The sequence below is a fragment of the Phasianus colchicus genome, chromosome 15, assembly GCF_987193195.1.
Source record: "Phasianus colchicus chromosome 15, bPhaCol1.hap1.1, whole genome shotgun sequence".
Classification (NCBI taxonomy): Eukaryota; Metazoa; Chordata; class Aves; order Galliformes; family Phasianidae; genus Phasianus; species Phasianus colchicus.
Genome location: NC_143450.1, coordinates 18,129,720 through 18,339,243, shown reverse-complemented (window position 1 = coordinate 18,339,243; position 209,524 = coordinate 18,129,720). Strand labels below are relative to the sequence as shown.

Sequence of the window (209,524 nt, the reverse complement as noted above, 5' to 3'; positions counted from 1 at the left end):
TGGTATTGCACATTTTTAATTCTCTTCAGATTTTAAAACAAAGATTTCATTTCGTCTGCATGCTGTGCCTCCATACAAAATTCTGTTGAAGACATGGTGACACAAAGCTCCATATATATGGTTCTGAATTTTCTTTAGGAAACAATGTCTAATTCATGTCTTTGTGATGGAAGAAATTTGTTTCTAATATTTCTAAGCAAACTGCAAAGCACAACCACTCTCATTAATGACAAATTTGCTTAATTGCCTTAAAACACTGCTCTGAAAGTGACTGGCACAGCCACTCCTCCTGCTCCTATGGGTGCAAAGCAGTGTTCTGCTTTGAGCCCATGTGCTCCCACAGAGCTCTGCTGAATGCCCACCTGAAGCTGATGGCACTCAGCATCTGCAGAGCGATGGAGAGGAACGCAAGGAGCGGGGTGGGATGTTCTGCTTGGGTTGGAACTGGGCGGGATGAGAAACTGCGTGCACCAGAGATGGGATGGAGGCCCTCGGGGTGCCCAGCAGTGCCACGCAGCCCATCCTCCCCTCCTGCCCCTCCTCTCCTGCCCCCAGCTCTGTGCATCTGGGGGCTTCCCCCCCGCCTCTCCCTGGGATATCAGCTGTGCTTCTATTGATTTCCGCCCCACATTTGTTTTTGCTATTCATTATTAATGGGATCGTTTTTCTATCCTTCGTGCATGAAGGCAAATTTTGTGTAAAAATCAATTGAGTGAGCACCGCCAATGGCTTGTTTGGTTTTCTTCGCTTTCATCTCTGGTGTGCAGTCCCCGGGAGACGCAGGGCAGGATATTAAGGAACAAGCATGGGAGGGAGAAAAAAAATAATAAATCAATTGTTAGCGGTTTGTGAACCATACGAAGGGATTTGCCTACTGGTCTTTGTCTCTCACACGTGTCTCACAGAGCAGCTCTCTGCTGCCCATCTCCCTTCGGTCATATTTCACTTTCTGCTTCCCAGTGCCTTGAAAGGGGCTGCCCTTCCTCCAGGGCAGCGAATCCCTCTTCCTGGGGGTGAGTCTGGCCATGATCCACCACGGGCCACAAGGCCGTGCTACAACCCCACCGCTGTGGATTGGCCACAGAGTAGAACTCTTTTCTTAGTCCCAGCTCGAGCCCTGTGGCTGTGCGGGAGGGAGTGGGCAGAGAGCAGCAGTGGGAGGGATGGGTGCTCTGCAGGGGGTGCTGCCAACAATGCTCTTCTGGGTGCCAGCTCCCCATCTCCCTTCCCTGCATTCCCCCTGGCATTGTTTCCCAGCTCCAGACCACTGCCCCTCACACCAGGAGGAAAATACATGCCATTTTCCTGTGCTCCTCGGCACCAAATGCCAGCTTTCAGCTACTCCTGCTGAAGTCGAAGGAACTGATGCCCCAACTCTGGGGGTTTTGTCTCAGTGCATTCACTGGAGCTCTGGGAGCCAAACTCAAGGCATCAAGAAATGTTAATGCAGTGTGTGCTGACCTCCAAAGTGAGATCCTAAATGAAGCACTCAGGTCATTCAAGAGAATGAAACTGGGAGAGGGTCACCTCAGCCCTGGGCCATGAGGAGCTCCTCCCGATGCAGCTCTGTCTCCATGCAGAGGAACCTGGAGCAGGGAAGGATCAGGTGCTCAGGTCGTGCTGTCAGTGTGGGTGGGAGAGAAGCATGCAGAGCTCTGGTTCTAGAACAGTAACTGTAAATTTCAGAGTCTAAAGTTCATTTAGGTCTTGTTTTACAACTTTAGGCCATTTTCTGGACCTGGCCCAAAAGGACAAATGTAAGACCATCATACGGCAGAGACAAAACCAGACCAGTCGCAAATTAAAGGGACACCTTTGCCATCCCAAGAGCAGCACGATCCCAATCCCCTTTCGGCAGCGGCCGGCAGGAGGACGCGTCCCCATGGCGCGGCACAGAGAGGTGAGCTGAGCCCGGGCGGGGCGAGCAGAACGCAGCTGAGCGAGCCCAACACGGATTGCAGCCGGGAACAGAGCCGTGCGAGGAGCGCTTCAGAAGCGCTGGAATTCCTGTTCCGTGCTGGAAGACAAACAAACGGCGCGAGGCTGCCGCGTCCTTCTGCAGAAGCGCTGACCGCGTTCAGTTCGGATACTCCTTTTCCGTGGGTTAAGGGCTCCTCGGGATTCGGATCCTTCTGTTTGAAAATTCCTTCGAATTCCGTGTATCACAAACAGTATTTTCGCTTTAACAGAAGGGCTGCGTCGGCTCCACTCCCCGTCGGCATCTCCGGCTGTGGGACCGAGCAGCAGCACCGGCAGCCGCCCGAGCGAGCAGCGGGCAGAGCTGCGGGTGCAGCCCCGGCCCCTCCCGGCTCCTCTCGGTCCGGCGGCTGCTTCCCGGGCGGGGCAGGCCGAGGCCGGGGCCGTGCTCGCCGGCCAGGACCGGGGAAGGAGATAGAAATGCCCCTACCTGCTTTTATGGCGGAGCTCCCGTTGGAGCTCCCGGCCCCGGCGGCACCGCCCGCTCTGCCGCAACGAGGATCCGCCGAACCGCGAGCGGGCAGAGGAAAGGCTGCCGTCTGGATCGCCTCCTGCCCTTTTTATACAGTGAGAGGCAATTAATATTGCATCACCCTTATTTTAAATTTTCAGAACCCACAATATAATGTAATGGCATAAGGGCATGTATTATTAAAGGACATTTGATTGGGGGAAAATCATTGGGGCTGATTGGAAAAAGGCGGCGAGAGAAGCGCGCAGCTTCCCGAGAGCCGCAGCGAAGGGCGGAATTGTCGGATCCGCTCCTACCGGGGGCGGCGGGCAGACCCGGCTCCGAGGTTCGGTGTTCGTCACTCATTGAAATGCCAAAGCGAAATATTCAGAAGAGCCTCGCGCTTCGACCATTAATTTTTAATCGTTAAGGTGCTGCTGGGAATCATAAATAAAAGCCTTTTCCCCTTTTAAACAGCATTACAAATGAGCCCGCGGTGGGTTTGTTTGGGAGACGTTTTTGTTCCACTCCAACCGGAGGAGCCGCGGTCGTCGCCCGCCCGCCCCGGGTCCGGCGCCGGGGGCACAGCGGGGCCCGACGGGGCGAAGCTTCGTCCCGGTGCCCGGGGGAAACGCACCGGAGGACGATTTTCGTTGATTTCGCGCTCGCAAACACTTTCCTCGGTCCTCCCAGCGCCGCCGGCTCGGAAACGAGAGAGGGAGCCAGAAACGACACGTTCCCTTCGGGTTGAAAAATAAAGCCTTTATTCCAGAGTCGAGGTGGGGAGCGGCGCTCCGTTCGGAGGGCGACGGGACGGGACGGGACGGGCGGGGAGCGCAGACGGCCCGGAGATCCCGGCGCTGCGCCCGGAACGGCCCGCACACGGCTCTCCTCGCGCGACAGTCCGGGAAACCGCGGCCACGAGGCCCGGGGGTTGAGGGCGGCCCGCCCCGTCCCGGGGCTTCGGTGGGGCAGCGCCGGGGGTTCTTCCCGTCCCGCCCCGCCGAGCCCCGGGCGCAGCCGCGCCGTCGGTGGGTGCGGGTGCCGCCCGGCCGGGCCGCCGTCAGTGCACCGCGGAGTATTTCATGCGCTTCTGCTTCTGGCGCTGGTTGCAGAACCAGACGCGCACCACGTTCTTCTTGAGGTCGAGCTTCTCGGCGATGGCCGCGATCTTCTCGGACGACGGCCGCGGCTGCAGCGCGAAGTACGCCTCGAGGGAGCGCTTCTCGGGCGCGGCGATGGACGTGCGTTTGCGTTTGCGCTCCGCGCCCGCGAAGAGCTCCGGTTTGGCGGCGCGGTCGCGGTGCGCGGCCTCGGCCTCCTCCAGCCAGGCCTGCAGCACGGGCCGCAGCGCCGTCATGTTGTTGTGCGACAGCGTCAGCGACTCGAAGCGGCAGATGGTGCTCTGGCTGAGCGAGCCCACGCCCGGGATCTTCAGGTTGGCCAGGGCCGCCCCTACGTCGGCCTGGGTCACCCCCAGCTTGATGCGGCGCTGCTTGAAGCGCTCGGCGAACGCCTCCAGCTCGCGCGGGTCGGACTCCACGTCGGGCAGGCAGGGCGCGGCGGGCAGCGGCGGCGCGGGGCCCCCCGGCGGACCCACGGCCACGGGCAGGTGGCCCACGGCGCCCAGCGGGTGCGGCGGCAGCGGCGCGGGCACGGCCGGGGGGTCGGGCAGGGCCAGCGCGGGGGAGAGGTGCTCCAGCAGCTCGGCGTCCAACGCGGGGTGCGGCGGCGGCGCGGGCAGCGCGGGGTGCGGCAGCGCGGCGGGGGCGGCCGGGCCGCAGGGAACGCCGCTCATGGCGTGGTAGGTCGCGTCCGGCTTGAAGGGGTGGCTCTTGGCGTGGGAGACGATGTCGACGGCCGCCAGAGCCTCGGCGCGGGCCAGCAGGCTCTCATCAAAGCTTCCAAATATATTGCCCTGGAGCTGCGAGCAAGAATGCGCATAGTGCAGTCAGTGGGGAATACTGTCATCTCCGGATTAAAAACCTCGCCGAGCACGGAGATTCCTCCTCAAAGCTCAGGTCATAAAAATTAATATGAAGGCAGCGGCTTTGCTCGAAGAGACATGTGGATCAGAGACGGGAGAGGGGAGCGGGATGGGGGAGCGCGGAGACGCGCGATTGTTCTGCTGACATGAAAAAAACATTAAGCGAGCGCCTGTCAAAAACCGTGCCTTAAAGCGGTAATTACGCTCCAGCTACATACCTGCGGGGCCGGGAGGCAAACCCTGCGCATCGCCTCCGCGCCGGCGTGCAGCCCGGAGTATTTGGGCTCCTGCAGGGCGGCGTGCATGGGGAAGGGCTGCTTGGCGTTCATGGCCATCATCTTCGCGCACCTCGCAGGTAGGCAGCCCCGGACATCGATTCAGGGTTGTCTCTGGCTCGCCGCCGTCAAAGTGAGCGATTGGCACTGACGGAGCGTCCCCCCGCCGCGCCCCCCCCGCTCCCTCACTCATCTTACACCGCCGCCCGGAGCGGGCCCCGCGCACGCGTGTTGCGGGCGGGAGCGGAGGGCGCGGGGCCCCGCACCGGCTCGGGACGCGCCGTCGGGGCGGCTCGGTGGGGGGCGGGTCGGGATCGGCCGCTCCACCGACCCCGAGTTCTCCCCGTTGATAACTGCCGTCGGGGGACCGCCGAGCCGGGCCGGCCGGGGGGCTGTGGCCGAAGGGCAGCGCTCGGACCCTGCGGGACCTTCCCGCGGCCGGGGGTGCCGCGTAACGCGAGGCCGAGCTCGGGCCGAACGCAGCAGCCGTCCGTGCGGACCCCGCGGCTCGGCTCGGCTCGGCTCGGCTCGGCTCGCTTCCGGCTGGGTGTGTCCGGGCGAGGGGCGGCCGCCCGCACATCGCAGTCACGTCTGCGGGGCGCACAGGACTCTGTCCTCCCTCCCCCCCGACCCTTGACTCGTTAAGAGAAAACGGACAACTCCCTCCTCCCGAAATAGTCTTGAAATGGGCATAACTGCTCCCGAGCGGTTGTTTTCGATTTTTGATTTCTCATCACCTTCCCACATCTTCAGACGTTACCAGACTTTGGTGGTCTGGGGATTTAAGTAACCTGCACGTGGGAATCGGCCGATTATTTAGTAAACGTAACACCTGTGCCCAGCTTTGAGGTTTGTGTGCGGAACAAGTTTGGTTTGGTTTCCTGACCAACGCGCTGCCCGTGCCGTGGTGGCCGGAGGAGAGAAGAGGCGCAACCCGAGCGGAGCGGCGCTCGGTGCGGGACGGCGGCACGCAGCGCAGGCGCTGCTCCGTCCTGCTTCCCTGTGCGGGGCCGCGGGCTGGGCGGGGGACGGGGCTCCAACGCGTGGGGAGATGAAGGGGCGATAAAGGCGGCCGTGCGGGGCGGCCGTGCGGGATCAGCACCGCGGACAGCGCAGCGGCGGGGCGCTGCGGGGCGGCACGGCGGTTCCCTCCCTCCGGCCAGGAGAGCCGGCGCGGTGCCGCGAAGCTCCGTGCTCTGATTTACGATAAAAAATTTAAAGGAAATCATTTATATTTCAAAGGGCCTAAATAGCTGCATGAAAGTTTTATCCGAAGCGGCACCATATTTATAGGCGGTCCTACTTCGCTGGGAGTAATTAATAGAGGGATGCTTTTCAGACCTTCGTTTTATTCTTAACCCTCCCTTTATTCACCCGCTCTGGCTGACATCCGTGCAGCAGAGGATCCCGGCAGTGCTGGGTGCAGTGCAATGCTGGGAGCAGTGCTGGGTGCAGTGCTGGGTGCAGTGCCCCTTCCCTGGAGCTCCTCTCCCCACCTGAAGGATTGCACTGCACTGGCACTTCTCCCCATCCCCACACTCCCCTTCCCTCTGTCTGCCAGGAGCTGCAGCAGCCCGTGGGGCCTCCATTCCCACTCCCATATGGGATGGCAGATGTGGCCCAGGCACACAGCAGCCGAACATTATGTGTGTGCACAGAGCTCTGCCCGGGGCTGTGTGGCATCCCAGCCCAGCCCAGCGCTGTGCCACAGCCCAGCCCGAAGTCCTTCTGCTGCCCACACCATGTGGTGGCTTTTCCTCCCGAAGGCCACTGTTCTGAAAGACACTGAACGGGGTAACCTAGCTGCTGAGCTCCCTTTAATTAAAGCTGTAAAATATTGATGTTCCTGGCCCTGTCTACTGACGTTACACCTTACAAACAGAGGAGAGGAGTCCAAGGGATAAACAATAACAAGTTAAAAGAGCCCAGATGGTTTGCCATCAGAAACTATCTGCAGACTCAAAGGTGTCACTGCCATAGATTTCAGAGATCATTCATCTACTGGTAAATAATTAATGGTATTTCTGGAAGAAAAAAAACCACCAAGCCCATACCCTGATGAAACATCACCGCTGACTCATTGAAAATCTGAAGGCAGCAGTCAGATTGAAGGCGTGTGCTGAGCCCACGGTGCCATCCTATTCTTTGTCACCATTTGAAGGTCGTTATCCATTTTCCTAAAACATCAAAACATGCTGCTCTCATTTAGGATTTAATTCAAAGCCCATCACAGTCGGCGCGCTGTCAGCAGGCTCTTGGTTTCATTATATCATTTAGTTGGAAGGATTTATAGTAAATGCATGGGGTGAGGGATGCTCTGACATACAGAAGTCCGTCCTTTAACACAGTTTGTCCTCACACACTCTCTACAACAGGCGGTCGTCAGTGCTGCCCAGCACCACCACCAGGCTGACGAATCTCACCCCATGAATTTTCCTCAGTTGCTCTTTAAAGCACCCGTGGTTTCCTGCAAACAGCCCATGGTGCTGCTTTACACGTGAGCAGCTGAAGTGAGGGGACTGGCTCATGGATGTGAACCTCCTGTCCCTTTGCACACACAGCTTCCACCCACTGCAATGGAGCTGCATCCCCTGCCCAGCACTGTGTGGGGTTTCCCCTCATTCTTCTTCACTGCCTGTCTATAAAATGACATTTTTTTTTTTTTCTCAAATAATGTTTTCCACCCTCCAGTAAGGCTCCAGGGCCGAGCTGAGCTCTTTGCTGAGGTGCAGCACCTCCTCTGAGGTCGCTGGAGCCCTGCAGGAGGAGCTCTGTGTTGAGCCTGGGAGGTTCTCAGTGCACCCTCAGCCCCACACAGCGCTGCATGCAGCACGATACGGCCGTTCCACTGCACAATCGGATCGAGGAAATGGCTAGGATTACCCAGACGGTCAATTATTCATCAGCTAAACGGCCCAGCATCAATTACCTGGCTTGATTCTCTTATTCATTAAGGAGATTGAAGAGCCCGACTTAACAAAGCCAAAAGAAAGTTGCTAAGCTACAGCAGCTGCCCGGCTCATGGGAGGGCCGCAGTGCCACCCTGCAGTGGGGCCGGAGCTGTGTCCCGCTGGGGTCACCTGTCCTGGCCAAAGGAGCAGCTGAGGAGGACGTCGTCCCTTCGTGCCTCTAAGAGTGCATTTATTTCCCTTAGAGAGCATTTGGTGAGAAAGGTGGAAGTTGGGGTCTCACCTTTGGGATGTGGGATGTTGAGATGGTGACAGCGCTGCCCACGGAGCTGCTAAGAGGAGTGGGGAACTGTTGTGATGTGCTCACTGCTTCCAATTGAATAATAGAGGCTCTCTCTCACCTTCTGAAATTAAAAAAATTAAAGCATTTTGCCTTCTTGTCTTTTGCAGCTGCATGTAGGGGAGCTCTCAGAGACCTCACCTTTGGATGTGTCACTGAGCACAAACACAGGAATTCCCAGAAAGCTGTGCAGGTGTTTGCAAGTATCACCTCGAGATCAAAAGTATTCCTTAGAGGAATATTGTGTCTGTATTAAAATATTAAAAGATCAAAAGCAGTGATGTGTGTCGGAGGGCAGCAGGGATGGCACTCTCCCATCGCAGCCATTGGGACAGTTCCAGCTCTGAATTTTTCAGCCAAGGTTTTGGTTGAGGTCTGATGGACACAAGGAGCCCCATGCACTCCTTTGTAATGTGCATGAATTATAGAGCTTGTTTCGTGTGTCTTTCCCTGAAATTAAAACTGTAACGAAGCGGACTCTGATGCTCGTTAAAAATCAAACCCATCTGTTTCCAATGAAGATCACATGAGTGACAGAGCGATATTTTCCAAGGCAGGAGGAGGGCAGAGTGCTCATCTATCAGGCATCTCTTTCTTGTTATATTTGCTCCTAACTCTAGAAATACATCTAAATGTGGTCTAACAAGACTCTGCTCCACAAGAAATTAATGAGGAACAAACATTCATTATTCATGGCCTGAAACAGGAGGTCTGCTAATGTTCCTGCTCATCAACAAGTCGCACAGCTGCAGCGTACAGGGAAGTCCCGGGGAGGAAGGAGGAGAGCGCTGCGATGTGTGCCTCGCTGCCTCCGAGCCGCCGCACCAACCCGGGGCTCCCAAAGCCGCCTGGTGGCACCCACGGTAACGTGGGACAAAAAGACCCCGGGCATCGCTGCACAGCCGGCCCCGCTGCCCTCCCTGACCCGGGGAAAGTTAAGGAATAAGACGAGGAAACAAATGGCCGGAGCGAAACAAACGACTGCAAAAGGCACCGGCGGGGTCCGGCTGTGCGCCTCGGAGCCGGGAACGAGCATTTGAGCCGGGAACGAGCATTTGAGCTGCAGCCGCGATCCCGGCTTTACTGCGGGCGGAGCGGGCGGTTCTTCTGCGGGCCTTCATTTGGGTGGATGCGATGATGTGAACCGAGGTGTGCTGGGACGGCTGCCCGGAGCACATTTAGAAACTGAGGGCTCCAGTTAGGAAAAACTAAAATTCACTGAAGCGTAATTGGACAACGAGTTTCTTCCAGCAAAGAGATCGAGATATTAAACAAAACCAAAACATGTGTTTCCTTCAAAGAGACAAAATTACGCGGCCCAGAAGTCTCCACATCCTTTCCCTCTGCCAGAATCCTCAGCCTGGAGCTGCGCTCCCAGTTCTGGGAGGTCGTTTATTGCTGTAACAAAAGCAGAGAGCGGCTCATCCATCTCAGCGCAGCACGGCCGTCCCCCCGCGGTGCAGCGGGCGCTGTTTGTCTGCGCAGCCACCTGGAGGAGCCCCGAGTGCGTGGAGCAAAGCGATTTGCGGCGTTACAGAATTCAGCAAGAGGCAAATTGGAGCAAAGGGGGGCAGAGGAAGCCGCTCTGCGTCCACCCCCATCCGCCTCTGCCAGCACGGCCCCGTGGCCTCACATTCACCACGTTTTGGTCATCATCCGCAAGCCAGTAAGAGCAAAGATACATTTCATTAATTATCCATGATAATTAACATAGAGATTGAAAAACTTAAATACTTCCACAAGGGAAAATAATCAAACTGTTTTGCATTTGGAAAACTTTGCACTCCCCATTCAGGCCGGGTTTAAAGACCACAAGCTGTGCCAAAGCAGCATCAGCTCAGCACTGACCCCACGGCAGCCTCAGAGCCAATGAGGTCACACAGACAGACAGGTTTTGTGATGTATCCACACCGTGGAGTCTCTCCTCTCTGTGTCCCACACAGTTCAAAACTCCATTCAAAACTGCATCCTAAAACCATCCCAAGGGGAGGATTGGGCTGCTGGGATCCTGGTCTGCATTGCAGCAGAGCCCTTCCCTCCCTCCAGGACCCCAAATCCCCCGTTCAGCTGCTCACCTCTCTAACACCAAACCCAGAGCCCTTCCCGCTGTAAGTTTCCCATCACGTGTGCTTTGGGAATTGCTCTGCCTCCATTCCGGCCGTGCAGGGCGCAGTGGGACCCCCGGGGGCTGCGTGTTGTGCCAGGGAGGGGATGTTTGCTGAGTCCCCCGTGGGGGCTGCGGTGCCCACGGGCTGAGAGTCACAGCACAGCAGTGGGGGGGCGGGGGGTGCTGTGCCCCATAGCTCTATGAAATTATTCAGCCCTGCGCTGCTTTCACATTCCTTTTACGTTAATGCTCCCTGAAATCTTCATTAAAATTTGAAATTAAAATGTAACAATCGGAGGGGGGCAGGGAGGAATTCTGTCACCTAACATTAAACTCATCGCTCCCACATTTACATTTCCTGGATTTTTAATTAGAGAAGTCACACGAGGCGGTCACTCGCACCGCACAGGGCTGTGTGTCACCGCAGCTCCGGGCGCTGCAGGGCTGCAGGGCTGCTCTGCTTTCAGCAGCTCTGCTTGTCAGCATCTGTGACATCTCTCTGCTTCTTGCTCGGTTTCTCACCTGTCAGACGTGTTGAGGAGCGCTGCTGTGATCAGGCAAAGTACATCTTGACTCGCTGAGCCACCTTACACCGAGGGGCAAATGGCCCCCAGAAAGCCTGGCAGGTGAGAGGTGTTTGCAAAGCAGCAGAAAGTTCATGGTTAAGAACCATTGCAGAAACCCCTGGGGGTTCATGGAGCACCTCAAGGCTTTGCTGTGCAAATTTTCCCACACCCACAGTGGTTTATTTTGGGGGGAGGGTGACCACAGGAGTGCCACTCAGAGCCCCCACAGCCCTGCAGGTTGCTCTATAGCTACTCCTGGAACTCTCTGGAAGGCACTGGTTCCTCCCAGAGCCCGTGGGAGCCCAGAGGCTGCAGGGAACTGGTGGAGCTGGGCAGTGGAAAATCCTACAGTGCAGCCCCAGGCAAGAGCTGCATCCTCCTGAGCACAGCTGAGGGCCGGGAAGTGCAGGCGGTGGGAGCTCCTGGCACTGTCTGTCACCCCATATCAGCCCTCTGCCCACATAACCACCCCTCAAGGCAGCATACGCCTTTTGGGATCCCTTCCTGCACATTGGACAGAGTCAGACACTGACACAGTGCAGCCAAATGAGTGAGTCTTACTGCTGGCCTTACTGCTGGTCCCAGTCGTCCCCCTGCCCCAGCAGAGCCAACACCTGCAGCCCCAGGTACCTCCTTACAGGCAGCTGCTTCTGGCCAGAATTAGACTCATCTGTCATTATTTGGAGTCGGGAGTTGGGGATTCACCTCTCAGAGAAGTCCTCCTCACTTTTCTTTGACCTACAGATAACCCAAAGTCACATTAAAAAGCAGAAACAAAGAGTGGATGGAGTTGCTATTTGACATATCTTAAGCCACCAGAGACCGCGCAGAGGTACATTATACTGAGTCGACTCCAAATAATTTTCACATGAATTACTAAAGTGCCAGGGATGTTTAATTCATCAGCATTTAAATAAATCAGAGCAGAGGAGCTGCACGCTGCCGGCGGATGCTGTGCTCACCTCAGGAGCACTCAGCAACAGGGAGCTGCACCGTCCTGCATCACACTGCACAGCACTGCCCAGTAACTGCCCCACACTGCACTGCACAGCACCTGCACTGTGTCACACAGCACAGCACAGCACAGCACAGCACTGCCCCACCCCACCCCGCAATGGGGGGGCTCTGCTCCCGGCAGCCCCCAGCCCAGCAGTGTGGGACAGCTCGGCTCCGTGAGGCCGAAGGACCTTTGTTGTGAAGGTGGATTCCAATAACAGGAGCCACAGCATCAGCTCTTCTGACAGATGCCGTCCTTCAGGTGATACAAAGGCAGCCCAACACAGCTGTGTTTATAAGCTCTCAGTAAATATCTGGGCTGAAAGCAAGATGGGGAGCAGGGGAACACTGAAAACCCACAGCAGTGCTGTGAACGCATCGCAGCTCGTGGGAAGGCACACCCAGGGTCACACTGAGAGCAACGCGCACAAAGCACAGAAATGCACTGGGTGCTGCGTGTGAATGCGGGGCTGCAGCAGATGCTGCCTTGCAGCACGTTTATCCCGTGTCAGTCCTGCACTCAGCCCTACAAGCACAGCGGTGTCCCAGCAGCAGCGCGGATGGCAAAGGGTTTGGAGCATCTCCTAGAGAGGGGAGGGACCTGGGAACGTTCAGCCTGGGGAGAGGCTGAGGGACATCTGATCAGTGCTTGCATTGCTCTGAAGGCAGGTGGGAGGCGGATGTGCAGCGATAGGACAAGGAGCAATGGCCTAAAACTTGAGCATAGGAAGCGCTGTGCTAAGATGTGGAAGAACTTCATGGTGACACAGCACTGGCTGCCCAGAGGGGTGGTGGAGTCCCATGGAGATGTGCAGGACCCATCTGACATGCTGTGAGGAACTGATGTTAGCTGGGGGTTGGGCTCAGTGATCTCTTCTACCCCTTCCAACCCCGCCATGCTGTCGTTCAGCCACCCCCCAGCACAGCAGGTCCATGTGCTCACACACTGCAGATCCACACACAGCTCCAGCACCAAAGTGATGACGCTCTTTTTGTGATCATTGGGTGGTTTGTTTTTTTTTTTTTTTTTGAATGGTTCTGCTGTCCAATTTATTTAAACTTAGTTTTCCTTTTCTTTTCTCCATTTGGAACCATTCCCATAGCATATCTTTATTGCAAAAAAGTCAACATGCATCTTAGAAATTCAGATTGTAATCAATAAAACAAACATTACATATATGAATTTAAATGTATAAACAGTTAGAAATTCAACAATATCTCCTATTACACTATTACACAAGTTCACAATTTTGTAAAAACTATAGTACAAGTTTACTATACACCAAGGGAACTTCATTCCTTTTCACATGATTTTGTTAAGGAGGAGGAAAAGAAGAGGTGCATTCTCACAGTAAGCAGGCGACAGTTTCCACGTTAACCTTCCAGCTCTGGGGTTGCTGTTCTCTTTGCCCAGCTCACACACAGTGCAGGCAGTGCAGCTCTCCCTGCCCACAGGTGCCCTCCGTCCCATCACACACAGCTCACACAGACTGAACACCTCCTGCACACACCTGCAGGCACTGCCTGCTGCACACAGGCTGCGCTGCTGCCCTCACAAAGTACGCGTCAGGGTACAATGGCACCACAGAGTGAAGCACACAGTACTGCCATGTCGCCGAACACCCAAACCAGAGCAGCTCCGTATTGCCCAGCACAGCCCAAGTTACAGGGAGACCCACGAGCTTGGGCAAAAGGCTCACTTCGGAACACCCTTCCTACTCTTGAAACACCAGCACTGGGATCGCTGCCCATCACTCACACTGCAATGAGGTAACAGTGCGCTCCCAGTGCACAAGCTAAGCTCAGATGCACAACTCATTTTTTCACTTCAGCACTCAGAAATCGCATCTGGGACGTCACTGCCTGTGTGTGCTGTAAAGGAAAACAGTAAGAAGAGCAAAGCAATCGTGGGAAGCTCTCCAGAAACCACTCCTCCAGAATGGAGCAGCGCAGCAGCTCATCCTGCCATCCCAGCCCAGCGGCCGCCCTGCCACAGCCCAAACCATATGAAAAGGAATCCCGTTCTGTGTCAAAGGCTACTGCAGTTTTTCTTACAGCTTCATTCATTCACTGTAGTTTTCATTTTCCAAATACAAAAATACAACAGTTCTTATTGAAATCTATACGCTGGTAGTTTTAGTACACAAAAAAGCAAAGTATTTACAAAATTATACAGTTTAAGAAAAAACTCTGTACAAAAAAATATATAAATCCTTTGTTCCCTCTATCACTTTTAACTGTCAGGACTCAAACACAGTTGCTGCAATGGGTATTTCAACATATACACTGACTGAACTGCAGACAATAAGAACAACATCAGAGATGATGGGAGGAGAGACATTGGGAATAGCTAAGATACGTTTTCCCTCATTTCCTTGCATATGCAATTTCACCTCACTGTTAACAAGAATGTCCAAATTACATACAGAGGTTTTAACGTGCAGAGGCGGAGCACTGAAAGGCAGAATTCCCCTCAGCTGATGAGGAAACTGAAGATGACACCGCTTGGACTTCCAATGCACCACCACAGCAAAAAGGGAACGCAGTCAGGGAGCAGCAAACACAGCGTGCTCAGCTGTGCCACCAAGATCAGAGCCACAGCAATTCAGGGGTCTCTCTAAATTTTCTTCAGTCGGGAACTTGCTGGCAAATACTCTGGTAAACTAAAAAGAGGAGAGTATTTTTCACTGACATTCAGTTTATTTTGTATAGAAAAGCACATCAAAGTGTACTGAGAAGTGCACTGTACAAATGCACAGCCAAGGAAAATGCTTCCTAAGTGGCACTGATGTTGGCGAGCCACAAAAGCCACGCAGCAGTTAAGAGACGTGGCTTCAGGATCTGAGCTCGTTGTCCTCATTCCTACCATTGCACACCGCTGTGGGCGTGGGGGTGTTAGGAAATGGTACAGCAATCGGCACTGAGCATGGAACGGCGCCATCTGAAACGTGTCCCAACAGAACCGAAGGCCAACGAGCACCGCTCCAAAGCCTGCAGCACTGCCACCCTGCAGCACTGCCCACCTGCAGCGAGGCAGGAAGCACTGTGCTCTGAACACCGCATGGATTTGGCTCCAATATAAACAGAACTCAGAGGGGAAGAAGAGTTTCGAAGGGCTGCAAGCAGTTGCCCATGTAGGGGGAAAGCACGAAACTCATTCTATTCAAGCTCACAGATACAGAAATGCAGCAAATGAACAGTCTGGCTGAAGCTGGAACCTTGTACTGAACTACAGAGGGAGATCATCAGTGAGTAAACCCTGAACTGAAACCTGTGTCATTGCTGTTTTTGCAAAGCAGGGTTTGAAGGACAGAGTGAACTGGACAGTGTTACAGTCATACCCTGTTGGATTTCTTGTTCCATCCCCTCTCACAAAGCAAATATTGAAACTGTGTGGCTTTCAAACATCCTTAAATGTCTGATGAGTTTAGCCACTAGTAACTTCTACAGAAAGTGATTGCATATGAAATAAAATGCTACCTTTCTTCAATTAGTAAATGAGGCATTTTTTTCTTTCATAACATTTAAAGAAAGTTTGTGTCTTTCCCCCGAGCCTAGAATATTGCTAAATAAAACCTGTAACATCTTTTCAATTATAAGCTAACAAATCAATCACGTTATAGAAAACCCAAAACAAGGTAATAGAGGGTGACACAAAAAGAGGACAAGAAAATACTAATATTTGTTTTCTTTCTCTCTTTTTTATCCTTCTCAAATAGAAAAGAATCACCATCCTGGTGAGCTTGATACTTCTATAAAAAGTTACTGGGCCTTTGGCTAGGTTGGCATCACAGCTCTATCTCTGAAATGTTTTTATAACAAACTTTGCTCACTTTAAATCTTGTGGTTTGAAAAGAAAGTAAAGCTTTTTTTGGCTCATCAACTTTCTTAAATAAACGTCTAAAAGATATAGCTTGAACTATATGCCTAAAGTTATACATTTCTAACGTCAAGTTTCATCTTCTCCAAGAACGGGATTCATCCTCATCTTCATCCTCATCATCATCATCTTCGTGCAAAAACAAATCTGAGGTTTCAGTCTCCTGGATGAAGAAGAAACAAGGTTTGAAACCAAAGTTCCATGCAGTAACGCAGGATCTTGTCATACAACACAGCATCAGCTGCACTGTATGTGCACACAGCTCATTACATTCCACAAGCCTCAAGGGAGGAGTGGTGGACTCTTGCATCAAGAAAGGGAAAGAAGCCAGACTTCAAAGGAAGCAGGAATGAACAACCACCCACCCTCTCCAAAACAAGTCCGTTAAATGACAAGGTCAGAAAACCCTTTAAAAGCCTTTAAGTGCTCATAATTGCAATCTAAGAATTAATAACTTATCCTTCAGTGGAGGATTAACACCCAGTAATAAAAAGATGAGCAGCCTCTGTATATGTGAGAATGTGAGGTTTATCCTAGCAGTTTGCAAATGCAAGTTTTCAGTGGTGTTTTCTTTTCTTTTCTTTCCCCCTTTTTTTTTTTAAATATGGAAATCCTACTGGACTAATCAAAACCAGAGGAGTTTCTGGTTTGCAGAAACATCTTCAATGAAACTTATTCTGTAAACAGAAAACTGAATTCTAAAGGAGCTCTTATTACTTTACCCACATGTTTTCCTACCTCTTCCTTAGATTCCTCTTCCTCAACTTCTGTGGACACAGAGGGTACCTTAGGTTTGTACCATGATATCTGCAGCCTTCGGTCTTTAAACTTGGATCCCTGGTTAGCAGCCTAGATTATATTTTAAATGAACACGTTTTTAAAAGGAAAATCAAATTAAGAATTCTTCAGATCACCAATAATGAGTTAAACCCAGTGAGCACTAATTATTGCAGATGTGTATCTGAATATCTCAAACGCGCATCACCTTCTTCAGTCTTCAAGAGCAACTTCACTTAAGCCCACCTACCATCAACCTAAAAATATTAACAGAGTTCTAAACTGATTGTGACACTGAATCCACATCAGCAGAAAACCCATCTTAATACATTAAACATGAAGTACATCCCCCTTTAACAACACTATATGCAGAAACAACAAATATTTGCACTATGTAGCTCAAACAAGTGGGATCCAAACCCACTGAAGTTTTAAGGACAAAAAGGCAGTCACAAGCAGGTAAAAATTCTTATTCTGGAACTGAGGAAAAACAAATCCATCACGTCACTTACATTCTCAGCTTCAGAGCGAGATTTAAAGGTCAGAACAACACTTAGTGGGGACTCTTCTTCTTGGAGATCCTCAATATCTCCAAATTTCTGTAAGAAGAAAAATTGATGAGGAACAAAAGTAATGTTCTCCTCCAGAGATGTCATCATCATGTGCTACAACTGAATTGCTTTGGACCACAGCAGCACCGAAACCTTGTTAGTTTTTGGACAGAACTGAGAGAGAGAGGAATCTCAGCTGCACTGGATGGCAACACTGCAGCACCTGTGTCTCTATTTTTGGACAAAAGCTCAGATTTATTCACATTCTCATAAATGGAACTTAATTTTGCAGGAAAAAAGGAAATAAGTGTATAACTGAATTAAATTCAAATAATTCACTGTTTCATTTATCTTTTTTGCCCTTCAATACTACCCTACTACAGACTTGCTAAACCAGTCCTTTAGAGCTCATTTATTTGCAAAGGAGATTGCTACGCACCCCTGAGTATGTTCTGCAAATACAGAACACAATTTTGCCTGGGACCATGAAGGAAAAAATGTCTAGCATAGCCAGATTAGCATAAGGTTTTATTTTTAGAAATTAAACACCATGTAAGAACGAAAATTTCAATGTCCACAGCTATGACAGATTAAAACCAAACCATGCAAAAAGCAAAACATAGCAAAAAAAAAAATTAACAAGGCCGAACCACCCAAATCCCAACACAGGCATACAAAAGGACTTATGGAGGCAGCACAAGCAGCCTAAAATCCCAGGTGGCCCCGAAGAGCAGACAAAAAGAACTCCACTAGTTTGCAAAGGAGAACATGCCATTCTGGGCAGTGTAACTGAGGGAAATGCCAAACGTGTTTTTCCTTTAGCATCAGAATGAGCTAACATAATAACACACTCATTAACTCACCTTGCACACTACCAAGTTATTTGCTGTTTCCAAATAAGTTTAACTTTTATGAAACTGAAAAAGCAACAGTGTTTTGCTTTCTGAATTAGAGAGAAACAAGATAAATGTGCATGAATTGCTAATACTTGTTAAAGCAGACACACTGATAGGTATTTCTCAGCCTTCTCATATCTGTTTTTAACTATTTTAATGCAGAATAAAAATAAGCCATTTGGCTTTTCCTATTAAAATAATGCACTAGGCAGCCAATGTAATGCCTTTTGTAGCTGCTTTACATTTACACTCTTGAAACTGTTTATTCATAGCTTGTTCCACAAATTCAGGAGGAATTTATACATACTACAGAAAGGAAAGAAGACTTTCATTCATCTTTAAGACTCTGGAAAATAAGCTGTTGCTTACAGAGTTCTTAGCCTGCCTCTCTCTGCAAGCACACTCTCAAGGTATCAGTTACCCACTTCATCTGAGATTGAAAGTGCAGCCCTAACTGTCAGCTTCAGTTTTTCTTTTTAATGTGACTCAATACTTACAGAGAAGTGCTGCAGCAATTCATCTTTTTCCTCTTCAATGAATCCTCCAACTGTTAGTGCTTTGGGACGATGGTCTACCACCATATGATTTAACATTCCCCTTCCTCTCCCACCACGGCCCCGTCCTCGTCCTCTCCCTTGGCCTGGAACTGTCTTCCCTCGGCCAGCAGGCAAAATGCCTAAACGGGCAGCCTGTTAAAAAAGAGAAAAAAAAGGCAAATGAAGTGTAAAGGTTTGAAAGGATTTTAAGCTTGTATATATAAAACGCATTAAAAGCATAAATCCAGACATACTTACCTCTACTTGCAGCTGATTTAGCTTTTTCCGCAGTTCAGTTGTGTCTTCTCCAGAAGAGAGTCTTTTGTGGAAGTCTAGTTCTGCATCCAGAAGTTCCTTTTGTGCCTTAGAGAAAAAAGTACAGAAAGAGAAAATGGAAGTGGAAAGCAGAACATTAATGCACACTTTTAATGCTTTACTCCCCTCTTTAGCAGTAAATTTATGTAACTGATACAAAAAGATCAATACACAACAGCCATACTTCCCCCTAAATTCAGTTCATTATGCTTTTGCTTGCCTCCAGGACTCTCCCCCAGTCTCATTTTTGGAAGGACCTGGAATTCTATGCTTCAGAACTGGAACAATCTTGAGTGAGCTGTAAGTAACTACCTCACCCAAGTTACTTAGAACCATGGTTTGCTTCTCCATAGTTACCAGTCAAATTCAAAATACTGCTAGGAAGCATACCGATCTAACATGGTTGTGTTTTTAGGACACATTAGAAACAGTTATAGAAGACAGATGTGCAAGTGTATTGCACAATACATACCTCTGTCTTGGATTTTAGTTTTGATGGCGTAGAGGTTGTAGATGAAGTTTTTAACTCATCCTTTAATTGAGATATTTTTCCTGCTAGTTCTTTTAACGTTTTCATTATTTCTGCTCTCTCTTCTGGTTTCATGGACTTGTTTTTCTCCAGCTTGGATATCAACATCTATATATTAATAAAAGAGCAGCAATATAAATTCCAGCAAGAGTAATGCTGAACAGACAGATATCTACAAAACCAGAATGTGCTTAATGGAAGTCATTCCAAACTCACCTTCTGGCATTCTATTTGTTTTTCTAACATCTCCTGCTTCTTTTTCCTCATGTCTTGTTGGAGTTTCATTGCCTCCTAGGAGAATAAAACTGTTCCAATCAGAAGAAGTAGTCTAGCATTACATGTACTCACATGTCACATTTTCTTTTTCAAGCTACAGAAGTGAGGGCCATAATAAAAGCCACTAGTCTGCAAGCCACAAAAGTATTCAACATATCTGGTCTGGAAAATAACAGTGAAATCTTGCCAATTTATTGCTATGAAGTACTCTACTAACTTTTTTCCACCTCCAAACACCCCTTGAAGAAACATATCCTATGCTGTCAGTTAAGTTCCTTTATTTGCAGAGATTAAAATCAGAGAAATGCCACCAGAACTCCATTCCCTCAAAAAAAAAAAAAAAAGAAAGAAAGAAAGAAAGAAAGAAAGAAAGAAAAAAGCCTTCAGTGTGCATTATCAAGATTGTTCCATAATGATAAAGCCTATATTGACTGTGTGCAAAACGCTATACAGTAACATTTGAGGTTTAAATTCTCTATCAATTCTTTCTTTTTAAAGTACTTTAGCCACTGCACTGTTCATCAAGCAACACACAGCACAGTACCTGCTTTTTCTTAAGAGCTTCTTGTACGTCATGAGGTTTAGATCCTGCGCCAGGCTTCATAGCCGCCTTCAAGTTTGAAGAACTATAAACCATTTTTGAGTGGCTTGTAGAAGTAGGAAATGTCTGAAACAGTAAAAATGCATACGCAACAATATGTAATAGGTTAAAATTAGTAACTTTAAATATATTCTCTGAAACAACTTATGCTTCCAGAATAACAAAAGGAGACAAATACAGAAATGCAATCAAAACATGCAGGGAGACATCAGTCTAACAATCAACCTACTTGGGGGCTGTCAGCATAAATGATTATTAAAACGCTTTCTGCAAAAGATCATTTCTTTTGGTCTTCATCCAAAAACTCCTTCTCCATCCTGATATCCATGAGGAACATTGCTAACGCTCAGCTCTTGTATCAGAACTAACCCAGCTTGGTAGCACAACCTAACACACTTTCTGATCAAACATTTAGAAAAGAAATAAGGCAGCAACTGTCACTTGCATTCTTCCTTTCTTACAAGAAATAACTTCTTTGTGACCAAGAAGATGTGCTGCCTTATTATACCAGTGTTAATTAAACTGTACCAGCTCGAAGTCTTTGCAGAAGTATTCTGTAAATTTCCAGTACCATTGTTAAAGCATAGTGTAAACACCAAAATCACTGGGAACAGTAATTAGGTTAGTCAACAGAAAGCTGACAGCACATGTAAACTGTTAAATTTGTTTAAAGTGAAAGTGTCAAAAATACGTTATGCTGCTAAAAAGGGTGACACTGTTTCTGAAATCATTCTCCCTGGTTTATATAAAGCAGCTAATGAAAATTGGAAGAAATAAATGATCATGTCTCAGAACATCAGTGATAAAAGGAACAACGAACTGAGAACTTGCAAATTCTGCTCCATTTACTAGTTCCATTCTTTAAGCTAACAGACACAGCTGTAAGTGGAAGCACGAAGACGGTCAGTTTTCATAACCATACCTGACAGTCCTCTACTACAGCCCCAGCCTGACTGAGATCAGACTGATTTCCACCTGCTGCTCCAAGGCGACGTTTCACCGGGACTTTGTTAAGGACATAGGCACCAGATGCCAGCGGTTTATTCATTGCCTGCATATCAACAGATATTAAAAAATGAAAGATTACACACGCTGCATTTTAAAAGCAGCTGTCACTTAAGAACACTGATAAGCCACAGTACTCTGAAGGTTGTTTATGAAAGTACCTTGGACATATTACTGTGCATTGTCACAGCGGGAGCTGGGGTCAGGGCTTGCTGCTGAAGGTGAAGTTGGTGATGAAGAGACTGTGAGGGTGACTGCTGCTGTTGTTGCTGCAGCAGCGGGGGCTGCTGTTCACTTTCTCTGTGCCAGTGCACCCTTATAAACCGATTGTTTAAAACTGCCTCTGTGCTTGAAATTGCCTTCCTAGCCTCATCGTTAGTTAAGTACTGAATTAGAGCAGCTTCAGGATCGTTCTGGAAAGCAACCTAAAAGAAAGAGTTCATGAGAATACATTTCTCAAGGAAGAGAATATGCCAACCAGCAGGAATTCAAGCTACAAGCAATCCACAATTACAAGTGGAACATGTAATGGTATTAGCAACTTAAAATGAAGGCAAAATACTCTATGTAATTAGAATCAAGTACATTTTGCAAATGCTATGCATAATTGCAACAAAGACTATATGTAGTACAATAAAAATTGAGTAAATAATTTAAAAAATATCATCAGATATTCAAAGTACTGTAAACTAGAATAGAACTGAAGAGACCCACTGCTGACTCCAAAGCTCTTTATTCTGACCTCCTGAAATAGAAACACTGTCCAAGGACGTACAGTGCAAAGTTCACCTTCCCAAAGAAACCTTATCTAACAGTCATACAAAAGTATTTTTCTCTAAAAATTAATCATCACAGGAATGAAAATATACCTAGTACAATATGATTGAGGCAGCACATTTTTTAGAATGCATTACCAAGATTCAGAAATAACCAAAGTATCCTTTAGGCTAAGGCATAAAATTGTGAGCTCAAAAATACAGAGGCTTGCCAGGTATCTGTCTTTATTCAGACCTCGAACTGAGGATGAAGGAAGTCACTGTTTTCTGTAAAAATAAAACAGTACTCTAACTATGTAGCTAACTGTGTTTTGTTTACATAGTGTTTTCCAAGGGACACCACTGAATTGGAGCTTCTTGTAGGATGTAACATGGTAACACCCATAGCATCTTGGCCAAAATCCTAGGAAATAATGCAGATTTCCACACCACACAGAGTTTTATAGAATCATAGAATTACCAAGGTTGGAAAAGATCTCTAAGTTCACTTAGTCCAAGCACTGACCTATCACCAGTATTACCCCACTACACCATGTCCCCAGTAAACACACAGATGATTATTGAACACCTCCAGGTACGGTGACTCCACCACCCCCAGGGCAGCCTTTTCCAGCACCTCACCACTCTTGTGGAGAAGAAATTTTTCCAAATATCCAACCTGAATCTAGAAGATCTTTTTCAAAAAGTATATGCAAACTGCTCAAACACCTGAGAATAGTTTAGATACTGTTAAATCTGCAAGCCTTTCAAATTTAACAAGAGCAACCAAAGGCACAACAGCCCTTCAAAAACAAAAGAAAAGGCTTTTTTGAATTTGGTGACCTCCTCCTTCTAGCTTCCTCTAAGATTCCTCAGGAACAGTGTTTAGCTGCAGTATTCCAGAAGGCTCTAGGGGAAAATACCCACATACAGACATAAAACTGAGGGCTTTTTTTTGTTTGTTTGTTTATTTTTTACCTGAATGTTTACAATAGTTCCAAACTTGCTGAAGTGCTCGTTGAGTTGTGTGATATTGTTCAATTCTGGTGGAATTTTTCGAACTTCTAGTTTTGTGTTAGTGTACTGATTCTTTTTCAGAAAACCTGGCTTATTCTGGTTATTATTTGCTTGCCTGGAGAAAACAAGCACAAGAGAGTCATTTAGAGAGACATGCACATACCTAAGTAAGGTAGCAAGTTAATGCATATTTAAATTTTCTCTAGAGGTTAGAAACAACAACCTCCCCAATATTTAGTCTCTGATTATATCAACACATTTTCTGACTCAGTCAACTCAAATTACAGAGGCCAATGAATTACTGTTTTTACAGCATTGATAGCAATCGAGTGCATCCAAGTTAGCCAACTGCAGCTGTTAATTCTTACTTTCCCAGCCATGGTTTCTTCAACGGTGGACATTCCAAACTACTTGGAGACCTTTTTCTGCTGTCTGGTTCAAGCACAACTCTAGTTACATTGCTGCTATTATTTGTAATGGGAATGGGAGGTTCAGTCTGGATGATGATATTGGCAGCTGGAGGAAAATAAAAAGGCCTGTGTTATTTACCACACCTCAATGAAAACGTTGAAAAAAGCTCTCATTTAAACAGCAAGATAGGAATGAATTAAAAAACATTTAAAAAAATAGGAAGACTATTAAGTCAGTCAGTTCTGTTTAGCAAGTTACTTCAGAGATAACTTACTAGCTTAGCTAATCCATGGGAGAAATACAAGCATTTAGTCCTGCCAGCAGAGATGAGACTTCTAACCTTCAAGATCAGTACCAGCTTGAAGAAATGAAGTTTTGGCTTTATCTCACAGGTACTGAAACTTTTGGTTTGAAAATTACGCCACTGGCACACACAAAATACTCAACTCCCATAGAGAAGTGCGAGATGTAAATCAACTTCTTATCGTTTTTGTGTGTGCCAGAGTTCTGCTGATTACTCTGATGAGAAAAGTCTAGGCATTTTCAGGCATACAGCTTCATTCTTAAATTAGGGGATGATTATAGGGAAAACCTTTCACACACGTGACAAGGCAACATAACAATTGGTCTGAAGATCCACCTCCAAGATTTACAATTCCTTACAACTGGAATGGGTTCTTAGGCAGAACCAGAATACAGACCCAGTCATAATTTTATGAAATTCATTAAGATGGAAACAGCAACAATGATTTCTGCAACAATACTAATAATATTCTATACAGGGTGAATCCCTGGAAGGAAATTCTGGAAAACAAAACAAAAAAACAACAAAGCAAACTTTCTTGTCTGGTAAGTAAGAAACACCAAAATGTAACAGCAAATACTGACATACAACAACTTTTTCCTTAGAGATCATGAGCAGAAAGCAGGAGGAAAAAGGCAACTATGCCGAAAACACAAAAATTTCTTTTAAGACCTTTAACTTGTATAAAATTTCTTTTAAGAGAGAGAACACGTCACCATTAGGAGACTACATCCACGCTCATCCAGTTTATGATTCAGAATTACTGAAGTGTAGACTGGGATTTCCATGAGCTAGAAGAACTAGAATGCTATCTGCAACAATCATTTTAAATATACCACCAGGCTGAAAAGAAGTAGACCATCAGATACAAGCATATGCCACAATAGTTCCCCTCACCACGACCTCCAGAAAGCCAAGGCTCTTACACATGTCCTTGTCAAATCAAATCCAGCTTCAAACTCCTGTTTAAAGCCAACTTCCTGCACCATTTGTTTTCTTCTTTCTACTGGCCCAATACTCAAAAAGTACCTCTGTAGGCTAACATGAATAAAAACCCACCCATCCAACCAACAACAACAATAACAATAATAATAATAATAATAAAAACAACGACCCTTCTAACATTCCCAAACAAGTGGTTATTTTAAACCAATAAGACTGGTTTGACTTTAAGATTAGCATTAAAAATTTAAGAAGAAAAAAAAAAATAGTAGAGACGTCAGATTTTTGGATGTCTGAAAATTGCTCTGAAATACTAAATCAGTGAGAAAAAACATTGCTTTTAGCCTGGAAAATGTAAAAATAAACATTGATGTTCTGAGACAAAAATAGGAACCCTTCCTACCTCTTGGATTTGTATCCATCTCCCCAGATGTTAAGCCAATTAGATTTGGACGCTGTGTTTGTGCTCTTGTAAAGAACTGCCGATATTGAGATCTACCAGCACTGGTAATACTGGGAGCTTCAGGGTTATAGCCATCTGGCTCATACGTATCTATAAAAAAAAAAGGAGAGAAAGGTAAGTGTTTTTCAAATGAGCTTAAGACTCATGGTCAATCTACCTTTAAGGAAATGCATGGGTGTCCAAGAATAAGAAGCTGTTTTTGAATGAAGAGAGAAGAGAGGTCATACAATGAATAGCTACAAAAGCCCTTAAGCTTTAAGCTCAAGTATATTTGGGAATATTCTCCTATTTTAATGATTGTTACTGTTTGTCAAAAGTGTGTAAGTCTCCATAACTGAATATTGATGGCAAACTGCCTGAAAAAGAAATGAGGTACCTCTTTCACAACCTTCAGCAAGCCTGAAATTGCTCCAAAAGGAATAACAGAAGATTTAGTTTGAGTATTTATTCTTATGTCTTGTCCTAAGATGCAAAGAGATTTTCATTCTTTCCTACCAACAGGTCATATTACTTCAGAAGCTGATTTTTGAAGAATGCAGTTAAAGGATTTCAATCAAAACAAGCTGAGAAATCACGCAGCTTGCCCCATACTTACCTACTGAATTCTCTTAAGTCACATAAGGGTGAGATTAGCTGCCTACCTCTAGTGATGTACTCACAATGCTAATTACAAGGGATAACTTTGAGAAGATGGCGACAGAACTGACTCACATTTTTCATCTAGTCCGCAGTACATTCAGGACGATGCATTTTTCAAATAATAAAAAAGGAAAACCTATACAAGAACTTGAATGAGTAAAACCCAACAAAAACCTCCTCAGAAACACAGTAGATCCTGGAACAGAAATGGATGCTGATACAGAGGATCCACAGGACCCAAAACACTCTACATGTCCTTATTCTAAGATGACAATGAAGACTACAGTCTTATGCAGATGCCTCGAACTTCAGCACTGATGTTTTGTCATGCAGTGCTGACTCTGCAGTGAGCACAGCTTCAGACACCACCAAGAACCTTCACTGAACTTGTGTGAGCTCAACCACAAGTTCCACCTCCTCAAGGATTCGTCATGCAATTGCAAGATGACAATCAGCTGTAAGTGTACCAGTGCAAGAACAGGTCATGAGATCCAACCTCTACAGAAGTTTAAGAGTATTACATAGTGGAATTGAAGTCACTGATGCCTTGTTAGTTAAAACAGACAGAAACAGCCCTTGGAACAAACTTCGAAGCTGAAAGAATCAGATGGGAATGTGGTCTGAAAGCATTTGGAGGCAACTGAACAGAGACCCTGATGAGATACTTGAATGACTCTAAAAAGTCTTTCAGGTCTCTAAAAATGACTTTCAAACAGCTCTAAAAAGTACAGAATTCACAAAGGAAATAACACAAACCATAAACTGAAGTTGTCCTTGTATAAAACATCAAAGTGTGATTACTCTTTTCAATACCAAAAAAATATAAACTTTATTGGATTTAAAAAAAAACAACTTAGGGTTCTCTAGTTATTTTGTTATTCCTTTCATAAAATACACGTTTAAAAAAAATTGTGCTCTGTAAAGATGATGTCATATCCATCAAATGTCACGTGTTTTTAGTTAGAAAGCTAGAATTACATCAATTCTGAAAAGAAAAGGGGATAGAAATGAAGTACTAATGTATATGAAAAACGTAGAGACAGTTTTGATAAACAGCAAAGAAAACAAAATCTCTCATGTAGTACACAGATCTGGGTAGAGATGAAGACCAAGCTACCCAGTAATTACAGATCAGCAGATGCATCTTTCCCATGCTGATACTCTACTAAACAGTTAGGAAATGAAGGGATCCCTTTGTTACGCTACAGTTTTGCTACTTGGAAAATATGAGATGAAAAAAAATCTCCCTACAAACGACTTTTCCTCGGGCAGTGACAGAACACTGCTGCTACACCTCACAGCAACAGCAGGATGATGCGCTGTCCGCAAGGAAAGGCAACACTTTTTAGATTTGTGTTTACCGGAAGAAGACAGAGGTAATAACCTCTAATCCCACAAACTGAAGAAATGTAACATTTACATGCCAAGCACATTTAAGAAAAACTAAAAAATTGCTTACGTTCTGATACTGTGTACAGGAGGTTCTGGGGTAGCGGGGGGGGCAGCCGTGCTCCCACAGGCGCCAGGCTGGGCACTGCGCTCGTCCCGGGCTGCTCACGGTTATTTATTAGACTGGACTGAGTTAAAGGTGGTCCTACAACGACATCGTGGAACAGATCACTAACACTCCACAGAAAAAACGTGCAAACAATTCTGTGCAATTCATTTATTCCTTGTAAAGGATCACAGCTCTACCACATCAGAAGTTTAAGTTAGATGAGAAGCCCCACTCAGGTAAGTTACTCTGATTACAACAACCTTTCCCTCTATCCCAGAATGAATCAAGCTGTAAGCTTAAGAGTTAATATATATATATTTATATATATATAAAATTTTCTTCCCCAGAGCTTTATTATTGTTGGAACTTCATTAGCTAAAGCAGCTCCTCCCTCAGCCTTGCCACGGAGAATCGAGGCTTACTCAGAACAAGACGTCACACCAGCAACATTTAAACCACATAAAATTACAGTTCTAAACCAAAAGCTACAGGGCAAAAGGTGTTAACAGGCAAGGTCTAGCTGTTTCTCCCTGTATGCAGCACACACATGCTCCCTACTTACTGTATTCCAAGGAAGGACACTTGAGATAATACTATGCAACATACTAAAATTAACAATGATACACTCAAGCCTTCCACAAAATTATAGCCATATGTAATTTCACCAGAAGCATCATTTTAAAATAACACTAGCACAAACAACAACTGTATTCCCAAAGATTAATTTATTAATTAATCCTCCTACAGCCACTTGGAAATGTTTTCTAGAAGCCTGCCCACTAATTGCTTAGTGTTAACCAGATACAGAACTTATTTTGCATCCCATAGCTGCTATGACTGTCAAAACATGTATTGTGTTATTGGAAAAGAGAGCAATAAAACCACACCTTCAATATTCTTAGATTTTTCTTCATAGAATTTACATTATAAAACAATGAGAAAACAGAAAAGGTTGAACTGCCTCAGAGATCACTGCTGAACAGGTCATGGATCTATCAGGTATCTGCTGCTAAGAAACTGGATACAATATAGTACCAAAACCATTTATTAAAACTTTGAGATTAGACCTCTCTGTTTTTGCACTAGAAAACAGAAAAGTTGTCAGTCCAAACAACACTTGTGTTATGAGACGGTCTGAAAGATTTTTCCCTTCCCCATCTGTTCTATTCATCTAATTCAATTTGGAGTATAAGAAACATCACGTTTTACAGGCTGAGTTTTCAAAATTATTTTGGCAATCTTTTGGTTAGTACATGGCTAGAAAAGAAACTGCAACTCATTGCTTCAGCTACAGGTACCTTCCTTTCAGAAAGAGTCACAACTTTAACTTTTAAGACAGAGTAACAGAGAAAAGTGCTTTAACTTACTTGGTACAGGAAGCACAACAGGAGGTGGTGCCTGCGGATGAGCTTGTGGAACTGGGATCCTCAAACTGCGAGCTGGACCTGGCATGGGAGGCAGAAGCATACCAGGAGGGGGTGGAAGTCCCGGAGGTGGTGGAGGAAAAGGAATCATACTTGGCAAGGAAACTTCATCTACTACTAACGGATCATTTCCATGATCAAATTGACAAAGATCACCAAGTACACAAAATCCTCTCTCTGCAAAACAGAAAAATTATATTTTCAGGAAAAAAAACCCAAAACAATATCACCCCAGTTTTTTGCTGGGATTTCATCCTAAAGAGAACACACAATTACTAATTTAGGACTACCACATGCATTTGCAGAACAACTCAAAGTAATCTTCCATAAAAGCATACAAACATACATTATGCACCATAAAATCCGTGGAAAAATAAAGATGCATGACCTGTTTTAGGTTAAACATGTGCAATGAAACCTTTTTCAGAACTGCTAGTTGCTGAATTATTTGCCAAGGCATATACAGAACTGTGATCAACATCTGTATGTCCGCAGCTACCAAATTAAAAGTAAACTGCTCCCAGCAAGAAAAAACTCTTTCTCCAGTTAAATATAGCTCATACATACATGCATTTTTATATACAAGGTACTCTAAAGGCTTCTGCATTTTGATTGAAAATTGAAAATGGGGAAAAAAAAAAATGGAAATTGTAGTATAATAAAAACTAGGCAGGAATTCAAGGACTAGAAAACAGTTAGCTTACCATCATAATCTTGACACCTTCTCTTAGGTGGAGGATTTCTGCCAAATGAACTGGGATTGCTATGATTGTTATAATAATTTGACCAACTCTCTGTTGTGTTTTCAAGATGGTGCGCAGGTGCAATTACAGTAACAGCACTGGGAATAGACTGTGCAGCAGAATACTGTTCAGTAGAGTTACTGGCAGATGCAGAAACTGGATTATATGTGCCCTCAACATCATTTCGTTCACTCTTGAACTTTGATCTCTCACGGTGCTCTGGTTAAAAAAACAAAATGAAATCAAAACAATTCAGGTAAGCCTTCATGATTTATTCTGTATATCAGAGCCCTAGAAGAAAAAAATAAAAACCCTACACAACAACACAGACACTTGCTTAAATATTCATTATTCTGTACATGAAATTGTTTTTGAAGATTAGTCTTACCCACGGATCAACAACTAACATAACGCAGGCACATTTTAAATATCAGAAAATTAGATGGTTTCTTTACAAAATGAATGTTCTTTCTTTTACTCCTAATACTTTCTTGGATTTTAGCTTTCCCTCTTGAAGTAGAAAGGGTGAACCTCCACCCATCAGTAATTAAGGTGGTCTCAAAACACATTTGTAATCTGTGCCTCTAATTTTTCCTAAAGTTCTGAATTAACCCTAAAGAAATAAAGGATTGTGTGGTAACAACCTTCACTATGAAAGGACCTTCTCTAAAAATGCATGGTAACAAAGTGAAAAAGATTTACACTACTTTGCAAAAAAGAGTGCATCTTTAAAAAAATCAGCAGCTTTGTTAGCATATAGAGCACGTAAATATCAGCTACTGATATCCACTGGTATACACCTGTGGATAAATTAACAGGTTAGCAAAGAAGAAAACAACCCCCTTAATTATCCTACCCTGATGAACAGCATCTTAATGATTTCAGGAAGACAAAGTTCTCGAAAGTTGCTCAGATTGCTCCAGGGCATCTACAGCCTGCTAGACTATACAACATGTAGGAGTCCTCACACATCACTGACATTAGATGTCCTCCTAAAGCAACACCTTGAGTACTCACCAACACTTCTGTTTGCATCATGGTCTTTGCTTCTACCCCTGCTGCGGCTGCGACTTCGACTCAGCCCTCTGCTTTTACTCCGACTTTTGCTCCTGCCTCGCCGCCAGCTGGACTTGTCTCTGTACAGGTCACTCCTGTCGTAGTATCTGTCATAGTCCCTCCATTTTCCATCATCTCTCCTTTTCTCTCTGGTTCTAGAAAAACACATATGTAGACTACATTTATGAAAAGAGAAACTAATTCATTCACAGAAAGCAACCAAGGGAGGACTAAAAAATTAGACCTGCGAGGCAGTTATAGATGAAGAAAAACAGAAGAAGTTTCAAGAATGATGTATATTTGTGTCTGTCTTGGTGAAGGAGACAAGAGAAATGCAGTAGGAACATCACCCCCACCACCAATGATTTTCATTTATATAACAAGAGAAAGAATGGAACTGATAACATCTCTAGGTATCAACATTGGAAAAGTATTGCCATTTTTTCCCAAGGAGACCAAAATCTAGGGTAGGGTTCTCATACATGCAATCAGCACAGAAATACACTGCAGACAGAGGAAAGTGGGCAGTAAATCACTGTTTTACGTTATAACCTAGCTAAGAGGTATAAACCTTCAGCTAAAGACTGCTGGGAAATACAGAAGATATCAGCACTTTGGTTCAACTACTAGCCTTTGTTCACTGGAATCTGCACGGCTTCTCTGTGGACTAGAATGCTTCTTCTTCCTGCTATCCCGCTCTTCTTCAACTGATTCTTGAAAATTCTGTTTAACAGACAACTACAAAATAAGGGTAAACATTACCTTTTTTTAAAAACAAAGATTTTTTTTCAAATCAAAACAATACAGAAAGGCAGCCTTAAATAACGATTCAATCATCCCTGCTTAGGATTATTCAGGAAGAATTGTTAGAAATACTCAAGATTTGCCTTGACAGGGCTCAGGATAGCCCAATTTGAGGTGATACTCTGAAAACATGTTTGGATGGCATGATCTCCACTACGATCCCTTCCAACCAAGGGTTACGTATGATTCCATTCTCATTTTATTTTCTGCCCTCCATTTGCAGGAATCATGCAATACACTGAGCTGCATGACAAATCAAAGTCCTGAGGTACAATAGCTACTGAATGTCCTGCCACATAAAACTATCATCAATATAATTCTTTTTCTTCTTTCACATCCCTGAAACACAACCAAAACAAAATTAAAATCAAAACCAATCAGTTACACAAAGCAGTCCCCCCTCCCACCATTAAATTGCTGTTTAAGTTAAAAGAATAGTTTTAAAAAACTGAGAAATTATGTCAGTTTTTGAAGAATTGATCAGCAAACTATGAAAGCCTTCTGTAGTTCCAAATCACAACCTTCGATCACCAAAGCTACAATGACAATAAACTGTCACAGAATTCTGGAGCTAACCCTCAAACACAAAAGGACATAAGAAAGGAAAGACCAAGTAGCAGCTTTGATTGAAATGGACTGATGAATCGTTTCTCCCAAATAACAATCCACTTTCCACAATACAGTATAATACAACTTTGTTTTAGCTGACCAACAGAGTTCGATCATCAATTCTTTGTTACCATCGAGATTGTCCAACAGTTCAAACACTGAAGACAGAACAACTCATTCCAGCTCATGTCCAACCAAGATGTGAGCTCATCTTATATTAGACTCACAAACACAAGAATAAATTTCAATACCAATTCAGAATACTTGCATCAAACAACATTTCTTAAGGTTCATTTGTAAGAGAACAACAGTTTTTGCTCTTAGCACTTCTTGACATAAGCATCCCTGGAAGGGAAAGAACCGGAATATTTTATCTGCTTTGACTTTATTTGAATCTTTCCCATAGCAAAGGAAACACACATGTAGCCTAAAATATCTTGCAAATTGTGCTAAGACTATACTGAAATAAAGAAAATTTACTTCTGTAGCAATTTTCCCCAGCCTTTACTCAAAGGTGATACATTAGAATACTACAAAAACACAGACACAAAGCTCTTCCCTTGGAATACTACCAACACAGGAAAAAGAGAAGTACCAAACACAAGTGAGGATGATTTGAAACTGAAAGGGGTTTGGATACTTACAAAACTATTACTTGCCTTCTCAAAAACTGGAATGCTTTCAATTTCGTTAATAAAGGTTAAAAGCAAGACAAAAGCAAGAACTGCTGGCAAAGGAATGCCACCTCACTTTTTTCAGTAATTAATCCTCAATAGAGAATTCAACTGTAAGTATTACAGAACACACTTAAAATAATTTCCAGAACATTTCCTGCTCCATTTTTTTAAATATTCTGTAAGGAATAGAATGTTTTCTCTTCTTCCTCACCTCTGAAATCCTTTCAGATCAGTGACAGTTCATACTACCAGGGACAACAGAACAGGATTTTTGAATGCTACTAACCTCGATCAAAGGCAGACTTCACAAAGGGTTTTCAAAATATTCTTGCCTGAATTATCTTTCATTTTCATAGTAAGGATCACTAGTCCCAACACAACAAAGTGGATTTTGCTATTGCGTTTTCTCCCGTAACTGTTACAGGATGGCTACACTCAAAATTAGAGGCAGGTAGAGAATGAATACGGTTACCTCCTCCTTGATGACTTCTTTCTCCTGACCTGCAGGCTTCACTTCTACTTTCGTGGGTTCGTGAGAAGGAAGGTAACTCTTCGTGTACAGACTTTCAAAAAGTTTATCTACAAAACCTGAAGTTTCTGAGGACAGAGAAAACAACAAAAATATTATCATATATCCATGTATGATTTAAAATAAATCATCTTAATATATGATTTAAGCCGTTGTTTGGAATGGATTTGCCAGAAAAGTCTTTGGAAAAAAAAAAACCCTTGATAGACTGCTTACAACTATAGCAGCAGTAACTCAGATTAATGATTAATAGTTCAAGAAAATGGAATTACATTTGTGGAGTTTTACCTTGTCTTTTTAGACAGAAAAAAAAATCATTAAATGCATCACAGACAAAAACACAGACTTTTCTTTCAATCACATTTACAACTTTGAAATGTTCTAAGAGGCAAAAGCGATTGGAATTTATGATCAAGGAAAAAGGTCTATGCTTAGCCTACCAAATAAAATTAACAGTTGATTTTAACACCTTGAATTTGAACCAAACGGCCCTGAGAAGCTCTCCAAAAGCTCAACATGGGTCAGGTTTTCAGAAGTCATCAAACATCTGACGGAGAGACTTCCAGCAGTATGAGACATTTTAAAAGAAACCCAAGTGTTAGCTTTTAATTCTTCCTGCTCCCCACAAACAAGACCAGGCTACAAAAATACAATCTTGTGCTAAAACAAAAAGCCCCAAACCAAACGTGACTCAAAGTACCTTTTTGCAGAAAGACGTCCAGCTGATCAGCACAGAAAGCTTTTAGCTCTTTCTCTGGTTTGTCTTTCTTAACTAATGCCACAACATAGTTGGCTAAGGCTGATGGGTCTGCATCACATCTACAGAGAGAAAGAACCATTCTTGATTCAGCTGAAGAACACCAAAACCACTGCACATTGGACACTGACTGTTACACAAGGACCGCCAAACAAAACCCATATGCAGCTCACCTGCTGACACAAGTGCACCAGGATGACTGAACTAGCATTCTCCCCCTCCCCACCCCATTAATTACAGCGAAATACTTTAATTGTCTGGTGACCGCCCCCACCCCACCACAGCTGACAGCTCTCCCAGTCTTTCTGAGGCTGCTCCAGAATAATAACTTGCAGCCTCTTTACAGAAATCCAATTCCAGGGCACATTTTTCTCAACTTTCTCTAAGCATTGGCAACCACCACCAAGAACAGCCATACAAGAATTGCAGAATGAGAAGAAAAGTCACTGCATAATTGTCTTAAAGTACTAAAGTGGTTTTAAAATACACATAGTATTTAATATATACACAACATATATCCCACAAAAATATATCCCAAAAGCACATATTAAATATGCACATGGATACATTCTGTACAGCTTAAGTTACTGTGCATAATGCACAGCAGTTTTCATTTCCAGGATTTCCACACCCACAAATTTCACATTAGTCCTTTAATTCTAGTAAAGTGCAAAAAAGTGTAATTATTAGTACAGAATCATTACGCTCCTCACCTAAGCCCTCATCTAGCTTCATGAAGGCCAAAGATAGGCGACTTGTGCAGTGATACTCTGCCACTAATCTTTGAATTGGATATAGTTCCACTATTCAATATCATTAAGCACTAAATCCTCATTTTGCTCCTCTTTAAGAAGATGCAGATGTAAACCATCAGAAAGCAGGCAACACCACAAAGCAGCTCAATGATTCAATGTGTTTTTCAAACCTTTAAATCTCAACACGCTTTTTAAGAAAGGAACATCAGCTATAGAAACATGAAGGAAGAGTACAAAGCGTGCAGACTCCAAAACAATCTCAGATGAAAAAACTCAACAAATTAACAAACACACAAACTCATGTAGACAACAACTGGTTAAAGAAAAGACTTCTTAATGAGCTGTCAGTCAAGCAGTTCTGCTCCACATTAGTTTGCCTGTTCCCAGGATCCAATTAAAACCACGTAAAATGCAGCAATTAACCACAAAGAAACCACAAATTTACAGATTTTACAGTTCTTATGCGCACATGGAGAAAAACAAATAAACTGCACTAAATGCATTCTGTGGCAGTGACCACGTGGAACTGACTGTAAGTGCTATATCTGAACAGGAGGAGATGACGATCCACCACTTTGTGACCCTTCTGCTCCTCCCAGGTGTTCACATGGAGCTGTGGGGAGGGGAGCAGGGATGGGAGTGCTGGGAGCAGAGCCTGAGGAGCCCTTCAGAGGGATCTGACCGAGCGTCAGAGAGACTCCGTGAGAAACAAAGAAGCAGGCAAGGCAGCCACCTGCCAGGGGGAGAGCAGGAGATGCTTTGCTTTGGGCACTTTAAGATAACTCCTTCCAGAGATTCAGTTTCAGAGTTTCCTGTAGCAAAGCACACGTGTCTGTAAGCGCTCAGCTACTGAGATGTTCCACGTTTCTCGTTGCCCGCACTTCTAACAAACCAAGCTGAGTTTCGGACGCGCATATTCCGACCGTCGGTGCTCACAGCAGCCACACCGCAGCAGGACAGGTGTGACAGGCCGGTGAGTCCCCAGCAATTGGCACAAGCTGTTGACGCGCCGCGTGCAGGCAGCCCTGCGCTACGGCCTTCCGCGCCGACACCCCGCGGCCCCAGGCAGCGCCGGGCCCCGGCCGCACCGTGCGCGGAGCGCCGTGCCCGTCCTCAGGGCGCTCCCCACGGCCCGGACAGCGATCGGCGACTCCGGGCAGCGCTCGCCCCCGGCACGACGGGGCGGGGCGGGGCAGGGCAGGGCAGCCCCGAGCCCCGCATCCCCGCCTCCTCCTCTCCCCACAGGCGGCCCGGCCCGGCCGCGCCCTCCCGTCCCGGCTCCCCCAGACATGAGGACGCAGTAACCGCCCCGGCCCCGCCACGCCGCCCCGGCCCGGCCCGCGCTCACATCGGCTCCAGCAGCTTGGCCAGCCAGGACTTGAGCGCGTCCACGTTATCGATGAGCATGGTGCCGCCGCTCCGCCGCCCCTACGGCTCTGCCCGCATCGCACCCGGCCCGCGGCGGTTGCTGCCCGGTCCCCTCCCCCCGCCGAGGCCTAGTACCGGAAGTGCCGCCCGCCGCGGCGCAGCCTGCTGGGCTCATTGGAGGCGGGACCCGGCCGCCGCTCGCCAATCAGACGGCGGCGCCGCCGCGTGACCGGCCAATGGCAACGGCCAGGCGTCCGTCCCGAAGGTCAGCGGGGCGCCGGCGGGCGGGGCCGGGCGCGCACGTGAACCGCGGGGCGACATGTTTGGGGGAGCTCTTAAAGGGGCCGCGCGCAGCCGCGCGTCAAACGGGGCGGGGCTCGGGGGAACGGGCGGCTGCCGCGGGACGGGCAGAGCCGGCGTTACTTTTATTCGCGTTCGCGCGAGGCGCCTTTCCACGAGGAGCCGCGGCTCCGCACTCGGCCCGCGGCTCCCGGCAGGCGGCCCCGACTCCGCCGCGGTGGTACGGCCCGAGCCGGCCGCGCCGCCGCCGTGCGCTCCGGCCGCGGGGCGGGGCGCGGCGTTCCCCTCCCGTCAAGCACGGCGCGCCCGGCGGCAGCATGGCGGTGAGTGGCGCGGCGTAACGCACGGCAGCGCCTCGCGGTCCGCTCGGCTCGGGCGTTGCGCGGGGCCGCTCTCGCGGGGCGGCAGCGGGGAGCGCGTGGCTCCGGTACCGCTGAGCGGCGCCTTCGGAAGAGCCGCGCGGCTCCGTGGCGGAACGCCGTCCCGCAGCACTGCGCGGTGCGACGGGGAGCCGCGCCTTACCGCACGGCGCCGCCTTCGCGTTTCCCGGGCGCGGTGCCCCGCCGGTGTGGTTCCGTGGTGGGTCCGGCCGTGTTTCGCAGGCCGGGGCGGCGGCATCGCGCTGCTCTGCTGGGCCGCGCTTGCAGCTGTGCCCTGCAGCGAGGGCGGCCGGTAACAAAGTGAGCTGCGACGCGCTGCAGCCCCGCTGTGTTTGCTGGGCCCTTCGTGCCGACTTCTGTTCCTCCGCGCTTCACAGGAGCGAAAGGGGACGGCGAAGGTCGGCTTCCTGAAGAGAATCGAGAAGGAGATCCAGCAGAAGTGGGACGATGAGCGAGTCTTTGAGACCAGCGCTGCGGACGGGCACAATCCTAAGAGGTGGCGTTGTGTTTTTTTGCATGTTTTATTTTTAATTTTTTGATGTTTATTTTTCCCCAGGGGACGTTTTTTCCCATCAATACCAAGGGTAAAAACGTGCCTTTCTGTGAGCCGTGCTTCGTGCTGTGCTACGCTGATGACCGTCTGCTGCTTGGGTCCCAGCGGGCTGGGAAGGGCTGCCCTGCGTTCCTGGGTGCTATCAGTGCCCCCTGGTTATGAAAGTGAGGTTCTTCCCAGAGACGTCAGCTGTCAGTCATGGAGGAGCTTTTTCAGTGTGACAAAGTGGGAGGTCAAGCAGTGACTCCCCCAGGTAGGAGCAGAGCTCCTTGTTTGAGGTGAGGCCATTCCCAGGGCATGGCTCTGCTTCACCGAGAGGGGTGGTTTCACACTCAGCTTGGGTCCTGGCACAGGCTGACCTGTTTTCCTTGGCACAGAGATGGCTGTAGACCAGCTGTGTTTCCTGGTTTGATTTCTGCCTGAATAACCCTGAGAAACCTGTTTGAGAGTGAAGCTGTGGAAATACTGAGTGTGCTGAATCCCTCCCCGATCAATAGAATGGCTATTTACAGTGTGGGAAGACTTGTGAAGCAGCACTAGTAGCTTGAGTGGGTATTGTAGTGAAAAAATGGCAGCCTTGGCAGCGTGAGTTACTTCTTATCTTGGGTTAGTTTGGCTTTCCTGTATAATAACTTAAGTGCTCTAACAAACAGCACCTTCTTGAACTGTAATCTTTGGCAAGCAAAGAAATGACTTGGCTTTTGTTTTTGTGTGTTTCTGAATCAGAGATGGTGTCAGAAGGGTGGGTCCATGCTGTGGGTTGGGGTAGAGTGCAAAGATGGAGGCACTAATTGCAAATGGCCTAATGATCTAGAAATTATGTTAGATGTTTTGGAAGGTCAGTAATCTGTATTCAAAGTGCTGTGCAACAATATCATGGTTGATTACTATCAAGTGGTTATATGCAGTGTTGGAGTGGAAAAGCTGAACTCAGTGGGAGATAAATGATTTCTTTGAGCCTTTGCAGCAGTTCATCTACAGAATCGGGACTAGAATTTTACATCTGGGAACGTGTTGCATTTAGTGCAGAGCTTTGTGATGTCAGTCCTATGAAGCTACGAGGTTGTTTTATGAGGTGACTAAGCCTGTTGTCATAGCAGTGCTTTAAAATCAGGCTGTTTTTGCAAGAATCAAATTATTTTGATGTCACTGTGTGCTGATAATGCCCGAACAGATAATGATATTAACTGTGTTGTTTATGCTTTTCTTGATGCTCGCTTTAAAGCTGATTGCATTGGGTGTTCTAATTCTTTGAATTTCTTCCCAGTAAAGGGAAGTACTTTGTTACTTTTCCTTACCCCTACATGAACGGCCGACTTCACCTGGGACACACGTTTTCTTTATCCAAATGTGAGGTAAATGTTTTCCTTTGCCAGTACCCTTAAATGCTACTTTTGAAATAGCAAATGCTTCTTTGTAGCTAACAGACTGCCTCGCTAAGTGCTTTGTAGGCTTAATGATGATGTCTTCCTGCTTTCTTATTTTTCCCATATTTTCAGTAGGAATAGTACTGTTTGGGGGGAGAAAAGGGTTGCATGTAACTTGTGTAGTTCTAGGAAACTGGACTGCAGGTGCTGCTTTTTCGGAGGTCGGAGGTGTTTAGGAGATGTTGCTCCTTATTTCTTGTCTAGCTGCTGACTGGCACAAGCATCACAAGGAGCCTTGTTGCCCTCTTTGTAAATACAGTGCTCTGTTTCCTACTTTAACAGGCTTTAGATAGTATTGGATAGGATTCCACGAACTCCATCTTTTCTTTGCATTCTTCTGTAGTCTAAAGCAGCCTCCTGGGAAAGGATGGCAGGTTTGTCCTGATGTGGCCAGGCAGTGCAGGTCTGGTAGCAGGATGGGTTTGCACCTTTGTTTCCTTCAGCACCTTTGTGCATGCTGCCTGCTGCATGCATCTGCCTTTCAGTAGCTTAATGGGAGGAAGGAACGTATTTCCTTTTTGGGATGGGTGCTGTTTTAACTTTTTGTCATTCTTTTTTCATTTTTCCACTTTATGTAGTTTGCAGTTGGATATCAGAGGCTCAAGGGGAAGAACTGTTTGTTCCCATTTGGTCTGCACTGCACTGGGATGCCCATAAAGGTAGGACTTGCTAAGGGGTTTTACCTCATGCTTTCCATTCTTAGAGGTATGTGGAACATTGCTTTCTGTCAGTGCAGAACATCATGGTGATTTATTCAAAGCTTTATCAAGATAGTGTGATTTGAAACCTGGCTTTGTAGGAAAGGTGTGTTCTTTACTTGAACTATGCAGTATGACTTCCAAGAAAATGAAGTTTTCAAAATTCAGCTGAAGCACTTTTTTGTTTGCAAGTTGTAGCAGGGATGCAAAGTCACAGCTTGAAGCAGTGATGGAGCACCTGGTGGGGAAGGCTGGCCCAGCCCAGGGAAGCTCAGGTGTGTGCAGTGTGCCTGAGTAAGTGGAAGGGGTGGAGCCAGGATCCATTCCTGCCCAGCCCTCATTTAAGGGCTGGCAGTGAAGGTGAGGGCATCTCTTGCTGGAGATCCCTGCAAGGCCTGAGGCCTTCCCAAGGTAAACAGCTCTATTCCTTCATTTCTGCACCTGTGACTGCTGTACTTGGGCTCGTTCTCATTTGCTGTAGCCAAAGACTTTGTCACCCTGCTATTATTGCAGTACTTTTCATCCTATCCTGGTATTACACAAATCCTCACTGAACATCTTCCTGCCATCACGGGCATTTTTCAACTAGAAAGCTCTTCTAGAAGTTGATGCAATGTCTGGAAAAAGTTTGTGTTGTAGTGGAAAGCACAGTGTCACAGTAAAAATCAATTGCATCATAGATATGGAGAAGTGCTGACAGACTTCCAATAACTCTAATTAGGCTTGTGCAGATAAACTCAAAAGAGAAATGGAGCTGTATGGCTGCCCACCTGAATTTCCTGATGAGGAGGAAGAGGAGGAAGAAAACTCTGCTAGAAAAGATGAAGAGATTATCATCAAAGATAAAGCAAAAGGAAAAAAGGTAAAGTTGATCAAACAGGGATTGGTAGCTGTGTTCTCAGAGCTTCCAGTTGTGTAGCACAGCCTGTTCTCCCTCCTTCACGCTCATCAGAGAGAAACGGGATGCAGAACTTAAATTGTTTTTCCAGGGCAGCTCAGCACTTTTGATGTTGACTTGAGGAAAAATGCCTCAGCTGCATGGATCAAGAGATAACATTTTGTTATGTGAAAACTTTACAATGAGCTGATGTACTGTAGTGATCATATTAGCTTCTATATCTGGAAATAACTTTAATGGGGGGGGGTAAGAGCACATGCAGGTATTGCCAATGTGATAACGTCTGATTGTCCTCTCAGAGTAAAGCTGCTGCCAAGACTGGTTCTTCCAAATACCAGTGGGGAATCATGAAGTCTTTGGGTCTGTCGGATGAAGAAGTGGTCAGTTTCTCTGAAGCTGAGCACTGGCTGGATTATTTTCCCCCCCTTGCTGTCCAGGACCTGAAAAGTATGGGATTAAAGGTAACTTAGAAATGTAAAGCTCAGTTCTGAAAGCAGCCATATTTGTATTTCTGAATATGGTTCTGTTCCTCTGGGACTAGAAATCATCTGCACAATAAAGACATTATTCCAGAAATGTTTCTATTATTTATGGAATTATTAATTTAATCTTTTAATATTAATCTTTTAATAGTCTTGTGTGATTAAGTGCTTTCTTGTCTAGAGAGTATAAGTTGTGTGTCAATCATTCCTTGAAACAAGAATCAGATGAAGAAATTAGGGCATTCTTTTCTTGTTTCCATACTAAGTTACCATTTTGTAATCAGTGTTGACAGTAGTTTTAGGAGTAATGATATGATAATACCTAGAGATAATTGTCCTACTGATAATAAATTTTTAAAAACAGATATTGAGAAACAGTGATACTGAAATTTAGCTTTGTTGATTGGTTAAAACTTCTACCAGACTTCTAAAATACACAGTTGGCCCATGAGGCCTGGAGTCGTGCATGTCAGCTCTCAAAGGCTGAGCATGCAGACTGCTTAACTGCCTTTTTAAGCGTGCACCATGAGTGTCTTATTTTAAAATTAGTGTAGTGTTTTGTGGTTCCTTCAATTTCTTTATTGTTTGTACTTAGTAGAGACTCCTATGCATTTCCAGGTGGACTGGAGGCGTTCCTTCATCACCACAGATGTTAATCCGTACTACGATTCCTTTGTGCGATGGCAGTTCCTAACATTAAAAGAAAGAAATAAGATTAAGTTTGGGAAACGGTAAGGCTGCTCTGAATTCACTGTGAATGTGGATGAACTGAGTTTGTGAAAGATGGAATGCTGTGACACCGTGTTTGTAACTCAGATTAAACTAAAAGGCTTTTATTTCAAATGCCCTATGGGTGTGAAAAGGTAGGGTGCTTATTGTGCTGAGTTTGTGAGATAGTCTGCTTGTGTTTTAGTTTTACCATAGCTGTCAATTCAAGGTTAAATCAATACTGACAGCTCATGCAATAACTGTCACTGGCATCTGTGGATAGCGAGTTAAGCAAAATTTGAAGATATCCTTTGGGCTCTCCCTTTGATGAAGGTGATTTTTCTCTATAGTTTATAAATGCACACTTTTACTTTTTAGGTACACAATTTATTCTCCAAAAGATGGGCAGCCTTGCATGGATCATGACAGGCAAACAGGAGAGGTAGTGTTTTCAGTTGTTTTCATGCATTGCTTGTGGTTCTTATCTACTGAAAGGAAAAAAAGCATCTTGGAGCAAAATGTATTTCATACATTCCAAACTGCCTGTTCTCAATTGTTGGTACATGGGGAAAATTGAGTGAACTCCACTACTGAGAGTACTTATCTTGAACTGCAGATAATATTTTCCATTGTGATCATTGCTTGTGAGTATTTGTGCTATCAGCATTGCTGCAGCATATCAACCTGTTGAGACATAAGCTTTTATTTTGTTGCTGAGATAGCTGCTTTCATGAGTAAATTTTTGGACAGAGGTATAAAACAGATCCTCTCTCTTTAGTCTGCATTTTATGAAGCAGCATTTTGTTTCAATAGAGTTGTGATTTACTTTGACAAAAGCATTGTTGCCTTAAATAGCATTTAGGTTACTACAGAACAGTTTTTCTTTACTGCTGGAGTCAACTTCATGTATTGATTGCTGCATTGTTTATGTGAACTGCAGGGTGTTGGACCTCAAGAATACACTCTAATAAAAATGAGGGTGTTAGATCCTTATCCAGCAAAGCTAAGGTAAGTCTTCAATCCATAACAGCAAGTTGCATCCCTCTTATGGCCAAAAGTGACCATTAAAGTAGTCTGGTTTGCCTAATGCGGGACTTAATTTCATCCTGTTACTTCTGTCACTTCCTGAACTTGGTCTCTGCTTTGAGCTGCTGTATTCACTGAGCTGTGTGGAGCTCAGATTTGAGTTGAAACAAGCAGACATGCACCAAATGAGAAGCAAGCCCTGCACTGAATTTAATGAGCCAGTTAGGAAATGCAACATATAGTTCATGTTGGCTTAAGAGCATGTTCTGTGTTACCCTGAATGTTCTTATTTTGGTGACTTATAAAATGCTTTTCCCCCCCCGCCAGTGGCCTGAGAGGAAAAAATATCTTCTTGGTGGCTGCGACGCTCAGACCAGAGACCATGTTTGGGCAGACCAACTGCTGGGTTCGCCCAGATATGAAATACATTGGCTTTGAAACTCTGAATGGGGATATCTTTATCTGCACCCAAAGAGCTGCCAGGAACATGTCCTACCAGGGCTTTACGAAAGACAGTGGAGTTGTACCTGTTGTGAAGGAACTGATGGGAGAAGTAAGCATCTTGCAGCTTGCTGGCCAAGTCTTTTTCTTTCTATGAAACCTGTACTTATAAAGGTGGTGGTAGAATTCTACATTTACATTTTCCTTGTAAGTAGTTTTGGTAGATGAACTCAGCAAGTTTAAATGAGTATCAGCAGGAAGAGCTTGCTTGGGCTGAAAAAATGCTGTTTTTGTAATTATATTCCTCTGCCCCACACAGGAGATTCTTGGTGCTGCACTTTCTGCACCTCTCACCAGCTACAAAGTTGTGTATGCTCTTCCTATGCTCACAATCAAGGAAGATAAAGGTAATGCAGCAGCAGCAGCTTGTTGAGGTCTGTTTGGTGCACGCTGTGCATTCAGTATGTCAACTGATATTTTATCTGTTGCATCTTTTTCTTTGTAAAGGAACGGGAGTGGTCACAAGTGTCCCCTCTGATTCTCCAGATGACATTGCAGCCCTGAGAGATCTGAAAAAAAAACAGGTTCATCTCTTCTCTCAATCACTTCTGTTTTTATTTCAAAGGTGTGGAGGGACAAAAATGGATATTCAGTGGATAAAAAAAAAACTCCTTTTAATTGGAGTTTTGCTGTCCCTAACTTCAAATCATTGTAGTTAAATGAAATTAGAACTAGCTGAGCTCAGTCAGGGTTTTCTTCCGTATTCAAGAAGGATTTTGAATGGGAATCGTGTTGCTTTTGTCTTAGTGTGCAGAAGAGGAATGTCAGTGAACTAGAAATGATTCCTGTTGTGGAAATGAATTTGAGATGAGAACTCTATATGAATTTCAAATGAATCTTAAAGTAGCTGTGGCTGTTACAGCTTCAAAAGTGATCACTGTCTAAACAGCTGTCACTGGCTGCTGAGTTTTTGTTGCACTCATTTTCAGTGGTAATGTGTTTTCCCATCTTTAGATACGTACATGTTCTGATAGTCACCTGAAAATTAAACAGATTCAAGTCAGATGTGTGGAGTAGTGAGCTGGCAGAGCAGCAGTTTTGTTTGTTTTAATCTAAAATAGCATGTATGCAAAAGAGCTTGGGAACAGATAAAAACCTTCTAAGGTAAATTTTTTTTCTTCCATTCATATGCTGTGTTTTTTTTCCCCTCTAACTTTCAAAGGCTCTCAGAGGGAAGTATGGTATCAGAGATGAAATGGTCCTGCCGTTTGAACCGGTGAGTTCACCCACTTGGTGCATCTGCAGTACGTGTGGTGGCTTTGTGCTTCCTGATGAGAAACGTGCCAGGATGGTGCATCTCTTCCAGAACTTTTGTCTGAATTCTCTTCAGCTGAGAAGCTTAGAGTGATGTTTTTGTTTTCTTACAGTTGTTGTCTGGGGGCTGTTAGCGGTTGCAGTCTTTTTTTTTTTATTCTGTGTTATAACAAATGTACAAAAGCATTTTTTTGTGGGAATTACTATCATTATCCTGATAGCCTGTTGGTTACAGTAATAATCCTGTCTTCAAGGCAAGATATAAAGGACTGAAGTTACTTAACTATTAATGCAAATGATGGCTGAATCAGTTTTTGTTGGAAAACATAGATTGCTGATAGAGCTGTCCCAGTGTTCTGTGTTGGCCTTGCTTCCATGGGCCAGCTATAGTGCTGGTACAGTGTGATATTGGCATGATATGAGGAGATAAAACTGGGTTATTGCCAGTGGGAGAGCAGGTGAGGGATCTCGTAGGAGACATCAGGAACTCTTGACTCGTGCAGGATGCAGTAGAAGTTGGCCGTTGCCCTGACACCTCCTGCTGGTCAGTACTGGTTTTTGCCCTGCTGTCATGCAACACGTTTAGGTAACATGTCAAAATTGCCTTTTCTCCTTTTGTCATCACTTGTTCAAACTCCACTGTCAGCTGCAAAACAAGATAAAAATACTAAATACTCATTTCTTATAGAGCTCATCTCTTTTCCTGAAGAGAAATCTGGGAGATGAATTCTTGTGTGGATTTTATTACACTGAGATGATTTGAAGTAAATACCTGATGCTGTTCTGTTAATTCTCAGGTGCCCATCATTGAAATCCCAGGTTATGGCAACCTTTGTGCTCCATTCGTCTGTGATGAGCTCAAAATCCAGAGCCAGAATGACAGAGAGAAACTTGCTGAGGCCAAGGAGAGAGTATACCTTAAAGCATTTTATGAAGGAGTAAGTAATGAAGGTGATTCTGCTTAGTTTGGGAGAAAAAATTCCCAGGGCAAGAATTAGAAATAAATAAAAAAGACAGGAAAGGGGGAGAGGTTTCTTTTTCACCAGTCCATTTTTTGTTTAAAACTTCTATAGTTGGAAGAGTTGTGTGGAATTGAAGGAGAATGGAGAAGTGTGTGACTTCAACTTGAGGCTCATAATTTAGTTTTTTTTGGAAATGGTCCCATTCTGAGGATCTGATCAATGTTGTTGCAAGTGTTGATTTGGAAACTGGTATAAAAAGATAGCAGTTTTTTCTGTCTGTGCTTACGTGATGGCTTACTGTGACGTATTCCTCAGGTCTGTTTTTGTAAGCTGGCAACAATTTGAATTTCTGCCTAGCCCTGACTGATTGCCTGTGTGCATGCTGATGTGTGCAATTTATTTTTAAGGAAAAGATTGTTTATTGAGGAAACAAAACCAAAGCAAACCACTGGACAAATGAACAAAAAATCTCCAAAAAGCAAAAGCTTGCTTCCTATTTTTGCTTGTCAGAGATAACAAAATGGCAATTATTGCTGGGTCTAAAACCTACTGCACCTCCTTCTTGTTAATTTAAAGTGAATAAACTCCTCTGACTCATCTTTTACAGGTAATGTTGGTGGATGGATTTAAAGGACAAAAAGTTCAAGATGTCAAGAAACATATACAGAAGATGATGGTGGATAATGTATGTAGTAGTATGCATACCTATATGGGATGGATAGCTAAAGCAGAGACCTTATTCTCTGCTTTATCTCACAACCTTATCAAGGAAATATTTTAGTCTCATTATCATATTTGATATAAGGCAAAGGTACTGAAAATGTAGTATCTGAACTGTAAGTTGTCTTCAAGTAAAAAGTAAAGGATATTGTTTATATGGAGATACCCCTTCTGGGGTTCATCAAGCAGAGAAGGAAGGGTAGTAAGTGAAAAATGAGCATGTCATGTCCAGTAACGTTTTCCTGATGAGGACAGCAAGTGGGACGGCATCTGTTAGTCTGTATTTGCCTGTTATTGCAGCACTGTAATCTTCAGATTGTAGTATAGCACTTTGTACTACTTCATGCTGCAACAGAATGGATGGTCTGGGAAGGCAGAATTCCAGTTCTACTTTTTTGCTTTCCCTGCCTCATGTTTTTTTTTGTATTAGCTGTGACATACGTGTGATACATTTTAGATTCAGCTATGAATAACTCCTTACAAAAAAAAAAAACAACCCACTAAGCAGTAATTGGTAGGGAGGTGATTAATGAGTAATTTTTGCTTCTGCCCTCCTTGTCATTGTGCATGGTGATGGTATTCACAAAATTATGTGACCTGACACATCTGAGAGGTACACAGTCAAATATTATCTTCATTTTCTGGAAGGAAATGCTGGGGCAGTGCAGTAATGAAGCAATGTAAGAAATGCTGTAAAACAGACTGGAATTAAGATGATATACATTTTAGTGAAACGTGAGGATTTGCAAGACTTTGTAAATGTCTCAGATCTTAGCTTTATTGCCCTTCCAGGTGTGTAACATCTCTTCTTGTAGGATGAAGCCATGATTTATATGGAACCTGAGAAACAAGTGATATCAAGGTCTGCTGATGAATGTGTTGTGGCCCTTTGTGACCAGTGGTAAGTGAAGCAGAGGTGTAGTTAAAAGTCACTGTTAATTTATATCCAGAGATATGGTGTTTTTTAACAATAAAATGTTCTGACCATAGGTACTTAGATTATGGTGAAGTGGAGTGGAAGAAACAGGCATCGGAGTGCTTGAAACAGCTGGAGACGTAAGTTATAAAAGCAGATGTGAAGAGGAATTGATTGTTTGGTGGTACTCAGAGTGCTGGGAGGAGTGGTTATTAATAGCTTGCTTCTTCCAGGTTTTGTGAAGAGACTAGGAGAAATTTCGAAGCTACTTTGGGCTGGCTACAGGAGCATGCGTGCTCCAGGACATATGGCTTAGGTAGGCAAAGCACTCCTTTTCTTTCTTGGTGCTTTGTAAGCATGGTATTCATTACATTGTTTGAAAGGCTGAAGTGCTGTCTAGAATCCAAAATGGTATAGTTGAGTGTAGAGCAGACTTAACCAACTTAAATCTAGATCCAACGTCCCTGAGAAGGCATAATGTATCTTGTGAACTCGTGTGGTACAGAACTTTTTCTTGGGCAGTTTTGGAAGGGATTTCAGCAGAAGAAACTGATGGCCATTTCTTTAGCATCTCCCTAAATGACAACTGCAAAGTGTGAAAGCAGGTGCTGCAAGCAAGGGGTGGTACTGTCTGATACCTGGCTTCTGCCTCTTCCAGGTACCCGTTTGCCTTGGGATGAGCAGTGGCTGATTGAGTCTCTCTCAGACTCCACCATTTACATGGCCTATTACACAGTAGCTCACCTGTTACAGGGAGGTAACCTGAGAGGTCAGGGAGAATCTCCTCTAGGCATCAGGTAAGGAGAACGTAACACCATTTTGCTTGTTCAGTTGTGTGCTTCTCTTCTGAGTTGTTCTGACAAAGACTTGCCAAGCAGACTCATGCTTTGCTTTTGTGTTTTTAAAAGCATCACTGTCAAAACTTAACTTGCTGATAGCTATGTTAAAGCAGTGGTGTAGAAGGAGGAATGAGGGAAAGAGAATGTAGTGCTGTCCCCAGAGAGAAGGGGAGGAATGTCCTTGAAAGCAGGACTGCATGTGAAGTAAATAATCTTTTTTAGTACTTGTCTGACTTGCCTTGAAATGGTCCTCCCCAGGTGTTTGAGTGATTTATTTCGGTGGCTGCTGAAGTATCTCAGTTCTTGCTGAGAGACTGCTGTACAGCTCTGAAGAATTTTATGGTTCAGTGTACATAGAGCACAAGATCAACACTCCAGTTTTGTTACTGCATTAAAAGTTGGTAACTCTTACAGGCATAGAGCCCTCCATCCATAGCCCCATGTGGAAATGCTCAAAGTTGAGAGGGACAAAGCATTTGTTCTGAAATAGCTCTCAGAACTGCTCTGACCTTTTAGATGGAATGGCTGAACTTCCAATGATGAATATCAGAGGTGATGAGGCACAGCTGGTCTGGAATTTAAAACAAACAAAAACCACAAAAAACCCAACCCCATGGCATTCTTGTCTTGAGTGTTATGCTCTAATTTTGCCTGTTTGGAGTAGTTGCTTTCTGGAGTAGTTCACACACTGTGGAATTGCGTCATGCCTTTTTTGATGCTATAACTAATCTGAGAAGCATTTCCAAAGTAATGTGCATACAAACAGAAGTAATTCTGAAAGGTTTTCATTTGGGTTTGAACCTTTCTAATTACAGAGAGCTTACCAACATGCTAGCCATGCCTGGATGCAAACTCTGATGTAATCATTCTTAGCACTGAGTTACAGATCTAACATGGTTAAGTACGTAAAATTACAGTGTACTATTGCACAAGTGGATAACATCTTTCTTCTTACTACTAAGAAGTGCTTTTTGCTGAGACTCTGTGGGGTAGGGTAAGTGAGGGCTCTGTGGCACATCAGGTGCTATTCGGATAAGCAACCTTAGCACCAAACATAGAAGTGAGGACACAGCATACACTAAAGCATAGAACAATAAATACCAGAGATAAAGCAGTGGAGTGGTGCACAGAAGAGTGTGTTAGACTGGTGGTGTTGTCTGTCATTTGAATTACTTGTTTAATATGTACAGAAAGTGCTTTGGATCTAGAATGTGTTCCTTTCTGCATAATACAGGGCAAAGCACCTCGAGAAATGTTAAAAGATGGTAAACATAAGTTTGAAATTATTTGGTTTGAGATGTGTCAAGTAATGTCTGGTGGACTCCCCTGAAATGGTAAGAAGCCAGAAATAAAACTGTAGAATGAAAACTATTTCTAGTGCAGGCTGAGCAGTATTTTCATTCAAACTTGCAGAGCGAATCAAATGAGCAAAGAAGTTTGGGATTACATCTTCTTCAAGGAAGCTCCATTTCCTAAAACAGAGATTCCAAAAGAGAAGTTGGACAAGCTAAAGGAAGAGTTTGAGTTTTGGTATCCTGTGGATCTCAGAGTATCTGGCAAAGATCTTGTTCCAAATCACCTGTCGTACTACCTCTATAACCATGTGGCAATGTGGTCGGATCAGAGGTAAGTTTGGAAATGATGCAAAGCAGGTGTGCAGGAGATAAAGCTGCAGACCCTGCATTGCATGATGTTATGATGTGCGACACTGATAACAAAAATCATAGAACCATGCAGACTCTTAGCAAGGTGTAGTTCCTGTGCATGAGAACACAGTTTATATTTCCTTGAATGTCTATCTAAAAGTTGTATAAAATTCTGCATAGGAAAAGCTATTTCCTGATTGTTAAATATTAAATCTGCTTCCTCCACTGACCAACAGACTTTTGCCCAACAGAATACAGAATAGCTCTCCCCAGTGCTATTGGATAGTGCTAATGACTGAGGTTTTAAATTACATGTACCTGAATAGAGGAAGGTGGTGTAAATGAAATATAAGTGTGGAAGCAGGGCTCCCTGCTTTGTATTTCAGCAATGGTAAGCCCTGCCCCTTATATTGTAGTTCTCCTCATTTTCAAAGACATTCTTTGACTTCTTAATTTTTAAGACACCTCCCAGATACTTTCTTGAAGATTCTACTTAAGGTGTTCATCCCAAACTGGAAAAAAACAGTTCATTTTTTGAAAGAGAATGTGTTTACTTTGTAATATGCTTTGTATCTTCAAACAGAGAAAAATGGCCAGTCGCTGTTAGAGCAAATGGACACCTCCTTCTCAATTCTGAAAAGGTATGGTGAGGTTTTGCGTATGAACCACTTGTGGATGTTCAAGTAGGCCCTTACCAGACTCAAAAAAAAAAGAAAAAAAAAATCCATATGAAGATAAAAGGAGGAAAGTGAAAATTCTAGTTCTTTCACTCTTACCTTCCAGGTTTTCATTCACCAGAGGTGACTGGAGGGACAGAAATTGCTGTTCCTCCATTGCTGCTTAACATTCTTCTGTTAGCTCTTCTATCACTTGATTGGTTTAGTGAAGATTTCAGAGAATTTCTGTGATGTTTTAGGATAATGAAAATGTAGTAAAACAAAAAAAAAATCATTCTGCTTTCTAGCTTTGAGGCCTGGAGTCAGTGTAAGAAGAGGAAATTTTGTGTGCATATCTTGCTAACGCATATGAGTTCTGAAACTGAATTTGAATGTAGAAGTGCCTGAGCCTAAGAATTTGGCCTTGGAGATTGTCTGATGTGAAACCAAGAAAGCCGCTATGATCCTTCTTGAAAAACTGATGCAGGATAAGCTGAAAATGCTGATTTTGAAGTAGTATTTAATTTTCAGGGATTGGATACGAGTAATTTCTGGAACTGAGTTTTGGTGCCAGTTGTCCCATTTTCCAAAACCTGAGAAGTTTTGGAGTGGAACCCAAATGATCCAGGAAGCAGCTGCAATTTCCATGAGTTTATAGTGTATGGCTACCTTAGTAATTACACAGCTTGCCCGAGTCACAAGCTGAGTTCAGTGTTCTGGATCTGTGCTTGTGAAGGTCAGTCTGTTTTTGCAGTGTGACCTGGCTCAGATTTACCAAAGTTCCTTTGCTCTAATTCATGAGAAAATACTTTCCTACTGTTTTCATCAAACTTTTTTTCTGTTGTCTTGCCTGTCCAGTAGTGGACTTATATATGAGAAAACAAAGGTTCTTCTATTTCTTTCAGATGTCTAAATCTACGGGCAACTTCCTTACCCTAACTCAAGCTTTGGACAAGTTTTCTGCAGATGGTAAGTATATTCTGACCTGTCTCTGTTATTTCAGTGATGCCAAAATGAGAACTCATGTTTTGCTCTCAGAGGAGCAGTGGGTATATTGGAGTATTGCATTGCAATAAACCTACCAGCTGGTTTTGTTTGAAAAGCTGAGCTGTGTTTAGAAAATTGGGATGTGCATTAATGGAACACCTGTTTAAATCAAGACCTCCTCCCAGGTTGAGGTCTTCTGGAAGATGAAAATATCAGACAAATGCTGCTGATACATGCTGTGTGTTCCTGTGTCCTGTGTTCCTCCTTGCATCCTCCTGGTGGCTCTTTTTTTTTTTCTGTTCCAACTTTGACAATGTCAGGCTCCTGGTTCTTGCTGTCTGTTTGATTTGCTTCCTAAGGAAAACGGTGCTCATCTCCTTGGTAAAGTGCATCCTCTGAGACATCTCTCTGGTTGGCCAGGCAATTTGTAACAGTTTCACATTTGCATTAACATGGAATTAAAAGTTAGTTGCCAATGCCTTTGAGTCCCTTGCCTCCCGCACCCGCATCTACCAGCTAATTGCAGACCAGCCCTGTTGGCTAATGTGATTTCCCTCAGGAATGCGTTTAGCCTTGGCTGATGCTGGGGACACTGTTGAAGATGCCAACTTTGTGGAAGCCATGGCTGATGCTGGGATTCTTCGTCTCTACACATGGGTGGAGTGGGTAAAGGAGATGATTGCAAACAGAGACAGTTTAAGAAGTGGTCCTGCCAACACCTTCAATGACAGAGTCTTTGCCAGGTACTGTGTGAAGGCTAATAATACAGCGTGGTACGAGCTGGTTTTCTGTTTTATTTTTTCTCTTGCAAGGATTGTCTTTGTAGTAGTCTTGTGGAATTCATTAACTTACATTTAAAAACATTTCTTAAATTCACTTTCAGAAGAGCTGATGTGACTGTGTCGTACTGGTGGCATTTGTTGCATAGTTCTGCACAGTATTCCTATTAACAGGGTGGGCTGTGCAATAGTGGTGTTTTCACTTTCCTCCCTAGTGAAATGAATGCAGGCATAAAGAAAACAGACCAGAATTATGAGAAGATGTTGTTTAAGGAGGCTCTGAAGACTGGCTTCTTTGAATTTCAGGTAAGAGTTCTCGTTATAGAAAAATAATGCTTGACATTTATTGCTTTGTGTGGGTTTCTTTTGATCCTGATGTCTGTGATCCTTAACCAGACAGCTGAATTGGAATTTGAGTTATATCAAGAAACCAATTATATATTAAGACCAATTAAGCTTAATTATAAAGGTCTGTTTGTGGCATTTTGCGGAGGCCTGGAGGAAGACACCTGTGATGTTGCATGTAGACACTACTGAGAAGAATGTTTCCTGTCTCTAGGCTTTCAATAAAGTTTCTTTTAAGTAATCCAGATAACAACAGAATTTTCTGGAAATAGTGCTTTTGATACACTCCATAAACCACATCCAGAGTGTCTGCATTCCACTTAACAAGTTACAGACACTCCTTTCTGTGGTTTCTCTACATTTGGGAAGGGGGTTAAATAAGCTGAGTTGTATGCATAATGATCATTTATTGCTCCTCTTTGTACTCATTCGTATCTGTGAGGGTATTTCGGGGTCTTTTATATCTGTTCTAATTAACACTAAGGTACTTCTTGTAAAGTGAAGTTGTCAGCTGACACATTCACAGTCAGATACTTGAGAAAAATGCACTACTTCCAATAATCTGTTATTGAGTTCTAAGCTCCTTACGTTCTAAAGGCATCTCGGAGCAAACAGCTGGGTGATCTTCCTTTCGAGTGCTTCTCCGTGGCAGTTACTGAGTTAATGGTGGTGATGTTGGCTTTCTTCCAGGCAGCAAAAGATAAATACCGTGAGCTGGCGATAGAAGGGATGCACAGAGAGCTGGTGTTCCGCTTCATTGAAGTTCAGACTCTGCTCTTGGCTCCTATCTGCCCCCACCTGTGTGAGCACATCTGGTCACTGCTGGGAAAGGTACTAATGGATGTTTGTTTTGTCATTTGATTCAGATCTAAGGTTTAATTGATTTTTAGGCTGGTGTCAGACTAGTAGATTTCATTTGTTTGCAAGTAGGGGAAACATCTATCCTATAATGTTAATGTATGAATTGCCATGACAGGACGTGTGTGACAGCAGGTATGTTGTGTTAACCTGTATCTTTGGTTACTGTAATGATACAGGTGACTTTAATGCAAGTCACTTTGACTAACTTCATACACAGGAGTGATCTAAAATTAATCTGATAACAAAATATTCCTGCATCTATGCATGGAACAGCTGCTTTTGTGCTACCAGGTAAACTGGGGAAACAAATCAAGTGAAGTTATGCATCTGTGTGGCAGGTGTGCTTGTGTATGCAACACAAATAAATGCACGTTGGCTGTGTTCTTACTCTTTACGACTGAGTAATGGATGAGTGCTCATTGAGATTCATACTGCCTGAACTTCTGTTTCCAGTCGAGCTGTAATTGATTGAAGGACCACCAGGTACATGCACGGAGATAAAAATGCACTGTAATTTCTTCCCTTCTTAACAGCCTGATTCCATCATGAAAGCCTCCTGGCCAGAAGCTGGCCCTGTGGATGAGATCTTAATTGGCTCTTCTCAGTACCTCATGGAAGCAGCTCATGATCTGCGACTGCGTCTCAAGGGCTACATGGCACCTGTGAAAGGAAAGGTGATGTGTAACAGGTCATCTAAGTGTGCACAGTTGGTAATTCTGCATTGCCTCCTCCCTCCTGATGTTATGCATCTCTTCCTTCCTTTCCTCAGAAAGGTGCTAAAGAACCTTCCCAGAAGCCTTCTCACTGCACCATCTACGTAGCCAAGAGCTACCCTCCATGGCAGCACACCACCCTGTTGGTTCTGCGCCAGCACTACCAGGTAGGAGTTCTGTGGTTTTCTTGGGCTGCTTCACTGCTTTATCTGTAAGGAAGCTTGTAAGTTGTAACTTGCTACCAAATTACTTACGTGTAAAGTGAGGTAGTTTTAATTTCTTCTACAAATGTCCAAAGAATTTTAATGCTTAATGAGAACATTCCAGGGTGTGTCATTAATTCAACAGTATGTCCATATTGCTTTTGGCTGTTTCTGAGTAAAAATGGGCCCATGTTCTCTTACATTCAAAAGGCTATCCACTTGTTAATGTGGAAACACAAGCAGTGTTTCTGAGGAAATCTTACTGACCAAGAGATTAATGTTGCCTTGCTGCACAAGTGGGCTTAGAGGTGTTTTCTGCTCCTTAAGTAGGCACATGCTGTTCAGTGAGGAGGTTGCAAGAAATATGTTGAAATGCAGAACATGTGTCCTAAGTGCAAGAAATTCATTTCTCTAGAAGTGGAGAAATGTGTTTCTGACCCAGACTGCTGGGTGGCTTTCGCCTTGCTGGTGAGCTGTCTTCCTCAGCATTGGAGCTGACACCTTCTGAGTCAGGACTCTCATAACTTGCAGTATTAAATCGATATTTCTTGTGTGAAACTTGTCTTTTGAATATTAAACACTGGGAATTCTATAGCGTTTCTTGCATCAGCATTAAATTCTGCAGTTCAGTCTGGTACACTGGATGGGAGTAATGGCAAATACCTGAGCTGTGAATGTAAAACAAACGAGGAAACTAGTGCTTACATATCTGCTTGAGGGTGGACTAATGCATTTAAGATGCACTTTACTTGATAATTTAGGTACACTAATATGTTGTTGCAGACAAGATTAAAGAATGGCAGTAGATATCCATGGGTTTTGGTTAATTTTACATTTTAAATGTTTTTAAAGGGATAGGAAAATGATTGTATGGAATCAATGATGATAACAGTCCTTGATGGCATTTTGGTAAAGCATTGAGGATATATGATAGTAATGGGAACATGTTGTGGTTTGTTTTTCCTTCTGATCCTTCTACTTAATGGATATTCATCAATATTTAGGTCACTGGAGGCCAACTGCCAGACAATAAGGTAATTGCCAGTGAGCTTAATGCCCTGCCAGAGCTGAAGAAGTACATGAAGAAGGTCATGCCTTTTGTTGCCATGATTAAGGTAAGTGTCAGAGTGACTGCTCTCATGCAGAAGGCGGCTGATGTTATCCTGACCTTGCACAAAGTATTGCCAGCAAGTTGAGGGACTCGGTTCTTCTGTTCTGTTCTGCACTGGTGAGGCTGCACCTGCAATACTGCACCTGGTTTTGGGCCTCGCAGTACAAGGGAGACAAAGAGCTACTGGAGAGTTGCCAAAAATATGCCTTCAGAGGAAAAAGAGAGAACAAAGCAGCTGCTGTAAAGTTTCCTGCATAAGAGAAATTTGTAAAAAGAGGTAGTATTTCATTAGATCAGCTCATATGCTTGCAATGTATCAGCCAAACTTTCAGTCATACAAGCAGATCAGGTCTGAAATGTACCTGTTCTTTTTGTCTTTAGCTTGGCAATTAATGATTCCCTTATGCAGGGAATGGTTTGGCATGCTGAGACTTACCCAACACTTCATCCGTGTGCTTTGAAAGAAGAGCAGTAAGCAACTGCATATAAATACATAAAGAAACACTTAGATGAGTGTGAGCTTAGATTCCCTGGACCAGTATGTTCTCTGAAACAGATTATTCAGCAGTTCCAGGGTATAAGAAGCATTTCTGCTTGAGCCTCCTATTTGTCAGAAGATAGGGCTTTGTGATTTACTAAGGGAAGTAATTCACTGTTAGTGCAGGGAATCTTGCACGTTACACTGATGAGGGAGCCATGGCCATGCTGAGTGTGGTGAAGCAGAGCTTCAGAGGAGACAGCTGACTGAGCGTGTGGAAGCCAGAGACTAATTAAATTCCAAAGAGGAAGCTCTGTTTTACTTCAATAAATAAAAAGTGGTTGTTACATTGCTTTTAATACTTTGGCTACTGTTGCTGTTGGTTTCCTATACTAATTAATTTACCTTTATTTTAACATATAAAGTGGTTGTTATTTCCCTGCAGAGAACTGTTTTATGACTGTTGTGAACGTGTTCAGCTGTTGTATGCTTGTTCTTTATTCTAAACTAGGTCATAAGACTGAATTTCATGCTGTGAAACAGCAGTGAAGTGCTGACTTATTGGGAGAATTCTCAACTCACACATTAAAAGGAGATTACAAGTGACAGAATATAAAACACCTTTGGAGTTCTGTATTAAAGATGTGTTATAATTGCTCTTACTCCTCCCATCGGTGTCACCAGCTCCCTGTAGAAGATACCCTGTTACAGGAGAATTATTGCTTCTGTGCCAGCATATTGTGCCAGCAGAGAGCTTGCATATTTTAAAGCCTGTTCTTTTCATAACTAATGTAGATTGCAATTTCGAAGCATCATCTTGCAGTATTAGATGGTTTTAATCCATTTTTTCTTCTGGCAGGAAAACCTGGAGAAGAATGGCTCCCGTGTTCTTGATCTAGAGCTGGAATTCGACGAACGGGCAGTGCTCATGGAGAATATTGTCTATCTGACAAATTCCCTGGAGGTTAGTTTGTATTGGTGTGCTTGTTACTTGGTTCTTACTGGGATAACTGGAGGATCAGCCTCTGCAGTGCCACTTCTGAAGGGATGCTTTTCTCTGACCTTATGTTGTTCAACTGAAGGAATTAGGACATGTATCACTGGGAAGAATGGTTGCAGTCCTTAGCCTGGAGTCCTCAGACTCTGGCAATGGCACACGTGAGCTGTAGCAGATTACTTCACTCTTTTCAAAAGCTGAATCTGGGGAGGGCTTTTAAAACTGTTACGAAGTAAAATGGCAGTCCAGAGGAAGTTATGCCTGCTTACTATGATCATCAGAATACATAATGAGGGGAGAGCTTGGGCAGGTTTATGAGAAACAGCTTGTTTCAAGAGTTCAAAATTTCAAAAATACAAACCACAATTTAATTGTCTTCAGTTGTGCAATGTGAAATAAAAGTGGGTCCATTGGATTTGTCCTGAGCAAAGTCTAGAGCTAACAGTGCCTGTTTTAAACGCATGTGTAAGTTTGCTATCTGTGATAAACTGTGGGAGGAAGGAGATGTCCTGCTGCACAGTGGGGCTTTCATGCAGGAGTGTGTCAAGATACATAAGAACTGAACTGCTTTGTCACACACAGTTCAGCAGGAGTTGTCACATTCAGAACCTTGGCACAATTACTGTTTCTGGGTGAGCTGGGGGTGGCTGGCTATCGGCTCTATGAAAGACTTGGTTTATTGTGGGATGTCAAGTTCAGTGTGACTGTTCTGCTACTGCAAATGAGCCATGCTGTTTGTTGACCTAGATGAGAAGGAGTTACCTGCACAGGATGTGATTTGGCAAGCCAAGGGAAGCCATCCCTCCCAGCTCTGCTGATCTCAGACTTGGAGGATGTGTGTCAGTGTTCTGCCCTCCTTATTGTCCCCCACACCCTACCCCCAGTGTTAGAAAGGCTGGTGAGGAACTGCAGCTTGTTGAGCAGAGGACATCAAGAGCGTTGGTGTGAACTTCTTGATGTGCATGGAGGTCTGGTAACTCCTCTTGTTCCCTCTAATGTGATCAAACTCCTCTTGATTCCCTCCCCTCTCCCTGCCTGCCTTTCCTGCAGCTGGATCACATTGAAGTGAAGTTTGCTTCTGAAGCAGAAGATAAAATAAGAGAAGAGTGCTGTCCTGGAAAACCATTCTCTGTATTCAGAACTGAGGTAACCAACAGCAACAAAAAATCAGATGTTCAGATGTTGAAGGTCTGAAAAGTGGAGTACAAACCAACCCACAAATGTGCCATTTGAAAGTTTACTTGGAGATGTAAATAGGAACTTTTGCTCTTAACACCCTTCAAAACAGGAAACATTTACTGAAGCAATTGCTGTTTCTTTTCTATGTATGCTGCTGTAAATGGCCTTCAGGTGCTTCAGATCAAATCTTTCAATTGTGCTGGCTGGAAGGCTGTTAAATGAGTGACTGAGCATCAGTGTGTATGTGTGTCTTTTTCAGTCACGTGCCTTGCCTACCACCCTTCAGATAAAGTAGACTGTGCTCCAGCTAAAACATGGGCCAAAAAATAGAGAACTGAGAGCTCTTGATCCTACTGATCTGAATTTCACTTCTCTGCTGTTATTTAGAGCTTCTGGTGGTGCTATGTCTGTATGTAAGGCATCACAAGCTCCCATGTGAAACTTCATTTGCTGAGTTCTGTAGTGTCTTAATGTTCTCAGTGCTCTCCTGTTAGTTTACAGTGTGCTAGTAAATGGCATTCAGTTGCATAAAAATCAAATACTTAAAGTATCCTTTCAGCTCTGTTGTGGAATTCTGAGAGCACTGGTCAGTAATGCATGAGATCTGTGAAACTCCACAACAGCAGTAACAAATGTGAATATTTCTAGCTCTGATACTCTTCAATGGTAAAAATTTCATGGATTTTTTTTCCTTAAATATGTCCTAAAAAGTCACATACCCTGCAGCTTATATTCTAAAGATTTGTGTAGGTGTTTCTGTTCTGCCACTGGCATTCTGTGCTGTGCAGTGAAGGTGATCTGTCTGGAACACTTGGAGATGGTTGGTTTGGTTTAGGTGCATATTTCCTCTGAGCCTTGAATCACAAACATGGATCCCCCTCTAATTGTTCATTAACTTTCTTACAGCCCAGTGTGTCTGTGTTTTTAGTGAACCCTCAACCATCAAATGGCCACTTCTCTACAAAAATTGAGATTAGGCAAGGAGACAATACAGAGACTGTGATCAGGCGCTTAATGAAGATGGACAGAGGCATCAAAGGTAAATACTGGAGCTGACGTACATGTGCCCATGCTGATCAGGTTAGCACTCTGTGCCTGCCTCATAACACTGTGTTGATGTCAGTATGGGTGCAGTACAGGTGCAGCTATGGCTCAGAAAGGTCTCTGCAGAAGGAAATAGCTTTACTAAGGGAACAGCAGCTGTGGTTTTGTTGAGGAGTGCAGAAAGTAAGAAAGGAACAAATCTGAATCACCGTGGAGCTGAATGTTAGTGGAAAACTGGGCTGAATCCAAAAGCTTCTGACAGCAGAGATATCTTTTCCTTGTTTTTCTGTAACTTGTGTTTATATTAATGTTTATCTGTCAAACAAAGGTAACCACTGGATGGTGATGCACCCAGGGAGGAGTACATGATAACTTGTGTAGCAAAATGCATGCAGAGGGAAATGTGCTGTACACATAGTAAATGTATATCTAATGCCCTGCTGCAAGGTGAATATTTTGAGATCATTGGGAAGAAGTGACTCTTTCCAGCTCTGCATCTCTTCCAGAAGGTGTCACTGTTCTGTCGGTGGACAGGAGAGAAAGGCAGTGCTTGGAGGAAAGCATTACTGAAAGATACTGGGCTTTTTTTCTGGTCTGCTCAGCAATCTTCTGTTGGTGTGAATTTGAAAAGGAATTGTATTTCACAAAAACTCTCCCCTGCTTCTTTCCCCTGGTCTCTGAAATTAATTCTTCAAAACAAAGGCACTGCTAAGTCATTCACAGCTGACACGAGAACAGAAAGGCAGATGTGCTTGGAACGTGGCCTTGGGACTTGGGGATAGAACAGGCAGATGCTGTCTCTGCTACAGTTTGCTGTGTGACCACTGAATGGCATCTTTTAATGGGTTTAAGTCTTTGAGAATGTGTTTCCTTGGAGAAGATCTCTGGCAGTACCACGTTCAGTGCTGTTGTGATGAGCTCAGTATCACGGTTTGTGTGTGGATGTGTCCTCATTAGCTGCTGGTTGTATTGCAGATCTCTCTAAAGTGAAGCTGATGAGGTTTGATGATCCAATTCTTGGGCCTCGCCGTGTTCCAGTCCTCGGCAAAGAAGAAGCAGACAAAACTGCTATTCCAGAGCAGGCAGTTTTCCACATCGACCTGGCTGAGAAACGTGTGTGCGTCACAGAGAGCGGCCTGATGAGGGACATAGGTGACACCATTGTGTATCTGGTTCATTGAACTGCCTTGTGCAGCTTCATCCCTGGCTGAGAGAGCTCGTGGAGTGACTTTGAGAGTATTTGTGACAAAGATGTGAATTTGTTCTTCAAAAAAAAAAAAGCCCCCCCACAGAAAATGCACCTTTTTTGCATGCAAACTTATCTCTACTCTTTAAAATGTGGATATAAGGAAATTATTTTCCTTTGGACCTTTGGGTTTTTTGGAAATAAACAATTTTTCCAAACATTAATGTGGCAGATCTTCCTTTCCAGCTTGGGCCTGTGTGCTCAGTAGTATATCAGGCTTAGCACTCTTTTCTCTCCCAGCCAAACTGGGGTCCAGGCAGAGAAGGTGGTTGTGAATCTCCTCTGCTAGAGAGGGAAAAGTCACTTACAGACTTCTGTCCTTTGCATTTCAATGACATCAGTGACTGAACAGCATGAGGGCATTACTGTATGGACCATCAGGTCAGAATTAGCTCAGTCGTGGTGAACTTTGAGGTAAAAGTATGGAAACTTCCATGCTGCTTAGCTTGTAAAATAAAGGCTAAAATCTGACTTTTTTTTCTTTTCATAATGCTGTTCATAAATGGCTGCCCCTCCTGCCTGGGCAGCCCCTGTGCCTGGGAGCAGCTCTTCCTGCTCTGAAGCCATGGCTGAGGTTAGGAGCTGATCCTTGGTTACCATTATAGATGATATAGTATAAAAAATCCATATGGAAACCATTTGGGTGATGGCAACGACTGCTCAGCATTGCACATCGTGCTGCAGTACCATGTTTCTGATGCGTGATCCCCTTTTGCTCAGGAATTCAGCTCAGAGTTTATTAATCCCTGCAGGTTCTCCTAGCAGAGGAGAGAATTATTGACTGTGGCAGCAGCAGTCTGTGTGGGATCGTTATTTTGTTTAAAGCAGTAACAGTTTTTCTTCAGTGCTGCCTCCCCACCTTAGAAGCATTGCCTGACCTTTGGTGTGAGTTCCTGGGCACAGCGGTGGGCAGCATTCAGTGCCTCCATCAGCAGTGTGGGGCTGTGGGGAGGTCAGTGCAGGATCTCCCATTGCTCTGTGTGGCACTGGGAGTGCTGTGCTGGCTCTGTGCTCCATGCAGGGCTTTGGGCAGCCCCGACTTCCCCCCCACTGCAGCTTTTCTGCCACAGGTGTAAGATACGTGTCTACGGGAGGAAGTCTGCTGCTTCTCATATTTTATTCCTTGGGCAGCAGATGGGTGTCTTCTCTTAGAGTGGGGATTGTGTTGCTTTCTCCAGGTCTGCTGTGTGAGTGGAATGGTGCTCAGTGCATGCCTGCAGTGTGTGTGGGCTCCCGCTTCCCACCCCACGGCGTGGGGTTGGGTGTGCATGTGGTGTAACAGCAGTGCAGCAGCCCTGCAGGATGGGATGCACACCTGCCTGGTGCACAGTGTGCTGTGCCCACGCTGCAGCTCTGTTCTGCCCTGTGTGTGTCCTGCTGTGCTGCAGCTCCATTCTGCCTGCACCGTGCAGTGACTGCTCTGACCCCACCTGCGTGTTGCAGAGGGCCGTGCTGTCAGACACACATAAGTAAACGTTTGTAAACTTAACTGTGTTTTCAAACCTTTGTTTTTCAGTTACGGAAATAGAAAACAAATATTTGAAGATGAATACAAACCAGGAAACGAATATCTTTTTGTTTATTGAGTTCATTCTTCTCCTTAGTGGTATGTTAAATTGAAAAAGCCTTTTTAAAAAATGAACTTCACATCATGGAAAAAAATATTGAGCGTTGCTGAATTTGTGCAGGTGCCTTTCACCCCTAAGGTAAATGTCAGTGTTCTGTTTGCTCTTCCTGCCCATCACCAAATAAGAAAAGATTATATATACCTGTTTCTAAACATACACATGTAAAACAGTCCATGCTGTGCTCTCATTCATAGTAATAAGACTGTTACATTTCCCTGCAACATTTGCTGGGCTCAATGCAGAAAGACATCAAAATTTGTGGCCTGATGAGCACAGTCAGTTACTGTCTGACCCTTCATGAATTCAGAAGGCATTTAGGTCAGAGGTTTGGTACAAATGGTCCTTTGTCCACCTGTCAGCAGTGCGTGGCCCCTTGTACCCTGAGAGCACCCGTGGGGGTGTGGGGGTCCAGCCATGCAGCTGGGCTGAGTGCTGCCTGCTCTGAAATGTGGCCTCTTAGGGAAATACTGAGCCCAGGGGTAATTGGGGAGGGAGGAGAAAAGGAAAAGGGAAACCTAAAGTCTATATAGCTATAATTATGCGTGATATAAGTATTTTGCACAAATGAACCTTGAGCCATTCAGCAATGAGTAAGCCCTCTAAAATACTGATAAATATACATGTGGGCTTGCTGCTCTGGGCTGGGTTTTTGCCTTTCTGGGTGCTGCCTTGGTGGCTTAAGGAAGACTAAACAGGATCAGGTTGGGTAATAAAACGCTTGGAAGCAGTTCCAGGGCCTTGGAGTATTGCTGCTGGCAGCCCCTGGCACTGTTCCTGGAGTTCCTACAGGGGTTCTCCTTCAGCCTGGGGCTGGGAGGAACATCCTCCACCTGTGTGAGCCTTCATCCCACGGTGCAGCATGCAGCCCAGGTGCTGTGAGGAGCTGGGTTCACCCTCACTGCAGTTTGGAAGTGGTGGAAGGTGCGTGCAGTTGGGAGCAGCTTGACAGCACTGATGAGAGCTGCTGCTGTAAGTGGTGCCCTGTTTTCAGTTGTCTTTCCCTCCACGTTTTGGATGAGGGAGTAGCATCAAAGCAGTGACACCCTGTGCAAGGAGCTCCGGGATCTGTCCTAGAATGGCCTCCTGCTCTTAGCAAAGCAGCCTTTCCACTCGGTGCCTTTCCCCATCACTGCCCACGGCTGTTCACATGCAGTGGCAGAGCCTTTCCTTCCCCCAGCAGCTGGATGGATGCTCAGTGGTTGCCATCACCCAGTGGGTTGGGAGCACTTTGTGTGAAGTGTCAGCACCGCGCAACGGGCTGCGCAGCGTTGCAGTGTTCTCTGTGCAGTGCTGCCTTGGTGCTGTTTGTCCTGGCAGAGGGGAATGGTGCTCTGTGGCAGTGCTGTTCTGAGCAGAGGCTGGTAGGAGCGCTGCGTGGCTGCTGTGTGGCTAAATCACTGTCATGGATGGCCTGGGGCGTAATGCGTTCTGTTCATCTCTGGACGTGTCTGGGAGAGGGGCAGTTGTTCCAGGCTGTAGAGCTGCTGAGGTTTCTGGTTTATTTTTAAGGGGATGAGAGGAACCTTCGGCGAAGCACCGGTGTTTGCTCAGGGCTGTGCAGTGACACTGAGGGCACTGCTGAGAGCCGGCCTGTTCTCTGCCTGCACTGCCCCTTGTACCTGAGAGCAGCGGGCAAAGGATGCAGTGCTGCTGGCTGTGCTGCTGGAAATCCCTTTCTGCTGCTTAAAGAGAAAGGGTCTGAGAGAGCCAAGTGCAGGGCTGTGGGATAACGGACGGTTGTCAGTCCCTCTGTTCCAAAAGAAAGGCTCCTTTGCTGGGGCTGCTCCAGGGCTGTGGTGAGTTTGGGTCACCAACAAAGCTAATTCCACGGGTTTGGTGCATGATTAACGATGGATGTGATTTTACAGCAGTTTTGGATCCGATGTTCATCGTGTCAGATGGGCAGGGCTGGTCTTAACGCAAATAACGAGCACGTGAGCCGGAGCCCCATCCTGCAGGAAGGTGACGTTTGCTGCTTGGATCCCCGTGCGCACAGCTGCGGCCCCAGGGAGGTCACAGCACGCAGCGCCGTTCCCGCTGTGCCCGTCCTCCCCTCTCCCGCTTCATCCCCGTTCCCTGCGCGGAGCAGCCGCTCCGTGTCACCGCACACCCGGCCCAGTGCAGCTCCTGGGTCCCTGAGCTCCGCACCACCGCCAGGAGGCGCAGATGGGCGCGGGGCTGCGGGCGCTACCTGTCAGTTGGCGGAGACGCTGCTGTAGCTCTTCCTGACCGGGAAGGTGAGCGGCGCTGACAGCTCCAGCGATGCCGCCCGCGGGTGCAGCGCTCTGCGGGGGTGCAGGGGGCTGCTGCCCAGGCGTGGGGAGGGCAGTGTGGGCGGCTCGGGGCTCCCCTCGGGCGGCGGGGGCTCAGCTGTGAGCACCAAGTCGGTGCTGCTGCGGGGCAGGCGCGGGGAGGGCTGCGGGCCGTGCCGCTTGGGCGGCGGGCTGTGGTTCTGGAACCGCACCGTCTTCACCTGCTGTAAGGAGAGCATCGTGTCACCGTCAGGGGCGGCATGGCGCCCGCCTTGAGCGCCAGGAGCCCCAAACCCTGCTCTGTCAGCCACGGACCTATTGGGTGCCCTGGGGGGGGAGAGCTGTCATCGGGGCGAGGGCAGGAAGGTGTTCCCTTTGTCCGGCTCTGCAGGGAGCAGCCCGCTGCAGGGCTCCGCACCCAGCTCTGGTGTTTGCTCTTTCAGTACCCGAGAGATAAGGAGAAATTACTTCTCTGAAAGAGCAGTCAGGTGTGGGAGCAAGCTGCCCAGGCAGAGGGGCAGTCACTGACAATGGTGGTGGTCCAGAACTGTGGAGATGTGGCATGGGGGGACATGGTTGGAAGTTGGTGGCTCTACTAGTGGTCTGGGGGTTGGGATCCTTCTCAACCGAAGCCATTCTATGGTCCATGGGCATGGCGGGGGTGGGTTGGGGTTGGACTTGCAGATATCAGAGGTCTTTTCCAGCCTTAATGGTTCTGCGATTTATGGGGACCCCAGTGAGATTCATGCCTCATATAAGACCTCAGAAAGCCTCAAAGTTTGATCACTGCCACTGAACTAATGAACACCGGCCCCCTCTGAAGGACACCCTGCAGCACTTTGCCTTTCTGAAGGGCTTAATTCGAACAGCAGAGCCAGCAGCACCAATATCAGTCAGCTTAAGGCAGGCACCAACCCCAGCAGCACCCATCAGCCTGTGGGCAGCACTCTGTACCTTGTCACTGCTGTTACGGGAGGTGTCCGGCTTCACCAGGATGGATGGCGGGGCTGATGCGGGCGGCCGGGGCACCGACTCACTCTTTGCCAGAGGCTCCGTGGTGTCCAGGATCACCGAACTGCAGACAGATGGAGTCCTGCTTTCCCCTCCTCTGACCACGAGTGCTGGCAGGGCTTCATGGGAGAAGTTGGGCCTCGTGCCCATCTCGGCTGTGCCGGCAGCGGGGCTGCTGTGCGGTGAGCTGCCAGCATGTGGGTACGGCTGCAGCCCGGCCGTGGGAACGCGGCGGAGGGAGCTGGCAGCCTGCAGCCCTGCCTGCCCCGGCCTCTGCAGGGACCCATCTGGGGGCGAGAATAGGGGGGGGCAGGGGAGGATGGTTAGCGGGGTCCCAGCGGGAAGGCACGGGGCAGCCGCATGCAGTGGGGACAGACGGCCCTGCAGGACGTACTCCCAGCACTGCCCGGCCCTGCGTGCTCCTGCACTGAGCCCAGGTGCCATGGGGGAAGCAGCACCCCACAGACCTGGCATTTCCCATCTTCTGCCGTTGTGCTTTTGGCCAAGCACATCTGTAAGTTTGCACCCCAGCCCTCCCCCATGGTTTGCTGCCATTGGTTGCTCTGCACTGCCTGCTCCATCTGGCAGCTGCTTTCCAGGCTGCAGCACTGGAAGTCGCACACTTAATTTCCTTGGCAGTGCCTCGCTGTTTACAAGATTGATTTTTTAATAAGAGCCACCACAGGTGCGTGAGGTTCTCTACAGCAAAATAGCTTTTAAGTCTAAAGCCTCTGACAGTGGCTCTTGCAAATGAACCAGCCAGCATCGCTGCCCATCTGCACCCCAACCTGGAAGCGTGCTGTGGCTGCTCCAACACATTCAGAAATCTGTTCCGAGGCAGCGTACCTTTCCACCTGCAGCCTATTCATGACTTCACGCACCTTGGATATTTCCATGCTGTAAAACTTGGCTCCTGAAATAGAATTATTCTATTCTCTTGCTCATCATTCCTATGCTTATTTCTAATTTTACTCTATTCTCTTTGAGTTATCAGAATATGAGAAGTATTCAGGATATGAGCTCACCAGCACTCCTACAATGGCACTGCAGAGTTTTACCCTTTTGTTCTGAGCTTCTTTCTTGATAACTCCTGATAATACCTTAATTTAACCTCCTGTAACTGCCTGTGCACGCAGAGCTCTCAGGTCCTCTGCAACAATCCCCAAACCTCTCTCCTGTGGACCAAACCTAACGCAGCTCCCAGCGCTGTTTGCACAGCCAGGGCTCGCAGCTCCCCATAGCAGCAGTTGGCAGCACCTCAGGGATGCCTGCACCCATCCCAAGCGCGGCTGCGCTGCCCATATCACAGCGCCCACCCGCACTCACTCTTCCTGGTGCAGCCGCGGCCGCGCCGCAGAGCTGTGTGCCCCGCGGGCAGCGCTGCCTTCAGCGCACGGCTCTGGCGCTGAGCGCTCTCTGATGCGCTGCCCTGGGAGGACACTGAGGAGGCCGACAGCGTCCACGAGGCGTACAGCGAGGGCAGCTTCGAGTCGGGCACGCTCGGTTTCCTGTTGGCAAAGGAGCAGAACGTCAGCTGGTGGTGGAGGAACGCGGCGGTGCGTGCGGACGGAGCTCAGCGCGGCGAAGTCCTCCGCCGCAGGCCGGCTCCGGTCCCGGTGAGGTGGGGTCCGTGCAGGCACCTCCCTGCAGGGCTGGGCGCCGCTGCTCCAAGTAATTCAGTGCGAATCCAGGGTGAGGTTTCCTGACGTCTCCCCCACATTCCCTTTGCAGACACTGTGCATTGTGAACCCACGGCCAGGTCTCTGCCCAACCTGGGTTTATTTCAGGGAAACTGAGGGCACGGGCAATTTTTTTCTCACCTAAAGTAAGCGTATATTTTAATGATTGCTCTTCCTAATGCATTCACTCAGTTGTATCCATGGCTTCCACCATTTAAATGCCTGCTCTAAAGGCAGTGACATCACTGCAGAAGCAAGAAAGCCACGTCCTACAGATCCCCACCCCTCTGCTTTGGTTCCATGCAAGGAAAAACAGATCTGAGGAGGGAAGCAAAGGAACTGCTGGGGAAGATGCCGGCCCTGCCCGTGGCCAGCAGGGCGCCCTGCAGGCAGCCGTTGTGATGCTGCCCCAGGATGTGAACCCCTTCACCCTTCTGCAGCTTCAGCTCATGAGGGCCGTGTGCCACATGGGGTGGAGAGCCGTGCAGCTGTGGAGACACGGGGACGTGGGGGGGCCTTGTCCTTGTGCCCAGTGCCTGCAGCACTGCCTGCAGTGTGGGGCTGTGTGCTGTGGGCACTGCGTGCCCGGGAGTCCCCCTGCAGCCCTGCACAGCTCATGGGGTGCTGCAGAGATAACTCACAGGGAAGAGGCTGCCTGCAGGGTTTGACCAGAGGGGATATGAATAAAAGGAGGGCCAACAGGACTGAAGAAAAGTAGATCTTGTCACTGCATCTTTCTCAGAAGCAGTAGGCAACCAGCCAAGGGCAATGAGCAATGGGAATGCTGCTGTGCCACCGTACCATGCAGGTACCCACTGGCATAAGGGATGGAGGACTAACGAGCACCTGGCCTAAGGCAAAGCACCATGAGGAGTGCAGATGTGTGCTCTGCCTGGGCAGCAGCAGCAAGAACGGTCAGAATCTGTCTCAAATCTTTCCAGTACTGTACCTAAATTCTTCCATCCCCCTACAACAACCTTCAGGGTCAGCTGCCCCAGCAGTCTGTGCAGCTCCTGCTCAGAACTGCAGACACCCATGCACGGCCCCAGCCCCAGGCACACAGCCCTGCACCCCAATGCCCCTCCTGCAGGCAGGAGCCCAGGGAGCAGCTGGGATGGGAACAGGGATGGATGCAGTGTGGAGTGCTGTGTGACCCCCCAGCACGATTCACATTACGTACAGGTTGGCTGAGAGGTGATGCTGCAGGTGGGGCAGAGTGACAATGGCTGCCGAGTGCCTCAGTGGTCCTGGAGCAGGATAGTAGGATGCACTGACCTACCGAGAGGAAACAATGCAGTATGTTAATATGAAGAGGGGCTTATTTTAGCCACTGGAGAAACCATTGAAATCACTGGACAGGCTTCATCCGTGCTTCCAAAAAGACAAAAAAGAGACACAGAACCTCACTGAGTTGCAGATGGATCCAGCAAATGAGGCGCAAGGTCATTCAACGAGAACAGACTTTTCTAGGGAAGATGAACCCTGCCTTTGGTCTTGAAAGCAAATCTTTCAAACTGCAGAAGCAAAACAATTGAATTTGAACTCCCTGAGCTGTTGTGGCTGGTTGCTGTGTGTGCCCAGCAGTGCAGCACAGGATGAGCAACACAGGGCAGCACAGTCCTGCAGCAACGTGCTGTGCTGCTGCTGGAGTTAGAAATGGAGAGAAAAAGGGAAAGAGAGGGAAACAATTTGTCTGCTTAGAAGACAGTGCTTTAGGGAACAACACAGGGACCCAGTGTGGGGCACCTGTTTTAGAATCAAGTTACAGTTAGTGCTTCTCAGTGGCACTTAGGAAAGTAGGGTTCACAGCCTACAGAGCAGGACAGAAACAATGTTTCGGGCAGGAGACAGTAAAGCATTGTAGGCTGGCACTGCCCATACCTTGAAGCACACAGTGATGTGCCTGGAAGCACAGCCCTTCCACACCTTCCAGCATCCTCCTGTCACTGCTCCACACCGCTCCCAGGGCTTCTGCACCCCTTCTGGAACTGCTGCCTCTTCTGTTATGTTTCTGGGCTCCCACCCCCCCAACATCTCCCACCCCCCAGCACCACCCCAGCACTGTGGCTGTGCCTCATTGGGCACTGTGCTCACACACCAACCAGCCAATGCACAGCACACAGACCCCTGTGTGTCCCCAGGAGAAAAATGGTTGTTCAGAAGGAAGGAAACCTGAACAGGCAGCACATCAACGCATCTGTGCTGCTACTTATGCTGTTGACAATAGCTCACACCGAGACACTTTTGGTAAAATTATATTGGGGTCATGAGACACAGTACCATTTCAATTGAATTATGGTTCTATTGTAGGGCTTCATTTCCACTCACATAAAAGAGGGCCTAATATCCAGGGCTGTTTGCAGGCTAATGCTAAGCACAAAATGCCTGCTGGGTTTTATTGTGCGGACACCGAACTGCCGGGGGCTGGCTTATTGCTTTATAAAACGTTGGAGCAGCCTTCAGTGTGAAAGATGCCACATAAATCTAAACACAACCTTTTTCCTCCCATTGCAGATGATCTGTGAAGATCCTCTATTGAGATCTTCAGACGGAGCATGAAGCAGCAGTGAGGCTCTTTGCCCCTGCAGCCGGCAGAGGACGCGCTCCCAGGGTCAGCCTGCACCCCTGGGTGCTGCAGGCAGGAGGGCTGCCCAGGGACTGCCAGTGTACAGGAGCCATCAGTCTGGAAGCAGAGAGCTGCAGCAGCAGTGGATTCAGGATAGGGCAGCAACCCCAGTTTCCAGGAGGGCTGACACCACCACTTGGAAGCAGCAGGAGGGGAGGGCACTGCTCCTGTAAGTGCTCTCACACTGTTGCATTTGCCCTTCGTGCAGAAGCCTGCAGCAGCCTCCAAGGAGAGCTCAGCAGATGGGTTCTACCAAAATAGGGGCTTCAGTCAGGCTTTTATGCTGGGGCTCAGGACGATGGCATGGTCCATGGGCCCCCCAGCCTCCTCCTGCCCCAAGTGCCACCCAGAGCAGGTGCCCAGGGCCACGTCAAGGAGCTTTGGAGATCTCCGAGGAGGGAACTCCAGTCCCTTACTTTCTATAGGTTCCCGGGGTCCCTGGGCTCTAAGAACTGACCTTCCCTGTTCAAAAGTGTCCCCAGCAGCCTGCTGTGCTGTCATCCCCCAGGTGCTACCAGTGCCACACCATCACACGCCCTCCATCTGGCCGCCCGCCCCACGCGGACCCGCAGCAGCCTCACCTGGGCGGGGGTCCCGCGGGGCGGATCCTCACTGCCGGCAGCGGCCACGCTGGGGTTGCTGGAGCTGATGAGCACCGGGGAGCTGATGCGCAGCGCGGGGCGGTCGGCAGGGGCGTGCACCATGCGGTTCAGCGTGTTGAGGGCCGTGGTGATGGAGAAGGGCCGCAGGCTCTTGCGCCGGGCATCGGGCGCCTTGTGCAGCTCCTGGCCCTGCGCCTTCGGGGAGGCCACGCTCAGCGGTGTGCAGCGGAGCGGGGTGGGCCAGGAGCCTTTGCTGCTTTGCAGGAGCTGCCGTGCTGTCGTGTTTGGCTGCAAGAGACACAGGGAAGGCCCGGGGACTGCTGCAGGTCCTCCTCAGCAGCACGGCCGCAGGCAGGACGCAGCCGGCTTCATGGGCATCTATGGAACATGGAGCTCGAGTGCTTCCCTGCCGTGCTTTCAGCAACAAGTTCTGAACACCAAATTATCAGCGCAGAGCTGGCAGCCAAATTAAAACTGGTTTGGAAAACACACTGCTCACACAGCCGGGCGCTGCCATCGAGCCCCCATTGCCTGTGGCTTCTGAGCAAGGCTGGAGCCCGCTGTGCCCCTGCAGCCCATGGCACTCATGGGATGCTGCTCCTGAGCAGAGCCCAGCCTCGTACTGGAAGTGCTTGTGGGAAGGGCCCAGCCCTGAGCATACAGAGGCAACGCTCAAGCAGTATTTCTTGGAAACTGCTGATCACTACAGCATTAATACATAGGGCATGTGGTGACAGTGTTTTTCACCAGGATGACTGCCAGAGGAATTAATCATGATTTACTGCTGACATGAACAAATTGCAAAACTTGGAGATTCTCACCCACTCATGTGAGGCAATGCGCCCGGCTGGGGATGAATGGCAGCGGCTGGCGTGGGGCAGGGAGCTGCTGCTCAGTGCTGTCATTCTGCTGCACGGATTATTTGTTCATTTCCTTCCTCCTCACTTCTTACAGCGAGGTTTAAAAAGAATCATGTGTGCACATGTACACATACAGGCTGGTCATAGCGTCATTTCTCTGTGCAATTAAACCGCAGCCAGAGCCCAACTTCTCTGCCTTCTCTAAGAGCAGAGAGCCCATTAAAGGGCACAGATGGGAGCATCAAAGCCAGGAAAGCCCCGTGCCTCTCAGAGCAGACACACCGCTGCTCCTCTATGGTTAATTCCTAACTCCTCGGTGGCTCTGTGTGGCCCTGCCTGGCTCATTTCTGTTAACGTCAGGCTTAAATGAGTTAAAACAATTTAATTAAATGAAAAGATGTTTTACCAAATATATTAGTGCTTCAAACAGGACGTTCTACTGCTGCCCTTTTATAAAACAGCCACAAAGAGGTGCTTGCTATAATTATGGTGATTATAAGTGTTAATTCTGTTTCGAGGAATTCTTGTTGGTGCCACACTCCCACTCTGCAGCTGCACCACAGGAGCACAATTTGTGTTCGGAGCGGAGCTGTGAGGGCTCAGCTGGGCTCTGCCTGCTGCCCATGCTCTGCCCCCGCCTTCCCCACAGTGCAAAGTCCTGTGGTGCCGTGCCAGGGCTGTACCCACCTCCACAAACAGCACGGGGAAGATGCCCACTTTGTCGCCCAGCTTGCCCTCGGCCCAGTTGCCATCGACTCTGCTGATGACGGTGATGATGTCTCCCTGCAAGGCAGAGCGCTGTTAGCGGGCGGCTCGCCCCACATTTCACAACGCTGCACCTCAGTGCTGCTCCCCTGCCAACCCTCTGCTCCTTCTCGTGTGTCTTTGTTCCCAAACACAAGTCCTTATTCAGCACAATGCTCAAGCGTGGTTTTTGTTTAAGGGTGCAAGCGTGGCTGAATGCGGACATGGGCATGAGCCTGGCGAAGGGGATGGGAGACACAGAGGTGCTGTTTGGAGGCTCCCACCTTGTGGAAATGTCTCTGCAATCACCACTCCCAGAATGAATAACAAAAATGGCATTTTAGCTCCAAACCAAGGAAAAGGTCAGTGTGTGTGGTGGGGCAGTAAGGATCACACTGCCACAACCCTCAGCCCATTACTTCAGGAGCTGAAATTGCCTGATGCTATTGCGGCGCAGGTGTTGGAAGTATGATGGCAGGGGTGGGTGGCAGGTGGGGCGACAGGCAGGGGTGGGGTTCTTCCCAGTATGGGGATGCTGCCAGATCAGGGACACTGCAGGGCTGCAGGCAGCCACAAGAAGATGGAAGATTTTTGAAGGTCTGCATAACAGCCAGCTTTGCTTCTGAAGAATGAGCTCGAGCTGTGCTGCATGGCAGGCAGGTGCAGCCGGAGCACTGGAGCAGGCATCCCAGAGAGGTTTTGGTGCTCCTACATGCAGCGCTGCTCTGCACTGCTTCTCTCCTCTGGCTCCTCTTCTTGGTCAGGAGGCACAGGGAACTCCAGAATCTTTGACTCCTTGCCTTGCATTCACTCCACACTCAGCCCTGACCCGCTGGAGCCCAGACCTGCCCCTGTGCCTCTGCTTCCAGCTGGCCAGAGTGCAGGAGCATCTGTGCTGTGCTGGGGAGGGATGGTGGCTTCTGCAGGGACACTGCTGCCTCCAGGCACTGCTCTCTGCTGTGCTCTGCACTGCCTCACCTCCTTCTGGCAGCACAGGGACAGCTGACTGCTGGGAAGAGCAGTTGCACTGAGAGCCATATCCTCTAGCTGAGAGCAAACCCGAGCTCTGCAGACTTTGGGGAATGAAAGTAAATACAGGAAAAGTTCAGGTCCTGCTCTGCAGCGTGTGCCTCCAGCGGGCTGCCTGAATGTGTCTAGGCTGTGTAAGAGAAGAGTTCTCAGACCTGCAAGCGAATTTCTTTGAGATGTCACTGGGCATCTTTTTAGGCTCTCTTTCAGTGATCTGGTGGGAGAGCAAACTGCCACCAGCAGCTGCTGCTCATCAACTCCATCAGTCAAACCGGGGCCTGAAATGGCTGCTCAGGGTCGCACTGCCCTCTCCCAGGATGCTCTCATTCTGTGTCCGTGCACCCCCCTGGGGGAAGCTGGCTTTAGTCACTGCTGTCAGTGTCTGGTGGGGCTTGAAACCTTCCCGGCTCTCAGCGTAGAGCTGCTATAGTGCTGCGAGGCAGCAGAATGCGATGCAATCTAAAGAGCACCGGCCCGGCCCGTACCGCCCAGCCCCCGCAGGGCGGTGTTACCTTGTGGAATGACAGGCAGTCGTTGTTCTCACTCCTATCCCTGCTCCTCAGATCGAAGTTGTAAAGAGCCCTGCAGAGGGGCGGCGGCAGCGGCGGCTGTTTGATGACCTGCACGGAGCTGGCTGGGAAGACCCCGCTGACGCCGTTCAGCTCCCCCAGGTACCAATTCTGGTCCAGCTGCCGCAGCAGCACGATGACGTCCCCCTTGTTGAAGCGCAGCTCCCCGGGGTTGTGCCCCCGGTACGAGAACAGCGCTTTGGCTCGCGGCACCTGCGGGACGAGGAACAGCACAGAGCTCAGCCGGGCAGCGGCGCTCAGCGCAGGCACAGCTCCACAAGCATTTGTCATTGCTGGGAAAAAGGCAGAGGGATAAGAAGGCTGAAGCATGCATTTGTGCGACCAACTGCCCCCATCCTTTCTTGATGTCTTTTTCTAATGAAATCGAGCTCCAAAATACTTCTTCTAAATGTGTATCCAGATGAAAAGCAGGCTGAACTTGTCTGAGAATATTAAGGAACAATTAATGCCTTAATGTAGTCATCCCACGGGATCCTACTGCCTGCTGTAAGTTCCCTTCTAATAAAATCTCTCTGGGAATGAATTTGGGTGTTTCTGCTCTGGTGTGGCCAGAGCTGGCAACAGCTGTGCAGCTCCCAGCAGCTGCCACCTGCAGTGCCCAACAGCACGGGGCTGGGGAAGAGCCCTTAAGATTTTGGTCCTCAGTCTGGATTACAGGAAGAGAAGCTTCTTAATGTTACTGTTGTCATGGTATAATATGAGAAAGAAGAGAGATGCCAGAGCCAGCAGATGTGAGGGACTGTCATCGAAATAAACCCATAAAGTTCATTTAAAATAACAGCCTTCCTGACCTTTATCCACACCAGAAAACTCAATTTAACACAACAGGCAGCAGACCATTGCTCTGAATGAAGGCAGGCCCACCCTGGCTGTGATGCTGTGGGAGGGGGGGCTGGCAGCTGCAGCAGGTGCCCATCCTGCAGTGCGTCTGTGCTCTGCTGAGCAATCTGAGATGTGCCTTTGGAAATCAGCAAACTGGAAGGCTTGCTTTTAGTGCTGTAGAGGACTGATGGAGGTCCCTTGAGCACAGTCCTCTGTCCCACAGCAGCACATCCTAAAACAACGGAGCAGCCCCTGTTTGTGCTTTCAGTTCTTTGTAACGTTGCCATGTTGTGTGAAGCACGGAGCGAGGCAGTGAGGCAGAGCTGTGCTGTGCCCATGGATGGAGCTGCCGGCTGCTGCCCTGCATGGGGCTGCTGCTAGGATGGCAGCACTCAGAGCTGGGGGACCAGCATCCTCCTGGGGCATTGGTCACATAACTCCGCTACTTTAGCACAGTCTGTATTTGGACAATGAAGTCCCATCACTTGTCAGGTGAGCTCCATCTGGGCTCACATCAGCTCCCCAGAGTGGTCCACACACCACCTGCCCTGCCTGGACCTCTGGGAGAGCAAGAAGGGGAGGACAGAAACACAGCACTGGTTTGTTTGGGGTGACCAAAGGAGCACAGGAGAGGATTGCAGTCTGGGGAAGAGAACATCTTCCAGTGCTCCCAAATGCTGACAGGAGGAGAAAGGAACCAGGAGGAGAAAAAAATTTATGTGCTGCATTTTCTTCAAAGCATTTGGAACAGGAAGCAATTAGTTTAATGTTTTGTTCTAATTGACTCATCTTGTCTGTTAATTTGCAGTAATAGTAAACACATGCACTTGGCTTAGTAACACTGAAAGTGCATTGGTGAAAAAAAAGGGAAATCATAACAACCAAATTCAGGAGAGCTTTGCTCAGCGATCCCCACTCAGTGCCTGGGCTGGAAGTACAGAACCAGCAGTGCTGCCAGAGGAAACACACTGCAAAGGCCTTGCAGTGCATGGCCCTGTGCAGCACAAAAACCACACAGCAGCACAGGGCAGCCCAGCCATGCGCCATGGACACAGCACGGGTAGCACCTGTGTTAGGAGAAAAACAAAAGGACCCAACTGTGGAAGCAGGCGTGTAGAGGAGGAACACAAACGTCCGGGGATGATGAGAGAGTGGTTGCACAGGCCAAACATAAAAGGAACGGAGAACAAGTTATGGAAATGTATTGAAAATAAGAGAAACTCTGAAATGAAATGCAAAACTGTTACTACAGGGAAAAGTCAAACAAGCGACAGTGTGGAGAAGCCTGGAATGTTCTTCCTTCAGCAAGAAGAAGAGTGCTGAGTGGGATGGGGATGTCTGTGCAGAACTCAGCCCTGGGGGGTGAGGAAGGGGTCATTACATCCTGAACAATTCCTGCTCTTCTGCAAGAGCTCCTGGAAGGCAGAACTGCTTCCAGAGGATGGGAACTTGTTGCAGAACTTGTGCATGCAGACATCTGATTGTTAATGTTAATGCTTCTATGCTTCTTTAGCATCCGAAAACTATGCAGAATTTTGGTCTGCTGGGGGACACCCACAGCAGGAGCAGCACAGCACCTCTCTGCCCTCTGTGCTGTGGGTGACCGCTCCCACCCGATGGATTTGAGGCTGAGAAGGGAGAGAGAATTGTTTAATTATTTTCGGCATTTGGCATCAGCTGTGCCAGGCAGTCATCCAACACGTCTGAGTCTCCCTCCATAGCAAACAAAGACACAAATTGAATACATGCATGCGAGTGTAAGGGAGCGATTCAAAGCATCTCCTCATAGCTGGGAGAAACGTGCGCTGTAATTATCTTCAATGGGCTCGTTATAACCTCCTCACTATTGACAGCGGGTGAACGTGAGCACATCCTCACAGCACTGAGATATCAAGAGGAACGTGGGGCTGCTCGGGTCACGGGGGAGGCACGGCTCGGTGCTGGGATCGGGGTCCAGCTGGATGCTGGCAGAGGCAACGCATACCGGCGCCCTGCGCCCGGCAGCACCGCCTGTGCTGGCAGTGTGGGCGCTGCCTGCGGAGCTGCCCTGCATCCGGGCCGTGCAGCAATATTCCCATAGCACCCAGCAGCCTCGTCGAGAGGAACAGTTTATTTCTAGGATAGCGGTAATCTTTGCCAGGAAGAAATCCAGTCCTGGGCATCTTCCAGTTTCGTTGCTCCGCGTTGGCCGTGTGCGCGGTTCGGGACAGCGGCTCGTCGTGCAGCCGTTGGTTCTGCAGGGCTGCACGCAGCGCCTCGCGCCGCTCCCGGCCCGTTCTGTGCAGGCGGAGCTGCGCTCCGTGGGGCCGATCGCCATCAGCGCCGCGTCCCAACCTCGGCGGGCTTCGCGGGAGCCCCCAGCGAGGCTGCCCGCCCTCGGGTGCGATGGACGAGCGCTGCCCGTCTCCTTTGTGATAGCGCGGTGCTCAGGGCTCTTCGGGATCCAGACGGATGCAAGGAGCTATTTGAATGTAAATTAATTGCCATCGCAATTCTGTTCTTCTGCTTTTCGGCAGAGGAGATAACTCCCGCCTCGTCACGCAGAACAAAGCCATCCGAAGCAAACCCGTCGCTCCCATCTCCTCGGGTAATTACGTCTGAGGGCTCAGACAGCTGTGGTTTCTGAGTTCCCCTCCCAGGTCTGCTCCCACCTGCCAGGTGCCAGCAGCCGCTCCCAGCCAGCGCCAGGCCGGGTCTGCGTTCATGTGGGGCACGAGGGGCTGCAAGCATAGGGGCTGCAAGCATGGGGGGCTGTAAGCACAAGCCCGAGGCCGCAGCCAGGCATGGGAACATGGCCCACAGCTCAGAAACTGAAGGGCAAGTGGGGATGCGAGGAGGGGGACGGAGCAGCCTGCACAGCACGAGGGGCAGCAGAGTGAGGAGAGCAGCCGTGTCCTGCAGCCCCACAACCCTCGGGATCAAACCCGTTCTGAGCTGTGCCTGCTGTTGATGTGGCTTCAGGCCACAGGGAGGAATGGGAAATGGGGACGGTGATGTCAGGAGGCATAGAGCAGCCCTTATCGAGGGCTCTGCAGCAGTTTGTGACTCAGAGCCACCGCTCCCAGCCCTGGGGCTCTGTAGAGATGCCGCAGCAGCTGTGGCAGAGGACAAGGCCATATTAGGCTTCACTTGATATAAAGCCACAAGAGAGGTTCGAGGTGAGCAGAGCCGGTGCCAAGATGCAACAATGCAGGCATTCCACCTGCGCCTGGCCTTGTTTCAGAGCTGTGCTCCTCGGTGCAGACAGAGCTGGCAGTGATGTGGGGCTGAGGGCTGAGCTGGGACCCAGAGCTGGAGCAGGGCCAGGGTTCTGCTCTTTGGGCACCACTGCTGTACGTGGCTCTCAGCTGGCTGTCGGTGCTGCAGTCAGCACACCGCGATGGCGGCTGCGCTGCGTGTCACGGCTTTCAGCCGCATGGAAAACAAATGTGTCAGCCCTCAGCATGCCCCAGCATGACGTGCTGCTTTGGGACCACGTGGCCCCGCCGTGCCTGCCTGCAACGTGGGGAGGAACCCCAGCACTGCTCCTCTGCACTTTCCACCCGTGCGTGTCCCTCTTGGCTGCAGTGCTGTCAGCTGTGCCCATCGGGCCGTGGCGGGGCAGTGCTGTGCAGCAGTGCCAGAGTCGTGGAGGGGCTGAGGCGGTGGCTCATGAGGCTGCAGGAAGCCAATGTCTCCGTGCCTCTCCGTGTCCTTGCCTCTTGTTAAACCTGCCAGCACCTCGCACTTTGCTTTTGCCCTGCAATGGCAAAGCTTTGCTTTCGTGTTATTTCAGCAAAGTGCTCGCTTAAGGATGGTGCATCTCTCCATTCCTCTGTGACCTCTGCCTAGCAGATGTTTTGATGGTAAGTTTTCAGCTATATGTGACGTGTGATGTGCTGCCCTTGGTTGACCCACAGGCCAGGCCTGGAACAATCACTGCCCCCATGCCCTTGGCTGCACTCGCTGTAGCCCAGGCCTGCAGCTGGATGAAGGAGCCGCTCTCCTCCTTCTGTGCTTCCACTTTCGAAAAGAGTCTGACTGTCTCTGAAACCAAGGTATGCATGATCCCAGCAGATGTGGTTTCTCAGCAGGCAAGCTTGCTCTCCCTTCCCTGCAAAACCATTCAGAACTTCTGGGTTCCCAGTTGTCCTGAACCCATGAGGAAAACCTCGTAAGGGATCTGATTTCCACAGGAGACATATTTGTCTCTCAGAAATAGCGCCCAAGCTGTGTTGTCCTTCCTGGCATTGGTAGAAGAGGAATCTTCCCTAGGCCAGGAATGAAAAGCTGGGCTCAATCACCCACTTACAGGTCATAAGGAAAAAGTTTTCTTATAAATTTGTCATCACTCAGTTGTGTGGTGCCTCGCACAGTGCAGTCCTGAGGCTAAGTGGAGTTTGAGCACATGAAAATTAGTAACAGCAGAGCAAATCGTTGCACTGAGGGACAAGCACTGCAGATTCCCCTGTGAGGAGAGCAAAGGAGAGCCAAAGCAGAGTGAGAGACAGCTCAGCCCAAAACATGGCACTGGTATTCTCACTGCCTTGAGCCGTGCTTCTCTTGGGCACTGCTGAGCTTCGCCTGGCAGAGCCAGTGTGAACGTGCCTGTCGCAGTGCCCATGCCAGGGAGTGCAGCACATCCCATGCAGGTGCTGAGCTGCATGTGTCCAAGTGGCAGCCAGGTGACGGCAGGCAGCAGTGGCGAAGAGCCTCAGACTTTCAGCCTCCTCGCTGACCACGGCGCTTAGAGGTGAACACGATACCCTGCAGAAATCCTGCTGTTCTATTCCTGACTTGCCATCTGAGTCTGACTCATTGCCTTGGTAACAAATTAAAACACTTTCATGTATTTGCAGCTCAGCACCTCATTTTGTGGAACCAGGGAAACTGGCTCCTGCTGCTGTCCCGGTGCACAGAGTGGCCCAGGAGCGCCCGGCCCCGCTGCGCCTGGCTGCTGGAGGCACACAGTGCTGTGCGGGCTCTGCATGGGGAACCCAGCACCCTGCCTGCCCCATGGCTCCACGGTGCTGTTCTGCCTGTGGCTGCCTCTGCCCAGGACAGATGGATGCCCTGGTGCCACGCTGTGTGTAGTTCCAGCTCTGCTCCACAGCCACAGCTGAGCGCAGCGCTGTTGAATGCAGCTCTCTAGGGTATGCATTGTTGGGTGATGGATACGGATGTGACTGACCTTTACTATAGACACAAGAAGCTAAAACCGTGTGCAGAGGAAAAACCATGCAATAGTGAACAATTACGAGGTAAAGACTGACACTTGGGTCACCCTGATGGGAGCAGCAGAGGAGAACTGGGGCAAATCTCTCCTCCCAGAGCATCACCAGACCCCATGCATAGCAAAGTGCAGCCCTGCACTTTGCAGGTGGAAATGGCCTGGGGCAGGCTGGCTCTGCATGGAGCTGGGTTTCCCCCCGCAGCTCTGTGCCTGGCACAACAGCCCTGTGACAGCACAGTGACCAGCTCTCCTCTTCCAGGAGGTTTTGCAGATGGGTCGGAGATGTGTTTGCCCCTCCTGGATGCAGCCATGAAGGTGGCTCTGAGTGAGGTTTCACCAAGATCCAGCAATCCAAATCCTGTCTGTCAAATTCAGAAAGGAGCTGGAGCTGTTTCTGGAGGAGCAGAAAATACCGAGCGCAGGCTCTATATATAGTGCCCATGTGAAGGTGGCAACGTTGGAGTGCGATGTATTTTTATCCTGGAGAGCTGTTATCTGCCCATCTCCCACGACGTGCAGGAGGGGCGGCTGCAGTGCGCGGTTCCTGCGGGGAGCAGCTGAAGGTGAGGCAGTGCGGTGTGCTGTCCCGGCCGGCTGCAGGGCTCAGAGCCCTTGCCTTGCCTTGGCCCCCACATTCACTGCCCTGTATGGGCGCTGGCTGGGAGTGCTGAACTGCAGCATGCAGTCTCCTGCTGCTCACATGTCCGGGCTGGGGCTGGGTAAAGGGATGCTTTGGTGCAGCAAGAATCACATCCTGCACATGGTAGGGGCGGCTCCGAGGAGTTCAAAGGATTCAGTGTCAATTATTTGTGCGTTCACCTCCTAGCAAATGCTTTCATTCCTGAGTTCCAGACGGTTTATTACGTGGAGATCCTGAAAATCCAAAGTCTTGTCCTCAGCACAGACGGTGAAGTCCCGGGGCCCAGGCAGACCTCCCTGCGCCGCCTCCTGGGCAGCGCCCCGCAGCACTGCCACCTGCAGCCAACTGGGCTGGGCATGGCAGGGTGAGAGGGGAGCTGATGGGCAGGTAAGACAGAGCTCAGGATGGGCTGCAGCTGGAACTCCTGGCTCCTTGCAGCACCTGGCCTGCGTGCTGTGCTCCCAGTGGTGCTGCAGCTCTGCTGGGCCTGCTGGCATTTTGCACGCCAAGATGTGCGGATCTTTGGTTTGCTTTGGGGATTTGGTTGGTGTTTTTATCATGCTTATGCGGATGAAGAGCAACAAGCTGGCAAGAAAGCATCTCTGGGAGGCGAAACTTCACTCGAACTTGTGATTTCTCAGCTCCACGGAGTAAAGGAAGTTTATTTATAGATGGTCTTTTCTGTAAAACGAAATGTGTCCTCTATCCTGCCTTGATGGTGCACCAGGCTGCAGCACAGCACGGTGTGCGCTAATTTTATTTGCTCTGTAGCATGAAGTGGTGCACATCCCAATGGCAATCAGCAGTCTGCAGGCGGGGGTGGTGCTTCTTTGGAGACCCCACCACCTCCCAGCACAGGGAGCGCTGCACCGGGGAGCAGCGCGAGAGCAGCAGTGAGGAGCAGGATGCAGAGAGCTGTTCTCTGGGCTCCCAAAAATAGAGCAAGCGTTTGTTTGGGGGCGGCTGTCCCATGGGAGCCCAGCCTCAGTGCTGGAAGCCCTGCAGCAATCCCAGCACTCCCTGAGCAACTGCTGGATGGCTACGGCCAATCCAGGCAGTTCCCTTTGGGACCACACAGCCCCGCGGGGATGGGGACACAATATGCTGCCCATGAGGTGGTGGGGACAGCCACGGTCCTGGGGACTGAGCACAGTGCCACAGGGGCTGACATCAGAGTGCTGGGAGCTGCCCGCGTGTGGGATGGCTGGCTTCACTGCTGAGAGTGAGTGCTTTTGGCCCCGCTTTGGGATTTTGGTAATGGGGTCATTCCAGGAGTGTTAGCAAAGCCTTGAGGATGGTGGAGGAAAAGTAAATCAGCTCAGTTCAAACTTTTCCACAGAAGAAGTCTAAAAATAATCGCGAGCCCAGATTTCTGTTTTGGAAGAGCAGCGTTTGTTAAATTATAATGACAATAATAATAGTAAAAGTAGTAGTAATAGCAGCATTAAGGACTTCTGCTGCCTTAGCCAAGCCCGTGGAGAGATGCTGACTCTGGACTGAGAACAGGGTCCTTGGCTCTCTGGGCTGTCACTGTTTGGTGGCCCTGGCAGTTGGCCCAGGGTTGGACAATGGCAATGCCACCCTGCTGTGTGCTGCCCCGACCCGTGAGACTGCTGGGAACGCTCTGGGAGCCCCAGCAGGGAGCTGCCATTGAGCAACACCCACAGCTGCCCCTGAGCATCCTGAGCACCGGTAAAGGAATGTGAAAGGGCTGAGAGGAAAGCTACAACCTGTGTGCTGCACTCCTTGCGGCGAGCTGCCCTCCAACTGAGTCTTGTGCTCTGCTGTGCATTTCAGGGCCATGCTGGATGTTGCCCTGCAGGAAGCCCCAGGCCATGAGCTCAGGAGGTTGGCTTGGAGCGGGGAGACCCTCTGGTGGCACTGAGGCCCCTGGCTGTGCGCATCCCCTGCTGCACAGAGCTCACAGCTGGGCAGAGGCATGGGGCCTCCATGGCACAGCAGTGACAGATGTGCTGCGGGTCTGCAGGGCTGAGGGGTGCCCTGGGCTGATCAGAGACATGGCACAGAGTAGTGCAGGTGGATGAAAAGGAAATTCAGAAATATAACCCCAAATTCAGGCAGAGGTAGGCTCCCTTCATAGGTCTCATGCTACATCCTAATTATTTCAAAAAAGCTTTTGTACTGTTAGAGAAAATGACAGGAACAGCTTACAGCTTTAAAATTAGCTGAGGAAAGCTTCCCTAGATGAAAGTAGAGTTCACTGAATCTCAAGGTGTTTTGCTAGGGACTCAAATGTCTCTTTACCTTCCTCTTTAATTCTGGAGAAACTGAGGTGCCTTTCTCCATCCCTGATAGTTACAGCCCTGCTGTGACTGATCTGACGGCTATCACACCCAGTGAGTCGCCTGAAAGTTAAAGCATCAGAAACGCCCCCTGAAAGTCAGGAGGGACCTGAAAGCTCCAGAGAAAAGCAGCAAAGTTTGTGTAAAGAGGAAGGCAAACCGCGTTTGTCTGAGCCTGGGGCTCAGCACAGTTACTGCTACGATGAGCTCCAAACAGAGAAATATCACAAGGAAACAGCGGCCAGATTTGCAAACGAAAGAACAATCTCTCTTACTCCAAACATCCGTGCAGCATTGCTGGCACGGCAGTTTGGCACCCGCGGCACGCAGGAACAGAGCTGTGCGCTCACACAGCCACGAGCGCGGGCGCTGCTTACCCCGTCCGTGAGGCTCCTGGGGGCGGCGGGCGGCCGGTGCTGGGCGAGCTGCAGACCCCGCGGGGCCCTGCGGATGCAGGCGGGGGAGGACAGGAACCCTGAGCGCTGCATGGAGCCAAAGCGGGGCGCATTCTGCCCGTACCTGACACCATCCAGCAGGCGGATGAGCAGCAGGTTGGCCGGCAGCTGCTCGATGCCGCAGAGGACGAGCGTCCTGCACTCGGGGCACCGGAGCTCCTTCTGGGACTTGAGGATCCTCTGCAGACAGGGCTTGCAGAACGTGTGCTGGCACGGCAGCACCTTGGCCGTGGCGTCGAGCTTTTCGAAGCACACTGGGCACTCCAGCAGGTCGAGCAGAGCCAGGTCGTCCATCGTCAGCACCGAGCCGCCGTCACGGCCGTGCCGGAGACGTCCACATGGCACAGACACGGGCGTTGGGCTGAGGCAGGCACCCTGCGCGGAGGGGAGGAGGAATCAGGCTGCTGGAGCCTGTACCGCATCCCACCTACATGGCAAGGCAGCGCCTCACGAGCCCATTTGCAAATGCCTACTTTGCACTCCCATCCAAGCTGCGGTGAGTCAGTGCTGATTCAGGAGCGAGGGGGCCGTGCCCAGCAGCCCCGCGTGGCACCGTGCGGTGGGGCAGGGCGGGCACCGTCCCAGCAGCACCCCGAGGAGCTCCGGCCCGGCCCTGCTCTGCTCTGCGGGCGCCTGGCGGCACGGCACGGTGCGGGCGCAGCCCGATAAGATCAGCCTGAGCTGTTTACTCCCGGCTCCGGCTCCAAGCAGCCCCTCGCACACCCATGCACCGCCTCGCTCCCAAGATCAGTCCTAATTAAGCTCTCTGCCTACCGGTTTTGACAGCAGCTCTATAAAAAGCCCTCCGAACGCAACTACGATCCCGTTTTACCTTGGAGGGACGTGGGGAACTCTGTGCCGACGTCCTCACCCACCAGGCTGCCTCAGCTCCCGCAGCCCAGCGAGATTATTCCTCCCACAGCGCAAAGTCACTCAACCCGTTCGGCTCCTTCGGGGCTGCGCTGGCTGCGCTCGGGCGGGCGGCTCTGGGCTCAAGTCACAGCTTGTGGGAGAGCAGCAGCTCCCGTGTGCTGGCCAGGTGAGAGCAGTGCCGCCCGTGCCGAAACCTCCCCTGGTGATGGTGTGAGAATGCGGAGGTTTGGCGGTGTGAGCTTCTCACTGCTGGGGCTCTCCCTGCCTTGGTGGTGAGGTGCCCGTGGCCATGAACATCCTCACACACAGCTAGGCCAGGGCTGGGCACCGGCAGTGCTGCTCCCAGGCTCTGAGCTGCAGATGCTTGAGCAAGCCAGGAGTGCTGCTGGGGATGGCAGAACCCAGCCTTGTGCTGCCTGAGCAATGTGGCTCTGTGTCCCAACATGAGTCCCAGCGGCGGCTCCAGCAACCCCATCTGTGCCCACGTCCTCCCTGCACGGTGATGGGTTGGTGATGCCCAGGAGGGTGCTGCTGCCTGCAGCACTGTGACACTCACACAGCCCTCTGAACACTGGGCCACCTCCACCCGCACCATCCCAGCACGGCTTTCATAGGGGGCCAGAGGAGTGGGAAGGTGCAGATCTAATGAGATTTATTTTGCACACCTCCATTTCTGGGTGGGCTGGACCCATCGGGCACACTGCACTCTCAGGCTTTAGCCCAGAGGGATTTGCTGTCCTGCTGGGAGCTCCCTGAGCAGCACCAACCACTGCTGCAGGGATGGCCGCAATCTCAGCTGTGTGTTTGCAGCCTATGAGTTAGAGGAAAGGACTGTAGATCTAAAGGGTTTATTTCTATTTGGTGCTTTTACACACAATGCAATACTACTGTGAGTGCAGGACACATTTCACTTCTCTGAGAAGGACTATTTCCAGAAGCATTCAGCAGATACAGTAAATGCGCTTCTTTCAGTGATTTTTCCGCACAGTGTGATTTTGTCAGAGCAATTTCTTTTAAATGGCGGCCATTTGGCTGAATTAAACACTGACATCTTCAGGATAATGCACAGAAACAATTACTTCACTCTGTTTCATCTCAGGTCTCCATTTACTTTGGTATTTCTTTGTAGTCTGTCATACGCTGATTCGCGCTTGGCTGACAGCGCACACTTTGTAATGAATGACGTTGAGAACAACATCCTGTGTCAGGCTGCTGCTTTAAAATGCAGTGTGTGACATCAGCCATACTGAGAACAGGTTTTGAAGTCTGTTTTTTGTCGTGTTTGTTGGTTTTTTTTTTACATTTTCTTCTCTATTTCTGTTCTGTGGTTCGTGCACACATGGTGTATTTTCATCTGACTGGGAACGAATTACAAAATACCGTGCAGTTGGGAACTGGTGGGGATGAAGCTGAGAGCTGAGTTTGTGCTCACAGGTAGCACTGCTCTCAGATGCAATTTGTTCACGAGTCCTTTAAAAATTCTTTTAACTTTTCCTAAGTCCTGATTTGAACTAGTTGTGGTCAATGGGTGGGACTGAAAGCTCCTATGAGAAGCTTGCACACCTCACCACACATTTCTCCTGCCCATGGTGGATTTCCATGGAAATCTGTGGGTGCTGCACAGGCGCGGGTGAATCACTGCTGCCCTGCATCCCAGCTGGCCCCAGACGCATCCCAGGCACATCCCAGCTGCATCCTGACCACATCCTGGCCAGTCCCAGCTGTGCTCCCACTGGGTTCTATCTGTGCTGGCTCTCAAGGCCAAGGCAGGAGCGGGGTGCTGGGTGCCAGGAGCCTGCTCCAGTGTCTGGGGGCTGCTCTTCTTTATCCTGAACAAAACAAGGCAGGTATAGTGCTGGCAATCTCCTGAGAGCGCTGCCATGTGCTGCAGCTTGGGGCAGATCTTTCTTTGCCCCCAGCAGTGTCCACACAGCTCCCTGCCTGCTGTGCACCACGAGCCCTTCAGGCAGGGGTGGCCACTCTCCTGCCCAGGAGTTTCCAGCTGCCCTGCCAGGCAGAGAGGATCAGAGAGGCTCTGATCCTGATTGCAGTCGCTAGGCTTTGCTGCAATATAAAAAATGGATGATTCCAACACTTAGCATTACACAACTCCTTAAATCTTCAAAGTGCTTTCCAAATACTAATTCAGCTGTGGAACGCCCCTTGGGCTGCGTGTAACCTCCCCCCCCTCCACTTTGCATGGAGGAGCTCAAGTATGAGGCCACTCAGCAGACCAGTGCCCAGTCTGGGGCTGGGCTGTGCAGCTTTCCTGCTTCTCAGTGTTCAGACCGTCCCACAGAGCTCTATCATCTGCCTCATAACTGGGGTTAAAGCACAAAGGCAGAGCTGTGAAGCTGCTGGTCCTTCCCTTTCATTTAAGAAGTTTGTGCTTGATGCTGATGCTGTAATTAGCTCTGGGCTGGATGAGGCCATGTGCTGCTCCTCTGCGGCTCCATTGCTCTGAACCTGCGTAGCAATGCACAGCCCTGGTGCTGGCAGGGAACCACGCAGTGCTGGGAACCAGCAAGAGACGTTCCAGAGGTGCAGCACTGAGGGGCTGTGTGCACATCTGCAGGAGCTGCGCTCCCAGCTCGTCCCCGCAGTCCCCTGTCAGCAGCAGCCCTGCACTGAGCAGGGTTCTGTCCGGCCAGGTCAGCCACTGTGGAGGAGAAAAGTGTGGAAACAGCATTTCCTTCCATCAGCTTTGAATTTCACATATTGTATCTGCTGACCATTTTGAGTTCTTGTGACTATGAGACAGTAACGTACAGAAGCTCGGGGCTGCACTCAGTGGGGCCACAGCAATGCGCAGGGTCACAGTGTGTGTGGGCAACTGGGCAGCAGGGCACGGGCTGCAGCATCTTGTGGGGTTTATAAAAAGCTGCTGTCACCATATACAGCACTGGGTGGGTGCCACATGCCTCCTCCTCCAGGAAATGAGGGACCCTTCGTGCTGTTTTTAGATCCTGGAGGGCAGGGAGAGGGGGTGCCACTTGCGAGCAGCTGCAAATTATAGCTCTCATGCTAACAGCTTGTCCTCCTGCCACCCACGGCCCAGGCACAGCGCATGGCTCAGTGCCTGTGGGTGGGGCGAGCGGCCCCCCAGCCCTGCTCAGGGATGAGGTAAGCACAGGGCCACGTCCCCACGCACCGCTCTGGTGCCACTCGCACTGCTGTGTGTGCCCTGTGCTGGGCAGCCGCACCGGGGATGGAGCTGGGTGGGGGCATGGAGCTGGGTGGGGGCATGGAGCCAGGTGAGAGGACAGAGCCAGGCATGCAGACAGAGGCAGCGTGGCCGTGGCTTCGTGGTCTGGGACTGGAGTTGCTCTTGGGGTGGGAAGGTGTGGGGGACCCAAGGAGCTGCCGATGGAGCTCCATCCCTGCAGCACCATGTGCATGTAGCACTGTTGTTTGTGCCCACAGTGCAGCAAAGGGAGACAGAACTGGGAGCACTATGCCTGCTGCCTGCCACCTACCTGACAGGGGCTGAGTGATTTTCAATTTTTAAGATGAGAAGAAATAAAAGCTTTCAAGCAGCAATAGACCTGAGCACCAGCCCAAAAGGCCTTTGAATGTTGCCTTGAGTGCTTCTCAGCTGCTCCTCAAACTGACTGCAGACAAGGTCAGGATTCAGTTACCTCATTAAACACAGCTGCCAGCAGCAGTGCTATTGCTGTCCCTCCATGTTCCCAGGTCTCCTGGCCGGCAGGATGGCACCAGATGGGTTATAAATGCCCAGCAAGCACAGTGCTGGAGTGGGTCTGTGGCACTTGAGCAGGGATGGTGCTTCTGTGGGTGTACCCTGCTGTATGAAGGATGTGCGGCCCAGCCCTGTGCTGCTGTGACCGGAGCTGGGCTTGGCTTTCTGACGTGGGCTTCTGGGGGGTGGGAGCTGAGCATAGGGAGATCCCAGCAGCACTGCCTGGAGCCACCCTGCCTCAGCTGTACACCTGCCTCTGTGCAGGTGATGGGAAACAAGAGCTGCTTCTGTGCTTGTGGGGAAGTAGTATTTCCCTCTGTGCTGTTGTTGCTGTTCTGCTATTTGCTGCATCTGCTCTGGTTTTTCTGAGCCCTGGCTTTGCTGCACAGCTCCCCGCAGCCAGAGGGGTTTGCTGCCCAAGGCAGAGCCCCAGCCCTGGGAATTTCCCTCTTTGAAGCGCTCTTTATTGGTTTTTGTTTCTTTGTGACCTCAAGATTTGTGTGCATGCTCAGGGCTCTCCCCTCACCCACGCTGTCCCCAGGGCCAAGGCCATCAGCAGGAGCTGTGAGGCTGTGTCTTCCCCTTCCAGTGAACTCAACCCCAGCAGTACAGGGCTGCTCTGTGTGGCTCCCCTGGAAGCGTGGGGTCTTGTGGAGAAGTGGTTAATGAGCAAGGGACTGTGGAGCTCTGCCTCTGAAATGCTTTGTGGCTCACTGCTGACATGTTCTTCTGCTACATGAGAGCTCTGGCCCTGCCCTTTTTGCCATCTTTCCTCAGACTCACTGAAATGCTCTAACTTTCTTCAACACAAGTACACGGAGCACAGTAGTAGTTAGCAAAGAGAGGAGGGTTCTGTAAGTGAACTGCATGCTCCTGTTTGTTGCAGCAGAGCCTGGCTTCTGTTTTACTATATTGGCCAGAGATGCAGAAGGTGTAGGGTGGATCCACGTGGACCCAGGAGGCATCAGTGGTCCCAGCACAGAGCCCTAGGACAGAGCTTGGGATGGATGGCCACAGTGTGTGCCCACTCCCAGTACTGCTCTGATCCCACATGATGCTGTGAGGTCCCCACAGTTGGAGGTGCTGCACATGGGCAGCAGCCACGTGGGTGATCTCTTGGTGGTCAGAGCCACAGTCAGCTCCCAGGCACCCACACAGGGCACTGCAATGTGGCAGCAGATTCCTGCTGTCCCACCATTCCCTGAGCAGTCCCAGTCAGTGGGCATGGTGCCCATCCTGTCCAGGGCTGCTGCTACATTTCTGTGGCATGTTGGGTGTTTGCAGGCTGCTCCCTATGCAGCTCAACTGTGGAGTTTTGCTGATAGAGAGCACATGCAGAAAGGAAGCAGTTTGTCTTTGCTTCATGAGATCAGAGTGATGAGGATATCTTTTCCCTGGGGCAAGGAGAAGGATGGGGCAGTCCCACTGCGTGACAGTGAGTGGTGGCAGCCGACTGCATGGCTGGGTCCCTACGGCTGGCAGCTCAGTGCGCTGCTGCTGTTGGAGAGCTGTGCTGGGTCTGCTCAGCAGTGCATGGAAATGCTGTATGTGCAAATGGGATGGGGCTCAGGGCAGGTGCAGCTGCTGCCGTGCTGCTGACAAGGGCCCCTTTGGTAGCACAGGGTGTGCCTGTCACTGTGCCGTGCTGGAATGAAGTCGTGGTGCTGTGGGTCCCTGCAGTACAGACACGTGGAGAGCAGCCACAGGGAGCGAGGGGCCAGGCTGAGCCCAGCAGTGACAGCGCTGTGCAGGCTGCGGGGTGTGGGGCTGGGCTGCCCCTGCTGCAGGGAACCCATGGAGCAGCACAGGGAGGACAGCTTCCTCCTCTTGCTCACAGGCAGTTGTGGTTAATGTGGCATGCTGATATTTCCTCATTCACCACCATATTTACTGTGGTAATGCCACTATCTTCTCCCCCATTAGGTCTCACAACCTTCCTCTTTGTGCATCCAGGGGTGTCTGAGTGCTGGTGAGATTTTTCCCAGTGTTTATACACAACTTAACCTTTTCTCATCCTTGCCAGCAGCAAGGATGCCCACTTGTGACCCCACGAGGTATCTTTCTCTCCTGCTTTTACTTCTTGCTCTCTTCAGCACACAGAGCTCCCTCCAACTCCATTAGACAATGGCTGCAGCTGCCTTCCTGCCTGCTGCTCCCAGCGATGCAGCAATGATACGGGCAGTGGGACACAGCCCAGCTGAAGCCCCTGCTCACATCCCTTTGTGAGTTGCTGAGTGCATCCCTTCCTGCTGCTGCTGCTTCGTCAGGAGGAGCACCGCAGTGCTCCAAGGAAGCGAAAATGAGCAAAGAGCAACAAAACATTTCTCAGCAAAATGTGCAGGTGGAAACATGTCTTCAAAGAGCTGCAGTGCAGTTCACCACCACTTCTCTATCTGTCCTCGTTTGTACGTATCCTGTGTTGTTGCAATAGACATAAAGCAACATGTTACGCTCCTTAGGGCAAGGCTGTCTGCCTTTGTTCTGCAAACCTTCGGTATGCTTCCAACAGCATTCAGTGCTTCCTAGCATGCAGAGGGGGTGTAGGCTGGCTGTGTGCTGGGCAGACACGCTGCTAAATCTGGTGGACCAAAGGCTAAAGGGATAACCCAGTGATAATGCAGATTGTGGAGCCTGGTGATCTCTGTTGTGTGCAAGATCACTGCTGTGCCTTCAGCAGGATGGGGCCCAACATGGTGCTGTGAGCAGGGCTTAGCACAGCCTGCAGTGTGCTGGTGGCTGCAGGGCTGCTCCTGAAAGGGATTCTATGGGAATTCTGGGCCTGCTGTGGGTCCGTGGCACTGGGGCTGAGCTGTGTGTAACTGCACGTGGGAGCTGCTCTGCTCAGCTGCTGATGTGGATGTGGCAGTGGTGCTGTCATTGCCGCTTTCAACTTTGTTTCCTGTTTGATTGTTCTCTTCATCAAAAGAAAATGAACTCCAATTAAGGTATCTTACAAAGTGTGGTTCGTGGCAATTAGGACTGCTGCTGTGCCTTTGAACAGCAGGGCCTGCTTGGCGCAGGACGAGTCAGGGAAAGGGGTGGATGGGACTCCCAGGTACACACACAGAGCGCAGCCCGACGGATGCAGCTCAGTGCTCCTACCACGTGAGTGAGCTCCTCCCGTTGGGGTGGGCCGGGCGGTGGCACAGGCGCTGTATGGTGCTGGAGAATGCAGAGGTGTGCCCGGCTGTGCTCACATGCTGCTGCATGTCATGGCACCACAGGGAGGGCCATAGGGGCCTTCTGAGCCCTCCTGGTGCTGCATGGCCAACTCCTAATTAACATAATAAACGGGTGTACTGAGAATGTTAAGCTATAAGGCTCTGGTTGTGAATGATAAGCAGGATGAAGGCAGGATGCTCCGCTCAGGTTCCAGTCAACACAGCTCCTTCAGCAGCAGAAATGTGCTGAAATGCTGAAGCTTGAAAGGGAGAGCCTTCACCTGCTGTGTGTGCTTGGTGTAAACAGGTGTCGGGATCTCTGAGAGCTGCTCCATTGATGCATTCTGTACTAAATACACCTCTCCTTTTCCTGCAAGAGGAAAGGCGAGCCCTGGTCGGGAGGGGTCCCATGGGGCTGGGGGAGATCTGGGGACTGCAGCCCCCCAGGGCTGTTCCTGCTGCCCCACAGCCCTGTCTGCCCCCTGCTGCAGAGTGGGGCCGGAGCCCACAGCCTGCAGGAACTGCAGATAGAGGCTGAAAGCAAAAGGGGATGAAATCTTAACTGGATCTCCACCGCCCTGCAGAGAAACACGTTTGGATTAAAACGAAGCGGAGCTTTGTGCTCTCAGGGTTTCAGAGCCGGAACGGAAGAGGAATTATTCACAATTCCTATTTGTGAGAGAGGAGAGCTTTTCCTGTGAACTTGTCCTTGTGAATTTCATCTTGTCAGAATGGTGGGGAGCTGCGGGACGGCACACTGGGGCAGCGCTGATCGCAGGGCAAGGCCCCAAAGCACGGCAGTCCCCGTTCAGTCTTGTGGCCCCGCTTGCTCTGTTCCTCGTTCTGCCCTCCTGTTCCCATCCGCCGGAGCTCTGCAGAACTTGCCACTCATCTCGGTATTTTCTCTTTGTGAACTTCTATCAATATTTAACGCAGCAGTGTCGGTTTTGCCGTAAGATGAGAGGAGCTACGAGAAGCCTGAATTATACATGGTGTGACGGGGAGGCTGGGGAGCTTTCTGCGAGCCGAGCGCGGCGCCGCGGCCATGGAGGAGCCCCAGCAGAACCCCGGGCAGCGGCCCCGCAAGGTGCGGTTCCGAATCTCGTCGGCGTGCAGCGGCCGCGTGCTGAAGCAGGTCTACGAGGACGGGCAGGCGTTGGAGCCGCCGGCCGTGGAGCAATCCCGGCGGCTGCGGCACAGCTTTGAGCCCGGGGTGCTGCCCGACGGCCCCGCGCCGGGACTGCCGCAGAGCAGCGGCTGCGGGGAGGATGGGAGCGGCCCCGGCTGCCCCCCCGCTGGCAGCGGGCTCTACGGGGTGAGTGGTGCCGGCCTCGGCCCCGGGACGTGCGGGCGGGTGGTGATGTGGGCCCAGGGACCGCACGCGGGGCTTCGTTCAGGTGTAGCCCGCTTTGTTAGCAGTGTTTTAAATGCGTGCCCGTACAGCCTCGTCCCATCAGCACGGCAGCATCTGCTCTGTGCTTCGTCCTCGGTCCTCACCAGATTGATTTGCATCTGTCTGTTTTGTAGAGTAAGATGCAACGTTTCCATGTATCCCAGTATCTGTACAGAATAACCCCGACGCATCCAAACGTAAGGTGGATATTATCTCAATTAGCTACATTTCAAGCATTAGAGCTGCATGACTTGTGCTGGCAGAAGGGCTGTGCCCGTGACATTGTGTCTTGAAGCAAGCCCCCTGCTAATTATTAGTGCTAAATCAAGCCTCAGGTTTGCCTGTGGGAGCCCTGACTTGCTGATACTTGGATTGTACCAAGCGAATACCCTGGGCATCTGGTTTAACCGAAAATATCAAACCACTGTGAATCTCTTCTGCCCGAGACAGAGCACTGATGTGATCCTATCTATGCCGTTAATTGGTTCTGCATTCCTGGGTAATGCTCATCTCCATTCTCCAGTCTCCCTAACCGTAGGTACTTGCAGTAACCACGCTGTCCAGCCCCGGTCCTGCTCTGTATCAGTGTGCACTCAGTGCACGGGGACACCACAGCTGTGCAGATATGGGCACTCCATGCCTGATGCTGTGGGCAGGGTGGGTGCTCACAGCCCCTGTGGTTCTGTTCTGGGGCAGTGATGCCCAGCTGCCAGCACGGCCATCGGGTGCTGCAAGGCTGGCATGGCCTTTTGTTAGGAGAGCATCTCTTCTTGACGTGGATACTTAGGGTGAAATATGAAGAGTAGGTAAAGCAATAGGATGTGGTAACTGCCATGTGATACCTGGGAAAGGTGAGGGAAAGAATGATCAGGAAAGCAAAATGATGCTTTCAAATGTCTGTGACCGGAACAAGGCTGGTTTTAAAACCATTAGAAAAGAATATAAATGCAAGTGTCCCCATGGATGGCTATTTAGGCTGGCTGTTAGGAACACAGTTTAGCATTAGATAACAAGATTGTTTTACCCCATCTGACCACTTGGTCAGCATTAGCAAATTACAAAGAAAAGTTTTCATTTAGGTCTGGAAACCCCACCAAATGCTGCCTAATGGGTAACCACCATCTGAACTGCTACTTCCAGGCCAAACTCTGGACATCCCCTCCAAACTGCTCAGCCTTCAAAGAGATGTGGCTCAGTCCCCAGTGCAGAGGCTTTTTGGCATATGCCAGCTCTGCTGCTCTGAGCATTGTGCATTTTTCATTTCTTCTGGGTTGAAATGAGAATTTCCATCCCAGGAAGTTTCCCCACCCAAAACATGTTTGCAGAGCATATTATATGGGTGGGAAACTGATAAGATCCTCTTACAGGCTTCTCCAGTTATCGACTTTGGTCAGATCATCATCTACACCAACAACCTGAAAATCATCCGTGCGCCGATGGACCAGAGAGAGCTCATGAGAAGGATCATCCAGACAGAGGGGGTGAGCGACTGGGCCTTTGTGTACAGGGAAAGGAGAGAAAGAATTGGTGCTGGACATAAAAAGGATGTGGAAAAGAAGGCTGTCCGCAACCAGTACATGCAGGTAAGAAAAAACTGGAAGCATTTTTGTTTCCTGGTTCTGGTCAAACCATTCAGTGTTCCCATCCAAGCCCCATCTATGTCAGTATCTGTCACTTCAGCTAAATTTGGGTTAGGAGCATCGCTTTGTTCCTCTCTCACTTGGATGTGACTGAGCAGCACAGCCAGCACCCTGAGCATCGTTGTTCTGCTTCCAGTGCCCTCGTGCCTCCTGCTTGGTTTTCCTTTGGAGATCACTGACATTCAGCAGTGTGGTGGAGCTCCATCCTCCATCATTGAGAGCAGACTGAGTTTCTGCAGCCTGATGAGGCCAAACACAGCTGCTGTGTGGCTGAGACTTCCCCAGGCTAAAATTTTAATATCAGCTGAAACGAGATTGCGCCTTCCACTTATTTTCTCATGGGTTAGACTTTGTTGGTCAGAACCTCAATTAATCTGACCACAATTTGATCCCACAAAACAAATGCTGTCATGCAGGGTAAATACAAGCACTGCAGCTTTGCCAGCCCCAAACCACCCTGCTGTGTGCAGTGCAGAGTGCCTGGGATGCCCTGCTGGGAGCCTCGCTCAGGGCTCACTCACAGGAGGACCCCGCAGAAGCTGAAAGCAACCCAGGTATTTACTGACTTTCATGTCTGAGTAACAGCATTTTTCATGATGTTTCTGTTGCAGGAAAGAGGTGCTGAGCGCACTTGCTCCCAGTGTAAAGGATCAGGCTCTGCTCCTTGCTCGCTGTGCCACGGCAGCAAGTTTTCAATGCTGGCAAACAGATTCAAGGAGTCCTACAGGGCTCTGCGCTGCCCAGCCTGCAATGAGAGCGGCGTGCAGCCCTGCCAGGTCTGCGCTGCGTGACGGAGCTGCGCTGCGCCCAGGTCTGCTGGGAGCTTTGCATTATTTCACTTCAAGCAGCTCTGCTCTAATGGGAACTTTGAAAGACGGGAGAAGTACGTTACGTGAGTTCGCCATAAATACGAACACAGCGCCTCTGCTCCACGCTGTGCCTCTTGTCTGCTGCACACATTTGCTCAATCAGGGCCCTGTCCTGCAAACGCACTGCGTGCAGCCCTGTGGGGTGAGCACAGCCACGTGATGTGATCTGCACGTGGGGGCTGAGACACTGCAGGACTGCACCTGGCACCGGGAGCTCAGCGTGGGCAGAGCCTGCAGCACTGCTATGGCAGCAGAAGGCAGCAGCAGTGGGCACAGCTGGGTGTGGGTCTGCACGACAGCAGCACAGAGCGGTGCCTCCTCTGGGCTTTAATTTGCTGAACACGTTAACATCACACCATCTTTTGTAATTACCTCTGAACTCGTGGTGTCACGAGCGTTTCCTGAAGATTTTGCTGATTCTTACATCTGTTTTAATGGACAGAATGATTCTTTTGGGATTTGGCTTATGGTGGGAAACCGAAAACTTTTCCTAAATCAGGAGCCATAGAAATGTACAGTAATTTATTATTACAGCTAGAAACAAATAAGCTTTTAGCCTGCTTAGGAGGAAGTGCTGAACTGAAATTCCCCTCTCCACTGCTCAGCACTTTTCTGGATCGGGCTGGCAGCGAGCAAGACTCCAGTTGCCCAATATTAATCCCATGATGTAATCTGCAGAAGGTAAACTCTAATTAGTTAAGGTGGAGCAGTGATGCTGAGTTCTTTGCAGGCTGCCCCTGGTGGTGCAGAATGCACGGGATTCGGGAGGTGGAAGCAAATGGGGGAAATGTGTGTTTTTTCTCCCCGAAGCCTTAAATCATTGCGCTGCATATTCATGAGCAATGCTAAGGCTGCAGTAACTTGCACCTTACTGGTGAGACTCGTGAGCTCGGCGCTGCCCACCTGCGCCGTGCCGAGGCTGCAGGCCCGGCTCACTGCCAGCTTTCTGTTCGCTGATGGCTGCGAGATTTCTCCAAACTGCTTCAGTGGTTGGAAGCCCTCGGACTGCCACTGATGGGCCGCTGGATTTTCTCAGCGGGTGCTACTGATTTAATTTTCAAACAAAGCGCACAAAAATGCGGCTGATACTCGTTCTGCTCCGTTTATCGCACTGGGATCTGCAGTGTGAATAACCGCAGCCCTTCGGCTGTTTGTGAGGGCAGAGGAATCCTCGCGGCTCCGAGAGCGACCGGAGCGCTCAGCCCCGCTGCGGCCGTTTGATCCCTGCGGGCCGGCATCAAAGCTCTGCGGTGAGAACAAAGCAGCCGGGCGGAGCTGCTGCCTGATCCTTCAACGTTTACGGCAGAGCTGATGCAAGCACTCATCGCTGAGGTCACTGCTGCCTGCTCAGTGATTGCGCTGCTCTCGGCAGCCGTACGGCCGGGCTGTGGGTGGCAGATAAAGGCGGTGATGTGGGGCTGCTGGGTCGGACACGGAGCCCAATTCCTCACTAAGGGCCACAGCAGCGCCGTTATGGCCTCTAACGGGAACCGGGATGTCGGCTGTGTGAAACCCCGACCTGGGCAAAATCCGAATTTCCTCATGGGTTGAAATGCCAGAACTTTGGTACATGTGCTTAGTCTGGAATCTTTTATTGATCGTCTGTTCCTCTCAATCATTTACAGCTGCTCTTTTATTTCCCTAGAACAGGGCTACGGCAAGGATACATTTAAAGTTTTCTTTCTTTCTCTTTTTCTGTCTGTCTTTCCAAAAAAAGCAAACTGTTGCCTTTGTCCTGCTGTAGGAATCCTGGGCCGCTTCTCCCCGCTCGGGCATCGCATCGCTGACAGCCCGGCTTACACTGCCACGCTATGGCTGCCTGTGGATGTGCTCTGAAACAGAACTGGAAACCTTTGAGCAAACTTGGGAGGGACGGCAGGGGCTGCCGTTTGCTGATTCTCCTGGCTGCTCGGCAGCTGGAGGTCGGAAAGAAGCAGGGCTGCTTTATTTCATTGTGGAACACATGAGCGGCATAGAAATGCAAATAGAAATCGTATTCAGTGTTAAATTTCTATAGGACTTAAGAAGGGCAGTTGGAGGTGAGTAGTGAGGCTAATTATGACAGCCAGAGGCGCAGAGCAGAAAGGTTAAAATAATCCTCATTTCCATGTGCCAGCAAAGTGCACCACTTGCTTTTAACCAGGAACTCCGTATGACTGAAGAGAGGATTGCCACAGTTGCTCACAAACGCCACAGTTAAAGCTGATTCCAGCGCTCCTGCTCTTGTTGTTCCTGCTGGGGTTCTGGAGGTGGAAGCGCGGAGTGCTGCAGGGAGGTGCCTCCCTGTTCTCAGAGCCCGAAGTCAGACAGGCGGTTCGTGGGGCCGCGTCCATCCCCTCCTGCCCACCCCTCGCACTGCCTGCACCGCAGCATTTGTGCCTCTGCTGCTGGAATTTTGTCTTAAATTCTCATTTATTCTCAACCACCACCCCTGCTACACAGTCACAACGTGAAGGAACCTGGACAGGTTCAGCTGACTTTGCAGTATCACCACTTCATTTCCTTGGAGTTGAAAAAGAAAGAATTGGGATATTTATGCATTTAAACGTTATTATATTTTGCAAGTCTTTGAAGCTGTCAGTTTGATTTATGTGGGCTCCATTTGATTTTGCTGTAAAACCAGCCCTTCTCTGCTTCGAAATATTTCATTTTTATACAAATCATTACGTGTAACCTGCAGTGATTTCTTTCTGCTGCTGAACACAGCACTGCTGTAAAAGGCCTGCTATTTCCCCCAAGTAACTTCTAAGAAACATCGCCGTGGATGAAAACTGCTGCTTCTGATAAATAATGGCACGCATTCCCATTAGGAGAGGCATGAGGGGTCTTAATTCCCTGGATTCAGCATAATGAGTAATGGAATCAATTCTGTTTGTTGTTTCTTGTGGAAAGCAATCGATACATTTGCAGGAAGAGTGAATGAGAACAGAAATTACTGATTTTAATTGTCTGTTTTTGCTAGTGGAGGATGGGATGCTCCAGCTCCGGTGAGCGATGGGATGCAGCAGAAGGTGGCCACGCTCAGGCACTGCTGGGCGGGGGCTGTGGGGCGGTCCGGGTGCGGGGCTCTGTCCTGAGCGGCCACTTCTGGTGCTGGAACACGGGGGGGGTGTGAGAGCCTGGAGCTGTGGCACTTGGGGACGTGGTTAGCGTGCGTGCTGGGGCTGAGTTGGGGTCCGGCTTGGTGGTCCGAGGGGTCTTTTCTAGCCTTAGTGGTTCTGTAATTCTGTGTGGCGCTCTGCATCCGTGCCGTGGGCTCAAAAAACGCTCCTGACCGTCAGCTGCGGTAAAAAAAAAAGTCATTTCTGTGGTACCGATGGCTTAAAGACATCGCTCTGTGGTTCAGCGTCGAGGATTTGTTTGGGGGCCTCTCGCAGTGATGGAGTCAAACGTAAGCGGGCCGATCTACGGCCGCCGTCCGTGGAGCTGCTCAGGAGCGGATGTGCCGGGCAGCCCTCTGCGGGGAGCCGAGCCGACCGAGCCGAGCCCCGCAGCTCCGGCATCCCGGGGCGGAACGAACGCGGACGGGACTCAGGCGGCGCTGCCCGCCCGGGGCCGCCAGGGGGCGGCGTTCATCTGCAGCGGCCGCCGCCATCACCGCGCCCGGGCCGGGGGGAGCGGAACGGAGCCGAGCGGAGCGGCCCGGCCCAGTGCTGCGGGCAGTGCCGGGGCAGCGCGGATGGCTGCGAGCCCACGTTAAGTACGGCAGGAGCTGCTCGCCTCTGTGCGAGCCCGAGCTCGGTCACACGACGCGAGGAGCCGGGAAAGGAGCAGCACTCCGGTGTGCCAGCGATGGCAGCGGGCACCACGTCGGGGCCGTGCCGTGCCGTGCCGTTCTGTGCTCCCTGCGGGGTTCAGGCGCTGCCGGGAGCGCCCGGCCGTTGCTCTGCTTGCAGACTCGTAATATCATTTATTTTTCTGTGCTGTGCGGGAAATTGAGTCTATTTCTGTTTAAATACTTGGGTAATAGAGCCTGCTATTTAGCGGAAGATTCATGTCGATGGCTCTTTGTTTCACGCGATTGGGCATCACGGTGCGTACGTTGTGCTGCTAATGAAGCTGTGCGGCTGCTGCCATTTCAGAGCAGCACGAAGAGGAGAAGCCTCCAGCTTGTGAGCAACGGGACGGGAGAGCCTCGTGCTGTTAAAGCCAACCTGTGATCTGCAGCAATAGAAGGCAGGAGAGCCGGGCACGGAGCAGCCTGTGCTGGAGCCGAACTTCAGCGCAGAGCCCAAAGTTTTGCTGTGTTGGAATTTCAGAGATCCCATAAATGCACTTTGTCACTGCATCACACAAACTGATTTGGTCTTAAATGCAACTTCTCTTCCTTTTCTAAAGCTTCACATTATTTAACGTTGGTCATTATTTGGTGTTCAGTATTTCTTCAGTCTGGCATTTTTATTGTCGTAGGCCATACAGTAACTTTTAAGAATTGAGTTCAATACATTCTCATATGCTTTAAATTTTACGTTTCATTATTGATGAGTGTTGATTGCTTTCCACAGGAGGAGCAAGGTCCTTGCAGCCCCATCTCCTCAGCACCAGGGCTATTCCCTGCTCCTGCATGACAAACTGATATTTGCACTGTGCATTTCTCTCCTGATATGGCAGTCCCATGGATAAGCATCTGCATGGGAACTGCTGAGTCCTGGCCTGCACCACTGATGGAGCACCTGGGAAAGGACCCGGTCAGCCCTGGGAGCACAGGTGAAGGCAATTCAGCTGTGTGATAGGAAGGGGTGGAGCCTGGCTGCCCCTCTCTTAGACCTCATTTAAGGGCTGACTGCCACTGAGGAAGGATCTCTGGTTGGAGGTCTCTCTTTAGTGGAGCTTTCCCCTGCAAAACTGGAATCTTCTGATATGGGTAAGCACTCTTCTTCCCTTCCCTTACAGCACCTTTCTAGCACAGTGAAGTCATTACACTTCTGGTGAAACGCTATTTGCCATCATGTTGGTCTGTCCAATTGCTACAGCATTTTATGGCTGCAGAAACAGTGGAAGTGTTGCTGTTTCCCAGCCATGTTGATGGGAAATAAACCTGCTGGGGTTGGAAGCGGTTGCACATAAGGCCCAGTGAACTGTGTGGGTTGTGCTCCAGTTACTAAGTTTGCAAGAAATATTTGCCATTTGGCATGTAAAGTAACGTGCCTCTGTAGGGCACATGTTAAGCAGTTATGGCACTGTGTGGAAGTCAAATGCCATCTGAATATCCCTGAAAATAATTCTCTTCTTTCAAGTACTGGGCCAGTGATGAGATTCTTATCTGCAGTGAAATAGGAGCTTGCCTCCTTTTAGTCCCAAGTGCTTGTGGGTGCTCCTTGTCATACATCTGGGGATGTCTTCTGTCTTGAAGCTTAGCAGGGCCCTTCATTCCAGGGCTGTGCTCTTTGTGAGCAAGTCAGTGAGAGTGCTCTGAGATTACAGAGAGCAGAGCATCAGTGCTGCCATGGCAGCTCTATTGAAGGCAGCAAAGCACTCATCCTGGTGAATGCTTTTCTGTTCTCTGCTCCATGAAGATACTTTGTATTACTGATGTGATGTATTTGAGTTCTGGAAGCTGAGCTCCGTAAAGTTTTCATCTCTCAGACCCAGCCGAGTGCCGCTCGAGAACATGCTTTTATCCCTGACAAGTCCTTAACCCGGGCTGCCTGCCAGCTGGCCTCGTGTTCTGCACCGTCCTGAGGTTTCTGTTCTTCATCTGGGTCATTAAATATTAAAAGACAAAGTGGTTCTAAAAGCTGGCTGTTTTTTAGAAATACAAAATAACTGTAATTTGTTTCCTAATAGATAGTTTTGTTCTTGTCGTCGGTCCAATTCAATGCAGAAATAAATGCATAATAAGTGAGACAGGACAGCACTGTAAATCTAATCACAGTGTGTTTCTCCAGGGAACGGGCTGGAGAACACGAATGGGGCTGTGGGCAGCAATGAGAGAAAGCTTCAGTGAGTGCTGCTGCCCTGCCTGCCCACCTCCCCCGAGCAGCAGAGGACGAGGTTACATTCAAAACAATAAAAATCTGTTTGCCAGCATTCCTGCTCGCACGTCTGCTGTGCTTGTGAGGTTTTTCGATGTCTCCATTTCTATTAAAAAATGGTAATATCTGCTTCTTTAACACTTCTAATGTACTTTTATCATCAGATTTGTCCATGGGGATTATTTGCCGGAGGGGAATTGGACTGTAATTCCTGAAATCCTGAGAAAGATGATCATTTGGAAAAGTTTAGGTAAGTCATAAAGCTTAATACCTGATTGTGGTTTATCTCATTTCGTGAAGTTTTACATCTCTTATAAAAAGCTGCTCTGTAGTGGAGCTCAGAGGGAATTAAAATAATTCTTACTGGGCCTCTAGCGTGCTGCAAGTTATGTGTGGCATCCTGAGTCCCTGCACAGGAGGTGAGAGGAGCCCTTACAGTAGGAAATATAAGAACCCAGGGTGCCGTCCCTTGGTGCTCCACTCCTGTGTCTCTTCCAGTGGCTGTCCTTCCTTCACCGTTTGTGAGAAGAGGAACCTTGGCTTTGCATGCAAAGAGAAACATGGCAATGCGAACTCGCTGTCTATCTCACACAGACACAGCACACGTTCCTGGATGAGATGCCTCTCTTCAAGGACAGCTTGGAAAACCCAAAGTGGCGAGGGTCTGAGTGCCTGCTGTGCTCCCCTTCCCTGGGAAGTGTTGTCTGTTGCCTTTTGGGTGCTTGAAATGAGTAACGATTTCCTCTGCTCTGTCTTGACTGTGTGTAAAGCAGTGCTGTCCCATGGCTTTCTGCTGCTGCCTTCAAGCTCTGGGTTAGGTTCTCTGGCCAGAGCACAAGGAATGGCTGGAAATTAATTTTCCATGTGCTGCTGTGCAGTCATGAAGTGCCCTGCTGCTCCGGCACAGCCATGGCGTCTGCTTTGCTCTCACGTCCACCAGCAGATGCTTGGCCAGCAGTTAAAACTTACCAGCTGCCTCCTGTTTAGCAGCCATTGGCAGGGAGCGTTCCCACTCCCAGACAGTTTTCTTTCTCTGATGTTTGGCCTGCTGGGCCTCAGAGATGTGAACTGCCATGGGGCTCTGGGAGTAAGTTTGTGCGGATGGAGCACAGAAATGTCTTTATGCAGGCTTCTGATGGGGTTAGAGTGGTATTCCTAATTCTTGCAGCAGTGGAATAAGCAGGTATGTGATATATGTGACTGTCTTCAAAAACAATTTGTTTCTAGCTGATGTCAACCCCATTAGTTCTTACTGTGCTCTGGTGTCTGTTGTAATTAGTCGTTACTTCTGCCTTGTGCTGTTCCCTGGGAAGTGTGGCACAGCTGTCCAGCACGTAGCTGCTGCAAGCTATGAGAATAGTTAATAAATCTGACAAAGTTCAGGTCCTTCTCATTCAGGTGTTTTTAGAAGCCCAGTAGTGGGAATTTGCTATTTGAGGATATGCTCCTCCTGGTTTATGAACCGTTTTGTTTTGGATTGCTGGGACCCCCTGCCTTGCAGCCCTGCAGAACGAGAGCCTGGCCAGCATTCCCTCTGGGCAGGGGATGTTTCCTCCCGCCAGCATTGGGTGCTGGTGCAGAATTGTGCCCTGCTCCTCCAGCAGCCCAAGCTGCTTCTGGCTGCCCTGGTCTGGGGGAGGTACCGTCCTTGATGTTTGCCATGCTGCTTCCCCCAGCTGAGTGGGGATCTGAGGTGCACTGATTGGAAACAGGTTGGCTTCAGCTGCGTGGATGCCTGTGGTGATGTTCATGTCTGAATAGAGGCAGGAATTATGCAAAAGGCATAATATCAACATACTTGCACTGGAGGGAAATAAGAGAACTCGCCATGAGGAGACTCGAGTGATCTGATTAGTGGGGAAATCGTACATTGTGCCCCTGAAGAGAGAACAGCACTATGAAAGAGATGAGAACCCGAGTACAGAGGGACACCTCCTGTGCGCGGAGCTGTTTGGTTTCTCTCCCATGAAGCGCTGCCAGGCAGACTTCAGCTGCAGCTCCGTGGGGCTCCGCAGGGCACTGCGAGTGTGAGGAGAGCAGAAGTCCCAAAGCATGCGGTGTCTGTGCCAACAGCTTCAGCCTCCTGCAGGGCAGCAGAGCAGCAATGCCTCAGATCACACAGTGCTGTAAGAGCTGACACAGCTGTGCTGATGCCATGTGTAAGCGTGGCACTGCTGGAAGTGTGCAGGTTGAGCAGAACAAGAATGGCACGGGCTGTGAATCCGCATGCTGCAGGTTGTAAGCTGGGGGGGACCTGCAATGGGGAAGATGTTTCTCTGCTGTCACAGCTTTGGGTAATTTCATTGTTCTCCCTTTTGGGTGCTGCTGGCACACGCTGGTTCCTGCAGGACAGCAGCGCTGCTCAGGCACTGCATGGTGTCCTGTGCTCCAGCTGGGATGCTGGGTGCTACTGCTCCTTTAGTTTTGAAACCTTCCCCGACACCACCTGAACGATGCTGCTAGACTTTTTATACTAAAGGCACTTTAATTAAACTCCCATCATGAAAACAATTAGACCAAATTTGCTGTACTTAACCAGTCAATAATTTAGTAGCTGGATCTCATTAATAGACTTCTCCCTGTGAGTGTTAGGATGCAGTGCTGCCAGCTGTGTGCCCCAGGAATCAATCAGAGATCAATACCTTCCTTCAGCCACCTTTTTTTCTCCTAGAATGGTGAAACAGCAAAATTAATAAGTAATGCTGATCAGTATAGCTGGGTTTGGTGCTGGACATTCACTGCTGACATCCATCCTGCAGCCAGGGAGACTCAAGGGAATGATTTTCTAAAGGAGACTTCACAGTTAAGATTTTCTGAGTAGAGAAGGAAATAATTTGGTGTTCTGTCCCTGTTTTGTAGGGATCTGGCAGAAAGGCAGAGCGTCAGTTCTGCTCAGGTTTGCTGTGTGTTGGGAGCTTTTCCTCAGTAGAAGAAGACATGAAGGTAGGTTCATCCATTCCTTGAATTTCTTCCTAGAATTACACTGTAAATGTTTTCAAACCACTCCGTTGTCTGGATTTGAAATAAATTTGGTATTTTTAGTCCGGGTTCCTTCCATCTTCTGACCGCTGAAAGAATATTTGACCTTTTCTCTACAGAGAACACGCAGAACAAAAATGGTTTAGTTTTATTATGGTAATAGCTTTGTTTCAACTACCTTTTAAAGCACGGTGTGTGTGTCTGTATCAATTCCTGTAATTTATTCTTATTCCTGATTTCCCCCAGGCATCGGAACAGTTTTTCTTTCTAATGTCTCATTGCACGAGCTGATACTGTGATGATAATCTGCAGTTTTATAGCACCCTTGCACTGAAATAGTCACAAATAGCCAACGTGGATTTATATCACATCGCCTGCTTCTCTCCAGGAGTGTTGGCTGTTTTTTTGGCAGCATTTCCAATGGCTGCAGCCCATCCCGTGCAGCAGTTCTGTGTGCTCAGCAGCTCTGCCTCTCAGTGGGAGATGCGGGTTGGATGGGCTCTGTCTGGAGGAGCGCCGTGGGGCGCGCAGAGCTCAGAGCCTTTGGTTTGTGGCGGTGGTGCACAGCCAGCCCTGCAGCACCAGCAGTGCCTCCTGCTTTGTTGGGCCACTGGGATGTGCGGATCCTGCAGCTGTGTCCTGGGGAGGTCTGGGGCTCATCGTGTGCCTCAACTGGTAAAAAATGGCAGCTGTCAAAATGAGCAAAAGAAGTCTCCCTATTGCTGTGTAGATGAGAGTTTTCTGCCTTCCCCTCGGCTTTATCTTATTTCTGATGAGTGAAGGTATCTCTCTGTGCCTGCTTCACACAGCAGTTTCACAGCTGGGTTCACGAAACTCGTGTGCAGAACGGTAAGAAGCCCACGTTTCCCATTGGTTGTTTTCTTAGTTCTTTAATGGAGAAATTTGTCTTGTGTACTTGGAAATCCACAGTCCAGGTGTGACTTTAATTATTTGTGGGCACTGAGTGGTAAATACCTGTAAAGGTTTTCTTTCACTTATTTACTTCTATTTTAATGTGTCCTTTGCAGCGTTCTGCCTTCTCTCCCACTGGGACAAGAGCTGTGCCCCAAGAGCTGTGGATGGGAATGTAGTTCAAACCACAGCATGACCACTCGTTTGTCTGCTTATTCTTGAAAGCTGTACGATCTTTTTGCTGTTGCTTAAAAATAAAACAGCAACAAGAGAGCAAAAGTAGGCATCTCTGCTACTGTAAGCAATGACAGCAAACAACAGCACCTGTCTTGCAGGCTGCAGGCAGCCCACAGCAAGCAGATGGAGAAACTCGACCACGGAATTGCTCAGTGCTGTGTTAGAAATCCATTAAAAATGTTGGCTGTGTTTGCAGAGCTCTGGAAGAGAAAAATACAAATGAGCTGTGTGTCTGGAATGCATGCACAGGCTTTAGTTTTACCTCTGAAGTTGCTCTCCCTGTTAGCAACAGCTGTGTATGCATTTCATTACTTTTAAGCTGTTAGATTGGGTCTCTATAGTGGCTTGGCCTCAGCTTATTTCGGAGACACGTTTTGCCCACAAGTAATAAATGGCAATGGAAATAGTTATTATGTAGAGGTAGAAGAGAAGTTTTGTGTGAGTGACGAGGCTCGGTGAGGATTCTCCTCACTTCCACTGTGCCTGGCTGACTTCTTCCAGCACCTGGTTTGCTTCCTTCCTAATGGTGCTATCAGGCAGGCCTTGCTTTTCTTGCACCTGGCCTGGCTGGCTGGGAGAAGTAAGGCTGCTGCTTGCAGAGCCCAAACTTCACCCTCGTGGTCCCAACAGCAGCACTGCTCGGTCCTGCAGGGAGGTGAGGCAGTGGGGGGCGTGGGGCTGAGGGGATGGAGCAGAGAGAGCAGCAGGAGACAGTGCTGGGAGCTTCGGATGGACAAGTGAGTGCAACTGAGCTCATGTACTGACATGTGATGCTGAATACCTGTATGTTATGGGATGAGGGGGACAAGTTAACTGTTCCTGGAACTGTTCTTGGACATTAGGCAAAGATCTTCTTAGTCACTGTTCTTGTTACTGACGTGCAAATCTATTCTCTGGCAGCTCTATTTCTTTAAATGCATAACAGCCCCCCGTGTCCCACCCCGCAGTGCTGTGTCCTTCCCTGCAGTGCCCATCTCTCACTGTTTTGTCCCTGCCTTCTGAAGTCACGATGATCTCTGCTGGCATTAAGCACTCCAAGGGCAAAGCTAGAGCGATTTTAAGGCTGCACGATAAGGGAGCCATTCTAGCAATACATTTTTGTTATGTAGATGTGCGGTTTATCCATTGCCTCTGAAATGTTGCAGTATTTCAGTCACTTTCACTTCTTGATTTCTTTTTTAGATTCTTTTCCCTTGACTTGAATGTATATGGGCTGGAAAGTAAAGGAAGGCTGTAATGTGGTGTTTGCTAAATGGAGCCGAGCTCCAATAACAGTGTTTAACTGAGAGACGTTATGTCACAGTTCCGGAGGGGTGGAAGCTGTCGGCTCTGCAGAGGCAGCAGGGCAGGCTGTGCTGTGCCTTGCAGCTCCCCTGCTTGTGGGCTGGGAGTGGGAACGCACGGTGATCTGCACTGCCTTCACCGAACTCAGTGCAGTTCTGCATGTCGCTTAACTTCTTTAAAACTTACAGGGTTCGTGCGGGTGTGGGGTACCTTACCGACACCGTGTGTGCTGTCTGTCAGCTGGGCTCGGGATGTTACTGAATGCAATCCCAGCCGCTCAGCAGCGTGCGCTCTGCGGGATGCTCAGGGCGGCTCCTGGCACAAGGCACAGCGCCTCGCGATGGAGCGCTGAGCCGCGGCAGGCAGGGCGGCTTTAAGCTGGAGCCACAGAGGTGTGGAGTGCAGTAAGTAGGCAGTGTTCGCTCTGCATTTCGAGTGCATCATTGTGCTCTAAGTAGTGCAAATTTAGCTCCTTTAACCCTGATCTCCTGGGGCTGAGCTTTAAGTGTTTGAACTTTAGTTGAAAGGAATATATTGATTAGGCTTTGATTTAGTCATTGCTTGCTGGAAAGATACTGGGTAATGACTTGTATCTGCCCATTTGGATTTTGATTCATTGGATGGATTCCCCTCTCCTTCCCCTTTTCTTCCTCAACACTTTTCTGCCTAAAAGTCTGCAGTGCTTTGAGGAGAAATAAAAGAAAAAGCAGCTGTCACGCTGTGAACATAATTGATTCAATAAACAACATTTTCAAGTCCCCTGGGGTGAACCTCAGCATCCTCGCTTACGTCAATTAGCGCTTTATTCTGCGAAGTGTGGCACCTCTCCTTGAGATGGATGGGCCAAGGCAGTCAGCTCATTGTCTTCGAGGAGAAGCTGTGAAAGATGGACCGGTTGCTGTAGATAGAAAATACCCCGTTCATTTGTTATGGACATGTGAAAGAAAGCTTTCCTGACCTATTTGTTAAAGCTAATTGTCTTTTTTCTTGTTTTTGTGGTGTTTTTTTCTCTGGATGGCTCCAGCTGAGACGTTCTTTTTCTTTTGTTGCGGCAGAGAACAGCCCGGGTTAAGCCTTAGCCCATCTCGCTTGCAGATAACCTCCAGGCTTGCTTATGTCTGCAAGATCCGAGCAAAGTGGAGCAGCAGAGCTGGCAAATGGGTACAATTCAGCATGCAGAGTGAAGGTGTGGGCGAGGAGGGGTGCTTTAGGTTTTCTTCTATACAGTGACAGTGTTTTCTTTCTTCTGCTTTTACACCAAATGCAGAGCTGCTTCTTTCGCACTACTGAAGCTTGCGCTTGAATCCAAATCAGAGGAGAGCCTTGCTGCAAAACACCACGTCTAGCCCTGCCATGGAAGAGCACTTAACAACGGCAAAGCTTCCCATCCTGAGGTGGCTGCTCTGTGGGAAGCAGTTCAGTACATCCAAATGGGGGTGGTGGGGAGCACCTGGGCTGAACGACCCTACAAACCAACTCCCCACATGGTGCTTTACTAACAGTTTATTGTCTCACAGATCTGTTTCCCTTCACAGATCCGTTCTTGAGAGGAAACGTTCACCCCGTGGTCCTCTGAACAAAGTCATGGACACCATCAGTATTGGTTTCCTGCATTATAGAGTTACTGATGTGCACACCTTCAATCATTGCAGAGCCAACTGCTTGCCAAGAATACAAACGATGGCATTTTCCTTCTGAGGAGGAGTGCATCCAGGTGCAAGGGGCAGAACTGGAACGTGGTGTGTGACATAACTGAGTGCTGTGGGATCACAGCACCTTGGAACAGTGTGGGAGCTGCAAAGAGTCCTTTGTCCTCTCCAGTTCCTCTCTGAGAAGTCAGCGGTGTTTGGTGCCATCCAGGCAGCAGGGAACCTGCAGAGAGCAAGTATGGGATCAAAAAATGCTTTTCTTCTTTAGGGTGTTACTGTGTACTGTGGGGCTCCTCTTCCTGATGTGTGAGATAATGAAGTTGTGTGTAAAGCTGCCATTTATCTGTGCGTTTGTTCAGGCTATTAACATAATGGAGAGGCTTCTTCAGGAGCAGTGTTGTTGACCGCCCTCTGTGAGCTGTTGTAAATGCAGCATCCATCTTCAGGTGAGGAAGACTGTTCAGATCTGCGATGCCTATTGCACGTTGTGCTTTTTGCAGTTGTACGAGTGACACAGCTTTTTGTCCATTAGAAATAGCATGCAGTTTTAATGGAGTTTTCAAGAAAAATAACTATCTACTGCAATGTTAAGCTTAATAGTATCTCTGAGTTTCTGGACAGTGCATTAAATTGTGTTCTGTCTTTTTGTTCTTTCACTTAATACATCACAGTGTGGTAATCTAAGAAAGAAGTTGCTTCTATCTGAAGATTTCCTGCTGGAAAACAGCATCTTCAGGGTCTACCCATAGAGTGGGGGTTTGCTCAGCTCTGAGTACCTTCAGAACAAGAGCAAACGGCTGTTGGTTACCTCCTAATAAACGTTATGACAAACCTATGTTCTCTGCTTTGCAGGAGAAAAAGTACCTGCATTGTTTCCTGGGAACAGAATGTCTTCATTGCCATCATGACTCTGCGGCCGTTATCTGATCTTTGTTGTTACCATTTGATTGAGGGGAGAGAATTCCATGTGTGGAGGTAGGGGGGGAAAAAGAGAAAACTGTAGGCTGGAATGCTGGTTGTGGAATCGCAGAGGAAAAAAATGTAAGCTTGGGAATGGCATCTCCTTGTGAATTTGGTCTACCATCTCTAGAGACCACATTCGATCAGGGAACGTGGAGCCCTGCTGCACAAACAGCCCTCGCTTCCATGAGGAGCCCCGGGCCTCCCCAGCCCCCTGCTGTCTCTCCCAGGAGGCACGAGCACAGCCCATGCACTGCTGCGACATGCTGCCCCAAAACAAAGCTTGACCTCAGCAGTGCAGTGGGGCTGCTGCTTCCTGCCTGTGTCAGCGCTGCTCATTATTATGGCCCTGATGGCGGTGTTTGGTTACTGTGCTCCTGCCAGTGTAATTATACCCAACTGTAGAGATGTGCCTCAGTACAAGTTTTAAGTTACATATGTCTGAATTCTTTCAGGAAGTGTTTCTCTCCTGTTGTGTCTGAGCAGAGGCAGAAGGCTGCGGGGATCAGCAAGGTGCAGGAGTGCCCAACAGAGCATCTCCTCTGTGACACCTGTAACACTACAGCGTTATTTCAAACCTTTGGTGTGAAGCTCAGAGGAGCACAGACCCGCTCTGGTGCTTCCCTGCAGATGGGGGGTGGGGGTGGGAGAGCTGTGGTGTAAACCATCCCAATGAGCCTCTCAGTGTGGCACAGAGGAACAGAACTGCCTGGAGTGCTGCGTGGTTTGTGTTATCTGACTGCTGTGAGGTTGGAGTCCGAGTGCCAAAGGCCAAGTATTTATGAAACGTAATGGCCAAGACTAAATGCGTTCATTAACACATTGATTCTTCTTCAGTTACTGCTTCGAACACCCGAGGAAACCACACATGGCTTCTATTCCAACTGCTGTGTATGATTTTAGAGCTAATGGTTTTATTCCTGCACTGCTCTGGCTTTTGGGATGAGCACAGAAAGCACTTGTGTTCTCCCTCCAGCCTGGAAGCAGGAGCTGTGTGTGGCCACGCTGCCCCAATGGGCTCCTGTCTGTTCCCAGCATTCCCACCTGTGCCTTCCCCCCACTTCTGCCTTCCCTGGGAGCAGCGGCTCCTGAGCCTGGGGGTCCTCCCCCACCACGCTGTGGCCAAATGCTGCACTCACTGAAGCCACGTGCAGGGGGCGGTGGGCACAGAGCTGACGTGGTGAACTCAGAAGTTGAGAAAATCAGTATTTGATTCCCTTAATTACTGTATTACAGCTGATCTATGAACGTTTCCATCAGAAAGTCACCTTCTATGATATCAGCTCTGATCACTGGGGGCTGTGTGCTGAGTTCAGTTCTCCATTTACAGAATACTGCTGACACCGTTGTGTCTGTCCGTTTTCTCATGTGTTGTCTGCTGTCTTCTGGGCTTCTGCTGTGCTCCGTGAACCTGACGCGGCTCCTTTCTGAAAACCTCGGCGAGCATTAACTCTGTGGGTGCGGTGAGGTATTCCTACAGCACTGTGTTTGTTGGCACTCTTGTCAGGAGCCCCGTGATCTCTGTGCAGCTGAGCAGGGATGAGGGCACAGGAACCTGCAGCTCACCTGGGAAGGCGATGGGCTGTGATGGAACGAGTATGGAAAGAAATACAGAAGAAAAATGTTCTGCCTCTATCCTTGCCAGCTGCCTCCTGCCTGTTCCCATGGCTGAGGCCCTGTGTTCAGCTCTGTTTGCTGCAGTTGCATACAGGTGCCCACATACTGCACTGTGGCTGCTGGCTGTGGCCTGTGGGAGGCTGTGTGAGCGCTGCAGCAAGCCAGCACATCTTCCAACCCTTCCGTGCTGTGACATATGCACAGCCCGGCGTATCCAGAAAGATGACACATTTTGTTACATGGGGAAATTGAACAGTTGGTGGAGGAAAATAATTTCACTAGGAACAGGTTTCTGCTGTAGATATTTAATTGCAACACTGCCTGTGTCAGAGTTTGATCGGTAGCTTTGATTTGCTTTTAGAAACAAAACCCACGGCGTGTTCCAGCTGCCAGCTCTGGATCTGTGTGTGGGGCTGAGGTGTGATGGGTTGGGGGCTCTGCTGCCTGCCCTGGGGTGGCCCATGGGTGCAGCCCCACTTCTGTAGGGACCCCTCAGCCCTGCAGCCGCTCCCCACAGCCCGGTGCACCTGCAGCGCTGTGTCTGTGCTCCCCCTGAGTAAGCTGTTAGTTAAACTGTGCTGCTCTAAACCTGCTGCTGTAAAACTGCTTGTTTCCAGTTATCAAGCACGATATTATTTTTTTTTGCTGTTTATTTCTTGTTTTGTGAATTCTGTTTCATGTTTGTCTCACTAATGATAGCAACGTTTCTGTAGGAGTGGCAAGATTTAGAGCACTTAGCTGCTTTGCTATCCACCAGAGCAGCCGAGGGCCCCTGGGAGCTGTGTGTGCAATTCCCTCAGCAGTGGGCAGAGCTGGGCTGGGAGCTCAGTGCCAAGAGAGGCTGTGGGGAGCACCCAGCACCCGCTGGGAGCACCAACACCCACTGGGGTGCTCTCAGTGCCCATTGGGGTGCATTCAGCACCTGGCACGTCCCCACCAAAGTCACTGTGCCAAACTGTAGGAGAGGTTTGTTTGTTTGTTTTTCCCTATGAACGAGTGCTTGCCTTCCTGCAGCCCTGAAGACCTGGCTTGGCTGGGAGCCGAGAGCAGCAGACACAGGGAAGCAGCACACAGACAAGAGACCAATTAAACACAGAACGCTCCAAATCCATCTAGTGCCATTACGCTGTATTTTGCATTAGCTGAGGAAACAAAGTGCCCAGATGAAAATGGACTCTGCAGTCTGGCACCAATCTTTTGTACTCTTTAGAAAACAAGTTTTAGAAGTGCTGAATGCACAGTGGGCAGAATTGTCCTTCTCAAAAAAACAAGTTCCATTATGTTTTAGTATTTAGGAGATAAAGAAGGCATACGATTCAGTCCCTGCAGAGGACAAATGATGACACACTGGGAGCACCTGGTGCAAAGGGCACTGCACTGGGAGGAGGACGTGGTTCTGAGTGCCTCCTTGAAAAGACCCACATGTGGTGCTGCCATGTAAACAGGATGTGCTGTGAACGTTTCTGACATTTGGAGGGACAGCACTGCAATCGCAGGTCACTGGCATCTCTTGGTGGGAAGGGACAATGAATGCCCTGGTTTTTGTTATCTGCCTGATACCAGGAGTATGAAACACAAAAGGTCCCAATGTCGGGTGCTGGTTCTGCCCTGTGCAGAAATTTCAGCTCGCCCTTAGGTGTGCGGTCCCCCCCCCCCCCCAAAGATGTGCAGCAGCACACTCTGTCCCCAGGCATGGCTCAGCCCAGCTGTGCACCTTACCTTGCTTCTGCCCATGTCCACCTTTCTGTGTGCTCTGTGCTGGTGATATGCAGGCTCTGAGCACAGAGCTCCTGTCTCAACAGTGTTCTCCAGTTCCTCTATAGAGTTCCTCCAGACCCATTTCTCACTCGTGCTTTGGTTCTCGTTCATCTTAATCATCAGAGTCTTCAACCAAAGCAGGCTGGGCTCCCTTTGGCAATCCTCTTTTGCAAAATGCAGAGCAGCCATTGCAATGCCAGGGCTTAGTGTGCTTTTTCCACTCACCCCACCCGGAAGGCCTTGCAATACGATTAATCTGCTTTGATTGATTCATTCTCATTATCAGTCCTGAATTATTTGCAGAGGTAAATGAAAGTCTTTATTTTCTCATAGTGCTTTATCTTTTCACAAAAAGCATTCAACAAAGTTGCTAATGGAAAAGCTTTTAACCTTCTGTGGCCGCGGGCAATCTTTGCCCATTCCCGTTGCCATGAGACACGTGGAGCTGTGAGCACCATGAGAGCTTCCACTGCCCCCACCAAGGGTGTGGGCACAGTATGGGCAGCGCGAGGTGATGGGCAGCGCGGGGAGAAATCGCTCGCTTCAAGAATGAAAGAGAAGTGGAAGGACAAATCCATTCCCCCACTTTGGAGGCAGGGATGCACAACCACATGTGGCCTCACTGCTCCCACTGCATGGAGCCAGCAGCAGGATGGGCTCTGGAAATTTCTCCTCCAAAAGAGTGGTCAGAGCTGGCACAGCTGTCCATGGAGTGGAGAATCGCCATCCTGGAGGTGTCCATGAACAGTGGAGATGTGGCACTGGGTCAGTGGGCATGGTGGAGTGCACTGGGGTTGGGCTTGGGGATCTGAGAGGTCTTTTCCAATATTAATGATTCTATGATTCCCTCTGGCGGTTCTGCCCTGGCTGTGGAGAGGAGCCACTTGGTGTTGGAGGTCCCCAGGTGCCGGTCTGGCCCTGGGCACAGTTGTGGTACTGCTGTGTCGGTCCTGCTGCTCCATGAGGTGCTGCCTGGAGCACTGGAGGAGCGGGATGAACTTTAAGCATAAGTTACAACAATCCCCAGCTACTGCATTTCATTCTGTCCTTCACTCACAGGGTGACAATTTGTCCTGCAATGATGGAACAGATGGGGGGGAAATATTAGGAAAATTAGATCAAGCTGTGGTGTAATGCCATGAGATGACTCAGTTCGATTATGGTGTAGCCTTACAAAAACAGGACGTTGGACAGAATGTACTTTATAGGAGAAGGCTTTTTTTATGCTGTTATTCCTTTCTAAAAGCTGAACAAACACTTCCTGATCCATTGCTGAGTGGCGCTGGGCTCCTTCCTGCAGTGCTGCCAGCAGCCGCCAGGCATGTGTCCCATGGGAGCAGTGCCACTTCCCCACCTTCCTCTGCCTGCTGTCAGCTGTCTCATGGGCACCTCCTAAGGGTCAGTGGGAGCCACAGGCACTGTCCCAGCCCTGCTGCTCCATTTCCACCCTCCGGTGCCTTTCTGAGCACTTGGGGAAAAAGACGCAACTCTTAGAAAGAAGATAAAAAGCTTCTGCAAATATTTATGAACAGGAAATCGATCAAGCTGTAATGAATCTCATTATATAAAACAACTTTTGAGTGCTGTAGCTCCTACCTCTGGCTCCACAAGGGAGAACATCTCTTGCTGGGGGCATAAGGAGGAGGTACTGCCACACAGGTGTGGGGTAGGGGAGTGGTGATGCTGCTGGGGCTGTGATGGAAGCACCTGGGGTCCTGCTGGGACTTTATTGAATCCCATCAGTGCTAACAGGATGCAGGTGTTGCTGCTTTTTCCCAGTGCTGGTTTGGTCTCAGCAGTGGCTGCAGTCCCCATCTGCTCTCTGTCTGCCCCCAGCTATGGCTGCAGGTAGGAGCCCTGGAGGGGCTGGGGGAGGTGAGCAGGGCCCCACGTGCATGGTAGTTCTGGGTCTCCTGCAGTGCTGTATGTGTCCAGCTGGCTGTACTGAGGTGCAGGAGGTGTTGCTGTGGAGCAGGAGTTACTCCAGGCTGATACAAACCGAGGTTTTGCATCAGTAAACTTCCCTTCCTTTTCTTTCTGTGTTCAGCTTTTCATCTCTTTACACCTCAGGAAGGATGTCTTAAATACAACAAACCAGGCAGCAAGCTGTTGTGTGAGGGCTGTGGAGGTTCTGAGTTGTTGTGCCACAAAGAAAACAGTGTGCTGGAATAAATCTCATTAACAAGTAACTGTAATGCACGTTGTTCTGAGAATGCTCGACAGTTCTGCTACCTGTCAGCTGTGAGGGCGCAGCGTGGCCTGCTGAGGGCATTGCAGGGCCCATAGGTTGTCCTTTACCTGGAGGAAATCCAGAGCATGCAACAGCAGTAATTAATAATAATGCAGCGTGAGGAGAGCTCTGCTACCAGAGAGGCTCTTCCTATGTGTCAGCTGAGCCTCGGGGAGAGAGAACTGCAGTTGTATTCGAAAGCACAGCAGCAAATCACTAACAACTGCTGTATGTGAAAATGTGGATTTCCATCAGTTATTCACACCTCTCTTTGGTCTTTGACCCGATTGAGTATGGTTACGGTTGTAGTGTGTGAAGTGCCACCTGCCAGCAGCTTCTTGTGCGTGGTGAGAGCAGTGGGGTTGTGGCACTGTGGGGCTGGGGGTGCCTGGAGCCCATTTTGGGCCCTAAGGTGACCCTGAGCCCATTGCTCACACGCAGTGCATCCTTCTCCTCTGCTGATCGCCTTGCTGCTGGGCGGTGCTGTTACCTGGAGGTTCTGTGCTGCACAGCGACCTACTTAGAGCACTTTGTGAGGCTGGGAGCACGGCCAGAGTGCCACAGCAGGATTGTTTTCCCAAAGCTGTGCCATTGCTGCAGTGCAGGAGTGGGGCCATGGGGTGCAGTGCTGGAGGGGAGAGCCTGGGGTGAGCTGAGGGGTTGTTGGTCCTTTATAGAAATGCAGGAGTGCATGACAAAACCATTGCCTTCTCTGTAAGATCTGCTCTGTGCAGTGCTGGAGGAAGGAATACAGCTGCACACAGAGGATTGCTGTGTTACTGCGCTCCTTGTGTGCTGATGTGCTGGTGGAGTTCAAAGGGAGGAGGAGGAAGGCAGTGTGGGTATCCCCATTTCTCACGAGCAGTGGGTTGCTGGGGAGGCTTTTTCATTTCTGCCTTTGCTTTGCTATGGAAATCTGTTCCAGCACTGCTGGAGGGATTGGGATCTCCCTGTCAGTTTTGGAGGGAGAGGACAGGAGAGATGCTGTAGCTCTTCACACTGGGAGGGGATGATGCCGATGTGGCTCTTCCAGCTTAGAGACCTGGAGGCACCCACACCTCTGCTGCTCCCCCACACAGCCCTGCCCACTGCTGTCATAAACCACCTAAAGCACAGTTTGCAGGGCTTATGCTCAGCATTCACACCATTTTGTCCAGAATAATCCTGCCATTTTCCTTTAGAAGGGAGGTGGGAGTTATATCAAACACTGCAGTTAATCTGAGCTGTTTTCTGCAGCCATGTTTGAGTGCTGCTGGAACACAAATGAGCGGTGGCTGAGGGCTGTTGTTCCAATTAGAGCACCTTCTGCTCAGGCTCACGGGCTGCAGGTAATTCACAGCAAGTGCTCGCGTGCTGCAGCGTGATGGGAGGAAAGGAGGTCAGCCTGCACCTGAAATACACCCATCATTAGCTGCACTTCTCGGTGTTTCTACAAGGCATAATTTAAAAACAATTTTTTCTGAATTGCACCATCTGGAGGAAGAAAAAAATCAATACTGTGTTTACATGAGGTTCGGTGGCTCTCGCTGCTGCCTCTGCACACATGTTCTGCTGCTTTGCCATCACGGCTGTGGTGGTGGGCAGTGCTATGTGGTGCAGCAGGAGTGGTCAGGGGATGCACGTGTCCTGCTGCCATGCATTGCATGCTCGCAGTGCTCAGCAGCCGTGTCAGCATCCTCCCAGCTCGAGGGGCTGAAGGGAAAACTTGATTTACATCTATATTTATAGGCTTACATTTCTTTATGCCATAGAGGGCGTGCTGGTAATTGCAGCAGATGAAGGCAGCAATAGAGCTGTAGACGTGCATTAGTGCTGAAGCTGAAAACAAACAACCATAAATCCAGCCTGTGGTTGTAGCAGTGAAACACCACGGTTGTGGCTCCTGCTGGCAGCTGTGTGCCGTGCTGGCACTGCGGCATCCCTGGCAGTGCAGACCTGCACGGGGCTGGGGTGCGCAGTGCTCTGCAAATGCGCTCTGTGAGGTGCCTGGTGCATCTCCTTCCTGCGGGTTCTCCAGCAGATGCTGACTTGTTGCTGAGCCACTGCTGACCATGTGTTTGTCTGAACTGCACGAGGCTGCAGGTTTTGCCAGGCTATGCTAAATGCCTCCTTAGATGTCACTGGAATAACACATCTGTTCCACTCTTTGGGATCTCAGCTTTGCTGGAACAGGGGATAAACCAAAGGTGGACAAAGTGAGGATGTGAAATCAGGCTCAGCTGGGTTGGGTCTGCGTCCCAGTATGGTTCCAGCACTCTGCTGGCAGAGCTGTGAGCCTGCAACCAGCTGCCCTGTGACCCCCTGGAGGCACCTCTCTGAGCTGCTGCACCGGTGGGAGCTGCATCTTAGATTTGGACTTGCTCCTTAATATTGCTATAACCAAGGGCCTAGAAGATGATGAGTTAAATAGCAATCCTGTCTTCATTTGTCCATTTCCTTCCATAAAACATAAAATCCCTCCCTGATGCCCCATGACTGTGCCTGGCTCCATAGGAGCAGCTCTGCAGGGTGACTCTGCAGCTGGGCTCACCCTCAGCAGCGCTGTTTGGAATCTGCTGCATGCAGCCCGGGGTGAGCTCCAGCTGCGTGAGCAAAAGGTGCTCATGGGGTGGGTGCTCCCCTGCTGTGCTCCCAGGAACTGTCCCCAGGAGAGAGCTCACTGTGCTGTGCTCCCTGCAGTGGCTGTGGGGTGACTGCCATCCCTTAGTACTGAGCCCTGTGCAGCTACAGGGGGAGAACAGAACACGATTGCTGAATCTAAGTGAAATTTTGCAGATCTAAGATCAATCACAGTGTCATCTTTCTCTGCTGAATCTGCTTTTTATTAAAAATAATAGCAAACTTGGAGATGGAGCACTAATACAGCGATGCCTTGTTTTGACACTTTTGACAGTGTTTAATGAAATGTTGTCAGTGGTTATTTAATAGCTCTTAATTCGGCGACATTTTCCAGCAGAACAGGTCTGGTGTAAACTTTCTGTGTGTGTTTGCAATTAGTGGTGCTGGCACAGAGGCACGAATCGTCTTTTAGTGCTCAGGCATATGGAAGTGGTGCTGCTAAATGTGAGCGCTGTGTCAGCACCGCTCGCTGAGCAAAGAGGAAACATTCACTTCCTTCAGAGATGATCCGAAATCAAATGCTGGTGTTTTATACCCATTAACTGAACACAGAGCACAGATTAGAACACAACGACACAACTAATAGCAAGTCTGTCTGCTTTGCAGTGTACACTGTGCCTTGACAGCTCCGGGTCAGCTTCTGCACTGATCAGTCTTTGCTTATTTTTGTGCATGGAGACAAGGTGCACGCGTCCCAGCCTGTGCCGGAGGGTGGGCACGTACAGGCAGTTATTTTTGTTTTGGTGATCCTTGCTGTGGTCTTTGTGCTCTTGAGGGCTGCAGGTGTGCTGGGCTGTGTGCTGTGGGCTGAGCAGGTGGTGGGGATGGGGATCCTGGCCGTGTGCGCAGTGTGGGGACACAGCCCTGGTGTGGGGGACAGGGACTGAGAGCTGCATTACTGTGCATGTGCACTGATCTGCTCTTTGAATTCCGTCTGCACCGCATGGACTGCTGCACCTCTGGGAATGTCAGCAGCTTTTGAGAATATGTGTTTCTGAGGCATGGTGCCAGTTGTTTGGACGGAGAAAATCAGGAGGGTACCCTTGGTTTCAATTAGGCATCCAGCACATTAATATTTTCCCAGAATTCAGGCTTGTTTCCTCCTTGGAAGCCAACCTCGGTTCCTTCTGTTACTGGTTTGGATGTGCATTTCTCTGTGCCTTCAGACCCGCAGCAGGTAGAGGCATCCTTCTCTCTTCCCCCAAGCACGAGTCAGGGGCAGCCTGGGCGCTGCAGGCATTGCACACTGTGTGTTGTGGAAGGGCTGCTCCAGTTCCCAGTGCTCAGCAGTGTGGTGATAGCACGGAGCTGCTCATGTTATTTAAACAGGTGATGAAAGTTTACCTTAGATTTATGAAAGGCCTTGGAAGTATAACTTATCTGAGTTTCTTTAAATTGCTCCTGATATGTACATACAGTTTTCTCATGTACAGAGCTGACTGCTTTGCAGCTATCAGCTGTTCATTCCATTGTGGACCCAACTCCTGCTTTAACACCTCAGCCTGAGGGCTGTTCTCCAGCTCTGCTGGCTGCTGCCATCAGCTGCAGGAGGGCCATTCGGGCTGGTTGGGTGAGTGGAGCTGCTTAGAGGCTGATCCCTGTGCTTTCTGCCTCTGTTGGCAGCAGCTGAAGCTGAGCCGGCACCTGTCCATGTGGGATCCAAACTGCACACCTTGAGCAAGCTGTGGCTTTGCTCTGCTTGGTATTCTTCTGTCAGTATCATAATTTTGGGACAATTCTCTGGTGTTTGTACTGGGGTGAAATGCAAAGGACTGGACAGGTCTTTCTAAGAAAATTTTTTCAGGCAGTCCTGCTTAGGAAACGTGTGAGCAGCTGCTGGGTCAGCTCCTGTTGGTGCTCAGGGAGCTGCAGTGGTGGAGCCCTGCGGGCACGCAGCAGCACACAGCCCTGGGAGGGGAGCATGCTGCTGGACAGAGCACCCAACACTGGTGCCATACCTGAAGCATCCAGGTCTATTTCATCTTCTAAAATGGAATAACAAATCTAGGGGATTTTCAAATGAGTGTAGCAGCATGGAAATTTGGTGTTTTGGATGTATTTTAGAGCTTTACTAATTTTAATGGTGTTGGGCCTGATGACTTTTATGTGCACCAGAGATGAGGAATATAAGGATTTGTGATGCTTCGTGTGGCAGTGTGGTTGCTACATCTTCCATGGGCAGCAGTGTCCTGTCACGGCGTGATCAGCACAGCGGAGTTTCTCTGGTGTAGATTCAATAAAACACCTCTAATTACAGACGCAATTAGTTCTGCTCATGTTCGTGGTACATTGTATGCTTCATTGGATGCTCCATGAATATTTATGCTGTCATCCACAGATCAGAGTTCTAAGGCAACTTGAAATAGCAGACTGCAATACATCTCCCTGCCGTCCATCCAAGCATCCCAGAAGTACCCTTATGACCCGAGAAGCTGCAGGTCCTGTTCTTTCATTTTGAATGAATTTGGATTTGCAAATATGTGGACGCTACTTTTGGCTGTTCTGAAATATCAGGAGAGTGTTTGAAGGTATCACCCACCTTTCAGCTTTAGAAGGTGTTTTCTGCTTCTCCCCCACAGTGACCCATCAGTGCAAGTGTTTCTCTGCTGGAAGCCACTCACTGTTCTCAGCAAGGAGATATAAGGAGCAGTCAGGAGGAGCACAACCCCTCCACTGGCCCAAAGCAGAACCAAAGAGATATTCCTTTTCACACTGTTGTCTTTGCGTGGCTGTGGGTGATTAATTGCATCACATTCCAGCTCATGCAAAATACAGTTTGAACAAATGTCCTTGCTGTGATCTGGCAATTTAAATTATCCTGTCTGCAGAAGTTTGGGGTGTTTTAGCATTAACTCGTGCTGTCTGAATGAGGTGTGACTGAGGTAGCCCAAGAGCTAATTAAAGAGTTGCTGTGTTTTTAAAAATTCCATCACCATTAATGTTGGTGTCTGCAGTATCTGGAGCGTGCATCAACAGCGGCTCAGACCTGGCAGTGCTGCTCGGCGTTCCTTCTGGCGGAAGACCTTTCCCTTTGTGATGCACATCTTACTTCTGCAATGTTTGTTTAACTTCAGCTGTCACTGCTTACATAATGCCTCACTCTGCCTGCAGTTTTCAAGGTCAGATTTGGGTTTTACTTGAACAAACAGCGAGTGCCTGCGCAGGGAATAGAGAGCTGCAGACAGAATGTGCTCCTGATGTAATGCGGATACCTCCAAAATCTGGCTGCTAGAAGGGGTTATTGCAGCTGTCTCACACGCTCTGGGAGGATTGCCTTAGAGTTGGCCTTTTCACTCATGAAGAATAGGTAAAAATCTGAATTCTATGATGCGTTTTGTTGAGTTTTCTCCTTTGGTCATTGCTTTACCTGCTCACTGTCTTCATGGACAGGGCAATCTGTGTCCTTTAAATACAGGGAATTAATGAAACCTGTGCTGTGGATAATTTGCCTTATCAGCACTTCATCAGAAACCCAGGTGGATCTGATCTTTGTGAACACTCATCTTCTGTGGGTTCACCTGAAGCTGTGAACCTGGGCACACACTGACCTGTCCCCGTTTTCTAGTTCATTGCTGCAAAGTGTGCAAGCTTTGTGGCACTGAGGAGTTTAGGCAGCAAAGCTATTCTGATACCAGTGCTCGTACTTCTAATTCTTCACCTAATGGTCCTCCTTGCTTCTTGCATCTGGTCTTCCCGAAATAAGAATAAAGCTGGAGGAGGCACAATTACTCAGAACTGCTCCAAGATGCTTTCCAGTGATCAGAGGACTGTACGTGGCTTTGCAGTTTTGATTATTGAATTAGGAATTGGAGGAGAATGGAATATTGGCTTGGGCACGGTGGGCTGCCAGGTTGGGCTCAAGACTGGCTGCACCCCTGGAAACAGCACACTGCAGTGGGACCTATGGTGAAGCTCTCATCCTGCAGAGCTCTGATTGTGGCATGCTGAGCCTTTGCCAGGCTCCGGGGAAGAGGTATTCATGTAGGTCATAATGGGCAGCACGTGTTCAGAGGTGTCTGGGAGTTCATCTGTCTGACAACATCACTTTATTTTTCCAGCTGAGCAGCTGCTTGGCCGGCTTGCTGGGAGCTGATTGACTGCCTAGCTGGAGGGGAGAAGGTGATTAGACTCTCTCCCACCCATCAGCCCTGAAGGGAGAGTGTGATGGATGGAACTTAACTTATTTCCAATAGTGAAATCTTGATTTCTCTGTGTGGGGCACTTGCAAAACATTGTTTCTTACTGAGTTCCCCATCAGCAGAGCTGCTCTTGGCATTCAGGAGCAGCAGGGCCCAACCCTGCACTGACACCATGAGAATGGGGCTCAGAGGAAGGACCAGGCCCTCATCTCCTTGTAAGGTGAACAAATAACATGGGTTTGAAACCTCTGGGCTGCAAACAGCTTGGAAATCTGACAAAATGCATTGCTGCCACCTCTACTCCCTGACAGATAGCTTTGTTCTGTTATATCTGACTGCAAAGCTGTAAAGATTTCATACAGCACAGATTAATGCTGTGAGATGCTGCTGGTCTCAGACAGACAGAAAGAGCCACAACAACAGAGCATAATGTGATGCAGAGATGAAATTTAACATAGACAAACTGCAGCTGATCGACTTTTTAGTCTCTCAAAAGAAAATTCACAAACCACTCTCACTTCAAGTAACAAAGCAGATGAAACCTCCAGGTTTTGCTGTTCCCTGCTTCTGGGCTCCTTGCTGCTGGGGGCTCCTGTTTGCCTGAGGAGGGGGCTGCTGGCTCTGTGCGCTCATATGAACGTGGGCTTTGGGAAAACCTCTGGTATGGATATGAAGGGTTGAAAATGAGCAATAAATAATAGCAAATATAATAAATAGTGGGCTCTAAAATGTTCTGCTAAAATACTGGACTGTTTTCAGTACTGTGCAGATGACAGTTTTCTGTTTTCAATAACTTAAAGTGGAGCCATAGAATTTCAATCGCTTTCCATCTTACGGAGAGCTGAATTCCTTCAGAATAACTCAGAGGAATTGACTGAACCGTATTTTTCATGTTTCCCAAATGAGCAGCTCTGTGGCATGGAAATTAGGATGGAACAGGAAACAGACGGCTGTGCTGCCTCTGTCCTGCTGAGGAGATGAAGGTCAAAGACACCTTCATTCTTCTCAACACTTCTCCTCCCAAAGGGGTTGTAAATAAGATCACAGCCTAGTGTGATTAATTGTGAATAAAACCAATTCCTATTGCCTCCGAACCAGATTGAGAGCAACTTCTGCTACAGTAGGTGCTGTGTTTGATAGTGTTCTCTTCCCACCGTATTTTGGACCTTGAACTGATTTATATAAGAGATAGCAAAATTAGGAGAACTTCTTGCATGTTTGACCCTGTGTTATTTCCATGTCTTTATCCCCTTATTGCAAGTTCTGCAACGTGAAAAAAGCCCAGTGTTTATTAGGTAGCCAGGCTGGAGGAGCCTTCTGTTGGCATGGTGTGCAGAGCTTTCCCTGGGCTGTCTTTGATTCCTAATGCTTCTGGTGAAATTGGAGATAGCCCTAAGATCTGTCATCTTCCCGTATGGAGACCAGCTTTTATTCCTTTCTATGGGGCACAGGTCAAGCACTGCATTAAACAGAACTCTTACATTTGAGTAAGTGCAACTAAAAATCGAGCACAGGAATCACTGCATGTGTCAAACAGAAAACAACGCCCTGCCTTACACTGAGGGCAAGTGCAATCAGATCTTGGCCTTGTCTACGTTTGACAAATTACGTGTGTTTGTTTCTGAAACCTCCATCTCGTGCTGCTGCCTTATCTGAACCCTTCCCTTTGCTGCTGATACCACTTTGCGTTCCTTAGCCACAAAGTGGAGACGTTACAATTTCCTCACGTGTAACACTTTGCTCCTTTTGTCTGAAATGGCACAAATGAATCTCCCAGAAAGTAAAACAGAAGTCTGCCTCCACCTGTCACACCACGACCCTCCAGCTGAGGTCTGAACCCTGGCCTTGGGCAATCCAGTTCCCGTGTGTTTGGTCTTCTCTCAGTTCTCACAGATACTTTGTGTTAGCAGGTTACACAGGGTTGGTAGTTACAATGAGAAACAATGAAAACCAAATGCAGCAGCTGGGCAGGAGGGATTATTTTCCCAGTGAAGCAGGGTGAAGTTCTCCTGAGGCATCTTGCAGTTATTTGAAGAAGTGACTGAATTTCCCACTGCAACTCAAGGGCTGTGAAGTCTCCTGTTCTTACTGCCTCCTGGTTTCATGTAAATATGGTATGTTGACATTTAAACGTTCCCCTGATTGCCGTGAGGACATCGCAGTGAGCGCACCCATGGTGAGCAAGGAGAGGGTTAAGCTGCTGAGCACAGTAAAACCTCCTTTAAGCCTGAGCTCGTAAAGGAAAGGAGGATTTCCAAGTAATATACTGCTTGAACTCATTTTAGCCCTCAGCCTTTCTTAGGGCAAAACCCATCAACTGTGTTAAACAGTGCACATACTGGTCATTGCCAAAGGGTTTAGCCTTCCCCCAGGAGATGTTTGGCTAACGAGGTGGTTTGCTGTGCATACAGACGTGTCTGACAAGCAGTCAGTGCTCTGCGAAGTCCTCACCTAAAGAAGAACAAATAAAGAGGAAAAAAACGAATAGAGCATGCAGTTTCCTGCATCCATAAAGCACAATCTCTGCTCTCAGTGGATCTCTCTGTTTTGTGTCAGGACTCCTCTGATTGGAGCTGTTGGCATTACTGAGCCTGACCTGCTGAATGCGGTGCTACCAGCTGCATTAATTCTGTGCCTTCTCTGTTACGTAAGAATCATTTTGAGTTTAATTTAAGGAAATTCTTGTTTACATGTTATACAGAACAGGAAGTCTGTGGTGGGCAAATGGTCACAGAGCTTGTCAGCCTGAGTTATTGGGAGTAGCACTTAATGGTTTTTCTAAACCAAAGACATTGCAACTCCTTTAAGCACGGCAGCTTACAGAAAATTAAGTGAAATCAGCTGCAATGAATTAAATGACAGAAGGCTCTTGAACTTACTTATACTGAAACTTGAAAACAGTCCAAGTAAGGATTTTGAAAGCACACGCTTGCTTAACAGGAAACATTGCAAGTGACTTTACGAAGTGACATTTAATCCACATTCATTTCTATGTATGGATGTTAAATCAGCTTCCGAAATCCTTAATTTGAGCCGAAGATCTGAATGCAGAACACTCAGCTGATGGCACAGTTTTCCTGTGAGCATGAGCTGCTGGTGCTGCAGAGCAAGGCCCCCTCCTGCAGCCAGCAGCACCCGCGCTGCTCTGTGCTGCACCGCTTCCCCGCGGCGCGTGGTGTTCTCCTCCCTTCTCTGCACCCGGGAGGGAATGGAAACATGGAACCACGTTGTCAGGATAATGTTTGGCTTCTATTATTATCTGTGAAGAATTTGGTCAGTTAAATGGCAACATGTTCAAATTGCAAAATCCCTACCCATCTTCATGCTTCTACCCCCGGTTTTGAATCTGTTTTCAATATTGTTTTGACAGATTGAGAATAAAAATCTGAGAGTTGAAGTCTTCAGATCTGAAACCTCCCAGCAGCCAGTGATCCTGTCAGAAAAGGGAACGAGTGAGTCACAGGAAAAGCCCGGGGGGCATCTCTGTGCACAGCCCAATTCCTCTTCATCTTGGAGCAGCCTCGTGCTGCGGCACAGCACCCGGGGTTGGTGGCACTGCGAGCGAGCAGAGCTGCACCGCCTCTCCTCCTGTGCTGCCTCTCGGGGCTTTGGGATGAGGAGGTTTGTCTGCTCGGTGCAGGCGGGCTGCTGGGGGAGCTGGTGTTTGTGTGGGGCTGTCCCGTCCGAGGAACCCCAGCTGCACGTTTGTCACAGCGCGATCCTCCTCACTGTGCTGAGAGCCCCTCCTGCTCCACCCGCCCCTGGTGGGATGTGTGCCCAGGGCAGCTGTGTGCCCCCCGGGAGCTGCTGTAACTGCCCCTCTCTTCCTACCTGCCAAAAATCCTTCTGAATGCGTCTGTCTGAGTGCTGTAGGAAAGCAGAAGAATTTTGAAGAGAATGGAAAATATCTTCATCGCCACTCTGTGGCTCTGTCAAACAGCACCTGGCCATTGCTGTAGGAGCTTGGAAGGCATTTGTGGTTCCAGTTTGTTACCTTGATGTCACTGCGTGGACACTGCAGGGGTAAGAGCATCCCTGGGAAACCATCTGTGTGCGATGCAAAGCACAAAATGGAAATAGAAATACATCGGGATCCTCATGCAAAGTAAAATTAGAAAAACACAAGTCCTCTTCTTCTATTGGTGCATAGTTGAGTAGGCACAGAATGCAGCCAGCTGAAAAATGTGAGGCTTCTGTATGCAAAGCTGGGGAAGTAGGACATGGCTTTGTTAAACTGAAAGGTCGATGGATTTGCCTTTGGTTTCTCCTTACTGCATTTCTACCTGTACAGAAGTTGCACTGTTTGATCAAACAGCTGTAAGGAGGTGCCCCAGAGCTCCTGCAGGTGTCAGTGGCTGGCATGGATCTGTGCAAGTGAAGGACGGACCCTGCAGTGAAACGTCCCCATCTCTGCTGCTTTGATGTATTGGCGGTGTGAAATCATCAATTGCACAAAGCGTTTCAATCCCTGTAGCACCGTGTTGCCAAACCTCTTAATAATGGCATTAGCAAACTGGAATTGAATTTCTCTTTGTTGGTTTGAGCCAAGTTTGTGACAGCTGATTTATGTCTGATTCACTCTTATTCACCACTTCCCAGACCCCCGATAAATCAAACTTTTTAAAAGCATTGAAATGTGTGTAATTTGCATTTATTTCATAAAAAGTGGGAGGAATTCAGTTCCTCATAGGATGGCAGCACTTCCCAAGAGATTGAGTTTTGTGTATTTTGCAGCAATCCAGACGTCCATAGCACCAATCCCTGCCTCTTCCCCAAATCTGGCCACGTGAGAAGCCCCAGATCACCTCACCCATGTCTGGAAGTTATTGGCTTGCTGCCTTTTCAAAATCTGTGTGGCTTCCTCCTTCGTGGCTCTGATGTTTATCCCTTGAATGTTTTACTACTTTTCCCATCCAGAAACCAGGCCTGAATTCATTTCCTTTTGGTCACCTTTGTTATGGCCTGGTTGGTGTTGGTTTCCCCAGAGCATCAGCTGAGTGTTGGACAGTTCTGTGGCAGCTGAGAACTTCTGGACTGTGGCTTTTTGCTTCTAAAGCAAACAAGTCTGACCCGAAACATCTCCCAGTTCAGCTGCAAATTCACATCCAGGTGGGATCACAGCTGTCCTCAGCGCTGCAAGGAGGGCACGAGAAGAGCTCAGCTCACGTTGTGCTGCAGGGTGCTGCTGGCTGTGGTGTGGGAAGGTCAGCGTGCTGCAGGGCTGGGTCATTGTGCAGGGCTGTGTGCTTGGGCAGGGTATGGCTGCGTGCAGTTTTCTCAGCCTGCCACCAGCACCAGGGCTTTGAGAGGGGCTCAGAGCGGGCTGGCACAAGGTTGTGCTGGAGTCCTCCAGAGCAACTGGGTGCTGCTCTCGCACGATCAGTTCGTGGTTCTAATTATCGAATGCTGTTTTACAGTGCTTAAGTAACAGATAAGGATTGTGTGTGCTGCTATGTAAACATAAAGTAAAAATCTGCTGCTGGCTGGTAAATGTGTCAGCTGTCAGGAGCACAAAACAGGGCTCTAGCAGCTCACTATTGCACGCCTTCTGGCTTCTGGTATGGCTTTTTCTTCCTTACTATTCTACCAAGCTGAGGTCTGTGGGGTTGTACAATAATTCTGAGTTTGGCAATTTACATTTCTCTTAGCTGGAAAACTCTTTCCAGTGCTTATGACTTCGCAGGTGCCGTGAGGTATCGCTGCACGCTGGCAGTGCTCACTGAGGAGCCCATTGTGTTGGTGTTTCCTTGATTGCACCATCCTCCCCATCCTCTCCGTGCCATTTGTTAAAGGAAAAAAGCCCTGGGCATGTCAAATGCAGCCGGATCAGCCTCTTGCCTCTGATGTGGAAAGTGTTCTGAGTGTTTTGAAGGAGAAGCTGCAGCAGAAAGGTTAGAAAATAGTTGGGTCTTGTTTCCATGTAATTCTGGGGTGGATTTTCCACTTGGGTGTGCGGTGATGCGGCCAGGAGAGCTGCTTGTTTGTGCCTGTGTGGGGAAGGAGTGCAGCAGTGCAAATGGCAGCACTCCTCTGCCAGGACTTGGTGAGGAGGCAGAGCAGCCCTCGTGTGACCGCTGAGCTCTGTGAGCACTGTGTGCCCTCAGGTGCCGCCTCCCCTCCAGCTGTGTTAGCACTGCTGTGCTCTGGTTTGGGAAACAGCAGTGAGGGAGCACAGGGCTTGAACAAGTGAATGAGGGCTGGAAGGGACTGCTGGAAATGAAGGCTCTGTTGGGATGTGAGTGAGGTACATGGCCAAGGCCCTGCGGAGAGCTGTGAGGGCTGATGCGGTGTGCTGTGATATGGTGGGTGCTCCACAGAGCTGTGCTCCAGAGCTGTGTGACAGAGCTGGCTCGTACAGCAGTTTCTGTTCTTCCTTTTGATTGCTTTCTGCATAATGGGTGCATCCTTTCATCTTCTTTCATGGTCTATGAGTGTTTGCCGTAACAATATTTCTGTAACTTTTAACCTCAGAGAGACTAATTGTCTTACTGCATTTCTTTCACTGTGTTTTGATATCTACCTCTCGAGTTCTTCTTCCTCTGCTCCTTTTTCTGGTACGGTGCAGCAGCATGGACAGCTGTGTAGATTAGAGCATCCAGGCTCCCAGTGGTGTGGGATAAGTTTGGTGATGTTCTGCACAGCTGCAGCTGTAGGTTCTGTAAGAAACGGCCTTTACAAAATATTCCGTTTATCAGAAGCTTCCAAAAGCGTTTTTAATTGAGATTGTAATTAAGACCTGCATGTTTATTATCCCGAGAGGTTAAAAAAATGGATGAATTGTAGTATTCTTTCTTCTCAGGTCATTTATATGGTACTCTTTCTGCTTACTGAGGAGGGAGGTTCTGTCTTCATCCTCCCTGGGGCTGAAGCCAAGAGCTTTTTTGCAGTAGGAACACAGAATGGCACGGCAGTGAATTGTAATAAAGCCCACGCACAGCTATTTGCATACAGTAAATACATTCTGCCCACTTCATGTATTACCTTTTCTGCTGAGCTCTTATTAAAAATGGGCAGAAATGGAAGGTCTAACGCTCATGGCAGAAAGCATCTTCAAGATCAATCTCAAGTTTTTTTCAGTCGTAGCTGGTGAAACCTGAGTGTTGTCTGAAACTTTTACAGTGTGAATTCCAGTTTCATAGTTCATCTGTATGGGGGCAGTTAATGCAAAATCTGAGCAGTGCTGATCCGTTCAGCAGTGCAGGTGCTCCCCTGGGGGTGGGCACAGCAGTGAGTGCAGCACTCCGTGTTGTAGCTCAGCTGTAACAGAGATTTCCCTCGTATGCCAGCATTTCTGGCAATGAGTTTTTTAATGGAATATGCCTAGATGTGTGCGTGCAAAGACTCGAATGTTACAAGTGAACTGGACAGATCTAAAATAAGTATTTAACTTTTTTAACTCCTTTTGTTCCTGAACCAAATGCAACCTATGGGGCACCGGGTGAGGGTGGGATGAGCAGTGCAGGGATGGGGATGGCTCACTGCTGCCTGGCGTCCTCAGGGCCTGGCAGGGGAACTGCTTGGCAGTGTGGGAGCACCGCGTGTCTGCTGCAGCACTCTGGGTTCAGTTCCCATGGCTATTGGGTGAGAGAGCTCCTGGGAGGGACGGCTGGGGGTTCTGTTACCTGTGTCACAATGCATGCAGATGTGTTTTACACCTCCTGCACGGATGCCAGCCCTCACCTCCTGCTCTCCTGTGATACTCAGGTAGGAGAAAGCACACCTTGATTTTGGGGTTTCCACCAGGTGCACTCAGTTGCAGTTTGCCCACACGGAGCAGCAGATGGAGAATGCCCATTTGCATTAATTTCCCAGACCGCTGCCTTTGCGCTTCCAAGATTTTATCCAATATGACTTCTTCTAACCTTGTAGAAATTGCTGTGATGGAAGATGCTTCAGCAATTTTCAGTCTTATTTCTTTTCCAGTGATGCCTATCAGCTCGCTTAACAGCATAATGAATGAGTTCACAGGTGCCTTTCTGCAACCGTTCAGTTTGAGAGGAGCTGTATTTTGGTCAATGAGACAGATGATAGAGATGAAAGGTGAACTAAAGTTTACCTTTTTTTTTGTCTATGTCTAGCAGAATATGACTAAATGTTAAAACTACACAGTTAATTCTGTGGTGTTTACCAAAAGAAATTTTTCTGAGGAGTGGTTGTTATGGAAACAGCAGCCCTCTGTCCTTCCAAATGGAAAAGATTTATTTTAAGGGAGTGAAAATCCCTTAAATATTCAGCGTGTACGAAAAGATGAGATTGTGACATTCCTGGTGTGTGTCCTCTATGAAGCTCCAGAAACTTTGGTGGAAGGAGACGGTGCCAAGCAGTGAGGAGGAAAGGCCTGGAGCCTATTTCTAATGTGGGAGAGTGAAGGGGGGCTCCTAAAGAAGGGAAAAGGATGTTCATCAAGCTCAAATATGGACAAATCCTATGCGAGTGCTGCTCCTCTCACAGTGCAGGCTGTAAATTCCACAGTGCAGGGAGCCTGGGGGGAAATGAAACAACCGAATACCCAAACACCACCAAAACCCCAAACCCACATTGCTTTCCGTGGGTCTTTGCTCTCATCAGGGCACAGGCACTTGAGGCTGGCTTTCACAGCTGCACCAGGATCAGGATCTGTTTATGGAGGCTCTGTGGGCCACAAAACGGCACATAATTTAGATCTGAATTGTGTCCTTACAGTGTTTTCCTCGTGTTGCAGAGTACCTGCAGACCCAATCTCTACCGTGCGAAAGACATTTTAGGCTCAGCATAGCAGATCTCTGCATACCAGTGGCTCCTGTTGACAAATTAAAATACTATAATTTGCTGATCAAAGAATATGTAAAAAAAATAAGAAAACCTGGAATTAATTGCAAAATAACACGGCCGAAGCTGCAGTATATAGCAGGAAAATTGTTCCCTGAAGTACTTTTGTGTTGAAAATCACACATCAGCTTCACTGTATTCCTGCTGCTTTCATGCCATTTCAAAAAGCACTGACAGCTCAAGTATAGAACAAGTAATTTTTATTTTTTCCTTTGAAAATGAATTTTAAATGAATCCCAAATTTGAATTTTCATTTCTTTAATGGTTTTTAGCTACAGAACACGTTTATGTATGTACTGTTTCTGATATCGTCATGGTCGTATCTCTTTCTACGCCGGATGCTTTCAGGTTGCAGCTCTGACACGGCAGAGTTTGAGAACAATGAAGTATTAATATTGCGTTCATTTCGTGCTGGAAGGGCAGTGCAGGGCTGTGGCAGTGGCTGTGGGCACTGCTGGTGGGGGGCGGGCAGCACGAGGAGGAGGCAAAGCAACTGCGGTGGGAAGCACAGGAGTCATGTCCTCCATGGGGCTGCCACTGAACCTTGGCAGAATAGGAGAAAAATACACAGCCTCAGAGGAAAGGAGCTGCCTGGCCTGGAGGGCAGCTGCTTAAATGCGGAGCAGCATTGCTTTTCCTGGGCTCCATGCAGTGATGGTGTTTCCATAATCGTGCAGGAAGCTCCTCGTGGACGGTGGACTGTCAGACTTCCAATCAAGATGGTCTGTTTTACTCCTTTTTCAATGGAGTTTTCACTAATATAGAATTTATATGCCAACTCTAATATTTTCCTATGCAAGCATATTGATTACAATTAAGTAAGACACTGCTTGCAAACTTTCGTCTGAATTTAACTTGCAGTATTTCACTGTGTGCCAGAAACAGTTCATTAGGCTTGCAGATCAAACAGGAGCTAACACGGGCAATGGGAAATCAATGCAGTTTTAATTAATCTTTTGTTTTTTGAAGAGGGGAACGTGACGTTCAGTGAGGAAAAAATGAAATTAACCCCCTTCCAGCAGGGCTTTTGGTAAATTGTCCAAACATTGCAGGTGCAGTGGGAGAAGAATGAATGGTGGCGTGTCAGTATCCAGGCTTTCATAGTCAGGAATGCGTGTTCTCCCTGCAGAAATAAACACCATTCACCACAGCAAATGGGGAATCATGTGGAGCCATTGTGCCAACCAGGGCCGTGCGTTGTTTGCTGTCTCTTTTGTTTGAGTGAGAATTGGGGGTCTGCAGAAATCACTGATTGTGCTCCCTGTCACTTATCCTCTATTTTGCTGCTCCTTTGCAATAAGTGACTGCCACCCTTTGTACACAAACTCGCTGGCTGGGGAACGAAGCAAATCTAGTTCTACCTGAGATGCACTGCGTTCTTTTCCTTGGGAGGAGTTACAATGACGTGGTGTTTTCCTTTTAGACCTCACACCAGAGAGAACATTTGTGCGATGTTAAGGATCTGTTCTGTAGTTCCAGCTGCTTTTAAGCACAGCCCCTTCTTTTTAGGCTGCGTTCCTTCGCACCCCAGCACCAAGCTCAGGCCCACATGCAGGCTGCTCCCCGGGGTTCCTGTGCTGCATGGCGGCTGCTGTGTGCTGGCCATTGGGTGCTGGGTGTTGGCCATCGGGTGCCAGGTGCTGGCCATGGGCTTCTGGGCCTGGTGGATGCAGGACTGATGGTGACTTGTGGCAGTCTGGTGTGCCTAAAAAAGTGTCTTGGGAGTGGATCTGGAATGATGTGCCAGTCTAGCCTGCAGTCTAGCAGACAGATCCATCCAGAAGGGAGCTGGATTTTGAGTTGGAAGGGGAAAATATCATTATTTGCTTTTCACGAATTTCATTGAAAAATGGGGAAATGAATTGCCAAGGAGACTGTAAGCAACACAAGGATGCCGACTGAGGCTTTTTCAAAGATGTGCATGACACTGAAACCATGATGAGTCTGGGGCAGGGACAGCCCCCAGGGTGCCCACAGCCACTTGTGGGCTGGCAGGAGCATGGCCTGTGCCAGTGCTGGGCTGGGTGCTGCGTGTTTGACACATGTAGCCCTGCGTGGAGGGAGTGCTCCAGTGGGGAATAGGGCTGTGAGCAGCCTGCTGACTGCTGGCAGGAGACCTGGTATGTGAGGTGCCTGCAGAGGGATGCAGGTGGAGGCTCAAAGTGGATGCATGCACTGAGAGACCCCAGCCTCTTTCAGCCAGCTCTCAGAGATCCACAGCTCACCCTGTGCTGAAACTGGGTATTTATTCCCTTTTATGCTTGACTGGTGAGTTCTGGGACAATTAAATAATTGCCATGAGATGCTCTGCCTTAAAGAGGTGGCAGATTGCATTTGGACTCTATGCAGGCGGTGTTCAGGGACTGCTGACTTGAATCATGTTTAGGCTGAGGCTGTATGATGTCTCCTGCAAGCTCTAGTGTGGATTTGATGGCTTTTGATTGTTTTATTGGCTTTGGGGAGGGAATTTGCCACCACAGGCAGTCCCAGAAGTCCTCCTGTTGCTGGCAAGCCCTGAAACAGCAAGAGATCCATTTCCACCCTTAGTTCTGTTCTTTTAATAGTGCCTTGGATCTACCTCCCTGATTACCTGAGCTCTCCTCCCCCCTCCCCAGGACCTGCCCCTCTCCTCTGCCAGCATCTCCCTCTGCTGCCTTTTGTTAATGGTTTGGAGCCCTTTTCTTAATGGAGTAGGCAATAATACTCAGAGGTCAGCCCCTGAACTTTTCCCAGGGCTCTTGAGAAATGCAGAGCTGCTTTGGAGATGCTACGAGTGAATGACAATTACACCCAGATCTTGATCTCTGAACCCTGCAGGCTCTAATGAGCATTTCTGGGGAATTGTGCCCTTAACGAAACAGCACTTTCCAAAGGGAAGTGATCCTGAACACATCAATGGATGTGTGTGGGAGCCCTCAAGGAGAGAGTCTGAGCCAAGCACTGAAATACCCTGAGCTCTTTTTTTTGCTCTGTATCTGAAATGCCAGTGCAGACCTCTAAAGCACCTACGCTCACATTTGTTGCATTTTGTATAGGTGAACTGCATGCTTAAGTGCCACATTTATAAAATCTTTATAATGCTATTTTCTGCAATATTTAAAATATATGAAATCTCTCGAGTCCCTCAAAGAGCACTAATGATACGCAGTGAAACGCTTATGTAAGATGCGTCTCAAGCTGAAAGTTTTGGGTCAAGAAAAGGAGCTTTGCATTGAATTAAGTAGGTGAATTTATTGCCTGATGTTGCTGCCTATTTCCTCTCCTGTATTCCTGTGTGATGACTTGCTCTGCAAAGATAATGGTGCTGGCTGCTGCTGGGGATGGCTTCTGCAGAGCAGGTTGATCTTCACAGGCGGTCAGCACTGCAAAAGCAAATTCCGCCTGCGGACTCCACTTCTGCAGCACACTGTGAGAATTTTACAGTCCATTTCTTAAACTCCATTTTAGAAACTTGAGAACAAATGGTTTTTGTTTTACATTTTGATTTATTTTACCAAAGGCATTTTCCCAACCCCCCCAGTTTGATGTCCTACCCCAAGTCCAGAGAAAGATCTTTACAGAGAATCTCTTTCCATCAGGAGAAAATAATTAAAAAACAAATTAAACCAAACTCTTGCAGAGCAGTAAAATGAAACAAAACTTTAATTGCTGCTCCCCACATTCTCTCCGAAACATGTTAAGTTCCAAGGTGCATAGGATGGCCATAGCCCTCACTATAGGTGCCAGCCAAGTATAAAAATGATTTCATTCCATATGTGTACACAGTAATTTTGGTATTTTATATATGTGGCCAGAAGTCACCTCAGCCCAGTTGTCTTTATGTACACTTAAGTATGAAATGAAGTCATTGAGAAATGGTTCAGCTCTTCCGATTAAATTTAATGGGGTGCTACTTTCAACCTGATTGGATCATAGCCTGGGATTTGAAAAGTAGCTGCGCTTCTTAATAAACCCTTACAGATCTTTTCCTAAGTGATGCACGTGATTTATCAGACTTGGGCTAAAGAAGAGCTCACTGCATCAATTTATCCTGACAGCGTGTGTCTCTGATGTTTAATTTCATTAATAGAGGAACATTTGCACAGAGCATTCAGAATTGCGTGGGGCTGCTACAGTGGCAGAAAGTTAATAGTCTTGAAATAAATGATTGCTTCAGGGCAATTGAGGAGAGTGAGGGGGGAGGAGGAGGGCGTTCGGGTGGTAGGAACTGGTCTGTATGTTGGCTGATCTGTGCGTGGTGAGAAAGCTGTGCTGGGGATGTGGTGCAAAAGAAAAAAAACAGTTGGTTTTTTTTCTTCACAAAAGTGGGAAAAAACAATAGTCTGACTGTGGGATCCACAAAGGCGAGGGATCAGTATTACAGGGAGACACAGCTGAGTTAGCTGCTGTTCTGTCCACTGAGAAGAAAGACTCGGAACCAATTATGCTGTTTTAGCACCAGAGTGTGTGGTAAGGGTGCTTTTAACCCAAGGTCTGGCACAGCCCTGCTCACTTTAAGGTCTGTCAGGAACTCTGCACGAAGCCTGTTGGCTTCAGGCAGATGATCAGTGTGAGCGCGGTCTCTAATTGCTGAAGATGTTTATCGTGCAAATTAACGGAAGCGAAAGCTTTACTTGTACCCATTAAGTTGAAGCGTGCGGGTGGGTATATATGTGCAATGAGTCCCGGTGTTCCATCATACAAGCACGCATCCTCCCCACATCGATTTGGGTTTGGATCTGGTTGCTGCTGCGATGGAGCGGCATTAGATTTCCCAGCATCTGTTTTCCGGCGATATAATTACTAGCGCCTTGCTTTGCGTCCCACAGGGCTCGTTCCCAGCTCCCCGTGCTCCCCGCAGCTCCTGCCACGAAGGCACTGCACACATCTGCTCCAGCCGCCGTGCGGGCAGAGGCAGCGCAGCGCAGCAGACAAAGGCTGTGCGATAAGGAGCTGCCGGCCCAGCGCTGAGCTCTGCTAATCTGCGCTGCAGCTGGCGAGGCTGCCAGGAGAGCAGCACTCCGCAGCTCTTCCATTACTAGATTAAATTTCCAAGGATGCTCAAAGCTATTTTTCTGTTTTATCTATCTTATTTTGTGTCAGAAAGTGGGTGGAGTGGGGGAAGTTCTCTGAACTTGATGCACAGGACGTACTTATAATCCGTTCTGATCTGGCACATGCTTTGCCTTGGGCAGTCTGGAATATTTTATTAGTTCTTAGGGATTTATACCCTCCCAGATAAGTGCCTCACGCTAGAAAGGCATCGTCCAAGCATCCTCTTGTACCATCCCTGTGAGTGATTGCTCCAGAAGAAAATCATAGAATCATGGAATGGTTTGGGTTGGATGGGACCTTAAGATCATGCAGTTCCAACCCCTCTGCTGTAGGCAGGGGTACCTCCCTCTGGACCAGGCTGCTCAAAAATACTGGAAAAATGAAGTTCAGAATGAAAAATACAAGACAACAGCAGTAAGCTCTCTGATAGGAAAAGAAATAGATATCTATTTTAATTCTACCATTCTGTGATAATAAAATATGTCCCAATAACTGCCCCAAATAGAATTTTGACTGTGACTCAGAGAAATGGAGGGAACTCTGAAGTACTGTAAAGACTGGGCTATTTTGTTGATTTTATGGGAAATGCATTTGGAAGAAAACATTATGGTGGGGTTAGATAAATTACTCTTAAAAAAACAAATAACTTGAAGCAGAGCTGGGTAAAGAATTCTAAAAATCATTACTGCCTCAAATGCAGCTGGATGTCACATTGCCACTGCACAGGCAGGTCTCAGCCTTGGATGCTGTAATACATCTGTGACATGCAGGTAGGGTAGCAAGGAAACCAGCCAGCAGGTAGCAGCATGCAAATGAGCACTGGGAATAAAAGGGGTGATGGTAGCCATGGCCAAGTGCTCGCTTCACCACAGACCTCAGCAGGCAGATAACACACCAGGTGCTCTGGGTTTGGGGGTAATTTTGCTGGAGTCCATGGAAAAAGGACAAGGAGAAAAAAGCTGGTGTGGAGAACGAACGCCTTGAGCTTTGGGGTGGTTCTTTTTAGGAGAAGCTTCTTCTCCAAAGAGCTGTCAGCACTGGCACAGCTGCCCAGGGAGTGGGGGGTTTGCTTCTTGGGGGGCATTCAGAACATGGGGATGTGGCTCAGAGGGACGTGGTTGGTGGGCTGGGGGTCTGAGAGGTCTTTTCCAACCTTAATGGTTCTGTGATTCTGTTTCCTACTGATCTTTTTGTACTTTTCCCATGACCCCTCTGCCCTCCATCTTCCTCCTTTCCTTCGGTTTTGTTTCCAGCTTCCTTGGTTTTGTGGTGATGGCTGTGCAGCCCCCAGCACGCCCATAAATCTGAGTGTGGATCGGGCACGTCTCTGAAAACAATTTTAGTAAGCAGAGCAAAGTCCATTTAGTCTTCATTACATACATTGCATTTCCTGAAGAGACTGTGGCTGGATTTACTGTGTAGTTTAGTGAATTAACTTACATGTTCTTTCCACATACCTGAGCCTGGGGAATCTGAACTCATCCCACAGAAAACTGACTGAAAATCAATCAGCTCAGATAGATGTAAAGAGCTCACTGGGGAAACGCAGTCAGGCAACTCCATCCTGAACTACTTATGGTATGACAACACAGCCTGCATTTCCACTAATTCAGTTGTCTCCAGGGCATTCAGTGTAAAGCGGGTCCAGGAAACACATTTTTAATACCGTGGCTGCACAAATGGCTGCAGCAGGAGGCACAGCGAGGGGTGGCTGCTAACTGCGCGCCGGGGGCACTTTGATTCACTGCTGTCCACCCATGCGTGCCGACTTACAACAACACTCAGTGAGGCCGCTGGCACTTTGCAGAAATACAGGAATATTTATCAGTTCTCAGGCCTAAATTGTCTTTTCTTGCATGGTTCCTGAGACAGGGAGCTTTTTCTTCATAAAAAAAAAAAAGGAGGGGATGTACAGGGGGAGTAGCAACTCCAGTTGTCTCCATCACTTACCTGCTGAAGAGGCTAATTCCAGCAGTGAGTTATGGAGTCCTGTGTGCTCGCTCCTTTGCTCTATTCTCAGAAACTATAAATATGGTTTCTGCATTTGACACGAGATGCTCTGCTATTATTTCTGCTTCCCCCTCCTAACCAGACCCCCCCCTTTCATTCCCCACTCAAAGCTGAAGAGGTTTCTGTACCACCCTCCGCCTTTTTCTCCCTACCAGCAGAACTTGCTGTTACGAAATCGGTGACCTGAGGTTACACAGAGTGTGTGATGTGTAACAGGAAAGATGCTCTGCTGCAGAGTCGGGAATAGGCACGCAGTGTTGGTCCTCTGGGTGCACTTCTGAGTGCGCAGGTTTTTGTATTTTCCCTTCTTCCACCTCTCTCATAACCACCTTGCTATGAAGGAGGTGAGAACTGATATTAAGTCCACCCTGCAGCTGGGCTTATTAATTAGGACTTGGTTTTATGATTCTGAGCAGCTACGTCCTTCCCGTTTGACCCAAGATTTAAACATCTGTGGGTTAACTATGGAAGTGAACAGTGCGGCTGTGAGAGCTGGTGGTTCTGCTCAGACGTGCCAGACTGCAGTCCTGGGAGAGCCATGAAGTTTCTCTTTATTTCTAGCATTCATAAAACAGGCTTGTTTGCAAAATAACCCAGAGGAGCAGAGTTAACGTTTATTTGGGTTGACTGATGCTTTGCAGCCCTGTGGTGAAAATGTGAGCGTGAAAAGCTGCTGTTAGAGGTGGAACGCTGGTCTGCAGGGCCAGGGCTTGGGATGGGTGCTGCCAGTACCCTGCTGCCCTCAGCTCTTCTGTTACCTCCTGCCCACAGACAAGAAACAGGCATGAGTTTTATCCTCCCTTCCCTTTGAACATGAGGTCAGCTGATTTCTCTCTTATCAAAAATAGATCCCTCGTTCCTGGTAGCAAGGGCCAATAATGAAGAGGTTGAGTTTATTTGAAGTAGTACTTCTGCACTATACCATGTAAACTTCTGGTGATCAGAGGCTTAAAATAAGGAGCTGGGTTTGTGCCAATGTGCTGGTTTTGAATCCCATGTATTGATAAGCACAGTGCAAGCTGTGCAACCTGATGGGCTGCATCCAATGCCAAGCCTGGATGCGAAGGGAGCTGCTGCAAGGTGCATGGCACAGAAGGAAGAGCAGGAATCGCCTGTAGAGTTGTCCTGAGTTTCCAGCAACCTCACAAAAAGAGTGGTTTGAAGTTGCAGGTTCCATCTGCCCACACAGCTCCAGTAGGCACAGCGAGATGCAGTTATGCAGGACCTGGAGTCCATCCATGAGCAGCAGGTGGTGGAGTGGCTGCAGACGTGAGCAGGGCCATGAAACTGGCAGCTCCTGTAGCTTCCGCCAGCGCCTTTGTTGCATTTTAGCAGAGCTGTGGTACCAGACTGTTGCAGAAGTCTGTATTTCAGAATGTGTTTTTAGGAGGGAAATTAAGAGAGGGCAGGAGAGCTGCCAGCCCACCTGTGTATGGGAACTGATGAGTCAGGGCCTCAAACACTCACTGAGCACCTGGAGAAAAGACCCAGCCAGTCCTGAGAGCACAGGTGAATGTAATAGAGCCAGGCTCTACCACTCCTAGACCTCATTTAAGGGCTGGCTGCCTTCTCTTGCTGGAGATTTCTCCTTTGTGGAGTTTTTTTTGTGAGCCTAGATCTTCAGAGATGGTGAGCACTCTTCTTTTTGTAACATCCTTTCATTATGTTGGTCCTGGTGCTGTTACACATGTGCCATTAGGCAAAGAGTCAGGTGAAGGCAGGGATCCATCTTACTGCTGCAAGGCATTGAGGCTATTGGGAAAGGCTGTCTTTTTCTGGTGGCTTGTCCAACAGGTTTCTTTCATATTGATTCCTCAGTTATCAGAGAGAGAAACACAAACCAACCAAACCCATACTGAGGCTGAGGGAGCCCCCCTGCCACATACCCAGGCAGCTTTCCCACCTGGGCCCATCCCAAACCCCCCCACATTTCTCTCTAATGATGAAAGAAGTTGGAAAGAGAGCTGTGATCACCGACCAGCTGATGTGACTGTGTGCTGCAGGGAAGCTGCTTCCTTTTCATTCCTTGCTCCTTCCAAAATTACCCTAGAGTGAATTTAGAGAGGAGAATGTTGTCAAGACTCTGGAGGTGCAGCAGAAGGAAAAAGGTTTGATTTTGTTTTTCTTTCTCTCTGTTAATATGTGACTGTGCACGTGCTTTCTCTCTGCTGCTAACTGTGCCTTCAGGAAGGTGAAAGGTTTAAGTTGATCCCATTAATGTATGTAGAAGTAAATCTTTTCTGTGCTGGGTGTTGAGTGATAAGGAAGAAAACTTTATGGCAGGCTGCTAGATTGGTAGGTAATATGGACATGCATCTTTGTGAACTAACGTGGGAAAACAGTTCTTCACTTTCATCTTCTGCTCAGAACTGGGGAATGTTTTCTGTTTCCTCTTCCTTCAGTGCAGCCACCGCTGAGCTCTGTTGCAACGAACACACAGGTTATCAGGCCAGATAGAAGTCAGCTGGGGTGAGGGTTTATAAACACTGGAGACCAAAGGCAGAATGTGGAAAGCAAGAGATATATATACACAAGTATGTGTGTGCATATATATAATACATATTTGTTGTGCTTTGCAGAGGAATCATTTTTAATGGCTTCTTAGTTTTTCCTATTCGGTTTGGTTTTGTTTTGTTCAGATTTTTCTATTTTTTTCAAATCTACCATGAAATATAGAAAAAGGATGCTTTGGGGTGAGAGAGTATGAAGGTGTCTCGCTGCAGACTTCAAACAAACTCTGCCACAAGTAAATCCATATCAAATTCATGTAAAATTGGGTTGGCTAGCATGCTTTTGATGTTCCTGAATTACTGCACAAAAACGTTCAGCAGAGATTATCTATTAAGATTTTTAGTTCAGTCAAGCATTCCTTTAACCAGACAAAAATACTTCACCCCGGGTGAGCGCCGGGCTAACAGCTCCCATCCCACTGGTGCGGAACGGATCGATTGGTGCCTTTCTTGGCGCTGACATTCCGATCACGTTTTGACCCTGGGCTGCTCCCACATGGCTGGCATGGCAGTGTGCCCTGCGCTGCCCGAGGCTCCCAGCTCTGGGATGGGGAGCTCACTGCGTGGATGAGTGCCTGAGTTCATTTTGGCTCTCCAGCACACAGGCGTGGAGGTGCTGGACTGGCACAGGGCTTCATCCCACGGCAAAATGAAGGCACTGCTGGGTATTTGTGTTCTGACTGCTTTTTCCTTCTTTCCATGATGTCAGAAGTAACAGAGTGGGCTTGATCTTCTGTATTTAGAAGGGAAAATCAACATTGAATTCAACAGAATTCTGATAATTTCTGACATAGTATTTCTGCTTTGTTAATTGTAATGGTTTGTGATTAACTTCATTTGCTGTAGGCATGTGTGTGTGGGAAGATCTCACAGACATTCCTCCCCTACTGAGGATGGGTGGGTGGTCAGTTCAGACCTGAGGTAACTCAGTGAATGGATGCCCATAAACAAAACCCTGAGCTCCTGCACCACAGGTGGGCACCAGTGGGGAATTGTGCTGGTGCTGGGTGTCAAATTGGCACAGCCTGTGGAGAGAGAAGGAGCTTTCTCCTCATTGTAAGGAGAAGCATCACTCAACCCAACTTCAACTGCCTGCATTTTTGTTTATGCTTGGAAGAGAACAACCCCCAAAGCAAACTGTATGAAACTGAGATGGTTTCAGCCCTGTGGGATGTTTGGGGGCTCGCAAGCAGACAGCTGCAGGGAACAGTCTCACAGCATTGCTGATGCTCTGCTGAGCACGGTGTGGTGGGCACACTGCTAGTGCTGCGGGGAGACCAGGGAGCAGCAGGGCTGGGACTGTGGAGCCCACGAGCCATGGTGCCCGTGGTTCATTGTGTCCACTGCTGGGCTGGCCCACTGGGTGCACAGCCACACACGGCCCTGACTGCTGCCAGCAGTGGCTCAGTGCCTTGAGGAGCTGCAGGAGGAGATGCTGGGGGCTGTGGGTCATAGGAAGCTGGCAGGAGCTCCCATTGCCAGGCTGGTCGGCCGTCCCAGGCTGTGTGTGGTGGTGCTGGCTGGGGCTCTGAGCGGTGATGGGCATTTGCAGCCCCCAGCTGACCCCCAGGGCCCTGTGACTGATGTTCTGGGGGTGCAGGAGATGCTCTGGGAAATGGGGACCTGCTGGACCCCCCCCTCCTGCTGCGCTCTGTGACATTTGTTTCCATCTGCCTGTGCTGCTCTTGCTCTGTTACATGGTGCCTTGCCTCGGAGCTTGAATTATTGCCTACATGCATGGGTAGAGCCTTTGGAAAACAACTGAGCATGTAATTAAGAGAGTCAGTGTGTTTTATGGGGATAGTGACGAAAGGAAACAGCTTTTCACTTTAGTAATTGTGAGTGCCTGTCAGAAGAGATTTGTGGCAGAGGGAGGTCAGTGGGAAGAGAGCTCCCACTGCACAGAGTGGGCTTCTTCCTCGAGTGGTGGAGCTGCTCGTTGTTCATCAGCCTTCCATCTGAATTCATCAGACCCGTTGCAGATGCAGTGTGTGCAGTGGCCGGGTGCTCTCCGGGCACACGCAGCCTGCTTTGCAATCTGAGCTCACAAAGCCCCCGAACCCCACAGGCCTTTCTGGGTGGGAGGGTGTCAGCGGGCTGCGCGCAGCCTGGGGTCTGGTGCCAGCTCACTTCTGTGAGAGCAAATTGCCATTGCTCAGAGGCCTGGGTGCTTTGGGACAGGAAGGGCAAGGGAGGATTTTGCTGATACTCGCATTGTTGCGCTCTGCAGATACTTCTAATCAAGCAGCACATTAATGTATCTCTTGTTTTCCAGTAAGTCATTAGTCGCTTAAGTGAAGTTGCTCATGTCAGTTTTCCCTTTCATTAAATATTCATATTTACTAATGGAAATTGTCTTGACAAATTGGTCAAACTGAGCAACTTAGGAATTTATGCCGCGGACTAAAAAAGTTGTTTGGAACTCCCAGTGAGCTGAAGTAATGCTTGAAATCATTAACACTTCATTGATTTTATAATTAAAAATCCGTAGAGTAAATAAAGCATCCTTTAAATGTGGCATAGCTGTTTATCTCAATGCTTAGTATTAATATTCATTTTTTTTTCCTGCGAATATCCATGAAGTTCTGAAGGCCCTTCTGCTGTCCCTATGGGTGCTCTGGCAGCTCCTGGTGCTCCCCAGTGAAGGAAATGGCTCTGCAAAGCTGGCTGGCTGAGCTAAGACAGAGTTAGCACTGCTTGGGGCCACAGTAACCAGTATTCATGAATGGACATCTACCTCCTCTAAGCAGGCCGATGTGGCCGAAGGCTTATGGTGAAGTCAGATGGGAGTAATCATTTGTGGAGGCTAATTCAGCCCATTGACCAATAACTAACAGCCTATAACTAGTTTCACAGAGAATTATATTTTGATTTGCTGCCCCAAAGCGTGGCTGCTAGAGAGTCTGAAGGAGAGAAAGAAGCTCTTTAACGTAGACACTTTTTTTGAAGTCTGAACTTATTTTGGCAATAACTGGGCTGTTACAAAGACAAAATAAATAGAAGGGATTAAAGTCATCCTTCCATAAAGAATTTCATGCTTTGCATGGAAGCAGCTCCAGCTGGGTCAGCAGCTGTGATGCATCTTTAGAGCTGAGCCCACTGGCCGGTGGGGGCAAACGTCCACCCAGGGGCTCACAGCATCTGCCCCAGATGGCCGTCACAGCATGTGTGACCCAGAAGTGCTCTCTGTCTCTCACTCTGGCACACTGCTTGTGCTGAGCCCAGGCTGGCAGTGCTTGGTTTGCAGTCATCTAGAGCAAATGCACTTCTCCCATTACCCTCACTGTCTGCCTGTGCTGTTGCTCGGCCCAGGAAGGCGTTACAGGTAGATGGAGAGGCACAACCAGCCAGAGCACAGAGTTTGTTTAACTCAGCAACTTCAGATTTCTTGGGATAATGAGAGCCTTCTGCTGCTTCAATATCAATCTATTTTCTCTTCTAATTAGTCTTCATCTGCCTATACAATACACTCTAGTAGAGATTTCTCAGCAGTGAAGCCTGCGTGCAGAGAGCAGTACCAAGCAGCACAGAAGCACTTGGGAGAACAGTAACCTTGGAGCCCAGGACCTGCTGGCCACGCAAAGACCTGGCTGCAGCTGCGCTAACAGGATGGCATGCGACTCCAGTTCATCTGACTGCAAACATCCTATTTTTAGTATCCTTAACTATCACAGATTTAAGCAGGTTTCTGCCTGGTTTCAAAAGCAAGTATCAGAGCAGTGCTATTCTTATCTGCTCACAGAAGAACTCTTTGCTTCTAGTTGTTACTGAACGTGCAGTTTTGTGAAGGGAGATGGCACCTTTGGTGTGCTGTGAGCGTGGGGCTGCAGCCAGTGCCTGTGTGCAGTGGAAGCATCTCTGCCCCCCGCTTTGCATCCTTGGGGGGAGCACCTGCAGCCCCCTCTCTACGTGCAGGCAATGAAGAGGAGTGAGCCGTGAGCCTGCGCAGCATTTTGCGGTCGGAGCACTTTGCCACCTGTGGCTGACAGCTCGGGAGGTTTGGCTGCTGGCAGCAATGCAGGGCTGCGATATGAGCTGCCTGAAATCCATGTGCCCGCAGCTGTGCAGATGTCCACGGGACTGGCATTTCCACTGAGCAGGAGTTTTTTCTTTAAGGAGTTCACATTTGATGCTGTTTAACATACGACTGGAGGGCAAAGCATTTAGCAGTGAGATGGATGATTATTGTTTTAAATGAGTTCACAATTATTTGATGAAGCGGAAAACAAAAAAATGTTTTTCTGGCATGTGATCTTTTCTGTGCTGTTTTTTTTTTTTTTTCTGCCTGAGTTATGTTTTCTGTCAATGCTTCCAAGCACACACGTGCTGCTGTACCCCCATTTCGCTCCCGCTGTGCCCGAAGCTGCACTCCTGTGGGCCAGGTGGGAGCTCTGTGGGTGATGCTGTGTGCTATGGGAGCTCCCAGCTGAGCTGTGATGAGAGGAGAGCTCAGGAAACGTGCACTGAAAGAACAGGTTAGCCACGTGTGGCCGCGGCAATCCAGTTCTGTTCATGGGTTATTAAAAAAGGAGAAGGAGTTAAAATTAATTGAGTAAACGTTTCACTTAATAATTTATGTAAGAACTAATTGGCATAGTAATGCCTTCTAATGTGCTGTAAAAATTCACAGGATAATGCATTAGAAGTAAAAAGGTGGTTGGATGGTAATTAAGGTCTCTCTTCTTGCCACAATCTTCAGAAATTTTTTGCTGGTCTGCCCTGCTTTCGCCAGTAGTAAAGGTGATTTTTGGTTTCATGTATTTTCATCACATTTGAAGTATGTTGTAGGATTTCCATTTTGATTTGAGGTAATTTTGTTCCTTGTTTATGTGATTAATACTTCTTACTTAATATATTAAAGGCATAGTATGTATATAATATAAATACATTTTATATATATATATAGCTTGTCTCTTTGTGCATTGCAGTGCACATACCTGGCACTCTGATGTCAAAGTAAAGTAAAGCACTGAAAAGGTGTTACTCCAAATGGGACTTTGTGCATTGCACACACAACGGAGTGGAAAATACAATGAAGCTGTAGGTTCTCTCATCAGCACACATGCTTCCCCACTGCTGAGAACAATACTGGAAATGATGAGGTGTGATAGGAACTTGAGCCAGCAGATGGGGAGGGAGGGAGGGAGCATTGCTGTGGTTGGTAATCTCTTCTGTGTTGTTGGGAGATAAGTTCTGGGTCCGCAGGGGATGTTAGTTTGCTGCTCTAGGATGCAGCATTGAGTTAATATCCTTAATTAATAGATTTAATTAGAAGCTTTAATATTCTAAGATAACCAGCTACATCTCCATGTAAATGAGTGTCACACCACCTAAATTGTAGAACACACTGATTTGAGAACGATTCTGGCTTTGTCAAAGGATTTGATTTCCTTAATGGTGATGACCCGTGAAGTGGCTGTGTGGGGGCTGTGTTTGCAGAGCTGCCCAGTGTGGGCTTCCATTGCTGTTCTGCACTCTTTGTAGGAAGCACTGCTCCCAGAAGTCAGCTGTGTGCGTGCCTTAGGAGCGCACCGAGCTCCTCTGGGGCACCTGGGATGTCTGTGGTTGGATGAGATGTTCGAATTTTGTGGGGGAAAGAAAACTTTCGCAGTTGCTCTCACCTGTTTTTCCAGAACCTTGAGAGCAGTGCATCTCTCTGAGGAAGAGCCCTGGCTCAATACCTGCGTTAAGGGGTAGCAGCACATCGATGGAACAGAGCTCTGCAGTCTAACACAGGAGCGGTGCGGTGGGAGCTGCCCTGAGCTGAAGCTGGGCCTCGTGCTTCTATCATCGACTGCAGGCAAGTGAGGTAATGTGGAAATAACAATCCACAGTGTGGGCTAAAAAACCCTTATGGAGAGGCTTTTTCTTGGACAAAAATCATCAGAGATAACAAACAACCCGTAGTGCGTATGCTAAAGGCGAGGCTGTTATCTTGCTGCAGATAAGTACTGAAAATACCTCTAAAGAACTTCTGTTTCATCTCCTCTAACTGCAGAGCCTGCTCTATCTAACCGTGGGTGAGAATCTAATGGATGTTCGCTGCTTTGGTGAGATGTTGGCTCTGGCTGTGCAGTGTACTTGGGAGCATTTCCAAGATAAAGATGCCAAAATTAAGTGCGATATTAAGCTGTAATTTCTGATATCTTTTAACAGGACACATCAGGATTTAATCTTCTTGATTAAATCAGAATTTTAAGGTCCCACAAGACTCAATACGGTCGTACATTCAGCATCCTATTTCTACGCATCACGCATATTCCCATGATTTGTCTTTGTTTCTCTCTGTCTCTGTTTTGTGGATCTTTAGAGAAAGTAGTTTGCTAAGCTTAGTTTAACTAGAACAATTCCCATTAAATAAAATTTGTTCTGGATAGAAATGTGTCAGAGAAGGTATTTATTGCAGTGGTTCTTATTTCAGGGTCTGTTAGCCACTAGAAATGTATACATGCTCTTCAGGGTATTTACCCAGGATTCTCATCTTGGCTGGCTGTTTCCTTACAAAAGGAAGAAAAATTTTCCGAGAAGAGACTGCACAATGAAAGAAGAGGTTCTACACTGTGGAGGAGCCTGTGGCAGAAAGCAGATGATGTTAAAGCAGATGGTTCCCTAAAGCTGGGTGGTCAGATCGGGTTAGGGCACTAACTGTCCTCCTAGTTGTCTTGGCGGTATCTTAGGGTGATCTGAGTTACCTAAATGAGGCATCAGCTCCCCCGCCGACCCTGCAGAGACCATAGTGGTATCAATCTCTATTTTAAGAAATAAAGAGTGAAATTCTGAACCTAATGATGCCAAGTTTATCTGTTTGTATTACTTAAAGCAAGGAGCTGAAGTGGTGGAGGGATCTGTAGAAAGTAAATTAAGGAAAGGCAAAGATGTGGGTTTTTGCCTAAAAGCTGAAAGCCTTGCTGAAGGCTTTGTTCCCTCTTTCATGAAGTTTCTCTCTGGTGGTTGTGGTGGCTGCAGGCAGCAATGAGGCTTCCAAGGAAATTGCTCTGAGATTCATTGGTTTACACACATGATTTTGGACAGTGCCCCAGGAAGGATCAGTTTTTATTGCTTTGCCCTGAGCTTGTTTATGAGTTCTTTTATAAGGTTTTGCCTCATAAAGGAAGATCAGTTAGAGATCGATGTCGCTGTGCTTTGTAGGTGCAGACCAGCCACTTCAAGTCTTCATCTGGTCCCATCTGAGTAAACTCAAACCAGAAGCTACGTGGGGACATCGTATGGCACCTGGAGTCGCACTCTGACTCAGAGCAGACTTTTTATGAAGTAACGTTGTGTTATTTCTCCTGCAGCAGGCGCGTTGCCGTGCTCTGGGTTCCATCACACTGTGAGGTGAAGCAGCTTTGTGCAGCCCTGGTGCAGCAGCCCTGCATCACCTCCTGGTAACCAAAGCCCCTGCCTGGCAGAGTGTGTGGAAAGCGTCAGGCCAGGCAAAAACAATGGATACGGAATGAAAGGTTTCACGTTTGTTGCTGGCATTAAATCGTGGGGTGCCTGATGAATGAACTTCGTATAAACGTTGAGGGCAATAGCAAACTCCCTTATGTGGATGATTAAGGAAATAATTGGAGCAGGGAGGTAGAGAAATGCAAGTCCAAAAAGCCTATTAAAGTCAAGATAGAGTGAGCAACTCCTTGTGATCGATCTAAACTCGGGAAAAAAACTACTGAGGTACTCTGTTCATCCAAGCCCCAGGTTTCCTAGGAGATGGAAGGCAGTTCAGAGATGGCTAATGACTGGGCTCTTACTGCTCAGCTAAAATAAGTTTCTCTGCCAGTCCCCAGATGCTCTGGGCTTCTCAGCTCCGCGATAATGAACACACCCAGCAGAAAGCAGGCAGTGCTGCTCCTGCCCGGCCTCGCTCCTGGAGGAGCTCAGTGTGTCGGGTCCAGGTCTGACCCGAGCTACAATTATCTGACAGCTCACGTTACGCTACATTGATTGTTTCTCCCCCAGTGACTAGAAGAGTTAATCTACTTCAGCAGTAACTTGATCAACACTTAAATCTTAAGAAAATAATAGAGAATTCAGGATAAGGGATAGGAAACTTCTCTCTAGATTAAGCCACTAAATGTCAGAGCTATGTAAGAGCTTTGTCTGGAGTAAATCGAGATGAAAACTATATGAAATTTCTTGCATGCTATCTGCTTTAAATTTAGTCAGCTCTTGCTGTTACCCAAAGCTAATAATCCTGGGCAACCTGAGTGCTCAGTGTGTGTTGGTCTGTTACTGGATCCAGCTGGATGTCACTCTGGAAGGGTGACCTGCACTCCGAGGAGCTCCGCTCAGCCGCTGGACACCACGTGCTCTCAGCATCACACGGCGGGCCCAGGATTTAGGCAGCTGTTGTACATCACTGCCTGAAATACAGGTATGAGATAGAAATAATTTGCTTAGCCTTAAAACGTTAGTTATTGTCACCGAAGTCTGGCCTGACATTAATGCTTTTAGTGCCAGAAGAGTGACAAGATGCTGTATCCAGATTCTGCTGAATCTTCTCATAGCAGCATGCCTGCCTGCCCTGGCACAGCTTTGCATGTGTGTACTTACACATAGCCAGGATTCCTGCAATGCATTTAAGTGCTCATCTTTCTGAAACCACAGGAAGCAAATAAGTGCCAAAAATTCATGCCGTATCCAAATGCTACTTTGGGTGGCTCGGGAGACCTAACAGCAAGTTATCTCTTTCAAACAACTGTGTGCTCCCTGGGACCAAAGCAGACACTTGGTTGGAGAGCTGTGTGTAACTGTTGGCTGATTTCATGTGATTTAGAGATTTCCTTTAGCTCTGTTATTAGCTTTTATGAGTCTTAATTGTGTAGTTTACTTGCAATACACAGTCTTTGATGTGCCAGAATATATCCTTAAATGTGCATATGTGCTGAGCAAAATGGTATTTTTACTTCTTCTAAAACTGGGAGCGATGAGCTGGGGAATAGGTCCCAGCCCTGGCTGCAAGTATTTGATGGATCAATACAGACTTAATGGTTATTCTCTTCTGTATTCTGTGTCTGCTGCACTGATGCAACAGGTATCCTACATTCTGTACGATTTGCAGATATGATGTTAGTACTGTATTCTCTGTACTAGATTCACCTCTTGTTTTCTATTATTTCTTTCCCTCTTTCACTCCAATCTTTTCTTTCCCAACAGTAGGTATGTTTAAGGTAGCAGCAAACACAATTGTCAGGACGCCTTTGATAGCTGCTTGAGTCTCAGCTGTGTACGCTGATGAATGGCGCTGATATTGGACTCAATTTCTCTTGCTCTCAGTGCTGTAGGGCTTCGTGGTTTCCTCCGGCTGGGGTTGCTGGCTCTGCTCCTGTGCTGGAGCCATGGTTCTGGTGGCACCTCGGTGTCTCCTGGGGACACGGGTAGGAGCCAAACCAGGAACAGCACCCATGCAGACCTTGTGGTGGTACAGCTTACATAGATGGACAGCCTTTGCAAATTAAGTAGTGCCGTTCATCATAAATTTGTTGCAGAAATGCTCCTAGCCACAGGGAATTTGCGCTATGGCTTGAAGAGCAGCACGTCGTTCAGTGCCTAGAGTAACGGCTGTCTGCTCCCTGAGCTTAAAGATCATTATCCAGCACTCTCTCATTCAGCAGAACTTTTATGTCTAGCAAATTAAATTTCTGGGCAAAATAATTACATGTAAAGGCTGCTGGCTATTATTCACAAGGGGCCAATTTTCTCACCATTTGTTGGCATTTGAAATGTCAAATTTATGGCACTGTAATATATACAACATATAGTTCAAAAGTAGAATGTGAAAGGCTCCAGTCAAGTCTGCTGATGTAAATTCTGAAGATAGCTGGGCATCAGAGAGGGAAAATAAATTATCTAATTGAAGACAAATGGCTGCTTTATTCTGGATGCATTTGCTGTCTGTTCCCTGCCCTGAATGTTGCTGAGCTGCTGCTGCTGTGTGTGGCAGTGCCTGGCTCTGAGCTCTGCTCTGGGTTCCTCAAGGGAAGCCTGATGGTTCCTCCTGGTACCGACTGCTGCTTCCCTCGTCTTTGGGATGGAGGTGAGGCAGGACACATCTTACTTCTGGTGTCTAACGAATTCTTTTGCTTTCAGTTTTGTGGTCACCACCTAGTGTGAGGAACACGGTTTGAGCTAGGCTTGTGCTATATGAAGAGCAGAAATGCCGTTGTTTGGAGCTCCTCAGTTCTCTCTTACAGCATGAAGTTTTGTGGGTATATGGTCAGCTTTCCAGTATCCAGATCAGTGGTGTTGAACTTGTTTTAGGAAGCATTCAATGGCTTTCGTTCATGTAGCCTCTGTTGGTGTCATTTTAGGTCCAGAAAAGATTCATTTCTATCTAGTTAGGATTTTGGTTTAACCATTCCCAATTCTGGAGGTAATGCTTGATGAGGAGCACGGAGTTGACAAACCTGTCAGTCTTAGCATAGCTCTGCATAACGCAGGATGTACTTTGCTCATACGCGTTGGCATCACACACAGAGATATGTCGGGGCCTCCTGTGAATGAAGACCAAAGAGCTGCATGTGGCTGTGTGCACTGAGCATCTCACTCAATGCTATCTTCCCAAAAAGGCTTTGTTAACAGACACCCACTCGCTCCTGCTTATTCTCACCGTGCTCTCGAAAAAACAATCAGTATAAAACCCCATTGCCTCCTTCTAAGATGGATGACTAATGAGCTGTAATTGCTCCCCAACCCTACAGGAGGCTGACTTCATGAGGAGTTAAGGATTATCTAGCTCTATGTCCCTGGGAGGTTATTATTCCAGGAAATTAATTTAATTAGATTAGACCTATTAGAAATATAGAGAGAGCACTGAAGATTGGCAGGGCAGAGCAATGTGCTTTTTAAAAAAACTGTAAAGACTGCAAGTAAAAGGGGGTAATTTTACATTATCAGAATTACTTCCATTTCCTGTGGAGCTTTATTGTTCTGAAAATAACACTCTGTTGGACCTTAGGGCAAACAGCTCCATCCACCTCCATGCAAGAGGTGGTTTCATGCACGCAGTGACCCTGGCTGCATTTCCCCTCGGTTGTATTTGGCCTGTGTTGTTTGCTACTTCATTGTGCAAAGCCTGACTGCACCTTTAGATGGCCGTGTTGCAGTAAGGCAGCTTGTTGCGGTGTTAGATGGTGAATTTAGTGGCAGGAGCAGCACTGTTCTCCCAGGCCGTGCTCAGTGAGCGAGCCTTGGCAGTGACACAGCAGTGTTACAGATGGTTGTTAGCCCTGCCCTGGCCTCGCAGCCTGGTGCTGTGTGTCTGCTGTGGACCAGCACTGTCCTGCCCAGACCGCAGCACCTTGAGAACCGCTGCTCTCCTGAGGCAGCTCTGCCCTGTTTGCTGGCTGTAAAACAAGAACTATTTTCTGCTTGTGGATGGAAAAGCGATTGTGCCACACAGCACAGGTGTGTGCTGCTGCTGTAGTGCTTGCTGGCCAGAGATGTGCTGCTGTGGCAGATCCCTGCCCATCCCCAGCTGGGGGGCGTGTTGGGTGGGGGGCACGTCCCAGGACAGGACGTGGGAGCAGCTCTGGGTGCCCACAGGATGTTTGGCTGTGCTGACAGAGGAGTGCGGTGCTTCTGCTCCTCCATGAGGAGTGTTGGGAAAATAGTGAAAAATATTATCCGTAATTATTTTTAAAGCATATGTATCTGTGACATAGCGTATGTTCCCGAGGGAAAATGTTCAACCAAACACCAAGAAACGCTGCTGCTTGGGAATTGCCCATTGATGCTGAGCACTGAATCTGCTCTCTGATGGAGGGCACGCTGCCTGCAGGAGCCCCAGCACATCCTGCAGCCCTGGGCACCCACCTGCAGTGCAGGCAACTCGTTCCACTTGCATTGTGAGGGCTGCGGGGCTGGGCTGCTGGGTGCTGCGTGCTGCCTGTGCCAGGAAAATAGGAGTTTGGGATCGTTGCTTTTCTGGCAGGAGATTTACACAGCACGCTCAGGCTGGGGTTATCTCAGCAAGTAGGTGATAGGCCCCGGAATGGATTTTCATACTTAAAGGTTCCAGGCAAAGTGCTGTGTGGCTTGCAGTTTGTTTTGCAAATCCTTATCATCCAGCAGCTCTTGTTTGTGAAATGGAGCACAAAATAAAAGCCACGAGGAGCAGTCATGGGGATGCTGCCCGGGGTTGCTAAGCCCACTGCTGCCCTAGGAGCACAGATGTGCTTCCAGTGAGCCTCCAAATCTGGACTGGTGTGCACTGATCATTTTGCTGGGTCAGCCTTCCATGAGCTCTGCCTATTGGGCTCCTGCTTCACGTGAGGTGTGTGCAGGCATTTTGCTTCATGGGATCCTCAAGATTATTGCATGTCTCAATGTTTTAATTATTTGGTAACAATATTTGCCTCAGCTTGTTTAAGAGAGGAGATTGAAAATCCATCAGCTCTCCACGTGGTATGCGCTCCCCCAGAGATCATCTTTGGGGCAACCACTGAAATGTGGTGGGAGGGATGGGTTGGGGTGGCTGTGTGCTGTCTGCTTGCTGCCAGTGCCCCACGTCCCGGATCTGAGCCCAGCAGCTGTCCTGCAGCTCTCTGCGTCGAGTCATTCCAACAGTGCTATGGCGCTTTCTGAACTGGGGGACTCCTAAGTACAGCTCATGGATGCATTGAAAAGAGTGCATTTAGCAGAGGGGAGAACTGGCTCCCACAGCTCAGGAAGCTGCCTACTGCATTAGAGACAGAAAAGTGAATCCAGCTTTCAGAGACATTGAGAACTGTAAATAAAATAGGAGATGTGATCAGTCTCTGCTCTGGCTGCTGGCAGTCTCAGGAGCAGTGGATGATGCCTGGTAGAGGCAGGAGAGCCCCTGAGCCCCTTGGATGGGCCCCGCTGTGCAGCAGTAACAGTGACTGAGCTTGTGTGGAAATGCAAGGTAAGCATTTATTGCAAGTAAACTGTATGCAATGTTTCTCTATAGATGGGCTGCTTTTCAGGGCAGGAGGGATTGCTGATTCTGTTGATAATAATTATATTTATTTATTTTTAATCAAAAAGACTTCCTATTTATAGAGTGGCTCCATGTTTCCATAGGGCACATAGAAATTTTTGGAAGTAGAACAGTGTGGCTTTTCACAGAGCACAATTATGATGCGTTGTTTTGTTTTTGTTTTTTTTTCAAATTCAATTACAGAACTGTAGAAACGTGGGGGAAAGCTGTGTTGTATGCAAGTCCTTTGGCGTGCTCTCTTTTGCTTTAATCTCTCCAAGCTGGTGAGTCTGTGCAGAGCTTAATTAAAGTCAGTGCAAGCAGCTCTGAAACAGAGGCCCGTGGAGAGCTGGATCTGCTGCTCAGGCTGGGCCACGAGCCGCTCTCCTTCCCACGTGCTTTCCTCCGCTTCCTGTGCCCAATCCTTGGAGGTGGCAGTGGAACCAAAACACGAATTAACTCCTGGATGGCCTCCACCAGAGCAGGGGCTGTGCCAGGCGTTAGGGCCAGGCGTCGGGTGCCATGTGCAGGCTGTGTGAGAAGGCTGCATCCATCAGAATCCATCCTCAGTGCCCGTGGGCAGCTGGCTGCAGCCAGCCTCAGCCCTAGTGGAGCCTCTGGCTTTGGGAGATGCAATGCCAGCTCTGCCTGCAGGGCTCTGTGTGCCCGGATCACTGTTCCAAGGCCTCGAGCACAGCAAGAGCTGTAAGAGGGGGATGTGACCTCAGGAGAGTGATTAATAATAGAAGAGGAGGCAGACAGCCCTGTGATAGGGCAGGGAACTGGAGATGGTAGCGTGTGGAGGGCGGCAGCTCGTGTTTGAGAGAAAGCAACACCTGCAGACATGGAAAGGAATTAGAGGTGTGCTGTGATAGCAGTCGGCAGTGAGGCTTCTCCAACACTGTCAGCAAAAAGTGCCTCGACACAAAAGCAGAGGCACATTTCCCCTCCCTGTACGGCTTTTCTGCTCCTCTGCCAGCACCAGCCACTAAATTATCCCACTCCCTCCTGTTACTGGTTATTGAGTGTTTGGATAAGATGGAATCAAATTATATGCATGTTCAAAGAGGGAAGATAAAACCAGACTGCAGCATATTTTATGGCTTTTATAAAATTTTGATGTATGTTGTTGGAATAGATGGGAAGCCACCACCACAGCTTGAGGGCAGGGCTCCTCTTTGAGAACCTCACCGCTGAATTAATACAAGTAAATAGTAGACAGCAAGTATGTGTGGATGAGATTGGAAAAATAAATGTTTTATTTTTATGCTTGGGCTGCCAAGGAAGGGAGGCCCCTGATCACTAAGTCCCGATTTTGGCACAGCTCTGAGGTTCTACCTTTAGTGTGTATTTTGAGTGTGAACAGTTTCTCATCCACAACTGGGAAGGCAGAGAAATGGGAAAGAGCAGCACTGGGCAGCAAAGCAAGCAGCTCAGCTGTGCGGCATCTGAGTGTGCGTGCAGGTTTTTAAGTATAAGCTTCATACGTGCTTTTGTAGAACACAGTTTTCCTTTGGGACTGACACCGCCTTAATTCTGTTGTCAGCTGTCAGCTGTAATTATTTTGTCCGTCTGTCTGCCCAGAGATCTCCTGGAGCACCAGGTTGGAACGGAGGAGCACGCTTGCACTTTGAGACAGTTATTTATGGCCTACGATTCATCTGAGTAGAGAAGCCCCCCAGAATGCCAATTCTTCCCGTGTTGCTCACCCCAAAAAAGCAGGAGGGCAGGACAAGGCTGCTCTGCCAGGACAGTGCTGGTGAGCTCTGCTCAGGGGCAGCCGTACCCTGCAGGCTGGGCGCAGCTCTGTGTGCAGCTGTGTCCTGCCTGGGGGAGCAGATGATACACCAGACACGTACCCACAGCTGCATGCTAAGAGCTTCCCAGTGAATTCCTCTGATTTCTTTTATGGATTCAGCATTAATCCGCTGGTGTTATTTACATATCTGTGTGATGTGACATGGCTTTGAGTCTAGCATGACTCCTTTCATTAAAAGCCTACAATTACCTCCATATAACCTTCTTTATTCCATCCTTTTCTTCATGACTTTGACATTCGTGTCTGGTGTGTTTCAAGCTTCACTTGGGTTTTGAGGAAACAAATCTTTGTGCCTCTGTGTAATGATTGCATCATATTAGTATTCCACGTTCGTGCACCAGTTTGCAGCTGTATCATTGCAGGTAGTGTCGAATAAAAACTGTTTGACTCATTGCAACCTTGCAGGCATTTTGTTCCTCAGAGCTGGTCTCCTGTCCTTAGCAGCTCCATGTGAGGAACGCTCTTCTCACGTTGTGGTCTGCAGCATCTATTTGTGTTGTGGCAGGCAGGTGCCATCAGGCTGCTGGGATCTCAAGGCTTGCAAACTGCAGCTTCCTGCACTGCTCCCTAAGTGCTCGTGTGTAATAACTCAATCTCCAGCACATCATGGGGAATATGTTTTGTGCCTAATAAGATACGTATGTTCGATATCCAATGTATCTGAGTATCACCCTACTTAACCCACTTTGGGCACCATGAAGAATAAAATCATCGTATTTTGCATTTCTACTGGAATTGCCTGAACACCAGCCTATAAACAGGCATTAGTTATCTAATGTGAGTGTTTGCATCTTGTCATTATACCTGCACTTATTCCTACACAGTGTGTGCACGTTCAGTTGTGCTGTTCTAAGAAATAGCACTGTTGTGGGCTCATACAGATTTGCTAAGCTGCTCCGTGCTCCTTTCAGGAAAACAACTGGAAATAAAACGTTTGAGAATGTGTTCAAACTCCTGGAAAGCAACAAAAGCTACAGATGCACTGAGGTCTGGAGGCAGGAGAAGAGCACATGCATGATTTCTCTTACACTGATGCATATGTGAGCCACCTCACCAGCCCTGCAAGAATTTTGAAGATGAATTTCTCCTGGTTGCAGTTGCAGCTCTAAGCTAACAGTGCAGCTGTCTGCCTCATCTCCATCCCTTTAGGAGAAACGTGACTGCTTCCCTGTGAGGTTAGTGGGAATTGTGGGGATTTGCCACATTACATTATGCAACTCTTGTGGTGGTTTTAATGAATAGATTCCAGAGAAAGCTGTTATTAATTAAGCTGCAATATGGCTTGGTCAGCTAGCAGTGAGGAGATGCTAACTGGAGCTGAAGGACCCATCTGTGGAGCTCTTTCAGAACCACAGCTCAGTTGTCATTGTGCAGCAGAGGGAATCTTTGGCAGCAATTCAGTGCATTCCTGTGCCAGAAAGGTGCCTTTGGAAGACAGAAATAAATGGGAAGCATGGGGATGCATTGTGATGCTTGCCACAGGTAGGTAGCGCGGGGACGAGGCACGGTACTGTGTACCAGTCTTGGGTGTGAATAGATGAAAAGATTCAAGCATATGGTAAGCTATTCTCCATATGAATAACAGCTTCTAATTTGCTCGACTCATCTCTAATAACCTTGGCAGCCTCTTTCTTCATAATTAACATCTTCATTCAGCTGCTTGCTAAGGTGCAGTGTGTACGTTTGGGCTCGGAGCAGCTCGGCCATGCAGCCAGCCTGAGTGAGGGCAGTGCGTGGTGTACAGCAGGTGGGTGGGGTGGTGCTGTTTGCTGACTGATATGGAGAACAGGGCTCTGCTTCTGTACAGGTGAATGTAGGCTGTGCCTCTGGTGTGTGTGTATTATTGCCTGGATAGATCTTAGGTCTGCATTATCAGGGCTGTTATTGCTGGATCCTGTGAAAAATGGGAGCACAGAGCTGGGTTCGTTGTCACTGTTACAACCTCAGGCACCACCTTGTGCCACAGCTTCTGGAGAATGTTGGATCTCAGCAGTTCTTTTACACGGAAACAAGATCTAAGAGGTGAATGCCACTGGAGCACGATGTAGTAATGGTCCAAACCTAACGGACCCCTTACAGCACTGTGCAGGGCAGCAGTCCCTCTGTCCCCTGCCTGCTGGGTGCTGCCTGCTGCAGCCATCCCAAACACAATGGTGGTTTTCCTCTCACAGCTGCTGTGTGTGACCTAATTATTGCCTCTCAGCACACACAAAGAGCCACAGGAGAACCAAACAGGTATCTGTTTGTATAAGGAACGTTGATTACTATTTTAAGCCCTTTATCGTGTAGAGCTCAGGCTCACTCCTCATTGACAGCAGTGAGATAACTAGAAAGGCTTCTCCCCCTGCCCTGCAGTTTGACAGTGCTGGAGTTTTCAGGCAATTAAAATCACTTCACACGTCTCCGGTGTATCTGTTAGTGTCTGTATTTGCATGCCAACAATATTCAGACTTGAAATAGCAAATTATCTTATTTGGAGGAGGTGTTTTCTAGGTTATTTTACTTAATTGCTGCAAGGTGAATATTTCAGGTGGATTAATTTAACTAAATGACGCTTGAGTGACTGTATTGCTTTTGGGCAGAGGTGAGGAAAACCCCCGTGCCAGTGACTGATGCGAATAAAGCACTTGTTCTTTTTTCCTGCCCTTTTAGGGAAGCCTCAGCCGATCCCCAGCAGGTGATGGGTGCACTGGGGCAGTGCTGGGCAGTGTGCCCTGAGCATCCAACAGCTGGGACCAGCAGCTCCAGTGCTGTCCTGCGTGCGGCTCAGGTGGGTGCAGTGGGGCCAAGTTCTTCTCTGGGACTTCAGTGTGCGTGTAAAACGTGGAGAATGCTTGAAGTCTTGATTAAGTGAGGTGTGCTGTATCTGCAGTCCTGCACGGTGCTGTTACGTGCTTAGGAGCTGACCTGCATCTCTGTGCCTGCAGTGCAGACTGGTGCTGGTGGCTGCTGTGCTCTGCGGTTCTCCCAGCCCAGTGTCAGAGTGGCACACGAGGCCCAGAAGTGAGAAAAGTGCACTCTCAGTTTTTCCTTTCCTGAGTACTTCCTGCAGCAATTCACAAGGTACAAAATGTTGTTCGTTTATCGGTGTTCCCCGCTCTGAATTTTGGGTGAAATCTTTCAAGGTTCAGCAGCTGATAGCAGTAAGCTCAGCACCTGGTTTGTATTTCTTTGCTGGTTTTGAAAACTGTGTGAGGATCATCCAAAGCACTGAAAGCAATGGGCCCAGCTGCACAAAACTCCTTTCCTGTTGCAACTTCATTAAGTTAGTCCTGTGAGTTCCTAAAAAAAAACCAAGTGTTGGCTGGTGTCAAAGTTAGTGAACAATAACCAGAGCTGCTATTTTTAGCTCTATATTAACCCAGCTCAGCCTAACGTTGCGTTGCATCAAATCAGAATGCAGGGAGGACCCGCACCGATTGGTCACCTGCATCTCCATCTCTGCTCGTGTGCGGGGCTCACACAGCACAGGGCCACCAAAGAGGTGGGCTGAGAAACCTGCCCTGCAGGACCTACAGGAACACTGCTGGTGTTTAACAACACCTTGAGATGTCTGTTGGGAATTTCCTTTGATTATCTCAATGGTTACTCTTTTATCATTATCATCAGTTGTATTGTGTGAAGTTGCGATCTCTCCCGCAGTGCTGTAAGTGAGGAGAAGCACAATGCAAACTCGGTTTGGCTTTGCTCAGAGCAATGGGCAGAAACTCAGTGCCGACTCCTGAGTTCTGCAAGTTTTGTTTTCGCTGATCCCCTTTTCTGAATTTCGGATTTTATCAACTAACATAGCTTTGACATGAAGTGCATCGCTGAAACAATTAGCGCGTGCAATTAAATTGCTATTCATACTGATTTTTCTCTTCTAGGGAGAAGTTTTATTTCAGCTGCTCATTATTTTAGAGCAATTTGCAAAAAGAAGCATCATTGGGAAAAATAGGCGGGTGGCATTTTGGGTGAATGAAACGCACCACTAAGCAAATGAGAAATTAGTGTAAATTTCTTTCCTTTGACTTCATTTGCTGCAGATTAAGTTTGATCCTAATGGTGAAAATTGGGTCAATCTTTTAGAATATTGAGCTTTTCCCATGCAATGAAACTGAGCAAAAGTGGCAAAAGTGAAACCTGTTTTTTTTTTTTTCTTTTTCTGAACTAAATGGGAATATTTTTAGCAGTTGGTTCTTTTCCTCCGGCAGCCAAGGTGCAGTGCTGTCTCTGAAAGCACTGTGCGTGTGTGGAGCCATCTGTGGGCAGCAGGTGGGTGACCACAGCCATGGGTGGCACTGGGTCTCAGCACTGCTGGGTGCGCTGCGGGGTGGGCAGAGTCCAGCAGGGCAATGGCAGCAGTTGGGATTGGTCTGCCTGCTGCCTGGCAGCCAGCTGCTTCACACCGTGCTCGTTTTGCTGTGCTGTGAGATGCATGTTGAGGCCTTTTCTTGGTGTGACTGCTTCTGCTGGGCAGCTCTAATCCCAGCCCTTCTCCAGTGTGTGGTTATACACATTGTGAAAGCAGAGTGTGCGCTTTGTGATGTGATAAGGGTAGGAAGAGTTGGAGAGAAAGGAGAAGCAATGAAATACATTGACTGCAGTGACTTACATGCCTGATGGCAAAGGGCACAGCAGGACCACGCAGTAGTGCTGGGACCTTTTCTGTGCCTATCTGATAAAGCACTGTGGATCTCAGCCGCAGTGGGAAGTGCTGGAAGGCGCTGCAGGGGCGGCGGACAGGATGTGGTTTGGTTGTGTGACAGCCTGGTTGCTTGGAGGAGGAGGTCCTACTGGGGAGGCAAGATTGAGAATGGGCTGGAGGTAAAGCAGAAGGCAGACTGTGCTCAGCACCTCCTGGTCAAAGAGCCAAATACTGAACCTTTGCTGTGCTCTGCTTCTCAGCCTTTCCCAGCCCTATCCTCAGCATGTAGAAATGGGGTGCTTTGATTGGAGAATGTAGTTTTGACTGAAATAGTGGCAAGCATGCGAGCGTGTCAATAGTTAAACAGTTCTAAAATTAGAAGGGAAGAAAACCCCAAAGAGATGTGACATTCGTATGAAAGCAATTGAAGTCCTATCCCGTAAAATTACTCTGTGCAGCCAGAAGCAGCTGTCTTCACCTGGTGTCTGTCACGCCGTATCAGGAGTGCGAGGTGACATCATGAAGTCTCCAGACACATTTTCATGTCATTGGGCTGATTTGTGCCGTTTGATAAATTGCATGTTTGTAAAATCAATGTTCTTCACTGTGTGCGCTCTGCTTTGCGGTGTCAGTTCTCTGCTGGAGATGGCAGCACTCGTAAGAGCCAGCACTGCATGGCATCGCACTGCCACTTCAGTCAACAGCCTGCATTTTCCAGCAGAGTTGATGTAAAAGATTAATGAGTTGCATGAAGATGTGTAAGATGAATTCTCTTTAATTTTGTTTAATGACATCTGTTTTTTCTTAAGCAGGAGACAAAAGGGAGAATTAAATCCTGGCGAGAGGTGAGAAACAGAGCCACGTTCTGTACTGGGGACTGTGCTGAGCTCTGGCCATGAGCTGATGGGTGCCTCTGCCACCAAGTGAACTGTGCTCCTGTGGTGCGGTGCTGGGGAAGCTGTGTCCCTGCATGGTGTGCAGGCGTGGGGCTGGGCTGGTGTGGGCACCCTGCATGGTGACTGATGGGCAACGTCTGCTGTAGGTGTTATAATAGGTGCAATAGCAAATCCTCTGGAGGTTCAGAAACCAGGAGAGCATCTACTGCCCTTAGTGCCTCTGGCCTGCAGCTGGGCATTGAGTGGGTGTGCTTTTAAAGTTCCCTTAGAAGGTGCTGGTGACTTTTAACTGTATTGAATTATTGAGATGGGGCCTGTTGGCCCTTTCCATGCAGCACAGAGGTTATTTCTCGGGGCTGCGCAGCGACCTTGGAAGTAAGGAACAGTGACCTGCTGCAGTTTGTAGCTGCAGGTAGAACTGTTCTGGCAAACACGAGGTGAAAAGAACATCCTAATGAATATTAATGTGTCATAACTTACGACAAGGAGTTGTTCACAAGTTTAATGATGGCTCACAGCTCAGCACACGTGGCTGGAAACACGGATCAGCATTGCTTGGAGCTGACCTCTGTCCCAGGGGAGCTCCCCATTCCTCCTGGAGACGCACTGTTCCCCACAGCCCACACTCAGCACCTGATGCCCACTGCTGCGTGATGCTGCAGCTGTGCTCTGGGGCCCTCCCTGGCAGTGCTATACATTGGTGCATTTCTTTTTCTGCTGTGATGTCAGAAGTGACCCTGCAGCTGTTGGTGCACTGACATCAATGTGAGTATTAATGGCAGCAAGGTGTGTGCCCAACCACGCAGGACTGCCTCACTGCCTCCAGCGAGAAAGCCCAGCCCTCCGAACTGCTTGGGCTGAGGAACAAAAACACAGCACATGAATGAGACTGCTTCTTCTGATTGTGTATTCTTTTAGACAAGAACTGTTTATTGACATAGATTGTCTTGCAGCTCATTTTGCATTTTCCATGCCTGAGGTCTCGTAAAATGAGCTGACTTTGAGAGGAACGTTCATCAGTTCCAATTTAGTTTCGTATGCGAAGTGCAGTGGTTGGTTTTCCTGATGTCTGACTCGTTTACCTAAAAAACAAAACCAAACCAAAAACAACCCCATCGAACAGAGCTAAAAAGCAAGCTATAGATGCATTTCTAAAATAAAAAGCTGGCCACAAAATCCTTCTGTGAGACACCGATAACACGTAGCGCCGAGCCGGACCAGTCCTGTCTATTGGGTAGCAATGCTGTGCAGCTCTCTGCTCCATTCTGGCCAATTTTCAACACCCCAGTGACTGATGTAGGATTTAATAGCCTCTCTCGAGTTGTACCGTGTAGTTAAGAGCACATCTGCTGAGAGATAAATCATCCCTTTGAATAGTCCAGATGAATAGCCTTGGTCCTGTATTGTCATCTAACTCAGGTTTTCAGATTTCTCTTTGCTATTCCAAAAAGGGAGGGGAGCAGAACTAAAATCTCAGGAACGTGACACTGCATAAATAAATGTGTTTATGGCTGTACCCCTCCATCTGTCTGTCTGTCAAATCCTGTGGCCTTCCTCTGGAATGGCAGAACTTCTGTCAGTACTTTCAATGCCAACGCTTTAAATGTTCGGCTGAGCTGTTCTGGTTTTGGGCTGGCAGGGGAGGGGCAAACACTGCTGCTGAAATCATTGCCCATAACTGAAGCAGATGAAGTTTGTCTGCTCACTTTTTTTTCCCTTCCTTCCTTCTTTTTTTTTTCCTTCCTTCCTTCCTTCCTGTTTTTTTTCCTTCCTTCCTTCCTGTTTTTTTTCCTTTTCCTCTCTTCTCACGGAAGGTGGGAAGAGGAGGGGAAGATATTAAGTAACACTGACTTACAATGTATCATCTTGACCTGACTCTCACAGGGGAACCCTTTGCAACATCCACCAACGACCTCCGAGCAGTTATTTGTCCTGTAGGATGCAAAGACAGAGAGATGCTTTGCTGCTGCTTTCAGGAGCTGAGGTGTTGAAGACATAAATGCACACAATGGAGGAGCATCGCATGGGAAACACTGCCTTCAGGAGAGTTGTAATGGTAGGTTAAATTCTCGTTCTAAGAGTGATAGTTGAATGAAGTACAACATAATTATGGATTACAGGTATTAAGTGGCAGAGCAGAGCAATTGCAGTTGTCTCAGCATACATCTCCTGTCATCCCCACGGGGCTCCACTCCTCCTGCCAGCTCTGGGAAGATGGAGATCGTTCAAAGAGCAGCCAAAATGATTGCAGTCAGGATAAGATTTATGAGGAAAGGTTGGAGAATTAAATATGTATGGGATGGCTAAACAGTGACTTAAGGGGAGGCGTAACTTTTTATGAGAGTCTGAAGGTTACAAATATCCAGGATTGAAAGACCCATTCTGCGTGAACAGGCAGAGTTGCTGAGTGTGATGGTACAATGCTGAGAAAAGGCACAGTTTCAAATGTCAGTGATATAATTTGTTCACATTTATGTAAAGGGAAAAAAAAAAAAAAAGAAATAATCCCAAGTAACACAAAACCTATGGGAAAATGACTGGAATGTCTCCAGCTTTTGTCACCAGAGTCTTCCATTGAGTCGCTGTGCATCAAACTGCACACAGCTCCAGCACGGAGCTCCGCTGTCATGGGATCTCTGCTTCCCTCTGCTCCTGAGGTCAGTTCTCAGGGTGGCAGATGGGAGCTCTGATTGTATGCAAAAGTGGTAGATGCTGACTGGAAATGGGCAGGGTTAAAGAACTGTGCTCTGTAATTCCAATCTGAGGACAGCATCTCTCTGGGCTGCAGACTGGATGGGCTGGATTGATGAGAAAGGATGCCAGAGTCACTACAGTTAACTTTGTTTGCTGAAGCCAAAGGATGTTTCCATTGAGTTCCAGGGGTTTGGGATCAAGCCTGCTCTGAAAACATCCCATAAAAAGGCCAGAAACTGTTAGCAATTATTTTCTCTTTCATTCCTTAAATCACTTTTCCGTTGAGGAGCCTTGCTGCAATTTTCCCATGGACTTTCCTCACGTCTGCAGGCCGTGGGTGCTGCAGAGATGCTGGGCACTGCCCCGTGATGCTGCCCAGAGGTGCCCTGGAGGTTGCAGAGGAGCCCAGCCCAGGCAGCGTCCCAGAGATGGGAGAAAAGGGGTAGGGGGCAGCAGGGGTGGCAGAAAAGTATTTGCACTGTTTCCTTTGCACAGCCAATTCTTGACACAATTCTGTTGTCTTCGGAAAAATGAAACCCCAGGAAGTGATCCTGCATCTTAACAGCTTTGTCAGCAAACTTTTGTTCTGGTGTTCTGGGGCCATTTTTCCTGAACTGCCGTTGTAATGGATGGTGAATGTTTACATGCCTGGTATGAGCTGCTCAGATCCAAAGTCATTCTGGAAATAGTCTGTCTGACAGCCATTTTATTGGCAGAGAAGCTATTTAAATGTGCAGGCTGTGCAGGAGATGAACTGGCTGCCCCGTGTGATGGCAAGTGGAAGCTGATGGATTCTGTTCGGGCCATCAGGTGACCTTAATGCTTTCCATTCTAATTACTTTCCTGTCAGATGTTCAATTAGAGTGACAGGGTCCCAAATTCCCAAAGATCTCTGTTTTGTCTTAGAAGATTAAAGGGTGGCAACTATTTTCAATATGATTATCATCATTATCTCTGGGAGATTTTATACTTCAGAAGTCAAAGTCATAATAGCCTGGCTCACCGCAATTATTTGCAAATTGCCTTAATGTATTTTCCAGAAGCTCTTTCTGCACTTTGTAATTTATTTATTTGCTAAGCCAATAGCACATTAAAACGCTAAAATGTCTCTGAACCTATATGAAGCCTGTCTGATGGTAACTGGCATGGACATTGCCAACATCCCCTTTACCACCAGCAGCCTTAGATGCACTTTGTTGGAACGCCTCCCATTGGGGTTCTCTTGTAGGTAAAATACCTTGATGAATTTCTCCTCTTTTTCCCCATTTCCCCCCCTCTTTTTGGTGATGCTGCAGTAGTTCTCTGTGCTGGTGGAAAAGTTTGTGAAAATATATATGAACCAGTATAGGAAAATACCTACATTCTCTCTCTCTCTCTCTCTCTCACACACACACACACACACACACACACACACACACACACACACACACACACTCACACACACTCACACACTTCTCCAAACACACCTTGTCCCTGGGTGCACGTTTCAGAGGTGGTGCACGTTTCAGAGGTGCAGGTGTGGAATGGAGCAGCAGGGCTCTGCTGTGCAGCAGGGCTGCAGGGCGGGCAGTGCGGTGGGTAGCAGTGCTGAATGCACCGTTAATATCCTGACCATTTCTGTGCCCTTCCTTCCTGCTTCTGATGGGGAGCGGGGAGAAAAGAGACAATGTGTCCTGTGTATTAAATGGAAACCAACTCAAATAGCTTTTAAAATACGCTGGGCTAATTGTTCAGGAGTAATTTCCAGACCGAAAGTTACATTGTAATAATTGTGAATAATGACTGAACCACAAAAAAAGGTAGATGGCTTGCAGACGTTTTGTGAACAGAAAATGAGGCTAAACTCATTGAATAAATTAATTGCTATGGATTATTCCCTTGGCTTTAATCTGCTGCCTGCTGAAAGAAATCTGTGCAAACAGAAAAGCTGCTCCGTAGCTCTCATTTTGAAATGTGGCTGCTTTGCACTGAATAGGAGAGAAAAGAGGCCTGAAAGGCTTTTTTCTGTGTTGTAATGATGTATCACGCTTGTAACACAATTTTCACCTTCAAAGTTTTACCTGCCCTTTGGGATGGGGCAGTTTTATAATCCCATTTTATTAGCAAGAAGCAGATGGAGAGCCTGCAGGGAGGAGAGGCCACTTCTCCCAAGGCCACACATTGTCTCCTTGGCAGAACTGGAGCTGGAATTTGGGATTTTGCACTCCCTGGTTGATGCTTATGAAATTGTTCTGTTTGAAGGCTTCTCCTTCCTGCAAAAACACACATGCTGGGAGATGGGCAGAACAACCCTAAGCTGATTTGAGGCTTTGCCAATGAGAATTCAGAGAAAAGAAGAAATGAGAAGACAAGTCCTCCAGTCCTCCATTTTAGAAGATCAATCCTGGTAAAGAGGAATTATATATTAAGACCCAGACAGATCCTCTCAGATTTACTATCTCAGAGGACAGCAGTGAAAGCAGAATGTTTTTCTGTGAGGATTATGATTACCTGACAGGGCCTTATCGTTACCAGGAGGAATGACCTCAGTTTAGGAATGATCTGTTCATTTATACATAGCTGTTGCTTTTTAATAGTGCAGTCCTTTCTTGCTGCTATGAATATTAATAAAAATAAAACTAGGGTCCATCTCTTTACTTGGATGAAATCTGCGATTTAAAGCATACTTTGAAGAGCCTTTAGATCAATCCCTGGGTTTTATAAGCTGCTGGCAGCGATTTATGTGGATGTTAGACCTGAGGTCCTTCCAGGCACAGCACACAAGCTGTCTGTAACACATCAGCTCGAGGCTGCCTTCCTCCCTGCTCCGTTTGGTGTGGCTGGGTGCCTTAACGGGGTGTCCTTGAGCTGGAAGTGCTTTGTGACAGCCTGGCAGCTCAGGACAAGACCTTGCTATTAATGGGGCTCGGGGTGGTGTCACTGTGCTGGGATTTATGCACTCTGCAGGTCATCCCTTTGAGGAAGCACTGGCATTTCTCCTTGTGCTGGGGCTGATGTCCCCTGCTTGGTGTTATTTATAGCTGGGCTCTGTGCCCCTGCCTGCTCACACGGCAGTGGGAACCAGCTCTGTGCTTCCTCTCCCTGAGCTCGGGTCCAACTCACGCTGCATGACGCAGCAGCTGCTGTGCTGCAGGGCTGGGTTAGGGCTGGCGTTGGGAGGTGGCTGAGCAGAGTGCATCGCACCCCATCTGGTACCACTGCATCCACTCAGTTTATCCAGATAGATTCTTCCCCTTCATTTGATAAAGTCTAATGGAGCAGAACAAGAACCCAACACCAACGTGAGCTGTGAGACAGCTAAGCCGTCTGTTGCAGGAAGCATCCAAGGGCTGCAGTTCTCTCCTGCAGGTTCTGTTCTGTGGCAGCCCCTTCAGAGAAGCCATTCTGCAATTATTGCTGCTGGAACAAAGAGTAACCAAATGCTGGTCTTGGTACTGTGCTGGTTTGTGCTGCTGTTGGTTTGTTCAGCACATCCCTCCGTGCACCCCTCAGCTCCCACTCTTTCCAAAGGCCTTTTCCTTGCATGGCTGCCATTCCCACAGCTGCCCACCAAAGCCCCCCCAGCACACTGCTGTGCAGCTGCTCCAGGCCCAGCTCTGCACCATGTGGGGGCTTTGTCCCTGCTGATTTCTTACTAAGAAAGCCTCCTGGTTTCCTTCTGCTGCTTCAAACGCTCATTGAGAGTCAAACTTTCAACACGAAATGACACCAATGGAAAGAAACAAAAGTACCTGTCGTTTCCTGATGTGCCTGAAGCCGTAAAGTGATTTGTATACAAATGAAAATCAAGATTAATCAAAATCTCTTTCTGCACGTTCAGGGGGGTGAAACCTCCAGCATCAGTGGCAGAAGCACATTGCACTGAGTTCTGCAGAACAATGTCAGTCTTTTTTATACAATGCTGTTCATTCGAAGTTACATTTTCTTCTTCTAATTTATTTGCATGAAAAAGATGGCATGGCATAAATCATCCTGTGTAGGTGGCTGGGTTATTTGCATTTCAGAGGCTGTTTTTAACTTTGTATTAGAAAGGAATTTGCCATTGAGAAGCTGCAGAAGGTGCTGAATTTTCTGGCTGGTGATTCTCAGGAGGTGGTGAAAGACCTTCTGTCTGCTTGGGACAAATCTCTTGTAGTCTGTATCTGTCTTAAAAAAACAGCAACAACAAAAACAACAGAACAAGAAACCAAACTACTCACCTACAGCAAAGGCCAGGAGCAGCCGCTCTGCAGGTGGCTCCATGAGATATGGGGCATCTGGGACTGGCGCTGAGACCCGACAGCATCCCATGGTTGCCCAGTGCTGCTCTTCCTCATGGATGTGCCTGGGGTCTGGAAGGCCTCAGTGAGATTGCACATGGCTGTTTCCAGCTAAAGAAGAGTGATGAGAATCTGTATCTTAGATTCAATACAGCATGGAGCACACAGGGACCAAGCCAGCAGAGTCAAATGTATTTTATTAGTGACGAGCTGAGGCTGTGCATGAAAGAGCACATCTGACATGTTAAATGCATTATATTTCCCTTCAGGAAGGGAATACTCAGAGGGACGGGGCTGACGAACTGAGCTGATGAACTCAGACTGGCGGTGATGAGAAGGGCATGGACAAAAGGTCGGTGGTGGACTGGGGACGGAAGGGCTGGGGAGGAGCAGCCCCTGCCTGCAAGCAGGACAGAGCTCAGAGCTCCTTAAAGATATGGGGAAATTGATCGCCGCTTCATTATCCTCCTTGCTGATTCATCTGCCCATCAGCCTTCCAGCAGTTTCTTACTGCTGCTCTCAGTTTACTCTCTATTAGAATGGATCTGTGGTCAAGTGGTCCTTAACGATACACAAACATCCTAATACCCTGTAAATTGAATCCCGGAGCTGGCTGGGACTGCCTCTAAGTGCCTGAGTGGGAAAGCACTTCCTGAGTCCGGGGTGCCTGATAACGGTGTGGAGAGATGTAATGCGACCATTATTGTTCTCCCTCCTCACAGAGAGCTGCTCCTTTCCAGTTTTCCTCTTGAGATAGCTCCCTTAGGCGAGAGGCAGTGCTCACAGCTTTCACCAAGTGGGACTCTGACCTGTTTCTCCTTGAATAATGAGTCCTGTCTTTGTTGTTCTATTTGCAGCTCCTTTTCTTTACGACTGGGCAACGGCCCTCCAACTCCTTCAGGAATGTTTACTGCCTCACTGTACCTGCGTTCATGTCCTGCATGCAGGCAGGTGGGGAATGATGTGGCACACCCTATAAACGAGTATCTATGTCTGTTCCGTCATATCCTTATGATTTATTGGTTGCCTTAAGATATTCACAGAGATGCAGGCGTTATTCTCCTATTTTTGCAACTATCTGTTTTGGTAGCATTGGTACTTGCTGTGTGGAGGTGCTTTCTGTTGCCTAGGGCTGTTGCACTTTGGTCTTTGATCTCAGATTTTGCAAGCCGAGTGAGTTGGGGGTTGGCCAGTGTGTGGGTGAGAGATTTATAGGAATTCCATGATGCCGAGAGGAATTGTTTGGGACTGAAGAAGGCTCTTTCTGCTTGGAGTCAATGCTGGACAGACAGCCTGGTGCAGGGGGTGTGCAATGCCGCAGGCTCCGGCTGCGGAGAAGCTGCGAAACACATCCTACAAACCTCAGAGTGCCTCAGCCAAAATCAAATGTGTGCAATCAGTCCTGCATTCAAAAGCTTCAGAGGACGTATTGTTACTTTTCACTCTCTCCTGTAATGTAGCACCAGGATTTCAGTGCACAGATGTTCTGAGGAGGATGGAGGGGAGGAGTGTCCTACAGACGCAGCACGATGCCAGCACTCCTCACTGTATGCCTGCTGCCCTCTTGGTTTGCTGCTAGGAAGCGGGAGCCACTGCTGGCCTGCTGGGCTTCTGTGAGCTCCCACCTGAACAGGGTACATTGGTGTGCTGCGGCTGTTCCTCCCCATGGGAATGCAGTGCTCAGCGCTGCGCCCATGGCTGCTGCCCGGCCAGTCCTGGGGCTCGTGGGAAGCACTGTCTGTGCTGCACAGGAACGCCCTGAGTTGGGAGATCTCCCTGCATCTGTGTGGAAAACAATGGTGAAAAACTGGCCATCAATTTCAAAGCACTGTGGGACTATGATAGCAGTGTTCTCCAACCGCTCTCATTTGCCATTAGTGAGTGACCCCTTAATCACATCGCCAAGTAATCACTCACACAAGTAATCCTATTGACACCGGTTGGGCTGGAGCCACATCGTTATAATTTAGCAAATAATTACTCAGTTGTTTAGAATATAAATGCTTCTAATTTATGTAGGAATGGAAGGCATTTCCATCTCATTCATTAAAGAAAACATGATGTGAATCGTCACTTACTTAACACATGCAGGAAAAGGCAGTTTCAAAGCAGCATAATGCAATAAATAGAACGTATCTTTTTCTAGCACAGGTAATGTGAGTTTCCCAGCTAACGTCTCCTGTGTTTTTCTATTGCCTAAAGGGTAAACTTGGGCTGAATTGAACACTGGCTTCTTTCCAGGTAAGTCACCATCAGCAGCGAAGACCATTTGTTTTGAACGCTGTTGTTTTTTAGCTGGTGGTGGGTGGCTCCATCCTGCAGAGCTGCCTATGTTCATAGAGCTAATGTGAGCCAGGAGAAAAGGAAAGTTCTGCCAGAGGCTTGCTGTTACAATGCTCGGGTCATTCACAGAGTGTTATAACAGCTGTAATAACCCATTGTATTTTCTGTAGACTGAGGTATGACTCCGCTTGTTTGGAAGCCTCTGAATCTTCAGTCGTGCAGAACTCCAGTTTGGAACCTGGCTCTCCATCCCCAGGCAGTCCTGCAGTTCCCACCAGTGGCACATCACCTCCAGCATGCTTTCCTGAGCAGGGATGCAGCTCTCAGCTCAGTGCTGGAATGCTGTTTTTGTCTCTTCTCCCTTTCTTCTTATTGCTAAGTAAATAGTAAAAGCATTCCTAATTGGAAAAGTGAGGCTTCAAAGAAGAGGTTTCTTCTTATTCACTACATTCTCCCACACTTGGGATATCAATGCACTTTTTGGTAAATCCCCCCCTTTTTTTTTTAAGGAAAAATGGTGTTCTAGCTGCTATTTATGCGTAATCTACTGAGCAGCAAGGGGAAATGGCATAAAAAGAAATCTCTGGAGTAACACAGGGAGAAAAACAAACTGATAACTCCTGACAGATTGATGGCTCCTTCCTTCATCTAAATCTTTATAGATTAGCATGTCTCTTCTTTCACAGATATGTTTGCTTGCACTATGTCATCTAGCCTAATCTGTACAGGAAGTATATTTATCCTGGAGCAGTGGGGCATTTGTACTGCTAGCTTGTCACCGAGAGTAATGGACAGGAAAGGTAAGATAATTTCAACCATATTAAGGGCTGAGAGTGACTATGGGTGTTTTGATAATGGGATGCTAGAAGTGAATAAACTGAAATGCTTTTGTTATGTATTTTGCTAATAATAGATCTTTCGCTTCAGTTTCTTCCTGTTTCCTCTGTTCCACTGCTGAGAGGGGGCAGGGGGGCCACATGAGGACTGGGTAACACCTAGGGCTGCTTGGGCTGACCCAAGGAAGAAGGGATGGGTGTGTGGACCCCCAGGCAGGGCTGGCTTGGAGCCTCCCCAGGTTGCTGCCTCCCCCAGAGCCTTCTTCTGCAAATAGGAGACAGCACTGAGTGAGGGGAAGCATCGCTGGGATCAGGCACCAGGGATGAGGCAGCATTCCTAGTCACAAAGATGACAGTTAACTGGGGATTTTTTTTTTTTTTTCTAGTGTGTTACTGATGAAGCTGGCAATCTCCAGAAGCTGCTTCCTGCCTTTGTTTGGTGACCAGCCCTTCTGCAGGTGAGACAAGTTATCACCTGCTGTCTGGTATTCAGATGTGGAAGAAGCCCTCCCGCCGTCCTGCTGCTCTGCCAGGTGTGGTTTCTCTGCGTCTGATTCTCCCTTTTTCAGTAACTCTTTGGTTACTACCTTTGTTACCTTTCATCTACTGATTTCACAGCTCTCCACAACTGCCAGGAGTGATTTGAATTCTGATCCTGCCCTCAGAAATCCCTGCAAACCTTCCATCTCACAGCCATCACCAGTTGTATCCATGTCGTCTCTGCTGCAGCACTGGAGCCTGCACAGGAGCACCTGGGAGCCATTCAGCCATCCTTCATCCTCACAGGGGGCACTCGGAACACTTTGGTGATTTTCATTGTATTTGTATGTTAATTTTATTCAGGCTTTGCTTGTTGAGCTCTACTCGTGAGCCCGATTAGGGAGCTGTGTGGCACCTTGCTCAGGCGTTGCGCTGTGCCTTGTATTTTGGCAGCAATGAGCTCATTTCCCCCTCCAGCACATTCCCTCCCTGCCATGGCCTAACCCTAACCTACCCCCTTCCCTGCCCCAACCCTCCTTGAGATTTGACTTCCTTTACTATTTATTTCCCCTTGAGAAATGTATAACTCACCTTGGCTACGCCCTGTGGGCCGCCGCCTAACCTTCGAGGTGATGACAACTTGATCGGTGAATCATAGATTTCGGTACCTTTGAAGCTGACACAGAGGGCTGTGATTTCCAAATGCATCCCTTCTGATAGGAGTGGTGCTTGTCCTTCTCTGGGATTTTCTGTTTAATCCACTCTGTTGTCTTTCCATTATTGAAAATGTTTTCCATTGTAATACACAATAGACATATTCAGTAACTGGACATTTACATAGTGCAGCGTGTGAATTATGGACCCAAAGTTTTGAATGCTGTAGAAATTCCATCGGTGATATTCCTGGCTAGAGAGTGTTTGGAGGCAAACAACCACAGCCTGCTGACCAGCATGCACACTCACCTCCCCTCTCAAATCTTTGGGGTGTTCTAGGGTCTATAACTCTATTGCTGCTAAGGCAGCCTCTCTCATGCTTCTCTGCTGTTATTCCAAGTTCTTTACTTCCTGCTCATCTTGTTCTTTACCCTATGGGTTATAACTCTGCCCCGCACTGTTGCTGTGAGCTGCCTTTCCTTGCCCTTACATGCAGCATGCCAGCCTGCATCCTCCCTGTTATCCCAGAGCAGCTCTGCCTGGAGGCCCATTGCCATCCTGATCAGGCATTTCCCTCCTTCAGCAGGTTGTCGAAATTAAAAGCCTTTTCAAGTGTGCTGTGACACTTAATAAATCATACATCATATGGACTGTTTGCAGTGCACAGATGGCAACAAAGCCATTTTTCAGCTTGCTGGGGGCTTTTCCTCAAGCTCCTGCACAACATATCACTAACAAGGCCACGGGGCAGCTCAGAGGCACCACCTCACTCCTTCTCTTTTCCTCCTTTAACCCTTTTAGGATTACTGGTGTTACAAGGCCATATCAAACCAAAGCTTACCTGTGTTGGAGACTTCTCTGAAAATCCAACTCGAAAATCTAATTTGCTACTGAAAATGTCTTAGCCCTACAAAGGAGATCAGTCCTGGTAAGAAGTTTCTGGACAACTGTTCACCACATCCAGGGCAGCGAAGTCCTTTGGGGTCCTCCATGTGACTTCAATGGGAGTTCAAGCAAACCTCCTGCCACAAAAATAGCCAAAATCAATACTTTGATTCATCCCAGGGAATGGAAAGCATGATAATGTGCTAAATGCTACTTTGGCTTCTGATATACTTTTTACATTATAAGAACTGATGAAGCATTTAATGGGAGAGTAGAGAAAAAACAACGAATCGGAGTGTTCCCCTAGGCTGCTGAGTACATGTGGTGTGATAAAATGCCATTATTAATCTCAGCTGGGGGCAAATGATGGATTCACAGTAGAAAGAATCAAAGCCCATGCAAACAAACCGCAACCACTTGGAAAAGCATTTCGAATATAAACGCAAAAATTACAGATGTTACACGAAACTTTATGGGAAACGGTCCCGAATGCAGCCAAGCATTGAGCAAACTGTTGAATGCAATTATTTCTCTTCTTTCTCCTTCCTTGGGTGTCTCTCAGCCAGGTGTGATGTTCCCCGTTCCCAGTTCATTTGCTGCACTGCTGCTCCCCTTTGCATAGCCTGCAGTCCCTCCCTCGTCTCCCACTTTGTTTACAGTGCAGGAGCCAGGGCTGCACATTGCCTTCCTGCAGGGGCAGAGGTGGCAGAGCTCCCCAGCCCCATGGCCACGGTCCCCCCCAGGACCTTGGGAGCTGTGGGTCTGTCTCTGGTGAGGCTCTGCCCAGAGCTGTGTGCTGAAGAGCAGCAGCTTGGGAAGGCCATTCAGAAGAGGTGCTTCTGCAACGCTGTGATTAGTTTGGGCTGAGTATGTATAATTAATTTCATCTTAAATCAATTTACAGCATAAATAATGAAGCACCTCTAAATGGCCCTTGGGCCAGGCAAGGGTTGAGGTGTGTAGTGCAGCACGTGGAATGGAAGGAGCAGCTCCCCTTGTTGTGTCAGTTCCTTGCAGGGCAGCAGTAAGTGTCATCCCTGTTACTGGCTCACTCTGCTCTCAGATCCTTGAAGTCATCTCCCCCCAGCTGAACATACCCCACTGTTTTTCAAAGCAGCCCCCTCCTCTTCAGAAAGAGCACCGAATTTCTGCATTGCTTTTAACTTCAGTAAAAGAGAGTGCTGCAAAGAGCAATAGCTGGGGATGGAAGTTACTCTTCCACTGACTCAGGGATGAACTGCAGCAAAAGGAAACCTCTGAGAGCTGAGGGCTCCCTGTCTGCATGCAGCCTTCTGGCTGGAGCTCCGAGCTGCTGCTGGGGAGGAGCTGGGTAAACTCTTCCTTCATTCCTGTGCAGAAATCACCTATTTCTGATCTGAATTTCACATTCTGTCTTCTGGGAACTGTGATGCTTTTTTGCTCTGGAATGATGCAATTACAGTGATATGTGTGCTGCTACCGCTGCTCTCCTGCACTGAGTGCCACGTTTGCTAACTCCTGAGATGATATGGGGAGGTTTAGCACAATTGCATCCATTAAAACCAACCACTGCTATGATGGCAAAGCTCTTCACAGTGCCTCAGATCTGTAAGTCACACATGAATCCCAATCAGTTTTCTGTAGCTGTTGGATGGGAATGAAACTCATTCAACACAGCACCTGACATGCAGATGTGATCCCCTGTGGGGTGTTATTTCACAACAGGAAATTCTGTGCTCTGAACAGCCAGAATCCCACATCAGTACACTGTTAAACAAATATCTTTTTCGGATGGTCAGATTTACAAGGTTGATTGAGGCTGTTTGCAGACGGAGTTGAGCCGTTGGCTCACTGCTGTTGCTCCTGCTGTCCCTCTCTCCTGTTTTGCTTGCATGCAGGCAGCCTTCCCTGTAATGAATGGCCCTGTGCCCACCATCGCTTCATTGCAGCATCAGGAAGAAGCAGATAGATGTTGCCATTTACCTGGGTAAGATAAATAGTGATTGGGTGGTGGGTTTCTTGTCTGAAGATGGATTGAGCAATAGAAGTCATTCTCCCTTGCACTCCTCTTTTCAAGTGGCTGAGAAGCAATTTCAAGCAATGGAAGTTTGGACCCAGCAGTGTTCATCATGTTGGCTCTTGGAGAGAAATTAGTCACAGTGTGAGTAAATAATGGAGAGGGTGCAGAAGGCAGAGCGAGGCAGCATTTTTCTCCACCTTTTGATTGCTACAGTGCAGAAGGCATTGCCATGGAGAAGTGCAATCTGCAGTGTGGTTGCTTTCCTCTGCAAAAAGGTGGCCTGGGGCTGGGCTGGAGGTCAACGTGTGGGAATGCCTCCAGGTTTTACAGCCAGGATGCCCTCTGATTTTATAAACAAATATTTCCCACAGCTCTGCTGAAGGCATTGTTTGCGGTCCCTCCTGGTTTCCTATGGACCAAGCAGTGCCGAAAGCTGTGGAAGCAGTGGCACATTCAGGCTGCAGGACAGCATGGCTGACAGTTTGGAACTCTATTCCTACTCCTGCTTTTCTGGTTGAAAGGATGGCAGTGCACCACATATGCACTCAAGGTCTGGGGACTTCTCTGAGTCAACTTAATTTAAACCTAAAATTCATTCCTTAACCCACTGCATGGCTTCTGCTGAGGGACCACTGCCCCTCTGCACAATGCTGTGTCAGAAGTCTCCTGTACTCTTTTGAGGTAGATGACCAATATTTGAGTTGCTCTTACACGTGTCCTGTTTGCCGTGCTGATGGAAAGAATGTTCTGTGCTTACCATAACTGCTAGCAGCACAGATTTCATAGGATGAAAGAGCAAAACAACACAGAAGTGTTGGGGGTTTCAGCCAGAGGAGACTGAAGCCCATACAGAGAGTTCTGTAGGTGTAGCTCCCAGCTATCTGTTGCCTCATCTAAGATGCACTGCACAAAGATTTCTGGTCTGTGCTCTGGCCCTGAATGGAGGTTGGTGGCTGCCCGTGCCACGCTTCCCTTTCACCTCAAGGCAACAGGAAAATTACTTCTTCTGCTCCTTCCTCTTCATATTCATTCATCATTTCCATATGGTAACTGTGCCGTGGTGCCATGTGCTGTGCAGCTCAGCTGTGCTGGGAGCTGCCAACGTTAGAATCAATTTTTGCTCTGAAGCAGCAGTGAGGAGCTGCTTCGTATCACGCTGCAAGGAAATGAGCACTGGCTCGAAAGCAGTTGGTTCTGTTTTCCCATTCCTCATATCTCCTTGGGATCTTGGAAAGTTTTTTGATCATCTTGGACTGGAAGTATGAGCTTTTGATGATTTTCTATGGATACCATTTGGGGGTTACTTTTCTATGTATAGCTGGCAGCGTATTTTGTGGGGTCACAGAAACATGTTTCTGTGAATCGACTTATTTCATTTCTGCCACTACTGAGTCTGAACGTGAGGAACTGTGTGATAATTGGAGGGTAGAATGGTAAAGTCTGGCACAGATCTGACTTTTTAGTTTCCCTGTTGGGTGTCACAAGTCAGTCTAACTAACATGCAGGTGTTTTGGTCTACGGCTGGTGGCTGCCCTGGTGATGCCAAAGGGCTCAGATCTGCAGTTATAAAGACCCAGACATGGGTCGATGGAGCTCTGCTATCCCCTCTGATAAGGAGATACCTGGGAGCACAGCACGCTTCTCCTGCTGAGACAGAGAAAGTGGTTGTGATGGAAAGCACTAGTGACCCTGAGACATGACAGTTTGGGAGGTTTCTCAGTTAATGAGATTTTTCTCAGCCAACAGCCTGCCTGCTGAGCAGCCTGACCCAGCCCACCCCTCGTGCACACTGATGGCAGAGTCCCTGCTGGGAGGGGACACAAGGCATGGGGCTCAGATCTGCATGGGGCAGCACCAGCACCGCTGCCAGGAACGTGTGTGGTCCTCACCCAGGGGCGAAGGGCTGGAGGGAGCAGCACTCCACCAACAACTGCCTACATACAGAAACCCACCTGAATGGGCCTTGGGGTGATTTGTTGGGTTCATGTTTCAGAGACCCTGCAGTAACTAAAACTGTACCTTTGCAGAGCTGGCACTAAGCTTATGGAAATAACTCACTTCAGAGAGCTGACAGATTCTTGGCTACAGGACAAGTGAGTGCCCAGGTACAGCTGGTCTGTCGGGCTGGGGCAGCAGTACCCGAAGGTTTCTGTGCCTGGGCAGTGGTGGTGGCAGCAGGTAGGGGCATGTGAGCCCCCATTGCTGGGACATGCCTGGGTCTGGGCCAGGAACATCCCAGGACAGCTGCTCTGGGGCCAGGCTGGAGGTGTTGGCTCCAGCTTCAGAGCCAGGTGCTGTCCGGGGCTTTATGGGGGGAGCAGCACCAGCACTGGGACAGTTTGTGTTTCTCACCACTGTCAACAGGCCTGTTTCCCCACGTCATGCTGCACTGGGATCCCAGCTCTGTGCTCACAGCCAGAATCCCACTGCAGGGCAGGGGACTGTCTGACGCCAAGAACGCGATTGGCAGCGCTGAGCTGGCAGCCTTCCAAACCAGAATGGTACTGACTGCCGTGTGGGAGCTCAGCTCTCCCCCAGCCCTCACTGCTGTCTGTTCCTCTGGAGCACTCGGGAGGCTCTGCAGGCTGCGCCCACAGGAGGGATTGCACTCATGGATCAGATGCCACAGCACAGACAGGATGATGCTGTGCAAAGCATGGAGAAGCAGAGGCAGAAGATGTAGGGAAAAAAGAAAGATATTTGAAGTTGTAACTAGGAGGAGTGAAATAAACATGGGAACGTTTCCCAGGAGCAGAGCTTGTTATGGTATATCTGTAAAATGGCAGAGGGTCACATGGATGGTATTTGCAGAAACATGTCACTCTCAGCCATGAGCTGTGGTGCTGCTGCTCTGTGCCAGCTGGATGAAACACACTGCACACCAGCACAGTGCTGTGCATTTCCAATGTGCCATGGTAAAAGATTATTGCTGCCACAGCGTTTAAGTACAGTTATTTGATAAAGGCAATTATGAGAATATTAACTGGGAAAGGTTAACTTTGAAGAACTGTGGAATGTTTGCTCCCGTTGGTATTGAAGTGTGGTTGCAGGGATCTCTTGGTAAGAAACTTGAAGTCTGGGTGCACATTAACACAAGGCACATTTCTATCTCTTCACAGCAATGACTTGGCCAGCACGATCTGGATTCAGAACTAAATACACAGAGTGCAAACAGTCACTGCAGGATGGGGCTCGGGCAGTTGGCACAAATGAGTGAGTCCAGGCTCTGCCTTCATACAAATCCCTGGGACCTTACATTAGGAAACCCCCCTCCTGTACCAGCATCTTCTCAGCACGTGCACTGAGAAATACCCACCTTTAAGCTGGTGCTTCCATACAGGCTTTCACACAGTGCTCTCACACACTTCATATAAAAATGTGTCTTAAACTGTTCTGATTGCGCTTCCAGAAAGATTCCTTTGGAGATCTCCTAAGTGATACATAGTGGCTGCTTTTTCTTCTTTATGTGATTTTACATGAGTCCTTTTTTTGTTTTCTTTAGTTTAAAATCATGTTAGTGATCTGTTCTCAGCTCCACTGGATGCTCCTGCCATACTTCACAGCTGGGCACTGGCATAAGCAGTGTAGACCTGATAAAACGTGTTTCCTGTACCATGCGTCACTCCCAATTTATTTAGCAGCTCAAAGCTGCTGCAGTGGTAAAGGTGGTGATGTATTTGCTCCATTCTTTGAGGCACAAACACAATACTTTTGCTTGGTTTGACCCATTCAGGTCCCTCTGTGCCAGGCACTACTGGAGCACTGGGAGCAGCCCATGGGACCACGCTGTGCTGGGACGTGATGGCCCTGATGTGCTGTACAGCCCCTGTACAGAGCAGTGCTGGCAGTGGTCTGAATGGGCAATGCACCCAGAGATACAATGGGTGCATCTCTGGTCTCTAATCCGTCAGAAATCGTGCATGCAGGAGTTACCAGGAGGCGTATCCTGGGGAGATGGTGCTAAAGGAGAAGTGTGCTCTGTGCCATCTTGTTCGTGGCTACACCCCGTGATTCTGTGAAGCAGAGCTGTGCTGCAAAGATGCAGAGCTAGATCAAATCATGCTATGAGATATCACTGATCCTTCCTCTTTCCTTGACCACATCGAGGCTGCCTGTAGAATCTGGATTTGTTCTTTTAAGTCGTACTTTAAAATTCAGAATAATTATTGTGACTTTAGGGGGATGTTGTGAAGTGTGATTCATTTGTACTTCCAAAGGATTTTTGCATCTTCAGAGAGCTTTTGTTAGTCAACGTTATTGCATAAGTAACCCAGAAAGCAATACCAAATAATACACCCCCTGCCCTCTCATCCCCACCCCCCCCCCCCCCCAAAAAAAAAAAAAAAAAATCCAGCCCCAGAAAACAGAAAGAAACAGTATGAACCAGTTGTAGGTGTTTCACCTGGTGATATTTTCCTTTCTCAAAACCTTAATACAGAAGCAGGGTGCAGATCTCCAGTGTGTGCAGCCATACCCTTAGGAGCACCAGCCCAACACATCGCTTGGGTGCTTACCGGGCTGGGAAGAGCAAATAGGAATTGGGCCTTTCAAAGACCTGTGGGCATCCTGGGACTCAGGTACACTTCAGATGATGTGGATGAGCAGCACAGAGTCCTCCAGCAGTTGTGTCTCAAGGGCAAGCATAGGCTTGCAAAGAGCAGCAGATATTTGCAGGTTGGCTGTACTGAGCTGCTGTCCTCGTCTGGGAAGCCTTGCCATAGCAATAACAAGAACTCCAATGCAATATATGCTTCAGACATACTTTTGAGTTAAAAATCGGCTTTTGATCAATGCATTTAAGTAGGTTTATAGAAATGCCCATGGCTGGATTGATTATGGCTTTTTGAAAGTACCGTGGTGATTTTTAAAGTCTCCTCAACGAAATCTGATCTGTTGTTTTCCTTTAGGCGTTACGACGAAGTGGATGTAACAAAATTTCTTTGACAGGGAACATTGTCCCATCTCCTGTCAACCACAGACTGGACAGGGGCAGAGCAGGGGGTCCCAGCAGCCGCAGTCCATGGGAGCTCAGCTGGCAGCGCACAGCACGCAGTGCGAGGGCAGAGCGCACGCGGCCAAGCAGCTCTGCAGAGACACAAACTGGGACATAAAGCAGCCCAGCCTTCCAAGGGATACACCTCTCTCTTCATCTCAGGAGGATGCACGTGTATTAGACAAAAAATACGATCTGGGAGAGACGTGGGACTCAACCCTGATTTCTTTACATATTCTTTTACTCTGAGTGCCAATGCTACAATCCCAGCAAGGCAGAGATGCAACATTACCACGCTCACCTTGAGCAACAGAGGTGATCCAATCCCTAGATGGAAGTAATTGTTATATTGAAAAGTGACATTTGGGTGACATTTTCAAGACAGCAGAAGAATAGTAATTAAGAGATTTTTATGGAGTAGCACTGCTTAACCACCCATTTCCATGCGCCTTTGAGAAGAGCAGATGTGTCATCACCCTCTGACAGAGGCTTGGTGGAGCTGGAAGGACACTGGATGATGCCTTCAGCCTCTGAGCCTTACGTCTCAGCATAGCAAAACTCAGCAGATAGTTCAGTACGAGTCCCTAACAAACTTCTGTGGTATCCAACAAGGAATGTCGGGCTCATCCTCAGACTGTGGTGCGGCATCTTGACCAGCACAGTGTGCACTGAGGATTTCACAGTTAATTACTTACTGCCAAACTCACTTTTTATTGAACAGGGCTTGCCTCTAACTCATTAATGGAGACTTGATGAGACAAATTTACAAGAGATGACAATGGAATGAAAGCTGTAGCTAAAGATCTCCCAAGGTTGGCCTTCTGCAGACACCATTATGCTCTCTGATGAACAATTTCGAGACATGTCTATCAGTTGCTGGTAATGCAGACTGAAAGCGAATGTCTCTGCATCAAGACCGAGGAGGTTAAGACTTCAGCGAGTTAACATGCTCTCTTGTCCATAGGGTTACATGTCTACGCTAAAGACTATGAGATTCGACAGCTTTTATTGCCTTTGACATCCACTGTTGGTCCATCACTTCTCGGGAATAAGAAACGTGCTCTGGCTATCAAAACTTTCGTGGTCTGAAACACTGTTTTCCAAAGAACTTGAACTCCAACTGAAATGAGGTAAAATTGGATTGTATTAATGCCAAGGAGCTGAAATCAAAAGAAGGTCGTTTATTGTTATATATATTATTAAGGCAAAACTGCAAAGCCTGGTATCCAAGAGAAGACGTGGTTTGCTACAAAGGGAAAGGTGACCCCTGCACAGTGCGTGTGCCCAGAAATACTCTGTGCAGGGGTCTGTAAGCTAGGGGCATGCAGGCTGCCCAAGATGGCCGTGCACACAGTGTGAACCCCTGCAGCACGTGTGGGTGCCCTGAGCGAGCCTGCATCACAGCTGCACTGCAGGCACTGCACACAGCTCCATCCGCCCCCAGCACTGCCAATACAGCCACGTGCTCTGCCTGGGGCCGTGTGCACTGCATGGTCTGGTCTCTTCAGAGCTGGGTTTTTGCTGTAAAGTGATGTCTGTTTCTTCTAATTAGGCAGCAGAGGTTAAGTTGCACATTGCTATTATGTAAGTGGCTCCAGGAACTGAAACTTCAGAGTGCACGATCTGAAATGCTGTAAAGCCACGGCTTGGGCTGTGGTGTACAAGGAGAGCTGGGAAAGGTCATCCTCAAGCTCCAACCCTCACAGTCGTGGCTCAGAGAATGGTCATTAAAGCACATCAGAAGGACAGAATGAGAACTCAGCAGTTCTTACCCAGCTTCCCAGCCTTCACCTGCACCTCTGCACACAGCACCCCATGACAGCCTTTTTGCCAGGGATTTGTCTGCTTGTTTTCTGGACACCTTCACACTTGGTGTGCCTCCATGCATTCTATGGCAATGACTTCAAAATGCAATCATACGTATTTCCTTTTGTTTGTTTTCAAACCACTGCAAGATATTTCATTTGATCTGATCCTTGTTCTTGTATCATGAGGAGGATTTCCCCTATTCACCCTTAATCTGCCACTCATGTTTGTATATAACTTCACTGTTCCTCTCCAATAGTACATAAAGGGCATATAAATATCACAGTTATTTAGCATTTGGTAAGCCATCAAAAGTTAAGAAAAACATCTTCCTCAGGTACAGCATCATAAAATCCCCTATAAGGAATGGCTGCAGGAGTGCTGACCGCAGCTACGTGGCCATAAAAATCAGCCTTTGGGCAGACCTACACCTGCAATTACAGAAATAGATCTCTCTGTGTGTGCACTGTTGGGAAAAATGAAAAGTAACTCCCGATCTTCCTCGGCAGGCAGCTGCTGTTCCTGTGCTTCACAGGAGTGGCCCTGCTTGTATATGATTTCCTTTGATGCAGACATCGGGCTGAGGAAAGCTGCTATAGGAAAAAAGTGAACAGCACAAACTATAATTAATTTGAAATAAGTAATTGGGCTGCAGCTCTGGAGCGTGATGTAAGGCTCCGACGTAAGAGAAGCACAAATCTTCTGTTTGTTTGAAATGAAGGACCACTTCTGTGTAATTTTATTGGTTTGCTGCAGGGAGGACAGCTCCTTTTTCTTGCTGCATTTTGTTTGTTGAAAAGGGTGACCCTCCAGGTTATTTAATGAACATGCAGAATACCTAAATATTGATCATTGCTGTTATTAAAGTGTCGGCCTTGGTCTGAACTGCATTATGGGAAGAGGAATTTTCAGCCAAATCATCTTTTCTCTAAGATCAATTCAGTGGAAGACACAGCTGGGCATGCAGCTGCAGTGCTGCAGCATCCGGAAGCTGCGAAAGTGCACAAAAATGTTGGCTTTGAAAAATCAGGCTGTGAAAATCTAAGGATGCATTTTTTTGTCTGCTCAGGTTGTGATTGTGAAGGGTGAGAAACTGCTTTGTCCCCTGCAGAAGAGTTTTAGCTTTATCCTTTTCCCCACTCAGCAGCACCGAGCTGGGACTTTCCAGTGGTTGTTTGGGAACAGCAGGGGAGGAAATGCAGTCTCAGTGTGGGTGCTGCACACTGCAGGTCCTGAGAGCCCTCTGCTCCCTGCAGCACTGATCCCAACCTCAGCATCGCAGGAAGGATGGTTCTGCTCACAGCCAACAGGGTTTTAATGGAGTGAATATTTGTCTCCATTCAGGGGGAATATTTGCTCCACTGGAGCTTTGAATGCGTGTTTGGAGACAGCAGAAATCCAAAGGCACATGTGGGGGCTTGAAGTAGAGCTTTACAGGAGGTGCAGCTCTGAGCTGGCACTGCGCTGTGCACACAGCTTCCTGCAGAGCCATGCGTGGCATCACTGACGTGTGCTGGGCCTGGGATGCAGGGCTGTGATCTGCTCCTTTCCCACACACGGTGCTGGCTTCAGAATTACATGTTACAGATACGTTAAATGCACGGAAATACACCATCAAACCTATTGCAAACACAAAGCGTTTCCTGCTCTCTGGAGTAAATACAGTTTGACAGAAAAAGAGGGATTTGCTGCCGAGTCTGGACAGCCTTCCCCCTGAATTACAGCTTTGTATGAAATGTGAAATCCCGAACGCACTCATTTACACCAGCAGTGCTGGTTACCCCTGAGCTACTGCTGCAATAAGCATTCACAGACTGCTGGAGTGCTTCCTCTTTAGAGAACAAAACTGTGCAACTTTCTGATCAGAAACAGAATTTCTCTGGCTGCCAATGAGAGGAACACACTTCAAGCAGGAAGGTGCGTACCTTTCTGAAGGCCAGAAAAAAAAACAACAACACATTGGTGGCAGAAGAGTGAGAGAGATTCTGTGTTTATTTCTGAGAAACAAAGTGGTCCATTTGTGCACTGATTGTCCGGGCTGACCCCAGCTGTGCAGCAGCCAGGCTTTGCAATGCCATCTCTGTCTCTGTGTGCTGCAGTGCACAGATGTGCCTTTCCTAGCGGAAATCAATGCAGCTGCAGGATGTCTCCGGTGCTGCTACTGTCCATGGCTTCCTTGATTAAACTCTGCTGAAGCCTAATTACCTGGAATGCCTTGCTATTTCCTTGGCAACGCTCACACAGTTGTCAGAGCAGGAAGCATTTTATCAGGGCACTAGAGCCACACATAGAACACGCTGCACAGAATTACTGTCCCCAGGGCAAGAGGACATCTGTGTGCCATGCAGTGCTGGTATCCAGCAGGAAAGCAGCCCCTGTTGTTCCGGCACCAGCCCCGATGGCAGACAGGCTCCACGTGGGTGCAGGAGCTCCTTGCAGGGCTCTCAGGGCAGTGGGTGTGGGGGGGCTGGGTGTCCCATCCCCACCTGGCACTGCTGCTCCGCTGCAAGCAGTGAGAAAACCCACGTCTGCGTGACATTATCCGTTGGCAATCCACGGCTCGGCCTTCTCCAAACAGCGAACAGAAGGAGAGCTGTCACGTTAACATTTCAGCTGACTCCAACCTCCTCCTTTTTTCTTCTTTTTCAAGCCTGTGCATGAAATCCGCCTCTCCTTCCCCACGCTGCCGGATGGAGCTGTGGCACAGCAGTGTGAGCAGTTGGCCATCTGAACTCTCCCTCTGCTGGGAGGGGCTGAGTCACAATGCAGCACAGGACAGTGGTGATGGATCCAGGGAGGTGTTCTGGTCCTGCAGTGCTGCACCAGACCAGCTCAGTTGTTCTGAAGGATGTTTTCTCTGCAATTTAGGCCCAGGCTGTCCCATGCCAACAGCTGCTCCTCAGCCCCTTCCTTCCTTCTGGTGCTCCGTACAATTAGAGCTTGGGGCACAGCGTTTCTGTTAGGAAGGGGTAAACTTTGTGAGTGGGAACTGCAGAGAGGCGCCCGCAGAGGGCAATGTCTGAGGCTGGGAGCAGCCAGCTGGGTGCTCTGTTCTGCCATCCACCATTTCACATCAGGCTCAGGACTGCCTGGGGGCTCCCGGAGCCCCTCCTCACCGTGCCAGCTGCCGCAGAGGGAGCTTCACCATGGGAGCTGATGTAGGGTAGGGCAGACAAACTGAAGGAGGTTACAAATCGGTCTGTAACCACCAGGGAGAAAGGATGTCTTTTGCAGCCATGAAGTTACTGTAAAAGATGTGAAGGGATTTCTTTACTGCTGAGGTCCCTTCCTTTCCTGCAGCCCCTTGCTAAGCACTTCCCAAGCCCTGCTGCCCACAGGGGAAGGACAAAGGACCCCGTGCCAGAACCGGAGCTCTCTGCTCACTTGGTGCTGGAGGAAGAAATCCCAGTGCTCATTTTGACCTCACGATTGTTCAGATGGCCAGTAATGACGGCAGTGAAGAAGAACATCTAATGAAATGTGGGCTTCCAAAAGACTAGGCTTTTGCAGTCTGCTGTGTGTAGATGATGAAAACGTTAATGGGAGCTCGTGAAGTTCGAGGCCAACTCGAGTTACACCTCTTTGTGTGTGATCACACAAGCAATTGCACACAGACAATTCAGCCGCTGCAGATTTATTGCCAAATAAGAACACAGCTTCCCCAGGCCACGCTCAGCATCCTGTAGCTGTTGGAGCTCTCAGCCCTGTCCTGCAGTGTGCCTTGCACCTGCCTGGCCTCCTTATAGCCAGAGCAAACAGCAGCTGAGCACTGCAGGAACAGCACTGGGAAATTCTTTGCATCCCAACCAGCTGCCTGTGCAGTCACACAGTCAGGTTTGTCCTTTGCTAGTCATATCTGCAAACATTTCCCAGGGCTTTTTTTTTTGTCTTTCATACAATGTTTTGAAAGTAGCTCCTCTGCACAAGGAGCTCTATTTGTATATGAGTGCTAGAAATTGTACACAAATAAGGCTGTCTCTAATCCATTTGTTATAAAGTGTCATAAAAACAGCAAAGAGAGAATAATGCCTGGTTTCTACTCTGGACAGTCCTCCTCTCTAGGTGCAGCTGTGCTGGGGGTGAAGGCTCTGCCCATTCCCAACTGCTGCCCATCATCTCAATCTGCCACAGATTCAGGTGTGACTACTTTTTAATCATTTTCATCAAGAATGAACCTGATAAGCAAGCCCTTCCCTGTTCAACAGTTTGAAGCCCTCTAGCTTGTTGTATTTGTTCCCCAGTCTGCATCAGGTGCCCAAGCTGCAATGTGGGATGATCTGAGCAAGTAATTGCAATGGAGCTGAGCAGGTAGGACTGTGGTGGGAGAGTTTTCCTCCTGAAATGGTATGGCTGTAAGTATAGAAGAAAGCTTGTGCGCATGCTAAAGTGGTGCTCAAGGGTGTCCAAAAATAACCAAAGAGACCATCAGAGATCTATCAATGAGCTCCTTACAGCCTATAAGGAAAGTGTGTGCCAGGAGCTGAGCTGATCCCATTGGAAGGAGCCCTGCTCTGCCCTGGCTGTGCTCTGCTCTCTGTGCTGCATTGGCAGCGCGGTGCCTCGGCTGGCAGCAGTGCTCCTGCAGTCACTGAGAGCTGTGCTGCTGATGGTCTCCTTTCTGTGGGTTCTGTTAACACTTGTGTTGTGATGCTGGGTTAGGAAGGTGTGCTCTGTTTTTGTCTGGCTTTCTTCCTTGTGTTTTTCTCAGCCCTTTTCTCCTGGGTGAGGGTTTCCCACTCCTCTATTCCCTGTTCCTCTTTCTGTAAGCACAGTAGATAGGAACAAACTGTCTGTTGTTCTCTTTGCAAACGCTGGAGTGCTGAAGTGAGCCCACAGATAACAGATTGAAGAAGCAATAATTGGGAGAGAAGCGAGAGAGAAATAGGAGGAATGTAAACAAGTCACTGCTGTGACAGTGGAAGCCCCAAGTAAATGTATTAGGCAGATAGAAAGCCTCAGCTTTAATGAAATAGTTGCTGGAGGTTTTCTAATGCTTTTGGAATACAAACGCAATAAACAGCAGAAGTTGCCCTTGGCTGCAGAGCTTTGGGGCAGGTGTCCTGTTCCCAGTGTCACTTGTTTGGCACTGAGCTTGATCTGGACCCTGCATTCAGCACGTGGCACGCTCTCCTAATCCTTGCTTAGAGCTCAGTAAAGAGCACGCTTCAGTATTTATGTTTTTGGGGATTACCTGCTCTGGTAGATGTGATTTCTTTGCTGCTCCTTGCTCATTATAGATGGCCAGAGCAGATTACAGCCACGAGACCTTTCATGGCTCTAATTCCTATGTCCTTTTCCTTATCACTGTTTAACTTTCATACAGCCAAGTTAAAAACTTTGAAGAAGAACAAAGTGGAGATTTAAAGCTCCCCACGCAGGGGAAAAAGCTCTAGGGAGCAGCAGCTGCACAAGAATTTTAAATAGAAATGCTAATTCTCTGATGTCACCCCCTGCATGGCGCTGCCCAACCCCTGCTGTGCCCTCCCAGCTGCTCTGGGCAGAGCTGTGCCCCCCAGGAGGTTTCTTCAGAGCCTCAGAAGGACAGGTGGAGACTAAATGCACACAGACTGAAGAGCAGAGGATTCCAAATCCGACCCATAATTGCTGCTGAGTGGGGGCTGCCACGTGGAAAGGAGAAGTTCTAATATAAGAACTGGATTTCTTGAGCTTTGTCACTGAATCTAGCTGTCAAAGCAGTAGACGACCTAACAAATGGCCTGAGATGCTGTAAGTGGTAGCTAGCAAAACTTAGTAAATAAATGGAGGTGATAATTTAGGTGGCAGCCAGGTGTTGTGCAGCTCTGGCTGGGCACGAAAATAATGGTTTGTGTCAGAGTGTAGCTGGAAGAGTTGCTTCTAAATTGCACCATTTATTTGTGGGAGTGAACAGGACGAGTCGGGACTATTGTAGGTCGTCCATGTCTTATTCTCTGCTGGCAAATAGAGATGGATTTCTGGGCATTGGGGAAAACTTCCCTTTGCCAGCAGCACAAAACCTATGCGAGCTTCTTTCTAAAGCCATATCTCAGGGATATGCTTCCCCTATTCAAATACTGTCCCCATAAACTGTGGCTCATTAGTCTAGGAAGCATCCATATTCTTCGTACGAGCTTTGGAAAGATGTGACACTTCGACGTGTGGTGGGAGGACCCAGTCCCAGCAGCTGCTCTGCTCTTCCCTTGGTATTCATAAAGCTCTGCCTGTGATCAACATATGGGTATGCAGAATAACTGTGATTTGGGAAACAAAGGGAACTGTTTCTTCAACCCTTCTTTTCACTGGCAAAGGGTGATGTTCGTGGTCTGGGATCTTTGGCCAGAAAAGTTTGGAGAAGGGAAGGGCAGAGCCTGGATTGTTGTGGCAAGAATCCTCTTTAGAGGTGAACGACTGCATGAGTGAATCTCTTGGTTGTCTGCTTGTGCCACTCACATGGAAATACCTCTGGTGACATTCCAAAGGCACACGTAGGCATCCTTCCAGAAGGGTGGAAAGCAGCAATGCTGCAAAATGTGCCGCAGTTTCGGATACAGCTTTGCAAAGCCAATGCTTTGTTCAGAAGGCTTTGGGATGGCAAGTGGAAGTATTGCTCTGAGCAGGGAAGAGAGGAATTAGTAGCTCAGGAGTGTGTTTCTCTTATTAATTTTGCAGAAGCACTAATGTTAGAGGGTCAGCCTCCTGATGATGGGCTGTGGAATCCCAAACCTGCAATGTGAACATTAAGGATTGTACTGGGTAGGAATAAACGCGTTGGATACAGCTGTTAGCATGAAATATGTATGAATGAGGTGCAGAGGATGTATGGCAAGGTGCAAACTGCTGATGTTTTGGAGCCTCCAAACTTCTTGGCCAAGTTAAAGTGAAATTTCTGCTGCAAGATGCGTGCATTCTATCCAAATACCACTCCAGAGAAAAGTGCTACTGTCTCCTCCGTTTAAGCTAAATGCTCAGAATTCATTAACTAAAAAGCTCCGTTCTTTCCACTCTCCTACACGGTGACCTGCTCACCCTGCTCAGTGTGTTCTGCTCTGCAAGGCTGGCACTGAACCAGTGCCCATTCCCATCTGTATTACTGACCTGGGTGATGGGGCACCCCAGTGAGCTCACAGGGCACACTGGGACCAGCTGGGAAGCAGCTCTACAGATGGGCCTGAGCTTCCTGGTGGTCACCACGTTGAAGATGAGCCAGCAACGTGATACTGCTGCAAGAGGGAAAAGTCTGGCTGCGTTAGTATGGGTACTGCAGTCCAGGTGAGGGGTGAACCTCCTGCCAGGGTGCAAGGAAGTTATTTATGCTGAGTTGGGCCAAGCACTGCGGTAGGCAGCCTGGAGAAGCTGTGGGGCCTTGAGGAGATGCACTGAGTGCCAGAGGCTGAGTAATCTGATGTTCTGGTGTGGCTTTAGCAGGAGGTGAACCAGGTGTTTCCAGAGGTCCTTGTCAGCCTCAGCTGCTCTAAGTGCTGTGAGCTGGTCGTTGATCAACCAAGGAAAGGAAGGAGAACATGTGGCCTGATGTCCTCTGGACTGGGATCAGTGACTCAGGGCACAAAATGCTAGGGGGCAGTGCGTGTGCTGTGCTTCCATGAATGGAGGAAACCAGATGCAATAGAAAGAACAACTGAGAAAAGGTATGGAAAGGAAAAGGAAATGAATTTTTTTCTTTTTTTTTTGTGGCATTAAGATGCAAGAGAAAGTGGGAACTTATTTCATCACCTTCCAAAAACCAAAATGAGTATTATGCATTTATATTTGATTTTGCCTTTGTCCAAGGCCATTAATTATCCTTGAACAGCACAGTTGGGTGACAGAGCAGTGAGTTACTGTGTGGAGCTCCAGGACAGTGCAGGCATCATAATGGATCCTATCAGAGGGAAAGCAGTCTATAAAGTGATGAAAAGTGCTGGTAAGGCCAGGTAAATGATGTACCAGCTACCAGAGCATCACCAGCCAGTTACCATATAGGAGTAATTGAACACAAAATGTGTCATGTTGGAATGCATTCAGATAATCCAGTTACATATAAACCATACTGGTGGATATACACTGTACTGTCTAGGGATGCTTTATGCTATGGAATAATGACATAGACCTTAGTTTCACATTTGACATATTCCTCTCTGTTTTCCCCCTGATACGGTAGCATTGCAATGGGAAGTAATCTTTCTTCTGCAGCAAGTGTTTGGTTTGAGTGACTTTGAGCACTGCTGGGAAGTTGCACCAACTGGTGAACACTTCCCACCCCCGTCCTTTTGTCTGTGTGAAAATGAGGAATGCATGCAGATTAATTAGCATTAATTGAGCTCTGTACAGAGCAAACATGTGAAGCTACTCAAAAGTGTGTGTTGTTGGAGCAATAACAGTTTGCAAGAAATGCATTTTACAGTGATAAATATCAATGGAAAAGGGCTGTTCTTCCAGCTGGTCACTAACTGCCACAAAATGCTGCCCACGAGGTCATTGTCACTGTTAAAACACTGCAGTGGAACCTGAGTTTTGCAGATTTTCTCATCGTACCATCTCTACTTAGATTTCAGTGCCAGTGCCCCACCAGTCATTGCAGAGGAGATGCTTGTTTATCCTAACAAGCAGTGTCCTGCTTATGGATTTGATCATCCCTTGTGGGGATCTGGGTCCTGTTGTTCAGTCACAACATTAAGAACCACTCTAAGGCTCACTTCTGTGCTGAGTTATTGCCTCAGAGCTGCCTCCTTTCTTTCCTCCACTTGGGAGCCAATGAACCCACCCAGGGAAAGACAAACTCTGATATCTAGATGAGACCAAACAGCAGCCAGAACTTTTGTTAGTTGTTTAAGCCAGTTTTAAAGGAAAAACAAAAGTCAGTGAGGTGACCATGTGAGAAATCTACTGCCCCCTTCTACTGGGGAAACAAACGTGCAGCCAACAGAGGTGCTTCTGCTGTGTGCTAATGGGTACTTGGCTGAGGGCAAGGCTGAGCATGGTGTAATTTCTGCTTTGCAGAGCAATGCCTCTGGGTTCTGCAGGTGCACTGAGCAGGCTGAGCTGAAAGCTATGCTTGCCATTAATTCCAGCTCACAGATCCCAGCACCGAGAGATGATGCTGTGAAAAAAAAAATGCAATGAAACCAAATGGCTGTTGGGGTTCTCAAGAAAAGTGACCTCAAGCAGTAAGCTGTTATGATTGCCTGGAGTCTATAAAGAGCTGATGTGCTTAGATGCCTGGTGGCACAGAAGTCAGTTACCCAGTAACTTTTTTTGGCACTCACAGTGAGTGGCTGCATGGCTGAAGGAGCGCCGTGCAAACACCATCTGCATGAGTGATGGCTGGTGGCTCTGAACAGCAGTTTGTTCAGTTATGTAAACCTAAAAGGTTCAGCATGCTTCTGGGAACACCAGGAACAGCAGTGGTGTGGTGCTGTGGCCAAGGTGGGATCTGGCCATGGTGGGCTGGAGCAGGGCCATGGGGTGGTGCTGTTGGCAGATCACTGTTCAGCTGCCAAACAAAACTGTCATAAGGACAGCAAACGCTCTTCTGAGCTCCAAACTCCTCACTGGCAGCTCGGTGCCGTGGTGCACAGCACTGCCTGTGCTGTGGTCACTGCGTCCATGGCAGAGCCATCACTGCCAGCAGGGGGGGAGCTGCTTTAATGCTGTGGCTCTGTGAGGTGTCAGTGCTCAGGGTGAGGGGCTGTTCAGGAAGGTCAGTGCCTGCATTCCCAGAAGGGTAATTGATGCAGGATGGCCATTTCTCCTTTTCTCACTTGAAATATTGCTAGTGGTCACAGATTAAGTAAATACAATTGAGAACCGCTTTGCCTTCTGTTGATTAACGTTCTACTTCAGGTGTATAATTTTTCCAGTGTTCAACGTGGCTCGTTTTTAGCCTTGGTGTGATTTGTTCCTCGGCTCTGAGCAAAGGGAGCTGTAGTCCCTCAGTGCTGGGGGAGCTGAGCTGTAGGTGTGGGCTGCGGCAGCTGCAGGAGCTGCTGGGGCACGGAGGGCTCTGGGTTGTTGTAAGGGCTGCAAACCCTGTGGTACCAGAGGTGGAACAAACCTTCCTGACCCACAGCAAGGGAAGGGAGCAGCCCTGGGTGTGGGGCGAGTGGGCTAAAACCAGTTAGCTACATGGCAAGGTTCCATCAGCTGCTCTGAAATCTAATTCGTGTTCTTGTGGGGTTTCCAGTTCTGGAATTGGTCCCCCTTTTGGGTGTCAGAATTTGGGGTAGAAGGAAAAAAAGATTTGGCAGGAAAGCAAAACAGAACCAAATAAATGACCAATCCTGGCAGTGATGCTTGGTTTGTTCACAGTCAATGTTTTTCTTCCACTTTATTTCCTTAGAAATATGACTAACCATTTTTTTCTCCCCAGGTTTTGTGAAATCAATTTGCAATTGAGATGCGTTTCTGCGATCCCAGCAGTGCCGGCTCTGGCATCGCTGCTCTCACGGAGCACCATATGCTTCCTTCTGTTTGTTTGCTGCCTTCCCAACGCTCCCAGATCATCTCATTGGTGAGTGCATGACAAAGTACCAGGAAGATGTTGGCACACAATGCTGCCGTTCCTACAAAAGGGGAAAAAGTGATAAATGCTTTCATTTTCTGAAGAAAAAGATAAGGAGTTGTTTTGGGAACCCAGCTGACAGTTGTAATAGCTGTTAATGTTTTTCATCTTAAGAGCAAGAATTTCAGGGGAGGCAGGTAAACTTCTGCATTAAATTTGCATTCAGAAGAAGGGTAACCACCACCAAACAAAAAAACAAACAGCGCTGCACCTGACTTTCAGGAGGTTTCTTGTCAAAGATACAAAGGAAATGCAGTGGGGTTTTCAAAAGTAGCAGGAAATTAAGTGCCTTATTTGCATCCACCCACAGTCAGCAGGAGTTGGTTCTAGATCCCTCTCTGTTATGTGGATATCTTTTGTCATGTGGGTAGCAATACAAAATAGAGAGAATAGACATTGTTCTGCTGTTCTGGGAAATAATATAAAAACAAAACAACAAAAAACCCCCACATCTGAGAAGCGTTTTAATAAGAAGTGCTCTTGCTCAGCAAACCAGCCTGCCTTTGCTGCAGATATCATCTGTGTTTTTGGGGACCCTTCTGGATATTGGGGTGCTGTGAGAGCCACTGCTTTGATCAGTTTTGGTGTGAGCTGATCAGACCCTGGCAGTGCCTCTCCCCGCTGTGCTGCTCTGCAGCAGGAGATCCTGCAGTGTCCTGCATCCCATTGGGCCCATGCTTAAGGCCATCACATGCAGCCTGTCCCACATCTCAGCTCTGCAGGACAGTGGAGCTCAATGCATCAGCATTACTGAACTCAGTGATGGCAAATCACCCTCTGTGCACCCACAGGGAGGGATCCAGTGCAACTATCTGCCTTCACAGACCTTCTGCTTCCCCTGCTGCTCTGATGTCAGCATCCTGTGTGCACCAATAAGTCACTGTTGAACACTGGGAGGGCTCTGCCTCTGATGGGGGGGGGGGGGGGAAAGCTTCTCGCTGCTGTTAGTGGTCTGTTGCATCCTGCAGAATGGGTGGAGATCACCTGAATCCTTAGAGCGGGTGAAGCAATGCTGTTCAGTGCTCATTGGCAGCAGCCAGGACTTCAGCCACTGCCTTACTACTGATGGTCAATCTGCTAGTTATCAAAGCTTCACCTTGTGCTTTGCTTCCCTCTGCTCAGCTCCTCCATGTCAGTATCATTCCTCACTCACCAGGATGCTCTGAGCCCACCAACAGAATTCCTACATTTGTAACCTGAGGGCAATCTGTTCTAAGTGACCACCAGCCCTGTGGTGCAGGGGGAGCTCCCTGCAGCCTCCCCACATCCTGCAGCCTCTCCTTAGGAGGAAAACTCCTTGAAGTCCTCCCTGAAAAGAATCAAAGGAATTCTGGTTTCAGAGGCATTGTTTGCATAATTTAAAATTTTCACTTTGCAAATGGTTTTGTTGTAAATTTTTAGGGGCTGAGATTTGCAGAACTGAGTGCAGCTCTCAGACATTGCAGTGCTCTGGACAGGTTAAATCATTTTCTTTCCTTGTGTGCCCCCAGGACGGCCGCAGTGTCTGTGAATCAGTGCTCCCTGGGATGCATTCACTCAACCTGGAGCCCGGGGTGGTGCAGGTGGTGGTGAAGGTGGGCTGTTCTGTGCGGCCGTGCTGACATTTCCCATCAGGTTGTTCCCTCCGAGTTAACAATGTTTTTCTTTCATGCAGCTGTTTACCATTAAATGAAATTGATGGTTCCCCTTGCAACACTGTTGTCATTTCCCTTGCTGAGTTGTTCAAACCAGCTCCGTGTGCTCGCATCTCTCCTCAGGCGACTTCATTTTCTGTGTTCCTTAACCTTTTCCCTTGGACAGCGTGATGATGTTTGTGTTCTCTGAAGGCAGTGGTGGAGCAGAACAAATGGCCCTGGTGATCCCAGCTCGGGGGCGACTGTGACCCTTCTGGGCTGTCTGTCCTGTGCTGTGCAGCTGTGGGCTGTGAGCCATCTGCCTCTGTGGGCCTTCCTGAGACACAGCAGCTTCTGTTTGCACAACTGCCTGCCTTTTAGATAGAGTCACTATGTATGTATATGAAATATTTAACATACATAAATCTGTGTGTAAATATGAATGCATGCACCCGTGGATACGTAGCTGATGGAAGGATCAGTTTTTGTTGGAGCAGAGCACGTTAGAATGCTTGGACCTGACAACACCTTCATTATCTCTTCTTTGTTGCAAAGAGCAACCAGGAGGCAGTCCGTAATCAACGCAGGTGGAGCAGGGAGTCCTGCACTGCTGAGATGCTGCGTGGCATGGGGTGGGTGTGGGTGTGTGTGGGTGTCTGGGCCTATGGGGTTCCTGGTGCTGCTGTGGGTTCTGCCCCGGCGCAGCAGCCTCAGGAGAACCACTCACAGCAACCCCAGGTTCAGAACAGGGTGGTGATGTCTTGCATACGGCCCTCAGTACTTCCATAATCCAGGACATGAACAGCCACTGAAATTGTGCAGGGGAGGGACAAGAGCTCTGCCTGCTGAGCTCAACCTTTTGCAGAGCTTTTTCTTTCCATCTATGTGTGCCAGGCAGTGATGCTGGGAGCAGCTGGGGTGCAGTGAGAGGTGTGACGTGCTCCCTCTAAGGTGTCCCTTCCTGCAGGTGCTGTGGAGCAAACATCCCCTGTGCTGCTGCTTCCTGTTCTGGATCTGTCCCCCTGCTCAGGTGCCCTGCTGGCTCCACACTGAGGTGCAGAAAGCTTTCTGATCACCAAGCTGTGTCCTCAGTTACATCTGGATGGCATAGCTGTACAGGTGCATAGGTACACGAAGAGGTTCCTCATTCGATTTATGTCCTGTAAGGCCTCGTGCAGCACTTCTGCCACTGGTGGTTTGGGATGCAGCAAATGGCTGTGCTTCAGATGCGGGGAGCGAGAAGCACTGCTGTGTCTGGCTGCTGGGATGGAAGTGAGCTGGTTCTAAGTGTGGGATGCATTTGAATTGTTATGCTGTCTTTTTTACTCCCACTTTATTATTATTATTTTTATTTATTTGCCACCAGGCTGCTTTCTGGGCCTAATTAAATGCTCTGCTAATCCAGAGCCAGGTTTTGATTCACAGAGTTCAATCTGGCCCTCTTACACTCCTGGCAGCCAACCCTTTTGCTCTGACAATGCATCTTCCCAGCAGGACCAGGAGGTGCTCTCCAGCTGAGATGTTCTTTCCCACTAGGGACTCATTTTCTCTTGCACTCTCTGCCATTTTTCACCTGTGCTATCTTTCTGCTGGAACTCAGGCTTGCAAATTCCAGTTCCTTTGAACAGCTTTTTCCCCCTGGTAAGAAACACAGATCCTGCAGTCCAAAAATAGAGGTGATTCCAAGAACGTATCAGCTGTTATGCCTCTCTGTATTCCTGGATTTTTAAGGATGTTTTTAGGTTATTCTGTTTCCTATTCTGATCAACACTGTTACTTTCCCTACATGCCCACGTTCCTTACAAGTTCTCTTATGATGCTTCCTAATTAACACCCAGCACATTCACAATTAGCAATCAGTTTCTACCCAGTTGAGTTTGTTTCAAAATATATGTTGATATTTTAGCATGCTCAGTAGTTCACTAAAGACTCTGAGAAAGCAATGGGGCTGAGATAACTGGTGGTTAAAACACAGTGCAGAAAAGGACAAAAGACTGTGTTTGTTCTCCAGTGCAGCTGTCGCCCCGCCTCAGCCCCATGGCTGCGGGCAGCAGTGCGGTGCAGTCTGGGTGCAGAGAGGTGCTGCTAATTGCAGCCCTGCAGGGTGGAAATGGATGTGCTGCTAATTGTGGCCCTGCAGGAGTGGAAGCGAATGGTGAGAGCTGAGATTGGGCAGAATGAGGATGCAGCAGCGCAATTTCGGTCCTCCTGGCTTTGACTCACGGCTGCTGCCAATTCTTCCTTAAAACCCCACCTTTCTGCTATAGATTGAACATTTTTTCCCTAGAAGATCTTGCCTGGTGGAGCTGATACTAATGCCAGCAGGACAGAGAACTGTTTCACAGACTTCAACGTTTTTCCTGCTTAGAACTGAAAGCACTGCTGAGCACATCCCTTTATTGCAGTCTTTACTTCAACACAGGATTGCTTTTTTCCCCGGGGGTTTGTTTTGTTGAGTGCCCTCAGTTTCACTAATGAATGAAGTGCTCCTCCTTAGTCGTTGTGCTCACTTCAGGATGCTGCTGGGACACAGTGTGACACAGCACGCAGAGCTCCCTGCCACAGGGCTGCGGCTGTTGGTTCTCCTGCAGCTGTCGGAGGGCAGCGAGAGTCAGATCAGTTCCTCCCAGCGATGGGGCATTCAGGCAGATAACACGAGGGAGAAATAACCACTGAGGTCGGCACTAGAAGCTTAGTGAATGTAAATCGGGGTGTGCTCTCAGCCGGCCCCGCTCTGTGCCTGAGCCCAGCCCCTTCCCATTGTCCCTTCTTCACTTTCACGTTGTTCCCTGCTGTTTGCGTTGCCGCTGGCGCAGCGCTGCCCTGAGCACCAGGCAAGGTCTGGCGGTGGTGCTCTTCGTCTGCTCTGCAGCAATTCGGGCAGCCTGCTCAGTTCTGCTCGGACTGCCTGCAGGGCTCCCAAGGTTTTGCAGAGTACAGACAGCCTGTTCTCCCCAAACCAACCCAGTGCCCTGACTCAGCAGTGGCTCACAAGGTGCGGTACAGGCAGCCTCTTTCCTCCTGTTTGATGAAGAGAAAACAATCAGCAAGCCAATAGTGATCTCTATCAATAGTTGCCAAGATAGAAGCTGTTAAACTGGGGCTGAATATTGAATTCTTTTAATAGTGCCTCAGGTGTTGCAAAACCAGCTTTGCAGGAATTGGCTTCTTGGTAAGGGCTGCACTGTTAGCAGCACACCAGGTCCTACTGAGCCCATGCTCACTCACAGCCTGTTTCTTTTTCTCCCATCCCTACACAGGTACCTGCTGACACGTGCTCCCCAGCTGCAAACGGCCAACCCCGCCCTGGCACCTCAGCTGCCATCCTGCTCAGTACCAGGTGATTTCTTACAAGAAGAACCAAATAGGTGGTTTCTTTGTTTCTGGGGATTTTTTTCTAATTAAGAAAGCAAATATTGCAGTAATTTTTGATGCTGATGGGGTCTGAAAAGTAAAGCAGGCAACTGCCCCAGTGTCAGATGCAGGCTGCTTATTGTCCACACAGGGGTGACAGCTTGCAGCAGAAATGCAAAGCCACAGCTTGAAGCAGTGATGGAACACCTGGTGAGAAGGCAGGGCCAACCTGGAGGAGCTCAGCTGTGTGCAATGTACTGAGTGATGGAGGGGCTGGAGCAGGATCCACCCCTTCCCAGCCCTCATTTAAGGACTGAAAGTGGAGATGAGGGTATTTTGTTGGAGATACCTGTGTACCTGAGGCCTTCTGAAGGTAAGTGGCCTTTTTGCTTTTGTTTTTCTGCCTATGGTTGCTGCCTTGAGTGTATCCTCATCTGCTGTAGCCAAGATCTTTGCTACTCTGCTCTCATTGCTGTGTTTTCTATCGTGTTACGCAGCTGCAGAATGCTGTTGTCCTCAGGACCCTCTCACTGTGCAGTCTGGGAAATACAGCGTGAAAGCTGCTTTTAGGGTTTGACTATGGCAATAAAAGTGAAAGATATTGTGAGTGAGCAAAGCAGGATGAAGTATTGTACTGTGAATTGCAAACGCATCTGAGGAAAGAATTAATGTTTCGTCAGCTGTTGTGCACTTACGTTTCAATTCAGAACTTTATAATGAGTGTTTTGATTATTCCATTTCTATTAATGTGCTTTTACTGTGTTCTAGTGGTACAACACCAGAAGATAAGATAATATTCTATCTTATAAAAATGGGATAGTTTTAACTCGTATTGCTGGTGGGAGTGAATCTTTCTCCAAACCCCTACGCGTGCTGTTCTGTGGGCTCTGCTTTGTGGGAATGTGGGCCTGCCTCTGGCTGATGGATGAAAGAGTGATGGTGCTGTTGGCACGTCTTGTGGCAGTCCAGTAGGACACAGCAGCTCTCCCTTTCCCTTCTCATTGGAACCAGTGCTTAAAAATCTGATTGCTTGCCGTGACTTTGGTGCAGAACACCATGGCCTTACTGGGAGCTGTGAGATGTATTTTTCCAGTGTTTTTTTCCAGATTCTTCAGAGTCCCCACTTTCTTCCACCAAACCCTTGTTAAGAACCAATGCCACGTGGCCCTCAGATGGCAGCCACAGAGGGAGGGATGATGAGGAATGGAGCTGCTCCTCCTGAAGTGATGCTGGGATCTCAGGGCCCTGTGCACTGCCTGCAGCAGCCCCTCACAGTGCTTGCTTTTGTGCCCTGTGCTTTGGCACGTTTTTCTGTCATTGCATTTTTCCTGCCTCCAAGAAGGGGTTTGCATTCCCTTTTGCACCCCAGGTCCTGGTTCAGAGCCCCATTGTGGTGTGTGCCTGTGGCTGCATTTGTCCGTGCCTAATTTAGAGGTAATCCCATGGGACATGACAAAGCCAGGGTGAGGAAACAGCTTCAGCACGTGGTCAGCTCTGTTTAACAGCGGTTGATGAAGAAAGCACACAGCAAATCTTGCTTCCCCAGCAGGTTCTGTGAGCAGCAGTTTGTCAGGTTGCATTTCTCAGTGCCGAGTTATGTTAAGTTCTGCTGTGATTGGTGCTGAGCTGCAGGAACGTGGCATCACCTCAGAGCTTCAGCAGAGCGCTGCGAGCTGCTCCCAGCACAGCTCAGGGTGGGAGGCAAACAGCCCCTGGTACTGGGGGGGGTGGGTGGGTGTCTGTGGGTTCCAAATTCATGCACAGCCCCTGAGCTCCTACATGCATGCAGTGCAGCCCCGGTGTGACCTGCAGCCAATGGGACTGAAGCCAACAGCAGTGCCACGGTGGGATGGGCAGAGCTGGGGCAGCGCTGCTGGGTTTGTCCTGTGTGAGCACTATTTCTGTGATGTTCGCTCAGTGTTTCCAAAAGCCTGTAGTGGCTGTGAGCTACAGGGGTCCTTCTGAGGCCTTGTTAGTTTCTTTGCAAAAGCATGTGGTGCCTTCTTTGCTAGTAAGCTTGCTTTGAGTAATTAAATCTAAATTGCAGCTGTCAAAAGGAGAGAACAGAGAGGTGATGTTTTGTCTTTGCTCTCTTTGGATGAGGTCGCTGACACGTGAACATCCATCCTCCCTCTGCTCTCTGTGTGGAAGGATCTGTAACAAACACAACTGGAGCGCAGTGCTGTGGGCTGGGCTGTGCAGCACTCGGTTACCCGCGCTCTGTGGCTGCTCCATGGCTGCTCGCTCTGTGCAAACCAATTAGTGCGAGGGAGTGCACTCCCATCTAACATCCCAGTCGCTCTTTGGCGTGCAATCATTCACCATAAATGCACATGAAGCTGGAATTCAATTAATCAGCCCGTACAATAAGCCTGTCTCTTGCTATTTTTTCCCAATACGTTTTTCTTTGAATAAAAATGTAATTGTCAGTGCAAAATATCAGGCCAGAGCCACATAACAAATAACTATGGATTTGTAATTAAACCCAGTAAAGCCTAAGATGAAATACAAAAGGCAGAGAGCTAAAATCCAATTAAAACTTATTATGAGAAATACAATGCCAGTCCTTTCCAGGCAGAGCGCACCGCACCCTGGGTTGCAACAACAGTTACTGGGTTTGATAATGAGCCCCGAGGTGCAGATTGAGGGGTGTGCAGGAGGAGGCGGGGATGGGGGCAGAGCTTTTGCCTCCATTAGTGCCTGCTGGCAGGCACTGCCTGCTGCCTTTGGACTGGAGAAACAAGCTGCGTGCAGCGTCAGCTCTGTGCCGTGCTCTGGTTCCCTGTGCGAGGTGCTCTGTAGCAGCAGTGGTGTATGGCTGTGTTTTTTTTTTTTTTTCCACTTTGTTGTCAGCCCAAAAGCTTCTGAGGCGTGGAAGTAAATGTATGAAGTTAACTCAGATGGAAAACAACTGGACTTTGAGCTTAAAGTGGGGAAAAATATTGGATTGCTCTTCCCAGATTTCTCATTGTTACAAAATAACTGTAATTATTCACTCTTTTTTTTCTTTTTCTTTTTTGATATTGAGTTCTTCCATTGTGAAACATGCAATTCTCCTAAATAGCTGAGAGAATCAAATCAGCCTGGCCCCTCATTTCATTCTGACCCTCATCTCGTTTAAAATTTGATGATAGGCGTGACTCCCTAGCGCCTATTTTGTGTCTTTGTAGCGTTAATGGCCTATTCAATAATGCCCAACCGCTTTGTTTGTGCATTTCTTTATTTGTTTCAGCTGATGGCCCTGGCTCTGCAGCTCCACCCTTCAGCTTTGTGCATCCCAGTGCCGACCAGAGCGGCAGGGCAGGGCTGCACCATCCCTCTGCACCCCTGAGCTGTGCCCTGTGTCACTTCTGTGCCTGTCTTCACATTCCACCTACCAACTTCCGTGGTGACCAAAGTTCTAACCCCCAAGGAGTTAATCCACAGTTCCCAATCCTGTATGATTCCCAAACCTCCAAAGTGAAGTAATGGCAAAAAATATCACATTCAAGAAAGAGTCCAGAACAAAGCTGATTCTGTCATTAGAAAGCAAGCAGAACCTGAGCAGCTGTGCTGCTGGAGGCTGGAGCTTTCCTTTTCTTTTCCCCAAATGAGGAGACGTGCTTCTGTCCAAACAAGCTGCAGCTGCGTGTGGGAAGGGGCTCAGGAGTGGCCATTTGGTGCCTCCTTGGGAGATGTGGCTGAGCCTCTGTATGCATACCTGAAATCTGACTTTGTTTTCATATTCCAACTCACTAAAATCTCATTGTCACATATGTTTATTTGTCTGTATCATATGCTCACACACGAGGAACCTGTTAGTAAACAGCATGACATTTAGGACCACCGTCTGCATCTGAGGCTGAACAACGCTGAGTTTTCTGTGGAACAGTTATGGACAAGTTCTGCATTCCTGCAGGAGAGCAGGACGAATTACTGCCTGTATCCCCTGCTGCCAGGAGCAGCTGTGTCCTCAGAGAGCAACAGCAGGGAGAGAGGGCGGCTGTTCTGTAGGTAATGTGGAGTTAAAATAAGAGATGGGCTCTGGTGTGAGGCAGAGGCAGGCACGCATCTGGGTAACACAGGTGCTTTGTGGAAACTCAGTCTTGCTGGGTACTGGGGGCTTGCACAGTGAACTCTGGGTAGGAAACAGATACCTACATGATTTTGGTTTAATTGTATGCAATGTTTTTACTTCTGCCTTCGAGGAATCTATCCATAAAGACCTCCTCTTTGGGGTGTTTTGCACAGAGCCGCGTGCTGACACCTGTTCCTCTGCCTTCAGTGTAGGCTGCCACGTAACTTAAACACAAGTAATATAAAAATGTTCATCATGTGAGATGCTGCAGTCAGAATAAATTGTGGGCTGGCAACTGGGGGAACTGGAAGAGCAAAGGAGCAATGAGAGCCTGAGGAGGTGCTGAGGCAGAATGCTGCTGGGGCTGGGGTGTAGATCAACTTAGCCAGGCTTTGCACCTTTAAGAGTTAGATCTGTACTGTCATACTTCTGGTGGATGTACATATATTTGTGTGAACAATGTTAAAAGCATTTAGACTGCAAACTTGAGCAGTGCAGCACGTGTGGTTCTGTTACTGCTGCCTGTGCTGCTGGCACATGGCAGGGACAGGGTTGAGTGTCCCTGGGATCCTCCAGCTGTTTGCAGAGGGGCAGAACAGCCCATTGCTCAGCTGGAGCACAAGGGTGCAGGTTTTCCTCTCTGAAATGCCCCCGCTGTGCCTCTTGGTAGACTGCCTTCCCACATGCTGTTCAGGGATGCTGGTTGTCACTGTGTGTCCTTCCCTGCTCCCCATTCCTCCAGGTATTAAAGCAGTGATTTTGATGGTGAGTTGGATTTTGAGCTGTTCCTTACTGACAGCTTGCTTAGAAACAGCATGTAAATGGCACAGAAAGCAAAGACAGTGCCAGAAACCATTTCCAGGGAATCAATTTTATGTCTCCACGTGGCTTCCTGCTGCCCTGGGAGGCTGAAATCAGGAGCAGGCATTAAATCTAGGGCTCTGTAAGGCAGCAGTGCTGGGAGCAGCTCCTTTGGAGGCACACGCTTCTGCAATCAGCCGAGCAGGACCTGCTGCTGGGGTACTGGGGGACAGGCAGAGCTCCCTGCTGCCATCAGGGCAGTGCAAGGAGCAGGCAGGCAGGCAGCCTGGCGCTGGCCTCATCTGCAGGAGGCTCCATTTCCATGCTCAGAGGACAATCTTGCACTGATTTTTTTTTTTGGCTGTCTGATTTTCTTGTAGTAGATTGTGTTGGAGATTGAAGCTCTATTCTTTCCTCTCTCCATTCTGCCTGGTGGTGGCTGCAGGAGGTGCAGTGCCAGTGCACAGAATGCAGTTTGTTCTGTTTGGTTGCCTAAGCCTTGCTTTCTGTTTATTTTTCTCTCTTTAATTACTCTATTAGCACAATATTAAGTGTATTAACCAAAATAATGTCAAAGGATTTTTACTTTGGTATGCGTGCCAAAAATAATCATTGCTAACTCTTAAACAATTGTAATAAGAAAAGTGTCTTGCTGCTAATGATACCTCATTTGTATTAAAGATGCTTTAGTAGGAACAGCTCCTACAATTATTTCAACTAACGCTTAACTACTATGTCGGATTTTGAAATCAAAGTACATGCATGGAAAATTACAAGCTACTCTGCCACGCTCAGCAGTGCACGATCACTCTAGAAGCCCAGGAGCACTGCCGGCTTTGAAGATCATTGCAGAAGATTAGCTACCTGTAGTGGCAATTAGCAGTGTGAATTACAGAGCCATGGTCCGAATCCTCTGAGTGGGACAGCAGGCAGCAGCTGCAGTGGATGCCCTGGACCTCCTCCCATGCACAGCCCCCGTCCCCATGTGCACAGCTGCTCCCTGGTGAGACCTCAGCTTTGGGGCCATGGCGTTGCTCAGAGGAACCCCCAGCAGTTCCCTGTCCTGTGCCCAGTGCAGCACATCCCCACCTGTGGAGGTGCTGATCTGAACCAAAGAGGGAGCGTGTGGTTGGGGTCACGGTGTTCGCGTCACTGATTTCTGTAGGAAAAGCCATTTCCCAGTTGCCTATTTGATTTTGGGGGAATTTCAAATAGTAATTTTAAGTGCTGTCTGTTGGTCCTTTTTGGTGTGAAATAAGCAGGATTCGTAGGGCTACAGCTCTGCAGAGGATTTGGGCTGTGGTTTTGGAAAGAATTCTGAATGATTCAGTGTTAAAAAAACGCACAAACAACCAAACAAACCCCACCAAAGCAACAGCGGCAGCAACACGCTGATTAACTTAATTGACCAACTGCAGCCACCTGGGTCCTGAGCACCAAGGGAGGGCAGGAGCTGCTGCCTCTGCCCTGAGAGCTACAAAGGGCTGCCAGGGGTGCTGGGTTCCTTGGGCTCTGGCTTGTTTAGGCTGCAGGACCGTAAGGTTTCGCTGAGATTTGTTTCTTTTAAATATTGATGTTTCTATTTTAAACATTAGTTTGGGTAGTGAAACAAAGCTGCCTTTAGCTCAGGTTATGAGCAGTGTGCTTTTATCAGGCCCTTCCCGGCTCCATTAGCGAGCTTTCTGGGAGGCTGTTCCAGCTCAGAGCTCCCTGAGGGTGTCCCTGGCCCCCTGCAATGTGCTGCATTGAGCTCTGGAAATGAGCAGATGAGGCAATAATTCACGGCTGCTGTCCTAAATGCATTGGAAAGTAATTAGCGGTGATGGTTAATTGGGATATGTTTCAGCAAAGGGCATCAGGAAGCCGTCTTGGGCTGTGTGACCCAGAGCAGCAGAGCCCTTGCTGACTCATTTCACCTCCCAGATGGGGCTGCATGTTTGTTGCTGCTTGTAGGTTGCAAGTGAATTAGGCAAATTGGCTTGGGAAACACGTAGCTAGGACTTTGGATGTGGCGTATGCCCCCATAAACTTACTTAAAAGGAAAATAATATTATTTTTGAAATCTGACAAAATCACATTAAGCACAGCACTGCGATGCTTTCAAGCCAATTAAAACGAGGTTGGTTTTCCTCTAGAAAACAGATATAGATTCAGATGGATGCAAAAGCATCAATGTAGCTGTGGATTTCTTGAATAGGAGAACTCTTCCAACCCTCAGGTCCTGTCCCTGAGCCTATGGCTGTGCAGAGACAGGTGGGCTGGGCCGTGCTGCTGGGGGAGCAGGAGCTGCAGCCCAGACTCATGCAGCCTCATTTCCTCCCTCACACCAAAGAGGCAGCGCAGAGTGAGATGTGTTTGTGCTGTAGACTTTATCACTGAAGTGTGGAGAAGGAACAACCACTAACAAGTAAACTTCAAGGCAGAAATTAGAACATATGCAAACACAGATGCTGCTGCCGGAGAGATTTCTGAAAGTTGCTTTCTAAAGTAAATGAAAATGCACACAGCACCTGCAGCCTGGCAGAGCCTAACGAGCTGTGACGGCGATCAGCTGGACCATGAGCAACTTTCTCCAGCAGTGATTAACAAGTGGAATGCAAATAGCACATGGGACGGGTTTTAGAGAGCTGGGAATATGTTTTTTGTTGTTTTCTTTTTTTCCTGTTCAAAAAGCACATCGGGGTGGAGAGCAGCACCAGGCAAAGGCTGCAAAGCTGATGCTCAGTGCAGCCCCAGTGTGCGAGTGCATGGGTGCAGGGCTGGGCACGGCCCCAACAGAGGAGTGGTGGTGGCTGCACTGGGGCATCCAGCTCCTGTTTGCTCTGAGTGCAGCACTGAGGAGCTGTGTGTGTGCTGGGCCCCTTCTTGTGAGCCTTTCTGCTGGGAGAGGGTGAGGAGATGGTGGTTTTTAAGCACTAATTGGAAAATTAAGACCATTTGACTCCCACACATCAGTCTGTCACGTTCTGCTTCAACGTGGTCATATAAAAAGAAGGTTTGTGAAATTTTGCTGTGACAAACTATTTAAATTCAGCAAAACTGCCTTATTTCCTTAGAAATTCTGCTGGAGGCATGGTGATCTCTAGAGACCCCTTCCAGCCCCTGCAGTTCTGTGATGCTCTGTGGGGCTGTTGTGCTTAAAGCACGTCCGTGAAGTGGGGCAAGCAGCCACAGTGCTTTGAGTCTTAATTGTGGGCAATGTGCAAGTATGGAACTTGATGTTCTGGAGAGGAACAACTTTTCAAGTCTGAGTTTTCTCCTGAATCTGTGTTTGTTTCCACATCTGACTCTATCCATTAACTCAAAGTAAATTCACCTGTTTGACATGTGGTGGATTTTTAATTTATTCCAGGAATATCATTTAGATGACAGCAGGCAATATAGACTTTCTGTGAGGGAAGAGGTGGCACGTGGCCAAATGCAGCTCACTATTTGCTCAGTTTGTTCTGTGTCAGAGCCTTTAATTGAACTGTGCCATCAGCATCTGAGATTTGCCATGGCTGGAACACCAGGTCTTAAGAAAGGCTTTTAAATGATGTTATATCCAGCTTTTGCCTTTGTGATATTAATTCTCAAGAACGGGAACTGAAAAGAAGCAATGGATGTGATTTTGGTGAGTTTGCTGGGAGCAGTTAAAATACAAAAGCATTCTTCTTGTGGCTGTAGAGTAGCTGATGTTAGCAAACAGGGCTCTTTTCCCCAGTGAATTTATTTTCCCTTTTGAGGACGTGTGTGAGCTACCAACAGAAACGAGGGCCTTTCCGGCACTTTTCTTCTCTTAATTGAGCATTGCCTTCCTGCTTGCACAAAGTGTTAAATCCAATCCTCTGAGCCTGAACAAGTTTTGTAGGCACGGAGGTCATTAATTTTAATTAGATGGAACTTTTTTACACTTGCTAGAAAACAAGGATCAGTCTCAACAAGTTTCATTAAATAAACAGCATATTAAAATGTTCAATACATCTCTGAGCAGACCTGAAATCACCTTACCTGAAACCACCTGCTCAGGGGGAGAGGCTGTAGGGCGTTGGGGTTTTTTCCAGACAGGGGATGTGGATAAACTGCCCAGTTGGAACACTGATGTTGCAAATATGTGGGGGGCTCTCAGGCTGTTGCCCTGCTGTGCTGAGGGCACACCAAGTTCTCTCCCCACCCCTGTGGTTCTGCACCTTTCCCATCATTCACATCTCCTTCCTGATGCAGCTCCAGTATTAGAGCAGTACTCTGATACCTGAGATGGGATGAGCACCAGAGAGGCTGTTCTTCCAGGAATGTCAGCATCTCAGCTGCCAGCAGTCCTCTCACTGACAGGAGGGCTGTGCGAAGTGTTTCCTTTTTGCCTCTTGTTTGGCACGTCTGGTCTAATTAATGGACTGAAGTGTGTGCAGAATGTTTCCAAATGGGAATTCCTAAGTATCCTCTGTGTGAGAAGGTCCATTAGCACAGCGCGCAGGAGATGACTGCTCTTACCACTCGCTGTGAAGATGTGTACAAAGTGTTTTGCCAAAACTGAAAAATAGAGATGCAGCGTTACTGTGAATATATTGGTCTCTGCACTTCAGCCTCCTTTGCTTTGCATACCAAGCAACAGCTACTCTTCAATCTGGTATTACCTTCAGAAGAAGCAAACTCACGCAGCTTAAACAGCTCAGTGCCATCCCAGGGTTTTGTAGTAATAGCACTGATGTTCCTAGAAAACAGATGACCTGTCTGCTCCTGTGCAGTGAGTACCTTTGGGTCCCACACCTGGAGTTCAGCATTAAGCCCACTGCCTCCCCTGGTGTTGTTTCTGCAGCGCTGAGCTGGTGGCCAGCACGGGCAGCCTTGTGCTGGCAGTGTGACGCGTGTGCCTTGGCAGGGAGCTGCTGGCTGCTGCTGTCATTTGTCTCTGAAGAACAATTTCTGTAGCACATTTTCTCCCCTTCTTCCTCGCCCCCGTCACTGATGTCACCAGGGCTGGCCATCTCCCAGCTTTTGTAGCACTGCCATCAGCAGAGGGCTGAGCAAGAGCTGCTTGCTAAGTTGAGCACAGTAACTGCGTGCAGGAGGTGTGATGAGTGCTGCCCGCGTGTCTGAGGGCAGCACGCACGTGGTGCTCAGGCACAGTGGGCACCGTGTAACTCTGCCCATCTGGGCTGTGGGGGTCTTTGTCAGCAGAGCTCTCCTGGTAAGTAGGAGTGGATGCACTGCAGGAGTGTCTGCACAAACGGGCTGTAATTTACCAGGGACGCTTCAGTGCCTTACAAAGTGGCATCTCACTTAGTCAGAACAAATGGGATAGATAGAGAGCCAGAGGTCTGCAGCAGTATGTCAAAGTATTTTATAGAGCCAAAGAAAACTATAAAGCCAAACCGAAGAGCCCTGACAGTCAGGAGAAATGGACAACAGCAAGAAGCTTTTTCTGCCTGTGATTCAGTGTGCTGCCTCTGAGAACACATTCTTTCTGGAACTGAAATGGCTGCCATAAGGCACGATTGTGTTCTCAGCCAGGACAGCAAAGAATTTTCCTTCTGCAAGTTTACCTGGCTGTGTTTGGCTGTTCTTGTGGAGTCACAACACAAGTGCACAGGTTAATGCATGCTTTGGCTGGCGTTCAGCAGAACCCTTGGGATGCTTTTTGCTGCGTGCAGCACACAGCTATGGAACAGTGCTGTAAGTCATGTGAAACGAAAGTAGTTTTATAAAGGCATCACCAATAGTGTTAGAAAGCTGAAGGCAGCAAAATGGGACTCTTCTTTTTCAAGTGTTCCAGCTTGCATATGGGAAACCTGTCTGCAGGCGGGCTTTGCCTGGAAAGGAGGAAAATGTCCTTTTGGGGTGGGCTTCCTGAAACCTGGGTGTAGCAGAGCAGAGCCAATTTGGCTTCAGTCTGTAGCGTGTCATGCTGGTGAGAGGGGAGGGAACAGTCCGTGTTTTAATTTTGAGATAATTATGTAATTAATTTGCCTAGAAGTCTTAGTGTTTATGTAGGAAAAACTGAGCACAGAACCTAGGTACAGCCTCACCTCTGTTGTCTGAGAGGGGATTACGGATTTTTGGCCTCTCAAAAATGCATCTAAATTTGGGCAGATTCATTCTGGGTATGACTCTATTAACTTACAAGTGTTATTATCAGCAGCACCGAAATGCCAGCAAGCTGTGTGCTACAACAGAGCCAGGGACGTACAACACAAATGATTAAGGAGCTTGAAGAACTTAGGAGGAAAGATTAAAAGAACAAAATGTTTCGATTGGATAAACAGCAACCAAGAGTGGCTGTGATAATCAGCTACTCCTGCGTGAAGGGTACCGGTGCCAAGAACTTCATTTTAGAATGAATTTGGCTGCAAGTAACAGGATAAACTATATGGCATGGATGAAAGATTTCTTTTTCTTATGCACAGAGCTGTTGGACTGGAGTTGTGTTTGCAGGTGTTTCTCTGGCTAGATCACCCTTTGGGTACCAAAGTTCAATCTCTTTTCCTTTGCTTTCGTGCGTGGCAAAAAGAGGTGGTGGTCTCTGAGGAGTCTGTTTTCCATTGGCATCAGTGGGAATGAGGATGCTGAGGAGGAAAAGCATTGTGGTGGTTACTTGGAACTGAATACCCAGGCAGATGGCAGTACATGTGTGGGCATTTATGTATTGAAGGCCAAAGTTCAGGCACTGCCATCATTCGTTATCTTCCTGGTTGTTTTTCATGCCATTCTGAGATTGCCTGTGCATAAGTCCCAGCGTGAGATGTTTGCACTGGCAAGCATGTCAAAGCCATCTACAGCCTCATGTCTGCCCATTGCTGTAAGTCCTGGGTCCAAACTAAGTAGGGGTGACACTCTTGCTGACACAGCACACATCCCCTCTTCACTGCAGCCATAGGCAAAAAGCAGTGTGTGCCCTACAGCAACTGCAGGGCAGTTTGGGGATGCCTGAGAAATCCAGACCCGGTGTTCTGAAAACCAGTCTGGGTCAGGGAGTGCCTTGGGGTAAAGGTGTGCTATGAGAGGCAGAGTCTTCTGCTGAGAGGAATAGAAACTGTGGGGACTGCTGCTCATAGAGGAGCTTTTCACCTTTGGTTTCAAGAGCCACGCAGGTGTGTGCAGACAGCCACACTCATGGGGTTGGGGCTCTATGGCAGAATGGTGCTCCTGCATGGGGGTGGGGAGCTGGGGATGCTCAGTGAAGTGCTTGGAAGTGCACACGGAACTGCACCTGGCAATCTCTGATCTATGTTTATTTATGAAGTCTGTAATCAGCAGCAAAACTTGTGTTTGTTTCCCTAATTGTATTGGGTAAGTGGAAGGAGAGCATCTTAATTGCCTTCCTTTAGGTAAACCTGTTCTTCCGTTCATCAGGGTCTTGCCTTAATTATTGCTTCCTCTTAATGCGTTTCAAAACTGTTGTTAGAGGTGGAATTGGAGTCAGACAGCTCAGAGTGTGGGAAGAGGTTGGTCTGAAGTTTTACTAAAATAATTGAATAAGAATGTTGTAGAGAAGTCCCACCACATTTAAGAATTGTGAAGGGGTTGTCCTGGAGGAATCCCATAGGATGTGCTGCTGATGAACTTGCTGGCTTCAACCACAGCTCATGCTTGGAGATACATGTCTGCAAAAGCGCTTTCCTTTGTCCTTCTGTAAGTCAAGCTCTACTTGAATCTACCCCTCCTCCCTGCAAAATGGGTCAGCCTGCGCCTTGCAGAAGGGTTGGTGCAAAGGTGGTTCCTGTTCATTTCTCTCTTACCATACTGTGATCCTGCTGTGGGATCACTGACAGTGTTACCAACAAAAGTATTGTGATGACTTCATCAAGGAATGTTCCATTATGTATTTTCTTCTTCTAATGCCAACCTGGAGACCAGTGCTGCATGTGTCAGCTGCCGAGCAGATTATAGTTCCAAGAAGCAGAACTAGCTGTTTTATTGTCTAACAGTAACACATAAAACTCTCATCTCAACGCTATTTTCAGATTGATAGGAAGCGGTGATTCATTGAGAATTGCCAGGCTGGACCAAAGCAGCGATTGCTGCTGAGCAGATATACAGCGCCTGCTGCAAAGGACTGCTGTGTGGGATGGGGGCATGCTGCAGTCCCACGATGGCATCAGTGTTCCGGTGGGAATCCTATGAAGTGTGGGGAGAGGGGAGAAATATCTGCAATGCTTATCATGCTGATCAGTCTGACTTCATGTTTACCCCATGGAAGCTACACAGGTTATACTGTGCATGCATAACACTGGGTAAAAATATGTTACTGAGCCAGATGGAAAGTCAGGATTGCAATGCAGTCAGGGCGTGAGCTGCTGGGTGTTCCTTCATGCACTGGCAGAGGGACGCGCTGGTATTGTCAATAGTGCCTGGTGCCATTGCAGATGGGGTAACAGTACTTCGTCTCTCTCTGTATAACAACAAAGCACTTCAATTCCAGCAACCACGGAGGTAATGCTGTGTGATAAATAAGCACTTATTGCTTGGTATTTGCTCAAAGCACTCCTGAAAGATGTCCTGGGCAGGCTGCTGGCAGAGAATCCAATGAGTATGGCTTTGGAGCAAGGTGTGGGAGGGAGAACTCATGGATTCATATCTCTAAGGCAATCTTTTGTAAATATCTTGGTACAGCGCTGCCTGATCTGTCCCAGGAATGTAGCTTTGATGTCAATCGCTTCAGACACAATGAGTGTCATGTATATTCTGGGGTCTCCAAATAAGTGACAAATCACTGAAGGCAGGGAAATCACATAAGACTTTACCATTGGTGATGTACCAATGGCCCCTTGGGACACCTCCACCATTACCCAAACTCTGGAGGATGCGTGTGAGGTCAGACTGGGGAGCTGCAGCAGTGCAGGGCCAGTGATGGCAGAGCTGTGAGGCTCCTGCTCAGTGCCCTGTGTTGTGCTGTGTGGGGATGTGTTGCTATGGGTGCTGCAGCACCACGGGGCGCCGTCAGCCCAACCTGTGTCTGCCTCATTTCCTGCCTCCCAAGCACTGTGCTGGCCTGCCAGCCTGACCTGTGTTCCTGCATCCCAAGCACTGCTGGCCTGCCAGCCTTTTTGCACTGGGGACCAGATGAGCCAACCCTGCAAGTTTGTTCTGGCCATCTGGATGCCAACTGGTGCTCGGGGAAATGGATGTGCTCATTGGGGACCCTGAATGCTACATTCAGCATTGCTGGTGGCAAGAGTTCCTTCCACAAACCGGTGAGCTCCCACTTGAGCACAGTTCCTCATTGCAGGCAGGGTAAGCTTCCCGGCTTATTTCCATAAATAGGGATCGCAGATGGAAGTGTTGGAGCTGGCACATAACTTGGCTAGAAATCAGCTTTTATTTAGGGAAAGAATAATCTTACAATGGTTTCAGTGTACCCTTTAAAACAAAAATATAACCGTAAGGAAATAGATTTACAAATAATGTAAGCTTTTGCTCATAGTCCTGCTTAGCCCAGCTGCAATGCTGTGCGCCGGTTACCACTGACCCTTTGTTCCTTTGCAGTGAATTTGTGCAAAGATGGGATGTATGTGAACCTTGTGCAGAAATTATTAGAAAATCTGCCCAGTACTGCTCATCACTCTGT

General features: G+C 48.2%; 5 protein-coding genes and 5 long non-coding RNA genes across 24 annotated transcripts; 6 read left to right on the top strand and 4 right to left on the bottom strand.

The window, feature by feature from the left end:
• Window positions 1-3,473: 3,473 nt before the first annotated feature.
• POU4F3 (POU class 4 homeobox 3) lies at window positions 3,474-4,853 on the bottom strand. The gene is made up of 2 exons (XM_031597936.1): window positions 4,634-4,853; window positions 3,474-4,352 (listed from the first exon to the last, which is right to left on the bottom strand). The coding sequence occupies exons 1-2, from the start codon at window positions 4,751-4,753 to the stop codon at window positions 3,492-3,494; spliced, it is 981 nt and encodes a 326-aa protein (XP_031453796.1). The 5' UTR covers window positions 4,754-4,853; the 3' UTR covers window positions 3,474-3,491.
• A 7,889-nt stretch (window positions 4,854-12,742) lies between these two features.
• On the bottom strand, window positions 12,743-35,892 carry RBM27 (RNA binding motif protein 27). 2 transcript variants are annotated; one of them, XM_031598507.2, is made up of 22 exons: window positions 35,706-35,892; window positions 33,546-33,664; window positions 32,789-32,913; window positions 30,858-30,964; window positions 30,188-30,381; window positions 29,132-29,389; window positions 28,371-28,604; window positions 26,965-27,099; window positions 24,807-24,956; window positions 23,115-23,262; window positions 22,708-22,861; window positions 21,136-21,399; window positions 20,892-21,020; window positions 19,913-20,035; window positions 19,309-19,383; window positions 19,036-19,200; window positions 18,507-18,611; window positions 18,210-18,401; window positions 16,778-16,864; window positions 16,227-16,337; window positions 15,548-15,651; window positions 12,743-14,271 (listed from the first exon to the last, which is right to left on the bottom strand). In XM_031598507.2, the coding sequence occupies exons 1-21, from the start codon at window positions 35,762-35,764 to the stop codon at window positions 15,565-15,567; spliced, it is 3,021 nt and encodes a 1,006-aa protein (XP_031454367.1). In that variant the 5' UTR covers window positions 35,765-35,892; the 3' UTR covers window positions 12,743-14,271; window positions 15,548-15,564. The 2 variants fall into 2 exon arrangements, with proteins under 2 accessions (XP_031454367.1, XP_031454366.1); XM_031598506.2 differs by having other exon boundaries at window positions 12,743-15,651.
• LARS1 (leucyl-tRNA synthetase 1) lies at window positions 35,115-59,811 on the top strand. 5 transcript variants are annotated; one of them, XM_090151164.1, is made up of 32 exons: window positions 35,115-35,330; window positions 36,783-36,901; window positions 38,226-38,313; window positions 38,964-39,044; window positions 39,805-39,945; window positions 40,281-40,442; window positions 41,082-41,194; window positions 41,550-41,613; window positions 42,112-42,179; window positions 42,525-42,750; window positions 42,958-43,045; window positions 43,146-43,222; window positions 43,861-43,914; window positions 44,750-44,890; window positions 45,522-45,599; window positions 46,450-46,535; window positions 46,625-46,690; window positions 46,784-46,866; window positions 47,209-47,347; window positions 48,803-49,015; window positions 49,619-49,676; window positions 50,597-50,660; window positions 51,238-51,421; window positions 51,673-51,763; window positions 52,493-52,633; window positions 53,197-53,337; window positions 53,433-53,543; window positions 54,584-54,694; window positions 56,028-56,132; window positions 57,216-57,311; window positions 58,251-58,383; window positions 59,364-59,811. In XM_090151164.1, exons 3-32 carry the CDS (start codon window positions 38,263-38,265, stop codon window positions 59,567-59,569), a joined length of 3,372 nt encoding a protein of 1,123 aa, XP_090007290.1. In that variant the 5' UTR covers window positions 35,115-35,330; window positions 36,783-36,901; window positions 38,226-38,262; the 3' UTR covers window positions 59,570-59,811. The 5 variants fall into 5 exon arrangements, with proteins under 5 accessions (XP_090007290.1, XP_031454365.1, XP_090007291.1 ...); XM_090151165.1 differs by lacking the exon at window positions 35,115-35,330 and adding an exon at window positions 35,969-35,990; XM_031598504.2 differs by lacking the exon at window positions 35,115-35,330 and adding an exon at window positions 36,123-36,348.
• Window positions 59,812-61,408: 1,597 nt separating this feature from the next.
• SH3RF2 (SH3 domain containing ring finger 2) lies at window positions 61,409-83,001 on the bottom strand. Of its 4 annotated transcripts, none has more exons than XM_090150907.1 (9): window positions 82,920-83,001; window positions 82,010-82,462; window positions 72,578-72,847; window positions 70,980-71,075; window positions 69,412-69,720; window positions 67,385-67,479; window positions 65,852-66,033; window positions 64,469-64,812; window positions 61,409-63,738 (listed from the first exon to the last, which is right to left on the bottom strand). In XM_090150907.1, the coding sequence occupies exons 2-9, from the start codon at window positions 82,379-82,381 to the stop codon at window positions 63,457-63,459; spliced, it is 1,950 nt and encodes a 649-aa protein (XP_090007033.1). In that variant the 5' UTR covers window positions 82,382-82,462; window positions 82,920-83,001; the 3' UTR covers window positions 61,409-63,456. The 4 variants fall into 4 exon arrangements, with proteins under 4 accessions (XP_090007033.1, XP_090007034.1, XP_031453795.2 ...); XM_090150908.1 differs by lacking the exon at window positions 82,920-83,001 and having other exon boundaries at window positions 61,409-63,214; window positions 63,454-63,738; window positions 82,010-82,806; XM_031597935.2 differs by lacking the exon at window positions 82,920-83,001 and having other exon boundaries at window positions 82,010-82,806.
• Window positions 83,002-90,663: 7,662 nt separating this feature from the next.
• Window positions 90,664-94,119, top strand: GRXCR2 (glutaredoxin and cysteine rich domain containing 2). Its single transcript, XM_031597949.2, has 3 exons — window positions 90,664-91,136; window positions 92,582-92,797; window positions 93,466-94,119. The coding sequence occupies exons 1-3, from the start codon at window positions 90,867-90,869 to the stop codon at window positions 93,643-93,645; spliced, it is 666 nt and encodes a 221-aa protein (XP_031453809.1). The 5' UTR covers window positions 90,664-90,866; the 3' UTR covers window positions 93,646-94,119.
• Window positions 94,120-98,437: 4,318 nt separating this feature from the next.
• On the top strand, window positions 98,438-119,670 carry LOC116232265 (uncharacterized). 7 transcript variants are annotated; one of them, XR_016471280.1, is made up of 9 exons: window positions 98,438-98,587; window positions 99,863-99,948; window positions 102,558-102,641; window positions 106,166-106,504; window positions 106,646-106,995; window positions 107,119-107,205; window positions 107,612-107,734; window positions 118,282-118,381; window positions 118,523-119,670. It is a non-coding gene; the product is annotated as an uncharacterized LOC116232265 (long non-coding RNA). The 7 variants fall into 7 exon arrangements; XR_004167646.2 differs by lacking the exons at window positions 118,282-118,381; window positions 118,523-119,670 and having other exon boundaries at window positions 106,166-106,271; window positions 106,378-106,504; window positions 107,612-108,164; XR_016471279.1 differs by lacking the exons at window positions 118,282-118,381; window positions 118,523-119,670 and having other exon boundaries at window positions 106,135-106,271; window positions 106,378-106,504; window positions 107,612-108,164.
• On the bottom strand, window positions 105,824-106,837 carry LOC116232266 (uncharacterized). Its single transcript, XR_004167648.2, has 2 exons — window positions 106,748-106,837; window positions 105,824-106,008 (listed from the first exon to the last, which is right to left on the bottom strand). It is a non-coding gene; the product is annotated as an uncharacterized LOC116232266 (long non-coding RNA).
• Window positions 119,671-137,569: 17,899 nt separating the features above from the next.
• On the top strand, window positions 137,570-171,677 carry LOC116232263 (uncharacterized). Its single transcript, XR_004167640.2, has 15 exons — window positions 137,570-138,042; window positions 144,078-144,253; window positions 154,118-154,381; window positions 155,859-155,976; window positions 156,134-156,269; window positions 157,400-157,460; window positions 158,646-158,678; window positions 160,614-160,785; window positions 165,952-166,034; window positions 167,143-167,316; window positions 167,885-167,923; window positions 168,652-168,765; window positions 169,188-169,334; window positions 169,420-169,607; window positions 170,737-171,677. It is a non-coding gene; the product is annotated as an uncharacterized LOC116232263 (long non-coding RNA).
• On the top strand, window positions 145,493-146,822 carry LOC149915945 (uncharacterized). The gene is made up of 2 exons (XR_016471281.1): window positions 145,493-145,907; window positions 146,610-146,822. It is a non-coding gene; the product is annotated as an uncharacterized LOC149915945 (long non-coding RNA).
• A 12,166-nt stretch (window positions 171,678-183,843) lies between the features above and the next one.
• Window positions 183,844-200,610, top strand: LOC149915944 (uncharacterized). The gene is made up of 5 exons (XR_016471398.1): window positions 183,844-183,926; window positions 189,964-190,104; window positions 195,029-195,108; window positions 195,274-195,495; window positions 198,355-200,610. It is a non-coding gene; the product is annotated as an uncharacterized LOC149915944 (long non-coding RNA).
• Window positions 200,611-209,524: the final 8,914 nt, after the last annotated feature.

What these genes read in the sequence shown, in the direction of transcription:
- LARS1 (XM_031598504.2), top strand. An exon ending in AGAAGATGATGGTGGATAAT is followed by an intron (nt 45,600 to 46,449) that starts GTATGTAGTAGT and finishes CTCTTCTTGTAG; the next exon opens with GATGAAGCCATGATTTATAT. An exon ending in TCCTTCTCAATTCTGAAAAG is followed by an intron (nt 49,677 to 50,596) that starts GTATGGTGAGGT and finishes TATTTCTTTCAG; the next exon opens with ATGTCTAAATCTACGGGCAA.
- POU4F3 (XM_031597936.1), bottom strand. Translation starts at nt 4,753, where the DNA reads ATGATGGCCATGAACGCCAAGCAGCCCTTCCCCATGCACGCCGCCCTG. An exon ending in TTTGCCTCCCGGCCCCGCAG is followed by an intron (nt 4,353 to 4,633) that starts GTATGTAGCTGG and finishes TCTTGCTCGCAG; the next exon opens with CTCCAGGGCAATATATTTGG.
- RBM27 (XM_031598506.2), bottom strand. Translation starts at nt 35,764, where the DNA reads ATGCTCATCGATAACGTGGACGCGCTCAAGTCCTGGCTGGCCAAGCTG. An exon ending in GAACTATTGTAAACATTCAG is followed by an intron (nt 21,400 to 22,707) that starts GTAAAAAATAAA and finishes TCTTTCTTTTAG; the next exon opens with GTTGCTTTCCAGAACGATCC. An exon ending in AATTGCTGCAGCACTTCTCT is followed by an intron (nt 16,865 to 18,209) that starts GTAAGTATTGAG and finishes TTCTTCTTACAG; the next exon opens with AAATTTGGAGATATTGAGGA.
- SH3RF2 (XM_090150907.1), bottom strand. Translation starts at nt 82,381, where the DNA reads ATGGACGACCTGGCTCTGCTCGACCTGCTGGAGTGCCCAGTGTGCTTC. An exon ending in CCGCGGCTGCACCAGGAAGA is followed by an intron (nt 64,813 to 65,851) that starts GTGAGTGCGGGT and finishes TCTCGCCCCCAG; the next exon opens with ATGGGTCCCTGCAGAGGCCG. An exon ending in CCCGTAACAGCAGTGACAAG is followed by an intron (nt 63,739 to 64,468) that starts GTACAGAGTGCT and finishes CTCTCCTTACAG; the next exon opens with CAGGTGAAGACGGTGCGGTT.
- GRXCR2 (XM_031597949.2), top strand. Translation starts at nt 90,867, where the DNA reads ATGGAGGAGCCCCAGCAGAACCCCGGGCAGCGGCCCCGCAAGGTGCGG. An exon ending in CTGGCAGCGGGCTCTACGGG is followed by an intron (nt 91,137 to 92,581) that starts GTGAGTGGTGCC and finishes ATCCTCTTACAG; the next exon opens with GCTTCTCCAGTTATCGACTT. An exon ending in TCCGCAACCAGTACATGCAG is followed by an intron (nt 92,798 to 93,465) that starts GTAAGAAAAAAC and finishes TTTCTGTTGCAG; the next exon opens with GAAAGAGGTGCTGAGCGCAC.